Source organism: Phaseolus vulgaris, chromosome 2 (assembly GCF_051622355.1).
Source record: "Phaseolus vulgaris cultivar YP4 chromosome 2, ASM5162235v1, whole genome shotgun sequence".
Lineage (NCBI taxonomy): Eukaryota > Viridiplantae > Streptophyta > Magnoliopsida > Fabales > Fabaceae > Phaseolus > Phaseolus vulgaris.
In genome coordinates, this window is record NC_143499.1 from 40,269,227 (window position 1) to 40,555,342 (window position 286,116).

The window sequence follows — 286,116 nt, forward strand, 5'->3', positions numbered from 1 at the left end:
TTTATAGAGATGAAAAATATTATTTTTTATTTTTTATAACTGTTGCATTTTTTTTTAATAAAGTTTTAGTTTCTTTTAAAATATATTTTGATAAAATATAGTTTTTAATTTTTTAATATATCATTTTATAATTTTGTACTAGAAAAACTTCAGGAATATAAGAATCTAATTATAATGAAACATGATCCACTACTGGAACACATGTCACTAATAAATCTGATTATTATCATATTTATTTATAACATTTTACTAATTTACTTATACTTTTGTTTTCTAAATGTTGTATAGTAAACTCTTTTTAGTTGTAAAATTAAAAAAAACATTTTACATATATACATATAATATTATCATGTTTATAATAAATTAACCATGACACATCTAAGGAGCTTACGAAACGATAAGATGGTCTCTGCATCTAACTTATCACCCTTAGGTTTTCTTTTTCCAGTTATAGTTTTAATGTTGGTCAATCCATCCATTCGAATCTTCCACAGTCATCCACTGTAGATGGATTATTTTCGTCACCTCTCACTTCATTCTCTATACCATAATCTCAACTTTGATTATTAATTTATTTATTTTCTTTATCTATGTATTTACGTCTTCATTTATTTTATTAACCTACTATTCAAATTTAATTAATTTCAACTAAAATTAAATAATTAATATTATTTATTTAGAAACAAAATTATTAAAAAAAAAATTTGAAAAAATAATTAAATCATACTAATTTGACAGGACTTTTCAAGATAACAAAAATCATGTCAAGTCAATAACCCAGATCTCAAGATACACCGACTTGTCCAAATTTTAACTTTTTACACCATAGAATTCGGAACAAAAAGCGAAGTATCACCTAGATCTTCAAACTTGAGAGAAACACGAAATGGAGATAAAAAAAACAGAACTTAGACACCAAAAATCCAACTAATTCTTACCTAATCAAGTTGGAAAGGAAGGGTTAATCTCATTTATACACTATTTTTTATGTTCTTTCTATTGACTTCGATTTTTTCCAACACATCTAACTAAACCCTTTCTATAAATAATAAGGGTAATTATATTTTGACACCCTGCTCCAGTTTACACTTACAATAAAATATTAATATTTGTAATAAAAAAATTTAAAAAATAAAAAATATGTTTAATAAAATATTAGATAAAATGTAAAATGTTAAAATAATTTTTAGAATTAAAAAAATTAAAAATAATTAAAATATTTACATTTAATAGGATGTAAAGTGGAACAATGATTGTCAAAGAATCATTTTCCAAATAATAATGGGTGATTATATTTTCACACCCTCTTTACACCTAGTACGCAACTCTTTTAATTAATTTAGAATAAATTATGGTATCATAAAATAGAATATAAGTTTAAGCAACCTTCAACCACACAAATGCATCCACAATGCTGATTAAAAAAAAACAAATGCATCCACAATATGAAAGTGTCATGTGTTTTTACTTTATTCATCATAACTTCCTGGCATTATATACTAATTTCTCTCATATGCAGTTGCTACAGCAAGAAGAGGAATTTTTCTATGAACAGCAAGGCCATTAGTTTCAGACATGTCCAAGTCCTCCCCAGATGCTCCACCAGGCAATGACCAATCAAATTGGTGGACAAGGTTTGCTAGTACCATCTCAACAATTGTTGTGGCAAATGCTATTCCAGGGCAACCCCTTCTTCCTGCACCAAATGGAATGAGCTCAAAATCATGCCCTTTGAAATCTATGGAACTGCTGAGGAACCTTTCTGGTTTGAACACAAGAGGCTGGTCCCAACATGAAGAGTCTCTTGCAATGGCCCATGCATTCACCAATACCTGAGTGCCTGCTCCAATGTCATACTCTTTCACTTTGATATCTTTCATGCATCTCCTAGGGACTATTAAGGGAATTGGGGGATGAAGCCGAAGACTCTCTTTGATCACAGCCTTCAAGTACATCATTTCACCCAAATCATCCTCAGTTACATGAGTCCTGTTACCAACCACACTTCTCACCTCCTCTTGTAATTTATGCATCACAATTGGGTGCTTTAACAGTTCTGACATTGTCCACTCCAGGCTTGTGTGAGTAGTGTCAGTACCCGCAACAAACATGTCCTTAACGAAAGAAAACAAAATTACAAGACAACTTTGAATGGTAAACCAAATCTATCATACATCATGTCATAAACGTTGAACAATTTGAATAAGCTATTTGCTCATGAAAATTTTGCAAGAATGGTTGAATATGTTTTTATTGTAAAAAGCAGAATCATCACGATAAGTAAGGAGAAGCAATACCACATTTAAAACCTCACAGGTCCAAAACAGACTTCAGAAAGGGAAAAGAAAAAACCAAGTGCACCTTAATCCAGACATAATACCACTCTCAATGAAAATATCAGTGGTTAGAACTTGAAAGAGAATCCAATGGAAAAAGACTTATATAATAGTGAGAGAAGCTAACTGTATGTATACAATAATCCATGCAAAGAAAACGATGGTGTTCTTACTCACCAGTATCAAAGCCTTTATTGCAGTTCTATCAATCAGGGAATTGGTGGTGTTAGCGTTGTTCTTTTCCATCGAAAGCAAAACATCCACAAAATCATTCTGGTCCTCACTATCAACATCAACACCCCCATCTCTTCCATTCCTAACATGCTCCTCGATCACTTCATCTATAAACTGGTCCAAATGCTTGGCCAGTCTAGTGGCTCTCTGAAACAAACCACTAACCTGGCTCACCCAATGAAGCCAAGGTACATAGTCCCCTATACACACAGCACCCAACAACTCCCCAAACTCCAACAACAGCTTCTGAAACCCCTTCCCTTCTCTTCCACGGTATCTCCTTCCCAGAGCTACTCTACACACAACATCATTCGTAACTGCAGCACACATGTCTGTCAAATTCACAAGCAACGAATCACGACAACACTGCCTAATGTTTTCCGTCATTCTGGCAGTTTCCTCCTCCCTCACACGGTGAAAGGACTGAACCCTTTTGGTACTCAGAAGGTGCAACACGCCCACACTCCTTATTTGCCTCCAGTATTCTCCGTACGTAGAACTTGCCAGGTCTTTGGAACCGTACAAGAGAACATCGTTGATCTTACGTTGTGGCCTGTCTGAGAAGACCAGGTCATTAGTTTTCATCACCTCACGAGCTGCATCAGCAGATGAGACCACAAGCACTGGTACCTTCCCGAAATGGAGCAGCATCAGAGGGCCATAGTTTTGAGCCAAAGTTTGGAGTGTGCGGTGTGGGAAAAGACCAAGTTGGAGGATATTGCCCAGGAGAGGTAACCTTGGAGGTGAAGGGGGTGAGTTTTTGGTGGTTGCTTCATTCGAATACACTTTGAAGATGATGAAAACAAGAGAAAGGAAGAGAAGGAAGACAGTGAAGAAAAACATTTGGAAATTGGAATGAATACAAGTTTTGTGTGGATAGGCACTTTATTAGTAATGAAAATATCATCTGGTTTTGAAGGAAATTCAATGACTACCTTAAATAATACTTTTCAACGTCTCCAAAATTAGACCATAACAAAAAAAATCGCTTTTTGTTATTTTTAATCGAATTCATATTAAAAATTCGTACTATCAGATTTTAAAATATTTTATGTATAAAAATACATGTAATGCTTATCGTTAATTTTGTCTTTTCGTCTTTAATTCACCGATGAATTTCTTTGTTCTTTTATATGAGTTTCAATTTGTCACTCAAGTCATTCTAAGTGCGGTGAGATGAGAAGATGCAATTAATGGTGACATTATGTCATTAAAGAAAAAAAAAACAAAAGACGGACTATTTAAACAAAAAATAAAAAATATTTTGAATACTTATTGTACCCTCATAATAATTTCCATGAAACTTGAATAGGAACTAAAATAGTTCTTGCACGATCTTAATAAATATGTTTATCACTAACTCAATTTCACAGGATCAGTTGAAGATTATGCTCTTAGTATATTATAATATAACTTTACAATAAGTGTGCATGGTATCTTTAAGAAAGTGAAACCTAAAATAAGGGAGCCAACTTGGAACCATTTTTTGTGTCGGCAAAATGACGACATAAATGATATCCAACACGTTACTAGGTGTCATTAAAGGCACGTGGACGAGGGAACTCGTACTTTCCGGTGAGTGTTTTGGTATCCTTCTTCTGCCTTACCAGAAATGAAAAATAGCACCCATTTGTTTTAAGAGTTACTAAAAATAAATAAATTTAATTATTACAATTATTTATGTGATTAATAATAATACCATGGTTAATATTATGATAAAGTTATTAAAAAATATCCGTGGTTAAATATATGATGAAGTGACAATTGATTGTAATAACAAGAGTATATTAAGATATATTTTTTCATAAACGCTTTTACTTTTTACATATTAAATCATATTAGTTAATTTACTTGTTTGTATGCTTTTACTTTATTAAAAAAATCATAAAACTTTAAGAAGTTTATTCAAACGACTCTAAATAATTTTATCTTACAAAAATGGTCAATATCTTTATGAGTCACTAAGATATCTGATTATGATTAATTTAACCTCCCAGAGTTTATTATTATATTAAACTACATTATTAATAACTACATCAGTCATATTTAATTTTTTATTTAGCCGTGACTAAATTAATCATACTTATATGCATAACTAATCAACCTAGTTTATATAAATATAAAAAAGTTATAACAACTCACATTAGTCATCTAAGATCTAGAGCCCTTGGCAACCTAGTGCCGAGATTTTCCTACAGAGTATACAGCACTTTCTTCCAAAGCATGCCACTAAGCATTTTATCAGAGTCTTGTATCAGAAAGCATTCCTGATAAGATTGCAGAAAATCCTTATGCAGAAAACACTTCTGGTATAAACCTATTCCAATAATTTTCTTATTATAAATATTCAGAAATAAAATTTGAAATAAAAATAAACATTAAGTTCAGATTATATAATAAAGGATGGAAAAATATATTTGACTTTTTCTTTTTATTATCCTATCATATCTATACTGCATAGAAGCCCAATTTTGGCTTTTTGAAGCCTCAATTTGTGGTGGAGGAAAGATTCATCTCTATTAAATATCTCAGAAGAGCCGTGAGACTTTATAACTATCACACAATGTTGGGTATCGACAAAACTTGGTCTTGAACGAGACATGTCAGTGCACAAATCTCCACTAGCATTAAAAATTACACAATACTGACTCAGTAAGCTGCTGCTTGTATCAAGTTGAAGAAAAGATGAAGAAACATAGGAAGAGGGACGCTTGAAACAAAAGATATAAGGTTCCGATACAAGAAAATGAATGAATAAACAAGAATAATGAAAAAAATTACCACTATTGATTACACACAAACTATGCTAGGTACGGATCTCACTATTGACTTTTTGTATACAAGCAACTCAGCATCATCACCAGCACGGTGATATAAAAATAGGGTATAAGCGATGTGAAGCGAGAATAAAGTTGGTCAGACTCGGTGTGGCTGTACAGTGTTTTTTCCCTTTGAGCTTTCATCGAATTCTACACGATTCAATGACCTCGCTAACAGCTTTATGAGTCTCCGGCGAAATCATGTTCAAAGATAGATGGAATTCCTGCAAATGAAGGCACAAAGCTGTCAGTGTTTAACACTTCAAATTTAAAAGGTAAGAAAGGCCCCAGGAATCCCAAAATGATTAAGGTGAACCCCAGTTACCACTCATTCCCAAACAAAGTTAGTGTCTAACAAATAATGTCAAGCAAGTTTCACATTTTCATCCCCATGTGTAAAACAACTATTCCAACAGCTACATACCACAAATCTGTCCAACACAGGTACAAGACTTGATAAGTTCTGGTCTGGAAGTTTGTCAGCAATTGCTGCACGGATGCTCTTACTGTATAACAAAAAGATAAGTAAATTATAGACCTTCAAAAATGCATCAGACATTTGAGAAGTTATAAGAAATCAACCTTTCAGTGGAAAGAAATGCTAGAAGCAGCGCAGAATAAGCTTCCACAATCATTTTCTCGGCTTCTTTTTCACTTTGTAGAACAGCTGCCTCATCGTTCTGCATGGTGAAACATAAGATTATTCAAGATACATTGATAGCAAAAAATATTCATATATATCTCCACCCCTATACATTACAAAACTAAGACACGCTAACTCTTTCAAGTGCTTCTAATATAAATCAGAAGAACATTTCAGTATCTGGGAAGTTTGAAGCCAATTCCTGGTTGTTTTCCATAAGCATCAGATTGTATTATCCACAACAGAGCAATAAAGTGAAGCATGATTCCAACACCCATTTTTCTTTACCCGTTGCTTATTCATTTGAATTAACTTTTTTTTTTAACTATTTCAGCTTAATTAAACAAAAACAACTTTTTATCACCTGATAACGCTGAACCATCACACATGATACAGTAAACAAGTTGAGAAGATTAGCAATAGCTTCTCACAAGCACTCACCAATACATACAGAACGAAAATGTGAACAAACACAATAACTATCACAAGAATTCTTCAGAAAAAATTGAACATTCTACCCACCAGTTGCAACTGCTTATCTTCTCCATCTCCTTCACCTTCACCCAGGTTAGCCAAGAAAATGGAGCATAATAACTGAATAACATCCCCCCAAACCTCCTGACACAAGCCTACTGATGATGGTAGCAGAACGCTGGCTGCTGCAAGCCTTGATCTGCATAAAACAACAAGCATATTGTAAATTGTATATCATTCAAAGTTAAAGTTAGTGGGAAGACATTATGTTCTTTCGTTCATTCATAAACAAACATAAACCAAATCAAATGGATTAAATTGTTAATTTTTTATCATACTATTCAATAGTTGTGCACTGTGATGAAACACTTGTAGAAGAAACAAAGAAGGTACAAATCCTTTTTCTACATTATAATTATGAAAAATAGAATAAAAGTGTTAAAACACACCACCAAATACAGAGTAATCGAACAAAAGTCCTATGATCCTGACATCGTGCAATATTACAACTAATGGTACAAAAAATGACTCTAATTCTTACTCTCTTAATCATGGTATGACCAAAATTTGCTCCTCTCATTCTCTTAAGAATAGCATTTTCACTAGACACATTTCCATATATATATATGGACATCGAACTTAATTAGTCCAACCAATGAATTAGAAATACACATTAAGTAGATTAAGCTTACAAAAATCCACATAATTTAAAAAATTAGTTAACACTCCATTCTTATGGACAGCGTACTTTTATTACATATGCTTAATTTATTTAAATTTTGGTATTTATGATCAGTAATATATTGGGTTAGTTTGGTAAAATTTAAAATAAGTATTTTTGAAATAAGCAATTTATAAAAAAAAATCACTTATTCAATAAATATGATATGCTTCTTTAAAAAACCAGGAGGACGCTTATTTTCTAAATAATCAGATTAAACAAACACATAAAAAAGCACAAATCTGCTTATTTTATTAAGAAAAACACTTTTTAAACAATAAATAAGCATAATCAAACTCACCCATTATCACACTATAATTTAAATAAGCAATTTATAAAAAAAGTCACTTATTTAATAAGTAGATATGATATGCTTCTTAAAAAAAGCAGAAAGATACTTATTTTTTAAATCTGCTTATTTTATTAAAAAAACACTTTTTTAAAAATAAATAAGGATAAACAAATTCAACCATTATCACACGATTCAACAATTCCATTTATTTAATTCAAATCCTATAAAAGGTTATTATGTGGAACAAGTGCCCAAGACTTACTTTTGAAATGAGTGGATGCTTTCAATTGTTCGAAATAAAAATTACACTACGAGAAAAACACTCAAGGATGAAAACAAGTAAATCTGTTGTTCATAGTTCATTACCAACAGCTTCGGGTTTTCAAATTACCTGTTATGACCATCCTTCTCAACCAGGTTTACAAGCAGGCCGAGAATAGCAACAAGGAAATCTAACTCATGATCGGTCAGATGCCTATCAGATTGATGATCTTTCGTGGTTCCAGCAGCATTTTCTTTTATCTGAGCAAAGGACAAAGGCGAGCTGAAAGAAGGGAAATGGCAGGCAATTAACATAGACATAGTCTCCAGTCCTCCATAGGAAGCAATTTGGTGGCAGCCAACAGGGTTGTCATTGGTCAAATTCATGAGCACCTAGAATAAGACAACATTAGCAAGTGAAAAAATTGTAACTAACTTCCATGTGAGAAAAAACACAATACCATCTCCTATGGGAAAGAGAATAAAAAAAGAGGGCAGAGGGACAAGCCATATAGTTCTATAGATAGGTCCTATCATTATATATAAACAAAACAATAATTATATCCAGCAGATATTTCTCCAAAAGATCAGTGTATGACAGAAAACTCAGGATTGTAACTATACATTAAACAAAAATAACTTTCAAATGGTTTACTGGGAAGCTTGTCCTCTACTTTCACTCAATTACTGATACATTAATTTATGAGAAAGTGTATCTAAATGATACATAGGACAAAACAAAATTAGAAAAAAAGTACCTTTACAGCAGCAAGAAGGCAGTCAGTTAGAAGGCTGGAATCTTTTTCATCACCATCATCAGAGCTGGAACAGTTGATGTCTCCATTACTTAATTCTTGTTGGCTGACAGAAGTGTTAGATTGACATTCAATTTCGAACTCTCTGCTTGCTACCACATGCTTTTTAGAATGTGGTTTTTTTTGTTTTCCTGATAACAGATCCCACTTAGAGGGTGCAATATCATCCTCATCAAATGCAAAGGGATCTTGGCTATCATCCAATATTACAACTGGGGTAGATTCCATAAAGCGAACATTCTTCCTGGGATCATTTTGAATCATGGAAGTTTTACAGTATGAACTTTTTGATGCACCACTACAAGACCCAGACGTGGAAGAACTGACCCTCATCTTTAGTGAATAAGTATCAGTAGTTGAAGTGCTAGGAGTTTCAGAAATGGATAGGGAACTTTCCAACTGGTTACACGTCAATATTCGGCTGATCTGAGAAGCATTAGAACTCTTAACATAAGAGCCTCTCTCTGCTCCAGGATACTCTCTAGTGGAACTGGTTGATAAAGTCTCATTCTCTGCAAAATTCAAATGAAGGAGCATTCAGAAAATCACAAGACTAACTTATTTCCACATTAGTAAGTCACGGCCAATGTATCTTCCAGAAGTTAGAATGTGAACCGAATTATCTTTATGACAAAGGTACAGAACAATGAAAGACAAGGCACAACCATGAAAGGTCATTCTACAGATTGCTACATCCTAAACAAAACTACATTTTCTCATAAAGTTTGCCCTATGAAAACATTCAAATCAAACTATGAGAAAGGTGTGCGGGAGTATAAACAGAGCAAATTCTGCGTGAAAATCCACACATAATCATCGGAATAGATCAAGGGCTCAACTTAAATATTTTGCCAGATGAGTCCAAAATTTTAAATTCAACCAGTAGAGTGGACTATAAGCATAGTCATGAGTCCAAAATTTCAAATTCAACTAGTAGAATGGAATATAAGCATAGTAAGAAAGCTAAAAATTAGCAACCCCAACTCTAATGTTCAATTCTCTTTTTGAATTAAAGCAATAATTTCCTACCATATGATGACAAAAAAAATTAATCAACTGTCAGTGAGATGAGACCTTAAATGGTAAATCATTATAGTAACTCTGCAAAACTCAATAATAAAGCAAATGACATTTCTTACTGATAGAAACTAAAGTACAAAACAATGGAGAATAGCTTCTAAGATTCAAGAAAACAAACTGTTAAAAAATAAAAGATAAATCTAGAGTACCGCAAATGCACAGAACCTCCAGATATAACCCATTCCCCTTTCTCCTCTCAATACATGTCTACTACACAAGGACCTATTCTTCCCTTTTATATTTTTTATATTATTCCCTTTTAAATTCTCATTCTCCCCAACAGATTTCTCACCTCCCATTATTCCTTGCCATTTCAGCTTTCAGTTATGCTCCATATTTAACATAAATAATCCATTTATTTACTGTCATGTCCTCCTCATCCGTGTCTGTTTATGCTAACCTTTTATTTCCTGCCCCTTTCCAAATGTCTTATGCCTCAATAATGGAGGCCTATCAATCTCCGCAACTTAATAAAAAAACAGAGCAAGAGATAATAGTTATCTCCTAAAAGGGGGAAACAGTTCGAGAAATAGATCCTATCTCATATAAAAGGATAAGAATATAAAGGTTGTAAAATAGTTTGGCAAATTTCTGCATAAAACTCCAACCAAAGAATAATAATCTGGTACCTTTATAGTCTCTGAGCTGACCCAATTCAGAATCATGACTGGCCATAGAGAATGGTTCACAGGACTTGTTATCATTATTGGATGGAGCAGAGACACACCGACGTAAACATAGATCTACATGTAAGAATATTGTTGGCAGGGATGAGAGAGAGAAGAAAAACTAAGAACCACCAGAAATGTAAACTAATCAAAACAAACCAACATCATTGCTGAAAATAAAATAACTAATAAGGAACAGCTAGAAAAAGCAAGTTACCCCTTTGAGTGATCATTACCTGAGAGGACCTTTATGATAGCTATAATCACCTCCGTAAAAGAAATTGGGGGACCCTGAGAACTCAATTTTCTTTTCATTCCAAGCAAATGAGTCTACAGTGAAAGAGTAAATGTTAAGATTAAATTATTGGTAAATTAACATGTTCACCAAGCTAGGAATGCAACAAACCATGCATCATACATTACACAATACAGATATCTATAAAAAATAAGCAAACATGTTTTGAAGTAAACATGCAAATAACACATGTAAACCTGATTGCCATTGCTTAGGAAAGTAGCATTTTCCATTATCTTCAAGCACTTGAGAAGTAAGGTTAGGCTCTTCATTCGTTTGTCATTTCTTGAACCTTTGGTAGAAAGAGAACTATCCTTCATCCAGTTCTGAAAGACAAATTCAGAGTTTTCATGTAATTGCTACAATAGTTTCTAATTTGGGGAAGCAAATATAGGTGCATTTGATTACAATTCAGTTACAAGTAATGTTTAAAGAATTGATTTTTGAAAGAATTAAGGTTAAAAAAATTGTGTTAAGAATGATATTTTCAAAGTGAATTTAGATTAATTGATCATTTTATATGAAAATGTAAAATGGATCTTAATTGTAAATGTATATAATAAACATACTATAGGTCCCATAGCAAGAACCTATTTAACAGAAAAGTCAAAAAATTCTTTTTGTCAAAACCAATTTTATTCTGAGCAGAATAATAATTGGAATTCTAAAAAGTTACCAAATACTCATGTTTCTTTGCAATCTCTTTTATCAACAAAAAATGTGATTTATAGAGTTTTCCAAACAGGCTAATAAATGAATTGGTTATGCACAGAAAAAAAACACAATATCTCATGTAAGATCAAGTGTCTCTGTCAGTTTCTTTTTGTCAAAGTCATGTGTCAACTACAAATATGGTAAAGCATATATATGAACTAACATACAAGCTCACACCTCCAAATCTGAATGACAATCCATGGTGACTTCAAAGACTGCATCAAGTCCTCCATGCTCCCTTAATTTTTCCTTGAAATTTCCACCAGTCTTCCGTACAGATCCTGAGGTTTCTGAATATAAAAAGAATATAAAAATACTCAGAAGATGTTTCAGTATAAAAGTTCCACAAAAGAATATATACACACACACATTCAACGGGACCATAGGAGCATTACAAAGACGATTGAAGTTAGTTCTTGATCAACTAGAAGCAGCATAAACTACTTACATGAATTAAAACTTGTTGTAGAGAAAGAATACCGCAGAAATCATAATTTACAAGTGAAAACAGCAAAAGCTTAAAAAAATTGGGAAGGAAGTCCACATAAACAAATACCACTAAAATGCAAGAGATAATATATTACTATCCTAAAATGTGTATATAAAAAACCAGATTCCATCAAGTTACGCACCACTGTGCTGAAAACTCACTAATTTTATCTGTATTTCAGAATCAGGATTTTACTACAGAAATTGGGAAGAAGTAAAATTAACAAGACAGGTACATAAACTCGACATCAATGCATTCTAAACACTAAATACTACATGAACAAATTTGAATATCTATTATTATTTTTGTGCACAGAGAAATGGCATTGAAATTTAAAAGAACATGATATAACGATAGAAGAAAAAAAACATCTTCAGCCAATAACACAAACTGTGGACACAAGTGTTCTTTACAATACCATCAAGAGAAATGGCAGACAAACAAGCCTTCTCCATTGTCAGCAATGCTAACCACTTTGGGCATAACTCCGGTCTCTCCACCCTGCTGTCATTCTGACATGCTTTTAGGTCTTTGCAATTTACAAGAATTTCTTGTACTCTGGAAAAAACCTCTGCAGAACCAGAATCCAATCTTCCCGTTGTATTTTTTAGCATGTCACCATTCTGACGCAGTGATAAAAGTTTATAGCCAAATTTTGGTATTTTGTCTTTAATGGCTGTGGTGACAATTGGTCTTAAAAACTTGATTAGAAATTGAATACAACCAGGTGACTCAAGGAGGTGATCATCTTGGCCCTGAAACAAAAACGTATCTGGTAAAATACACAACAGTAATGCTCGTATTGCCCATAGCTTCTTTCATTATTCAAAATCCAAAATCTGCATTTCCATAGACCAAAGAAGACTTACATCACTGGTCAAAATGTAGAAAAGGGTTGCAGCTGCAAGATTGCTGGGAGAATCATCAAGACTGAGACCCAAAATGGCATTGGTTATTGTCTTTGCCAACCTATAAAGCATAAAAATCAGGGTTCATCAGCTAAACATCCATATAGGAGGTATATTTCTAATATAAAAGTGAGTTCAATCCATGCACTCAGTTTAAATTTCTGTCTAAATGAAGATTTATGGACATGGAAAAGAGCACTTGAGTTAGTCATCGAAAGCTAAATCCAAAAACACCCCATTAGTCTCCAAAGATTTTGGTCACTAAAGTAGTCCTCCAAAGGTTTTGGAACCAAATTACTCATTTAAAAATTAAATCTATCGCCAAATAGTTTTCAAAGATCTAAAATGTCAGCACGTGTTCATCCCTGTGGAAGACAAAAGTTGTGACACATGGAAACTATAAGGGATTAAATCTTCAAAGGAGTAGAGCAATGACAAATAAAACATCTTCGAGAAACTAATGTTTTGACAAAAAAAAAAGATCTTCGAGAAGCTAAAGTTTTGACCAAAAAAAAACATTTTGAGGAACAAATTTGGCAACTAAAATTTTAGGAGGACCTAATGGAGAGTTTTCTCAAGAAAATACTACCCTGTCTCACTCACTGACAATTACATAGCACTTGGGGCTATGATAAGAACAATATTATGGATCTTTATAATCTCGTAAATCTTGATACGGAAAATTCTACATTACTATGATTACTGTATCAAATAGCAAGAAAGGGCACCCATAATGGGTGGCTAGAGTGGGAAGCAAACTTAGGGTTCAGCACCTCCGGGTTGGGTTCGACCACATTAGAAAGCACTGGCAAAGGAGGCTACGGGCGATGATTAATATCACACCTAAAAGGGGCACGGGATTACCTCGTAAAAATTAAGGAATAAAAAAACCCGACAACATAGTCCATTAAGTGAAATAAACAAGCGCAATCCTTGAAAACGGTAAAATATCTAATTCAACTCGTATTTCCACTTAAAAAGTAGCCAAAGAGATCCCAAGATGAAATCTACCTTAACAGCAATGTTAATACCAAAATCAAAAACTGAAAAAACATCAACCCTTTCAATTCGTCATCTCAGGCAGAAGTAAATAAGTAATAATTACTCAAATCCACGAAGAATTTACAGCTCCCGATTCATCCCCAACAATTCGAAAGCGCCAACAAATTCAAAAACCCCACACATCCAACGAACCTAAAACCACCCCATCACTCCCCTCGTGCCAAATTTAAAATTTTGAAACAAACCCAACAAAATTTTCAAAAACAAAAAAAAGAAAAGTAAATAAATAAAATAAACACACGCACACGAAGAACAAGTTCAAGGCAAAAGACCCATTTCAGATTCGCGAGAAAGAAGAAAGTTGGAAAGAAATTGACACACCCTTGAGTCCTGAGAAGCCTCCTCTGGTGCGTAGTGGAGCAAATTGTCAAGAGCGATACCAAACTCGACCTTCTGATCCGCGGAGGCTGGCCCTTGCGGAGGCCATCGAGGGCGAAATTGACCTCGTCGACGTGCTCCATCATCTCACCGAACTCCTGCGCTTCCATGAGGGTGGACGTCGCCGGAATCCCCGCCGCCTCGCGCTTTCCTGCCGCGCGCCGCGCCCGCTTGGACTTCCTCTCGGCGCACAAATCGTCGTTCTCCGAATCGAAGAGGGGCCAATGCTGCGAGGAGGAGTCCTGCGAGGAGAAGGCAAAGGCGCAGAGAGGGTCGCCGGTCTCCTGCGAGAAGGGCTCCGAAACGTCGTCGTTGAGCGATGAGGATCCCGAGCACGTTCCGGATATGGGTCTGTTGCGGCGGCCGTAGGTGCGCACGATCATCTTTGGCGGAGATCGGGGGCGGGTGGTTGGTGTTGGTGGCGGCTAAACGGAGGAAGAGGGGTGGGGCATTTGGGAACAAGAAAAAGGGCTTTTTCGGAATTTGAAGAATTAGGTGAGAAGTTGAGCTGGGTGAGTTCAAGAACTGGAACAAGAAGAAGGAGAATTGGATTGAATTGAATCGAATCGATGAACAAGTGCTGCGTTGTGTTGAGATGTGGTGAATTTGAATTTTTCTTGTTATCAAATTCTGTGCGATTTTGAATCGATGGATCAGTGTGGTTTACTTTATCCAGTGAGAGAACAAACAAAACCCTTTCCTCAACATCTACGGAGGGTAATTTCGGTATTTTCAAATTTTCAGACATGGTTTTCTTACGTGGAGGTGTAGTAATGAAAAAAAAATTATTTCTTATTCATTTTCAAATCTCCTTCTTAATTAATTTAATTTAAGAATTAATCTAATCAAAAATTCTCAAATATCTTAAATTATGTTTTTTTATCTTTATTTCATTTTTTTTATTTTCAAGTATTTATTATTTTTAGTTTATTAAGCTCTTTTGTTCTTATTGATAATGAGTTATTTTTCTTTCTATATGTTGAATATCATAATTTTTTAAGTTATTTTAGTGTTTATATAAAATTTTCCAATGCTAAAATTAGTAAAAGTATAAATAATTTTATAAGTGGGTGAATAAAAAATATATAGATCTATTTTCTGAGATAATTTATTTTTACTTTTAAATATGTCTTGTATTTCTTTCATTTAACTCAATTTTTTCTTTCTAAAACTTAAATTTGTTGTGCCCTTGTTATTAACATTAGTAGATGGTTTAATGTTTTTAGATTCATCATTTGTAGTGATTCTTGAAAGCCATAATTTAGTTTTGCTACTTAAATTCTAAATACAATTATTGTATTTATGATATATTAACAACTAATATGTTCGTATTTTATATTTACTCTAGGTGTTGGAATAATACATTTTTCCATCATATGTATTTTTTGTTTACATTAAAGTAAATGTCAAATCTTAGATGAGGACACAATTTTTTTATATTTCTATTGGTGTTGGTGTATTTGAAAATCTCGTTTTTATGATAATTTATTGGTTCACATGCACATAATATATTAAAAAATAAGAGAAAAATGTAAAATCATATAAAAGTGTAAGATACATAATTACTAAGAATTGAAAATACTTTTTTAAACATGTAAAATCCTAGTTATCAAACCTTGCAAAGGTTTACATATGGTCATTTGTTTGTAATTATGATAGGAGAAGAAATTTGGTTATCTACACTTTGACAAAGGTTTTCATCTTAATTATTGAACTAGGTAAATTATAGTCACTTAATGCTACTACTCTAGATATTTTTATGTTGATTAAGTAAGTCTTTTTAAATTCATTATATAATTCACATAAATCCATATGATATGAAAAATTTAAACATTTAGATAAAAAAATATATTATATTAATTGTAAATAAATTATTGTACAGTGTGTAAAACTTGTGTAAAAATTGAAATTTTGAATGTTATTTTTCATTATAATTATTATCATAATCGACATAAAATGTGTAAAACCTGTGTGAAATTAATTTTTTAGACGTTGTTTTTTTAACTATTGTTGCTAAAATACTCATAAAAGTGGGATTTTTTTAAAATATTGATTGTTTTAGTGAATTTTCATCTTACATATCAATATCATTCACATGGAATTGAATGTATAATTCCAAATAGAGTTGTTCATTTATAATTTAAGAGTATTATTCAATATCTATACAATTGTTATTATTTTTAACTAAAAATTGAAAATTGTATAAATAAATATTTACAATATAAAGATGATAAACATGCATATAACGTAGTAAAAAAAATGTAACATTTGCATGTGCATTTAAATAAACCAAAGCAATCCATTACTTATTAAAAATACCTGCAAAAATGAATGCATCCTAATGATCCTACAAGAGGGATTAGTGGTTGAATGACTACAAATTAAAAATTGTCTTAATCAATACAAAGTGAAAATCATAGTTAAATAATTAAGATGTTTATGTTAATTTTGTATTATATATTTTCATGAGAATAATATTCATGGATATGATTGCATTTATGTGTTTCATCACATGATTTTCATACTCATGGTTCTTCCATGAACATTAACACTACAAATTAAATATAAATAATTAAAATGTATTTTTTCTAGAACTAAATAATAGCAACACAAATAACTTAAATCACTAAAAAAATCATGAAATAAAAATCAATTTTTAGAGACAAAAAATAATTAATTGCTATAGTGACTAAATTAGAGACCATTTTAGAGACTACAAAATTTTGATTTTTAAATTAGTTTTTATTATTGTTAAATTGTTTCTAAATTTGTATCTAATTATAAATTATTTAGATTCTAAATTTGGTAACAAAAATTTGGTTGCTAATTAGACATCAATTTATAAATCATTTAACAGTAATAGAAACTAAAGTGTTAGTTTTCTTCTATAATGAACAAGAAAATCACAAAGAACCGATTAAGAATAAAAAAATTTACACTTCCTTTATGTAAGTAAGGTGTTAAATGCATTTATTAAGTACGTTTGCACCCTACTCACTTTATTCCATGTTCTCCAATGCTTTGTTTGGATGAGGGAGTGAAAATGAGAAAGGGTATTTGAGATTATTTGAAGGAAAAGTATAAAGAAAGTTAGGGTATTTGGATTAAGGTAAATAGAGTGAAAAGTGTAAGGGAAGTTTATAAAAATTTGTAAGTGATATGATAGGTGTGATTGAAATTATATTTTTTTTAACTAATAAAAATGTAAGTTTACAAATTTACCCTTATTTCTAAAAATTATTAAAAAAATAATTTGATTTATTTATTTATAAATTATAATTATTTTAATTAAAATATTATTTAAATATTTATAATTATAAATATTTGATAAAAAATTATTTTTACATTAAATAACATTATTATTTTTATCTTTACTTTTTTTAATTAATATAATTATTGTATAAATTTATTTCTATATTATTAAAAAATATATTTATTGTTATTATTATTTATATTTATAATTTATTATATATGATATGATTAATTATGTTATTTTATAATAATTATTTTTTATAATTTTGATTATATTTTTATATTTAAATTATAATTTTATTTTAAATAAAAATAATAATAATTTAAGTGTAAAATGAAAAGGGTAAGAAATTAAATTGTAATTAATTATCTAAGTAAATATATATTTATTTAGTAAATTACAACTTTCTCCACAATCAAGCGAAGAAAGTTTTGATTGAATTATTTTTTTTTCAATTTCCGTGTGTTTTTTTTTTTAACTGTATCTACATTGGTATTCAGGTTTTCTCCACAAATAGAAAATGCTTCCTTTTCATCGCCTTGAAGCAATGATCCATAAAATGTAAGCATCTTTTTATTGGTGTATAGGTGATATACCTTGAATATTGAAAATATAATGTTAGAATATATCGATTACAAAAAAAAAATTTAAGATTATTTAAAATATACTTACTACATATTGGATATAAATAACGTTAATCATAACATTTTTATGACATATATAAAAGGGTGTGTTATTAGTCATGCCTACAACTTTAGGAAACATATATAATTGTACAAATTGTTTTTTAATTATCACTACCATTGCATCAAAGATAAGATATTTGTGATTTTGGAGAAAGGAAAACTTTTAACTTTTTAAAACCATCTTAAATTTAAATAAAATTAGTATACAAATACAACTCGTTTTAAGATGGTACAAAAGGATAGACACATAATTAAATCAAATAAGAAAAAATTACCCTTGTTGCAATTGTCTTTGTTAGTCTAACTGACCAAATATTGTATAGACCTCCTCAATAGACACAGGGACTAAAGTAGTAGCGTCTCAAATGTTTAGAATCACCACTCACATATATCATCCTTAATTATTCGACAGTGGCTAATTGACCTCAATGTATAAATTTTACCTAAGGCCACAAAAATATATGAAAATAAATCCAATAGGTACCAACAAATATAAATATAAATGTAAGGAAAATGACCTAAAGTCACCAAGTGATCATTAATGTACAACTCATAGTGAATAGGGACATCAACACTAACCTCCCTTGATCAATAAAAAGTAGCACAACTTATTGTAGTATTGACATAAATAGGGAAAGCTTATGGAGGGCCAATAGGAGGCTACTCTCATGGATTTCAATATGGAATACCAAAGAATTACTGAATGTCCACCCCTCGTACAGTAGCACAAACATGTCCTAGGATGCTCATGATGACCAATGACAACCACCAACATGTCTTCATGCCCCTGTGAAATTAATGATCCCTAAGACTTTGTTCCACCTGATAATCCTACAAAATAAAAATTTAAATACACATTTGACCAAAAATGTCCCAAAATAAAAATAATAAAATGATTCATAATATGTGTTACTTGTAATTTATTTAGTTAAGATCCAAGTTTCTTCCTATACGTAGTCTTTTAAAAAAAATGTAGAGAGTTGTATTCCATTTATTGTGGTGGGAAGGTGGAAATGTCTAACTTACTTTTGATTAATGGGAGTTGAGAAAGATGTCTCATAAAACATGGTATGTTCGGGCCAATTATATCCAACATGAGACAAAATATGGGGGTGGACATTGTTTTCGTGAATGTCACGTAAAAAACTACTAAAAAAGGACTTTACAAAACAATTAAAATATTACACTATAAATTAGAATTCAATTGATTTGAAAGGCATGGTTTACTCATTACTAGTCTAGATCATCGGTCTTAATGTCACTATTATTATGAACTCTCTAACATTCAAAATAAAGTACTATTAAAATTGTGTAATTAATCACCCAAATGTCTTCAATTACACCAAAGTAACGCATTGACACCATAAGAGAATATTTATCCTTTGAACTAGAGAAATGCATGGATTTAGCCATCATACATAGTATTTTTTCCATTTTCAAATTTTGTATAGAATGAATAATTGTTTATATCACATCCACTATAACATATGATATCAAAGTTTGGCTCACATGCTAGTCATTTCAATGCATCAAAAGTTGTATTATTGTTTTGAACTTATTGTTTGAACCACTTCAAGAATTATTCTTATTATGTTCATTAATCACTCATTTCTCAATAACTCATGGATTATTTCTCTTCATGATATGGAGGATTATGATAAGGTTCTCCAGTATATAAATATGTGATTGCAAAACTTCATATTTAGTTAAAGCCATCAAAGTACCTTTAATGACAACTTTTCCACAAAGACAAGACTTGGGTACTCCTACAACTTCAACTTTTGACAAACATTTTGTACATAATTTAATACCTTTTGCAATATATCTTTCAAGGATGATATTGGTTTTTTACATATCAATTTAATATCTTCATTTATCGCTCATTTAGGTACATCTATCATAAGAATATTGGACTAAAGAGTTTAACTTCTTTAACTAAATATGTTAATCAAGTAGACCGTGATATTGAAAAATGATGGAGGAAAATACATCTCTAATTGACAAAATATATTTGCAATCTCATTCTATAATTGATTTAACTTTTTAGGCTTCATAACACGACTACACATTACATTAAAAGAGAAACATAATCTAATTAACGCACATATGCCATTATTTGGCAATATCCCCTTAAAGGCCACAATTAAAAGCTATTGTATCATAACATACAATCATGAGACTTTAACCTAAGTAATTTATATCTTTCATGGATACAAGTATTTTGAATATGGAAAAATAACCTTACTAAACCTTAATGTTTGTAAAATCTCACAAAAACCATTTTTTTTTTTGTAAAAAATATGTGACATGTTGAAGAGAAATATGTACCATGATACTATGAAGTTAGTTATTCTCGCATACATCTTAACCATGTCCAAACAAGCCTTTTAAATTCAAATTCAAACTTGATTGTTTTCTCACTGGTGTATACTTTTCTAAATTTCATAACTTTGTTGTAGTTGTTACATTTCAATTTTGTTAAATTACAAGTCCCAGTCATTTTTCGTTATTGTCTAGTTCCCTCTACCTTACAAAAACCTTATTGAACATAATGTATATTACACTTTGGAATTTGTTTATCAAAATAACAATAAATATCGAAATTACCAAGAGTCCTCAAGTAAATAGGCTACTACAAAAATTGTTTTGCCTCAACAATTCCAAAATTTATCTATGACAAATTGGGATGTATTACTCAAACATTCATCTTAGATTGAAAATAGCACATATACCATTTATATAATTGTTTAACATCCAACAAAAAAATCAAATTTTGTTTTGTCATTTTATAAACTCTTTAAACATTGCCATTATCCTCAATAATGTGGTCCTCAATAACGTGTTTTGAGATTTCACTGTTTTGTTTTATTCATATTAAGGTTTTGTCTTGATTAATGTATTATTTTTATCATTAAAACGATCTCTAATGTAAATAGTCTTGTATTTAACGGAGTGGGATTCAAGATGTCAGAAGGACTATATTCAAATGATGAACATGAAAAAACAATAATAATAGAATGAATGACAAAGTTAAGTAAATGTGATTGTATGCTGATGACATATTTATTTTTTGTAGGGGGATATTAAGTCTCTTAGAAATTTGAGTTCTTTTCTTAAAACATATGGTGATTTTTCTGGTCAATATATTAATAACTCTAAAAGTAGTTTCTTCACCATGGATAATTCTCCAAGATTTGTCACCAAAATTCAAAATATTCTTTCTTGTAGTCATGGTTGTTTGCCTTTCCATTATTTAGGAGTGCCTATCTTTGTTGGTGCTCCAAAGTGTCGGTTTCTTCAACCTTTGGCTGATAAAGTTAAATTGAAGCTCGCATCTTGGAAAGGTAAATCTCTTAGCATGATGGGTCGAATTCAGCTGGTCAATACAGTGATTACTGGATCTCTAGCTTATAGTTTTAATATGTATAAGTGGCATGTTTCACTTATTAAGCAAGTTGAGCAGTGGTGTCGGAATTTTATTTGGACTGGTGATATTCTGAAAAAAGGTATTGCTACCGTTAATTGGGGGAAAATTTGTTCACCTCTTGAGGATGGAGGCTTGAATATCATTAATCTTCATCATGAAAATAATGCATATCTTCTTAAGCTTGCTTGGAACTTTGCTTATAGTGACAAACCTTGGTCTTTACTCTTGAAAGCCAGGGTTCTTAAATCAAAATATGAATTTCGAACGGTTTATAGATCTTCCTCTCTTTGGCCTGGAATTAAACAATTTTATTCTACCATACTTGACTATACTTATTGGACTGTTGGTACAGGTTCTTTTATTCATTTCTGGAATGATAAACGGTGCTCTACTACTTCTTTAGCAAATATTGCAGGGTTATCTGATGGTGTTAGCATTCCGGATACAGTCTCTCAATTTTGGACAGGTTGTGATTGGAATATTCCCTTCTCTTTACAGCAGATGCCTCTTTTTTTTAATCATATCATGATTAGAGAGGAACAGGATATTCCTAATTGGATTCTAAATGAGTCTGGTCGTTTCACTCTTAAATCGGCTAGGACTTTTTTCTTGGAACCAGGAGTTCCAGGTGGTTGGGATAAATTCATTTGGTCTGCATCTATTCCGCCTTCCAAAACTCTAGTACTCTGGAAAAAATTTCATGGGCGACTTCCTTCAGATCAACATATTCAGAATAAGGGTTTGCATATATGTTCTATGTGTTCACTTTGTGAAAAGCAATAGGAATCTATTCAACATCTATTTTTTGAATGTTCTAACGCATTGCATATTTGGAGTTGGGTACGACAAATTTTTCTTACTTCTCATTTCTCTAATAAGGATGATATACTTTCTTTTATTAAGAGTGATGGTAGTCCTTTGGTTAAATTGATTAAGCTTGCGGTGATAACCTTTTCTATATGGATGATATGGCGTATGAGGAATTATGCTAGATTTCAGGATAAGATTGGGGTTTCTAAGGCTATTTCGATAATTAAAGAGTTAACTTGTCTAGTGGGAAATTCGTCTAAAGCTTCAATGAAGAATGATATGTTGGACTTCAACGTGATTAAGTTTTTCGGTATTAAGACTCGTAGTGGTAAAGTTCTTCGTCCTCTTCCTATTAGATGGGAATTTCCTTCACCAGGCTGGGTCAAAATTAATACTGATGGGGCTGCTAGGGGTATCCTGGTCTTGCTACTTGTGGAGGTATTTTTCGTGGGAGTATGGGAGAATTTATTGGTGCTTTTTCAGCGTTTCTTGAAGTTCAAACTGCTTTGGCTGCTGAGCTTTATGGAGTTATACATGCTATGGAGGAAGCTCAAAAAATGGGACTTACTAATGTCTGGCTTGAATGTGATTCTGCCTTGGTTTGTGCTGCGTTTACTGCTAAGACTAATGTTCCGTGGATGCTTCAGAATCGATGGAATACTTGTCTTAATTTTTGTGGGACAATCAGGTTTAGGGTAACTCATATTTTTCGTGAAGGGAATGCGTGTGCTGATAAGTTGGCTAATTTAGGATTTATTCATAGAGAATCTTTTCATTGGTATAATAGACTCTCAGCTAGTCTGTTCTTAGAATTCTTTATGAATAGGTATAATCTACATATGTATCGTTTGTGTTAACATATGGGTTTTGGTCTAGTCCCCCCATATTTTTGTATTTTCTTTCTTCTTCTTTTTTAATAATATTTTTTCATGTGATGGCAGATGATTGTGGTTACTTGAGGTGTCAGCTTAGCTGAGATGTCAAGTTGCATAATGATGCCTAACACGAAAACTTAAAAAAAAAAAAAAAAGTTAAGTAAATGTGATACCTTTAAAAATTAATATTTTAATTTATTGATATAATTAATCTACATTATTATATCTAATTAATTACTAAAAATTAACTATAAATCTGAGAACAAATGCTAAAACATTAAATATATTATAACAAATCTATAATATTAATTATAGAAGTTGATGATTAAATTTATTATAAATATATATTATCCATATATAACAAGTCCAAGAGAAAAAAAATACATGTAATATATTTTTTAATTATTTATTAACCTTATTATAGATTCCAATTGGACAGAAGTTATATATATCTATATATATATATATAATGATTTTTTTGTTAAATTTTTGCTTTGTTGAAAGCCACACACATCTAATTTTTTTTTTCATTATTGTATGATTAGATTAGTGAACAAAGTTTGTTCACTTAAAAAAAAAGGAATTTTAGTTACAAATAAATTGACTATCCTTATATTATATTTTTCGGAGACTTTTATATTTTTAATTTCTCTCTCAATATGTTATTCCCTTATTTAAAGTATTTTTATATTATCAAATATACAATTGTTTAATTATTAAGACAATTCATAAAAAAAATCTTATCATTAATTTATAACTATCACAATGTTATATATATATATCCATTTATCTTAATTATATTTTGAAATTACAATATATTAAATATTAAATATTAAATTATCAATTTAATACATATACGACAATAAAAAATAAAAATAGTAAACATAAATATCCATACTCAAAATAGTGTTAGTTACATTTTTTTCCTGTAAATCTTTAATTTAGTATAAATGTAAGATATATATATATATATATATATTTAAATATTTTTTATAATTATTAAATATCATTAATGTAAAATTATGATTTTATGGTGGTGATAAATTATCTGTAATAATAAATGAAATAATGATAAAATTATAAATATTAATTATTTATTATATTAATTATTATGTTACTGTCATAATCAATAATATAATGATAAATTATAAATATAAAATTCTTTATTATATCAGTTATTTTTTATAACATAATAAACACTTATTAGGTTACATAACCAAATAATCATTATAAAAATAAGAGTTTTTGCTAAGATTTTTAGATGAATAGTGAAGATTTTTCAAAACCTTTCTTATTTAATGAAAGTTTTAAAATAAATCTTTGTACTAGATTAAAATAAAAAAATATCTAGTTAGTTAAATTTATTTATGAGGTTATACTAATTTTTGTGAAATATATATTATTAATTTTAACGGATAAGGAAGAGAAAAGAGAAAACAAAAACAAAGAAAAATAAAATAAATAAACTTATATTATTTATTAAAATTTGAATAAATATGGAGTATTTTGCTAAAATTTTAGATTAAACTTTTAAAACTTAACTAATGTTAAAACAACATTCGTTATTTTGTTAAGATTTTAGAATAAATCTTTGCAACTTAATTTAAGGTTAAAAAAATCTCCACTATTTTACATTTTAAAATAAACCTTTGAAAATTAATCAAAGTTAAAAAAAACCTTTTTTACGGAGGTTTTAAAATAAACAGTTGGAACTTTACTAAAGTTAAAAAAAAATCTTCATTATTTTGGTGAGATTTTAAAATAAATCTTTGAAAATTAACGAAAGTTAAAAAAGCTTCGATTATTTTGTGAAAATTTTAAATAAACCTTTATAAATTGACGAAGGTTAAAAAAACTTATGTTATTTGACGGATGTTTTAAAATAAACTTTTGAAGATTAACGGAAGTTAAAAAACATCTATTATTTTGTCAATATTTTATAATAAACCTTTGAAAATTATCGAAAGTTAAAAAATCTCCGTTATTTTGCTGAGATTTTAAAATAAACTTTTTGAATTTAACTAAAATTTAAAAACTTTCATTATTTTGTTGAGTTTTTTGAAAAAACCTTCATTAATTAAATAAATTTTCAGGATTATATTAACCTTCACTAAATAACTTTCATTAAAACATTTTTTTTCATGTAGTGTAAATAACATTTTCAACTTTAAGTTAAACTTATAAAAATGAATAATCAGAAAGTTAATGGATATTATAATAATTATAAAATAATATTTAATATTTACTTAGACTTCTAAATCTCTTTTCTCCATTTCTATTTTTGTTGTTTAGAAGAAATTAAATAGTTGAATTTGGATTTTTTAAATCAGTAAATATATTTAAAGTATATTCATTAGTTGAAGTGTTTTATTTTAATAAACTATTATAATTAAATTATAATTTATTGACATTATCATCTAATCACATCTATGGACATTATATTTTTATATTTAAAAAATAATTCAGGACTATTATTGAATACTGACATATATAATAATTTATTGATTTTTATAATTATATATATTTTATTAATTAAAGGTATAAAAAAGTACATTTATAAATATATCAATAAGAAATGTTTTACACAAATGTTGAAAGAAGATAATAGAAAAATATAAGAAAAAAATTGGATGGCCATAAAAATTTAAAGGGAGAATAAATTTTTTGAATAATTATTTTACCTCATTCTTTTCTAATTCCTTGTTCTTTTCTAATTTCTCATTTTTTTCTCACCTTTATCTCACTACACTCACATATATTAGTCACTCAGCACTACTATTCGTGCCTATTCGTGCCATGGTTCCCTTTCCTTCTCATTCTTAAAACCCTAAAACCATTTTTATTTTGTCTTACCTTATTCTCTCCACAAACCTTAACCACCACCATTTCCATTTTGCCTCATTGTTGGCTACTCTCCCTACCGAAGCTACATCAAAACAACTCACCATCATGTCTTGGAGCTTCACCACCTTAAGTAGTGGTTACATGTTTGTTCATATACTTTCTCTTTCATTTTTGTTATTATTTTTGTTATCGACATCGGGTGAAAATCTTAATCATTTTGTTTTTCAACGTACCATGGGATGAATTGAAAACTTGTATCGTCTTGTTATGAGACTGTAAATTTGCAAATCTGATTACAACAACTTTTGTTTGCTTTAGGTGATATTTTTGTTCACAGGAATGACTTTTGTTGTGTTTCATACTTCACGTTTCAGAATGTTGCGTTTGTTTTGCCATTTTTTGTTGACATATTGTCATAAAATGTTTGTGTTTATTGTGATGTTAGTGGGTCTCACAAATTTTTCTTTAATTAATGAGTGAGATTTACATGTAAATTAGGAAATGTGTATCAGACCACATAAAAGAAAGAGCCTAATTTATTTGTTTTTATTTGCTTTATGTGCGATTTGTATGTGAGAGAATAGATGTAATACAAAGGAACTGAAAATTTAATGCTCACTCAATATATAACTTTAGTACGATCTATATGTGTCACATCTATTTATTAATCATTCTTATTATAAGTAACACAAATTTTTACTCCTACTCGTGTACGTCATTTAATTCCTTTTAGTTTAAATATTTTTTTTTTCAGCTCATTTGCAAGTTTAAATTATCCTTAACATTTATTTCACTAAGTCATAATTAACTGTATTAATAACACCTTTAAAATAACATTATTAAAAATAAAAAAATAGAGATGTAATTTAATATATATATATATATATATAAATTTTAAATTATATTTATCATATGTATATATACATAATTTAAATATTTTATATATTGTTTATTTTTTCCAAAGTCTACATTATTATAAAAAATAGAAAATGATTGATCCGTTTATTACCTTTTCAAATAAAAAATATTATCCTAAAAAAGTTAAAGATGTAAATTATTTTGTATAATTCTTTATTGTATTCCAAATTCCAAATACAAGTTATTAAGATTAAATGTCTAATTTGATACGTGTAACGACAACTATGCAACCTATACAAGGTGTACTTGACACCTTACTTGCATCACTAAGTATACATTTATAAATTAATGCACATTTATGTAAAATTAAATTATTACTAATATTATGTTATTTCATCTTGTAGGGTCAATGACAATGGATAGTAATTATTTTTCGACAATCTCTTGTATTTTTGTGTTCATTGTATGAGAAAAATAATAGTCTGACAATTAGAAATATACTAGACGCGTAAGTTTTTTATTATTTTATTTCCTATGTTATATAATTTTATAATTAATAAAATTTTAATGTATGTAACTATTTATAGAGTTATGGAAACTCAGTTTGAAAAAACTTTCACATGTCTCAGAAAAAAGTTACAATGTACAGTCATTCGTCTTACTATTATTAAATTGTAATATATAAATTATTAAATTGTAATATATAAATTATAAATTATTATATTATAATATTTGTATTTATCTTGTAGTAAATGATCATAGTATTAGTTAACAATTTTGTACTAAAGTCAACATATTAAATTTTAAATATTTATTATAAATTATCATGTTATAACTAGCTAGTTAACATTTTAGTACAAACTTCAACATATTAATTTTTAGTTAAGATTATAATTATTTAATTCATTTAAAAATATTTGTTTGAGAAATGTGTTTATTATGCAGCGTAAAAGGTACATTTTCTATAACAATTATTCCTAAATTTGTCATAAAATATACTATTTTTTATGGTTGATTTGCTTTAACCATCATTAAAATAATGCATTATATGACAATTAATATATTATTTGGCATAAAAAATAACATATTCTATGATGTTTAAAAAGTTATATATAATAAAAAATAATATTTTTTTATGATGAGTGTAGTTTTAATTGTCATAAAATGTATTATTTTCTACGATGATTAAAGACAAATGAGACAATTTTTCTTTGACAATTTTTCTAAATCTGATATAAAAAATAAATTTTGTATAACGATTATAAAACTTCCATAAAAATTAATAATATAAAAAAATATTTTTGAACCATACAGAAAATGTTTTATCACACTACTGTGTCATAATTTAAAAATATCATTTTGTATGACTTGTATTTTCTATATAACTCAGTATAAGTTGATAATTTATTTAAAATTACACTAATTTGTTAAGAATAAAAAATAAATTACAATTAACATAAAATATATATATATATATATATATATTAAATAATAACTTTTTATTGTTAAGTTTTTGGTTTGTTGAAAGACACACATCTAATCTAATGTTTGTTATTATTGTATAAAAAAAGTTGTCAACCTTAAAAAAAGGAAATTTAGTTAGAGATGAATTGACTATATTTATTTTATATTTTTGGAAGATTTTTATATTTTTATTTTTTCGTGAAGATGTTATTTCCTTATTTAAATTATTTTTATTATGATCAAATATACAATTGTTTGATTACTTTAAACAATTAAAAAATAAATCTTATCCTATTATATATATATATATTATTTTATCTTAATTATATTTTAAAATTACAATATCTTAAATCTTAAATTATCAATTTAGTACATATACAACAATAAGAAAATACAAAAAAAAAACATAGAATATCCATGTTCAAAATTGGGCAAGTTTAATTTTTTTCTTCCTTTCTTCTAAATCTTAAATTTATATTGTTTCTTTAACATTATTAATTTTTATTTAAATTATACATTAGTATAAATATGGAATATATATATATATATATAATATTTAAATAAATATATAAAATAAAATTATTTTAAATATGAAATTTTAACTTAAGATGAGATGTATGTGGAATTGCTTGTGTTTATGCTATAAAAAAAAGGTTTTAATGAGTATTTATTTAACTTTAATTTAATGTAACTTTTTTTCTTATAATTCATATATTGAATATCATAATTCCAAAATACAATTTATTTTTGTATGATTTGTGTTTTTCTGTATAACTTATTATTATAAGTTGATAATTAACTTAAAATTACACTAATTTGTGAAGAATAAAAAATAAATTGCAATATTTTGATAAAAGATCTACCCACTACATGCATTATTAATTATCAATATATTAATATTATTAATTAAGTATATTATTATCATATAATGGAGGATGCACCTAGTCAAACAGAACAGAATGATAAAAGATAGAGTTTATCTGTGATTAATCATTTATGAAATTAGAAAAAGAAGGGTATATTATACTAATTTTTTTATTGTTGGTGTTATTTATTGGGAGTGGCTTATGCATTAGGAACCCAAGTACAGTTTTTGACCTTTCGTTTTCCGGATCTAGGGTTTCTCCTCTGTGATCATCATCATCATCTTCCACGCGCACACCCATCATCAAACCCTAGCTACCACCGAAACAATCGCATTTCTCACGCGTAAACAAACCTTTTGCCGGCCTCCGAGTCGGAGATTCACGATCTACACACCCCAGCCAGAGTCGCGATTCGATTTTTTGGAATATTATTTTTTATCCGCCATCACCTTCAATCACGGATCTAAAACTTTCTCCTGAAACAAAACGCCCTAATTTTCATTTTTGTGTTATTTTATATGTACATTCCCTTTCTGGTAATGCAAAAATCAGATGAATCTTTAAAGTGTTGTTGACACGGCCATGATGTTGATGATGATGATGATGATGAATACTTTTTCCCTTACTTACACGGAATCTTGACGGAATTTTCAAAGACTTTTGTGTGTTGTAGTGATTTGATTTGAAGGAACAAAAAAAGAGAATGTATAAATCGGTGGTGTACCAGGGGGAGGTGGTGTTGGGTGAGGTAGAGGTATACCCGGAAGAGAACAACTACAAGAACTTCCATGTGAAGGAAATCAGAATAAGCCACTTCTCGCAACCAAGTGAGAGGTGTCCCCCACTTGCTGTGCTTCACACTGTTACCTCATGTGGTGTTTGCTTCAAAATGGAGTCAAAGACTCAGCAGCAGGACGGCCTCTTTCACTTGCACTCCTTGTGTATCAGAGAGAACAAGGTATATAGTAACACTTTAAAAAATTAAAAGGGCACAAAATAAATTAACTATTAAAGCACTATCTTCCATGACAATTTGACTCTGGACTTAATTAATCTTTGGATAATCCAGGACTGCACTCAAATCTTTGGATAACCCACTTATGACTTGTGTGTTAATTTTGTAATAATTTGCCTGGACTTAACAATCTGCTGTTTTGAACCCAGATGAAGAAGGAACTGGCTAATTGGTCACTTAACAGAGACCCAGGATTGACATTACTTCTAAACTGAACTGAGTTTCATGATGTTCAATGAGGCTATTTTATGAAAGACTATTGTTTCTGGTTGATCTTATGACAATTACTGCTAGGGTTGGTTGTCATGAAAAGTATGTGATCATAGTGAAATGTAGTATCTATGCTGACTTGGGTTTTAGTTGAAGAAAGAATCTCAAAACCCTTGAAGATTACAATTGCGGTCTAGGGTGTATAATGATGACTTTTATATTTTGAACAGAATTGCAAATATGTTAATGTATCATTACTTTTTTTATGAGCATTGACCATTCATGTTTATCTCTTAAATATAAGAAGTTAACAATAGTATGTTTTATGTTTCCTACAAATTCCCTCTGGATTTTAACAGTAGTATGTTTTTGTTTCCTACAAATTCTCTCTGGATTTTAACTATGTTATGATGTTGGACCCTGCAGACTGCTGTAATTCCACTAGGTGGGGAAGAAATACATTTGGTTGCAATGCATTCACGAAATGATGATAGACCACGCTTTTGGGGATTTATTGTTGCTTTGGGACTTTATGATTCATGCCTCGTTATGCTAAATCTTAGATGTTTGGGTATAGTGTTTGATCTGGATGAAACACTTATCGTAGCAAACACAATGCGATCATTTGAGGATAGAATTGATGCACTCCAGAGAAAAATAAATTCTGAGGTAGATCCACAACGAATTTCTGGCATGCAGGCTGAGGTCAAGCGCTACCAAGAAGATAAGAATATATTGAAGCAATATGCTGAAAATGATCAGGTTGTTGATAATGGGAGAGTGGTAAAAGTTCAATCTGAGATTGTCCCCGCATTATCTGACAATCATCAGCCTATAGTTCGGCCACTTATACGGTTACAGGATAAGAACATTATTCTGACACGCATCAATCCACAGGTATTTATTTTTGTATCCGATAGTTTTGTTGTATCTACTGCCACATATTGGGGATTTGTATTTTCCTTTTAGCTTTATTAGTATACTTTATACCTGTTTTAAAATGCTTTTTTCTGGACATTAGCTAATTTCTCTATTGGTTCAAGTAAACACTTGATCGAGGCACTTTCTCATTGTCATTGATGTGACTGCTGCCTTGTTTGGATGAGTAATGTGATTTTCACATTATAGTGCATTCATTGTGCTATCCTATGCCCAGATGTTTAATTCTATGATATAGACATAGATAAGCTGTTTTTATCTATTTTGTCTGGCATATGCAAGCATATAGACTTGTCAGAATCATAAATCTAACAAAATTTTGTGTTTGGAAAGATTCGAGATACAAGTGTTCTTGTGAGGTTGAGACCTGCATGGGAAGATCTTCGGAGCTATCTGACTGCAAGAGGGCGCAAGCGTTTTGAGGTTTATGTGTGCACAATGGCTGAAAGAGACTATGCACTAGAGATGTGGAGACTTCTTGATCCAGATTCAAATTTGATAAATTCTAAAGAACTGTTAGGTCGCATTGTATGTGTTAAGTCTGGTAAGTTGCATTGCATGGTTGTTTTCTGTTCTATTAGTTTTGTTTTCAATGACAAGATGTATATTTGTAGTGAAGCACCTAAAAGAAGCAAGCTGTGAAAATGAGAACAGCTTTATGTTAAAATTCACCTATCTGAGACTGATATGCAGATTTAATCCTGCTGCTGTTTCATTTACTTTTAATAATTCTAATATGGTGTTTCAATAATCCATTATAGGTTTGAAGAAGTCATTGTTCAATGTCTTCCAAGATGGTTTATGCCATCCAAAGATGGCATTGGTAATTGATGATCGATTGAAAGTGTGGGATGAGAAGGATCAACCTAGAGTGCATGTTGTCCCTGCATTTGCTCCATATTATGCTCCTCAAGCTGAAGTAAATTTTCTTTCTTATAGAGTTGGAAGCTCAATATCTTCAATTGCATTAATGGAATTTCGCCCTTTCTTCACTATATGAACTTATTCAACCTGTTTGTCTTGTAGGCAAGCAATTCTATCCCCGTCCTGTGTGTTGCAAGAAATGTTGCTTGCAATGTTAGGGGTGGCTTCTTTAAGTAAGTTAGAGTGTTAAACCTTCAGAAAGTAATTTTGACTTGTTATCTCTACACCTTAAAGAAAGGGATATGCATAGATTCACCAATTTTCGTTGCCTATCTGGGGGACAACTCTGTTTAATAGTTATAGGTTGCTCTTAGAGCAGTTTACTTATCTTAAATCAGTATAAGAGTAAATACTTAACTGGATTCTTGAACCTAATTAAGTCCTATGATTTGGTGACAGAGAATTTGATGATGGTCTTTTACAAAAGATTCCTCAAGTTGCCTATGAAGATGATATCAAAGATATACCTATTCCTCCTGATGTGAGCAATTATCTAGTTTCAGAGGTTAGTGTATGTCGATGTACAAATATACATATTTTGTTGCCTCTTATCAGTTGGCTACTGTGTTAATGTCAAAGTAATATTTGTATCATTTCATTGTGTTTTACTGGAACTCAGGATGATGGTTCTAGTGCCATTTCCAATGGAAACAGAGATCCATTCTTGTTTGATAGCATGGGAGATGCTGAGGTAGAAAGAAAATCGAAGGTACCAACCCGAGCTCCGAATGAACATGTGAGAACTGTGATATCTATATATATATATGTATGATTAAACATAAAGCTTGTGTCTTTATTTATTAATTTTTTAACTGTTCTTGCTGCTAGGATGCACTGTCAGCAGCTTCAACTATCCCTGTGACAACTGCTAACCTAGACCCCAGACTCACTTCTCTTCAGTACGCAATGGTGTCTTCTGGCTCAGCTCCTCCTCCAACAGCACAGGCTTCTATGATGCCATTTACCCATGTACAGTTTCCTCAACCTGCTGCACTAGTAAAGCCAATGGGTCAAGCTGCTCCTTCCGAATCTAGCCTGCACAGCTCTCCTGCTAGAGAAGAAGGTGAAGTACCTGAATCAGAATTAGATCCAGATACAAGGCGGAGGCTTCTCATATTGCAACATGGACAAGATACCAGGGATCATACATCCAATGAGCCTACATATGCTATTAGACATCCCGTACCAGTTTCTGCCCCTCGAGTATCATCACGAGGGGGTTGGTTTCCTGCAGAAGAGGATATTGGTTCACAGCCACTAAACCGGGTAGTACCTAAGGAATTTTCCGTCGATTCTGGTTCATTGGTTATTGAAAAGCACCGGCCTCATCATCCATCCTTTTTCTCTAAGGTTGAAAGTTCCATTTCATCTGATAGAATTCTCCATGATAGCCACCAAAGATTACCAAAGGAGGTAATGCCTATGTTTGGCTCTATCATCTGAGGTTTTACAGTTGGATTAGACTTTTAGCTTATTTAGTCAATTAATCTTATAAAGATAATTTCTGTGCAGATGTATCATAGAGATGATCGCCCAAGATCAAACCACATGCTCTCAAGTTATCGATCTTTATCTGGTAAGCTGTTAGATTTATGATTGTTTCTTTCTAGTCTGTTCCTCCAAATTCTCTTGTAACGATTAGTGTTTGGCTGCAGTTAATTTGGTTCTGAGTGTGTGTATAAATATTTCTGCTTAAGTTTGTTTTTGGTATTAATGTTTCATAGATTTGTTTTTTTGTCTCACTATTACCCTTTTTCTTCATAATAAACATATCTCTTGAGATTATTTCCTTTGTCCCCATTCATTTACTTTTTAACTCCATGTTTTTTATTAATGCTTCACAGATCTGTCTTTTTTTTCGTTCATATGTATACCTTTTTTCTCTTCCTAAAGTATCTCGAGAGGATTTCCTTTGTCTTCATTCATTTACTATTTAACTGGACACAATAAGCATTAAAAATGCATTATATGAACTTGAAAATGTTTACTTGGGACTTGTTTGTTTTCAAGATATATGGTTATATTTTCCCAGGATCTCTATAGGCAATGTTATGACAGAATATTTTGGAGAAGAGTAATATAACCACACAGAAGACGCAAATAAAGCAGAATTTTCTGTCCAGAGTCATAGACTCCTGCACAGAAGAGTTTTCTGTCCAAATTTCTAAAAAACAAAACACATACTCCCATTCCCTATTACACACATTTTTAATGATACGCTATTGCTTGTAACTTTCTGCCATAGGCTGGCAACATGACATTACTATTTAACTAATTCAAATAATACTCAGTCTAATATTAATACAAGACACTTGTAACAGAATTACACAAACCAATAAAAATAAGTCAGATAGTTGCTTTTTTAAAGTTATTACCAATTTTTATCCTTATTAATTATCATTAAGTTACTTTGGTGGTGCGAAGACATCTGAAAGCACCACTATCAATAAAGGAAAATAGAGAAGAAATAATAAATGCTTCCTAGCAATCGTGAAATACGTTATAAAATTACCATCAATATCTTCCAAATGGTGCCTTGTATTGTATTAAGGAGCGAAGGGAGGATATAAATACTAATGACAGTTATTATTTATTACACCTATTTAATATCTAACCACTATTAGTTTCTGCCAATAACTACCTCTGATTCTCTGTTGCACTTATGTTATTATTGAGTAAATTAAAACTATGGGCTAGCATTTAATGCGAAATGTTTCCCAATTTCGATTAGTCAAAACAAAAAAAGATAACGTGGTAGATGGAAATAGGAGTTGAAGTTAATGTTGGTTGGGTTTGAGAGTAACTTCTGTTCCCCTTAGGAAGTAATATGTCTATCCTTTACAATGGGAGTAAAATGCTAGTAAAACATAGGCATAGTGGTCATGCATGCCCAGCACAGGAATGTTATATTCCCACTTTTATTGGAGTATTTCTACAAAACTTGAAACAAACATGCCTTTGTTGTTGTGCTTTTTGTTTTGGTATGAGGTTTACACAATTTTTCTTCCAGTTCTATTTGTTTTAGTGTTAACATTAGAATGACATAATTTCATTGTTGTTGTGAAGTTGATGAAATACCCTTTAGTAGATCATCTTCCAGCCACAGGGATCTTGACTCTGAATCTAGCCATTCGGTTTTTCATGCGGATACTCCAGTTGTAGTATTACAGGAAATTGCACTGAAGTGTGGAACTAAGGTGAGTACAAATATGTTTCTTTGCTAGTAAATAATTAGAGGGGCATCATTGGATACAGTAATTTCTCTGTGGGATGTTTCTAGTTTTAAAGGTTTAATTTGAACAGGTGGAATTTATGTCATCTTTGGTTGCAAGCACAGAACTGCAGTTCTCCATTGAGGTATTTTTCATTGTTGACTTTGTTGATTATGTTTGCATCCATTTTTTCATTTTATATTTTTCTCCAGGGATTCAGACTTATGAGTTAGTTTAATTTTTTATTCAGTGGGTATAAAATCTCTCTCTCTCTCTCTGGCGCTTGCACTCTTTTTAGAATTGGTTACTGTGTGATTTCTACTTTCCCCCATTCTTAAATAACAGGAAAAAATTTAATTTTGCATGCAAAGTGTATGCACACCAATCGTTTGAAGTTTATGTATTAAAACAGAAAGTTGGGTAACCTTGATGAATGGATATTATTTTTTCTGGAAAAAAGTTTACAAATTTAATATGATCTTTAGGTTGGAGACTCAAAACTGATTTCATCTTGCTTCGTGTAGAGTGAAGTCACTTGTTAAAATATTTTTTTGGTTGTATTTTATCAGAATTTATTGATTTGACTGTCTACTCATAATTGTCATCTTTATTTGTAGGCATGGTTCTCTGGAAAAAAAATTGGTCATGGATTTGGAAGAACCAGAAAGGAAGCTCAACATAAGGCTGCTGAGGATTCTATCAAACATTTGGCGGGTAAGATGTTCAAATTTTTTTATAGTGACTTGCTTTTGCAATTATTTTTCTTGCATTGTATTTTTGGCAATCCCCTCCATCAAAAGAGCCTGCTTGTTAACGGATGTATTGGCTTGATATTGACCTACTCAATGGTGTATTAAGCTCATCCATGGCCCTGCTATCGATAAAAGTTCAGTGTGAATCTTGTTAGAGACAAACCATTTTTGGGCCTCCTCCTTGCAGCTTGAGAGAGTTGATTTTTGGAAGCAAATGGTCAATGTTTTAAGCCATGTTGCCTGCTCTTTATTATTAAATTAAAATTCAGCATAAGGTGAGGTGGGCCTATGTAATATCCATGCTTCAAGCTTAAAAGGCTCTTGATTAGGATCTTTAGTGATCTAAAATGGTAAACCATTCTTGGGCGTGCCTCCAATAATTAAATCTTTTAGGACAGTTGGTATAATAGTTCTTGTCGTTTTATTTATGATGAAAGAAAGTTAATTGGTTAAGGGAAATGGTTACATGAATAAGAAATTATGATTATAAGTTGATTTACAAATTTTAATCAAGTTATAAACCGCCTAAAATCTCTTGCATGGTCCCAATGTTGGAAAAATAATAGCTGATAATGATTAAACAAGTTTTTTTTTTCCTTTTTTTCAAAATTTTGTTTTCATAATGTATATTTTGACCATTTTTGCTGTTTTTGTAGATATATATTTGTCTAGTGCTAAGGATGAGCCTGGTTCCACATATGGGGATGTGGGTGGGTTTCCTAATGCAAATGACAATGGTTACATGGTCATCGCCAGCTCTCTTAGTAATCAGCCATTGCCTAAAGAGGATTCAGCTTCCTTTTCAACTGCATCTGATCCATCAAGGGTTTTAGATCCTAGGTTGGAAGTCTCTAAGAGGCCAATGGGTTCAATCTCTGCCCTAAAAGAATTGGTAAATTTTTTTAAATTGACCAACCTATCCCTCCCCAACAAAAAATTATCTTTGTTAAATTCTGTTAAGTGTTTGTGTTATTAATATGCTATAACTTGTGCGCTCAATTTCTTCAGTGCATGATGGAGGGTCTTGGTGTCAATTTTCTCTCTGCACCTGCTCCAGTGTCAACAAATTCACTTCAGAAAGATGAAGTACATGCACAGGTTTGTAATCAAAAGCTTCAGTGGTCTGAACCAGTTGATTAAAAATATTAGCTTCATTGCATTCCAAAGGATTATACTTTGTTTCTGAACTGTCTTATTTATTTATGTGTTTTAGTTCTTTGTTTTTTTACTTCAAGAGATAGATTAAGAGAGACATTATGCTGGTACTTTGATTCTTTTTCTATATATTTGGTGTCTCCAGGATAAAATTCAAAAATAGTCACTTTCCTTCTGTGTATGTGGTTTATGCTTTTATTTTCAAGGGAAGTTGAAGGATGAGTGTTAAATAGTAATTCTGAACATTTCTGTCACGTTGTTTATCCCTGCATTTTGACCCTTCCTCTTTAATTCTGGCATTTTTTAAAATAGAAAAGCTCGGGCAGTATCTAAAATAATTTGTTTTCTATATATTAGGTTGAAATAGATGGCAAGGTCTTTGGTAAAGGTATCGGTTTAACATGGGATGAAGCTAAAATGCAGGTCTGTCATTTTCTTTAATTATGAAATATTATTTATGAATATATTTGTCTTCTTCCATTAACTTCTTCACATATGGTGTTGAAGCACTAAAGATGCATTTTTTTGTTTAGGCTGCCGAAAAGGCACTAGGAAGTCTAAGGTCAAAGCTTGGCCAAAGCATTCAGAAACGTCAGAGCTCTCCCAGGTCCGTTAGTTTGATCAGCAGATTGTGTATATTTAATATTCTTTACATAATGGATGGAGTTGAGTTTATACTTTCCCTTGTTCAACTTTCTTGATCTAGCGGGTTGTTTGCACCCATTTGATTTTTGGAATTGACTCCATCTTCACAAGCTACCAGTGATGATGAAAAACCTACAATAATACGAAGCCATACCTTATTGCAAGCCTATTGATTTCCTTAAAATTTATGTATATATGGTGCAGTGCGAGCGGGCTTATCTGCTTTTAGTCAATATTATAAATAAAATAAAAAATAGACAACTCAAATACTTATAGAATTGACTCCATGTTCTAACAATAAAAAATATGCTGGTTTTAAAATTCATTTGTTTCTTACCCCCTTTCTGTGCACCTTTTAATAACTTTTTCTTACATAGTATTTTTGTTTTGTGAATCAGGTCACATCAAGGATTTTCAAATAAACGTTTGAAGCAAGAATACCCTAGAGCAATGCAACGGATTCCCTCGTCAACTCGATATCCCAGGAATGCACCACCTATTCCTTGAAAAGAGTACCGGACTTTCCAATCTCAGATTCTGATATGACTGTTGTTGAGGCATGTGTATATGTTACTGATTCAACAATGCGGAGAATGGTTGTTGGGTTGGACCATTTGCATTTAAGTGGGTGCTTGGCCTCAGTCATTATGTTACTGAGCCCAAAGCCAAAATAGAACACCCGCTTTTTGTACCAATAGAAGTTCCTCACTGAAGTGGGGTGCTATACTGGTCAAAGATGTTGTAGGATACCCTCATCTTGGTTCCTTCCAACTCCCAAGCAATGCAGTATTGGTTGTGTATCCTGGAAATGCTATGAGACCGGTTTCACAAGACGAGATGATGAGGCAAGTCCGATGCTTACTTGCTTTTCTGTGGTTTATATACATGATGCAGCATACTCAGAGTAGTAACCTTATTGAAATTGAGAATTGATTCAGCTTTTTTCTAACTCAAGTAATCGTACAATGATTTAGTACAGGTCTTCATCTTTTTTCTTTTCTTAATGCATGGAAGTCGGTTTTCGCTAACCTATCCGGCTAATAGTTTTTCATTGCACTAATTCTGTCACCATTTGCTCCTCCGAGGATTCTGTTATTGCAGAGTCTGAGGTTGGCAAATTTGCATAGTATTGTAACTCACTGATGATGTAATACACTTATCAATTGTGATTATCTGTGAATTTTATTCCCAGTCATTTCAAAAGAGAAGTGTTATATGTACAACAATGAAATAGAAAGGGAGAAAGGTGTGTGATGTGATGAGTCCTAGGATAAAGAGAGAGAAATGTGCACAAATGACAATTCTTTGAAAATTTAGGGATGAGAGTTATCTAAATGGGATAACAAAATATGGGAATATAAGAACAAATAATTTAGATTTAGGTGATGGTAATGATGGAGCCTCCATGGATTTTGTTTGCCAAAGAGTTGATAAGGGTGTTAGGTGGTGATCAAAATCTTGAGATATTACTTTACTTTTTACACTTTATTTTCAACTTAGTGGATGCTCCCCAACTACAAATTTATCCCTGTTTTCTTTATTTTTCTTTTTAAACGGATCACGCTTCATGATGGTCTAGCGAGTTCAAAATGAAAATTTTTTGTTTAAAAAGTACGTCATGCAGATAAATTTTTTTTTTCAAAATAAAATGTAATAGTCATGTGAAAAATTCTTGACTTTGAAATGACAAAAATAAATTCATGCCAGAGAATAGCCTCAAATGTACTTCATTTCAATAATTAGGTTTTGAAATTGTCTCTCTTTGATCCTTCACTCAACAAATAACAGTCATTTGTTAACCAAATCAATAATTACTATGATGGTAAGAGAACAAGTACATGCATCACCAAAGTTTAAATCAGTTACAATTTTATTCATTCATTTTTTGTTAACGACTATAAGTATATTATTCTCGAAAATGAACTTGTCTGAAATAAAGGCAATCCTGATCGCATTTTTGGGTACATGTTTAAATCGATTACAGTTTTATTACTATCAGAAACATAAGTGTATTTATATTTTTTTATATATAATATTATTATCTTATAAGTTTATAATAATTATATGATAAATTTAAATTTTTTATTATAAATTATAACGAGAAAACACTAATTTACAATATTATGATTTTTTAATACAAAATAAACAACTTAATTATTTTTAAACTGTTAGACAAACACCCAATATTTTCAAAAAACTAAATCACTCAATATCTTTAACAATCCCTACTAACTTAATGTGTTTGACTCAATATACCCTAAAATTCAATGTGTAATATGTTATTGACCATTAAATACATAAACTACATTAAAAAAATACAATAAACATATAATATAGTAATCCATAAACTATATATAAGGCACACATGGGTCTAATCATGCAGTTTCTTCCTGCACCCTTACATTTTTCTTCCTGCACCCCCACAATGTTATGCAAAGATCAAATTGTCCTAATAATTTTTTAAAAACTCTAAAATGCACTTGATCTATATTTATTTTTTTGCATTATGGATTATGGAATCCAGAAAAATTTCGAATTGCCACTTCCGGTAAAATTTCGGATCCACCAATCTGTAATTCAAAATATGCATTTCTTCACATTCAAAAATCCATCATTCAAAAAAAGCATTCTGGATCCACAAATCCGTAACAGAATTAGGCTTCCAATTCAGCAATTCAGAAATCAATAATTTATGCAAAAATTGCTTCTGGAATACCTCCTCATCCAGAAAAAAAAAAAATTCAATTCTGGATTGATGAATCCGTAACACACTCCCAGATTCCTATTTCCGGTAACCATGGTGTCCTTTTTCAAATAAAAAGATTAAGGCCAGTTTTGGGATTTAAAAAATTGTGGGAGTGCAGGAAGAAGAAGCCGTCTAATCATTATAATCATACACTTTTATTCTATCACGCAACCTATATTAGGAATAGGCAATTGCTTCCTGCACCCGATCAATTGTGATTGGCACCCGACACATTTTTGAAAATCCTAAAATGCCCTTGTCTTCTTCATTTATGAAAACATTGAATGGTGAGGAAGAAGAAGTTCATGAATGTGTGAAGCTTTGGTTTGAGCTGCAAAAGAGAAGGTTGTGCTTCGTTCATTGTTGCTAAGTTGAGTGTAAGCTTCGTTTGCCAAGTTAATGAGGTAAGTAATCCATTTTCGTTCGTTTTTGGTTTTTTTCTCGAGCTCAGCTGGTCCCGGATATCGGAATTCGGAATTAAAATTTTCTGCCTACGGATATTAATATCCGGAAGTCAAAATTTTCAATACGGATAATAATATCCGGAACTAGGATTTGCCTACGGACGCTGATATCCGTAGTTCATATTTGCCTTACGGATGAAAAAATCCAGAACCAGTATTTGCCTTACGGATGCAAATATCCGTAGTTCATAATATTGCCTTACGGATATATATATCCGGAAGTTAACTGTTGATATTATTTTGGTTATGGATTAATTTATCCGGAAGTGAAGTGTTCATTTTTTTCAGCAACCGAATGGATACAACAGAGTCATACATGGGAGTTTTAGGGGAGATTGATGTGTGGGATGGATTAGATGATGTTGATCTGGAGCAGTCAACAAGTTATAACGCATTAGATAATGAACACAGGGCACATGAATGTAGTGAGGCATTTTCTACAAATGAGGTATGGTCAATGTTGGGTTGTGAATGTTTTTTATATGAATTATTTTTAAATTTGGCATGATGATCAAGATGTTCTTTTAAATTTTTAAGAATGTTATTGTAGGTATTTCGTGATCGAGATGAGCTGTTAGATTGGGAGAGAAGTGTTGGCTATAGTTATGGGTTTGTCATTGTTATATTAAGGTCAGATACATGGACGGGCCAACGAGGAAGGATGACCTATGTATTGTTAGGTTGTGAGAGAGGAGGTAAATACAAACGGTATAAAAAAGAAGTAGATGTCAGTCAAACTGGAAGTAGGAAGTGTGAGTGTCCTTTCAGATTGCGAGGCAAACCAGTCAAAGGTGGTCAATGGTGGAAGGTTGAATTAATTTGTGGTTCTCACAATCATGACTTGGCAGAGACAATGGTGGGTCATCCCTATGCTGGAAGGTTAAGTATAGAGGAAAAGGTTATGGTTGAGGATATGAGTAAAACTGCGGTGAAGCCAAGAAATATTTTACTAGCCATGAAAGAGAGAAATGAGAAGAATGTGACAACGATTAAGCAGGTTTATAATGCAATCACTGTTCACCGAAGATCACAACGAGGTCACAGAACAGAAATGCAACAACTGATGTTGTTACTAGAGCGAGACAGGTACGTGCATTGGTGTAGGTGTGATGAGGTCTCTAATATTGTGCAAGATATATTTTGGACACACCCAGGTTCAGTAAAATTGGTGAACTCATTTAACATTGTCATATTAATGGATAGTACGTACAAGACGAACAAGTATAGGATGCCGTTACTTGAGGTTGTTGGGATTACGTCTACAGGTTTGACTTTCTCCGTTGCATTTTGTTTACTAGCAGCAGAAAAGGAAAATAATTTTTTTTGGGCCCTTGACAGACTTAAAGGGTTGTTTTTAAGAGTTGATTCATGCCCTAGGGTGGTGGTATGTGATAGAGATGTTGCCTTAATGAATGCAATTAGAATGGTGTTTCCTGAAGCTTATAATTTGCTATGTCGGTTTCACATTGATAAAAATGTGAAAGCAAAATGTAAAATGTTGGTGCATCCAAGAGAGGCATGGGATCAAGTAATGGAAGTGTGGGGATCTGTTGTGAATTGTGATATTGTTGAGGCCTTTGAAGATCGTGTCAATGCTCTTCGAGTTGTCTGTTCTCCATGGCCTATATTTGTTGATTATGTGATGGATACATGGTTACGTCCACATAAAGAAAAATTTGTCAAGGCATGGATAGATAAGGTGATGCACTTAGGAAACACAACAAGTAACAGAGTTGAGGCGGCACACTGGAGCCTAAAGAGAGTTCTTCAGAATTCGATGGGGAATTTATGTTTCTGTTGGGATTCCATCAATAAGAAGATTATTTTACAACATAATGCAATCAAAGATTCATTCCAAAAGAGTTTGCATGTGGTTGGACATCAGTTCAAGGTTACAGCTTACAAAAAATTGTTAGGTTTTGTGTCTAAATATGCTTTGAACCTTATTTCAGAAGAACTTGATAGAGTTAAATCAGTGGGGTTTGATAAAAGTAGGTGTGGATGTAGTCTTACATGTACTCATGGTCTTCCTTGTGCGTGTCAATTGGCTTCATTTGGTGTTGGTAGCATACCACTTAAATCAGTACATGTGATGTGGACTCGTTTAAGTTTTGAAGACATTGCTACGGAACAATCTTCATTTGAGTTGTCAATTGATAAAGAGTTTGAGGTCATCGCGAAGCGGTTTAAAGAGTTGGATGTTGCAGGTAAGGTTAACATCAAAAGTAAATTGCAGGATATTGCCTTTCCAGAGAAAACATCTATTTACGCACCAGATCATAAGGTGAAAACAAAAGGTGCTGTAAAGATGTCTCGTCCTACCAAATTCATGAGATCAACTAAGCGAATCCCTTCTTATTTTGAACATGTGGATTTCTTACACTCACAACATGATAGTTGTGCAAGCAAAAAATCTAATGAAGAAAGCTTACCAGAAATTGTACCAGCAAAATGTATTCCTTTCCTTGATCAGTTCCCTGTAGGGTATCATCCATATATTGTTGATGTTGTTGACGTTAGGGCTGATGGCCATTGTGGCTACCGTGCTGTTGCTGCCCAATTGGGAATGGGAGAGGAGTCATGGGCTGTTGTTCGAATGAATTTGTTAAAAGAACTAAGTGAATGGAGACAAGAATATGTTCAACTCTTTGGTGGTGATGATAGATATGAATACTTGAAGAAGTCACTTCTAGTGGAACACATGTCTATGGTACCAACCACTAAAACCATTTCATTTTTACATTGCATTTCTTTATTTAACTTTGTTTCTCAATTGTACTTGCAGGCAGGAACAAATAAGTGGATGACAATTCCAGACATGGGATATGTTATTGCAAATCGGTATAATGTCATTCTTGTTTCTTTGTCCATGTTACAATCATTGAGTATTTTTCCTTTAAGAACCCAAGCACCAAGTAACTTCCGTCAACACCGAATCATTGCAATTGGACATGTCCACGAAAATCATTTTGTCCAGGTATAAACTAAACCAATCAAGATTGATAATCAAGATTGATGTGCTAAATCAAGATTTGTGTACCTTATATTTATTACCTTTATAGGTCAAGCTCAAAGATGGTTGTCCAATTCCACCTACGGATATATTGTGGGCATCACATCGTTATCCGGCGGCCCAAACTTGGTCAACATACTACACTAGCCGGATACAAGTTTATACCCAACTAATGTCCATTAGACGATATTTGTAATTATAACATTTGTAATAGCATAATTTAGATTTATGGATGTTTAGTATATTTGCAGTTGTCCTACACACAATGTTGAATTCACTGAAGTTTGTGAATACAGATAAAAATATTTGTCTACGGATAAAAATATCCGTAAGTCACACTTTTGCCTACGGATAAAAATATCCGTAAGTCACACTTTTGCCTACGGATAAAAATATCCAGAAGTCGCAGTTATGCCTACGGATAAAAATATCCGGAAGTCGCAGTTATGCCTACGGATAAAAATATCCGGAACCCACATTTGTGCATACGGATAAATAAATCCGAAAGTGTGTAAATTGTCTACGGATAAAAATATGCGTAAGCCAGTGATTTGTGTACTAAAATAAAAGTAACGTGAAGCAAGAACCGATAAGGATCATATTGAAACATATAAATAAGGTTCAGATACATTGTCATGGATAAAAATATTACATAAAAAGAAATCGTAATACATCTGACATATTGAGAAATCCTAATCAATCATTCCTACGTGCATGTCTCCTGACATAAACAGCTCTTTCATCAGTCGCTCCTCGTGCTAACATAATGGCTGCTTGTATGCCTTCCCAAATAGGGCTGCCCTCCACGACATCGCCATGATCAAGTAATGGCTGCAATGTCTCTGTAATTCTACGACAAATACCCTACAAGCATGAATGACATACTATTAGAAAAAAAACAATAGAAATTAATATGTTAACAAGGTTAGAAGCATACCAGAGCAGGATGTGACTCCTCATGATGACTTGGCACTGCTTCGTGATGACGTGCATCTGAGGGTACCGGTACAGGACGGTCATCCTCATCTGTATTAATCACATATGAATGTGATACAGATCTAAACCAACCCATGTACTCTTGGACGCAAGCGTCAGGATGACGTGCTATGGCATAGTCATGTATGACATAATCATTGAAATGTAACCATCGACGGTCCATTTCATTTGTATCCGGATGACCATGTCCAATTACAGATGGGTTGCGAGGGATGATCTGTGTATAGCCATATTGACGCAGAACACGTTCTGGCATGTGCAGCTGTGTCCAATTTCCAAGCCTCAAATAACCACAGAATAAGGAAATCCACTCGAATGGACGTTCTTCCTTGTGCTCGTTGTATGGACAAAACCGAATGGAAGCTGGTGTCAATGTATCCAACTGTGATCGAACAACAACAATTAAAGTACCTTTTCCAGCATCATACAGCCTGCACCGAGGTTGATCTTCAGAATACAATGCTTGCGTACGTCTCATCCCTATAGACGGGAAATGCTCATAAATCCACCCCTGCAACAATGTTGCATAACCAGCTAGTTGCTTTGTGTTTGCATAACTACAATCTCCTAGCTGCTCATACATGTGAGTTAGGGCAGCTGCTGCCCAAGAATATCCCCCGGTAAGCCTCAAATCAACAAAAAATCCAAGATAAAACACACTTACTGATGTAGCACTCTTGTCCGCAAAAATAGTGCAACCGACAAGGTGAAGTAAGTATGCTCTGGCAGCCACAATCCACTGCCTCCTTGAGCATGCATCTTGATACACTTCTCTTAACCAGCTCAGGCGCACATGAGCTCCCCGACAGTGTCTTGTTTCTTCAGATGCAAGTGCACGGTCAACACGGAGGGCTTCTACCAATAAATCAGTCGCCGAATCAGAATCTAAGGTTTCCTGCGTGTAAAACTGACTGACAATGGGTAAATGTAACAAATTTGACACATCATCAAGAGTGATGGTCATCTCCCCAACCGGTAAATGAAAACTGTTTGTCTCTGCATGCCACCTCTCTACAAAAGCACACAGCAGTCCTCGGTCTAGACTCTCATAACTAGCATGAAGCAGACCAGCTAAGCCAGACAATTCTACAGCAGCTTCTATGCGCTCATGAGGTGCTCCTAACTTATTTATCTTCCTCCCATGTGAAACGACCTTCAGCTCACCACGATCCTACAATAATCAACATATATCATCAATAATCAGGAATACATAACAAATACAAAAATTTATTTTTCATTACTTACCAAACCATCCCACAACTGTTTGGCTACGTGATGTTCATAATTAACAAGTAAGGACTTATCCAATGGCCCTCCTGGATAGCCTTCATCATCAACTTCAACTTCTTCTTGTTCAATATAATCTTCAAACTCTTCATTTGGAATTGAAGTACTAGGCCCACCCTGTTTTCTTCTAATCGATGCAGTTGGACGCACACGATCCAAATTAGAACTTCCTCCACCTCTAGTCCGCACCATCTTACATTTCATAAAAGTAACATTCAATCCAACATATATAACAAAATTATAACACATATAGTTTAAAACACTTGTGAAAAATTTCACACTAATACGGATATTAATATCCGCAGAACAATAACAACATTCCGGATAAAAATATCCGCAAGTCAAACGTAGCTTACGGATAAAAATATCCGGAACCCACTTTTGAATTACGAACAAAAAAATCTGGAACCTATTCTTGAACTACGGACAAAAATATCCGTAAGCCACTATTCAAGTGCGGATGAAAAAATCCGTATGCCAATATTCATGTGCGGATAAATTTATCCAGAAGCTAATGCTGATCTACGGATAAAATTATCCGGAAGCAAATGGTGATCTGCGGATAAAATTATCCGGAATGTACTACTCTACGAAGAAAAAACGATGAACGGTACCTTGACTTCTTTGACGATGAAGCTCACTCACGACGAAGCAAACCAACTCTGCGAAGGTGGCTCACGGTGGCTGACGGTGTCTCCCTGCAACTTCACGGTGGCTCAAGGTGGCTGCTGCTGCTTCACGGTGAAAGGCACAACTGAAGAAGAAGAACCGTATTTGTTGGGTGCTTGCATTGGGTGCAGATCATAATATATGTGTTTTTAATTTCATTAAGGATAATATGGTCTTTTCACAAATCTGATTGGGTCTTTTCACAAATCTGATTGGGTGCCAGTCACAAAGCATTGGGTGCAGGGAGAATGTGCCTTAGGAATACTCATAAAAACTTAGAAATATGTTTGTGGGAATTTTTTTTATAAAGATCACTATACTCATGTTTCACATTATCTTTGTTAATATTGCTTAAGAATAATATAAAATGAGTGAACTAATTTAAATGACACTACCAAACAAAATCAACAGTAAGTAATACCCACAATATATATTACAAAAGTTAGTGAGGTACAATACTTGTGTAGTTTGAAAGTATTTTATCCTATAAACATCATCGTGACAAATCCAATTTAAAACCATGGAAGAAAAAAAGACAAACAATTATTGAAAGTATTCATAAAAAAAAGAGAGACAAATGGATTGAAAGTAGTGAGAAATACCTAGATGTGAGTGCTAGATTAGTTTAAAGATCAGAAAAAGAAATGGGAGAAACCTTGACATTTGAGAGAGTTTGATACAAAATAGTCAATTTAATTTTTATTTAACTACACAATAGAATAAATGTTAATTTTAATAAAGAAATAAAATAAAAAATAATTGTGTATACAAAAGAGTTATATATTCTTTGTATATTGTTATAGATTTTAAATAAATTGTGGAAACAAAAATGTCCAAGCATAGTCTCCAACATGTTATTATACAGGTCCATTGTTGTTGGCTTCCTTGTAACAAGCCCTAGGAAATTGAGGATTAATGCAAAAATGAAGAAAACAAAATAACGCCGTAACAATCTACCCCTTCGTGTTCTCTCAGAGTCCACTCCATTGCAGTGGAAGAATTTGAATTGAGATTCTGAGACATAACCATGCTCTTGAGTTCTTGAAGTAACTTCTTTGTACGGAGATGATGCACCTCAAGAGCCTGCAAAGAAAGACCCTCGTGTTCGTTTTCTCATCCTATAGAACTCTCCACCTTCCTCACTACAGCTTCCACTACCCTTTGATCCCCGTCAGAAGATTCTCCTCCCTCCTCCCCAAAGATTCGATTTTGATCCCCCCCACCAAGACCCATCTCTACGCTTCCTTCTTCTGCACTCTCATTCGCCTCTACTTGGCTTCTGGCAGGTTCTGCATTGCTTCTCACGCTTTCTCTCGCATGCGTGCCCTTTCTCTCGTTCCCTCCTTGCCCTTGTGGAACGACCTTTTGTATGAATTCAATGCCTGTGGCTTGGTTTCTCAAGTAAGAGTGCTGTATTCTGAGATGGTCTTTTGTGGGGTTGGGCCTAATGTTTTCAGTGTTAACGTGTTGGTTCATTCGTTGTGTAAAGCGGGGGACTTGGGTTTGGCTATAGGGTATCTCAGGAACAACAGTGTTTTTGATCAAGTTACTTATAATACTGTTCTTTGGGGATTCTGTAAGCATGGATTGGCTGATCAGGGTTTTGGGTTGTTGTCCGAAATGGTTAAGAAGGGTGTGTGTTTTGATTCAGTTACTTGTAATATACTTGTTAAGGGGTATTGTCAAGTTGGATTGGTTCAATATGCTGAGTGGATTGTGGTCAACTTGGTTAGAGGGGGGGTTCCACTAGATGTTATAGGTTTGAACACCTTGGTTGATGGGTATTGTGAAGCGGAGTTGATGAGTCGTGCGTTAGCATTGGTGGAGGACGGTTGGAAGAATGGTGTCAGGCCTGATATTGTTACTTATAATACTTTGCTTAATGCTTTTTGTAAGAAGGGGGATCTTGCCAAGGCGAAGTCTCTTATCAATGAGATTTTGGGCTTTCAGAGGGGTGAGGAATCTGGTGTATTAAATGATTGTGGTGTTGAAAATCAGGATGGGATAAGAGATTTGCAGCCAACAGTTATTACGTGGACAACCTTAATTGCTGCTTACTGTAAGCACCATGAAACTGGAGAATTCCTGTCTCTGTATGAGCAGATGGTTATGAGTGGAATCATGCCTGATGTGGTTACTTGTAGTTCTATTCTTTATGGACTTTGCAGGCATGGTAAATTACCTGAAGCGGCAGTATTGCTGAGAGAGATGTATAAAATGGATTTAGATCCTAATCATGTCTCATACACTACAATTATTGATGCTTTATTAAAATCAGGGAGGGTGATGGAGGCTTTTAATTTTCAAAGTCAAATGATTGTTCGAGGCATTTCTTTTGATCTAGTTTTGTGTACAACTATAATGGATGGACTTTTCAAAGCTGGGAAACCTAAAGATGCTGAAGAAATGTTCCAAAGTATTTTAAAGCTCAATCTTATCCCAAATTGTGTCACATATTCAGCATTTGTAGATGGTCATTGTAAGTTAGGAGACATGGAATTTGCAGAATTGGTGTTGCAAAAAATGGAGAAGGAACATGTTCTTCCAAATGTTATTACCTTTTCTTCTATTATAAGTGGATATGCCAAAAAAGGAATGCTAAATAAAGCAGTTGATGTGTTAAGGAAGATGCTCCAAATGAACATTATGCCAAATACTTTTGTTTATGCTATTTTGATGGATGGATGTTTTAGGGCAGGTCAACAAGAGGCTGCTGCTGGTTTTTATAAGGAAATGGAATCATGGGGATTGCAGGACAACAATATCATATTAGATATTTTATTGAACAATTTGAAAAGATCTGGAAGCATGAAGGAAGCTCATTCATTGATTAAAGATATTTGCTCCAAGGGTATCTACCCAGACATTTTTAACTACACTTCTCTAATAGATGGTTACTTTAAAGAAGGAAATGAGTCTGCTGCTCTTTCCATAGTTCAAGAAATGACAGAGAAAAACATTCAGTTTGATGTTGTTGCTTACAATGCTTTGATTAAGGGGCTCTTAAGGCCAGGAAAATATGAACCAAAATCAGTGTTTTCAAGAATGATGGAGTTGGGTCTCACTCCAGATTGTGTTACATATAACACTATGATTAACACGTACTTCATACAAGGTAAAAATGAAAATGCTCTGGATCTACTGAATGAGATGAAGTGCTATGGGGTAATGCCAAATATGGTCACTTATAATATTCTTATTGGTGGTCTTTGTAAAACTGGTGCAATTGAAAAAGCAATGGATGTTTTGAATGAAATGTTGCTTATGGGGTATATTCCTACGCCAATTATTCACAAGTTTCTGCTTAAAGCATATTCAAGGAGTAGAAAGGCAGATGTAATTTTGCAAATTCACAAGAAGCTTTTAGCTATGGGCCTCAAGCTTGACCAGACTGTGTACAACACCCTAATCACTGTATTATGCAGTTTAGGGATGACTAAAAAAGCAAATGTGGTGCTTACGGAAATGGTCACCAAAGGAATTCAAGCTGACATTGTTACATATAATGCCCTTATTTGTGGTTATTGCACAGGCAGTCATGTGGAGAAGGCTATTGATACTTTTTCACAGATGTTGGTGGATGGAATCTCTCCCAATATTTCTACTTACAATACCCTTTTAGAAGGTTTTTCAACTGCTGGTTTGATGAGAGATGCAGACAAATTAATTAGTGAGATGAAGGAAAGAGGACTTGTCCCAAATGCCAGTACATATAACATATTGGTTTCTGGCCATGGTAGGATTGGAAATAAACGAGATTCTATAAAACTATATTGTGAAATGGTAACCAAAGGTTTTATTCCCACAACAGGAACCTATAATGTGCTTATTCAAGATTATGCAAAAGCAGGAAAGATGCACCAAGCTAGAGAACTTTTGAACGAGATGTTGACGAGAGGAAGAATTCCAAACTCTTCAACGTTTGACATTCTAATCTGTGGATGGTGCAAATTATCTTGTCAGCCAGAGATGGACAGGGCACTTAAACTGTCATATCAGAACGAGGCAAAAAACTTGCTGAGAGATATGTGTGAAAAAGGACATGTGCCATCTGAGAGCACTCTCTTATATCTCAGTTCAAATTTTTCTATGCCAGGAAAAAGGGCTGATGCCAAGAGGTTGTTGAAGGTATTTACCCAGAAGAAGAACTTGTGACAAATGGTCTAATGGATGATGAGATAATGCAAAACTCAAACTATGACCAATCCTATACAAAGTGACTCTTAATGCCTTACAAAGTCCAATTGGGATGAGGAAATTAGTGGACTGTATCATCTTTATTTGGCAATGAAGGTGATGGTGTTCTAAGCAACAAGACATAGGTTGTTCGATGACAATCCACATCTTTATATCATAACATAACGATTACTGTCTTGTGATGCTAAACCTGTGATTGGAATTGGAAATTATAGATGAAGTACATATAATTACAAATCCATTACGATCATTCAAGGATTGGAACTCATGAGAAAAATCAAGGGTGAGATGGATCAACAATGAATTTTTATGTGATGGCAGTGGTCAACTGCTACTCCTTTGCCAAGAATATATTGAAGTAGCATACTCAATATGATAAAGTTATTGACAAAGACGGAGTTATAAATTAATTCCGCGATAGTCCTGGCAATCTCAGGCAGTCATTGGGGCGATATACACACCAACTGAAGTTAGGGAGAAAAGAACACAATTCTGCCGTGCACAGATTTTTAGGTATATAACCTTTATCCAATTATTTGATTGTAATATTGTATGGACTGGGATATCTTGAGGATTCTGTACCTTTTGCTGGAGTTATTATCCTATATTAATGTTGGTTTCTCTTAAATGATATACATGTAGTTATTTCTTTCTTTGGTCTAGGAAATATGTTTTAGTCTTTAGTTTCTTTTAGTGCAAAGTATGGTTTCTTTGTTGTTCAGAGGAAGAGACTAGCCGAGTAGAGTGCTATTTCCATTATAGTTCTTTGCTGTTTTATAATGACCTATTAATGTTTCTGGAGAAGTCACTCCTTGATGTCTGGTTAGATGTTGTAAAATGATTTTATTTCTATCTGATCTCTTGACACTGACCTGTGTGCTTTGACTCATTATTTGTTCAGGTACTTTTGTGAGGCCAATTCTGGCATGGAAATGTCTTAGGAGTTAAGACTGAAGAAATCCTATAAGAAGATGGGGTTTATTTTATTCAAGTTACATAAAGCGAGCTTTGGCCAGAAACTTAGGCATCTTTAGGCTCAATTCTAATAGAAGTTACAAGGAAATGTCAGATAAAGTTGTAGTGTCTAGTCTGGTCAGTGGTGTTCCTATTTTACCATCTGTTTTGATGGAGCACCCAGTGGCTACAATGAATTATTAGTAAAAGAAACAAATTACAGGATGAAGACATCCTGAATTTTTGAATCCATATCTGGATATGCTTTGTGACGAGGGGATGTTACTTGTCTATCCTTTTTAGTATAAGCCCTTATTTCTGTTCTCCTTGTTTCACTTGTGATTCTTGTTTATTTGAAAGTCCAAAGAAGTCATTGTTTAAAACCTGAAACAGATAATTAGTGTTAACCCCCTCACAGTGATCAACACAATTACAAGCCTTCAGTGTGCATGTGTATCTTGTTAATGAAGTCATGATTATCGCATTAAACATATTTAAAATAATAGAAGGGTTCTAAACTAAGATCTAAAACATTTTTCTGATTTGAGAAATGTCAATACAATATCATTTTTAGTGGAACTCATTACTCGCTATTTTGTTGACAAACAGAACTCTAGCGATTCCCTAAACCACCTGCCTTGGATTTTATTAGAATTCCTCTAGCAGAATGGTGATATAATATCAACCATCATTCCATACATTACAGTCCTTATGAAGTTATGTTTGGCAAGCTTCCTCCTATTTACCTGGAGAATCAAAGGTAGAGATAATTGACCGAAGTTTGCAGAAAGAGAGGAGGCATTAACATTAGTAAAATTCCATATGAAGAGGGCCCAAGAAAGAATGAAACAATTGGCTGATAAAAAGTGAAGTGAGAGAGATCTTATGACATTGGTGATTTTGTGTATATCAAGCTACATCCATACAAACAGAGCAGTAGCTTTCAGATCTAATGCAAAGCAAAACTAGCACCTAAGTACTTTGGGCCATTCCTGATCGAAGATAAGATTGGAGTTGTAGCCTACAAGCTGAAGCTTCCACAGGGGTCTAAAATCCATGATGTTTTTCATGGTTCAAAGCTTAAAGGGCATGTTAGGGGTGGCACCACTTTCAAGCTTCCTTTCTACAGAAGCCAGAAATAATGGATGTTTAAAACTGTACAAATCAAATAAAATAAAATCACTAATAAATTTGTCCTAATAAATATAGAATGGGGTGTGCACTTAATTATAATATAATTCTCCTGATTATGAAACACTCCCCTCAAGTTGCTGAATGTATATCTATCATTCCCAACTTGCAAGTAAGATTTTCAAATTGTATTGTGGGAAGTCCCTTAGTAAACATATCTGCCAATTGGAGTCTTGAAGGGATGTACTCAGTGGCTATAAGACCATCATCCAACTTCTCCTTAATAAAGTGTCGGTCTATCTTTACTTGCTTTTTTCGATCATGTTGAACTGGATTGTCAAGCTCATAGGAGCTTCATATTTTATTTTTAGGTTATCAAGTATGATCTTCATGCATAATAGTTCACACACCCCTTGAGCCATGCCTATAAATTCTACCTCTGCACTTAATCTTGCAACTACATTTTGCTTCTTGCTCCTCCATATCACCAGATTTCCACCCAAGAACAAGTAGTAGCCTGTGGTGGATCTCCTATCAACAATCGATCCTGCATAGTCAACATCAGTATATACTTTCATGGATAAGTTTTCCCTCTTTTTGAATAGCAATCCTTTTCCTGGAGAGGCTTTTAAGTACTAAATTTTATCTACTGCCTGCAAGTGTCTTTCTTTTGGATCATGCATAAATTGGCTAACCACACTAACTGCATAGGCTATGTCTGGCCTAGTGTGTGATAGATAAATGAGTTTTCCCACAAGTCTTTGATATTGTGTCTTCTCCACTTTTGGGTTTTCCTCACCATTCTCAATCCTATGATTTTGCTCTATTGACACTCCAGTGGTCTTACAACCCAACTTACCAATCTTTTTGAGAAGATCAAAGATGTATTTCCTTTGAGAAATAAAGATGTCATGTCTCAAGTAAGCAACCTTTATCCCAAGGAAGTACTTCAACTTCCTAAGTTCCTTCATCTCAAATTGAGCAGCTAGTCTCTCCCTCAAATTTTGTTTTTCAATCTCATCATCACCTGTAATAATCATATCATCTACATAGACTAAGTAGAGTGAGTTTACCATTCTGAGAATGTTTATAAACAGAGTATGGTCACCTTGGCTTTGTCGGTACCCCAAAGATACCATAGCTTGAGTAAACTTTCCAAACCAAACATGAGGTGATTGTTTAAGACCATATAGGGCCTTCTTAAGCCTGCACACCTTATTTTCTTCATTAATAGCACCATAACCAGGTGGAATCTCCATGTATACTTCTTCCTCCAAGCTTCCATGTAAGAAGACATTTTTAGCATCAAATTGATGCATCGCCCAACCAAAGTGTGCTGCCAGGGAGAGAATAATCCTGATTGTATTCATTTTTGCCACTGGAGCAAAAATCTCCTCATAATCGATACCATAGGTTTGAGTATACCCTTTTGCAACCAACCTTGCTTTTATACCGATCCAGTGTGCCATCAGTCTTATACTTAACTTTGTATATCCACCTACAACCCACTGCTTTCTTATCTTTTGGTCTCTCTACAATCTCCCAAGTCTCATTCCTTTCTAATGCACTCATTTCTTCATTCATGGCTCGAATCCAGTTCTCATCTTTTAAGGCTTCTTGTACTAATGTGGGGATTTTGAAAGAATCAATAGCTGAAAAAAAACTATGGTGCTGCATAGAAAGTTTTTCTGTAGACACAAATTGGGATATAGGATATTTGACACAAGATCTTTTTTCTTTTCTCAAGGAAATAGGTAAATCATTTAGGTTAGGTTCAAAAGCAGTATTTAAGGTGTCCTCAAGAGTCTCACATATATGACTTCTTACCTCCAGTTCAGACAATTGAAGTTGTTGTTCAACCAGGACGAGTTCTTGTTGCCTTCGCTGATATTGTTTTCCAAAATATTTGTCCTCATTATTCTTCTCTGGTAATGATGTTGGTGCATGGTCTTTGTCATCCTCCCTAAGAAAGAAATCATGCAACAAAGGAAAATGTGGCAACTCAAGATTCTCAGCTTCTTGAATACTCACCCCCTGAAGCTGAGACCTAGGAAAGAAAGACTCTGTTTCATGAAAGGTGACATCCTTGGAAACATAGACTTTATGACTTTGAGGGTGATAACATTTGTACCCCTTTTTGTTTGGGGCATAACCGATGAAGACACATTTGATGGCGCGAGGATCTAACTTACCCTGATAAGGACTATGAACATGGACAAAAGCAAGACAATCAAGTACACGATTCTGAAGACTAGTCAACCTGGGAATAGAAGGATAAAATGTGGTCATAAACTGAATAGGAGTAACACCCTCTAAAACTCGATGGGGTAATTTATTAATCAAATAAGTGGCAGCCATAACTGCTTCCCCCAGTAAGATCTAGGAACAGACGTTTGGAAAAGTAAAGATCTAGTAACCTTAAAGAGATGACGATTTTTCCTTTCAGCAATCCCATTTTGTTGAGGAGTGTCCACACAGGTTAATTCATGAACAACTCCATTTTCCTAAAGAAACTTGGAAAGGTTTTGGTTCACATTCTCTTCCATTGTCAGAACACAATCTCTTAATTGGACTTTCAAATTGTGTTTGAATCATTATGTAAAACTTTACAAATAGGTGAAAAACTTCAAACTTATCTTCATAAGGAATATCCAGGTAACCCGAGTACAATCATCAATAAATGAAACAAATCATTTTGCACCTGAGATATTAGGAATAGGTGAAGGTCCCCATACATATGAATGAATAAGATCAAAAGGTTTAGAGCTTTTATTACCATTGAGAAGAAAAGTTGTTCAATGGTGTTTAGCAAACTAACAAACATCACAATGAAAAGACTCAACAGACACTTTTGTAAATAAAATAGAAAATAAGGACTTTAGGGTACTAAATGAAGGATTACCAAGACGTCTGTATTGAAGCCATATCTAAGAGGATGACCTAGATTCACGGTCTTGCTGAAGATTAGAAGTGTGTGCTTATAATCTAGCACACTTTTTATTTTCTTCATACAGTAAATAATATAACTCGCCCTGCTCTTTAGCAATTCCAATAGTCTTCCCTGTGGCAAGATCCTGAAAAACACAATGGAAAGGAAAAAATATCACTGCACAATTTAAATCTTGGGTAACATTTTGAATAAACAAGAGGTTATTGGATAGTTTGGGAACATGAAAAAACATTTTTTAAAGGAAATGAAGGTTGAAGGTAAATGTTACCACGACCAGTAACGGGGGTATTGGAACCATTAGCAACAATATATATTGGTTACCAAATAAAGCAGTGTAGGATGAAAAATAAGAGGAATGAGATATCCTATGATCAATAGCACTAGAGTCTATAATTTATATATTTTCAGTACTAGAAGCATTAAAAGATAAGAGACTAGAACTCTTATCACTCATAACGAAGGAACAATAACTAGATGTCTTACTAAGGGAGTCCATGAGAGCTCAAAACCAACTGAGTTTTGCAAATTGACAAAATTTGATCCTATTCACAAAACAAAGTTTGTCGAATTTTTTTCCCAGTGGCGGTTTCCAACGGGCAGTGACAATTTTCGGCGATCGGCGGCGGTGGTCGACGGTGGTGACAGTAACGGTCAATGGTGCAAGGTGGTGGTCAATGGAGTAAGAGTTGACAAAAATAAGACAAAACCGATTGGGCTTTGCAAGAAAAGCTGGTGGTGATTCTGTTTGAAAAAAAATGCTGAAATTTTTTTCCGGCAGCAACAGTCAACGACGATCGGCGGTCAATGATGGTGGTAGTGATCAACGGAGGAGAAGAAAAGTTACAACAATGAAGGTTATTCGGAAAAGTATTTGCAGCAATGAAGGTTGTTCGGAAAAGTATTTGCAACAATGAATGATGCCCAAAAAAGTAATTGAAGCAATGAAGACTCCCAAAAGATTGCAGAAATAGAGTGTTCCAAATCAGAAGCTCTGATACCAAGTTAAAAAAAAATAGATGCAATGTATTTCTAATGTATTTTACCAATGTGATTACACTCTCTATTTATAGACGATTTTACAACCCAATTAAGAAAAGAAATAATAAGTAATGAAAATTATAAATAATAAATATTTAAAAATGTACAAATCAAATAAATAAAAACATTAATAAATTCGTCTTAATAAATATATAATGGAATTTGAACTATGCAACAATGGATAAAAAAGAACCTAAGAATTCTGGATAGAACAACTGTCAAGAGAGACAACAAAGCTGTCACCAAGGTGTTGGTCAAGTGGAAGCACCGGTTAATAGAAGATTCTACTTGGGAATTCTTCTATGATTTGAAGAAGAAATATCCTGATTTTAATCCTTGAAGACCACGATTTTTTGAATTGATGTAGTCGGTTAATAAATCGTGGGAGCCAGCTAGTTTAATTATGTTATGATTTCTTGTTTTGCATTGTTATAAATAACAAACCTCAGTCATTCAAAAATTCAATCAAACGCCTCTTGAAATCTTTTCTCTCAAATCAATACAATTCTTCGGATTACATTTTATTTATCATGTAAAAAAATGAAGCATTGTTTGTAGTGGATAAAAAATAAAATATGTCCATGACAAACGCATAATTCAACTACTGATTTGAAAAGTCATTGTAATAATTTTTTTTGCAGCATATTAATTATCTGTAATAATATATAATTGAGATTTTTAAATTTAGTACACAATTTTTTCTCCAAAATAACAGTTAAGTATCACTATTTACTTTAACTCTAAAACATATAACGCTCTTAAATTTAACTATTTGTTTTACACGCAACGCATAATATTAACTTTCATATAATTATTCCATTCAACTTTATTTTTCAATATTTCTTACCATAAATTAAAATATATTTTAAATATTTATAACGTTTCAATTATATTATTTTTAAAATTTTAAAAAATGCAATTTTTTAAGTTATGAATATTGTTGGCGAGTCCATTCACGCTTTACTGAATAGGAGATTAGGAAATTCAATTTTATGTGAACTAATATAAATTTTAATGATTATAAAGATTAATAAGCTTATTAGTAAAAGGTAACTCATACTGTTATATATTAAAAATCTATTATATGTAATTGAACGAAAATATAATTGAGAAAGTACATTTCAATTAAATTCGAAATTATGTCAGATATTTTTGTTACTTTTCTTTTCTCCGTTAATTATTTGAAAAGTCAAGCAAAAGTAACGAAAGTGTGTGTTCCTCACTGATCTCTCTCTATTCCGTTCAAAGCGCTTCAAAGAACGGAGAAAAAGAAAATACCAATTTCTTGAGAGACAAAAATCCGAGAGACATGTCTTCCACCTTCGACGTTTTCACCGTCGAGGACGACCACTTCGCCGCCCCCGCCGCCGCTGACACCTTCTCCGGCTACGGCGACTTCTCCACCTTTCCCGCCGACGACGTCCCCATCGACCACGTGGCGGCGGCTTCACCGGATATATTCGGCTTCAGCGATCCCGATCCAGGCTACACCCAGTCTCCCTTCGAGCAACAGCACGTTGTCGAGAATGGGAATGAAAATGGCTCCGAAAACGGCTATAGCAACGGTGTTTTTGTCTCCGACGGACCGGTGCTGCCGCCGCTGGGAGAAATGGAGCCGGAGGAAGGCTACGTCCTTCGGGAGTGGCGCCGGTAACTCTCTCTCCCTGTCTATTTTTTTTTTTTTTAGTTTTAAGAGTTCGGTTTGTTTTGTGAATTTGTCAGATCTTGTTTGAGTTCGCTTAGATCTAATCGGTTAGGATTGGGAATAGGAAGAAGCGAGTTGATGAAGTTGTTCGATCCAATTTTACTTGGAATAGTTACTTGAGTGATTGATTTGTATGATTCCGCTTAGTATAATTTTGTGCTTTGGTGGGAGTAATTGATTTGCATTCACCGGTTTTTATCTGCCATGGTCTCTTACTGGTAATGTGGATGTTGGATCTGAGTGGTTAGTGTTTTAGAGAGTAAATTTTGTCACGTGAAAATAGTAGTTGTTGGATGCTATGCAGCTTGGACTCCAGTCAGAGCTGATTCTACAGGTTGGTTGATCTGAATGGTGTGCGCATTTTCTTGCATTAATAAAATGGTGGAAGGATCGATTATCTTTGTTGAGCGGTTGAAGTGAGATGATCGTATTCCAGTTCACTACATTCAGTCTTCCATTTTCCGTTATCGTCTCTTCCCCAGGGAAGCAATTTACAAATGTCCTTATCTGATGATGATTAAACTTGGGGAGAATTGTGACAAATCCTCCCAGCATATTTCCTATTAGAATTTATTTATTTTTCTCCTTTCCCGTTGCTTCTGCTTGTGTAGTCCAGGGAGTAACAGAACCTGGTGTAAGTACATAAGATTCATCTTGTGTGAACTTTGAACTTACGTAGGTTTACATTGACACTGATTCTATCTATTTATAACTGTGGCACATTATTTTGTATTTCTAATGTTTGATTTCTCTCTTTACGTCATGCATTGAGCATCTACTGTAGGCTCAATGAAGATAAACTAATGATGTTTTGATTCATAAACTGCATAATTCAAGTTTTCCTTTAATATTAAGTAGCCTATGGTGAAATTAGGATTCTAATTTAATATGAAATATTTAATATTTACGTTAATTTTTATGTGGTGCATAACTTTACATGCAACTAAGGGAGGGGGTTCTTTTTTAAAAAATTATTTCATAAACTGCTGTCATTTCAAGTTCATATTCCTAAATACCCTGAATTTGGAGTTGGTAATTATTCAATAAAATCAGAGAACCTGATAATTGTTGGCAGTGCCATTTCTCTTTTATAAATATTGGTATCGGATGTGTTTTATTTTGTATGGTTCATCCTGGAAGATGGCAATATAATGCATAAAAAGGAATGTTTAAAATATAATTATGTTATTAATATACTCTATAAAAATGTTAAATATGACCATTAATACAAATTCCGTTTGTTTGATTTTCTGAGGAAAAATTATTCTTGAACCTATGGTAAACACAGTGTCTTGCTTGCACTTTCATCTTTTCCAATTAAGATTAAAGATCTATTGCATGTTTGCTGTAATCGATTAACAAAAGTGAATTCATTTTGCAGTCAAAATGCCATTCAGCTTGAGGAGAAGGAGAAAAGGGAAAAGGAAATGAGAATGAAGATTATTGAGGAAGCCGAGGAGTATAAGGTGGCTTTCTATGAGAAAAGGAAGCTTAATGTTGAAACCAACAGGGTTCAAAACAGAGAAAGGGAAAAGGTAATTTCTACACGCAACACATATATAGTATATTCGCAATTATCTTTATATGTTATAACTTAAGAAATAAACTTATGGAGCAGTTATACCTGGCTAATCAAGAGAAATTCCACAAAGAGGCTGACAAAAATTACTGGAAAGCTATAGGGGAGATAATTCCTCGTGAGGTTCCCAACATTGAGAAGAGAAGAGGCAAAAAGGATCAGGATAAGAAGCCATCAATCACAGTTGTCCAAGGCCCAAAGCCTGGCAAACCCACAGATCTTTCTAGGTTGAGGCAGATATTGTTGAAGCTGAAGCATACACCACCACCTCACATGATTCCCCCTCCCCCTCCCCCTGCACCTGCTAAAGACTCCAAAGATGGGAAAGATGGAAAAGAAACAGCACCTAAAACTAATGGATCTGCACCAGAAGGTACACCTGGATCACAACCAAAGGATGCCACCACCAATAACGGTACTGACGATTTACCCCAGAAAGAAGCTCCAGTACCCCCTGAGGAGCATTCTTCTACATAAGTGTCTGATTTTGCATACTATAGCCCTCACAATCTTTCTTCTGCTATCCTTATTCTCCTGGCAATTCTTTACGGATCCTTTTGTCATACTATTAGCTTCTATGGCTTTTTTGGTTTGCAATTTGTTTTCAACATTGAGGTTTTGTATCAATTGTATCCTTGATTGACTATTATATGACCTTGGAAATTCATATGTTGGGTTTAATATATCATCTAAAATAAAGAGTATTTTTTGTCTTCTATGATTATTGCTTTTTATTTTTACATTTTATTGTTTGTGTATTTGGTGTCCTGTCTCCCTATTTATATTTTAATTCTTGAGCCTAGGTATTTTTTTTATTATCTTAGTTCTTTGTGAGCTCGTAAAATTGATTTTGACCAAGATATTATAGATTAGCATTTTTCTACAAGGAATATTATTTTGTTTGACTTCTTCTATTGTCACCTGAAATAAAATGGCAAAATTCATAATTTCGTTAGTCTAAGTCTAGTTTTAGAATCGATTGGACATTTTCAAAGGTGAGCTTGAAATTGTTTATAGCTTGAATATGACAGTTTTGGCCAAAAGAAGTAATAATTTCTTAAATTAATTAAACCAAACACTAAAAAAAGGCCGGCCTTAAGTTAAAAATATAGGAAATTCGTTTTTTGAGAATAATGTTTGAATTAATTAATTATTATATACTAAAGGGTTAAAGCAAATTATGAATATTTTAATAAAAAATGGGTTTAGACTAGCTTATTTGGAAAACAAATTAATTTTTTAAACATAAAAGGTAGCTTAACAACATAAAATCAATTATTTTTCAGTATCAAGAGATACCCAAACATTGATATTTTCTTATCGTAAGTTAAAGGGCAATTACTTTGAAAAATCTATCACAAAAAAAATCATAAAACCCTTTTTCAAAAAAGAAAACTTATCCAAGCCCATCTTATAAATTAAAATACATTCTTAAAAAATAATATACAAAAAAGAGAAAATTGTAAAAAAAGAAAAAAGAAAAAAAGAAGACAATCCCTCTTTGTTCTTTCTCTCTCTACTATTTTTTAACTCTGCAATTCACAGATCACTAGTTTATGCTTCACCGTGGGGCCAACTGAGTAATACTGGAAGGGTTAGAGCTAAATTGATAGCTTGTGGATTCAAAGGATGACTTCTTTTGAGAAGATGCTCCTGAATCCTGGAAAAACCCTGGTACTGTTAGTTGCTTTTCATTCAGCCTCGTGTTCTTGGACAGCATATCCACCACTTGGGACATCATTGGCCTTCTACTTGCTGCAGCTTGTGTGCAGAAAAAAGCAACCTTCGCGTACCTAATTACCTCTTCCTCAGGGAATTCACCCATGTCTGGATCCACAAGCTCCAACAGTTTCCCTTCTTCGTACAGTTGCCAGGCCTGTTGTTGCAAAAATAAAGATCATCAAGTCCAGACCAAGTCCACATTGACAAGAATGAACACATAGGTTGCATATATATGGGAAGATGAAATATACATACCCATTCCAAGAGATATTTGTTGGACCCTCCCCAGTTTGTCCTGGCACTGCTTTTACCACTGATTATTTCAAGAATAAGAACCCCAAAACTATATACGTCAGCCTTAAGGGTTAACTGGCCACCCATTGCATATTCTGGTGCTAAGTAACCACTGCATTTTCAAACCAAAGCAGAACATTAGTGAGATCCACTGTCCAAGTATACATTGAACAATTTTGAAAATGCAACTAACTATCTACTTGGTTCTTTGGGAAACTGTAGAACATTAAATATAAACATAAAAATTGATGTAGAGCATATGTTGAGGAACCAGTGAGCTGTAATGCTCGGGTCCAGTGCAACTGAATTCAACTGACTTACGAACATTCTATAACAAAACATGGTACCTAGTACGTTCAGAAAACATTAATTCAGATATCCTGATTGACCCTGAAGTTTTATCACTAACATTGCTAGTTCGGCTGTCATAACCAGATGGTGATTGGTGAAGGATCACCAAATATGAAGAGTTTTTTCACCTTCTAATATTTTACTAGATAGTAGCAACAAAAAAAACCATAAAAATTTTAACCATGAATCTGAGGTATAACTTACGTTGTTCCAGCAATCCTTGTGCTAATGTGAGTAATGTCATCTGGAAATAATTTAGCCAACCCGAAATCTCCTATTTTTGGATTGAAATGTCTGTCAAGTAGTATGTTGCTTGCCTTGATGTCTCTATGCACAATGTGTGGCACAAGTTCTTCGTGAAGAAATGCAAGACCTCTAGCAGTACCCATGCAAATACCAGATCTTTTTCTCCAGTCTAATATGATATTTGAACCTCTAGCACCTACAAAATGTTGAATAAAAGAAAAAAAAAAGTTATTGTTTCATCCTATCATCTGCATATGGATCTTGGTTAGTGATTCCATAATTCACAGCAAAACATTTGGAAATTTACCAAGTAATGCACGATCAAGGCTGTTATTTTGCACATATTCATAAACTAATATGCGATTGGTTTCTTGAACGCAGCAACCAACCAATTCAACAAGGTTTGGATGCTTAACATTTGATATAGTTTTAATTTCAGATATAAATTCACGAACTCCCTGCTTTGACCCAGCTGAAAGCGTTTTCACTGCTACCTGTCTTCCATCTTTTAAGGTTCCCTGGCAAATTTCAACACAGCTATTTAGTACGGACTTAGCAATCAAGAGGAGGATAAAATAACAAAAATGTGACGTTATTTCTTGGTACCTTAGCTTAACTAAGCTAAAGCAGTAAAGAACCCTCATAAATTCTAAATTTGTCTTTCTGTGAGAAAGGAGGTTTTAATAAGGCCTCCGGCGAGGGAAAAGGTAAGCTGAATAAGAGGCATCTCTTTTGTACCCATTTCTATACATCCTTCAGTTTTATGATTTTAGAAAATATAAAAGAGTGATTTTAGCACAAAATAGAAGCATTGTTTGTACCCACATAAGAAAGCCTCTCTCACTTTCTCAGAGAAAATTGACAGTGCTCAAATCTTATAACTAATAGTCCAAGCATGAAAGCAAGATTCTATGATGTCAATAAAGGGGTACAAGAAATAAATATTTCAACCAGAAATGATGGGCATGGCACCTTTTTATATTGTGGGTCATTGAATGCCAAAATCAAATTTATGCGAAGTTTATGTTTATGTATAAGAATAACCAACTGAGCAATATGAAGGAAATCAATATCTGTATGTATCATGTAAGCAAGCATATGGAGAGTGGAATGATTGTCAAAACCAATATTGCTATACAGAGAGAATAAAAGAACAAGAAATTGACAAGGTAACAGAATCAGAGAACTTCCAAGAGAGAAATTAGAATTCCATCGCCCTTCTGTTGATAATCAACCCTGCTAAATACTAGTGCCTCACCGCATACATAGTCTCTCAGGCATGGGTTGGTTATTTTGATCCTCTCACTCATTCTCCTTCCCAAATCACGTGCATCAGCTGCCACCTATTGAGTTACATCATGTGCTTCCTCCACTTGCAATCCCTCATTTTCCTTTATTATCCTTTAACTAGCAGTAACCATTCCATTTCCATTTGTTACAATTTATCCCTTATAATTTTATAAACAAACTAGCCTATCACTTCATAAGAATTGTAATGCAATGTGTACCCTAGTAAGTGGAGCATGTCAAGTGAGAGGAGCAAACAATTCCCATTGGCTCATGTGTGTAAGTTCAAGAATAGAACAACAAGTCACATGAATAGCAATGCATATCTAGATCATGTAAATGGGGTTTTGAACGTCATGATGGTTTTACTGCCACAAGAACAGTGTAGTAGTGTCTTCCTTTGGATAATACAGATACCTAGTTGGCCTAAGATTGGCACTGGTATAACAAAAGAAATCTTAATTCAACATTACAGAAAGATATAAGTTAAAAGAGAAAATTAAAAATAGCCCTCTTGTAGCACAGAAACCTCTGAAATAATCTTTTTTGGTATTGTTACAACTGATCAACAGGCATATTAATTCCATATTTTTACAACTTATAATAGAGTCTGTGACCTAAATACCTGGTAAACAGTTCCAAAACCTCCTCGTCCTAGCTTTTTGCTTGGATGATAGTTATCAGTGGCCAGTCTCAGGTCTTTATCAGAAAAATTCTTAACATTATCAAGTGGAAAGCCTGTGAAACAAAAGATTTGTATATCACAATCAAAAAAATAGAAAAAATATGAAAAATAGTGATAAATAGGAAAAACAAAAAAATTATACTTATAAAAGTATCCCTAAATATATATAGCAGAACGCTTTTAAACATCATTATTGTACCTCATAAAAAAACACCCAAAAACTAGTAAAAATCCCCAATTATGTGTGTTCCAACTTCTTAGATTATTTTTTACCTATGTATGAACTAAATGAACACATTTATCTTTTGAAGTCTACAACTTAATGAACTGTTGCTCTTGTCAGACCTGCCTATGATAGTGACCAAAATGCAACTATGCAAGATGGCTTGATTAATAATACTCAAGTCGAACCATTATTCAATGCATCACTGTTCTATACATTAGCGATCAGGGAAAATTGACAGTCAGAAAGTGCAGGCTCATTGGTAAAGCTAAAGCCAATAAAAGGAACAAGAAACATGCAATCAATAGTGTCTAGTCTACCATTGTTGAAAGGCTGCAGAATATCAGAACAAGTAATCAACAACCACCCTCACCATCAATCTCGTTATGAGTATGAGAAGGGCTCCTTTTCTTCTTGAGAGTTGAGGCTCCAAAGCAGCCACAACTCATAATGATCCTGGGATGCGACTGCTACACTCTGCACTATTTACCATATTTCAACATAAGTGAAAAGTGCAATTTATACACTTTAATTGCAAACACTATAGATATAGCAATGCAAAGGCACGGAACTCAAGCACACGCTTTAACAAGCTAGAATAAACAACACGCTCCACTGAAATGATTCACGACTTTGTCCAACAACTTGACACGGATTGCTGAACTTGGTAAATATAACGAAAAGAAATATTAAAATTCTCACAAACCGAACCCAATTACATGGACTCAATAACAGAAATTTCAATAAAAGTCAATTGTTTAAAATTTTCATATCAATTGTTCCATTCTTATATTTCTTTTCTGCTGAATCGGTGATCAAACTTAGATCCTTCAGAAGACTTTGTACAGACAAAAAACACCAAACTAAACTGAAGGACAATTACAAGTTTTCAAAATTTTCCAATTTCACCAACCCAAAAAACGAAAAACAGAAGAGAGAAGAATCAACTCCCAAAACAAAACCCCATTTCCAGATCAGCTCATAATCGCAATCCGATTTGAGCATTCAGCTTATCATCCAGAAAGACTACACCTTTAACGTGTGAAAGTGAGGAACCCCATTTGGGACAAGAACCCCTTCTGGGAAACAAGGGAGAAAAGTAAACGAAAAACTATGATCACCTTTAGGAGCCCAAAGAAAATGCTAAAGTCTAATGAGAGTTAGGTGGTTAAATAGGAATGAGTTGAAAATTGAAGAGAGAGGGGAAAGAATGGTATTAAAAAGAAGTGGTTTATGTTGTGTGCTTGGTCTTTGCGGCGATAACGAGTAATGCGTTGTTGTGTTGTATTCTCACTTGGTTTTGGTCCAACTCTTTGCCACAGGAATGACCGTTTCTTCTTTAGGCTCCACCTCCCTCAGGCTGCTAAAGACTATCTCCAACCAACACCAATCACTCTTTCCATCCAAATCCATGTCTAACTCAATGCATTCATTCTACTGTTTTTTAAGGATGTCTCAATTGTGAACCTTTATGTTGGTTAAAATTTGATAAATTCAATGATTTAATTAAGGTTTTGAAATCAATTTTATTTCTATACTTTTTTTTCATTACTCTTTTCCTAGTGTTCATTTCTTCATATTTCAGCACTTTTTTTGTTTTAAATTATAGAAGAAAAGTTATGTCTCGTTACAAAAAGTCAAGTTTTCCTATTGAATGGTGTTTATAGTTATACAAACTTTATCATTTAGTTTCTAGTTTAAAACTTATTCATTGCCTTGGTACTATTTTATTCTCTTTTAATCATTCTGGTTAAGATTATTACGATTAAAAATTAAAAATAATATATATAAAGACAAAAAGTTATTATTTTATTAAAGTGGGTTGTTAAATAAGTATACTTTATTTGGAGGGTGTGAAACTATATTTAAAAAACAGAAGAACTAAGAAGGTCAATCTTTTTCAACTATGACTAATTAAGTGAGAATGAAACAAGATTTTTATATAAATTAAAAATAAGGTTTGGGATAAGTTAATTTGGAAAGGTTTGTATAAATTAAATCATATATAAATTAATTTAATGATTGAGAAAAAAAAATTATTGTTAACCTATAAAGAAAATTATTAACGCGTCTTAACTTTAAAGATAATTATAAAGACTTAAAACTTGTTATATGTCAAACATACAAAACCTTATCTTAGTTACTTGACCAAACTCTGTCAACTCTTTGGAATTGTTTGAGTGGTTATAGGATTTCACATTTCTTACTATTTACTGTTTTTTTAACAAGGTAATGATTAATGAGATCTTCTAAGTTAGTTACGTAAATAAAGATTAAACTTTCTTAACAAACTAACTCTTAAACATTTTGTTATAAAACAATATTAACTTTTGCCGAAAAAAATAAAACATTATTAACTAAAAGTAAGAAGAATTAATACTTCATAAATAAATAAAAATATTCAACAACTTTATTGATATAGTATAAAAAATTAATTGTATTATATTATAAGATTCTAAGTATAATGAGTGTGTCTCAATAGAGTGTTTATTGCGTACTTATAGAATTTGTGTGTTTTTCTATGTAAGACTACAAAATATTTAAAAGAGCTACTACATAGTAAGTAAATGGTATAGTCTAACTGAATTGAACACTAATGCAAAAAAAATAAAAATTAGACACATTTTTAGTAGATGATTTTTTTTTTCATTAGACGAATGTGATTTAGAATCAATAAATCACAATTTTCCATTTTGACTTCAAATGATGAAAAAAATCATATAATCTTTATTTATCCTCAAATGGAAAATTAATCATTTTTAAGCAATGTTTGAATATCGTTCTTGTTAAAAATTTAGTAAATGATTTTTTTTTTTTTTCTGAAACTATCTTCAAAACTGTGATTTCACTAGACTTAACAATGTCTTTAACAAAGTGAAATCTAACATCAATGTGTTTGGTTCTCTCATCGAATATTTGATGATAAACTTAATGTATGACATCGCAAAAACTAGTCACAGTCTTGTACAATACCTAATTCTTTTATCATCTTCTTCGATTGCAGTTCACCCCTTATGTGAGCACGATATACTCAACTTGAGTAATAAATAAATTCACCATTGATTTCAAACTATTTTCCCAACAAACTATAGTTTCAAATGGTGTGAAAACATACCTAAAATTGACTTTCTAGTGTCAATATTCTTTGTATAATCTGCATCCACAAACCCTTATAGAGCTTCTTTGTTATAGGTAGACTCTTTATACACCTGTCCACATGACAATATTGTTTTGTTTAAATATCTTAATGTCCACTTCAAAATCTCCTAATGAGCACGTCGAGGGTTCCACATAAATCTGCTAACCATACTAACAACATGTGCTAGATTCGGTCCACTAGACACCATCTTGTACATGATGCTCTTTATTCCATTAGAATATGAAATAGGATTTATATCCTTCATTTCTTCCTCAAAACTAGAACTTTAGGTAGTCGATAACTTTGTGTGATGATCTAAATATGTACTCATTGGTTTAGATTCATATATCATAAACTTCTCAACAACCTTTTTCAAATATCCTTGTTAAGATAAACATAACACTACACCCCAACTATCTGGTTCCTTTGTATATTCATCTCAAGTATTCACCTCGTGAGACCAATATCTTTCATCTCAAACTTTTATATATATATATATATATATATATATATATATATATATATATATATTCTCAAACAAGTTGGGACTGAAAGAACTATTACCTTCATTTTCCGTGCCTCTTCTCTTCACTTTACTTCCTCCTTCTCTTCTTTCATTGTCCTCCTCCTTTTTCTCGTAAACTCAAAGTCTAGATGGTACCTGCAAAGGACACTCCGACACTCAAGTGAGACCGTGATGATGACGTACCTTTTTTCGAGATCTGTGATTACTTATATGATTATCATAGATCCTTTGTTATTGGGTCGGATCAAGATTTTTTATCATAATTAAAAGTGTATTACCTGATGCTTAATCATTGTTTGATTTCGATAACCTTCTATTAGTTAATGAAAATGGCTATTCTTATTACATGCTGAGACCTTCATTTATCATTCAAACTCGACTGGTATATATATATATATATATATATATATATATATATATATATATATATATATATATATATATATATATATATATATATATATATACTACGATAATTTATTCTATATTTTACATTCATTCAACCATTAATTTATTAAATTTCATAATTCAAATGAGCTCATAATAATGGATATACGATGTAGTTGAGATTTTATATTATTTTGAAGTGAACAAATTAAACTATTAAATTTGGATAAAATCAATAGTTGAGATTCCGTGTAAGTCTTAGATAGATTCTAACAAATATTAAATTTAATATTTTGAATGAAAGTGATGTCACCATAAATATGCATGAGTCAGAAAGTCATGGTTGCACAAATTCTAGAAGCTTCAATTCCTTCAAAGTTCTCCAACATTTAAGTTATCCCTATAAATAAGGAATCTTAAAATCTATAGAAATTCATTTCTCGACAAATTTGACTACCTATATTTTATTACTTCATACTATTCAACGTGAATTAATTAACATACACTTTTTAAGTTTAATCAAATATCTCGAATTTAAATGTCATTTTGCACCAAATACTTTCTAAAAATACCTTTATTTTCGATGGTACTTTTATCTAACTTCAATATTTTATATACAACAGATAACATAAATATGAGTTTTGACTAAATTCATCAAGTAAAAATAGATATTAATCATTCAATATTAATCATTCAATATATATACACATTTTATTTATATATCTTAACTTTTAATAATCTTTATACTTCTTTTAATATCAAATATTTTCTTCAACTATTTATAATTTATACCTCAATAATCTTTTTAAGAATCAAGAACTCGAAAATTTAATTTAAGGATACTTGTTTGTAATTAGTTAGAATTACCCAAGTTTGACTTTCTATCAAGTTTGGCACTCTATTAAGTTTGACCTTCCATTGACCTACTAAATGTAAGAAAACTTGTGTACATTGAACTACAATTCTTTAAGTCTTAAGTCATTTTACCTACAAGTTCGTCAATCTTAAACTTTACAAAGTTTGATACATATAAAATCAACATTGAGACTATTCAAATAATTTTGTTCATAATCACTTGAAGAAGAACAAATTATATAAACTAACTTTATGTACTATAAGTTTTCTTAATAACTTTTCCTAGTATAAATTATTTAAAATTTTAAATTGTATGTAAATTAATCTTAACTTACAAAATAAGTTTTTTTTTTCTTAGTTTTGTTTTCTAGAAGTATTTATCAAAAAAATTGTCTAGAGAAACTCATTTTTCAATCATATTCTAATCACGGGAATATCTTCACTAAAATTCAACTTACATATTTCATAATTTAAAACAATGTATAAAGATTAAAAATATTAAGAAATATATTTATTATTTGAAAATATTTTTAGCTTATGAGTAATATTAAAAAATATTTGACGTACAATTAATAATAATAAATTAAACAAATGTAATTTTTACTAAATAATATAGTTGACAACTTCTAAATTTAGCTTCTTTCCACCACATTTTTTCTATAAAAAAAAAAGTTTAACTAAATATCATACTTAAGAAATTTAAGTCTTAAATTCACTTGTGTTAAAATACCATATTGGCATTTAAGGGTTTGTCAAATATTAAAAGACAATTATTAAAATGTTAAATATTTTATTCAAAATAAAAATAATAATAAGGCTTAATTTTACATTTAATTACTAAATTATCATAACTTTTGAATTTTATCATCTAAATTTTATAAATGCCTTTTCATTATATTTTTTAAATTTTTTTGAATAAATTTCCTATTTATTAAATACTTAACAACGTGTTAAAGTGTTACGAAAAAAAAAATAAAAAAATAAAACTACTTTGTTTTATAATATTTTATTTTGCTAAGAAACGTTTTTTTGGTATCATTTCGTTTTTATTTTTATTTTCAACATTCATTAAATATTTAACAAATTAGTAGAATCTTAAAAAAATGGAAAATGTGTAATTAAATCTAGTAATAATAACACAAATTTTATAATTTAAATTAATTAAACTTTTTCTTAAATATGTCTCTTAAAATAAATTATTAAAAATAAAAATAAACGTATTATATATCACAACTTATTTGAAAATGTAAAAATCATGAATATTATTATTATTATATTCTAACTATTTTTATATATTTTGATAAGAAAATAGTTGTATATATTAATTGAGAATATATTCAATTATATTACATTGAATTAGTTTTATTTTAATTCGCAGACTTAATCTCGGTTTTTTATCATGATGGGTTTTTTTTTTTTTACTAAAATGGGGTCCGTTTAAAAAAAATTACAAATTTAGGCAAGTCGTGCCGTGGCACGACTTCATATGCAGAAGTCGTCCCAATTAGGCACGACTTTTGCCATGTCATACTAAAGTCGTGCCAACTTGGCACAACTTCTGCTCTGTCATATTGAAGTCGTGACAACTTGACATGACTTCTGCCACGTCATAATTTTTTTTTTTAATTTTATTGTTTATATATTGGGTAGTAAGTTATGTAATGTTAAAAATTAATTTGATACATAATTTTCTAAGAGTGTTAGTTTTAAGGAACAAAAAATTAGATAATTGTGTATGGATCATGTTTGAATTGAATGAATAAATACATAGATAAAGAAAATAAATGTTATAAGAGTGTTATGAATGAATAAATACATAGATAAAGAAAATGAGGAAATTAATAATCAAACTTGAATTGAATTTTATTATTAATCTTGTCACGTGGCAGAAGTCGTGCCAAGTTGACACGACTTCTGTATGATGGGGCAGAAGTCGTGCCAAGTTGGCACGACTTTAGTATGACGGGGCAGAAGTCGTGCTAAGTTGGCACAACTTTAGTATGACATGGCAGAAGTCGTGCCTAATTGGGACGACTTCTGCATATGAAGTCATACCGAATTGACACGACTTGCCTAAATTTGTAATTTTTTTTAAACGGACCCCATTTTGGTAAAAACAAAAAAAAAATAACTCATCATGGTAAAAAAAACCCTTAATCTCTTTCTCCTTCACTGCATATATGTTTGGTAAAAACTAATAAATATGCCAATTAAAATTTGAAATGCTTAAAAGTTAATTAAATTTGAAAATTTCTAAGTTAGTTGATTTAATAAAAAATATTTCATACAAATTTTTTCCAATTGATTATTTTAACATATAAAGAATCCTAAAATTGTCAATTTCACACCCATACAAAAATCAAGTTTCCAACAACCTATGAAATGTCTTCTGGTATAGACACAAGAAAATTCTCTTCAGCTGTGAGAAAAGTGAATGTGGTCCATAAATATATGTATGAATCATTAGATCTATAAAATATAAATACTTAAAGTAAATTAAGATTGAAATATTTGAATTTAGATGATAAATATATGAAATATGAAAATAAATTTCATTTGATATTGACAAAAAATAATAAATTTGGTAAATAGGTAGCGAAAAGAGAAGGCAAAAGATCACATTATCGTTGTCAGTGTTTTCTTTCTGGTTTTTTAGGGTTGTCATTGTCGTTATAATAATTGAATATTTTTCCACAATTTTGTTGTTTTGACATGGTCATGCCAAATTCCAAACGGAGTTTTCAAAAGCAAGAATGGTTTATTGACTAAACAGATTCATTACAGGGTTAATAATATATTTAAAAGAACACTTTAGACATTAATATTTTAAACCAAACTTTTTATTTTTTTTCTAGTATTGAGAACGTTGGATCAAAGACTCTTGTTTTCTCTCTCTCTCTATTTCCCTTCCTTCTTATTTCAATTTCTTTTCCTTTTTAGTATATGGTTCTACATTTGGTTACAAATGCCTACCATCTTTTTAAAGTTTTGTCTTCATTAATTATAATTTTCAAGAATATATATATAACAGAATATAAAGCATTTATGTCCAAGAATTGAATTTAGAATAAGTTTAATTTTGTTTTAAAAAAATCTATTTTAGTTTTATCTGCAAGTATTTTGAAGTTGTACTTGATCCTATCAGTTGATAATTAAAATTCTCTTAACCAGTTTAATAATCTATTTTAATTGTAGTTGTTTTAGTAATGTTTTTTTAAGTTTTTAATTTGGTGAATGTTACACTTGTACCTTTATAGACAAAGTGAGTATAGATAGTACATGTGATTGGCTGTAACAATGCAGTGTTGGTTCCTCGATCGCTTCGCTTTCTTGCTCTTCAATGCTTCACTTCAGACTTTAAAACACTCACTCTCCTTAATTCCTTAGCACTCAGTCAGGGTTGACCTGCAAAAGGTAATCGGACGATCAAGTAAGTACTATGTCTAAAAAGTATATAGTGATAATTAATTAAAAAAGTACCTTACTCACTATAGAGAATTATTTATCGCATTGAGTCATGAATCATCTGAGTGATGGGTTGAATCTAGCACACATCAGTGTTAGCTGATTTCTTGGGTGGTTATCCTGATTTCTCGGGACATTATCCGAAATTGATGGGATGTGACCCTAATTCTTAGAGAGTCTCTACATCTGCCTTAGCTGCTATTTATTATTTTTGACTGGTCGATCGATCACCGAAGTCGAGAGAAAATTTGTGTATATCTGAAACACATTGGTGGATGTACATTAGTACAATAAATTTCCCCTAACCTATAAAATTAAGATCCACTTATAGATCATTTTACTTAGAACAAGTCAAGTCTTTGATAGAAGATACTCAATCTAATAGGAGATACTCAATCTAAGTATTTTGTAAGATACATGTCTAATATTTATTACCATGTATCAAATTTAAACAACATCCACCTGTAAATATAATGTGTTTGAAAATGGACTATACAAAGTGTTTATGAATTACCTTAATTTGAGATTATGTTTTATTTTAAGTTTAATGAAACTTTGGTGTAATATGTTTATATAATAAAATATTTATTGTCAGTAACTTACTCTCTTTTTTATCATTGTTATGCAATTTTGTTTTATGATTATACTCCATAGACGAACATTCAATATTATTGATCCTAAAAATAGTTATGAAATAATATAGATACATTTTATATATATATATATTATATATATATATATATATATATTACTAGTGATATAATATATATTGATAGTCATATTAGTCGAGTGTTATTTTTTATGAAGTATTATGGAAAAGAATCACTACAAGACAATCATGAAATAGAAACCAATTTTTAGATAGTAAAATAATTAGTTGCAATAGTAACTAAATTAGAGACCATTTTAGAAACTAAAAAACAAATTGATTTCTAAATTAGTTTCTATTATTGTTAAATAGTTTCTAAATTGATATCTAATTTTGGTAGAAAAACATTGGTTGTTAATTAGATATCAATTTAGAAACTATTTAATAGAAACTAATTTAGAAACCATTTTTTTTTCTAAAATGGTCTCTAATTTAGTTACTATTGCAATTATTTTGATATCTAAAAATTGGTTTCTATTTCATGGTTTTCTTGTAGTGAATATTATAGTATCATACAATTAAAAAAAAAACTCTGCGCAATTTTAAAAAAAAATATTACAAAAGTATAATATTTTTAAATAGTATAATGATTTATAGTTATATATCAATAGATTCCATTATCAATGTATTATAATTAAAATTATGCAACTCTATCACCTAGTTAATTAATTAACATATAAAGTAAGGATGAGTATTCTGAGTACTGGTAAGTATCTTAAAGTAATTTATTTTAAGAATTTATAATTACAAGTTAGTTAAGCTAGCTTTTAACTTGTAAGTGATTTAATTTTCTTTCATCATTATCCTTTATATTTTAATGTTTTTTCTTATTTTTAATTTATTTTTATCTATGTACTTATTTCAATTTTATAAAGACGAATAATTATTGTACTATTTTTAATATTATTGGGTTACTTTATAATTTCTTATGCATTTCAAAATTAAAATATATCTAATATTATAAATTGAAGTAACTAATGTTTCATTAAATTACATGATGCTACACATAGAAAAAATGGTAAAAAAACAAATTCAACGTAACAGTAATTTAAATTGATAAATAAAAAGATTTAAATTTCTGAAAATAAAAAAGTTGATTAATACTCATTTAAATAAAATTACTATTAAAAAATCTATACAATTTTTTAAAAAATAAATAGAAGGAATAATTTTTTTAAAAATAATTTAATTATTTAAAAATATATAATTTAATTGCATAAATAATATATTTTTTTTCTAGAAAGTATACAAAAATATTTTATTTCTTTCTTTCTTAATGAGAGAATACTAGTGGGAGGTATCTTATTTTTTTTATTGATGAGATCATATTAGTAGGAGGTATCTAAGTGAAGATCAATTTTAATAAATCATTTTTTTTAAAGTAATATATTTTTGCTTTAGTTTTTTTATACCGTTCATAACATATGTGTTCTGAATTACTTTCATCTTATCTATATTTATTTTTGTATAAGTATACCAATATCTTTTAATTTTCCATTTTGTGAGTATTTGATTTTTTTTAAGTATAAAACATCATAACACTATCCTAACCAAAATAATACTATTAGAGTGACAACCGTTTTTTTATACACAATTTTTTTCTGATTTTACTCTTATTTAATATATTTCATTTTATTAATACAATATAGTATTTTTTCATTTCATATGAATTACTTAAAAAATAAAATTATTTTTTATTTTTTTAAATTAATATTAATGTACAGTTTTTATATGACTTCTTCACTCTTTTTTTAGTTCCTTATTTTAAGGCAACAAAAAGAGCATACGCTCACATTTCCACACCAAATCTCACATATAAAAGAAAATAACATTCACTCTTAATCACTCTCTGCACTCCATTTTTTTATTTTCAATTTCGAATCATTCAAAATTATTTCTATCATCGTAAAAATTGAGTAAAAGAGAAAAATGTAGACATAGGCGCAATCACTTGCGCGTCTGTGTTTCCACTAGTATTAATAATAGTCTTTGTCTAAGACTATTACAATATAACTAGTAAGATATGAGTTATACATCGAATATATAGAATAGAATTAAATACACAACAAGTTGTTAAGTTGTTTAGAATGTTGTTAAGAAGTAAACAATTAGTTTGATTTGACAATCTTATGAAAATAAGCGAGTTTCATCAAAGAAATACAAGATTTCAAAATCAATTGGATAAGGATAGTGAGTTGCAAAACCTCATTAATAGTCTTTCATAATTTTTCTGAAGAGCTCCTTTGGTGCTGCAAATTCAAAATACAATCAAAGAAATACTAGTTTTCAAAATCAATTGGATGAATTAACACATGAAATGAAACTCTCTTGAATTAAATTTTTACATTCAGCTTACCAGGCAATCCAGTGAAATTCTCAAATTGCCCATATGCTTGCCCTATAAACATCTCAAATCCTGTTACAATAGTGGCTCCTGCTTCTTCTGCTTCTTTCAAGAGCCTAGTCATCTTGGGTGTGTACACAGCATAAAAAACTAGGGAGTAATGTTTCAAAGCATGCTGCAAAAACCCAAAAATGAAATAACCATTTTCATACAATACACCAATAATCATATCTCATCTGAAAAGAAATCCAACTTCATCAGCAAATGGAAGAAGATATGATTGGCAATTACATATCAAATTGGAAACTTACACCACCAACTTTTCAAGGTCCTAATTGTATGGCACATCCATATTAAAGGAGCAAACCTTAGAAATAGGCGTCTGGTCAACTTTTGGTACCATTCCAATTGATGTTGTGTTTGCAAGAATCATACCATCTTCTGAATGGTAATTATCTAAATCAGCAAGAGCTAAAGCCTCTCCTCCAACTGCATCAGCAAGTTTTCTGGCCCTGTCTATATATAAACAGTGCAATACATATATAATGTGCCATAAATATGTTCAAAATAGACAGGAAAACAATACTTGTGATTGTTTCTGTTAGAAAAGTTGAAAACCATATGACTTTTTACTAAAATTATCTTTCTCTTCTGAACCTGAAGACATTTCTCAACCTTAACACCAATATTAAGAATTGATCACATATCAGTCATCTCCTACATAGGATGTTTTGTCAGAAACATCCAAAAAAATCATATGAAGCTTACCATAGGTACGGTTCGCAATCACAACCCTTGCTCCTTTTTTTTTTGCACCGTAAGCAACTGCTTTCCCGGCACCACCGGCCCCAACGACAACAAACAGCTTACCAGCTAATGGCGAAACAGTTGTGCTACTACCATTATGTTTACCTAGCCAGGAGTAATTGAAGTACATACACAACATCTTCAGAATAACAGTTACCAACAACAATCACAGTAACATTTGTAAGCCACTGAAGATGACAGACAACTACCTAGTAATGCATCCTCAATTGCAGAAATAGCACCAACATAGTCTGTGTTATAGCCGATTAATTTCCCGTCAGTTGGTCTTCTTATAATGCAATTCACAGCTCCTATAGACTGTGTTCATAACCAGTTGGAAGAATTTAGATAAACGGAATAAAATCATTTCCAATTATCGATCTAAAATTGTGAAACGTATACTGTAATGCAAAGTAAATCATTTTACCTTAGCCACTGGATCAACCTCGTCACAACACTTAACTGCTGTCTCCTTGTGAGGAAGGGTAACACTGAAATACAAATACTAAATATCAAATTCAAGTAGCTCTCTTAGAAGCTTAACTATCCAACACACAAAAAATGGCTGAAATAGAGTAATGTATTAGAGACCTGAAAAATAAGAAAGAGATAAGAGGCAACAGAAAAAGAAGAAAGAAGAGTTTAACAATAGAGGTGGAAAATTCTTGCTTGATATATATATCAAGCAAGAATTTTAGCATGCTAACAAGAACCTAGAACCAGAAGTTACCATAATCTGACCACAGCACACTTTGGAAAAGCATCTAACATTAGATTATATAAATTGAAATTTTCTTATAAGAAGCTGGAACCTGAATCCCACAAAATCTGTAGAAGAGTAAGCCCTGAGAAAGTTGGCAATGTCATCCACCAATAAAATTATATAAACACCATTAAAACCAACTGACTTGAAGGCTTCATTCAATAACATGGGTGATTTACTCGGACTCACAGGCTTTCCAATAAGCCCACATACTTTTGTATCAGGTGCCAGTAGTCTCAAATTGTATAGAGACAATAGATCTTTAAGTGAAGGTTCACCAGGAGCTGAAACTACTCCTGACTCTAGGATGCCAAAAGTGAGATATCCACCAAATTTTGCACACAGAATACGAGAAATCAACCCCCTTTCACCCATAACAATTCCAATGAACGGAACCTGTAAATTAGAGAAATACTATGCTAAGTTTTTTATGCAGATGTATTTGTTAATTGTATGCAAAAACAAAGTGCTTCACAAATTCTTTCTAAAACCATCAATACATAGTTTTAAATGGTTAAGGCAAATGTTTCATTAAATTTACATTGGTTGCAACTGCATTTCTCCTTGTTTCTTCAGATAAGAATCTGCATAACATATCTGTGACCTCTCTTCCTGAATTTAACTTCCCATCAGTTTCATCTTTGCAATTCACAAATTAAAGTCACTAATGTATAAGATGAAACCTCTATAAAATCATTAAATTGATATATATAATTGATAATTAAAACGTGACTTACTTGAGAATGCGTCATTATTTGAAACATGCGTGTGACATCAGCAATGTCCAAGGCAGTTGTTGCAATCTTCACAATGTCTGCTCCCGTTGCTTGTATTCTTGCTACAAGGTTACATAGATCCTCAGTTGAAGGAGTAAGTTTAAAGTTGTGAGATGAAACAATCACCCTCGTTCGATTGTATGTCTTCCCACGTACAGAGTCAAAGAACTCATGCGCTACCTTTAGAGATATGACATAGATAAACTTTCATTTCACTTTCATAGTTTAAACAAAATAAATATATTGCCAAAACTAAGGTGCTAAGGTACTAGAATCACACCATTATCATATGAAGAGAACCTACCCAAGAATTTATTAAAGAGTGTTATGTTCATAATTTACCAGATTATAATTGAAAATAAAAATAACTTTTTTTTTAAAATGTGAATTTACATTAAAAAAAATAAATTAAATTTCACAGTATAAATTAGTGTAATTTAATATTTTTAAGTGTAGAGTTGTCAAAAGTAATTTTTTTTTCTACCCAATATGTTAAAATTGAAATTGAGTAGGCTTAAAAATAACCTTTTTGTTGGTTGTGTTGATTTTGGTTCTTATTTTTTTTTCCTGAAAATTATTTGTACTACCTGATGGCCGAAAGGCCGACCAGACGACCAAGCCGACTAGACGACAAGATGCAAAGCTAAACACATAATTAGGTATAAACAAGCCAACTTAGGTGATAAGCACGGTTAAGGCATAATTGGGCCTTCGTTTGGACCCTAAAGCAGGCCCATAACAGCCATAGCCCATTTAGAGCAGTATAAATAGCAGAAGAGGCACAACACTCAAGGTAACTATTCACTCCCCACTCTTTTGGTACTTTGCTCTCGGTCTGACTTGATCGTCGGAGTGTCTTCGCAGGTACCCCCCATCGTGTCCAGACCAAAGGAGATCCAGCCGAAAGAAGACTAACCGAAAGACCGGAAAGACGAGAAGATTGCAGTAAGAGGAAGTGTTCTGCAGGGTTTAGGTCTTGTAGGAACATTTTGGCGTCCACCGTGGGACCGAGAAGAAAAAACCCCACGAATTGTCCACATGGTGACTACGAGGAACATGACGGGTAACGATAGGAATGCGCAAGAAGAAACCAGCCATCCAGACCCTATGACGTTAATCTTGAAGATGCAGAAGGAAATGGAAGCTTTGAGGAAGGAGAATGCTCGGATGAAAGAAAAGCTTGCTGAGAAGCCGGAAATATCGGAAGCCGTGGATAACATCCCCTCAGGGGACCACGCGAATGCGGACACACATGAGGTCGGAAGCTCGTATCAGGAAAACGTAAGGCCGACCTCGCATAACGTGTTAGGCACGACACCCCGAAGAAGCCCCTTTGCCGAAACCGTCCTTGAAGTTCCCTTGCCAGGAACCTGGAGCAATCCCACGTTGGATAAATATGATGGAACCACAAACCCAGACGAACATGTGAACGCGTACCTAACCCAGGTTGGCTTGCACACGGCAGAAGACGCGCTATGGTGCCGAATATTTCCCACCTCTCTTAAGGGAGCAGCCTTAACCTGGTTCACCCGACTACCGGCTCAGTCCATAGATTGTTTTGACACACTTGCAACTAAGTTCGGAGCTCAGTTCACTACCAGCCGACCACACCACCTCACTTCGATCGCCTTGGTGAATATCCGACAAGAGAAGTCGAAGTCCTTGAGAGCCTTTATGGACAGATTTAACGAGATGGCTTTGGACATACGGAACCTAAGTCCCGAAGTGGCGATGCACCACATGGTAACTGCGCTAAAGCCGGGACCGTTTTTTGATAGTTTATGCATGCAGCCGACCACGACAATGGATGAGTTGCGCCAAAAAGCCACCAAATACATGCAGCTGGAGGAATTGAAAGAATTCCTAAACAAGGCTCGAGCACCTGATGAACCTGAGAGGACGGGGAGTTCCCAAGACATGGAACGCCAATTGTTTGAAAATGTATTTTAGCTGATATGTATTAAGGGTGTACTCTTTCCTACCTTCAATCTTTTTTCCCAAGGGTTTTTGATTGAAGAGGTTTTAACGAGGCACCACATTTAATGAAATTAGACTTACCAGCTACGTATGAATTCCTTCGAAAGAAAAACCTCTCGGCCAAGAGAGTTGAAAGAAAACCTCTTGGTCAAGGAAGAATTCACCCAAGTGAATCCCTGTCGAGAGTACGGATGAAAACCTCTCGGCCTTTCGGCCAAGAGAGTTGAAAGAAAACCTCTCGGCCAAGGAAGAATTCACCAAAGTGAATCCCTGTCGAGAGTACGGATGAAAACCTCTCGGCCTTTCGGCCAAGAGAGTTCGAAAGAAAACCTCTTGGCCAAGGAAGAATTCACCAAAGTGAATCCCTGTCGAGAGTACGGATGAAAACCTCTCGGCCTTTCGGCCAAGAGAGTTCGAAAGAAACCCTCTTGGCCAAGGAAGAATTCACCCAAGTGATCCCTGCCGAGAGTACGGAAGAAAACCTCTCGGCCAAGGAAGAATTCACCCAAGTGAATCCCTGCCGAGAGTACAAAAGAAAAACCTCTCGGCCAAGGAAGAATTCACCCAAGTGAATCCCTGCCGAGAGTACGAAAGAAAAGCCTCTCGGCCAAGAGAGTTGAAAGAAAACCTCTCGGCTAAGGAAGAATTCACCCAAGTGATCCCTGCCGAGAGTACGAAAGAAAAGCCTCTCGGCCTCTCGGCCAAGAGAGTTGAAAGAAAACCTCTCGGCCAAGGAAGAATTCACCCAAGTGAATCCCTGCCGAGAGTACGAAAGAAAAGCCTCTCGGCCAAGAGAGTTGAAAGAAAACCTCTCGGCCAAGGAAGAATTCACCCAAGTGATCCCTGCCGAGAGAACGAAAGAAAAGCCTCTCGGCCAAGAGAGTTGAAAGAAAACCTCTTGGCCAAGGAAGAATTCACCAAAGTGAATCCCTGTCGAGAGTACGGATGAAAACCTCTCGGCCGTTCGAAAGAAAACCTCTTGGCCAAGGAAGAATTCACCAAAGTGAATCCCTGTCGAGAGTACGGATGAAAACCTCTCGGCCTTTCGGCCAAGAGAGTTCGAAAGAAAACCTCTTGGCCAAGGAAGAATTCACCCAAGTGATCCCTGCCGAGAGTACGGAAGAAAACATCTCGGCCAAGGAAGAATTCACCCAAGTGAATCCCTGCCGAGAGTACAAAAGAAAAACCTCTCGGCCAAGGAAGAATTCACCCAAGTGAATCCCTGCCGAGAGTACGAAAGAAAAGCCTCTCGGCCAAGAGAGTTGAAAGAAAACCTCTCGGCTAAGGAAGAATTCACCCAAGTGATCCCTGCCGAGAGTACGAAAGAAAAGCCTCTCGGCTTCTCGGCCAAGAGAGTTGAAAGAAAACCTCTCGGCCAAGGAAGAATTCACCCAAGTGATCCCTGCTGAGAGTACGAAAGAAAAGCCTCTCGGCCAAGAGAGTTGAAAAAAAACCTCTCGGCCAAGGAAGAATTCACCAAAGTGAATCCCTGTCGAGAGTACGGATGAAAACTTCTCAACCTTTCGGCCAAGAGAGTTCGAAAGAAAACCTCTTGGCCAAGGAAGAATTCACCAAAGTGAATCCCTGTCAAGAGTACGGATGAAAACCTCTCGGCCTTTCGGCCAAGAGAGTTCGAAAGAAAACCTCTTGGCCAAGGAAGAATTCACCCAAGTGATCCCTGCCGAGAGTACGGAAGAAAACCTCTCGGCCAAGGAAGAATTCACCCAAGTGAATCCCTGCCGAGAGTACGAAAGGAAAACATCTCGGCCAAGGAAGAATTCACCCAAGTGAATCCCTGCCGAGAGTACGAAAGAAAAACCTCTCGGCCAAGGAAGAATTCACCCAAGTGAATCCCTATCGAGACTACGGATGAAACTCAGCCTTTCGGTCAAGAGAGTTCGAAAGAAAACCTCTCGGTCAAGAAAGAATTCACCCAAGTGATCCCTGTCGAGAGTACGAAAGAAAAGCCTCTCGGCCAAGAGAGTTCGAAAGAAAACCTCTTGGCCAAGGAAGAATTCACCCAAGTGAATCCCTGCCGAGAGTACGGAAGAAAACCTCTCGGCCAAGGAAGAATTCACCCAAGTGAATCCCTGCCGAGAGTACGAAAGGAAAACATCTCGGCCAAGGAAAAATTCACCCAAGTGAATCCCTGCCGAGAGTACGAAAGAAAAACCTCTCGGCCTCTCAGCCAAGAGAGTTCGCAAGAAAACCTCTCGGCCAAGGAAGAATTCACCCAAGTGAATCCCTGTCGAGAATATGAAAGAAAAACCTCTCGGCCTCTCGGCCAAGAAAGTTCGAAAGAAAACCTCTCCGCCAAACATTACATCTAGCATACGTCTTTCACCACTACATCTACACGCGCCTCGAGTAGAAGTAACCACACTCGACATCCAACAACAAAACAATCACGAACACAATCGGCATGCGAATACTCACGGCAATTCGACTCTACGTTACGTTTAAACCAACTCACTCGAGCCTGGGGGGCATATGTACTACCTGATGGCCGAAAGGCCGACCAGACGACCAAGCCGACTAGACGACAAGATGCAAAGCTAAACACATAATTAGGTATAAACAAGCCAACTTAGGTGATAAGCACGGTTAAGGCATAATTGGGCCTTCGTTTGGACCCAAAGAAGGCCCATAACAGCCATAGCCCATTTAGAGCAGTATAAATAGCAGAAGAGGCACAACACTCAAGGTAACTATTCACTCCCCACTCTTCTGGTACTTTGCTCTCGGTCTGACTTGATCGTCGGAGTGTCTTCGTAGGTACCCCCATCGTGTCCAGACCAAAGGAGATCCAGCCGAAAGAAGACTAACCGAAAGACCAGAAAGACGAGAAGATTGCAATAAGAGAAAGTGTTCTGCAGGGTTTAGGTCTTGTAGGAACATTATTTATTTTCTTGTGCTTGTCGTTAATTTGCTCAATTAAGTGTAACAATTTTATCACGTGCTACATTATGAAAAAATGTGAAGCCCCCCGTCAAGAAAAGGGTCCTTGTTATTAAAGATTAAAATAAAAGATATTGGTAAATTTGATATTTGCAAGGAATAAAAAAAACATATTTACAAACAACACTGAAATAAAAGTGACATTTGTATACGAAATAAAATAAAAAGTAACTTATTTATATTTTATTAAAAAAGTAGCATATTTAGAGAACTAAAAAAAGAGACATACAAAAAAATATTTAACCATTATTATCCTACAATTAAAATCTTAGAATTAATTTTCAACAAAGAATTACCATATTGATATGGCTATTTGTAAATTTTTAACAATGGCAAGTGTGTGTCATCTCAATTAAACGTGACAAGAAGTTTAAGGTGGGACCTATCAATTCTGCAACCTCGTAAATTTAAATTGTAACATTGACAAGACGAAACTACGTCTGCACCCCTGTCCTAAGCTCTGCACCCCTGTCCTTTCGACTTCTTTCGTTATCGAGTGCAAGAACCTTATCAAAACTGCATCGTATATCGTAAGTATTTATGTTATCTTTTCTTCATTGTTGGTTTTGTGGTTTCTGTATTTAAATCTGAAAATACATTCACAAATGCGAAATTTTAAATGTATTTATATATTTTAGATTCTGTATTTCGAAATGTGTTTCTGAATTTAAAAATATTTTTTGAATTGTGTATTATATATATATAATTTAGGTATAATTATTTTATTTTTTTTATATTTAAGGTTAATATTTAATTTAGTCATTTGATTTTTAAAATATATTTAAATTGGTTATTTTTGTTAAATTTCACTTTATGACGTGAAATGGTGTTTATGTGATAAAGAGAAGTGTTCATGTGGACTGTCAATTTAAAGACACATAAGATTGAGTGTTGAGTGAGGTGACATGACATTGAGTTTGACCGATATTAATAAAGTGTGAAGGTTAGGGTTTCTTCTTGTCGTTAAAATTTTTGGATGGTGGGCAAAACAATGACGTTTGTTGGTAGTATATGATAAGACCGTCCAAATAACAAATAATCTCCACTTAAAAGCAAATTTGATTTCAGCAATGATGGAAAAATGTTTATTTTAGATATATGAGGAATGATGGAAAAATGTTGATTTTAGATATTTGTGTAAGAGAATGGAATCCCCGCGCCCCTTCTCATTCATCTTGAATATCATATATACAATTATTGTGAATTATTGTCCAGCCTAATTACAAGGGACTAATTATAAGCAATAATGACAGCCTAATTACAAGGGACTAATTATAAGCAATAATGACAAAATATTCTATTCTTAATATTCTATTCTATCACACCCCCGCAGTCGAAGCGGGAGGTTCACGGACGCTGAGACTGGTCCGGAAATCATCGAAGAGAATACGAGGAAGTCCTTTGGTGAAGATATCTGCAATCTGATGTCGAGATGGAACATGAAGTACGCGTGCCTGACCACGAGCTACTTTTTCCCGTACAAAGTGAATGTCCATTTCAATGTTCTTGGTACGCTGATGTTGAACAGGATTACCAGAGAGATACATTGCACTGACATTGTCACAATACACCAAAGTGGCCTGAGGAATAGGAAATGGAGCTCTAGTAAGAGATTGCGAAGCCAACATGACTCAGATACAACATTAGCAACACCTCTGTATTCTGCTTCTGCACTGGAACGGGAGAGAGTGGGCTGTCTTTTGGAAGACCAAGATATAAGGTTGTCACCCAGAAAAACACAGTACCCAGATGTGGAGCGTCTGGTGTCAGGACATCCACCCCAATCAGCGTCAGTGTAGGAGATGAGTTTTGTAATGGGGGATGGTGATAAATGTAGACCAAAGTGTATGGTGCCCTGGACATACCGAAGGATGCGTTTGAGAGCAAGCATGTGTTCTGTCGTGGGTGCATGCATGTGGAGACAGATTTGCTGAACCGCATATGAGATGTCAGGTCTAGTGAATGTGAGGTACTGTAAGGCTCCTGCAAGACTGCGATAGAGAGAGGGATCCTCATAAGGAGTGTCAGATGACGTGCTGAGTTTCTGTTTGGTATCGACAGGTGTGGCAGTCGGTTTGCAGGATGTCATTCCAGCACGTTCAAGGATTTTAGAAGCATAGGTGCTTTGACTGAGAAAAATGCCGCCAGGGTGGCGAGAGACAGCGATGCCCAGAAAGTAACTCAACGGACCAAGATCTTTCATTGCAAATTCAGTAGCCAATAATGACATAATTGATTTGCGAAGGACATGAGTAGAGGTAATAAGAATGATGTCGTCCACATAAAGAAGAATGTAGGCCATGTCAGAGTGTTGTCGATAGATGAAGAGAGAGTGGTCTGATGTGCTATGTCGAAACCCAATGGTAGTTACATAGTCTGCAAAGCGTTGGTACCATGCTCTAGGTGCTTGCTTGAGACCATAGAGTGATTTCTTCAGACGACAAACATAATCTGGATGATGAGAATCATGGAAACCTAATGGTTGATGCATATAAACAGTCTCATGAAGATCACCATGTAGAAAAGCGTTCTGGACATCCAGTTGATGAATGGGCCAGGATTTAGAGAGAGCAATGGTGAGTACTGTTCTAATAGTAGCCGGTTTGACCACCGGGCTGAAAGTCTCATCACAATCCACACCTGCAACCTGTGACCTGCCATCACAAACAAGGCGAGCCTTATAGCGCTCAAAGGAGCCATCAGAATTTTTCTTATGTTTGAAAATCCACATGCATCGAATGAGATTGGCATCACAAGGACGAGGAACTAAATCCCACGTCTTATTTCTAATAAGAGCATCAAATTCAGATTTCATTGCGGATTTCCAATTGGGGTCTGATAGGGCTATTTTGTGATTTTTGGGTAATGGAGAGATGGAGTGGTTTGAGTGAGAAATTGATAAGTTAAATAGTTTACGGGGTTTGGTAATGCCTTGCATACTACGGGTGGTGATAGTACGTGTAGGTGGTGGTTGAATTGGTGGGGGTGAGCTATTGGAGATTGTAGTGGGTGGGTTGATTGGAGGGGTAAGGGTCGATGATTGTAGGTTAGTTGATGGGGGTGGCTGGTCAGTGATGGTTGGTAATTGGTTATGTGTGGCTGGTGGTGGTATTTGATTTTGCCACTGATGGATGAGGTAGGGGTGTGGGGCATCGTTTAGAAAGTGATAAGAGTGGGGTGAGGGTGAGTGTATCTTGGTGAAGGGAAATTGAGTTTCATCAAAGATGACATGCCTCGAAATTATTAATTTTCTGTTTGACAAATCAAAGCATTTGTAACCTCTATGATTGGAAGGATAACCCAAAAAGACACACGGGGTAGAGCGAGGTTGTAGCTTGTGAATGGTAGATGACGGGAGTAACGGATAACATAGGCAACCAAAGACTCGTAAGTGTGTGTAGGTGGGATCACGATGGTATAGGAGTTGTGTAGGTGACGTATTTTGAAGTGTTTTGCAGGGAAGAATATTTAACAGGTAAGTTGCCATGTGAAGGGCATGATGCCAAAATGATTGGGGAACAGAAGAATAGGCTAGCATGGTGCGCATCATATTATTAATGGTTCTTATTTTTCGTTCGACTTTCCCATTTTGTGAGGATGTGTGAGGACAAGAGAAGCGAAAAACAAGACCATGGTTGGCGCAATATTGTTGGAATAGCTCATTATTATATTCACCGCCATTGTCACACTGAAAAGATTTTACACTTAGCGAAAATTGTGTTTGAATAAGATTAGTAAGTGACTGAAACATTTCAAAAACTTGAGATTTTCGACTAATAGGGAAGGTCCACAATTTGTAAAATCATCTAAGAAGAGAACATAATATTTATGACCAGCAGAACTTAAAATTGGAGAAGTCCACAAATCACTATGTAAAATATCAAAGGGCATCAAAGTTATTGTTTGAGAGGTAAGAAATGGCAATTTAACCTGCTTGCCTAAAACACAAGAGTCACAAATAACAGAAGAATTAAAAGGTTCACAACATATGAACTTATTATTGCGAAGGGAATTTAAAGCGTGGGCGCCAGGATGACCAAGGCGACCGTGCCAGAGACTAGACGTAAGACCAACAAAACTTGGGGAGGTGGTGACTGGATATAGATCGCCAAGGCTGTCACATCTCATGAGAGGCATCCCTGTCTGAAAATCAGAGACAGTAAAACCGAAAGGGTCAAAGGAAACAGAGACATTGTTGTCAGTGGTGAGTCGCCTAACAGAAATTAAATTTTTAATAATATTCGGGGCATGTAGGACATTGTTTAAGTGTAGAGGTTTGTAAGGGGTGGCTATTTGTGTGTGTCCGGTGCCGTGAATTGGAATACTATGGCCATTACCAACAATGACTTTCTGATTTGAATTACGTAAAGGAAGATAAGACGAGAGATTACCTTGTGATGCTTATGTGTGAGTTGATGCGCCAGTATCCATGTTCCACGGAGCGTCAGGAGTCTGGAGAGACATGGTGTGCATAGCTGCCTCGATGTCTGTCGGTGTCGGAGATGTAGTAGCAATATATGCCTGAGGACGCTGTCCTAGGATGCCTGGCTTCGGAGGACCGGTAGGGCGTGTCCACTGAGATGTGGGATATGGGCACGGAGGCATGGTCCATGGTGGTGGAGACCAACCCCATTGGTGCCAGGCTGGATACTGTTGCTGTTGCTGCCAAGGAGGAGAGGACCATGATGGAGGAGTATTGGAAGCGCCAGACCGAGATGCACTGCGGTTACCACGCCTACCTCCGCGGCCTTGGTTGCCACGAGGGTGAGAGCGGTTGCCAGAGTGACGGGTGTTCTGCTGAGAGGTGTCGGTAGAGGGTTGCTGCTGAGTGGTGTGCAAGACTGTATGAGAGCCCGTGCTTGTCATTTTAGCCATATCTGCTTCTTCCAAAGTAAGCATAGAGCGAGCCTGATAGAAGGCTGGTAGAGGATTACTCTGTCGAATCATGGTTGCAACGCTGCGGTAAGCTTCTGGAAGTCCAGATATCAGTTGAAGGACCAGACGGTGGTTGTTGACAGGAGAGCCGACATTCCTCAACTGGTCCGAGAGCATCTTGAGGCGCTGACAGTAGGCAGATACATTGGCGAAATCCTCCATACGAGTGTTAGAGAATTCTTGCTCAAGAGTGACAGCACGAGCGTTCTGATTGTCCTGGAAAATGTCTGCCAAACGGTTCCAGGCTGCTGCTGCAGTGGAATCAGGTTAAGAATAGAATATTTTGTCATTATTGCTTATAATTAGTCCCTTGTAATTAGGCTGGACAATAATTCACAATAATTGTATATATGATATTCAAGATGAATGAGAAGGGGCGCGGGGATTCCATTCTCTTACATCTTGAATATCATATATACAATTATTGTGAATTATTGTCCAGCCTAATTACAAGGGACTAATTATAAGCAATAATGACAGCCTAATTACAAGGGACTAATTATAAGCAATAATGACAAAATATTCTATTCTATCAATTTGAGGAGGGATTATTGTTGAGAAAGTTATGATTTTGGAAGGGTAAGAACAATGTAACTGTGATAGATTATGATTATTTTTATTAAAATGGTGTAAGGGTTATTAACTCCTGAAATTTATAAATTCATAAGTATTCTATTCAAATGGAAAATGAGAGGTGTATTTTAGATTTTTTTATATGAAAAAGAACGTTGTTTGGAATGGTTGTTTGGTGTTATGATGGTGAATGAACGGTCAGAGTCAATAATCATCTAAAACACAAAGAGAGAAAGAAGACAGAGAGAGGGATGAATGGCGGAAGAGGAGAAGAGGGAGATAATCTAGACTTCACTCCCACCTGGGTACTGACCACTGTTTGCAAAACGACATTACCAAAATCTACGTTCCATCGGGCTTCATGCGCCACATGCTTTCGTGTAGCCTCGACCTCACCCCCAACCATGAATCTTATTTCCAGACTTTTTATTTCCCCGAAACATCCAAATGTCTTCTTGTGCCACTACAGAGGAACACGCGCCGCCTCACTCCAATGTCGAGACTAAGATTGGTTTATGCGCTCGCAAGGTCGTTCCTCACACAATCACTACAATTCAAAAAACCCTAAACCCTCAATTGATTTTTCCCTAATTTGTCAATCCACGCCACTTGATACCTCAGACCTCACACAACACCCAATCCCAACTCTCTCTGCCACATAAACAATACTTCACGTCATAAGGTGGGATTTAACACAAATGACCAATTTGGATACATTTTTAAAAACATAGGGACAAAATTGATTTTTTTTAAAAACCACCATATTAAATTGAATATTGACCCTAAATGTAGGGACGAATAAGATAATTATACCTATAACTTATTTAAAAAGAGTTTAATGATTGTATCATGTAGTTGTTATTGTTGGCATATATGATCAGGACCACAGGTAGATCATTGCAAATGGAAGCTAAACAAAGATCGACGATATTGATTTGTAGAAGGCATGTGGAACAAGCTGTCGTTGTGTAAAACATGATGAGCAATTAAGATTTGTTAGGGGACCTATTGATACGTTCTTGCTACTGAATTACGCTAACCACGTGACTTGTAGATTGTGGAGGGTGAGGATCAAGGGGAATTGAAGTTGGTCTCCCATGGACATAAGTTAAGTAAGTTTTGAAACCCTTATCTCCAAATTGAGGTTGTGGTACTCAATATTGGATTGTTGCTAATGTGAAACGTTAGTTATGAGACCGCTAATAAATTTCTCGTTTTAGCCTTCGCGGAAAGGTGGTACCATGCAACAACAATTTCCACATGTTGGTGAGATAACAATTACTTTGAATGATATGTTAGCAGTATTGTATCTCCCATCGTTGAATATTTTGTTCGTATATGAAGTTAGATTTCACATCATCATTAAGTTGGTTGCACGAGTTGTACAAATAGTGTATTGTTCACCACATATGAAAACATACAACCTTGCCTATTTAGTTGAATACACAATATTTTTATTGATAAAAGTGTGATATTTATCTGCGTATCATAAATATCACCAAAATGTACAATTTAAAATGAAAAAAAAATCAAATTATATAAAGTTTAAAACTATGGAGTTGCATAACATAATTCTCTCAAGTGGTCCACCAAAATCTGTCTTTAAAAAAAATTTAAGAAAGTAACAAAGCCTAAACATGAGATGTAGCTGTAAGCAACTTTTCTAGTAAAATTGTCATAATATTATGATAATCGATAGTTACTCTACGAAAATTAATTGATGTCGATCAATTATTTTGAAGATATTTATCAATTAATTTTAGTTTAATGCTTAATAATTTTTGTAATTTTTCATTTTTTAAATTTAGTCCTTATCAAGGGTTTCTTTACCGTTTTTTTTTTTATTTTCTGTCACTTTTTTATTTATTTGAGTAGTTGTAAATATGTTATTTTTTATTTATTTTTGTTTTGGTATCTATGAATAAGTTATTTTTTAATAACTATTATTTTTAGTTTTAGCTTCTATCAACATCATTTATCGATATAATGTTTTTGTGACGTAATCATTTATTCACGTACATTTTTTTTATTACATAACATGATGGTCCTGTAACATTTATTGGAACAAAGCCTGTATCTGTACCCAAAATACTGACAAGAAAGAAAACGACCCCAATGACTAATAATTATAATATATATTCATAATCTCAACTTTTATATAATGAAGTTATAATTCCTAATATTATTATTTTAATATTTTTTATATTATTTAATTATAAATTTATTTTTTATTATATATATTTATTTTTAAATCTATCATGTTATTTTATTTTTTTTCAATTTTTTTATTATAATAATATATTTTATTACGAATTTGTATGTATATAAAAAGAGAAAAAGTTTCTTTAACATGATATACACGTGAAAAACATATATTTAATATAATAATATTTTAAATTAAAAAAAATATTAATTTATTGAGATGTAAGATGAACTCATGTAAAGAAGGTAATGTGAGAGTAGATGAACCTGAAGTTCAACGTCAACGTAATCAGCTCCCAACTCCATGGCTACCCTTAGTGCATCCAACCGTTTGTTTTCATCACCATCGTACATACCACCCTCCCATTTCGGCCTTAGAAAACCATTCAACTTCATCATTCAAAATGCTCAAATCTCCCAATTCCAAATCAAATCATAGCTAATGCTCAACGCATTTTTTTCCTTTAACTAGAACATGATGATAACAAAACACAGGGAAAGAGAGAGAGAGAGAGAGGCTTTGTCAACCTGTATGTGAACAACAATGGCAGTGGACGGTGCTGAATGAGAGCGTTGATGTCTTGAAAAGGATCGAAGGTGTTCAAAGAGTCCAACCGAATTTCGACGAGGTCAGCACCTTCAGCTTTTGCTTTGTGCATATCGATCTTCATTTTTTCAACTGATTCCGCTATTACAGGGGCGCAGATTAAGGTTGCATTATTCCGACGTACTGATGGAGCCGTGAACTGAAGAAATGCAAAAGCAAACAAACATTAGGGACGAAATGAAGCAGTGGAAGAGAAGTAGGGAAGAAAAGAGGGTGAGTTACGAGAACGTTGGGAGAATCCATTTGAAAAATTGAGGTGAGAATGGGATTTTGGAAGAGATGAAGAGAACTATACATATATGTGAGTTGGTTGCAATAAGAGTGTTGTTATATATATAGTAAGATAAACTTGAGGACCAAAGTGATTTAAATATAGTTTGAGAACTTATCCTTATCACCATGTCCGTTGAAGAAAGGAGTATAAAGAAGTAAACACATAGGTGATAGAGAAATATTTTATTTAAGCATAAAATAAAATGAAGGTGTTAAACAAACATTGAACTTAAGCCGGAGATAAACATGGAAGTGATAGAAGAAACTTATAATTTGTTGTTCCAAATATTATGTACACATTAGTTGGATCCAGTTGGAGATAGAAACATTTTTTTTTTCCGAGCAACTAGGAAGGGTCGTTCCGCATTATAGACACAATGGTCGATGGAGCTTATTACTTAGAATATTTATCAGGGAAACATGTACTGAGAACGTGGAATGTCACGCATATCAAATTTTATTGTAGTTGATGAAATTTAATAAAATAGTGTACTATTTCCTTGTTCGGTTGTTTTATCCCTAAAGAGGGATTTCAACCAAGAAGATTTTAACGAGGCACTTTAAAATTATCTTGTTTTCCAAATAATTAGTCTGACCAAACGGTTAGAAATGATAAAGAGTACCAACTCCAACCGAATTCATTGAGAATAACCCCTCAACCAGCTTAATTAAATACCACAAATAGTGGTTCAAATAGAATTAAGGAGTCGCAACTTCAATTGCATTTATCGAGAAGTTCGGTCTCGACCCGTGCATTTTGATACAATTATCGCTAGATGCAATCCGAACCACAAAATATCGCATCGGGCAGTTGGAATAAAATAAAATATCGCATTGAGCGATATGAATAAATTAAATATCACATCGAGCAACCGGAACAAAAATATTTCTTACCATTTAATGAAGGTTAGAATTGAATATAATTGGAAATTCCTACTTCTTATTCGTTCAAACCATGTGTCCTTCAAAATAAGTGTTAAAGTTTTATTATACTTCGTCGTTCATTCCATCATATTTTATTCACAAATGATCGAGTTATGTTTATTAATTTACGAAGTGTATATTTTTTTTTCTATCTACTCGACGGTCAGATATAGCTTTGTATACTTATTTTATCCTTAGATATCGATTCATAATGTAGTATCATGACAATTAATTATTGAAAGAAATCTAGGCTCGGTCAACCAGCTATTCTACGAAAACGAGTAAGGCTAAAAACACAAAGAATGTACACATGTTGATCGATCCATACACGAAAGCTAAAGTAGTCAAGCGTATGAAAATGTTCAAGTTAAAATAAATTGTTTTCTGCCCACACCCCGAATCCAGGATATCCCACTTAAAGTGGTTATAGTATTTCCTCAAAAGATGCATCTGACTCATTGAGTGGTGTAGCACTTTCTCCAATATTTCCTTCATTCATCTCTTCGTCGACACCTCTACCAAGCGACACCAACTTCCCTTCCACAACATCCTTTTTCAATGTCATATCGTGCATCTTCGGCAGGTATGCCGTGAAAGAAGACCACCTGCCGAAGATCTTGGCAGAAGTACTCTTCACTTAGGCGAAGCTTGGAAGAATGACACTTTTCTACCTCAGCAGAGAGTGCCATTTCCTTCTCTTCAGTCTCCGACCTTACCTTCGCAACTCGGCCTTTCCCGCCTCAATCTCGACTATCAAGGCCTCTTGGGCCTTTTCAGCTGTCACGCTATCTTGGCGCATTTTTTCCTACACGCCTCGACCGCCTCCAATGTTGCCTTCAAAGAATTGCCCGACTCCGCCAGTTCCATTTTTAACTTGGGCACTGCCATAGTTTTTGTCATTTCCAACTCCTCACCCAGGGTCTTGCCAACCACCATATTTCGATTTTGCAATTCAATCAACTCGACAATCAAGTTGATAGTGGAGACAACCGCCAACACACTTTCATTTTCGGACAACAAGCCGATTTGTACACCCTGCGCTACTTAAAAATGTGGATTTAGCATGGAGGGCTGCTGAGAGGATGATCCCGCCTTTTCACCTAAAGGAACTGTCATGGTCGGTCGCTAGGTGGAACCACATCAACCAAACACAATCGGGTTGCCCTTCCCAATCATCTCAAAGCTGCTTACTTTCCTGTTAGTCTGACGTCTTTGGTTGGTCATAAAACCTCCCAAAGATGGATTCATCTGATTAATGATAGCTGAAGGACACAAACGAAATTAAACGACATCAACATAACGAATATAACCGTAAACATAAGAAATCTACATACCATTAAAGTCCTTCCACTTCTTGGACGACCCGTATAATGCTATTAGCTCCCGGGTAGGTAACTTAAATGGAAGTTGATAAAAAACTACCAGAATCAACTGGTCCAGCGGCGACATAGATGACCTTGGCCAAGTACCAAGTTGGGTTGGATTTTGGGTCCAATGAAAGGGGAACTTTGTTCGCCCTTCTGTATTATAAAAGTAGTATCGGTCGTTCGGCTCTACGAATATTTTGAAGTATTTTTCTTTGAAGTTCTTGTATGAGGTAGTGAAGGTTGCAAAACGAACATTCCCCGATCAGCTTGATAAGGACAACCAACTCACAAGAGTGCTCGGACGAGTACTATAATAAAACAAAAATGACTGTGGTGTGGGAATAAGCTTAAAAATGTCACAAAGAACTCGGAATGCCTGAAGGGTCGCTCACGAGTTGGGGTATAGTTGGGTAGGAGCAACATTGAGGATTCGAAGGACCCTCCATAGTAAAATCATCAAAAGGTAGGGTAATATGCAGGTCTAAAAAAAAGGTATTATAAACAAAAAAAGAAATCTTGGGGTGCATTTCCCCGACCGTGACAGTCTTGTTCGGTATGACCATAGATATCAGCCGCCACCACGTCCAAAGGACAATCAGGTTTTATGAAAGCAATCTTGGATAAATTTTTTATCTAAGCTATTGGAATCCTAAAGCTAGTAGGGATACTTAAGACAGAGGAGTCGACCCACTCATAGCTCAGACCCTTAGATGACTGATCGACTGAGTGGTCTGAACCACTCACTTCCCTCGCACTGTCAGATGCAGTGTGAGTGACCTCATAAGACTCGACATTAATGACACTATTAGGGGAATCGGAAGAAGAAGAAGACATTACTAACACGGGTGACGTAAGAATGAAAGAAAGTTGGAAGAATCGACACTCAGAGCTCTTAATAAACTCTTGAAAAGTAGGGAAAGCGTAAACCTTACTTCCTTCAAATGTCACCCTATTTATAGAAAACTAAGGAGGAGAAAGATTATCACGTCTTCGTTTGGAACCATTAGATTTTCCCCTATCCAATGGTTAGCGTTGCTCGATATATGAAACGACACCACATCTCAACTGTTAAGGACATCTGATTGAATAGTGCCCATCCAAGCGACGTTTTTTTCTTAAAAAACAAAAGTCACATATCTGTCAAACATTTAATGCACCTTATCACCAAACCTCACCTCGAGATTTGCAAACGATCATATCCGACTCTTCAGAAATTAATTTATTCGAGCCTAGGGATAAGTGTAGCGGTCGGTACCAGATGGACCAATCTCGATCCCTATAACCGACTGCCCAGGTTTAAAGGACATAAACATGATAAGAAACAACAGTTGCGATGACGTTGAATGAGTCAATCCACACTCCGAAATATACGAAAAATATCTCTGACGTAACAGATAAAACTAATTAAATTGAAAGATACTACTCATATATTAAGGAACCGCTATGCACATCAGTTAAGCAACTGATATTCGGCCCATGAGGGTCAAGACCCATAAACCAAGTACTATAAATAAAGCCTTGTGAGAAGAAGTAAGGTACATTTTACATTCTGCTAGAATACACTTAAATCAGAACACTGACTTGAGTGTCGAAGTGCAATCGCAAGTACCCTGATCGACCGACCATCAATATTGAAAGGAAGAGCTTTAAAGAAACATGAAGATCACTGACAAGTCAACAAGTTTACATTTAATCACAAATACTATCTGGATCCCTCAACTAATATAGATACATATTAAATCAAACATAACAAATTGCTTAGTATTTTACATATAAGTTTGGAACTCATCCATTTTAGGCTTATATTTTTCTTGAAGAATGTTTATATTACCACATTGATGGAACCGATAAGCTTTTTTTACTTATCGTCCATGAAAAACCTTGAAGTAATTTTTCTGTCATTGCAATGCAATTACCATGTGGGGTTGGGAGGTGAATAAATCAAGAGTGTTTGATTTTATTGTGGAAATGAAATGAGGAGAAAATTCAACAACTTATGATTCTTTAATTGATGGTGTGCCAAGTGTTCTTAGAGTAATAAAGAATGGGATACCACATGTGAAACATGTCACTTTGCTCATTTAATTTCGGTCCCACATTGGTTATAATAGTGAACAGTACAAATTTATAACAGTTTAGGTTAAAAAAAAACATGTATTGATAATTTTATACATCTTGTATTCACATTGTGTGCAGAAATTCATCTATAATAAAAAAAAAATCAAATTCTAAAACACTTCCAAATAAATTAAATTTTCAATTTCAATTTCACTGTAAACGCTACCAGTGCAAATATAAGTAAACTCACTGATATAAAAAGGAAAAGAAAATTCAGATCTATGATCCTCGAGTAACAAGAAAGCTTCAGTTCCTAACGAAATCGTTCTGATTTCTGGAATTTTTATGCCGCCAGACACACCCCATCATAAACCATCTCATTCAATCGTTGTTTATCTGAGACAGCACCAACCAAGATCCGATAAGGTAAAAAAGCAAAAAGTTGCAACCATCTTTCTTAACTGTGAAGAAAAAAAGAAAAGAAAATCAATTTATTTGTTTCTTTCTTACTTGCTTTCTTTGTTACTCTGGAGAATCACCGGGTTTGGTTTGTCCACCACATGCCCAGCACAAAAACCCTAACCCCAGATCACTCATCCTATCACAATCCCTCCTTTATTAAACAAATCAAAACCCCAAACCCTCTCCCTCTGTTTCTCCCCCTTTTCCCACTAACCCCACTCTCCACATTTCTCTCTCTACATTTCCAACAGTGCTATCTGTCGCCTTCAATTGCGACTTTCCACCACTAACCCAACCCTCATTTCTCTCTCTCTCATATAAAAATTAGGGCTTTTCCAAATGAATCAAATTGGTGGGACAAAGGACCCAGAGGCCGAGCCCGTTGCTCAGTCTCTGCCCCAACCCCAAGATACGCCCAAGCCTCCTGACAAAACCGATTCCGCCACCGTCGTCGCTGCCACCTCCACTGAAGAGCAAGAGGTCGGACCAGAGGAAAAGCCGGTCCCCATGGAGGAAGATTTGGTCAACCCCGCCACTGTTTTCTCAATCAGGCTTAAGCAATCCAGGTCCAATTTGCTGCATAAGATGAGCGTTCCTGAACTGTGTCGCAATTTTAGGTCAGTAATTCGAAATTCAACTGGTTCTAGTTCAAATTAATGTTTCTGTTGACTTTTTTTTTGCGATAGTGATCTTTAAGCACTTGTGAGAAACGAACATAAGGAGGAAATGTTAACTGAACTTATCCCACAATCAACTTAAAGAGAATTAAGTTAAGTGCGTAAGTTGATTTTAGTTTCGGGGAAATTTAATTTGTTCTACTTTCATTTTACTCCTAAAAGTGATCGTGGAGAAGTTTTTTCAAACGTAGTACATTGATAGGGAGTTGGGAGAAAAAAAATGCACCAGTTGCTGACGTAGCTTGTAGTCACCTCTTCTAAAGGTTTTTTCATCCTTGTGCTGATGGATGGGCCATGGGCGTATTATATCACAAAATCCTTGTGCTCATTTTTTCTTTCTCTTGCTTGTTTTTGTGCAGTGCTGTTTCCTGGTGTGGAAAACTTAATGCTATAGCTTGTGCAGCAGAAACATGTGCCAGAATTCCAAGGTTTCTTGATTTTTTTTCCTCATTGGGACATGTTTCCAAATCATTGAGTGTGTTCTATATGTTTAATTAAGGACAGGACTTTCTGTTCATATAGATGACAGGAACACGAGCAGAACTGCAGAAGAATCAATAGAATGATATGGTTGTGAAACTTGTTTTGTAGATTCAGTGCATGATACTTCATTGTTAAAGTCAACCAGACTTAGCTGTTTGGGTAAATAGCTTAGTTTAAGTACTTATTGAATAAGTAGTTATCATAAAAACACTTAGGTATAAGTTGTCTTAATAATCAAAGAGGAAATATGGTTAAACTGTTTCATTAAAGGTGTAAACTTTTTCTTATAAGTTATGATGGAGCTTATTGAAATAAGCTGAAAACAATGTATAATCATATCAAAAGTTCTCCAAAACACTTAACACAAGTATTTCTATCTTAAAATAAGTCTGAATAAGTTGTAAAAAACACATTAGTTTAGCTGATAGACTGTGTCAAACTTATCTACTTGTTTCTGTGTTGATTGAGGATATACCTAAATGATGTACTGAGCAGATATTGTGAATTTATCTTTTAACATATTTAACAGTGTCTTTGAACATGTTTCTTTAGTTGGCTTATATGATATCTTTCTCCGCTTAGCTGGTTTCCTTATTTGTTGGCTGACAAATTTGGCAATGAATGACTGGAAAGTTCCCAACTAACCTTTAATGAAGACTCCAAATGCAATAAAAATACTACATTTCTAAAATTGCTTTAGTGAAGAAAAATGAAAAAAATAGTTTTCATAGCTTTTAATGAAAGCTTAAAACAGTAGTAGAAGAAAAAAGTTCTGAACAGACCATTTTGTTTAAATGACCTGAATTTTGAATGTACCTGAAATGCAATAGGCTCATTCAAGTTCTAGTTTAGCTTAGCTTAATTTTGTTTGAAGCCCATATAATTTATTAAAGGTTCCTCTGTATTTTTCCTAAGCTCAACATAGCTTTATTTTTACAAACTAGAAGAGACGTTCTCTTGCCGGCTCATTGATGTATCTATTGCTCATTTCATTGGTTTGGTGGCACTTGTGTGTTTGGTTTTATGGCAAATTTGTAATGCTTATTAGTGTTTTTTTTTTTCCATAGTTCAACCGCTAATCCACCGTTTTGGATCCCTATACATATTGTGATCCCAGAGAGGCCGACTGAATGTGCAGTGTTCAATGTCATAGCAGGTATTTTGATGTCATTGCTTCATTTGGTAACCTTGAATCCTTCAGGTTTGCCATATGATGTATTTAATGCCAAAACGGCCTGAGCAACTGTGAAGTTTTAGACTGGTGATTTTTTTTTTTGAAGTTCTTCTGCATTCCTAGCATATAGCTTATGCTATACAAGGCTATCCAACACTTTCATTTGACACTATTTTGATTTTGGGTTATACAGTTTGAGTTAAGATCTTCACATTTATCTCTCTTAAATTTTAGTCACTGTAGCACTTTAATAAGTGAAATAGGCCAGTGAGAAAACAATGTTATGGCGTCTATTCCCATTTGTACTTCCATTTTCCTCTTGTTTCTTGCTAAGATGGCAATGCATGTACTTTTTTATCCTCTTATCCTCCTACTCAAGCTAAACCCCTTTGATTTCAAAGTGCATCTCCAAGGCTAATGTTTAGAGTGAACTTCATCACTTGATTCCTCAATTAAAACTATGTAAAAAGAATACAGTTAGGGATAATGTTAGAGATTTGATTGTGTTAGAAATATGATTTAGTTATATTAAATAGGGAGATATGATAATTTGACAGGGAAATAACTTATGAATTATTTCCCATGATTAGATATTGATTTTGTTCCTTATTATTGTAACTTTTCATTATAAATAAGAATACACATGTGCACCCACCACATGAAATTTGTTATATTCCTTCTCGGTTTCTCTCTTGCCAGCATGGTACCAAATTGGTATCATCCTTTGTGATTTGTTTTGTTACTAATTCTTTCAACATTGTATTAAGAGCCTAATGAGAAAGGAACCCAAATTTGTGCTTTCCTTTCCTTACTTTGATTGAGCCACCTCTATACTAAGAAAGTATTTTAGGCAAACAAGATCTTTGGTTTGGAAGTGGTTGAATAATTGCCTTTTCAATCGTGAAATTTTATTAGCATCATTCCTTGTAATCATCTTGTCATCAACATAAACAACTAGGTAGACACATGGCCTAGGAGAAGGATGACAATAGAACACAAAATGATTTGCTTCACTTTGTTTTGACCAATGTTGTGAAAGTCGTACATAAAACATAACTCGTAACTCGTAGGATTGAAAAGGGGATGAAAAATCGTAACTCAACTCGTTAGAGTTATTAGTATATGAAAAATTATATTCATAAACATGATCATCCATTATAATATTATAGATGATAAAAATAACTCGTGCATAATAATAAGTCTTTAAGTAGTAAGATTCAATACATAACACAACTAAAAATAGGTTCATAATTCATAAAATATTCATGCATAAAACAACTAATAGATTCATAATGTTTAATACAAACGAACTATCCAAGGAAATCCTTCATATTAATAGTAGGATGATCATCGTCCTCCTCCACATGATCTTCATTTTCATTAGTGTCATCTCTGCCATGACCTTCATTATTAGCAATTGGAGGAACCTCCAAATCATCCATAGGTGCAACACCACCACCTCTACTAGCATATTCATCTTCTCCAACTTCAACTAAGATGTCTTTATCTGAAGCATCTAAACTTGAGTTTGTTTCATTCTCCTCCATAGTCCATTCATCATAAAAAACAAGATAATTAAAGGTTATAGTCTTTTGTTTTCCTAACATCCTTCTTCTTCATCAATCTTGAATTAGAAATCACAAACACTACATCATTCATGGTCTTGTGCTATAAACTAGTTATTTTCTTGGCATGGACCTAAATAGTTATAAAAATAATTAACACATCATATTAGCCTCTAAAAAATAATTACAAAATTAATTTCATAAATTTAAATTCTTACTCTCTCAAAACACTCCAATTACGCTTACAACTGGATGAACTACAAGTCAAACTCAATACTCGAATTGCAAATCTTTGTAATTTTGGATGCTCATCACCATATGATTCTCACCATTGTGATGGAGTTTTGCTTTTGAGTGCATATTGAGCTATTGGACTACCAAAAAATTCAGACGTGCTCTTGAAGCCCTCAGTTTGAGCATCAACCTTACTGATCTCATCAATGTCTCCCACCAACCTATCCAAACAATCATACATTCCACGTTTTAACTCATAATCAGTTTTGAACTCAGTGTCATAATGCAACATGGGATTAAGGTAATAGCCTGCAACATGCAATGGCCCATGCAATTATTTCCCAAAAGGGGAGTGTAGCTAAGATAAAAATAAATAATTTATTCTCCAAACAAAGTCTATATTTCTAAAAAAGAAAATTAGAAAATCAAATATAAGTGAAAGGTAATTAGTTATTATTATTATCTTTTAATAACTCTATTGAAACGACTTTGTATCTTCATAAATAAATCCCATGTCCACCATGCACAACACCTTAATTAGGGGAAGAGAACCCCTCATGCAATTCAAGATATTTTTCGAAAATCCGTTATCCAATATCAAATTTTCCACAAACCCTCCATCTATAGTCTTTACAAATTGACTAGATTGCCACTCCTTGGATGCGAACATCCTAATAAGTGATCATTTATTTTCATTCAAGCATCCCAAAGTCAAATAAGAAGTATCAAAACGAGTATTGGCTGGTTTTATCAAATCTATCCCTTTAGTATATTTGTGCAACAAGGAAATAAGACCAATTCTTAAATAGATGTAGGTTGTGATTTTTTTATCATTGGTCATTGATTAGTTCTTTAGTATATTTCTTCCATATGTTAGAAGCGTCAACAAACTTCAAATAGACAGTCTCCTTTGAACTATTTACCTGAAAATTTAGTATGGTCCTTCTCCTATCAGTCCATTCATCTGTCATTATTGTGCACCCATTTTTTTTTTTCCAAAAATTTTGTTCTTCCAAGATTAAATTGGTCTTTTCAACTTGTTCCTTCAAATATTTCACCCTAATTTCATGGTATGATGGTGGCTTAAATCTGGCACCATGTTTGGAAACCAACTCAAGCATCCTCGTGAACTCTTCACTCTTTGCTACCTTAAATGGAAAAACATTGTTGTAGAAAAATAAAGCAATTTCTTGACATGCATCCTTCCTCTCACTTTTCTTGATAATGGCATTGATAGTAGTTTGAGTGTTCCTTTTCTTGAAAATACTTGATGACTCCCTAGTAGTCTCTTCTTGACTAAGTCTTTTTTCTAGTATTTTCTGAATCACCCATACTACTATCCCAACCTTCTCTAGATATTGATATTTTAATCAAATTTTGCTACAACACATTAATTTTTGAACATCTCTAGGAACTGGTACACATGCTCCAACATTCTTTGAAGTCCTTGCTAGATGATTCTTCAATCCATAAATTCCTAATGTTGATACTTTCTCATAGTATTTTCATTTCACATTTCTTGCTTTCCCATCAATAGACTCCATGCAAGATCAATCCTTGCTCCACTTCCTTTTCTAGTAGCGGCACCACTTGATGTTTGCCACTAATCTTCGGTACCTGTTTTGTCACTAATCTTCCGTACCTGTTTTGTCACTAATCCTTTCAATGGATAATCTTTTTTGCATCCCTAGCAAGTTTATGCAAGATTGGATTAGATATGTGTATATGCTTAGCCACTATTTTTGTATATTATGTGACATTTCCATTAATTTCTCCATTAAATATAAACCCTAAACCCTAAATTTGTAGTATGGCATCTCCTATTTTCTATTTCCTTGTCTTTGTTAAAATTGCAACACATACATCCTGTCTTGGTTAAAACCCATTTTTTTTTCATAGTCTCTCTCCAAATCTAGTTTCAAGTTGAAGGCTTCCTTGATTCCTCAATAGGGATGATCTTTTTGTGTCCTTTATAAGCACATCCTAGACTAGATTAAACAAGGACTTAACACTATGCCTTAATGTGATCCTTTCTGTTTTTATTCTTTTGGAATTTTAATTATTTGTGTTTATAACTTCTGCAGATTCTCCTCGTGATTCTGTCCAGTTCATTGAATGGTCCCCAACCTCTTGTCCCCGTGCATTGCTGATTGCAAATTTCCACGGGAGGGTAACTATTTGGACTCAATCTTCTCAAGTAAGTGAGGTTTATCAATATCAGTCCTAGGGCTTCTCAATGCATGTGCCTATTACACATTCTTGAGTATTTGACTCCTCTTAAGTAAGAAAGTTTGGGTGCATCCACCCTTGATTTGGAGTGGGGTAATTTTACAAGGTACTTCAGTTATAATCAATTGTGGATACCCTTTTACTTTCTTACTTTGGAGACGTTGAATCTTATTTTAGCATATCTTTTAATTTATTACATTTCATCGATCATTTGCCCATCTCTGCCCATTCATGGTTTCTATAATTTTTCACATATTTGCTTGTGTTGGATATTTGTTCCTCACATTGTTTGTTCATTCAGGGACCAGCTAATCTTGTCCATGATACTAGCTGTTGGCAACGTGAGCATGAGTGGCGGCAAGATATTGCAGTTGTAACAAAGTGGTTATCAGGGGTGTCTCCGGTATAATGTTAGCTAGTCTTCAACTGCTATGTTCAAATTCCGTGCACATTTCTTTTGATAAAGTCTAGTTAACATTTTATTTGTCTAATTTTGTGCTTAAAATTTCTGTAGTTATTTAAGGGATAGGGATTTTCTCTCTGTCTCTTTCTGGTTTGGTTGTTTTCAAACATGGCTTTTCAATTATTGAACCTCTCAATTAGTTCAGTATTTATATCTCTTGTCATTTGTCAGTATGATAGACCATAGTTTCAAATTATAACATGGATCCATTTTTTTGCAAAAAAGAACTCAATTGTCACACTGTTAGAATTAAGTCTGTTTAATGTATTATTGGTTACTTTATTTTTAATCTGAATCAATTACCTTTTGAATTAATAGTATAGATGGCTATCATCCAAATCAAGTGCTCCAGCCAATTCAAAGTCGACATTTGAGGAAAAGTTTCTTTCGCAGCAATCTCAAACTTCAGGTCACTTATTTTATTTACATTGTATTGCATTTACCTTTCTTCTCTCTGATACATTGGAAGTCTAAGCCCATGAGTGGGGTATATTTTCTCTGTTGGATGGTTGAACTGTTGACATCATGCCCAAGCCACTAAATTCAGGCTGCTTCCAATTGAGATACAAGCTCATTGGCTCTGATTGATTTTGTGTTTTGTTCCATAACAATTTGTTAGTTAGTTGCTAGTGGTAATAATATATATCTAGAAGTAGCACTTTCATATTGTTTGACTTTTTGCCAATAAGTTTTCCTTGCTTAGTGGTAGAATTGAAATGTGACATTGAGAAATGGAGAGAGTGAGAGAGAAGAGAATCTGTCGTCATGAGAAGTTGTTACAAACTGTTACAATAAGAGCTCACAGAAACAGTTATCTTAGTGACAGCTGTACTGGCCTAACTAACTGATCATGACTAAAGTAATTCACTCTAGTAGTCGAGTGAAGCTTGGTGAAAATATCAGCCCATTGAACTTATGCAGAGACATTCTTGTCAAAGAGATGTCTAGATAGAACTTTCTCACGAACAAAGAAGAGATCAATTTCCATATGCTGTGTTTTGGCATGGAAAAAATGATTGTGAGCAAGTTCTCCATATTTGTTGTGCATTCATTTTATATTGTTTTAAATTATCGTAAGATATATTTATTAAATAGTCCCATGCTTGTGCAACTGATGTGTCCTATTGTTTTTTCCCCCAGCTAGATGGCCCAATTTTCTGTGTGTTTGTTCAGTGTTCTCATCGGGCTCAGTTCAACTTCACTGGTCCCAGTGGCCTCCAAGTAAGAATGGCATGATACCAAAGTGGTTTTGCACTAGTAAAGGACTTTTGGGCTGTGGGCCCAGTGGCATTATGGCTGGTGATGCTATCATTACAGACAGTGGTGCCATGCATGTGGCAGGTGTACCAATTGTTAATCCGTCCACCATTGTAGTTTGGGAGGTCACACCTGGGCCTGGAAATGGTTTCCAGATAGCTCCAAAGACAAGTACCACTTGTGCCGTCCCACCTCTTAGCCCATCCAACTGGGCTGGTTTTGCACCTTTAGCTGCATATTTATTTAGCTGGCAAGATTATCTTTTATCTGAAGCTAAGCAGGGGAAAAAACAGACAGACCAAAACCTTCTTGACGCTGTACCTCTCTATTGTTCACCAGTTTCAAATTTTTCAGCATATGTGAGTCCTGAAGCTGCTGCTCAATCTGCAGCAACTACTACATGGGGTTCTGGTGTTACAGCAGTAGCCTTTGATCCAACTCGTGCTGGTTCAGTGATAGCTGTTGTGATAGTTGAGGGTATGAAGCTGATTCTGATATGAATATATACAGTGATAATGTTTCAATCCCTTATATTGCTGTTGTATACTTTTGGTATAAGGTTTCCAATAATATTGTGGTGTTTGTTTCAACTCTCAAGTGCAAATCTGCTTTTAGAATGTGGGATTTGTAAGTAAAACGCATTTAAGTATTCTTTTATTGTGGCTAAAGTCATATTTTCTCATTTAAAATGTACTTAATCTGGTGTGAAACAAAATAAGCATCCCCAATTTAATAGAAAAAATGTTATATAAAGTGATAATGGACTGCATAAAGCATTATCAAGTTCCATTCTTCTTCTAACAGTGCTTCCAATGTTTCACTGTTCATCCTTGGGCAACCTTAGCTTAGATCTGCTAAAATAGAAGCACCCTGTACATGTCTTACCGTTCTTGGTCGTCTATTGTGTGACAATACTGGCTGTGTTTTAAAAGTTTGTCAGGATTTTACACTATAGCTTTTATGTGCTGATCAGATAATTGAACTAAAAAATTGATGTATAGCTGATTTTACCTGTACAGGGCAATACATGTCCCCTTATGATCCAGATGAGGGCCCATCAATTACAGGGTGGAGAGTGCAACGTTGGGAATCATCTTTACAGCATGTTGTTCTCCATCCTATATTTGGAAATCCTACTTCTAGTTTGGGTGGTCAATCACCTATGCAAACTGTTTGGCAGTCCAAAGTGGACCTGAGCATAACTCCAACAAATGATTTCAAGAACCATCAATCACCTGCAATTGGAATGACTTCTGATGTGCAAAAGGTGTCTGAGTCTGTTTCTGACAAATCGAAAAGGGTCAATTTTGATCCATTTGATCTTCCAAGTGATGTCAGGACACTTGCCCGGGTTGTTTACTCTGCCCATGGTGGTGAAATTGCTATTGCTTTTCTTCGAGGTGGTGTCCATGTCTTTTCTGGTCCAAGTTTTACTCCTGTAGACAACTATCAGATTAATGTTGGCTCTGCAATTGCTGCTCCTGCTTTTTCTTCAACAAGCTGTTGTTCAGCTTCTGTTTGGCATGACTCTAGCAAGAATTGTACAATATTGAGAATAATTCGAGTTCTCCCTCCTTCTATTCCCATTAGTCAAGTAAAAGCCAATTCATCAACTTGGGAACGTGCAATTGCTGAAAGGTGATTTCCTTAATCCCTTCTAGATATGATATATTAACTGTTTCTTAATATACCTATAAATTTGCAGCTGCTTCAATTATTTGTCTACTGTCTGGTTGTGGAAGTTCTGATTTTTTTCTCTCATGTTTTACATGATTGCTTGGTGCTAACATGTTACGAAAACAGGTTTTGGTGGAGCCTTTTAGTTGGAGTTGATTGGTGGGATGCTGTGGGCTGCACTCAGAGTGCTGCTGAGGATGGTATTGGTAAGGCAGCTCTTCTTGTCAAGGCCTTTTGCTATTTCTTTTTGTTTAAGTTTGTGCCAGAGAAAAGATATAGTTTACTGTTTCATATTTGTACTCTGTTAGCAAGTGACCCCTTTTTTTTTACCTGGTTTCAGTTTCACTTAACAGCGTTATTGCAGTTTTGGATGCGGATTTCCATTCTCTCCCTTCTATTCAGCACAGGCAACAGTATGGTCCTGTATGTTACCGTTGAGCCATCACCTTTTTAACATTTTTGACACTGTTTTTTATATTTTACTTTAAATTCCTCTTTGAATTTTTCATTTTTAGCTTCAGAGGGGTTTCATTCTTTTCCTGTTTAATGTAGTGAGAGAAATTGTTACTTATTAACCGTGGGTGGAATCTTTCTAGGATACATTATAAAATTGAATTTTGGACCCAGCAGCAAATGTTTGGTAGTGGCAATTTTGTATTTTGTGTTCAAACTTAGACTTTTATCATCAAGCTTAACCTTTATATGTGAAGATTGTACTTGATGACTTGTGAATGAGAAAGTGCTGCTGTTGAAAGAGGTTGCTTTGCTGCCATAAATTTGAAATTTTGATTGTTCATGTGGTTTTTAGTCTGAATTATTTTTAAGCTTCCCAAAATTCTGTTGTGGATCCTTTTCAACCTAATTTTGCATCACCACCCCTTTTACTGTTGAATCGATCCAACTAGGCAAAGCTATAGCTAACAATTAGGGCACAACTCTTTTTGCTTAAGAGTGTAATAGCGCAAGTGCCACAATTCAATTGTGACATGGTTCACTTGGACTCTGCCACATGACAATTGATGCCACATGCAACAATCTCCCCCTCAGCAATTGTCCCACTAGGAATCAAACTTTTGATTGTGACTCGACCCACCTAACCTATGCCACAAGACAATTGTGCTACCTGCAAAATCTCCCCCTAAATAATTGCCCCACTTAGGATTTAACTCGTAACCTGACTCTGATATCAATTGTTGGATCAAGTGTTTATCACTAGGCCAAAAGTTATAGCCAACAGTCAAGGCACAACTCTTTCCACTTAAGAGCATGACAACCCAAGTGCCACAATTCAATTGACTTGACCTACTTGGCCTCCACAACAAGACAGTTGATGCCACCTGTAACATTTACTGTGCATTTAAGATGAGAAAATTGTTATTATTATTATTATTATAATTTCAACAATATTGACTTCTTTTTACTTCTCTTTATTCTTGTACTTTTTGACTGCCATGTGTATATCTGTGTTACTGATTTTTTTTTTGTTTAAATGAACTTGGTCCTAAATGATTGCAGAGTCTAGACAGGATAAAGTGTAGGCTACTGGAAGGGTCAAACGCCCAAGAGGTCAGGGCAATGGTTCTGGATATGCAAGCTAGGTTGTTATTGGATATGCTTGGGAAAGGAATTGAGTCCGCATTGATAAATTCTTCAGCTTTAGTTCCTGAGCCGTGGCAAGCATCAGGTGAAACATTATCCAGCATTGACCCTGAAACAATGGCTGTTGAACCTGCACTAATTCCTAGTATTCAGGTATGCTTTAGTTACAACTTGGAACTTGCTTACGTAATTTGCTTCATCAGAATATATAATTTCGTTGTGATTCTCTTGTGTTTTTGCACACATCATTTTGCGATGCCTGGTCTTTGCTAGACTTTTCAATTCTTGATAGTGGTCCTGAATGCCCAACCTTGAAGATGCTAGCAGGATATACATTTTGCTTAACATAAATATGAATGCTTATAAATAAAAAATGATACCAAAAATTACTAGGCCTATCATCATTGGTAACAAAAAACATCATAGTCTTGACATACAATCACCATCAAGATGTGACACAATTAACTAGTCAATAATCATGAGAACTGACTGATATTGAGGCAGTGATCGAGGAGGTGCTCTGTTGTGACTGAGATGATGCCATGGTTGTACCAAAGAGGGGTTGAAATTGATTATCAGAAGCAAAAAGAGCCAGAACACCAGAAAAATGGATGTATCTCAGCAAACAAAAAGGATGGTGATAGGAACTGAAATGTACTGTAGAATTGAGAGGGAAATTCTAAGAACTAGCCTTGTTTGCAGTACAGAAATGTAGTAAATATACATAAATGAGAAGGGAAAATTCAAAGAAAACTTGGTAACAACCGTCCAACAATTCCCTAGACATTGCGTACCCTCCCTCATTCACCCTCCCCTCCCATATTCTTGCACATCTCTTCTGATTCTTATATCTCCATTTTCCCTCTCCTGCTGCCATGTGTCATTTGTTATGACCCTGCATATCAAGATCCTCCTCATCAGTGACATACTCCTCTTCTCTGTTCTCCTCTACACAATATACTTTTATGATTGGACCATCAAAAGAAATCATTGAAGGAGAAGCAGCAAAAAGGGGCGACCTACCTGGGAGTATGAACTATTATCGTAGAGTCTAGAAGGAGCAGACTCAACATAGGTTATGTGATGCTAGGAAAATGTGTTTGGCTGTTGGAATACTGGAAAATGCATTTCATGTTGGAGATGGATGGTTCAAAGGAAGAAAGCACTAACCGTATGCATCACTCTTTGAAGAATTAAGGGGGCTTGAATTTCATCTTCATTTCGATGTGATATCTATAACAATTAATGATGGAGATTAGTTTTTGTAACTGTTTTTTCATTTACATATTTTTTTTACCTCTTTTACCCTTCTTATCCTTGTATTCGTTAACCTACTTTTTAGTTTCCATGATCTACAAGAAATTACCCATAATGAGGAGTCATTATTTTTTTGTGTACATATTTTATTACAATTTTACTTTTTGTATGTGAGTAATTATTTTTCATTGTAATAATAGTTATATCAAATTTTCTAACTTTATTCACTATGTTTTATTTTTCATAAAAAAAATGTGGACATCCAGGCATGATAGTGCCTGTATTTCCACTTGTTTTTATAAATTTGATTGTGTTTATTTCAATAAAACCCTTTTTCTTATTTGTTTCAATTCTTTGCAGGCTTATGTGGATTCAGTTCTAGATTTGGCTTCACATTTTATTACCCGGTTGAGACGTTATGCAAGTTTCTGTCGCACATTGGCAAGTCATGCTGTGACTGCAGGCACTGGGAGCAACCGAAATATGGTTGCTAGTCCTACCCAAAGTTCAGCAACGCCTGCAACAAGTCAGGGTCAGTGTGCACTTATCAAATAAGAATTTTTGGTGTTTAAATTGATCTGCAGATCCATTTGTATTTATGAATATTAAAATTGGTCCTCATAATTTAAAAACTATGAATGCACCCCCGTAGGTTCATTATTCTTAATGTTCAGCCCATCCTCTGATTGATAAAGTTTTTAAAATATAGGGACTAATAGTTTTCTAAAACTTTGAAGATAAAAACAAATATTTTATTTTCTGATTTTTTTTGAGCGAGCATACCACCTGGCTGGTTATCTATATAATAATGATTTCAAGGATACTAAATAACTACCATGTAGAACAATTAATATATCACTATTTCGTATACCTTATCCAAACACAGTAGCTAAGCTACTTCTTAATCATTGAATACTCCTATTTCCGACAAAACTATGAGGACTGTTTAAAAATTCACAAAACATACAAGGATCAATATATTAATTTAAACTTTCTTATGATAATTTTTTTTTATTTAGTTTGTTTTATTAATTAACGTGCCTCTATATAGATATCTTGTTACACTAATGTGTGTTGAGTAACCTCTTTCAATGGAGAGGGGGAAAAGAACTTTTAGGCCAACCCTTTTGGTTGTTTTTGCTCAACCTCTGGGATTTTGGCATGCCAAGAATGGTATGATGCATTTGGAGTAACCTATTCTAACTGTTTTTCAATTAACTGAAACAAATGTATAGATCTGTACTTTATATTTTAAGTTAGTTCAATTTGGCGTAATTATGGATCTAGTTTAGAAGTGTTGAAATTATGGGGCTTTTGGCATTGAGGGAGGAAAATGAGAGCTTATAAACTATTTGCCAGTGTATTAATTTGATCTAAGGAAGACAAACGCTAATTCATTTTTATACTCATTGTAGATTCTATATTCGAAAATGAAATCCACTAAAGAAATAAATTAATGAATATTTAGAAATATGGAAACTATTATTAATTAATCCTAGGTACTCTAAATTATTCTGCAGAAACAGTCTGGATATAATTGGATATTTTTCATATATTCTAACAGGAACCATAGGTTCTGTGCTTCTCTTCAAATGGTTATAGAATATGATAAACTATACTACCCTGACATGCTTTAAAAAGTTTCCACTAGTTTGATCATTGTAGTTTGTTTTGCAATTTATGTATGAACCTGAAATAAATAAAATATTTTCAGGAGGTCAAAATGGGACCAGCAGCTCTATGGGAAGTGCCCAGTTGCAAACCTGGGTGCAAGGGGCTATTGCGAAGATTAGCAACACAACTGATGGAGGGTCCAATCCAACTCCAAATCCCATCAGTGGCCCTTCAACATTTATGCCTATTAGCATCAATACAGGAACATTTCCTGGAACACCAGCAGTTAGACTTATCGGGGATTGTCATTTCCTTCACAGACTATGCCAACTTTTGCTCTTCTGCTTTTTCTTTCGACGAACACAACTTCCTCGCTATATGGGGCTTGCAAATAGAACTTCTGATGCAAATACTCAAAAGCCTCAATCTAATACTCCTGCCCCTGGCAAGGTGGAGGAGATTGCAAAACCAGTTTCAGCTGTGGTGAAGTCTGATGATGGTCAAACTGGTCGAGCTGGGGCAAAAGGAGCTGAAGAAGTACCTTCTGGTCGTTCAAGATTGGGTAGTGGGAATGCTGGTCAGGGATATACCTTTGAAGAGGTATAAATTAATAGACATTGCAACTTATATGAAGACTCCTTTTTGTGTGTAATTTGTGTCTTACCCAATATATGTTCATAGTTTTGAAAATTCCATTTTTACTTTTTTGATGCATGTACTATGCAGGTCAAGGTACTTTTTATGATGCTTATGGATCTTTGCCGCAGAACAGCTGGGCTTCAACACCCATTGCCAGTCTCTCAAGTGGGGAGCAATAACATTCAGGTTCGGCTGCATTATATTGATGGAAACTATACTGTACTGCCAGAGGTTGTGGAAGCATCCCTTGGTCCTCATATGCAGGTAACATATTGGTTTTCTGTTTCTTTTAAATTTTTTATTTCTCTGAGACAACATAAACTAGTTATACTTGATATTTCATGAAATAACCTCATTCTTTTTATGCTGCTAAATGAATTTCTTTGACGCATAAAAGTTAATAATTAAGTTGGGCTTTAATGTGGCATGGCTACTTTTTTTTACATGAGGAATCCTGTAAGCAGTGAAATTTTATAACTGATTTGGTGATAAAACTCAGTTTGTTATAGTATGTAGGTAATGTTGACTATCTGGAGTTAATCTTTGATATCTTGATCTTTTTTTATTTCTTTTGCATGTGTGTAACCTTTCTGTGGATGCTCCTTGCAAAAAAAAAATGTAATTTGCAGAATATGCCCCGTCCTAGAGGTGCAGATGCTGCTGGTCTTCTTCTACGTGAACTAGAACTCCACCCTCCAGCAGAAGAGTGGCACAGACGGAATATGTTTGGTGGACCTTGGTCTGATCAGGAGGATGTAGATTGTGCAAATGATGCACCTAAACTTGTTAACTCTGACCCACTTGATTTCAGCTCATTGGAGCATTGTGATGTCTACTATGGAACTCATCGTTTATGGCCTAGGAAGCGCAGGATGTCTGAAAGAGATGCAGCTTTTGGCTTGAATATTTCTGTGGGCTTGGGAGGTTATCTTGGTATAATGGGATCACGAAGAGATGTTGTTACTGCAACATGGAAGACTGGCCTTGAAGGGGTCTGGTACAAGGTTGGAAAAGAAATCTTGTTCATTTGTTTATATGGTTTCTCTCTCTATATGCGCGTAAATGTTACATAACATAGAAGTACTTTAAAGATACTTTTTGGATATGACTTTCTTTGTTAAAGTGACAATCAATCTTCAATAGATTTTTTGAGGTCTTAGGTTTGAGTTTCATGAATGAAAACATGCGATGAAAAGAGGAAATCTCATTAAAGGTGGTCAGTCAGAATCTCTAACACATTACTTACTCATCAGCAAACCTGTTGGGTGTTTTGCATTTATAACATAGTAATTAAAACCTATGAAGTCTCTTAACTTTTTGACGTGTCTTTAATGTGGTTCCTCTGTATAGAATAGGTTGGAAAATATGTGAGTGTGCCAACTGATGTATGGGGATAATGTTGTAAATGAATTAATGAAATTATTTTCTAATGTTTTTAATTGGTAAAAGACACTTGTGTGTATTCTTCTACCTGATCTATCATTTTTTCTTCATCTTATATTTGTGATTTTGTTTACTTATTTGGTGCAGTGTGTGAGATGTCAGCGGCAGACCTCTGCTTTTGCTTCACCAGATGCATCTCCTTCTCTTACTCCAAATGATCGGGAAGTGTGGTGGATCAGCCGCTGGGTACATGGCTGTCCAATGTGTGGTGGAACATGGGCTCGGGTTGTATGAATGACTTTATGTTATTATGTGAGTTTGTCGTTGTGGAAAGGGATATATTTGTGGCTAACTATGAAGTGGATCAGATAGTATGCTGACTGGAATTGTACCGGAAGAAAGGCGTAGATTTGCTTAGCTTGACAAGGTGGTTGTCAGTATTTGTTAGCGTTGGTGACCATACTATCTTGGACTTGAGTTCTTTCCTTCTGATCACTTGGCTGGTTTTCCATTTTTCTAAGAATCAGTTTCAGATCTCTTTTTTGCGGGATGATTTATCGTCCAGTCACTCTACAAACAGTAGGTGTTAATTTGTCCATGGAGTGTTAATAGTTAACTCCTTGCAGGTATGTAATATCTCATTTAGACTTTTGTACTTCTTTAAATCACTGAAATGCATCCCATCACGAACGCATTTGGAATTTTACATTTTTGTTTTATGAAAAAAATTTCACTTAATGGAAATTATTCAACAACAGCAATAATAAGTTGACTACATGGATCATGCGATACCTTGTGATTCACTTAACCAAATTTTTATGTATATTATTTGCTAAAAGATCACTTTTAATAATTTCCTCTCATGTTTTTAGTTTCCTTGTACCTTTTGCCATAGGGCTAAAAGTCATGTGATCTATTCTCCTCACTGATTTCTCCAATTATTTTCTTTGCACTTCTATTTTTTTTTCCTTCCAAGTTCTATTATTCTTTTTTGCAGATTAGGAGTGTCTAAATTTTCTTGCAACCTGCCCCTTGCCAAATAAAAAAGGCTTTAATAAACTTCTCATTTGATCATGCAGATTGTCAATCCTCTTTAAAAACACTAGTGTGTCCTGGTTGGTGTTTCATGCATGCCGATGTGGATGCCTTGGCTGTAAGAATGAGTGAGAAGTTGCTGCTATATTAGTTGTCACTCATTAAGTCTGCATAAATTTCTAGGACTCTCTTCAGTTGTATGTTGTAAATGTTGCTCCCGATAACATCCTGGACTCTAGTGAGCAGGTAGAGTCGTTTGTCCATCTGCCAAACACCAGCCATGTAATAGTTAGATTAGCTTAGTTATCTTCTAATCATCCCTGTAAATTGATGAACGTTGTTATATTATTTTATTGTTGTGCATCAAAAGAATATATAATTCAATGTACTGGACTCATCTATTTGTGGTCTGAAATTTTTGTAGTCTTAACGTTACATTTCTCTTGACTTGTATAGAAACTAAGGATGTCTGAGATTCACCTGTCCCTACAGAAACCTCACATGATGTTACTCGATGAACATGTTTTGTGGTTTCAAAATTGAGTACCAACCTTTTGTAGGGAAAATTTCCATACTATTTTTTGTTTGGCCTGTGGCTTAATGTTTTATTTTCTGAGAAAAGTTATTCTTATTGCAAGAAATGAAAATTACAAATATAGATTACTGTATTGGATGGTCAATATTAAAAGAATGCAATTTTTTAATAGCAACTAATTCTTTATTTCTGTTAGTTTTTTAGGATTCTACTTACATGAAATCTAGTGAGGGTTAATTAAGGTGATCTTTTTTTATATAATTGCTCGTAACATATATATTAATGTTTTATTCAATTTTAATTGACCATCTATTTTTAATATATACTTGTGGTGTTCTTATATTTTAATCTTTCACTTGATGTGAATCTTTTATTGATGTTTATATACAAGCAAAATGTAATAACTATTACCATTTTCACAATTTATTAAGGCATTCTTTTAACAATTGGTGCCTTAATACTTATTAGCAATTAATTGCTCCAGTGTACTATCCTTTACATATTTGTTCCTTCACTTTTCACAAATAATCACCTGAAATGGGTTTTGCTCATTTGTTTTAATTTCAAATCTAGAAACTACTGGGTTTTTTAAATTTTCCGTTATAAAATGTCATTGCATTGTGCACCCCCATATTTTCATGGTGCACCTCCATGGGGTGATGAAAAGTCAAAAGTTTCCATGTTTTACATTTAAAAATACATTTCAGATTATACATTTTAAAATTTATTTTCATATCTAAAATATATTTTAAATTTACAATTTAACGTTAACGTTAATACATTTTAAAATTGTATGTTTTGAAATACATTTCTGATTCTAGAAATACATTCTTGATGGTATAATTGAGAATGCATTTTTTTATTTTAAAATGTACATTATCAATTACAACTTTTGTATTTTAAAATGTATAATTTAAAATACAAATTTGTATTACATAATATATATTTTGAAATACAAAAAGTGTATTCTATAATATATATTTTGAAATATATTTTTTATTTTCTGTTCTGAATTTCAAATATAAATTATGTTTTTCAGATTCTACCTTCTGAAATACAAAAGTATGGATGTTATTAAAGTATAATTGTTTTTCTTTCCTGAGATCAACGCCTTTCTTTTTCACCTTTACAAATTTCAAAATTTCAAAATTATTTATGGAGAAATTCATTGTGTTGGTGCTTGGTGGTGTAGTTGGTTGTGGTAGTTATTGTCTACAAACAACCTTTTTACATTAGTTCATATCTTCGATATTGGAAAACACATTTGTTCTCCCAAATGTCTCCTCTTGATAATGTCTCTCACTTCCTACTAGACATTACTCTTTCACACTTCTGAAAATCTAATCGTCTTTCTTTTCTCTTTCTGAAGTTGTTCTTCATGGTCGTCGTCAACGATTAGGAAGGTCGTCTAGTTCATACCTAAGGTGAGTTTTTCCTTGCTACCCGTTTTAGAACTCAAGGATGCAAATGGTTAAGTTCTCCAGATAAGTTCCAAAATTGTAACTTTAGGATTATGCAAGTTGCAAACAGTGACATCGTAGGTTCGTCGACCTCTGATTGTCGGTTCAAAGTAACTCTATTTTCTTTTCTAATTGATAACACATAAGAACCCGTATTATCAAATTACAATTAACTCCTTATGTATAATAATTATTAGTTAAAAATAAATAATAAATAAAATAATGTATAAAGTAACACAATATGTCAATAGAAATACATAAAAACATACTAAAACATGTATTAAGGGAGAGATAGTGAAGCAATTTCCTCATAATGAATGAAAGCAAACTAGCCCAACAAATAACAATATCCTACAAAACTCTAAACCCTTTTTGAATCTGCAATTGCCCTATTCCCTATTGTTGGGAAGAAAAGGAAGAAACCATTCCACCAAGAACAACACATTGCATTATGCAAATTGCTTGTAGATCCACTCTATTACTTTGTTCACACCTAATCTCATATGCTTCTATAATCCTTCTTACACATCAATCAAACTTTAATGTGCAATGCACAAGCCTGAACCAAACTACCATCAGAACAAAGACTAACATTTACTAGCTTCTATCCAACAAATTAATTCAACCTCTTCTACCACACCTTCAATATCACAAAGAGTAAAATGTAAATAATAAAAAAATACTTTTAATATTCATAATATCACTCAATAATGGTTTTAATATTTCAGTCTCCATTAGATAAATAATCAAATAATCAAGCATTAATTACTTATTAAGATGACTTGTATACTTAACTTAGGTCAATTCAAATAAAAGTTCATTAAAATGTTATAAATAAGATAAGATTTAAGGTATCTTTTAATGTCCATTATGTATTTATTATTATAATATCTAACAACTTCATCGTTGTCACCAAACAAAAGAAAGATTAAAATGATACACATAAGACAAAAGGAACATCAAATTCAAAAGTAAGGAAAAAAAATACATCAATTTTGTAAAGTCATCTTTAATCTTGTGTAAAAATATTTAACATCCACCATGGATTGAGTTGAAGTTTTAACCAGAGATACTAAGTTGTTCCCACCCTTAGAATAGAAATAGATAGAAACTATAATTACTATTTTATAAGATTATTTTGGTTCTTGTAAGAATAATTCTATGTTTTTCTTTCTTTTATTTTTTCTTTAAACCAAACATATACTTCTTAAATTTCACTTTATTTTCTGTTTCTTTTAATTCTATTTTACTTCAACTAAACAATACTTTCTTCATTTTGTTTCATTTTTACTATTTTGTTTTTCTTTCTTTTATTTTCACTTATGCCTCTTCAATTCTCTACCCTAAACTTAAATTGTGAGTATTTTCATGGTCTCTCTATCTTGTGTGGGAGTGAGGGTTCTATAAATTTATCTCTTACTTATAATTTGGTGGAGAAGAATCATTAATTTCCAATGTTTTCTTAGTGCACCTTGCTTCAATTTCTTTCCCTAACCAAATTTAATTGACCTTGGAAAGCTTTTAATTAAAACTAAATTAATATAGCATCAAAATGATCATAAACATAGTATATTTATATATTTACTTTTGTCTAGTAAATCTTATCTAAATTAGGCCTCGTTGTCCAAATTATTATCTAAAGCAATTAAAAAATTAAAAAATTGAAAAAAAATATTTTTTATATGAGGAATACAAATTAAAATTGGATAATTTAATATGGTAAAAAAATATTTAAACTTGATTTTATTTAATAGAAAAGTATATATTTTCATTAAAAAAAATGATTAAAATTGTGGAGTTAGAGTGTAGGGAAAGAAAGAGAGAGGGAAGGGAAGGAAAAGGGGTAGCCATGCCCAACCCACATAGCATGGAGTGGAGTCAATGTTTGTGATCTCATTGGAAGCTTTGAATTGGAATTGAAATTGAAATTGAATGAATGGTGGAATTGAAGTGAAGAATCTTTCTGCATTTGGTTTTGCATTTGGGAGTGAAGAAGAAGAAGAAGAAGAAGAAGAAGAATAAGAGATGAGTCAGGGTCAGGGTCAGGGCCAGGGAGGAGGATCTCATTCCCTCGCGTTTCGTGTGATGCGTCTCTGCCGCCCTTCCTTCAACGTCGACCCTCCCCTCCGCCTCGACCCCACCGACCTCTTCGTCGGCGAGGACCTTTTCGATGACCCCTCCGCCGCCCCCGCCCCCTCTCTTTCCGCCGAAGCCAACGACAACTCCGATCCCAACTACCGCAACCGCTTCCTCCTCCACCACTTCTCCGACGCCATGGGCCTCTCTGGCCTCCTCGTTCTCCCTCAGTCCTTCGGGTACACCTCTCTCTCTCTCTCTCTCTCTCTCTCTGTTTCTCTTCAATTCAATTTGATCCATTCATTATGGCTCACTCATACTCCCAATTTGCAGAGCCATTTATTTGGGGGAGACTTTCTGCAGCTACATCAGTATTAACAACAGCTCCAATTTTGAAGTCAGAGAAGTCATTATCAAGGTCCTCTTTCTATATCTCCAATTCTTCCACTTCACTGATATTCATGAATCAATTTGTCACTCCCTGAGCTTACTGGAACTCCCTTGGCACAAGTTTTATGTTAATTATATTGTAATGCGTTACATACTCTAGGAGATTAGTTAAAGAGTTCAAGGGAACGTCAAAAGGTGATGGAATGTTGGTATAATACTTGCTGATAGTGATGCTTGAGAATCACTCCATGTGTTGTTTAGTTCTTTTTCTAGTTCCAAGCCTCAGTTAATTTGTTTGGTTAGCTGATATTATATAAACGAACTCTCTAAATATAAGGGCACAAAAATCGCTTGGTCCGTTATAGATATCACTATGGGAAGACGTTATGATACAAGTGTTCTTTAGCTTTTTGAGTCTGGAATGGTCTTTCACTTGTACATTCTCTACTGATGATACCCTCCCATGGAATGCTTTTAGACGTCCTTGCCTTCTGGTAGGTCATGGGAGAAGTCCTTCTTTGGTTATTTTTTGGAGCAACAGGCATGTGTATGTGTATGAGTGATCGATGTTTTAAGTCATTTGTGTTAACTAGAGGATTATTTTACTCGTTTTGTGTTTCATTCAGGCCTTAATTCGAACCTAAACTCGTCTTTCTACTTTGTTAGTTAGCTTGAGATTATTTAAATGAACTCACTAAAGATAACTGCAGGAAAAGTTCTTATTTCTAGATCACCATGGAAGATTTTTTGTCTTCTGTTAAAAGCTGTTCAAAAATTCTTATTCTTAATTATATTGGATCCATCTGACCAACATTTGAGACTCATTTTCTTTTAACCTTTTGTGTCCGGAATTATTATCTTCCCCTTAAAGCATTTCCTACTAAAAGACAGCACCCTCCTTTGGAATGTTCTACACTTCAGAGAACCTTCAATGAGGTCCCATTGGAAATGTCCTTTGGTTATTGTTTGGAGCTGATAACATTTATATGCATGAGAGATTGATATGCAGCAGAGGTTTTGTGTTAATTTCTGGATTGCATATCCACATCTTTTGATGTTGCATTGATAGATACGTAGAAGATTCTCTTACAGGTGTTGTAGTTGAATTTATGCACAAAAATGTAAATGTATTCATGATAGTTAGAGTGCTGAATTTTTTTTTTAATCCTTTGAGAAATTAATTTAATCAATTATTCAAAATTTTGTAACTGACAGGCTGAAATTCAAACAGAGAGACAGAGAATACTTCTTCTAGACACATCGAAATCACCAGTTGAATCTATTCGCGCTGGTGGGCGTTATGACTTTATTGTAGAACATGATGTGAAAGAGCTTGGCCCTCACACGTAAGTTGTGACCCTCCATGTCCTTGTGTCAATATGGTCATGCTTGCGTGCAGTTTTATTTGGATTTACTAAGTTTCTTCTTTCTCTCATTTTTAATCTCTTACAATTTTGATTGCGCAAATGCCCTTAGGCTTGTCTGCACTGCATTGTATAATGATGGTGATGGTGAGCGTAAATATCTTCCCCAATTTTTCAAGTTCATCGTTGCTAATCCCCTTTCCGTCAGAACAAAGGTATTATTCTCTGTGTTAATGATATTTATTGAATTTGAAGGAAATTATGTTCTCCATTAAAACAATTATCGTTTACCTGGGTTACTAATGCTCACTATTTGATCTTTCAATATTCATATAACTTACATGTATGTTGAAAACTCTTTTGCAGGTCCGTGTTATCAAGGTATGTCAATGATTTGAATATACTACTCAAGTGTAAGTGGATATTGTTTTCCTGGATAAACATGCTGGTCTTAATGCAGTAAAATGGTCTAATCATGTTCAATGTGTAGTATCTTTTTGTTAATGTTCACAATTTTCTGATTACACCATTTAAAATATTGGGATTAATATTATTTGCTTGTCTATCTAAGGAAAGCATAATGAAACTTCTGGTTTTAAAACCCATTAATATTAAAACAACCAATAAAATCCTTAATAGCATTACAGATGCTGTTTCCTATTTAATTTTGGTTGTGTTTCAAGCACATTGTCATCCAATTCTCTTAATATCAGTTAGAAATTAAGAATCAATCAAAAGAAATGGAAGGTTTTCTTGATAGACAAGGAATGTGTATAAATCTGTATGTGTCTTGTCATTTCATTTTTATCCTCTTTTAAACAATCAATTTTTGTAGTTTATTGCTTGTCCTGTTTACATTTATTATTAGATGCTATCAGCAATGAATCCAGTATAGCCAATCATAAAACAACGTGAGTGTACTATCTACAGTTTCATATCCATTTAAAATATATGGTTTACATTTTGGAACAACCGTTGCTGAATCATTGCTACATACTTGTTATACTATAGGAAAAGGAGAAGCATTGAGTTGAAACCATGTTTTTGAGACAGCATGAATATTTTATTTATATTGAGAAAAAAGAATCAATAAAATAAGTAGAAATTTGATATCCTCTAATAATAAAGATATGATGCGAGAATAAATAAAAATATTTATAATAATACATATATAATCTAGATATTCTTGATTATATAGGATCTACTCCTTATTTCTATAATTATAAGTTATAACAATACTCTTGGTTATTGCAAATAGTTATTGTCTCTCTTTGTAAAGTGAGGAAGGAGTCTAGCAATCCTATTGCGCTCTTTCATGAAGAACAATGATGCAGAAAAGCTTACTAACCTTAAAATCTAATTATTTTCGCTTTTTGTGATTTATTATTTATTGATACATTATGGATCTGGTGTTAGGAATTCTTTTATTATTTTATATAAAAAAATCCACGCATAATTTGATTATTAGATATAATTAAGTGAAGTTGTTGAAGTACTTTTAACTACTGAAATTGCTTGAACATAATTTATATGTTTATTTGTTGAAAGCCTTCAGGCTGTCACAGTTATAGTCCTCAATATTGGATTGATGTCTAATCATCACTTGTATTTTTAAACAAATCTCTCGTAATAAAAAATACCATCCATCAGTTAAAAAAAAAAAAAATCCACCTTTATTTTGTTTTCCAGTGTAAAAAATTTGTGAAGGAAATAATAAAATCTACATTCTTTTGTTTTCATTTTATTTCCCTTCACAGATTGCTGAAAAATAGGAAATGAAATGAAAAAAAGTGACATTTTTATAATTATCAATGAACACATAGTAGTAATAAAAAATGAGAATGGAAACTAACCAAACACCTTCTAAGTTCTTCAACCTTTAAGCTTGAAAACATGGCTTACGCTCTTATTCAGTTTTAGGCTTTCTGGAAAGAATATTAGCTCTTTAAACTGAAGTACCCAGCTGTACCTAATGTTGTGCGTCAAGTTGTCTACTTGATCTGTTTCAGGAAACTACCTTTTTGGAAGCTTGTATTGAAAACCATACAAAATCGAACCTTTTCATGGACCAAGTTGATTTTGAACCTGCTCAGCATTATAGTGCAACAATTCTTAAAGGTGATGGGCACCATTCCAAGAAGGATAGTCCTACAAGGTCAGTGCCATAGCATTTCTTTTGGAGTGAACCAAACTAGAATCAACAAATACCAAATTTTGGCCTTATTTTCAGTTAATACTTTGGTTCATCTAGTATATTTTATTATTGCTATTGATTATATAGCAAATTAAATTTTCAGGGAGACATTTAAGCCACCAATACTAATTAGATCTGGTGGAGGAATTTACAACTATCTCTATCAATTGACATCACCATCAGATGGTTTGGCTCAAACAAAAGTTGAAGGAAGTAATGTTCTTGGTAAACTCCAGATAACATGGCGAACAAATTTAGGTGAACCCGGTCGCCTGCAAACCCAGCAAATATTGGGGACCGTAAGTGTTGTTTCTTCAATAATGATAGTTAATAAATGAATTAGTTACCTGGTTTGTTGTATGTTAAACTTCACTAAACATGACAAAGTTGATGGCTGAACTTCTTTGTTTCTGCATAACATACATGCATATGAATCTAGCATGACATGTTTACTTTCTCCCTCTCACTTTTCAAAAATAATAATTGATGATAATTATAGTGTTCAAATAAGGCTGGATAGTGTTCAAATACTGCTGGATTCATGTCAAATTGTTGTTAACTTGCTAAATTAATGCTTTAAAATATGATTATTTAGTTTTCTGAATAAATTATGCTTCTGCTTCATTTTTCTGAATTATGCTTTCAAATTTAATATTCACGTTTAATGCTTTTCCTTCGGTTTTCTAAATTATGGTAATTTAATTTTCTCATACACTAATATTTTTGTCTGGAAAATTTTTCTTTGCAGCCACCAACGAAGAAGGAGATTGAGTTGCAAGTTGTAGAGGTTCCATCTATAATTAACCTTCAAAAACCCTTTAGGGTAATTCTTATTATCTTATGCAGGTCTCGTGCTCATTATAAACTAGAGGCTGCATTTTTAATAGTCTAGGTTTCTTAGGGGCCATGGGTCTTTTTACACCCTATTTAGCAGGCTAGCAGTTGTTGGTAGTCTACATACTATCTAAGGGAATAGGAATAGCTATTTCTAATTTCGTTCTACTTTTAATCCCTGAGTCTATTGTTCTAGCAGGGACCAACAAAAATTTAGAAGCTAAAGTTGTTTGTGTGTTGTTTTCAGATAAAACTGAATCTTACAAATCAGACTGATAAAGAGCTGGGTCCATTTGAAGTAAGCTTATCTCAAAATGGTTCATATGGGGAGAGAGTAGTTATGATTAATGGCCTTCAATCAATGGTAATACCTTTTATCTGGATGTTGTCTTAGATTGTTAATATTACCCTTATTTTTCCCGGGTACAGGGTGCCCTTTTATAAAAAATTATGATTTGGAGTATGGTATGCCATTGTGCACAATTCTAGTGCTTGAATTTTGCGTTCCGTTAACTGACGTACAATGTTGGAAACTATGTACAGGTTTTATCTCAGGTTCAGGCTCTAGGATCAACAGATTTCCACCTGGTATGACCTTAAGAATTCTTGTGTAGTATTTTATCAGATATCTTTGGTAGTGGAGTCGAAATTTTGGAATCATATTACTTGACGATATTTAGCAGCTCCTATCCTACTTAATAAAGTCAGTCATTCATTTTTAATCATCAGTTTTCTTCTCATGGGATAAAATAATGTTTTATATGTAATAAAATATATATAATAATGAAACATATATTTATATTTTTTTAATATATATATATATATATAATTAGGGACCTCTATTTATTATTTTGTTTTGGGTCTATAAAAAGCTGGGACCAGGCCTGTATTTGAGTGTTTTGTTTATCTATATTAAGTTTGATAGTTCTTTGGATACTGATTTCTCTCCGAGATTAGTTGGTAGATAATTTAATAAAACAATCCCTATTCAATGTTTGTTTGTATCATAATCAACTTTGGCTATTGCTTAATAACTGATTTATCTATTTAGGCCTCATTTTCCAGGATGTAACAAGATACCTAGAAGTTGAAAGTAATATAAAAAAAAAAAAAAAACGTTACAAGTTACAATTCACTGCATTGCATGGGTTAATTTACTATCTTCAAATAAAGAGTAGTAATAAAAAGGTTGTGGTGAACGATATTATAAAGAAGAAGAAAATTAAAGTTTTAAATTACAATTCAGAGCATGGCATGGAATAATCTCACTACCTTTTACAAATATGCAGAATCTCATCGCTACTAAACCTGGAATTCAGAGAATTTCGGGAATTACAGTTTTTGATACCAGGGAGATGAAGTCTTATGAACCACTTCCTGATTTAGAGGTTAGTGCAAGCTGTATGAATTGACTGTGTTTCATGGGCAACTACATGTTAGTTATATGAAATCTCTATATCACACTTGACGTGGTCTTTGCCGTTCAAACCCCAAAAGTTAGGCAACATTCTGACTTCTTCAGTTAATGCAGATTTTTGTGGACGTGGATTAAATTGTGGCTATTCCAGTTTGGTCAGAAGTGGTTAACCGTAACTTTGGTCTGAGTTAAATGTTCCGTGTTATCAGACCTGCCAAAGTTTCCAATTGGCTACTCTTTGATGCCAGGAGAAGATTCTCTTTCAGTTAGGGCCAATGAATCCTTCATGATCATCAAAACCTTATTTGGACTAATTGCGAGGTTCTGTAACTAGATTGGAGTAGTGAGGGGTTGATTACTTGATGAGAGAATCACTAAGTCCGTATTTTTTATTGGTTCAAGAGGTTTTTTATTGGTTCAAGAGGCTCGGTTAGTTTGATTGTCATTGAAAACCAATCCATTGTTACGATGTATTCATAGAACTGCTTAATCATCATCTCTTGTAGATGGTCTACTTTGCAGTTTCATACTAATGTATCTTAAGCATGATAGTTGAATACAAGTAATGCCGGAGAGCTGAACCATGAATCGTTTGGTATAGTGAATAGTAGGATTCATAATCATTAAAAAATTTAACATATCCTTAAATATACAAGATATGTATACATATAAGATACAATAATTTATATATATACTACACAATTTCAGAAAAACAACTTCTAAAAAAAATGTGTGCATGTTACTAAATAAATTTTTTCTATCTTTTTTATTTACTCATTTAATAGCAGAACAAAATCACTCCCACTGTTTTCTCCTCCTCTTCTCCTTCTACTTTCGTGTTTCCGTAGTTCCCGCAACCATTGCGCCTTTGATCGCTGTCATGCACCTCTTTGCTGTCGTGAGCTCTACCATCTCCAGTGACTATTGCGCCTCTTCTGTCCCGTTGTCGTTGTTTCGCGTCTCTCGCTGTCGTGTGCTATTTCTCTGTTGTGAGCTTAGCTGTCGCTAGCTTTGTCATCCTCTGCATCTCTCGGCGTATGTCATCTACTTTGGACGTCGCTGTTGGAGGAGAGGAGAAGAGGTCTCTGTGGTAAAAAAATTAGGATTTTAAAAACCACACTGATTCACGTGAACCGTTTCATTTCACAATTCAACGAATATTTTGTACGAATCATAAGATTCGTATTGAGCTAGATTCAGGAACTAGATTCAGGAACGAAAACGATTCTTTAAACAATTTGTATCATGGGAGGTGAATTATGATCTTTTAAGTAGTGTGAATTATTTTAATAATAAAAAAGACTAATAAATTTATTATGGTTTACTAACTATAAGAGGAACTGCATTACGCTTTGCAAAGCTGAAGGGTGGGTAACTCTTTGGCTAGATTAAAAAAACGCACACAGAAAGCAATTTATGGTCAAGTTCTATGATGAAATAGTTTTAATTAGCTAAGACACTATACTGTAAACTTATTATTCATTATTATTGCGTTTACTTTTTGAGGATATTATTGAAAAAAGTAATACATATTTTTGTTATATTCTTAAATGATAATTTGAGTCAAATTAGAAATTATAGGAATAAATAATATAATATAATATAATATAAAATGTCTGTGGTGACTTTTTGAAGAAAAAAAAACATTTGATATATAATGAATAATTTCAAGTTGAACAACAAGTGACCCGTTGAGGTTTACATAGCAGCGTAGAATTTTGAGTGATTTGTATAGGATTTTAATTTCAAATTTCATTACAACCATTCTATGCTGATCAAAAAATAAAATAAAATAAAATTACAACCATTCTATATAAACCAATTTATTTATTTTTGCAGAGTTATATAGACCAATATATATATAAGCAAGATGTTTATGAATTTTAATACATACAAATAATAAAAGCTAAAGCTACATGAGCAAAGAGAGTCACCAAGAACAAAAATATCATCAAAATAGATACAAATATCTATTTGAGAATCAAAATTTATATTTAGATTATTAAAAATAAAATATAAATAATATAAGTTTTTAAGTCCCATAACTTTTATGGTTTATATTGATTTTTTTCATATCTCAAGCACTTGTAGGAATACCATATATTGACAAGGTATGTATATTTTTACTAGTAATTTAGTAGAAGAAATACTATGAGTCTAATTTAAAATATTTTTAAAAGTGAGATAAAACTAATAATAATAATGACATTAATTGGTATATTATTAAGTAAAATTTTAAAAAAAGTCCTTATATTTTTTTGTTGAATGTTTGAGTCATCATGGTTCAGTGAATGAGGCTTGTGTTGGCTTGAGTTCCACCACGTGTCAGCAATGATTTTCTGGATCACCTAAAAGTTGGGCTCCACACAACCCCCTGGCTATCAACTCCTGACAATTGCTTCATTTTGTTGGTTGGATAATGAGAGCTCATTAAACATTGCTCTGTCTCAAACATCAACCCTGCAATTTTATTTTACACCATTCATGAACCAAACATAACCCAAATACTTCCAGTGTAACACTTATGCTACAATTGAATTAACTTTATTTGATGGAAAATTTATCAATTTTAATCTTCAAAATAAAGAGTAAAAAGTTTATGCAACACTGATTCAATTCTAAATACTTAACCATAATATTTTTTTAATAATATTTTTTAAAAAAGCATACTAATGATCCTTTTTAGTTATTTAGCAATATATAGTTTTGAGTAAATTGTACTGATATTTCATTTTTGTTTTCAAACCACACATTGATAAAGATTTTTGTTGTAGAGTTCTTATCTTTTATTCTGTCATTCTTAATAAATGAAACAATTTTGTTGGTTTGTTGAAAGTGTGAGATAAAAAAGATAGATTTATGTTTAGAAGTTGAAAACAATAAAAAAGATAGTTCATACATTTTATTTAAGTCTAATTGAATTCTTATAAATAAATATACAAAAAAAGTTATTATATAACTTTTGATAGACAAAATAGATTTAAAACTTTCACATCAATGATTGATTGGAATAGATTTCTAAACATTTGTTATAATTAGAATTTCTCACATTATAAATTACTCTTTAATAAAGATATAAATGTCTCATTTTATTTATAAAATTTATCGACCCTCAACAATCATTTGTCACCATATGAAAAAAGTATTATTAAAAAAAAAAGATACAAGAAAATATGGGAACTAGACCAAAACCTATATATTAACAAAAACGGTACATATGTAATTTATATCTATTAATAAAGAACTCTAAGAGAAGACTAGATGGAAAAGCCTATTATACCAATGAAAATACTCTCTATAAATAAAGTTTATGTTAGCAAGTTTATCAGCACATGCATTCCCTTCACGAAAAATGTGGGAAACCCTAATCCTGATATTCTCATAGTAGTTAAGACAAGTGTTCCACTAAAGCATCCAAGGAGCATTAGTCATAACAAAAAATGCAGCACAAACCAAGACAGAATCACATTCAAGTCATAAACTAATAAGACCCATCTTTTGAACTTGTTCAATAACATGTATAACTCCATAAAACTCGGCAACCAAAGCAATCTGAACATTAAGGAAAATAGAGAAACCACAAATAAATTCCTTCATACTTCCACGGAAAATAACACAACAAGTAGCAAGACTAGAAAACCTCTAGCAACACCATTAGTGTTTATTTTAACCCAACCTGAAAAAGGAAACTCCCATCGAGAAGGGAGAGAGGAGATAAAACTTTACCAATGAATATTAATACAAAAAAACTTAAGCATATTGAAATCAAAATATCATTTTGCATAGAACTTTTAGACAAATTACCCACTAAACAAGTGAGATCTTTAATGACCGAAATGGCCCTAGAAACATCAATTTTAACCTGAAATCTAACATAATTCCCCATACGCCATATCATCCAAAAAGAAAAAGTTTTCACAACAAGTTTAATTAAATTAACCAAAGGACTACCATCATTTTTAATAAAAGAAAGGAGATCATCCACATTAGAGAAATGAAAACTAAGGAAAATTTTTCGAACCCAATTCCAAATATGCATAGCATTACGACATTCAAAAAATAAATGGTAAATAGATTCCTCCTATTTTTCACAAAGCGTACACATAGAACATATATGCAAACCTCTATGTTGAATGTGCTGATTTGTAGGTAGTCGCCCATGAAAAACTTTCCATAGAACTAGAGTTTTGGAAGGAAGTATATATGAAGACCAAATGAGTTTACCCCTGCCACAGGGAATTCCTGGATCCAAGAAAAAAGTGTTAGCCGACTTAAGAGTGAAACGTCCAAAATCTTCCAGAATTCAATTGGGAATATCTCGTTCATGTCTAATCATTATACGTTCAAAAAAATGAGGCATCTACCATAATGGCAAGGGAATACTCCAATCACTACCAATCCAAAATTGGGAAACTGTATCCGAGATTCTAGAACCATCAGGTACCCCTGCAATGATTGATAAAGAAGGAGTGGAACACTATTTATCATTCAAAAATTAAAAAAAGTACTTGTACCAACCATCCAAGAAGTATGTTCAAGAATAATGTCATAAAACTATTTAATCCCAGACCAAATAGAGAAGGATCCGTAAACCATTATAAAATGGTACTTTGATTTAAGAACTTTGGCTTTCAAGAGAAGAGATCAAGGCTTGTTACTATAAGCAAAATTTCAAATAAATTTAAGAAGATACACATTATTTTCATAATGCAGATTAATAATCTTCAATCCTCCATTCTCAATAGTATAACAAATCTTAATCCAATTAACCACTTTCCTTTTCTTTCCTTCTATTGTAAGTATATACACTTTCTCAAATAAATAAATGAGCATCAAATCTCTGAGCTATTCAACAACGAGCAATCATGAGCATTAATCAACACAAACTACAATGTGGGATGAAAAAATTACCAAAATCAATAATCCAAATAGCTTCAGATTGGAAATGAGATTCAGTTATAGCCCTTAAAAATGGACAAAGGTAGAATGAGTCATTCAAAGTAGATGGCTAGTGGAAGATAGAGAGAAATTGAGTGATGGTGACATTTTTATCCAAATGAATAAGTAGGAAGGAGGCAGAAGAATATCAAAATAGTAATAGATGGATATATCCAACAAGTATTTTGCTTGAAATAGAAAATAGTAACATGCTTGATGCCAACTTTCAATACTGCTTTTGTTGAGACTCCACATGTAAAATGTGATTCAACAAAAACATATTCTTAATCCATTTCAAAGTATATATCTATAATTGTTGGAGACCTCATATCGACTAGAGATTAAAACATTTTATAGTATATAAGTGAGTGTAAACTTCATCTTATAAGTCAACTTTATGGGTTGAGTTAGACTTAAAGTTCACTTCTTAATATAGTATCAAAGTCATTTTTGAGCCTATCCTAACGAATGTTTGTTGGGCTTATCATGTCACCCGTTATCGGACCACTATAATATGTTATCCCAAGTATAAGCTATCACTCACGACGTGAGAGGGTGTGTTGAAGATTTCACATCGACTAGAGATTAGAGCATTTCATAGTATACAAATGGATGCAATGTAAATCTTATTTTATAAGCCGATTTTATGAGGTTGACTTAAGCTTAAAGTTCACTTCTTAATAATAATAATAAATTAATGTATACTAAAAAATAAGTAAATATAGAAATAAATAACGATGAGTTGTTTAAATTTAGAATGAGAAAGAGAATTTCTTTCAGAAATTCATTAAAAGATCAATATGAATGGTTTTTTGTGTTGTGTGAGTTGAAGTGTCCCTCTTATCCACTAAGGCAACAACATAGAAAAGTCAGTGATATGAGTGGGCATGTAAGTTGTAATGTTTTCATTCCTCAAAACGTCGAAAACCGAAAACCGCATTCACTTTAGCCATTGTACTTGTGGTTGTGCCCCTCTTCTGTCACCCACTTTTTGTTGATTGGTCTAAGCTGAATTTTGTATCTTCTAAAAGTGAGAGCGTAGAATTTTGTTATATGAATTAGATATGAAATCCTTATTATTAAGTAAACTGGTTGGAGTTATGGGTGCAGCACCCAAGAACACGAACAACAACCGTAAAATTTTTGTATTTTGTATTTTTTCTTTTTTAATAATATTTTTTTATGCGATAACAAATTATTGTTGTTATTTGAGATCAACATAACTAATATGTGAAGTTGTATAACCATGTCTAACATGAAAATTTTTATTTTAAAAAAAATAAAATTATAAGGTAAAGACATATGTTTCTCAACTTTGACACACCACTTAATGTGTTCATTCGAATTTAATATAAATAACCAAATTTCAAACTTTTTTATTTTAACAAATGAATAAAAAGGTAATTATACAGTTAATAAACTAACAATAATTTTACTTTGTCATCTTAACTCTTAATATACATTTATTGTTGGAATTCTCCCAAATGGATCTCTTACCTCAATAGCCGATTGTAGTTTATTTTGAATGAATTATTTTAGTCATATTGTTTTTCAGTATACAAAGTTATATAGGAGAACCTCTAAGTTTATTTAGAAGGTTGGTATTTCTTTGGAGTCTATTTGATATACATGCTCACAAGTCTTCAACCAAGATTTATGTGTGAAGAAGGAAGTTAACTTTTAATGTTCAAAGACTCCATTAAAATATGTTTCCAACATGTATTTAATTTTCTCCCCTTTTTTAAATTAACCACAATACTTAAATAACTTTTATTTTTATAAGAAGTCAAGGTTAGGCTTGAATAATTTTATATTGGATGACGTGGTTATATGTTATATATGTTATAAACTATAGTGGCATAGAAAACAATCAAATTATTAATAAGAATGTGAGTGATACAATTTATATATATTTATATAGTTGCATAGAGTATAGTCATATTATATTTTATAAAAAATAATAACTTAGATATATATTTTCCAAAAAAAATAAAATAATAATAATTTCATTGATAAAAGGGATTTAAAAATATAAAATTTAAATTTAGAGAGCAATTTTATTTTTAATTTGAGGAATAATTTTTAAAAAAATATTCCAAACTTTTAGCAAATTTAGTGACAAAAAAATCACTTGTGTAATTCTATCCCAATACCTTTTTGTTTTTATTAATTATTCTAGATAAGTGCTATATATAATTTGGATTGGTAGAAACTGAACTTGGTAAATATTGATAGGTACTGTGATTGTCACAAAATTGGTTTTTGCCTAATTTTTATCAAGCAAAATTTAGAGTAAAAATAATATCTTTCCTCGACAACATTTTTTTAAGTGAAAATGTAAAAAATATAAGTAATTTTCTCATAATTTGATATTTCGCTCAAATGACAATTTAGTTGTTCACAAAAATCTAAATGAATTGAGTATTTTTCTTTTGGAAAGACTCTTAATCAAGTGAAAAATGATCACCCAGGTGAAAATAAAAAAGAAAGACACTTTTAATTTTATTTTCACAAAAGCAATAATTTTGTGACAATAAATTTGTATATAATTGAAGTTTAAATGTATGTAAGCTTATAATATTCATAAATTTGATAATGTTAAATTATATGTGTTGCTTATATGGTGATTTTATGTTGTTTTTGTTCTTTAATAGGTATTCTGGTGATGATACTTTAAGAGTTGTCATGACCCATGAAGATTGGATATTAAACACAAAATTCATTAAGGAATTAAGGAATTGAAATATTATAGAAAAAGGTATACTAATGTTACTGGTTGAGATGATAACATTAGAAAACATACAAAGTCAAAATTGACGTTTTATATCTCCCTAAAAAAATAAGGTAGATAATGTATTCCAATATACTCTAATGGATTAAATATTAATATTTAATGGATCATACTTAATACTAATCTTTCGAAATTATTAAATGTAAGTAAAAAAGTATTTTTTATTGTATTGTAAATATCATTATAAATAATCACGTTCAATATAATAAGTATCAATATATTTCATTTATAATCCAATAAAAAAAAAGTTACAATCTTAATATAACCACTTTAATTTTATTATTGATTAATAATTATGAACAATATATTTATTCTTTAATATTATCACATATATTTATTAGAAAAAAAATATTATTAACCTTGAACCATCAAGAACTTTTACAAAATAAAAGTAAAAGATATTTTTTAAGATTAATTACTTAAACCCTAAACATAAATTTTACCTTTAATAAACACATATAATAACTATTAAACAAAATTAATTAAACCAAAATTTGCATTAAAACTGTAATATAATTATTATGCACTAAATGAATAAAAAAATGGTAGGTTGAATATGCATTAAATGTCATCCAACAGCAATGTCTGCGGTAGCAGACAGCAAAGTTTTGGTTTAATTTGGCTTCTCATTGTGGAAAGAAAAATTGACATGAAAGTTTGACTATCTGACCTCACTGCATTTTCAGAGTTTGAAAAATAAAATGAAAAGGTAATAAAGGGTTGTACTTATTTTAAATATATTCTTAATCTACATGTACTAATCTCACACATCAATAATTTTGGAAGGGAAGGAGTGAGTATTTAGTCAATTACTCCAATCATTAATTAATCATTGATCTCTAATTATTAACCCTCTCTATCTTATAATCAATTATAATTAACAAAAAAAGTTATTTATTGTAAATGTAATGGAACTAGGTAAGTGGTTGATTGTTGGGTGTTGCAGCAACAAAATCATGGGACAATTGTTTTTATTATTCATAGTATTTTACAAAAGCAACAGAGAGAAAATGAAGAGGTGGCTCTGTTCTATCATGAATGATAAATCTTAATTACTGGGAGTGAAAGAAAGGGTGGTAGATCTGAATGTAGTTGCAACTGCAGCTACTCATTTATGAACAATTAAGCTATTGCATTATAAAACCCTTTTTGTGGTCCCTTCCAAACTTACACCATTACTCTTTCAAAACTATATCAATTCTAACTTCTTTTTTAGTGCAACCCCAGAATTGTAAATAAAAAGGTTTCTTTCATTTTCCATTACAATTTTTTATATATTCGTTACTTTTTTAGACTTTTATTTAATTTCTGATTCAAATTCTGTTGCACTTCATCTATGTTTAGTCTTTTTCCTCTTTCCTTTTCAGTTGTGAAATTTTGAATGTTTACTTAAATTGGTAGATCTTTAGCTTCGATGCATCCCCAAAAAAACTCAATAGTATAAATAAACTTTACTAAAGTCTGAGAAAGTAACAATTAAGAGTATTTCAAAAGATTTTAATGATATATGATTTATTACAAAGTTAGCAAATTTACCAATATATAAATTATTTTTCTCATTTAAAAAACCATCAAATTTTTTCAAAACGTCAACACTTCATAACTGCTATGAGTACGTTGAGTAAACTTTTCTCACAAGCGCTTTTTGAAATAGTAAAATACGAACAAAAATATTAAATAACTTTTTATAAATTAAAACTAATTTGTATATAAGTAAAAAAACTAAAAATAAAGCTAAATGAGAAAGATTATATAAAATAATTTATACATAAATTAAATTTAATTGATAGAGAATTTATTTTTTCTCCTATGATCGATATTTGAAGTATGATACAAAATGCTTTACAGAAATTTCCTTTGACTCAGGCTTAACAATGACCAATATTATTATATTCATTCATTTGTTAGTTTATTTAAAGGGGGGAGTGAGATGGAAAAACAACATTGTCTCATTTGGTGAAAGGGAAATTATAAAATAATAGTATATATAAATATAGATGATAAAATAAACAGTAAAAAGATTTTGGCATTCTCAACTTTTTTTTTTATTTTCCTCTAAAATTTAAAACTAAATAAGGTTATTTAAAAAAATATCTTTTCCTTTTTCATTCCACTTGAACCAAATGGGCATCTTTATTATGACGTTATGATTAGAAACAAACTAGGGCATTTAAATAAAATATTGACATTATGATTATGTATAAGCTTGTGTTGTGCATTATATATCGTTGACATTATTAAATAAAGGATGAAAGAAAATGGTTTAAAAATGGGTAAAAAAGATGGTATAAAGTAGTAGGGTATTAATCTATATATTGTGAATAATGTTTTTTTTTTCTGAATGGTTATTAAATTAAGTCGGTTACCTTTCCCCGTTGGATTGTTTTCATGAAGTCATACATACCTACTACACTAGTGAAAGAGGAGCATCCATTCAATTTCATATATTTTCACTATTCAAAGTATTAGGTAATAACCTAACTTCTTTGGCTTTTGCTTTTAGACTCAAAACTCTACTTCAAATACAATTTTTAAGAGATATTAAGGTATAAAGAAAAAATAAAATTTGTAAATTTATCGTGATACTTTTTATCCATATTTTTTAATTTTAACATATAATTGATTTTATCCCTAACTCAAAGTTTATACCTCCTAGATGTTTAGTGAGAAAATTATTGAAATTGATATTTATCGTATCTTCTTGTTTGAACAAATGAATTTTGAGCATGAACTGTATTATAATGTTACAACATTATTTTAACATCTTATTCACATTGAAAATTTATTTACCACGTAATATTTTTTAGTTATGTTTCATTTTAATAATTTTCTTACTACAAATATCTAGAATATCTAAAATTAGAACTAAAAAAATCTCATGTGAGAGTATAAAGACAAAAAATATATTTAAATTTTTTTAATAATGTGATGTTGAGTTATTTTTAAGATAATATTAAAATTTATTCTAACAAAAATTTATAAAACAATACAGTATGTATTTGGTATCACTTTCATCTATTCTCATATTCTAAATGTTTAACTTTTATTATGAGAGGGTGTGTAAGTATGTTAGAGATTTCACCTTTGAGTAAATATATAACTAAATTAATATATATATATATATATATATAATATGTATATTTTATTTTATAAATTATTTTGTGAGAATAAATTAAATATAAATTTTCATTTTCTAAAAAAAAATCTATTAATAAAACAAAAGCAATAAGTATGAATTTATATTTAATTTTTCTTGGACTAAGTTTTTTTTCTGATACTGGACACTTCTATTTTCCATTTCGAAATAACATTCGAGATTTTTTTCATATTTAACTTTTAAATGATAGTTTTTATTTAAAGTAATTCAAATGCATGATAATCAGTCCAAAACGGAGAAAGAAAATGTAAATAAAATTTTCAAATAAAATTCTTATCTGTTTCTAATATTAATAATCTCAGTTGACTTTTTTTTGTTATTGTGGAGATTAAGTTGTTTATTTCTTAATTAACCTATTAACATAAAAAAATAAAAAGTAAAGTATATACGGCAATAAGAAAGGAGTAGTATATAATTAAAGGTATCACGTAAACTTTAATAGTTGTTATATGATTAAGATAGTAGAAATTGAGTTAACATATCACAATCGAGTTAATAAAGTAGAAATAAAAGTTATATACTATAACCAAGCAACAATTAATACTATTACGTTAGAGTAAAGGAAATTAGTGTATTCTATTTAAGTATCTTTAGAGACATAATCATAATCTTAAAAACCAAAATAATTTTATCCCATACTTTCTTAATTAACATCTCTTGCTTACAAGATATCATTTTCTAATTCCATGTTCTACGATAATCATTATAACATCATTATCTAATTACTTTCTCATTTTTTTTTAAATCTCACTTATCTTTGTTTTTACGTGAAAAATATAAAATAGGATTAAAAAAATAAGTAAGAGAAAACAAATAATTAACATTATTTTTACTAAAAATACTTTTCCTCTCTTAGATTTTTTCTATCTTCGTATGTTAGGGAAAATATGCAAATAAGCCTAAGCAAATGACAAAATAAAAACTCTCAATTTTTCTATAAAGTAAGTAAGTGAATTTTTATTTTTTTATTATACAATTTTACATCTTAATTATTAAAATATATAATTTCTTTTAAAAAATATCAAAATTAGTAAATTGTGTAAAATTGATAAGTAGTATAATATAATACGATTTAAGTTGAAATCTGATTATACTGAAGTTGTATCATTCTAACATGAATTCAGTTCAAATGTACTGAAGTCGTATTATTTTGACATTATTTTTCGTAATAAAATTGTGTTAAATTCACACAACTTATCTGTTTTAGTAATTTTTTAAAATTTTACTAGTTTTAATAATTAATATATATATATATATATTTATATTTATATTTAGTAGGTTCTATTTGGTTGCTCAAAGTAGGGATTTTTTTTCTTTTCACGAAACGTAGGTAAAGAATTTGTATAAAAAGCCTTATGAGTGAAAATCGGACATAAAAATTATGTGCAAATAAAATTATGAGATAAAAAAATAAACATAGATTAATTTTAAGTTTGACGAAGCCAGATTAAAAAGAAATTTTAGAAATTAAAACATATTTTTTTACCACAAAACTATATTGTGTAAAGAATATTTCTTTTAACTAGTATTTTAATTACATAAGATAAATATTTATTTGAACATAATTAAAATTAAAATTGATGATAAATGTGGAAGTGCAACCACTCACACGAGAAGCGCGTGTGTGGAGCCAAAGCTAGCTACCAAAACATGAAAGGTAAAGTGGCAAACAAAACGATGAAAGAGAGTGAAAGAGCGTGCAAATTTGGATAAGGCATTAGCGTACCCATTATTATTCATCTCTCCCATCATTTCTTTCATCAAATAAATTAACTATTTTTCCCACAATAACGCTCTACCATAATTTTAAACTATTATTTTTACTTTAATATATTTTTTCCAAATTTACACACCCAACTCAAAATATAAAAAATAATTCTACAAATTATAGAAGTTTATAATATTATATTTATTGTTGATATATTTCTATAATGAAAATTAAAGTTCATCCCGATAATATGCATAACAAATTGTTTTATTAAATATATTATGATAAACTTTAAAAAGTTATTAGAAAACAACATAAAGTTGAATGACGTATTTTTTTCATAAGTTAGTATTTAGTAAAAACACAAATTTACTATAAAAATATTAAATATAATTTTTGTTGGGGAAATTAAAGATAAAGTTATACACATAAAATAAGTTATGAGTTTTAATAATTTGGACTTAAGATTAAAGAATAGAGGAGTATAAACCAAAGTGTGGTAGAAAGTCTCGATATATGTTATGCTACTTGTGTGTTGAACTTAAAAGATATTTTAATAGTATAATTAATTAATAAGATAAATAGTAGTTATTATAAATATATATATTTTTGTATTAATAATGGAGGGGCGAGGGTGTTGATGCGTACACGTGTCCTGACAATCCCACCTTCTTGGCTTTCAAGAACAGCATAGAAGCAACACGAAGCACTCTCTTTCTCTCTCTTCTCTCTCTTCTCTCTTCTCTTCACTCTGTGACTCTCACAGAAACTAGAGACAGAAATATAGCCCAGAAGGGTTTCATTCATCAAACCAATTTCACTCTTCGTTTCTTCTTCCATTTCACAAACTTTGCTTTCTTCCTTGTTTTTTCTGGTGTGATCGCTGCGATGTACGTAGCTTCCATGCGTAAGTCTTTCAAGGACTCCTTGAAAGTCCTTGAAGCTGATATCCAACACGCCAACACCCTGTGGGTTTTCTCCTCTCACTTTTTTCTGGGTTTTTCCTTTTAACTCTATGTTCCTTCCTTTGTCAAATTTTTATTTTTTTTATTTGAATTTAAGGTGATCACTGCTGCAAAAGGTTGGTGGCCTGTCAATGGTTGTTACCTTTCCTCCTTTTTTTAATATGAAAAAATCTTTTTTTTTTCTCTTGGGGGTAAGTGGTTGGTGATTGCTAAGTGAGGTTTTTCTGGGTACGATGATGATTTTCCTCTGGGTTTAGCCTCCTTTTTTTTCATTTGTTTGCTTTTTTCTTCTGGACTCTGGTTACTGTTAAGCCTTGAATTTTTCCTTTGTAAATAGGGTGCATTTAATTTACTGTTAAAGCGTGGATAATTTGATTTTCTGTGTTGGTTATTCTTATCTTTGTCTTTGTGTGCGTCCCTGGTGTGGGGAAATTGTCATAACATTTAGGGAGTGAATTCCCTGAGGAGTTGTTTCATTGTATGATGATTTTGATGTTAAATTATGGCTGCTTAATCTCTTAACGTTATTGCGTCATTATATCTATTATTACCTGCTACACTATATGGTGACAGGCTACATAACATTTATTGGTTCGGTAACATGTTGTGTTTGTGATGTGCTTGCCGCGAAATATCTTTGGAGAAGCAAGATAAAGGCAATGGTGTCCTTTGTAAATATTGCAATGATATTTCTGTCTCAAATTGTCGTCAAATATCAATATACTAGTTAGTTATTGGTTGATCATGTTAAAAATTGGGATGTGCAGGGCGTCAGATTTTCCAAGGGAGTATGATGGTGCGTGCCTTCAGATGAGAATGTCATACAGTCCAGCTGCGCACTTGTTCCTTTTTCTGGTGCAATGGACAGATTGTAATCTTGCTGGAGCCCTTGGACTGTTAAGAATCCTAATTTACAAGGTAAGGTGTTTTGATTTTTAGGTGTGAATATTGAAATGAGGGACTTGGACCAGATGAAGAATTTGCCTCATGTTGTAGGTCTATGTGGATGGGACAACCACCATGTCTACACATGAAAGAAAAGCAAGTATTAGAGAATTCTATGGTATATCTGCCCTTGTTTTTCGATCTAAGTTAGTTTGCATTTAGTTTTTGTTCGTTGCTGACACGTTGAATTTCTTCTCTGAGCAGCCGTCATTTATCCCTCTTTATTGCAACTTCAAAAGGGTATCACTGATACCGAGGATAAGAAGCAAAAGGCTGTATGCATGGAGAGGTATCGCAGAAGAGATGATGAGGATTATAGACAGTGTTCTGACATAGACATTGAAAGAGAAGATGAATGTGGAATATGCATGGATATGAATACTAAGATTGTGTTACCCAACTGCAACCATGCCATGTGCCTGAAATGTTACCGAGAATGGTACTTCATCCAACAAATTATCTTTCTCTCTGTTATTATATGGCACTTCCCATTCTTTTACAAGCAAGTAGATGTATAGTTGTTTGACTTGTTTCTACCACAGTTTGATTCTCTGTGTTCTCTAACAATTAACTCTATGTTTATGGTTTTTTAATTAGATTTTGCTGATTTTCATGGATTATAAATACAGTCACTACAAAATCACTACAGTATTTCAGCCGTAGTAAAATGCAAATCCATTAGCCTGCTTAGATTGTCGAAGGTTTTTGGGTTTGTTCAGTTTGTTTTGGTTGTAATTGTTTATAACCTTGTAAAGTGTCTTACCAATGGTGGGTTTAAGTGGTGGAAGTTACTAGTCTCACTGTGAATGTTCTGTGCTTGATTGCAGGTGCAATTTCACAATAGGCACTGTGCATTGAAGGTTTGGTTGTCACTTTTGAATAATATTTAATGTAGTAAAACAAAATTAGTATGTGTAAAATAATTTATTAGAAGAAAACTATTTGAATTGATATAGTTAGCTTTAAGTAGGTGGCGGAAGAATGTGTCTTGCATGCATGTCTCCTGAAAGCACTTGGGAGTAATTTTATATTATGATGATATTAGCTCTTCAGTCTGGTGTAGTTTGTAAGGCTTAAAAAGTTATTTATATGTGTCTGGATTTTGTGTGTTTTTAATTCTTGAATATCCAGGTTGTGAATGAAAAAGTCCAGTAACCAATGTTGCCTTCTGCAATCATCTCTTTAATGACTGCTGTTCTTATAAGTGAATGTGTAAGCATAAAAGGTCTTCCTAAATTAGAGAAATTAAATTGTTCTTAATTATTGTACCTCTATTTAGTACTGTAACGACAAAGGCAATTTGTATTGCCGTTTTCCTGTGGAACTATTATGGGTTATTTGTAGTTTGACGTGTTAGTGGAAATTGAGTGAGAGTAGAAGTTAGTTGAAGGGTCTGGCTATGAAACCAGACTCTGGACTTTTTTACTGAATATTGGTTGAAGGGTCGATCATGTCATTTTACTTGGTCATACATTTGTGACCGGGTTGAAGACTTGTTTCCAGGTTCTTGATGAACCGAAAGTCTGTGCTAATGGTTCTATGAGCTAATCTGCCTATCAGCTACAGCTAGTTTGCTGACAGCTAACAATGGTACTTGCCAATGACCTAACAATGGACACCTGGAGGATTTGAAACCAAGACCTTTTGGTGGATGCTATTCAATCCTATCAGTTATTGATTTAAAGTCATCCGTATCTGTTTCTAATTTGAAAAAGGACACCCTTTGGTGTACATTTAGCTACCCTTTACTTTAAATTTTTATCTTATACCTCCCACCCAGCATGTTGTCCAAGTATTTTCTAGGTTTAGTTGAAGGTTGAAGTGATTTGAAATTTTTTGCAGGCGAACTATATCACAATCTTGCCCATTTTGCCGTGACAGTCTGAAGAGAGTGAACTCAGGTGATCTGTGGGTATTCACTGATAGAAGGGATGTGGTAGATATGGCAACAGTGACAAGGGAGAATCTGAGAAGGGTTTTCATGTACATAGATAAGTTGCCTTTGATTGTTCCAGACTCCCTTTTTGATGCCTATGACTCTCACGTACGGTAAGCGATTGCAACAGACAGATTTTAATGTATGCTGTTGTCTTGGATACCTTCCACTTCAAGCTAGTCACATAAAAGCCAGAACCCCAGTCGGCTAATTGAGTTCCTATTATAGAGTTGCAGTACTTGCTTCCCACTTCTTCTGCAGAAGTATCCAGCCCTTGTCATATTGTGGGCTGGTGGTGAAGTTGAGATGGTAAATTGTATCTATCTAGCTAGCTCATTTGTATATCCTTGTACAGATCAAATTAATTACTTATTAACAAGAGATTTGCACATTGGGTTCTTGTCATTTAGGTGTGAATCTCTTGAGAAACTCTTTTATTTGTTATCATCAATGAATGTATTTAAAGGAATGTCTGTAGTGTGTTCTGTAGTTTATGTATGCATTAAGGCCACCTTATAACAACTGGCTATGTTTACTTAAGGCCCTCTTAATAGAAACTACTTTTAAGCACTATAGTCTATAGCACTATTTTTAATAATTCTTCTCTTTTCCTTCATTTATCTCTCTTTTTTACAATAATGTTCACAATTGATGGTTGAGCTTTATGATGTTATAATTTTAGTTGTATTTGGATGAAGCCCCAACATCATTCTCATTGATGGTTGAGCTTTATGATGTTATAATTTTAGTTGTATTTGGATGAAGCCCCAACATCATTCTCAACGTCTTAGAATCTACTATGGTCTGTGTTGAGCCTTTTGGCTGCAGGAAGTGGTAGCAGCTTACTAGTATCAAATATCAGTAAGTTGACTTTTACTTCAATATATATTCTTGAAAGAGATGGTGGCAAGGCAACTACTCCTAGTTCAAGAGCTTTAATTATGAATTTCAGTTCATTGTCTTTTGTTATGCTTCGATATCATTTGACATTTTTAGTATTAAAAGAAAATCAAGTTGAAGTGTTGAATAGGAGAAAACAAGAAATATAACTAATATATAGATATTAAACTCACTCACAGTTGGCAATCCAAATGAGTATTATTGAACACTACCTGTGATGTTTTGAAAAACTTTGTTGTAAGCAACAACTTCAGGAATGTAATTATTTTGTATATTATAGGTTATCCATATAAAATGGATTGTTGTCATAAACAAATTACATAAATAGAAGCTCAGGTCAAGTTTGGCCTTCTCAGAAAATAAATCATACTTTAAGCAATAGATTCATTTTAAAAACTATTACATATAAATTATTCATATAAATATTATTATTACTACTGCTTTTAATTTTAAAAAATATTATGTATCAGTTGTCATATAAATATTATTATTATTATCACTACTGTTATTACAAGCATAAAATTTATGTGTATGCATTTATTTTTGCATAGTTTTAAATATTAATTAAATAATTTTAAAAAAATGAGAAGAGTTTAAAGAATAGAATATACTCTTTTTTTATCTCTAATTACAACTTTAAACATTAAAATAAATAAATAAACTTTAACTTTAAGAAATATTAATGTTAAGACATCAACTAATCAATGGACAGATTCTTTATTAATAACTGAGAAGAGTTTGAAGGATCGAGTATATTTTTATCTCTAATCACAACTTCTGAAATTTTTTAAAAATAAATTATACTTTAATTTTAATAAATATTAATGTTAAGATATTAATATACATAAATTGTTTTAATTTATAAAAAAGTTAACTTCTTTTTTTAATTTTCTTCTAACAGGCTATATAGGTGCATGCATGATTCTGCGACACAGGACCAGTCTTCTTTGTTGTGTTTGGAGGAAAAGTTTTAAAATTTCAATAATCTAAATTAAATTGTGTTAATTTAAATTTATTATATTTTTCATTGTTTTGTTTAGATAAATTCACTTTCAATTTAAAAAAATTATATTCTTAGATTGGATAGGGTAACTTAATTTTTAATTAATTTTAAATATTTAATATATGTATATATGTGTGTGTAATGAAATTTTAAATATAAAAAAGAGAGTCTGGAAATTTTAAAATATCTAAATTTTTTTATTTTAGATGAAATTTATTTTTTACAGTTTTAATAATAAAATTAATTCTATAAATTTCTGAAATTTTATTTTTTAGTTCGATATTAAAAAAATTTAACTTTAGTTTATTAGCTATGCATGCATTATAAATTTTGAAAATTACTCATTGGTAAATATGGTAACAGAAAACAATATTAAAGCCACTAAAGTGCTGAAAATGTTAAACATTACTTACCTGTTGTGATAATTTAAAAATTGATTTTACATAAAAAGGTTAAAGATAAATTAAAACAATCAGTAATTTAATTAATTCAAAACATCGAATAATTTATATTGTTAAAATGTACATTGGAGCAGTTTTTTCTCTCTTTCAGTATCAACCCAGTGAATATAAATGTGACTTTTGCATGTGAGATTTACTTTAGTAAAAAAATTATAAAAATGACAGAAAAAAGGAAAAAAAATGAAATAATTTTTTCACTATTTTTTCTATAAATTTAAAATAAGTTTTTAAAAATTAGTTTATATACTAGTTTTAACTTCTGGAAAGATATTTTTATTTATATTTTTTATTTTCATCTCTTTGAGTATTTAGAAAAAGAGCTTTATGTTCAAATTTTAGTATTTATTTTAATATATATAGTAATATAGATATCTGTATATAATACAACAACAAGAGTTGCTGTGGTGTAGTGGTTATCACGTTAGTCTTACACACTAAAGGTCCCCAGTTCGATCCTGGGCAGCAACATAGTTTTTTCTTTCGAAGCTATTTTATTTCTTTTTTAATTTTGCTGTTGTAACATTGGTTATTCTGATTTTATACTGGTATTTGAAATTATTATTATTATTATTGCTGCTGCATTAGGGTAATGGTTTCAATTTTGATCAAAAACCTGCATTTGGTTGTTACATTGCATGGTGGTCATGGTGATTTTCCTTAGATAATAAGTTCTAATATTTTTTGTTTTACTTTACTATTAAGCCTTCAGTAATTTATATATTATTTTTGGTTAACCCACAAAGTTATGTAGTTTGCCACAATCCAGCCAATGAAGTTTAGTAAATTTGAATTGTGTTCCTCCAATTGTGTAAGTTTTGTATGACAAATTCTTTGTCTTTCTCTATTTTAGCTTCAATTTTTTTATTTCACTGGTCTCAAAGCTTGGAACCTAGTTAGTGGTAATGAGGGTAAAAAACATTTGAGTGTGTGAGGATCCACTCTATAAAATAAAATTATATTTTTGATATAATTTTGAGAGAGATTACTATTCCAAAAAATATTAACTGACTCTATCAGATATTGAAAAGGTATGGACTATTCAGTATATTGCAAAATTGCAAATGTCAAAACAACAAAATAAAAATCTGATACTTTTTTATGTTATCTTATAAAAAAGGTGAAAAAGTTTATAAACGAAAATAGATTATGAAAGTAGATAAGTTGAATTCGTTTTCTCCATTATTGTGGGTGAGTTTTGTGGACAGAAATTCTTCTCTCTAATTTACTTTCATGGTGTGTATGGGTTTTAATTTTTATCCTACTAATATTAATTGGTATCAAAGGTTGAGAGTCTGGTGGCAGTGTGGTTAAATCAAACATTTGAATGTGTTAGGAATAATACTGTTCAAGGATGGAAGAAAATAAATAACAAATTGATATTCTTTTTGAGAGAGGTGAATGCTAGTTACAATATTATATGATTTAGTTGCAAATTTGTTTTGGTTAAAAGTTTTTCTAGGTTATAGTGATATTTAAAGAGTTGATCTCTCATAATATATGGGTATTAGAAAATAGTTTTCAAAAATTGTAAATTAGTTGATTTTGTCTTGAGATTTTCGTCGAGTATTTCGATTAAACCTCTAAAAATGGGTTAAGGAACTTAAGAGGTTAATCTTTTTTAAAATCGATTACTAAATATTAACCTTCGAGTGATAAAGCCATGTCATACTACTCTTCTGTAGACCAATCTCCTAGAGGTTGATCTAACTACAAGTCTCTCAATGATCAATCTCTCAAAGACCAATCCACAATATCAGATTTCTTAAAAGTGGAACTATCAAATTTCCTATAAACCAATTTATTTAATTCATTCATCGTCCATATAAAATAGAGACATAACATCTCTAAACATATAATTCGTCGAGGATCCAATCATGTCATCCTCCATGTAAACAACATTTATTAGAGCAGGTAAAACTAGTGACATGTCTCCGTCCTAATTCCCTTTGTTAATAGTCTTTCTTTTATGCAAATAGGACCAAATATTTGAGTTAGAATCTAATAGGTTGCATTTTTATAATCAAAACATAAATGACCTTCTTTATATGCTCAAAAGGTGGTACTTCAATCTCACTTTGTGTCCCATGTTAGGTGCTATTGTGGTTGACAAATTAACCTCATGTTGTAGGGATTGTTACATATGTCTTCTATTTAAGCCACAACCCTTCTTTCTTTCTTATCCACCTCAATATTATCCAACCTATAATAATCTTTTTCTCCTTCTCTTTTCTTCTCCCTATCTTCAAACAAAACAACTAAATCTTCATAAAAAACATCTTCACCTTCTTTCAACTTACAATCCCTCCACACTTATTTACACCATCAAGAAACACTTATACTTTTCACTTATTTGTACAATTTTTATTCTCAATCATTAATCTTTGTCATGGTCTGAATCTCTGCAGCATGGTGTTGTGCATGAGAATCTTTACTGTTATGACACGTGAATTATGATAATTGGCCAAAATGGTAACATTGTAAATGACTTAATTTTCTCTACAAATCTTGTCGAAGCACTCAAGAAATCAATTATCACTTTCCTTACCTTTCCACACCACCCAATATAAGGAAACCCATTAATCCAAACAGAAATAACATTTGCTTTTTAATCTGGATGAACATTAATAACCTAGAATCAAAGAATGTGTTATAATACTTTCATCTTTTAAACCACCTTACCCTAAATTCACTTCATATATTCTTTTACTATACTAATTAATTAATTTATAGTATGATTATTTATCAAGGCCTAAATTTGTCAGAACAAAAGTTATTTCTTTCCTAACATAATTTAAGAGATTGTCTAAACTCACTTCTATAAAATCTGAAAAAAAGGCATACCAGTATAGATGCTAATTTATTCAATGAAAAATAATAAAAAAATCCATTTAATAAGCATAAATATTCACTGTATAATATATATTTCAAACCAATAAATAACAATCCATGATAAAAAGAAAACAAAGAATAATAAGTAGTAGTTTACGTCTTATTTTATGATATTCTTTTACTATAAAAAAAAATACTAAATGGTTCAACAATGTGTTTTGGAAACTACTCAAATAGAGTATTTATCATTTTAACATAAGAGGAGAATTTCTAAGAGTAGGACCCAAAACAAAAGGTTTATTTTTACTTAGCAATCAAAGTAACACGAATTTTTGTTGGGTACTCAGTTCAAAAAATCAGAATTTACTGAGATTCAAAACTTATATAACTCAGAACTTTGAATAAAAAATACCATTTCAAAATATTATTATAAAAAATACAAAAATTGTTCTTCACACCTTAGTGTTGTTGCTCCTCTAACCTCTAACCTTACAGAATCAGAGCTTCCATAGCCGTTTCTCTAAGTTTGCTTAATCAATTTTCCTACCAAAAGCGTCACCTCTCTTCTCTTCTCTTCACCATCCTCACTCCCCAACTTCACGTGATCGTTTCAAGTCATAAAAACGGTGCGTATCACTGCCTCAAGAGACCCTTTTGGGGATCCTTCAATTTCAGTCTGCAAAGGGCCTCTTTATGCTCCACCACTATGAAACTAAGCGAGGTTTTTGACGGGTTTTCGTAAAGTGGCTCACTTTTCTTTCAATTTGGTTGCTTGAGTTCTGGATAAAGACCCCTTTAATCAGAATCCGATTAAAGAGAAAGAAAGGTGGTGGTGTTCGAATCACAATGCCAGAGGTTAGGATCATTGCCAAAAATTTCATGGACATGGTGGCATCCATGCCCGCCATGAAGCTAGATAAACTCTATGAGAATGGATTCATCTGTGAGGCTATTCTCAGGTAATTTTTTTCTAGCTTTTTTTTTTATCAGTGGCACTATTTATTTTGGGTTAAAAGTTTCCTTTTGTTCTCTATTCATTTGGTAAACAATTGAAGAATCATGCAAACTTATGGAAAAAGATTATGCATCTTTGTTTGCCTCAGTAACAGATTCTTACCCGTTCACCCTCCCTTCATATGGTGTTTAGTTTTAACTACTTTTGTCCTTGATAACATGATGGTTCCTTAAGCCATTATTGTGGAATTAGTTTGGATTCTCATTTTACCTATAAGTTCAGAAATAAGTGAGCTAGAGAAGTGGTATTTAGTTTCTTGAATATGGCTTTGTGACTGTAACTAATATATATCTTCAAATATCAGGTCTCTTCCGCCTCTTGCGAAGAAATACGTGATACAGATGCTACAAATTGATGTGCCAGTGGCAGCTAAGTTGTTGGAGGAGTGGGTGCTTCCGGATGGAGTTTCAAAGCACAGAGTAGCCGTTGATAGACTGGTTCAGTTGCGAGTTTTCCTTGAAGCTGTTGACAGGTACACATTTATTCACTGATGAATGTTTTGTTTTTTCCTTTTTGTGGAAATAAGAGTAGACATTTGAGCTTCTGATGGTTTGAACTGATTCAGTTAACTTCAAATAAGAATTGGACGAATGCCAGCCCTTAGTGTGGAGGATGCACACCTTTTTTGCATCTTGCAATGTGTTTAAAGGTCTTCGTGATGAAATCTTATTTTATTTGTGGCATGACGTAGTTAATGGAAAATTTTGCTTATCTGATTTGCATGCTCCATGACATGCGTGATATTTGTTTGTTTTCTCCTTTGTTTCTTTCAGAAGAACACGTGTAAAGTCACAATCGCATCATAGCAAAAGGAAGTTAATACTTAGTTCTGATCACTTAACTCCATTGATTTTTTTTTCTTTTTCTGACAAGCAAGAGGAATAAATATCAATTACGTGGGTCATTTCTGTGGATTGTATATATTCTTCTCCATCTCTATGTGTCTTAGCGTCTAGCTAGGTTTCCATAGTCAGGATTGTCACTTTTAAAACTTTGGAGCCTTGCCTTATCCAATTTACTTCAGGAGGTTTTTCTCCTTCTGGCAGGAAGAATGAAAAGACATACAAAGTTAATCCAACATATCAGAGAAGTCTCCAAAAGCTTTTAGTACAAGGGTGAGTGATACATATTTTCCCTTCCTTTTCTGTTCTTGAACCATGGTACAAGTTAGCTTGTCTCATTGCTATGATGAGGATGTGATATACAAATGACATTAAATGACCAGAGTCACTCCTCCATTCTTAATTTTCAAGAAGAGCAATGCAATTGTCAGTAGACTGTACTACAAATTCTTTAGCTGGTAATATTTCCTTGTGATTAAATATGGCAGTGGAACTTTGCCAAGGGAATCAATGCCTTCCAATATTACTGTGAGGCTTCCAACCTTAGAAAATCTTGAGGCTTATGCTCTAGAGCAATGGGAGGTACAATATTCGATCTTATCATTCCACTTTTTTATTTTGATAAATCCTCTTTATATTCATCTATTTTATGCTTAGCATTATATGCTACATAAGTTACTTTAGTTATTATTTGATATGCATCACCTTACTTAAATTTTGACTAAAAAGAAGCCTAAACTCATCTGTGACTTGTTTTTGTGATGAACTAGTGGTTCTTATTGCAACTTATAAGCCCAGCTCAGGCTGATAAGCCCTTAAATATTAGCTCTTCTTTGATGAAAGTTTTCCAGCGACGTCTCCTGAGTCAAAGGTTTTGTTTCCTTGGCAGTAATACCTCTCATTTGTAGCATTTGCTTGAATGTGTATGTGGGTGTTGCAAACTGTATCTCGTGTTTAATGTCATTTTCTCATGTGCAATACAGAGACAAAGAAGCTCCAAAATTAACTGAAAGTGGTTTCCAGTTTTTGGTATGCATCAAGTGATTTATAAGGAATTGAACTTCTGTAATGTGTTTTCCTATATATAAAAATTGTTTCGTTTTGTATTACAGCTTATGGATACAAATGCCCAGCTTTGGTATATCATCAGAGAATATATCTCTAATTCTGAGGTGCCTCTAACTTTTTTTTGAATAATACTTCTGTAATTTGTGTTGTATGTGCTCTTCTTCATCCACATTTTGTGCAGGAGAGAGGTGTTGATGCGGCTGACTTGATCTCATTCATGCTGGAACTTAGCTTTCATGTCATCGGGGAGGTAAGACATTATTGTTCCTTGATGAGAGTTTTTTTACATAAAAAAAACTTATATTATGGTATTCCACATTATTTAAACAAGGTGTTGGACTCATCAAACTTTTGCTTTTTTGTTCCTTTTTCTCTAGTGATGTTTACTGAAACTTCAATTTTACTTCCTTTACATATAATTAGAATGCAATGTGACTTTCACACTCTTGATATTTTCATTGCATCAGGCATATAGTATAAGCACATTAACTGATTTTCAGAGGAGCATAATTAATGACCTAGCAGACCTTGGACTGGTTAAACTTCAGCAGGTTATAATATTTCTGTGCTTATTTTTAGATGTGATGAGGTTCATGATGATTGTAATTGTATATTTATTCATCAGAATTTGTCTCCCTTTTCTTCCTTTTGTGACAACTTTATAGGGAAGGAAAGGAAGTTGGTTTATACCTACAAAATTGGCAACCAATCTTTCAATGAGCTTGGCTGATTCATCGTCTAGAAAACAGGTTTGTTATTGGTTTCAGAATGATTTATTTGATAGAAAATTTAGATTTTTTAGGAAAACTCCTTCACAGATGTGCTGAATAGTGGAGGAGGCTCTATAGTATCAATGTGTTTGTTTGTTTTAGCTGCATTTTTTCCTTTGTGCCTTGTTCACATAGGGAGGTTTACTCTTTTTCAGCATACTCTATTTTGCAATTTCTTTTCCTTGTTCATCATACGTGTGGATATACTGTTTCTGTTGCTGTTGTTTAGTTGTTTTGGTTGCTTCATCTCAATCATTCCAAACATGCACACACTCTTGTGCTTCAGAGTTTTCAAGTTTTACTGGATTTCACATGGGAGATATCTTGACTCTTGTTCAATAATCTTTTCTTGACTGTATTTTTGCTTACTACCTAAGACTGGCGACTGCCTAACATTTCAATTAACCTTTGGTTGGCTTTAATGAATGGATCCTTTTCTTGTATACGGACAATATATAATGCCCTTTTAAAAAATGTTCCCCGTACCAATTTATGAATAAGAATGAAAAATGTTATTCTATTTAATTTTTTCAGGGATTTGTGGTTGTGGAAACAAATTTTAGAGTTTATGCTTACTCGACTTCTAAGTTACATTGTGAGATATTGCGGCTATTCTCAAGGTATGCCACCAAATACTTTGTCAAATGTTTTATTTTGCGACTTGTGTCAAATTAACCTCTAATCTTTCCTTACTTGTCCCTGCCATTGTGTTTTACAACCACTTATAGATATCAGTTGTTCTTACTGCACGCCATTTTTGGAATATCCTTAATGTTTCTGATACTTTTTTTTATATGAAACCATTATAAGCTATTAATTTTTGGGCTGCCTATTTCAACAAAATATTATTGCTTAGTATCCTTACGTGTGATGTATCCAGGGTAGAGTATCAACTTCCAAATCTTATTGTTGGAGCTATTACAAAAGAAAGCTTGTATAATGCTTTTGAAAATGGCATTACAGCAGATCAGGTAAGCATTATAAAATATAAATTTTATGATGTAATATCTGTTTTTAAAATATGATCATTGGTTTCTGCAGGTAAATGGTAATGCTATGCTTTTTGTTGGGAATAAGGGGTCTAATATTGAAGTATATCCTTGAAGGAATAGGAAGATAGCAAACCCAACTGATCTAAGAGTCATTTAATTAGCAGTTACATGAGCCAGTTGAGTAGTTGAGAGTTAATTGCTATAAATAGAAGGGTAGTAGATACTGCACATGTAGTTTTTGGGGAAACTCATTGCGGAGGAGAATGCTGAGACTACTTCTCACTAATCAATACTTAATAACAAAGTAGTTCTTCTGCAAGAATTTATTAAGGTCGTCAATTTAAACATGATATGTGGGGACCAGCCTCAACCTCAACTCTTTCTGCCACTGACCCTTCATTTGAATGGCCTACATTGATGAAAAGATGCATTTCTTTACTTTTATGCACTTCCTCACCCTAACATGCTTGTAGTTGTTGTACACTATCACTAAAGATTTTGATATTCTTTTACTATTTTTCTAGGTTAGTCTTTAAACATTAAAAGTTTACAATGAACAATCTCTTACACAGACAACCATTTGCATTGATGTCACAGATAGTCACTTTCATTCAGCAAAATGCTCATCCTCGTGTTGCGGAGAGAATACCATGTGTTCCTGAAAATGTCACAGATCAGGTTTTGTATCTTAATATTGTGTTTTTGCACGTAAGCACATGTAGTGCTTGCTTTCATTTTCTGACACGTAGCATTGTGATGGCAACAGATTAGGCTGTGGGAAGCAGATCTAAACAGAGTTGAGATGACAGATGCATATTATTACGATGAGTTCCCTTCCAGAGTAAGCAACTTGGCATCATTGCTTTAAGTTCATGTCTTAAAAACATGGCTTGTGTATGATAGTTTGAATGATTTGTGAGCAGGATGTATTTGAAGGTGCATGTGACTGTGCTAGAGAATGGAATGGTTTGTTGTGGGAAGATTCAAAGAAAATGCATATGGTGGTTAAGACTGAGGTACATCCATATGTACGAGATTTTTTACGCCGTCAAAAGTAGGAGCAAAGCCAACACCATCAACATGCAATGGAAAAACCTTTGCAAAACTGCATTATTTTGTTTCATAATTTTCTCCCTTTTAGAATTATAAAGGAAATGGAATATCTTTGCCTTCAAGGTAAACTAATTTTGACCTTCTTCCACTTCTGTTCAAATCTTTATTTTTTGGGAGGGTATTATTTTAATGCCGTGAAACTTTTATTTGTATTATAAAATTAAAGTAGTTATAACTATTAACTAGTGTAGTCAAAATATTATAAACCGTATTTGTTCTCTCAAATGGTTTAATTAAATAAATTATACATAGATATAAAGGAAACATATGGAAGGAATTATAATTTATTTTTCTTTTAATACAACATAATGTATTGTGTGTATTGTTTTGGGCAGTTTCTTCCTGCACTTCTATATTTTTCTTCCTGCACCCCCTTTGCAAAGACAAAACCGTCCCTATATGAAAACTGTATATTTATTTTTTTTGTATTTTGGATTATGAAATTCGGTAAATTTTCGGATTGGCACTTCCAGTAAAATTCAGATTGGCATGTCCGGTAACCTCTCGGATTGGTGCTTCCAGTAGTACATGAATGGATCCATAATTAAAAAAAACCAAGATCCACCAATCTGTAATTCAAAATATGCATTATGGATTCAGAAATCCATAATTGAAAAAAATTATTCTGAATCCACCAATTTGTAATAGAAATTAGGTTTCTAGATTCAGTAATCCGAACATCAACAATTTATGCAAATTTTGTTTTTAGAACACCCTCTCATCCAGAAAGTAACATGATTCACTTTCGGATTGATGAATCTTAACACACTCCCAGATTCCCATTTCAAATAAAAGGTGAAGGTGAATTTTGGAATTTAAAAACTGCCATTGTTTTGTTGTTTATGCGACCAGTACAAAAACATTGCTCCAAATTTTATTGAGATGACGAGGAAAAACCCAAACAAACTCAACCAATCATATAAATAACAAAATTAGATGAAAAAAAAAATGAAGTATCGAACATATCTTGTTCCTTTTCCCAACTTCCTCGGTTTAATATATCAGACAGAATGATCCAAATTGCAGTTGTAGAGAATGCATCACAAAGAAATTGTGAAGAATGTCAGCAAACTGGACTTGGGAATTAGGAGTGATGTCAAAAGCCTTCCGTGAAGAGCAATTATTTACTGTCTGTTTGTTTACTAAACACGTTTCTAGACTTCTTTTCACGTCCAATGCAAAGTTTATACAGAGGCTATAAGGAGAAGCTCCAATTAGATGTGAGAATCTTAGAAAATCCGAACCAAACATGAACTTAATTTAAATGGAAGTTTCGGTGATTTGTACACACGTTAATGTGATATTTTGTCCATAATATAGGATCACATAAAAATAAATTTAAATGAAAAATGTAATACATCTTTCTGATTTTTTAATAAAATTATCACCTAATTTTTTTTATCTAATAGATGTTTGCATTTTAAAATGTTTATAAATAAAAAATTCTTTATAATTTCGTTTCAGGGCTCATAAATAAATGTCAAAGACTGATTACGAGAAATTCCCATTACAATATAACCATCAAAGAATGAAGTATATACCTTTTGGATTTTTATAAGAAAAATACTAACAACACTCTTTTAATTATTGACTAAATTTTTTGAAAATTATAATTTGTATGAGTTTAATATATTATTTAACGAGTCTCTCCTCTGTCTTAGAAATAAGACAAATTAAGATGTGAACCCAATTCTAACAAACAGTAAATAATGTGTTGGAAATAAAGTACTAAAGAGTGTTGGTGGACCCTCTCTTCTTGGTAACTTATGTTGTGTCTTTCACTATGCAGAAGTCCCAGGTATATCATCAGGCGGGTCAATGGGGTGTACTAGTTGTGGTTTTGGCTTTGGCTTCTGAACAGGCTCAGTTGAAGGCTTTGTTTGCCTGTTAGGACAGACTTTATCTGCTTCCTCTGGTTTAACATCAAACTGCAACATTTGAAGGTATATAATTGAATTATTACAACTGATCTTTTTGAATATATTGGTCAGAGTAAAGGAAAGTTGTAAGTCGGCATCATTCACTATAATAAACTGGCTATTCAATACTGACAAAATATTTCCTGATGCAAAGTAATTGATATAGCAAAGAGATTTAGTTTTCTATTTTATGAAACCACATTTGGTTTTAAATTACAGTAAGATGTGGAATGTATAAAACTAAGTCATTTCGTTGAAACATGAAAAATGAAGAATCTAATTTGGTTCTTCACAGAAATGTTCATCATGCCCTGCGACAGTCACTACAGACAAAACTATGCACCTCCATCATGTGATGCAATTCACTATTTAGAAGCTTGGATGAGATTACAAATCAATTTAGGTGTATACATTTTCCGATTTAATTTTTCAAATTATAAATCAAGTCAGGGAAGGTTTTCAAATTTGCTTTGAGACTAAATTCCTGATAAGAATCATGAGCAAGAGAACCAAGCTATAGGCAATACAGAATATGTTCATGCGGATGTAACGAATTTTCTATGAACAGAAGTTAAAAGGTCAATTATTATGTGGTTCCTTTTATTTCCTTTTTCAGAAAAAATATGCTTGGATTATAACTGCTTATATGAAGCAAATATAGAAAAAAGTATAATTTCCTCCTGCTCTTGTTTATTAATAGTTCTTGCTGGTAGCAGTTAGAATTTCAGTTTCTGTTTTGAATTTAATCAAATAAGTCGAGTATGTTTTCTATTTCCAATAAGGTGGTCACTTGTTGACCTATCTTTTAGGGATGTGGAGCTAAAATTTAGCGCATTTTTTAGGAAACCACCCACTATTCTATGAATAAAATTAGTGGGTCTAGATGATGTTTTCTTTTTTTGTTTTACGTTTGTACAACTAAGCCTAAATTGCATTTGAAGGTACAGGAAAATCTTGCTATGTTCAACAATTGGTATCAAAGCTCCTTCATAAGGGGTCTGATCCAGAATCTGAGTGTGAGAGAAACAGTTGAGTGTGATAATAACGTATGAGAGAAACATTTGTGAGTGTGTGCCATCAGCGGTAGTATTCCGAGGAAAAAAATGACAGATTCAGGAGTATTGACATTTGGTGGAACATGAGATTTCAATCGTAGCGGATAAAGCCACTGCATCAAAAGTCGAACTCAAATTAATGGAAGAACAACAACCAAAGGACCTGAAGATAAAGAATTATCTCTATCAAGCCATAGTTTGAAAATTTTTAGATATTATCCTCAACAATGATATGTCCAAACACATTTGGGATTCTATGAAGCAAAACTTCCGAGGTTCTACTCGAGTGAGGAGAGCACAATTATAAGTCTTGCGTAGAGATTTTGAAATGCTGAAGACGAAGGACGAAGAGACAGTTAATTCAAACTTTGTTCACACTTTGAAAATTGCTAAAAGCATGAAGGCATGTGATGAGAGCAAGTGTGAGAATGTCATTACTACAAAAATCTTTAGTCGATGGTTCCTAAATTTAATTATGTTGTGTGCTCAATTGAAGAATCCAACAACTTGAACACCATGACCATCGACAAATTGCAGAGCAATATTTTGGTTCATCAGCAAAGAATGACTTGTTAAGGAGATGAAGAACAAGTGTTGCAGATTACAAATGAAGACAAGGGAGGACGAGGAAGAAAGAGATAGTCATTCAACAACAAAGTTGAGATTGAATGTTTCAATACAAATTTTCTACCTGGGAGAAGAAAATAAATTATGTTGAGGTGAAAGATACGGTGCAATAAGAGAAACAAGAAGATGAACTCTTGCTAATGGCTCACGTTGATGTTAAGCAACGAAAGGAAAATGAATAGTTTCTTGACTCCGAGTGCAGTAACCATATGAGTGGTAACAAGGAGTGGTTCTTAGAGTTAGATGAAAACTTTCAACATCCAGTAAAGCTCAGCAATGAAACTCGAATGGTTATGATGAGGAAAGGAAGTGTTCGCTTAAATGTTAATGGAGTTACACATGAAATTTCACATGTCTATCATGTTCCTAAGTTTAAGAACAATCTCTTAAGCATAAGACAACTTCAAGAGAAAGGCTTGACCATCTTGATTCAGAATGAGAAGTGTAAAGTCCATAATCCTGAAAGATGACAAATTATGGAGATAAACATGAAGGGAAATCGAATGTTTGTGCTGAGAGCTACCAAGGTATCAATAAATTCTGCATGTTTTCAGACGGCGCTAGAGCATGATTTTCAGCTTTGGCACAATCGACTTGGTCATTTAAGCTACAATTTGAGGACGTTTTCCTCTAAGCAATTGTTAAATGGGTTGCCCTCTCTCTACTCCAAGAGACCTTTGTACGTGTTGTTTGGTTAAGAAGGAACACTGAAATTCTATGTCGAGAAAAAGTCTATGGAGAGCATCCAACAAACTTCAACTTGTTCATGCAGTGCAGACATACATGGACTATCAAACCAATTTTAAGCAGCAACAAGAGATATATTTTGAGTTTCATTGATGATTTTTCTCACAAGACTTGGGTCTACTTGAATGAAAAATCAGAAACTTTCTTCCTGGTTCAATGTGTTGGTTGAAAAGGAAGTTGGGGTAAACATCGCTTAAGAATAAATAGAGGTGGTGAATTCACTTCAAAAGAATTCGAAGCATTTTGCCAGGGTCAAGGTATAAGTAAATAGTTAACAGCAAGTACTGATAAGCAATGATGTAATATTTGAAGGATAGACACGATGGAATTGGGGAGAAGAATGAAGAATACCAACAAGATATTCTTGATTGGGGAGAAGATGAAGAATATGTGAGCAACATCGAAGAACAGTATGAGGAAAATGATGTGAATAGTAATGATGATTGCAAAACCGAGGAACAAAATGAAGAGAATGTTGTGGACAATTCCATAGGCATTGGTGATCCTCCAAATAATTATGATACTCCTCCAGTTGAAGGGAGGGTTAGAAGGAACAGGAGAGAGCTGATTTGGAATTTTTGTATGTTAGAGGAAATATGCTCATGAAGTGCTATCACGGTTTGGTATCGAGAACTGTAATGCAGTTAAAACTCCCATTGTTCCAAGCACAAGACTGTCAAAGGATGATGCAGGTACCAAAGTTGATGCAACTATGTTCAAGCAAGTAGTTGGCAGCCTTATGTAATATAAAAATATCATGCTTTTGGAATCAAAATTGGTAGTTGTCAATCTTTTATATAGAACTTTATTTACATTAATTTTTTTATACATCATTTTATTCATTGGAGTATTGTTGATATGTACTTTGTTTTGTTAGGTATTAAACCTTCTTTGATTGGAATATTAAAGTTTGATTCAATTTTATTGTTCTCCCTTGCATTTTTATTGTCAAAAAAGTGATATCAATGACTAAAACTAAATAAATAGGTATAAAACAAAACAAAAATGAAAATTTTTTAAAAATTAAAAAGTGGTGGGTCAGCCCACTAGTCCATCATATGATGGAGCGGGTTACCAATTTCAGTGCATACGGACCAAATTGATCCATTTTGCCCCCTAGTCATTTGTTGACCTATTTTTTAGGAATGTGGAGTTAAAATTTTGGCACATATTTTTAGGAAACCACTCACTATTCTGTGGATGAAATTAGTGGGTGTAGATGGTGTTTTATTTTGTTTTCTGTTTATACGGCTATAAAGCTATTGTGTTAGTTCAACACTTTCATACAACCTCATTCAATTCTAGAGCCCTTTTGGCATGCATACTGGGAGGGGCAAGTTGGAATGAATATGATAAGTTAACAAAAATTTATGTTCTTGAAATCAAACTAACCTTGTAACTACAGCCAGATACACAAGCACGGAAACATTCCTGTTAAGAAAGGATTAATTGTCATTAATTTGTAAAGATAGTAGTCCTACCATAATTAATATAAAGCTATTAAAAAGGCTACAACAAGCATGTTCCAATTGCTCAGAAGGAGTTCTTCCTTCTCAACACTGCCTATATTTCAGGGCTGAAAACTGGATCACTGATGCTGGCTAGACAATTAGTTGAATAATTCTATTTAAACAATTGAAGAAACATGCATAATCAAATGTATTCACTCATTGCCAATAACAATTCAATAGTTGTGTTTTAACAAGTCATTACTCTAGTAGCTTTTCACCACAAAATAATTTTTTTATCAACAGTCTACATGTAGAAACCTTTCATTTAAAGGTCTCAGAGCCAAACATTTAAAGTTAAGTTAAAACTAAAAGAGGGAAACCAGTCAAGAATAACTTAGAATAGAATCAGAAGTTACAAATTGCAATTAATATGGTAAGTAAAGGAAACATATACTCTGACACAAAATACCTCTGAGTAACTGACAGCTCCAGGGGAACGATCAATATAGGCACTCCACTGCTGATCCTTTAGTACAGGATCCTTGTAGCATATTTGATTGCAGTCCTCCAAACCTGGTTAACCAAAACTCTTATCACATGTTAGTCAAAGTCAAGTTCTGCACTAATCAAACCAAACTTTTACAATCACACATATTCCATTATTTTCCTCATAGTATATGCTTGGAATGAAACTGATATAAGCCATGTTGCCTGCAATCCCCTTCCTAAAATATGAGATAAACCAACTATTGATTCCATCTACAAAAGCCAAAGTCAATATTTGACCACATATCTGTTTAGATAAATTTCTCTATAGACACTACTAGAATAAAAACAAAATAAGAACAAAAAAAATTAAATAAATTTATGCATATTTTTCATTCTTGCTGAAGTGACTTCCCGTTGTTAAAAAAGTGAAGCCGAACTCCAATATTTTCCCCAATTGTTAAAGGTAAATCCTTTCCTCAATAAAGTATTGTTTGAAATTAGAATTATTAAATAAAAACAATTTTTGTGGATTTTTGAAACAATAAATGTCAAAAAAAATGACTAGTATGCTAGTATTGTTGCAGCTATACAAGAAAGTGGATTTCATTTAAGTCTAGATTTAGAGTGAATAATTTTTTGTCTGCATTCCATTCATGTGAAAAAAAATCATCAAGAAAGATGCAAAATGACTCACATTCTTCCCATGATTCTCCATCCGAGTTGCAACCCTTTTTGCAGAATACTCGCCCTACAGTACAGTAGAATGTGTGAGTGCAAGAAAGAAGAGCGAATTTGGAGTACACCCAAAATCAATTAAAACCAGAATAACCTCAAATTGACATCATCACTCACAATTGCTCTAAAAGAGCCATCAATGCTGACAGAAAATTGCTTCCTTTTTTAATTACCTTAATTCATTATAGTATTATCAAAATAATTTGAATAATTCAAACATATAATAATATAACCAAACATGGAAAATCAGCAAAAGAATGGACAATGTAAAATATTACACAATTTCTGAACATAATGGTTCTATCATCCTATGCATTGCATGATAAATTGAACATTCCTGAAATTTACAAAAAAATGAAAAGAAAGAAAGACGAAACGGTGAAGAGGGTTAGATCATTACATGGGATTTTGGTAAGAGCAGAGTATTTATTGGTGCATTTGTTTCCACATGGAGACACCCATTGCTGCGGTATCATCCTAATTTGAGTTGTCCCCAAAAAGGTGAATTGAACACGAAGAGGGTAGTTCGGTCACTTCCTGTCCTGATACACTTCCTAGTTTTGTAGGACCATTTCAATATTTCTCCGATTTAGACCTAAGCTCGGTACTATAGCAACAAATATTTAAAATATATATTTTTTCAAATATTTTTTTTGAAACTTATAAAACATAAGATAAATATTTAAAATTAAAATCTAATTAATTCAACAATATTTTTAGAATGATATAATTAATTAAACAGTATGAAGATAATTAAAATTATTTATTTTTAGAAAAAAATGTTATTTATTACTTATTTTAGAGGAAGTACTAGTTCATTTTCCATAGGTTACACATATTATACAAAGATCTTTTACACTAACAAAGAGAATAAATAAAGGATTGACTTGTTTGATATACAAGAAAGAAAGAACTAAAAATTAAATAAATAAATAAAAGTAAAAATTAAATCCATTTCTTCAGTTTTCTTTCACCTTTTCAACCAAACAGAAAAATTATATTTCTGACTGTCTCAGGTTGAAAATTATACAAGTACTCCATCACATATTAAAAATTATATTAAATACTCTTTAAGTACTAAAAAATATTTTAAATTGATTTTTAAATATTAGTAACATATATTAATATAAAAACTAAATTGAGAGATATTTAATACTTTAGAAATAACTTACATAGTTTTGTTATTTTAAAGATTATGTTAGAGAAAAAGTAACATTTGAGATATTATATATGAAAAGAAAGAGTTATAGTACAAATATAATAATAAAATATTATATTCCAATAATAAAATAATTTTTTAGAAATAAAATAATAATATATATATAATTGATAAATAAATATAAAAAATATGAAAGTGTCAGTACATCAGTCTAAAGATTTTATCACTACTAATCTCAATGAGAAAGAAGAGTATAATTGTCTCTAATACATACATATTTGTATGTATTATTCTGATATTTCTTTAGGAATTGAAATTAATATAATTTATAAACAATCATCCTTAACTTTATCCAGGAAGTAACCGTGATGGGACTGTGAAAATGAAAAAGAAGAACTTCTTTATTGTGATGATTTCAAACTCTCATACAGTTTCAAGAGTCTATACTTAAATGTGTTTTTAAATTAAAATTATAGCAAAACTATTAAAATTCAAAACAAATAATAGCTTTTGTGCAATAATATTAACAATGGGATTGAAGGTACTCATTCATGGCTAAGCATCCTCGCTATCCTCTCCGGTGGAATCAATGCCGAAACCCTACAACGCTCTTTCGCTGCCGTCACAACTTTTTCATTGTACTTCTCCTTCCAACACGCTACCTTCGGCGCTGGGGGGAACAGCCGCTGCCATGCTGTCTCCGCGCACTGCTCCACCTTGGCCTCGAACCTCGCGTACGCCTCCTTCGCCAACGGCTTGCACTTGGAGTAGGCGGCTCTGGCAATGTCGGCGGCGGTGGTCCGGGCGGGCGCGGGAGACTGCTGCACGGGGGAGATGGAGCGGTCGGCGATGCGGAGGAGCTCGTCGGGAACGAGGTGGAACTTGTCGTATATGGGACCGATGACGCTCTTGACGGATTCCTCAACGGCGCGGATGCTGGTGCGTTCCTTGGAGACGGCGACGAAGACGGCGGGGCAGCGCATTGTGGGAACTTTGACGGCAAGTTAAGTCGTGTGTTTTTGTTGCCTTGTTCCCTGTGTCATCCACCAGAAATGAATTTTGAGAAGAAAAAACGGAATGAATGAAAAATAAAGTGGAATTAAGTTAAGAAGAAGATGAATAAAAATAGAAATGAATAAAATAGGTGAGTTTGATTGGGAGGGCATAAAGATCTGAATGAATACTATATATCCACACAGCCATGCATAGAGAAGTCACAAATGGACAAAAGAGCGAAAAGAAGACAAGTTCTGAATATATCACTTGGAAGTACTAATCTTCTCTTTTATTTTTCTTTCAATTTTTAATAATTCTTCTAAATAAATTTCTTACTTGCTAGATTAAAAAAATACTTAAAATCAAATCATTCTCCTAATAATTTATTATAAACTAGGTGAGATTAGGTATTTGTTATTTTTAATGAGTTAAAATTTGATATTTATGTTAATTTTAATTTGATATTTTAAAAAAATTAAATATACGTATTGTGTGTAATTTTTGTAATATAATATATAAATTTTAAATCAAAATATATTTTTAAAAATATTGTTTTTATTTTTTTCTGATAATTCTCTTACTATTATCATTATATTAAGAGAATAAAAAAATATTATATAGTTGTTCGTGAAGGTGAAATTATAAACCGTTATGCAAGCTAAATGAGATATAAACTCAAAATTTCAGAATAAGTATTATATAATTCTTTAATTTAACAATAAAAAAATATTTTTCTCTTTTTCACTCCATGATAAATAAATTTTTCTCTCAATAATTTTCATTCTATGAATTGAAATGGTTAACAATGCACTCTTATTTTTGTAACCCCAACTGTTATTTACAGAACACGGGAAATTTTCTCACAAAAACTATGTCATATTAGCAAAATAATTTATTTATTATATATATTCCACTTAACTAATAATTTTAACAACTGCTGTTCATGTCTGAATCTTTATTTTCAGATGTAAGGACATAAATATAGGTATTAAATCTTATGATATTGTTTATTAATAATTTTATAAATACTACATTGATCCTTAAATTAACATCACAAAATCTTTACTAATCATTCTTCTCTTCTTTCACATGTTTATGTTTATGTTTATGAAGAAATTTGTCAATACATGTCTATTATTTTCCGCTCAACCTTTTCAGTGCGCACAAAAACTATTAATGAAGAAGCTAGCTAACTACTTTGTCATCGTATAAATGATGAACACGCCTCCTGAACAGAGGAAAAGTTGTGAAAAAAATGCTATGTCCAGAATTTTAGTGTAAAAATCAATAAATTAGAAGTGCAGAATTTTACAAACTCTACTATACACCAAATATGTTTATGTACATACGAAATTAGTGATTTGTTTAATCAGGTAAGGAGGTATGATAACTCCAAAAATGAGGGTTCAACCTGACATAGTTTATTGCAGCAGGGTAAGCAGGCATCACTTGACATAAGCAATGGTACAACCATAATTCATTGGACTTTCTGGTTCATGATTAGTGATACGTGGGTGATTTTGCAGAATCTCAAGTGCACACTCCTTAACAGCACCAGTTCCAGTCCCATGTATGACAAAGAGAACAGAATATGGTCGACTGGAATTAATTGTCATCTCAAGGTGTATAGAAGCTTCTTCTACTCGCATACCTCTTAGATCCACTGTATTCTTAGATGTTTGCACCACTGGACCATAGGAAATATCATCGTCGCTTTTGTTGTCTACATTAACCCTGTATTCTCCATTCCGCCGACTCTACAATATTAAATCAAAATGTTATAACTTGGTATTTTGGTTCCTGACCAATGTTATAACTTCCCCAATTTTTATCAAAATATTACTGTATATACAATGGCAATATAAATAGAAAAATGCCAATAACAAACTCTATTGCATTGTTTTAATGAGTAATCCTCTTGTATAAACAATGTCTGGGTGAGAAATTACTTAATTCGGCAGAATGTGCAAAAAATCCTAGTGATGGAAAGATGTGAACTTAAAAAAATCAAACCAAAGAAACCTATTTAACAAGAATATATATAATCTACAGTTTTATTTTTTCATACACCATGGCAGTAAAGACATACGTACCTGTCTCCCCTGGTGTATGGAAGAACTAGTTACAACATTCTTTGCATTAGAAGGAATAGCTACGATGTTACTTCTCTTTACACGGACTTTCACTTTACCATACTGTACCAGGATTGTTTCATCATCCCCAAGTGATTCTACCACTGTGGCCAATTTACCCCCCAATCCCTTGACACGGACTTGCTCTCCAATTTGTGGAGTATATGATGTTTGATCAGCTTCATTGAAATGATCCGCAAGAGTGTGAGCTTTTACAATGGAGGCAATGGCAGATTCAGTTTCTTTAATAAGTGAATTGAGTTTATCACGACCAGAATTTCTGAGTTGCTTCTCAAATTTCTGTATCAAAGATTCCATCTGAGATTTTGCATCCACAAGCTCTTGTTGGACCTGTTGGGTTTCCTTTAAGATAAGTTCCTTTTCTCGTCTATCGAGGTCTTCTGCCTCCCCATGGATCTTTGCAACATTTAATTAAAAAATGAGTCAATAAAGAGGATAAAAAGGAAAAAAAAAACAATTCCAAATACAATGGTGTTCAATTAAAACACGCTGCAAATGCTAAGGCATTCATTTGCTGAACAAAAAAATTTCCAGCACTAAATGCAATATGAACATTTTTGAAGGATGAACTTACGTACTTATTTTATATTAAAATTGGTGCACATAGTGAAACAGAAAGCCATATTCTATAAGTAACTCCCTCAAAAAATATTGAAATTAACGATTGTTAGATCATCCCCCAAGGGTTGGTCATATCTACTAAAGGTTACAAATCACAAGACACGACATATTTTGTGCAACATCTCCATCACTCTTCCATTTTCAGGTCAATTTACTGCATCCTAACTTATCAAGGATGCAAATTTCAGATAAATTTGAAAAGGAACACTATTGATTTTAATACTATCTCAACCATGGAAAACATATTATAATCAAGACACAGCGAATCTCTTCCTAGTAAAACATCTAGACAGTACCTCATTGTACACGCTCATAATTTCTGCATGAATGGACGCAGCCTTTCCAGCCTGGACCTTTAATCGATTTCTTTCCTCCAGTAAGGACTGATAAAGCATTCCTCTCCGCTCTTGCTGCTGTTCTGGTTTAAACTTCTCTACCCATTCTTGTGCCCTATCAATTATATTTCTATCAAAGCCAATAGATTGTGCTATGCTTAATGCATTTGAATCACCAGTACACCCCCAGAGAATTCTATAAGTTGGTTGTAATGTTTCAAGAGAAAATTCCATTGCTGCATTGTCAAAACAGGTATCCTTTTCCTTCAGACTACTTAGATCAGCATAATGAGTGGTAACAACAGCCAAGTTCACACGATCCTTCAAATATTGTAAGATAGTGGCAGAAAGTGCAACCCCTTCTGAAGGATCAGTCCCACCACCGATTTCATCAATGAGAACAAGTGATTGTGTTGTGGCCACTTCCAAAATCTTACAAATACGTGATATGTGCCCACTAAAAGTTGAGAGATTTTGTTCAAGGGACTTCAATTTGGAGGAAAAGATATAGATCAGACAACATATGGAGCAAATGCATGATCAACAAAAAGTTTTTCATTTTTATTGTCCATAAAAAAGTTAAGATATTACCTGGTGATCTCCAATATCTGCAAGAATAAGATCAAACCAAGGAAGTTTTGGATTGTTCTTGGCAGGCAAATACATTCCAGCCTTTGACATAAGTGATGCCAGGCCCAATGTTTTCATGGAAGCAGTTTTCCCTCCAGTGTTAGGCCCTGAGATCACCACCACCCTGGTCCCACGTCCAATTTTAAAGTCAACTGGCACGGGGAAGTCAGATATGCTATGTGACGTATATTTAGTAGCCATTTCTCCATTTCCATCACCAAACTTAACAGCATTTCCAGATCTTAGTGCAAGATTATCTGAAATGATCTCAAGAGAGGACTCTAGGAGCAATGGATGTTGTATACCAACAATGTTTACGTTTAAACTGTCATCCTCTTGTGGGTCCAAAATATCACTGTCTACATTGGAATCACAACCTTCAAAACAATCAAGTCTGAAAATGGGACATACCCCATTCATCCATTGAGCATATGCAGCTCTTGCAAAAGCAAGATCAATCTCCATAATTTTATCCAATAAATTGCTTATATCTGATTCTGAATTTGCTATTTCAGATGCAAGCATGCTCAAAATTGCACTTTCCTCAGCCTTCTCGGAGCTTGAAAGTCTAACTTCCAAGTTGTTCAGATCTATTGCATCTTTGGGTTCCATAAAGTAAGTTGCTCCAGAGCTGCTGACATTCAGAACTACACCACCTGGAAGCAGATATCTATGGGATGCCCTAATGCCCACACACATTCTAGATCGACGCTTAGTTATTAATGGTCTGTCAATTCCTCCAGCCTGAAAAATTTGGGAGGCTACTTCCTTCAACATAGAATCCAAAATTTCTGTGTTCCTCTTTCTTTCTGATCTGATAATCTCCAGATCTTCACTTGCTCTATCAAGAATTATTGAAAGAGTGCAATCTATGCAAAATTCTATTTTACTCTCCAAGCCCGCAAGGAAATTACAATTTTGCAGTATTTCGAGTAGGGGCAAGTACCTGATGGGAAACAATGGCATCGATAAAGTTAAAAGTTCTGATGATTATCTTGGGATTTCTGGAAGGCAGCAATTATGCCCAAAAGAACGAGTGCAATTAGAGTATACACTTTGAATGTCTTTCATTACCTTTTGAGATAAACTTTCTTTTAAGGCCTTATTGAGACATGTGAATCCATTACCATATGATCTATGCTCCAAACTTTGTCAAGAAAAATACAACACCTAGCCAAAATGCATAAAAGAAGTTGCTTGTAAACTGAATCAAACTAATTAAAATACCCTTGAATGCTGGGAAATGCTAGTTTTTACAACTTCCTACCATCCCTTTGACTGGCTCAAAAAATAGATACCACATGATGAGAGTCAGATAAACCCTATAGAATTCCAATTCAAGTTATGATTGACATATTATAATTTTGCTTTACTTTTTTTTTATATATAAAAGCTTTCATGTTAGACAATAATTTTGCTTTACTTTTTATACAAAACTTCTCCACATTGTCATCTAATCACAAATCGCTATATTATCACAGAAGTCTAACTATTACAACAGTTGATCAGAAACTCTTTAACCCATTTTCTAATTATGTGCTAACTCGTTATACTGTTAAACTACAAAAAATTGGCTCCAATTCAGTGTATGTTTCTTGCAGTTCAAACCAAACAATTCCAGTAAAAATAACAGAAAAGCAAAGAAATAAAAAAAAAATGTCTTCGTTGCATTTTTAGTTCCCTAGGTATCGCGACTGTGCAATTTTGGTTATTCAAATTCTGATTGCATTAGTTGGATTCCCCACAACTTTCCTCTGATATACAATCATGTCCGTCCACGCTCATTCCATCCAATAATTAACGTAATTAGCTTACATGACTGGACTTGACATGGGAGAGTAAATAGAGTACTAACTATAAAATATGGAATATTTGAAATAAATGACATAAAAAGTATTTGACTCAAGCCCAACTTCTCTATGCGCATAGAATAGGAAAATGAGAAGAAGGTAGAATGAAGTGAGTTTCTCTCATAAGCTGAAATCAATTTCTGTCGTTAACTTCTGAAGTTTTCTCGTCTAACTTCCCCAGCAGTTAAGGTGCAGAAATTGATTACTTATATGAGAAAGTCAATACGTTTTACATTCTTATTTTCATTTCACAAAATAGGGCCTACATTAACTTAATTGTAAAGTTAACATTGCTTGAAGTAAATTTATGATTTTATGACAACAATAAACAACAAAGAAAATTTCATTATCATTTTTAATTAACAACTTAAACATCAGATGAACTAGGACCAATGAAAAAAAAAAATATAAGAAAACTTGAAAAACCAATTGGCGCAACTCTTCCAACATGATGAGAGACGGGAAAATGCACAATCGTCATACCCGAGGCACTTAGAAATGCAACTAAGCCAAAAAAGCAAAGATTCGCGAATACCTTTGAGGATGATTAGAAGCGGAAGCGAAGCGTTTCAAACTATCAAATAATTCCCTGGCGGCGGCCAGCGTGCGGCGAACGGTGCAAAGCTCTCGGGTGGTTAGCAATTGACCGGAAGTGGCGACGCGGAGAATGTCCGTCAAGTCGTGGATGGCGGAGAAGTCGAGCGGCTGGGCGAGGAGTCTGGCGGCGGAAGTCTGATCGAGAAGTTTCTGGCTGTGGGCGGGGGTGCGGCCGACGGGCAAGCGGGCGTTGAGGGCGGCGGCGGAGGCCATGGAGGTGGAGGTGAACGGCGAGAGCTGCTTGCAAACGGAGCTCCATTCGAGCGTCTTGAGGGTGTCGGCCTGGAATGAGTTGGAGTCGGGATTGAAACAGGAACGGAGTTTGAAATTGAAATGGGATTTTGGGGTTTTAATCAACGGAACCAACACGTTGCTGCTGAGTTGCATCGGTCACTCACTCACTGCTCTGTTTCTCAGAGTTTATGGATTGCCTTCCACCTATCTATGCTATTCCTAGATAACGTCCACACTCGACGCCGTCGTTTTACTACTTATAATTCCATGATATCTATTTTTTGCCTATATTAATAAAATGCTTCAGAAATTATAAATTGACCATTAGCTGAAAACAAAGACTTTATATAAAATAAAACTCTAATTAATCATTTTCCTTTGGAAGTTGTTTTAGAAGAATAATCCAGGGACCATATTAATCCAGACATGTCGTTGTCCTCGTAAGCGCCAAACATAATACGAAGGTAGCAGAATAAGGCGGCAACAAAAACAAACTTCCAATTACATGTCATGACAACACTGGTAAGGGTGTTTGGAGCCAAACGTAATCGATTAAGGCTCAAAACGTAATCGGTTAAGGGTGTTTGGAGCCACATGCACATCTTGGTTTCTTGGACAGAGAATAGCTGGAAAATGCATGCATATTGCCAAGGTGACCTAGGTATATATGACACACATCTTAGACACTGAAAAAAGGTGTTGAGTTCGTCGTGAATATTGGATGGTTGGAGACTTGTTTTTCACGAGTGTTTCATCCACCATATACCTTGCAAATTAATTTGATAATTCGAATTGAAACTCAAATCTCTTATTAGAAAAAGTGTATATAAATATTAAAAATATAATGAATTAAAATATTCTCATAATAAAAATATCTAATTTTTAAGTTTTAGATATATCCTTTTTATTTAGTTTATTCCAACTTGTTCTCTTAAAAAATGGAACTTGGTATGTGGGTTTACTCCTCCCATGTGAGAATGGATTATTTGCAAGGTTGATGGTTGATTGGTTGTTCACGCAAAGTTGCACAAACTCAAGCCAAACACATTAATAAGCAGCCTCTGCTATATACTCCGCCTCACAAGATGAGACAGCAACTATAGTTTGCTTCTTAAAACACCAAGAAATTGGTGCTTTTAGATATTTGAAAAAAATATCCATAAGTGTTATTCCTTCCCCTTTATTATCACACCATTCTGAATCACTGCAAGCCTCCAAACAGTTTTCTAATTCATCCGAGCTTACTGGAAACAGTAAGTCGGACTCTGTTGTCTCCTTAAGATACCTCAAAATGTGCTTTGCTGCTGGCATATGAGAGATTCTTGGATTACACATAAATCTGTTTATTAATCCAAATACATAGCTTATGTCAGGCCTGCTATTGTAGATGAATCTCAAGCTTCCAACTACTTGTTTGAATAGTGTAATCCTGAAAGTTTATTTTTTTAAATAAATTTCAAATTATGTAATACAGTATTGTTAGAGGTTAAATAGATTCTGGATTTAGTAATACATAGTATAAAATGTAGCTTTTATTTTTATTTTTTTATTGAAGTTCTAATTTTAGAAATTTCAAAATCTATGGAGGTGGCTGAAGAAATGATGGAAGTGCAGAAAGAAACAGTCACGGGATAAATATGAGAACATAGCGGGCCAAATTGATAAAAGTTTCTGGGCCTGAGAGACTGGGCTCTGTGGGGATGCGGAATTCAATTACTTTTCAGACGCGTCACTATCACACAGCCACGTGTCCAAGAATCAATAAACCCCAAAAGCGTAGGCTAGTTTATCTTATTTAGTAATTTTTCAATTTTGACACGCAGAACATTGCATTGTGTTGATCTGCAAACAGGGCTTCGATTAGGGTTTGTAGGGTTTGTGAGATCGAATCAGAATGGGTGGATCGGTGAAAGACGTGAAGTCTAAGGGGGAGGTTGATGCGGTGGTGGCTGGTGGCTCTCCGGTTATCCTCCACTTTTGGGCGTCGTGGTGCGAAGCTTCTAAGCACATGGACCAACTCTTCACTCACTTGTCCACTGATTTCCCCAAAGCCCATTTCTTAAGGGTAACTTTTCATTCTCAACTTCTCTTCTTTTCCTCTTCGGCTTCCCTTTTTTTTCACATCTATACCATGTTTTGCAGGTTGAAGCCGAAGAGCAACCTGAGATATCCGAGGCTTACTCCGTCTCTGCCGTTCCTTTCTTTGTCTTTTTCAAGGTATTGTTATCAGTTATAATGTCTTCTTTCACAAGGGAAACTGTGTTTATGGTTTAGAACTACTTTTTTGATGGGTTTATTTTGTTCTAGTTGCTATGTGTGATGTTATTGGTGTTGCTATCTAAGTGTCTGCCTTCCCAGTAAATTTTTGGGGCTTAGTTGGTATTTATTCTGAACTAAATGGAAGAGTGGCTTTGTGGAAATTATGTATCTTTGATTTGATAGCTTATGATGCTGTTCTTTTTAGGTGCATTTTCTATGGAAAGGGTGTGATTAGTTTGATGTGATAGGGAAAAATGAAATAAGTTTTTCCTTAAGCTAAAAATATTTTTGTATGATTTAAATAATCAGATTATGGATACTCTGACAAGAGGGTTTTTTTTTACATATTAGTCTACGGTTAAACTAGTTTATCTTAAGAGACTCTGTGTATAGTTAACAATTGCATTTAAGTACTTAACTGAAGCTCAAATTATAATTTATTGGAGTTATGTGTTGTATATAGTTCTTTTAAGGTTTGTTATTAAGATCCAGTTTGAATATGTCATCATGTAGACAAATGAAATGAGTACCTTTGTTTCTTTCAATTATAATACTATGGTATCCAGTCCGCTATTTGAGATTTAAAATCATTCTTACCTTCTTTGTGTGATTTTAATAGTTGCTTAGAAGTTCTTTTTCTTCAGGATGGCAAGACCTTTGATACATTGGAGGGAGCTGATCCCTCAAGCTTAGCCAATAAGGTTGCTAAAATTGCAGGGTCAATTAACCCTGGAGAAGCTGCTTCTCCTGCGAGTCTTGGGATGGCTGCAGGATCTGCCGTTCTTGAAGCAGTGAAAGAATTAGCTAAGGAAAATGATTCTTCAAAGGAGAAAAATGTAGTTCAACCAGGGCTTAGTGGTCCCCTTAGGAAGCGATTGCAGCAGCTTGTTGATTCTCATCCTGTTTTCCTTTTCATGAAAGGAACCCCTGAAGAGCCAAAATGTAAATTTAGCAGGAAAGTTGTTGATGTGTTGAAGGAAGAAAAAGTCAAGTTTGGAAGTTTTGATGTCATGTCAGATTCAGAGCTTCGTGAAGGCTTGAAGAAGTTTTCAAATTGGCCAACATTTCCTCAGCTTTACTGTAAAGGTGAGCTTCTTGGTGGGTGTGACATAGCAGTTGCTATGCATGAGAACGGGGAGTTGCGAGAAGTTTTTAAAGATCAAGGAATTGATACCACTGATGAAGCAAAAGAAAAAGAATCAGGAGATGCCAAAGGTGGCATTTCTAAATCTACTAATTTGAGTTCAGCCTTATCCTCTCGAGTGGAAAGCCTGATAAATTCTAATGCAGTTATGCTGTTTATGAAGGGAAAACCAGATGAACCAAAGTGTGGTTTCAGCAGGAAGGTAGTTGAAATTCTCCAGCAAGAGAGTGTGCCCTTTGACAGCTTTGACATTCTTACCGATGAAGAAGTCCGTCAAGGGCTTAAGGTTTATTCAAACTGGTCCAGTTATCCTCAGCTGTATATCAAGGGAGACCTTATTGGGGGATCAGACATTGTGTTGGAGATGCAAAAAAGCGGAGAACTTCAGAAAACTTTACGTGAGAAAGGGATTATTCCTGCAGAGACCATTCAAGATCGACTGAAGAGATTGATTGCCTCATCCCCTGTGATGCTCTTCATGAAGGGTACCCCGGATGTACCAAGATGTGGGTTTAGTTCCAGAGTTGTTGATGCCCTTCGACAGGAGGGCTTGAGTTTTGGGTTTTTTGATATATTGAGTGATGACGATGTGAGACAGGGATTGAAGGTATACTCAAATTGGCCAACCTTTCCTCAGCTCTACTACAAAAGTGAGCTGATAGGTGGTCACGACATTGTGATGGAGCTGAAAAATAATGGGGAGCTGAAGTCGACTTTATCTGAGTAGGGATTATTATGATTCCATTCTGGTTGTGTGTACTTAGAACAAGTGTGATTGACAATCATACATGGCGATTTTGTCAGGAGTTTGTGTTTGATAACATTGTAACAATCTAGATTATTACTTCTATATACTGTCGTCATTGATTTCATAGTTATCTGGCCCGTCGAAAATTTTAAATCTTTTATATACTTTCGTCAGTGATTCTTAATGTTAGTTTTTCTGTCCGGTGGAAAATTTTGAAAACCTTTGGAATTCAAACGGATAATGAGATTATGTATTGCATACTACCTGTTGATAGCCTCAGTTTGGTGCTGGTGAAGATGCTAATTCAGCAAGTTTCTTACCTGTTCCATTAAAATTGTAGGTAGGAGGACACTTTTTTGGAAACTCATAGGCTAGGAAGGAAATAATTTTTTTTTGGAGTTTTGACATTTATGGGAGACAGTAACACTCACAACAAAATTTGATTAGAAGAGAATATTTATCTAACACATAAAATATTGTTTAGATTTAAAACGAAAATATATAAAGTTAAGTATACGTTTTCTTAATTATTGACATTTTATTTAAAAGTTAAAATTTAATTGAGAGATTTAAGTTGAAGAAAAAAAGTTAGATTGTGAGATGATAATTTAAAATGATTGAATTTTTTCCCTTTTTGAGGATATCTTAATCATTGCTATAAGTCTTAGTATAAGCTTGATCACTGCTAAAAATATTAGGGTAATCTTGATATTGCGAGTCAAGATTGCTAAGAGTAATCAAAATTATAGAAGTATTAAAAAATAATTCACTTAAAAAGGAGGAATATCTTCAATTTAATACAGAGTAAGAGTACCAAAATTAAAAATTTAAATAAAATTGGAAATAAACTTTGTTTTTCTTTTTTATTTCTTCCCTTTTCCGTACTTGTACTTGTAGTTTTAGTTTTCTTGCAAGATATTATTGTTTACAACTATTTTTTTCAGTGATTACTTCTCACATATATGATTAATTTTAGAATTGTTGGTTTCTAATATATTTTTATAAAAAAAATATATTTGACTATTAGTTGTATATAATTTTTAATGTGATGAATTTAGAAATAAATATATATATATATATATATATATATATATATATATATTTATATTTGTATGCTTATGAATTCTCACGCCAGGTTTTCATATATATTGTTATGGATTAGGTTTTTTTCTTCCATTTTTTTCTCTCAAAAGAAGAATGGGAAGTGATTAATGTGTTGGTTAATTAGATTAAGACTTAAACTGTATTTGAATGAAGTGATGGTGTTGTTGAGATAGTGAAGAAGAGTGGAAGAGAAAGGTAAAGTAAAAGAAATATTATTAAGGAGAACTTAAACACCTATAATAAGCATGAATTAACAGAGTTTCCTAAGTTTAGTTTGGTGGGTATCCATAAACTGAGAGAGGCATGCCAACAACTTCATTTCAAGTGCTTTGCATTCATCAATCTGCATTTGAAGCTCTAATCTCTCCTTCTTAAGGTTCTTGTTCTCCTCCATAAGTAGTTGCTGATTGTTTTCTTCTGTAGAACTCGATGCATTTTCCTCAGAAGAAGACTTGAGGTATGCAGGAAAAACACTTGGCTCGCACTTTTTCCTTGTGATTTCACCTAGCATCTGCCTGCAACCCCTCTGAAATTTCTCGTGCTTGAATTCCCATCTTTTCGATGACATTTTCTTAAATCCCTGTTTTGTATAGTTTTCAAAATTCAGAAAAACACCACACACCAAACCAAACCACCTAATATATCAACAATTTCTTCTATTATAATAAAAATATACTATTATAATAAAAATTTATATAAACGGATGCAAATTTTATAAGATAAAGTTATACTTAAAATTCTCTTCTTAACATGATATCAAAGTCATTTAGATTTATCTTAATCTTAACATGATATCAAAGTCATTTAGATTTATCTTAAAGAGAGTTTGTTCGAATTATCAGGTTATTGAATTACTTTTGGATCACCTATAAATCTATAGTCTCATAGATAAGTTGATAACATCGACATGAGAAGTATGTATTGAAAATTTTATGTCAAACTAGTGATGAAAACTTTCATAATATATAAGCCACTGAGCGAATGTAAACTTTATTTTATAAATTAAATTTACCTTAAAATTCACTTATTAATAATACAAACGCACCCATTTCTTTTTTATTTCGAGGCGAAGACTACAGTTTTGAAGTATTTTGTTTTAGATACCTAAATTATATTATTATGATTGAAAGTAAATTGGTACTAGACTACGTAGAAGCAGCAGACGTTGAAACATAAAAATATTATTTCCTCGTCATGAGTTATTGTTTAATGTAATGTACAGCACTTAGTCGTTGACCATAAGCAATATTTTGTTGATTTTCAAATTAAGTGTGCTCTAATCCAAGTGAAGCACCAAAAGTATGGTATGACTATTTTGACTTTTAGTTAAAAATATCAGATTTGACCACCATTCTACACATTGACTTCACCTTCATTTTAATGCAGATGCTTTCATTCTTTTGTTTAACTACGATACTTCCTCCTAATAAAAAATAAACCAACCATCATTCTCCTCTACCATCCCCATTTTTAACCAAGAAAAAGGAAACAAAACAGTAACCAAATTTTGAAAAAAAAATCTGCTAAAACTGATTGAAACTAGTTGATGCATGAGTTAGATGCAGAAAGGATGAGATATATAACTTTGTAAGTAAAGATATGACAATATATAGTTGAAAGAAATAATGATGTTTTCCTCATGAGAATTGCTGTGACAAGATGAATGAAGGTACTTACATATGTGTTCAATTGGCGAATGAAGCTAGAGAAGTTGTTGTGCTTGAAGTATCTAGGCAAGGTGAGCTCAGAGAATTCAGCAGGAGACCACACAACAAAGGAAGTTCCTTCTGCATTCCAAGACACAATTTTGGTGATATCTTCACCTTCACCTTCCTCCAACAAATCATAGGTCTTCAACAGAAATGGTGGTGGGCACCTCTGCCTTGGTGACTGCCCTACATGTGCATCACCACCAAAGTTGTTGTGACCTAAACCAAGGTTCAGCTCTAACACATTCTTATCAACCATGCTTAAACCAAAGTTGTTCTTGTCTACAAGTCCAACTCTATGATTACCTATTCATTTGTATTGCCAAAACAGGTTCATATTCAACACACTCCTCCTTTTATACCATCTACCTACCACTTGGTAGCTACCAAAAAACCTAGCGTGGAAGATGGACTTTTTCCTTTTCCTCCTCTCACTCATTTCTTTTTCTCCTGCTTTCTTTTACTTTCTCTCGCACGTGACCAAAATAATATTCAAACCAACACATTTTTTTCTAGTCATCATTTTCTCTATCTGTCATTTGGAAGGTTGATGTCATTTTTTTTGTTAGTCAGAGGTACTTTTATGACTTTACCATGTGATGCTGATGCGCGCCGAATACTTCTTTTACCATTTTTATTATTCGCAATACACCAAGTATTATTCAAAGCTTTCATTTGTTTCTTGTGGATTTTCTATTATTTTATGATTCAGTGCTAATATAAGATATGTGTTGGTGCAATGGAGAGCTTGTTTTGTCTGCTCAATATATAGAATTTCTTTCATAAAAAAACTTTCAACAACTTCTCTATGTTCAGAACAAAGATGGATAAAAATTGGAAGTGCAACCCACAACAAGAGATTCAAAAACAAAATGCTGCAAATCTACTTTGAATGCATGAAACTACCAGCTATCAAACTAAAAGTCAAAACAAAAAACTCTCTGCACAGTGCCTCTGGAAAACGGACTATAACATTCTATAGAAATGCAGAAAAGTTTGAAGAAGTTTCTCAGTAACTTACTTCACTACGAGCGAGACACGCTATATCGAAGATAAAGCTAAGAAGCTGAGAAACAAAGTCAATGCAACCATATCTTAGAAAATTATATAAATTGATTTTATAATATGATTTATATAAAATAGATTTTAAACCTGAATATAATTTAATAAAATAAAAAATCTATTTGCTAACGTGAGAAGTTTTATATATATTATGATATTAATGAAAATTTATTCTAATCGAGAAATCACGGTTAACCATAAAAGTAGAATGTGAAAAGAAAGAAAGAATAGAATTACAAAAGATTAAGAAAATGAAATTAAAGAAAATATTCAAATAAGATAAGCATTCTCACGTATGTTTATTATTATAATAAAATATAATGTGAGAATCATAATTATTATTATGATATACATAATTGTATGAATTATATATTATGTATGTTTTTTTTTACATCATAAGTGAGAATCAGTGTTAGAAATTTCATCTTATCCTCAAATTAATACTTTTAGAAGAGAAAAATTAAAACAAAACATGAAATATTTTTTTATAAATTAAAATTAATTTATAGAAAATATCTCCTATAGCTTCTTTAATATTTTTAAAATTTTAATTTATGTAAACACTAATCTTATCTTGAACTAATATTGTTTTCTTTAGAAGTGTTTTTTTGTAGTACCAAAAGTTGATAGATGCCAAATTGGAAGTGCCGCAAAGCCTGACTCTCACTTGGAAGAACATAGCAAACTCGTCTCCCACTTGCACATCAACTTCTGCTCTTCTTATTCCAATTTCCATTTCATCATTAATCATTTTGTTATGCTTCTATCATCCACTTTTCAATTTGGTGGCACCCACCAAAAGTTTTTTTTTTCATGGTTCTCTTGTATTTGTTTTGTTCCACTCACAGATTGTTCTTAGATTTAGTGTTAAACTAATCCAACTCAACTAAGATGGAAGTATAGTCTAATTAGAAAATGATTTTGTTAAAACTACTCATTAGTAAATAATTTGGGCTTCAACACATTAATTTTTTTTTTCAGTTGAAACAACTTGATTATAGTTTAAACTTGCATTTAATTAAATGACGAAGGGTGTGATAACGAATACAAAACTCCCAAGTTGTTCAATTTTGGATGGCTGTTAAATTTAGTTTATTCAGTATTTTTTTATTTATTGTAGTGATGAATTGAAAATTAACTTATCTCATTCCGTCTACGTTTCTGTTGTGACCATTTTTCTTGTTTTCAATATATATAACAAATAAATCGCCTCTTAAGTCACCTCATCTCAAACAAAATGACAACTGATATTTTTATGTTTTGTTTTTTTCGTGAAAAAGTTATATTTTTAGTAATGCACAAGGTTGATTGACTATCAAAATATAATTTCATAACTTTTGAATGTCTCACATTCAAGTCTTCTAAAAATTGTTTAAGCTATCTTAACTAACACATTGTTGGCACCTATACTCAACCTCCACAAATAATCTAAATATTTTTTTGTTGTTTCTTGATCTATCACGATGTACCATAACTCTCAATTCTATCAAGATATGTTGTGTAAGTGGGCAACTATAGTCCAATTTGAATCCTACCATTCCTTTAAAACTTATGTTACTTATCTCAACACTCTAAAATACGTCTCCCCGATATGCAGTAAATATAAGTGATAAACAAGTAAATCAATCTTTCTACAAATTGTTTGTAAGATGTTAAATTTGTAATGATTTTTTTTAACAAGAACGTAGATATGACAAAACAAAACGGATCAATGACCTTTTATTGACTCGTTAAAAATAGATTGGGTTAGGTTGGTTAAATAAATATCTAAGGTTGAGTTAAATAATATATAAAAAAATTAATGTAAATAAAGTTTTATATAAAATATTGATTATGACTAATTTTAATTTAAAAACATAAATTTTTTCTTGAAAAGTATAAAAAGTAAAGAAAGAGATGCTAATTCGTTCTGTTATAACCCGTCAGATTGACCTGTCCCACCTTAATGATAATGGATTGACTTTCATTAGAAAATACACAACTCTTCTTCACATATTTCAGAAATTATAAAATGTGAAAACATCTTTCTAAATCCTTCATACTATAAAGGTTATTTTTAAAAGTTGTAAATCCAACCTTATCATTCCCTACAAGATTGAGATACAATATAGATTACTCAATAGAGATAATTCTCTAATTCATTAATAAAACTCCAGAGTTACAGAAATTATAGATGTAGAATAACATATTGCACTTAGATTAACTTGCAAGTTTTGCGTCTCTCTCGCTTACTACGCTCCATTACTTCTTCTGCTTTCCTTTGATGGACATAGGCAAGAGAAGATAATATGTAAGTAAACACGAAGGTTATGTATGTTATATAATACATATAACATACTGCACAAATACAGATAAGATAAAAAAGATTCAAAGTATAACACATCGTTTTGTTTCTTGTGGTTCTGTGCAAGACCCACAATTGCTGCAGTACCTACAGCAGCTTGTGATGCTGCTAATAGTCCTGCAAAAATTAACGGCAGAACCATGGTTGATGAGATTTTGCGGAAGCTTTTTAACTAGTTAAGGTTATTGTTTTTTTTTCTGCAACACGATATGTTTGCTTTGTATAATGCTTACCAACGTGTGTTATTTATAAGCTTTAGGCTGCATCTCTGAACTTCAAATGAATAAGGACAATGATTTTTATTTTTTATTTTTTTTTAAACTGTATTGTTACTTTAATAAGAATGCTTTGATAGAAGATATTAATATTAAAATAATTTAATATTTTCATATTGTTGTAATTTTCATTTTTATTCTTCCTATTCGGAATTTTCTTTGTACTACTGAGTGAAGCTCTTGCAGTGGCTTAGCTCAAACATGAAGCTTAAAAGAATAACTAAGTTCAACTTTTTCTACTTGTTATATTATGTGTGAACATCTTTAATATGGATTCTCGATTGGTTTAACATTCCCTGGGAAATTGTCGGAAAAATAGATTGGATTAGTTATTTAACTTTTATTAGAATTTTTCGGTTATGTTAATACTACCTCTGGTAAAGATAGCATTTTACTATCTTTCTTTAAAACTATAAAAACTTCTTTAGCAATCTTGAAATAAACTACCACGTTGGCAGAACTTTTTATATTTAAAATTGATTTTATCTTTTAAGAGAAAAATAGTTAAAAAGTAATTTTAAGATAATTAATTTCGAGCGGATGAAAAAAAGTAGCTTCTAAATAAGGAAGAGTATATATGGCTGAAAAGCAAAGAAAAATTATTGAAACATAACCTAAGTTATTAAAAAACATTAGTTTCAATAATCAAACTTATTCTTTTAGAGAGAAAAAAATTATAAATTTAATCAATTGCCTCAAACATATAGTTTATTTTCAATGGACGTAATCAACCAAATTTTTCGATCGAGACTAGTCATTGGCAAAATGAGTGTACTCCACACCAATAATATGTTTATTCAAAAAAACATATACTATATTTTTAACCTAATCATACATACCAATAAAAATAATTTATTCAGTTATTTTTTGTTGAATTTTTAGAATAACATTACGAATATACCAAATTTATCACCAGGAATTTTTAAATTATTTTCTTAATATTTATTAATAAAAACACATTTTTAATACTTAAGAGAAAATAATAATAATAATTCATAAAAACTATAGAGTACCTTATAGGAAAGACCATCAATCTCTTATAAAGACAGGCAGTAGTTTAATTTACAAATTTTTTTTTTTGAAAAATAACTAAAAGCCTAAATTTTAGTTATCACAAATATGCTTTTAATCACTATTTCACTTCATTACTCTTGAAAATTATTTGTACCTTTATCGTTTTTACATGTACTTTTATTTTAATTCTTTTATCAAACTAATTTTAGTTAGAAAAATAATTACATTAGATTTCGATTCAAAGTGTCTTTATTAATAATTACATAATAACCAAAGTTATAATAAAAAAAAAACTACTAGTATTTATAATTTGAAAACACTAAACATTACTTGGTCGAATAGAAGGAATAACAGAATTGTTCGATTCAAAATTCCACTAATATAATCTTACCTTTCTGTTTTATTAAAATGGTTATGAAAAGTTTTTTCTCCAGAGTGGATTTATTTTTTCTAATAGCACTCATCCAAGTTAAATCATATCTTGTTTTAGATATGCTTATAAAAAAGAAAGTAAAATGCATCAAGAGAGTAGGTATTTTTATAAGAATAAAAATATCAACGGTAAAATCATATCACGAGACACGCAATGCCTTTAGAGAAAATATGGTTTAACTTCACAAATTACAATTAATTATTCATATAAGACTATCAAAGATTTACTCATGTTCCTCTTTTATTTTTGTAGCTGAAAACGTTCTTCCTCTGATAGTTGATTTCTAAAAATATGCCAAAGAAAGGACCAGGAGATACCTCAATATAAGACTTAGATAATGGTGAATCCTGAATAATGATCATGACAGTTTGAGTACCTCGACTCCAAACAAGTTATAACCCTCAATATCAAAAGACTCTGAAATCCCTACGCCTCAAAAATTACCATCAGCGCAACCAAGCAACACTAATTGGAAAACCTCTGAGCAAATAAATGATAACAAGCCATGTAGGAATGAATTATGAGAAAAAAAATGAGATTTCAGCTCAAGGAGGATGATATGCACTCTAGCTGAGAAAGTGATTAAGACAACTTATAATCTAACAACATCCTGGAGGCAATCATAGAAATGAGAGATATTAATCTTCTCTTTGCCAGAATAGATGGCCTCTGCAGATCCACCTTGCTCCCCTTGCGCTGCCATTTCAATCAACATGTATAGCTTCCTGATAGGCATCTGATAATGGAAATTGACCATAAAATAACAGTCAGAATAAATACCAGTATCATCATGCAATCCATGTTCTTTGCCAACCACTGGTTTCCAGTAGAAAGATCGTACAAATTAAATTAATAATAACCAAACAATTTAATTGTCTTACCAAATCAGGCAAAACTGATACATGACAATTAAACAAATGAAGTACATAAAAGAGTGATTATACGTACATCATTCAATGCCTCTGCAGCAGAATCAATATCTTCATCAGAGAACACATTCAACTGTTCAAGGACCTGTGATTTTAAAAATGAAAAGGAGAAGCTTAACATTTAAGTTGAATGGCAAAGTTTACAAGAGGCACAAATTAAACTGCAGCAAGTGATACAATCACTTAAATTTCATCAGATGAAACAACTTATTTCTTATTAAGATTCAAGAGTACAAAAAGGCATGAAAAATAAAAGTAAACGTTAATGAGACACAAGTCAATAGCATGCAATTAGCCCATGAACCAGATAACACCATTATGTAAAGAACAAATATGCTTACATTCTTTGCATCCTTTGTGTTCAATGTAGGAACGTGGTAAGTAACAGAGAAGGTATCACAAAATCCAATTGAGTCTAAGAAATCCAGTTCACTTGTTGTGCCAACAACCATGAGTTTTTTCCCCTGTCAACATGAGTAGGAAAGCACATTAGCTACAGTAAGATTTATGCAGCATCAAAATTATTTATTACTAACATTTCAAACTTTCCATTGGCGATATTGACCATGTGGAGATGAAGATTGAAAACCAAGTTCTCAGCTATCACAAACAACTTGAATTAATTACTAGCTTCCAGCGGCAAGAGAGAAATTTGACAACAAGGTGATTGTCAATCTTTATATTGCATTAAGGTGTAAAATATTATTATCAAACTTGTTATATGACATTTTGGATATCAAAATTTTGGTTAGCCCACTGGCAAGTAAAGTAGCATGACAGTATATATTCACCCACCCACTGAATCCAGATCTAGTCCTGTCAGTTTTTCTTTTGAACTTCCTAATAGATATGTTTCAGAAAAGAAACTGAAAGAAAAGGATGAACAGAAACCTTTGGAGGAAGCCGTTTGAGCAGAACCAGTAGTGTCTGAGAAATCAAGTTTGAAAAACGAGGACCAATGGCCACATACTCTAATAATCTGGATCAATGAACAAGGAAACAATTAATATTATTCATTCAGGAGGAATTCCTGGAAAGGATGATCAAATAAAATCACAAATCTTACCTCTCAATGTCATCAAGAACTATGACACTCAACGGTGACCTGTATGCATCCTCAAAAACCTATAGGAAAGATTATAAAACAAAAAAACCTTAGACCGTAGAATTTTCATGATACGGTCAACTAGCTAGGGAGATACAGAAAAGACTATTATATCAATGTAGTTGTTTATGAAGGGAAGATAGTAGCAAGTCAAAAGCATTACTTCATAAAGCCTCTCTTGTAAGATCCGTAACAGTCTTCAGAAACTATATAAAACTCAGTAGATTCAAAAGGCTAAACAAATATTAGTTGACAAACCTTAATAATCTGTGCACATTTGGTGCTCTCATGTAGACCAATCATTGTTTCTGCTGAAACCTACTCAATCACAGAAGATGAATTACACGTGGGCAGAATTATAGTAAAATATAATGCAGATTTCTGGAGAGATATTTAAAGGTGAGTGTACATACTATCTTGACATATGGGAAATCGCTGTCAATACCAACAGTAGCTGCTAGTGCAGTTTTACCACTGAGAGAACAAAGTAAGTTAGAAACATTGTATAATAAAGATCAGATTAAGATGAAAAATCATGTATCACTAACCTGCCACGGGATCCTTCCAGGAGACAAGTGACAAGTGGGCTTCCTTTACTCACTTTAACTTGCTCCACAAGTAACATTGATCTTTGATAAATGTGCTTATGTCGATCACCACAGTCCACCATGCCATGGAGTCTATAAATCAAATATCATAAAAAATGTTATCAATAACACAGCAAATTTGTTGGTTTCCACAATACTTCCTGATACACTTAGATTTCAATTATGCCACATTCTTCATAAAATTAAGTACTTGTGGATTTACAAAAATATTTACGAATAACTATCCAAAATGGACCTCACAAAATCTGCATTATTTTACCTAGGGTCTGCTTGAGTAAATAACTAAATTAAGTGCTTAAATTAGTTATTATGGCGTAAGCACTCACATACAAGTTGTTTTCATGGTCGAAGAGCAAATAGGGTTAAAGTGATTTCATTTAAGTTATAAATTGATTTCATTAGCTATCTTGGAGAGCTTATTGAAATAAGTTGAAGTGCATGTTTGATTCCTAGAATTCAATCCGCATTTGTGTAAGACCCATTGAGAGTAGCTTCCACGTGTTTAGTAGATTTGATTCAGAAAAATGAAGGAATGTACATTTATGATATCAATCCAAAGACACTTTAAAACAACTTTTGCACATATCTATAGTTATTTTCGTATGCTCTCCCAAATACTTACATTTTTCAAGGGACGTAGCCTTTTCAATGCTTCACTTTATTTTAGGTGGGCAAGAGGATACATGGCCTTTTTGCTATGATAGTGGAGGAAAAAAAAGGAATCTTATATATAATCATGTAACTGAGTGTTAGTCCTCAGATCAGTTATAAAATATGTTAGCTTCTGCTGTAATTGTTGTTTACGGTTAGATATTGTATCTTTGGCTTTTCTATCAGCCTATTCTAGGATATACACAATAATGGTTATCAAGCAATTAGAATATCTATAATTATTCCTGTATTTTAGTATATAACAATAGACTTCGTCACGTAATCCACGGGTATTTTTCAAGCGAATACTTGGCAGGTAACAAACAGATTTTTTTTAAACGAGACAGATAGCAAATAGCTACTACCCATGCCCGCCCCACCCGTTGTCATCCCTAACCCCAACAAAGATGTTTGATCCACCTCTTCCAAATCCTTTGCAAGTGTGGCACCATTGATTGCATCCTCCTCCTGCTTTGGCAACACCACTTAATGTTCGTAACACTTTTAACTCACCTTTACCTCCAATTCTTAACCTCTTTGGCCCTTCCATCAGAGATTGATTTTCCAAATGCTCTTCGAAATGGTGTCTACTCAACTTGTAATCCTTAAACCCATTATGACACTTTTAGTTATAAATGTGGGTCTCCTTCTCATCATATTATTCTTTTTGCTTTGTCTTTTGCACCCATTCCTAAAAATATAGCTGAAGTTTTAAATCACCTTAGTTGGAAGCAAGCAATGTCTCATGACATTTGTGCACTCTAGAGCGGTGGTACTTGGACCATGTTCCCTTCCCCTATACAAACCCTTGGTTGGTTGTAGACTAGTTTTCACTATTAAAGTTGCCCTCGTGACAACAATTGACCACCTAAAGCCATTTGGTAGCCAAAGGTTATATACGGGTTTTTGGAGTTGCGAGATGTATCTACTTGGTGGTGGTATATGTATGTTGACAGCAATGCTATACCTTGTTACAGGTAGATCACCATGGCATAACAAATTAGAGGAGTGCTTGTGTCATTACTTTCAAATAAAATATCTTGGTAAATCCTGTATTTCTTGGGGATTTAAGTTACACAATCAAAGAGGGATATTATCATCACCTAAAGGAAGATGCAATTTTGGAGGAAAAAAGACAGGTTAATGCTATCAATTGAGTATTGTCACAGTCACATCAAATAGAAGATTTTATCAGAAGACATCATTAATTTTATCAATTCCAACAATCAATTCAAAGATATCTTCACCAAGTCGGGATCCTCAAATTGATATATATGTAACCAGCTTGATGCATGTGATTGATATGCTCTAGCATGAGGGAGTGTTAGATATTTAGAGATACTGTATCCTGCACTTTTAGTCATAGGTCTATTCTAGGATCTACTTAATTCCAGTAATCATGCAATTTGGATATATAAAATTATTCCTAGAGAGTTAGTTAGAATAGGTTTTTCTTTGCAATTCTAGGAAGTAGTCTATTGTAACATGCCACTTGCTCTTCATGTGATGCAGTAGGAAGTATTCAACCTAGACTGCATAAGTTTTATGTAAATTTATAAAATGATGATGACATAAGAGTAAATAAAATGAAAATGCTTAACCTATTTCTAACCAACTTTTCATCCTTGTGACTAAAATTAGTACCTGCATCTTTCAAGATCATCAGTTGAAGCACCAAATGCCGGAATAACTTCATGGAGTGCATTCAGAAAGTCATCCATTGTAACCTTAATGTTCTCTTCATCCACTTGCTTAGTGAGATCATCCAGACTCAATTGTCTATTTAAAGCATATGACACGGCACTTTTCACAACACCTTCAAGTTCTGCACCACTGTAGTTTTTTGTTCGAGCAGCTGCAAAAGACAAGAAAAATAAAACCCAGAATAAACATCCCACGAATTTCATAGTTCAATTCAATCCATATGGATTTGGATAATTTTATTTTTCCAATTTTTGTCAATAAAAGTAATATTGACATTGATATTTGCAAATTTTACATGGCATGACCAATAATGGACTACGAATAATAGCCTTCTCGGTATCTTATGCCAACCTTCAACCATTAATCATATCATGTTACAAACTAAACCCATTAACCAAAAATGTGTTGGTAATTATCATAGAATGGTATTATCACAAAGGACAAGAATGTATTTATGTTTTGTAAATTTCTTATAGAAACTAGATAAAAAAAACTCTGAAGGGAAGGAACTCTCAGATGGAAAAAAAATGAGAAGAGTTTACAGATTCAACAACTGGCACTTTGAGGGTCTACAAACCTCCCACTACAATACTTTTTTTGTCTACCCCTCAAGACCCGAAAACGCACACAGCTTCCCAACACAACAACTATATAACCACTAACAAATTTCTCAGCTACTTGAATTAAATCAATTAGTTGTATTTATTCTTTCATATACCTTCGTAATTGGAGGTCATTTCCAAACAATTTTTTTGCCTCTTGAGAAGATGTTTGTTATACTCCTAAAACCAAAACGCTAATTAGATATAGGAGATTTGGTTCTAAAGTCTTTTTAAGATTAATAATGATTCAATATTATAAAATCAATTCTTGTCTCTAATTCTTTAACTAAAAAACTTATTTTAACAAAGCAAACTATTTAGTCGGTTCGCACTTTGAAAAACATTTCAACAAACTAAGTTTGATATTTAGTAAAAATTAGTAAAAAATCAAATTTTAGACAAACTAGTTTTGATGTTTATGAACAAACACTTTGAGGCATTGATTGTCTCCATGTTTTACTAATCTCACACACAGCTAAATATGTAAAAAGTAAATGGACACCTCGTATTGTTGTCACAATTCACAAATGTGTTGGTTGGTGTTAGTGTTGCGTTCAGCTTGTCCATGTTTAGGTGATTTCAAGACCAATTCAAACAAAATTACATAACTTTACATACTACTCGGAACTAGAGCAAACCTAAACTAGTTTTTAATTTGCCTGACTCCCCTTCAGGTTTCATATGATTAAACTATCAAATAAAAGGGTTTATGGTAAATCATCAATAATATCCTAATAAATAAAAAATTGCTAATGCAAACAAGAAAAGTAAGCAACCTTTTATTACTTTCATTTCATCCAAAAAAGTAAATTTATACATGTGTAAGACAAGACTAGGCATCGCATAACACTTACCAAGCTCTTGAAGGTTCACATCAGGAGCTAGAAAAGAATTCTCTTTCATTTTGTTAGTGTGAATTTGAAGAATTTGCAATCGACCATTCTCATCAGGAAGGCTTATCTCAACCTGCACTTCTAATCTCCCGGGTCTACATTACACAAGTAAATGATAAATGACTAAAAGATAAGAACCACTTCTGCAGATAGCTACTATACAAATCATTACAGGAGTCAAGATTAAGTATTAGAATTTAGCACATGAATAGGCAGGTAGTAGTATTTGTTATTAATGACATAGTAGCTAGAAATAGAACAGAGCTGCTAGGTCAATACAAATGCAAAGTATCATGCCAAGGAAGTAGCAGCCAATGAACATGGGGTTAAAGCAATAGCTTTAACAGCTCAAGTTGTGAGACATTATGGAAATGAAACTGATGCGTGACAATCAACTGCATTATTATTGCTTCTAACCCCATTTTCATGAAAGGGCAGAACCCAAAGGGATTCACTATATTTTGTCAAAGTTTTTTTTTTAAAAAAAGGCAAGTTCATTACTAAATTTGTCAACTCCAACATTTAGTTAGCTGATATACTTATTGAATGTCGTACAAGGCATTAGTTTGACTTTAGTACATATGATATGACACACATCCTTCAACTTGAGGGGGAATGTTAGCTTAGCCTTGAGTGTTTGAATTAATCAGAAGAATAGATAGCGATATTAGCTAATCCTGACCCAAAGTTTATTAGTGCTGATTACACTTAATTTAGGACATTATTCCTCTTCTAATTAATATCATAAATAAATATATACATGTGTAAACTCTCCAAATTCTATAACAAGCAATCAAAGTGAGAGTAGATTGGATCACAGCTATATTTTCCCGGGGAAGTAAATTCAAAGATCATAACATGGGAAGAAGATATAAAGACCTTAAGAGAGCTTCATCAAGCATATCCTTTCTGTTAGTCATTCCAATAAGCAAAACATTATTGAGTGACTCCACACCATCTATCTGTAAACCAAGCAAATAGTCTTAGATTTTCTGATATGACTACTATAGAAACATTATCTCTTCTATCAATAAAAGCATTCAAAACCTTTTACTGACCTTAGTAAGAAGCTGATTTACAATGCTGTCATGAACTCCAGTACCATCCCGAGTTGAACCCCTTGACTGCACAAGACATAAAGAGAAACATAGAGTGATTATAGTACCACGCAATTCAATAACATATAATGCTCATGAAATATGATTACTCAAGAAACTACATGCAGCCCCCAGATTTAAACATTATCATGTTCCCCTTTAATCATACTTGTGCACTTTGTCGTATAAACCAAGATAAACACAAATTTTCTACTAGTTAAGTATATCAAGACAAAATGAATATAAAAACTAATATTGATCCGTGACCACAATCAAGTTAAGTTAAGCTAGAGTATAAAGAGATACCGGTTAAGGCAAACTCAGTTGTTGCCGATTAACTGTAATTGATAAAGTCACAATAGCAATGCAATAGATGATTGATGTTGATCTAGAGTTGAAAAAACTTATACCTTACAAATAGCATCAATTTCATCAAAGATTATAACATGCAAATCACTTTCATCCCCTGGAAAACAGTGAACAATAAAACTGAATTATATGAAAATTTAACTTAAGAAATATACAATGGGTATATATATCCATCACCTCGGGTCCTCTGATCCTGTTCAGCATCAGCAAAAAGGTCTCTCACATTCTTTTCAGTCTCACCAACAAATTTGCTCAAAACTTCAGGGCCATTTACAATCTAGTACAAGTCATAGAAAAGAAAATTTAAGACCACAAAATATAATTACCAACCTACAGAAATCACATTCAGATTATGAAGCTATTCAATTAAATCAATTAGTTAAATATTCTAACACAGGACAAAGTAAAAATGTCAAAAAAATCTAGTAAGTAGAGAAGTAAAAAATGCAGCATGAGAACATTTAATATGTCAGGAGAAAGTTACACCCACCCCAATAAAACTCACAAATTACATCCATAAAAATAGAGAATATTGGAGAACAGGAAGTGAGATTCAAATTCATTACTGTCACTCAAGCCCAGATTCACCATCAATGATAACACATGAAAACAATCATGTTGTATAATTTTAAGAAAAAAGAAGAAAGTAGATGCATAAAGTAACAAACCATGAAAACAAAAGCATGCTCCTAGGCAATTTCTAGCCCACTATCAACAATAATTAGGAGACTGTATAATATTAAATCAAAGAAATTGCAATTATAAGATCTCTATACTGTTGCTGATTGCATACATAATAATTTTGTATGTACTTGTTCAAATTTATCACAAGAATAAGAGTAATTTCCAAACCTTTGGTTCCTTCCCATTCAAAATTTTTCCAATTTGACGTGCCATAAGTGTCTTTCCAGTTCCAGGAGGCCCATAAAGAAGCATGCCCTTTACATGCTTGATTCCTAATCTGAAAGTTCAAAGGCTTTCAACTAAGAACATGATATACTACAAAAACAACACATTAATGAACCGCAGTATATTTAAGTATTACTTAGATGTCACATGAGGAGGGAAAACACGAGAGGCAAAAGCTCTTCGAAATATATCAGCAAATTCTGCACTCAAACCACCAATACCCAGTGACTGAAGGTTAAATTCTTTCTGCTTGAAAATGTTGCTAGTTGCACCCTCCCGTTGATTGACAATCTGCAAAGCACAACATAAACCAGTAAATATAAGGATAATCACAACCAGTAGAGTACAGTTAAGAGTCTTCATACAATATCATTAATTTGCTTAGCAATGTATTGACTATTATCTTACCAGGAGCATATAAAATAATAACCAATATTAAGTAAGGGATTAGTTTTCTAAATGACATACAAAAGATATTACCAAAAATCAGGTCAATACTCAGTATTAACATCAAGATTAGCTGAACATTCAATAAACCCGAATCAGTGAAATCTATGTAACTATACAATGAAAAAATGTTTGCATCTGCGTCGCTTTTTACAAATAAAATTTGTAGATAAGCTGATTCAATAACTTTGTGATGTCAAAACTGCCTGGCTTCTAAATTCATTGCTGTTCTCAGCTTTTTAGGGTGAGGTGTCTATAAAAATGATGCAGACAGACAAGAGTGAGCCTTGATAGGCTTGAGATGTGACCTCATTATGGCAGTTTTCCAACATAATCTCTTTGTACGGCACCACTACAATGCTGATTCTGCATTTTGATTTTGGGAAGCATAGATCTTGATATTTACTCGAGGTTAGAATTTAAGGTACATAATTAGCTTTGTGTGAGTAATTTACATGAAGCGTATTTGAAATATGAGATTTTTGTTCCATCATTGTGATTTACATTTGAAGTTAAAGGTTTGTTAACTTCTTTACTGACCTGTGAACTAGTCAAGCATCAAAGGATATCCAAGTGTATATGATTAGTGAGTATTCAATATCAGCTGTAGTCTTAGTAGTAGGTGATTTCCTACACTGTAACTGCATATCAATTTCTTACGATTTTAGTTACAAGTCACATCAGTAAAGAGTTAGCACTGTAGATAGCTTCCTCAAGACCTTTCTCAAAGTCTTGACACCAGAAATATATACTCTTCACTTATTCTTAGTAATAATAAATATTTCACTTTTGTTTATTTTCTCTAAATATACCAAATCTATTTTGACCAAAACAAGGTATATAAATGTCAAAAGCCAAATGGGAAACTCGCCTTAATTCCACTATCACGTGATGTCTCAAAAACAATGTATGTGTCATCAGAAATCAACCCTCTTTCAAGAGAATTGGACTTTTGTTGGCCTTCAACTGCAGCTTGACTGACAGTAAAGCTATAGTTATTTCCATGGTACTCAAATAACACTTTTTGCCCCGCAGTCATAACCTGCACGAAATAATACAGATTAACAAATTGAACTGGAGTGTAGTACATCAAACAAAGGAATGTTCATGAAAGAGAGAATATATATAGAGGCCCAAGATAAAGAATGTTCCCAAGCTCCCTAAGAATTAGAAAACAATTTGATAAGTTGTGGAAACAGTGTGAGATACGAGAAAGCTTACAACCAGAATAACATGCACGAGATCTCAAACAAAAAGATATAGGCAAGCTGATGGACTTTAGAAAATGTGTCAATTTTCAGCCAACTATACAGATACATAAAGAGTAAATCACAATGAGATAACCCCCTCCTTTTCCTACTACCTCCCCCCCCATCTTCCATCCATAGAAAACTATTCTCCTACAATATAAACGAAACAAGACCCACGCATTACTAATAAAGGAAAGGCTTCGTTATAGTGAACAAATTGAATTTCAAAGTCATTACAAAAATTAAATAAAAATGGGATATTAGTAGCTATGCAAAATAATACAACTATGAATTATATACAGTAACTTTCTGGGAAATGATAAACACGTATTTATGTAAATAATAACAAAAGAAGTCATTCAACAACCAGAAAACATTTTCTTTTCCTTTTTGTTGTCCAATAGTAATCAATCGAGACAATAAGTTTTTGAAATAAAATTCTGCAATTAGTATCATTAACATCTAGCATGCTAATATCAAAAGGTACAAATCAATGATAACTAAAACACCGCCATTATTAACCAAGTTAATGGCGCAAATAACCATGCAAATACCCTACCTGGTTTAAAAATCTCTTCCGAAGTTGCTTAGCCAGTAGAACAGCATCAATCTACAAGACAAAGAAACAGCAACCATTATAATGCCACACCACCCTAATTAAAACAAATTGAAGACAACACAATGAGCACTTTTTCAAATCAACATACCTGCTCACTCTTATTCCCCTTTTTAACAAATTCCAAATCAATGGTCAACAGTGCGAGGTTGAAGTCATCGGGAGGCACAAATCTTAAGCAACAGCGAAAAAAATCAAATCAGAAGAAACAAATAAAAAAGGAAAGTCAATAATCGTCAATACTTAATTACCAATCTGAAAACACACAAATTAAAGCAAACTAACAGGGTCAATTGTACGGAATCACCAGCAGAAACTTTGGCACACCGCCGTTGAATGGAGTTCAACCCAATCTGGCCGTTGCCTATGCTGTCATGAGCAGTATCTCTTAGTTAAGGCCACAAAAGAAATATCAATCCGGTTAATCCACGAAATAACATCCACTATACCGCATTTGCATAATTAATGACAGAAAATTAACAAGTAACCAATTCAACTCTACGCAATCGTGAAACATAATTAAATTTTAAACAAAAATGAATAAAGTGCAATAGATTGCAGAAAAAGGATATGAGAGAGATAGGACGAAGGAATCGGCGATGGTGGCGAGGTAGAGGTTTTTGTGACCGGGAACGGCGAAGTTGCGAAGATCGGAGGGGGAACAGAAGGCGAGGTTGGTGAGAACGAGGTCGGTGGAGGGCGTGTTGGTGACTCTCATCTTGAACGGAGCGGAAGACGATGAGCCAAACAGACTCGCCATTTTTATCTTCACGCGGATCTTGCTCCACTCTTGTTGCACCTGCAGATCACACCGCAATGGGAATGGCGCGGGAGAGCGATGCCACAAACTGCTATATGCTATGAAATGTTATACGAAACGTCCCTCTATTTCTCTTCTTCTTTCTTTGACCTCGCCATAAAAAATAAACTTGCAAGTTAAGCAATGGATTTTCTTACAATTTACTTTCAATACAATTTCTTCTTTTGCCAAATAATCTATGCTTCTGTTCTAAAAATACTACATAAATACCAATAATTGTTTTTTGTTGTGGACACTTTTATATAATTTTATTACTATTTCACAAATGTTGACACGTTGAGCGTATATTTATACTTGCACTAACATTTTTTACTGTACATACTCCTTTTTTACAGTTTTACTTTTATTGACAATTTTTCTCACTTATAGCTACTACAGCAAAGGCTATTTTAATTATAATAACCATTTTTTATAAAAAATGTGAATATATTTACATATTTATTTATCTATTCATTAATTTATATCTTTGGATGAAAAAGATAATTTTAACTGTGTTTAGTGTCTTTTTTTAGTTATATTGTTTTATTTTTTAATTTAATAAATATAATTTCATTATTTTAAACGTATTGTTTTAGTGTCTAAATTATTTTAAATTAATTTAGACACATTAATATCTTTGCAGGCTAATGTAGATAAATGGATGATTATGTCCGATATGGGATACATGATTGCTAATAGATACAATATTTTTTTAATGTGTTTATCATTGAAGTAAAATATCACAACATTCCTATTATGAAGTAAGTCTCTCACGAATGTCAATCTGCATTGAGTCATATGTATAGGATATGTGCACAATTCACATTTTATTTAAGTATTTTCTTATGTGTGCGGTCATGTTTCATATTCGTATTCAGAGCTACTTATCAATTACATCATACATTGAAAACTGATGGAAGTGAAATTGTACAATGATTCTCTCATACCAACTATAAACATATTGTGGTTTACATACTTTTATACAAATACTAGATTATAATCTCTATGTTATGTTAGTACAATGCAAATGTTTGCCCAAATATAAAAAATTACACAAACACGTGTGTTAGCTTTGCGGATACATATTATTTATTTTATTTTTTAATATGACTTTATTTATGAAGATGATTAATTTTAGTAGATACATACCTATTTAATTTCATTATTCACAAGTTTTTTTTAAAAAAATATATGTATAATTCAAAATGCATTATTCATATTCTAAATTCTAGAACCATATTTCTGAATTATTTTTTTTAAATATCGAATCAATACATATTGGTTTTACATTCCAAAAGATATTTTCCGAATCCGAAAATACATATGTGCAATCTATAATCTATTTTTTCAGTGACAAATTTATCATTTCACTCCTTCATGTAGGTGTTGGTTTAAAAACATAAGGGTGCAGAATGCAATGTCCAAAAACTTAGATGGTAACCAAGAGCCAACTTGGAGGAAGCCCAAAAGAAACGAATATCAAAAAGGCAGGGGTGCAGGAAGAAACTACCGTCTTCATAGCGCATCATCCACTGACCCAACTTAGACTAAAAGTTGATTAGGATCAATTTAGGTTTTGAAATTAGACTTGACGCATTTTTTAAAATTGGTTTATGTTAGGCTTTGAAGTGTCCCACCTTGTTTAACGTCTGGGATTCTTTTAAAATAACAGTTTTAAACAATCGTGTATTAACAAAAAACTTTTATTTTTGGTTTATATAGCAAATACTATAAATATAATAATATATCAGTATGTACAGGAAATATACTTTAATTTAAGTTATACATATATTTTATTCTATAATTCAACTGTAAATATAACGTTAATATTCACATATTATGTTAAAACCTTTCACTGATTCAATCTACTTCCTTAAATTGAAATAAAACGACGCAATAAAAAACTTATGAAAGTTCTGCATTATCAATTAGATTTATACAACTTTTACAAAGTATTGGGCACTTCAAGTACAATATACGCAAACATACACTAAAATTTGATAATATAAAGATAGTTTGAATTAATTTGACAAATACCTAGTTATATATATACACGTAAATGGGCCACGAAGTTATAAACATTTTGTCTTTAAGATAAACACTATCCTAAAATAATAATATTTGTCTTAAATTAATATTATATCTTATCCTAACCTAAATATAGTCCCAAATCAAACTAAGCAATTGTTCTATACATTGACCTAGTAGAAGGTGAAGAAAAACAATTAGGAAAAGGAGAGTTGATTTAATAGTATCAAAATACCTCAAAAGTCAAATTTGCTCAATAACTCCAATTAGTGTGAAGGCTAACCAATTAAGACCAAAGAGTCACTTAGAAGGTAAATGGAATGGTGACTAAGTGTGTTCAAATAGTAGTTATTCTTTAGCTATCACGCGTTTAGTGTGGGAGGGGATAATTTCTCATGTTAGTTAAGATATTTTTTTTAAACCAATAAGATTTTTTTAAAAAAAATTATTTTCTTATATAGGTTGGAACTATTTTTTAAAAATATCAGCTAATTTTTTAAGGAAAAACTTGTAGTGGTTATTTTTATATTTAATATTTTCATATATTAGTGATTATCAAAATAATTTATTCAAATAAAAATTTAAAATTTAATATATTAAAAAAAATCTAATATATTGAGATCTCTTCATTTATTTGTTTTTAAAAAGTCCAAAGTATCACCATCAAACATCATTTTACATGAGAAAACTATGTGTTTGACCTACTGTACTCATTCAAGGGTTTGCATTTATTTCCACTTTAATTTTTCAAATATTAAAGCCAACTACATGCATCTAAACAGTAAAAATATGGCTGGTGAGTAAAGAACATGTCTAGTAAACATTCCATGCAAATTGTAAATGAAATTTTCCATAAAATCATTTTATGTGTTTAATAAGTTAAATTTTTTCTAATTAATTTTATCCTATTTTAATAAGTTATTTATATACGTCTTAAAATAATTTATCTAAATGCATTTTATATTTTACTATTTGATCTCTTAAAATAATAATAGAAAACCATAATATTTGAATATTTTATAACTATGACTTTTTGGAATTTTATGTTTATTTGTACACTGTTTTATTATTGCTTAGTGTTATACTTGTTAATTATTATTTTAATTATTCAATTATTTTATTTTAATGTTGAATCCAATTTTGTTTAAGTGACTGAATTTGGTCATTCTGTTAAATTGGTCTTGACGTCGTTAAGAGAGTGATGAGTTCATACATACACATGTACACGTGAAAGAAGATTTCAAACAATTATATAGTGTAACATGAATTTGTGACATGTTTGTCCCTTTTCCGTAGGTCATCTTCTTCCTCTTTTTTCATTGTATTCTTATTTATCTTCTCTCAAATTTAGGTGTGGCACAATGCAAATCATATATTTGACAAACACTTATATTAATATAATAATATTTTAAATTAAAAAAAAAATCAATTTATTGAAATATGAAAGGTAGGTTTTCACTATTTATAGTGTCATCACCCCATTAATCCTACCATATAACTCTAAATCAAACATAACAACAAGAATAAATAATCAAGAAGTAACATTCACCTTACAGACTCAATTAAAAAAAAAAAATCACACTGCACAGACCAACAATAAAACCATAAGCGCAATCACAACTATGTTAATACCAATAAATTGTATAAATTCAATATCAAAATTTTGCAAACGTTCAACTAAGAAAAAATCCACTATGCTCATGTCTTCAATTTTCAGAAGAATAATATATTTTTCCAACCGAGCAAGTAACTAAAAACGTCACATATTATCCACCTCAACTTAAATAAAATATTGTATATGTGTTACATCTCATTTTATTATTAGTCAGAGTAACAACGTTAATAAAAGAGAGCGAATTCAGTTACTTAAACAAAATTAGAGATTAGATTTAGTAAAAAAAAAACCTGATATATTGAATATTTATGAAAAAATTGAAATAAAAAATGGTATTAAACAAAAAAAAAATATATATAAATTTAGAATTACTAAAAATATATAATTATCTAGTATTACAATTTGATTCAACAATTAATTATGTTCTTATTTATTATGCTGCCACTTTCAATTTAATCTAAATTTTCAGCTTTTAGCTCAGTTTAGCACTGCTGCTGACCAAATTTAGTAATTCTATTTATTTGGGATTAATTAGAAAAAGTGCTACCAACTGACCAAAGTTAAGATATTGAAAATTAAATATGTAGAGCCCAAAAGGGCCACCAACATCATCAGAGAAAAGAAAGCTGGAATAGAATCTAGATTCGTCGTTATGTACCTTCTTTTCCCAGAAAACACAACTCAGTTAGACATGAATTTTGGAGGTTTATTGGTTGATAATGCTGGACCATGGACAACTCATTGCTTCACCACACAAATCTTATCCATTACAATTATCAATGTTTCATGTCCTCGGTTGATTGGGTGATAATATTATGACTTGTCTATTTTTTAAAAGAAAATTTATTATTTAATTAAAACAAGTACATTTTTGTTTTTTTATATATTTTTTCCTAGTGTCTTTATTTTAAAAATAAGTAATTTTATGTTTATTTAAATAAATACATTTTAACTGTTTCAATTATTTTAAAATTTATTCTTTTAAAGACACGTATTTTAAATGTAAAGAAACTCGTCCATTGAAATATATATAGGTAAATTATTCAAACAGATTCACCACTAAGTGTAAGCCTTGTTAAAACTCTTCCATTCTTGATTTGGTGAGAGTTGAAAAATTGTTCCTCCTCTTCTAAGCACCTAATATTTTCAGAGAGAAAATAACTATCACTCCATCTGAGATCAAGGTTTGAAAAAACTGTTTTAACTGCGACTACTACAGTAATATAACCATAATTGCTACCGCATTTATCCGCATATCAAATTTCACAACAAAACAACGACAATAATGTAACTAGCATGAGACATCTTGGTCGGATTGAAATGTTCTCTTTAATCAATAAGTGCTCAGAACTTTGAACTAGACACGTGAAAACTGTATATAGGCACCAATTTTTTTAAAACTGCAGTATGAAATAGAATTGAGTACAATACAATACTTCTCAACAGTCATGTACCATGGCTTTCCTTAAAATGGAGCTCTAATATACTGTAGTAAATGTTGAACAACACCGGTTCTTTTAAGCTAAATTACAAGTACTCAATCTATCTCGTTCTTGAGTTTGAACCCGTTCTTCTTTACAAATTATACAACGGGGAATTACAGAACAGTCCAATTACTTGCTTAGAAGACGATGAGACATAGAAGGAAGCAACAGAAGAGAAAAATTGAAATTCTATTCAGTGATTTGTTTACCTGCATCTCTTGCCTTCTCAACCTGAGGCTGTTACTTCCTGCCAGGTGATAAGAATTTGGGTAAGTGTATACATTTTCTGAGTTGCCAAAGACTCGGGTATAAAACATCTCTCCAAACATCCCAACCACGAGGTGGGGGAACCCCGGTGCCATTGCACCAGGACTGAGAAGCATTTGTGATGATGATTCATCCTCTTCTTGGTATAAAGGAGGGTTGGAATGCTGACTCTGATGAGGATTACGATATGGAAGTTGCTGACCACTTTGAGATGATGTTGGCACGAGAGATTGAGTACCCAAAGCAGGTGGTCTTGGTGGAATGAAAACACCTCTATAGGAAGCCTTCACATCACGGTCACTATGAGCTATGGCCTGGCCACGGCCATAGAGAGGAACCATTGTGGTGTGGCATATATCTTCCTTGCAAACAGGGCATTGTGGGTGCTCATCAGGTGCAAGAGAAGCACTTTGGACATGGAGCCACTTGTAGATGCAAGGCCAGCAGTATAGGTGACCACAGAGGGTAACAATTGGTTCATGTGCAAAATCTAAGCAGATATTGCAATCAAAACACCCATCAAAATTTTCTGTCACAGTCACGGGGCTTGGGATGGTTTTCCATTGCTGCGAAACGCAGTGCTCAAAGGCCATTAATGAACCCTTCTCGGAACTCTGGTTGCCAGTCCTTATCTAGCCCTGACCTGAGTGCACAAGAGATCAATCCATCACCAAACCGATTTAGTACACAGATTTAAAGAAATGGTGAAGGATCACTTACTGATATAGATCGTGTTGAAAACATCGTGATAACTTAGAAGTTACTCTTTACCATGGTGAAAATGATAGGATATTGCGATCTTTAGATTTTAAAAATCTAAATACATTAACTTTTTATTTAATTTTTTTTGTTGTTCGAGTATTTTTCAAATTTATGAACTTTTACTGTTACATAAAACAAAATTCATGAATCGAAAAATAAAAAAACCACAATCACAGTTTCACCAAAGTAAATAGATAAAAACATATCTTCTCTCTTTTTTGTAACTCACACTAGCCACCCTAATTTTCTTTCCATTTCTCTCTCTTTTTTTGGTATTACTTATTACCTATCGATTTTGTTTCCTCTGTAATCACCCCAATCCATCTCAGAGTAGGTGGACGTTAATCAGCACTTAAGAGCAAACAAGAGGGAATTAAATTAAAGTACAAAATAGAGATTGCGTATGCCTGTTGCCTAATAAAGCATGAGAGAGAGAAAAAAACATGAAAAGAGCATATACAGAGAGGATCATATCACATCAACTATTGAGTATCAGTCAGAAATCAAACGTAATTGATTATCCATGAAGGGCACAAATAAAACCAGATCCCAAATTACCCTATACAGAACTGAAAAACAAAGCAGAGTCGTCCAGAGAGAGGAAGAGAGTAAAAGGGGTATAAAAAAAGATCATATTTGTACATAACCCTTTATGGCACGGGAAAGTCAGTGTCAGAATTCCACACAAAAAACAGAATAAGGTGAAAATCTAATTTGAAGACTAATTCACATGGCATCAGCATTCGTAAATCAAGTATCAAATAACAAGATGCTGTTTGGGAGAGATGGCGTTCAAGAGTAATGAAGTGAAGGTGCCCAGCGAGGGAATTGTTCTTGCGATCGATCCATCCATCATGTAAACAATAAAAACAGAAAACAGATCGAAGAAATTGCAAAAGCGCACACATATCGAGAGCAATTGGAACATGATCCATAAAGCATGAATGAACGAGTTTTGAAAAAATAATTAGACACAAAAGAAAAATGTAAGATCTAAAGACATACCCAGAGAGAACGAGAGAGAGAGAGAGAGAGAGAAGAAATGGTAAGTTGAGGAAGCAGAGGAAGTTGAATGGTTGGAGGTGAGAACAGAGCGTAGGTTCTTAAAAGCGTAGAAAGGAGAGGGAAGCGGCGAAGTGCGTTTATGAAGGAGAATTGATGGCGTGAGTTTTCCTTGCTGCCTTATTTCTATCTTTCTTTTTTTCACTCCCATTGTCACACTACAGAGGATAACACTATCAATCATTCATACGTGTATAATTTTATTATTTAATTGGATTTTTCAATCTTTTTATAATTATCGTACAAAAATTATATTAAAAGAACATGTAAATTATCCAAGTTAAACTTTAGTTTGATTGTGTTGAAATAAATCCGATATTTATATCGGGTTTCTAAAATACGGTAACTTGTTTTAGATGTTATTATTTTGATGAGTTGAAAAAATAAGGAGAATATAAATAGTGTATTATCATCTACTGAATCTGATCTATAATGGTAGAAAAATGTTTTATTAACACTTTCTGTCGCTAATACAAATTTGACACTGTTTGTGTAATATTAATTAATATTGTAGATGTGATATTTGGTGAGGATGTGACACGGATTCTATATTATAATATATGACCCCGTAACACACGTAAAACCGTGTGTCTGTAAGTGGTTATTTATGTGACGCACGCAAAACTGGTTACCTATGTGATGTCTATGACCCACCCACTCTTTATGAAAAAAAATTCAATTTTTTTTAATATGAATCATATATTACATCGGTTAGATGACTTAACCGATGTAATATGAGTCATTTTGAGTAAAAAAAAATATTACACCCAGTTGTTTATGAGAATCGATGTAATATATTCTTTTTTACCCTATTTTGAAGATCGCGTTTCTCATTCGCGCGCAATCTCACTCTGTCACGTCATTGTCACGTCTGCAGCGTCAAATGTGTGTCATGTGCAGAAGGTGTCAACATATCGAGACTCATAATGGTATTGTCCTTAAAAAAATGTTTTGGTAAATTGACTAAAAGAGTAAAAATTATATAAGTTGTTCTTGACATCGACTCATAATTAATGTGAGACTATATTAGCGATACCGAGACAATATATTAGATATCCATAAATGTCTAATTAGAAAAATTTCATCTATGATTTTTCTTTAATAGAGGTTAAGTAAACTTTTTTTAAGATAAGAAAAAAGGTATGATTAAGTTAATGTAATTAACTTAAGAATGGAAACCTTTCTAATCCCATACAAATAAATAATAAAATATTTATTATTGTCATCAATATTTCTAGTTTTGAGATAAAAGAATAATGTTAACATCTTTATAAATTTAATATAGACTATTCAGTTATAAATTAATACATTATGAATATTTGGAATGTTTTTTAAAGATACATATTCCAACAAGTCATTTCACTACTTAGGTTTAGAGTAATTTGTTTCACATTGAACCTAATAGTATCACAAAACCTAAATATGAACAGAAGTTATTATTATAGATTAAATGTTATTTATAAAGCTCACATGTTGAACAAGACTTTATGAATATTAATTTTACATAAATAGACATTGGAGATATGGATAACAATGGGTAATTGTAATTCTTATCTGTTACCCATCCCGTTTAAAACAATCTATCTCAACACCCATTCTGTTACTTAGGACGAAAAACACTTACAATTTTTTTACATTCGTGGGTATCCATAGATATCAACGAATATTTTTTAAAATTTTAAATAAAATTATTTAAAAACAATTCTTTAAACTATGAACTCTCATATAAAAATATAATTTTAATGTATAATTTAAATGAAATTACACAATAAAATATAGTGCAAAAAAATATTCTTTTTTAAAAAAATAATTTAAATAAGTTGCACAATAGAGTATTAATTTTTAAAAATTATTCTTTTTAAAAAAACTTTAGTTTTATATGTATAAATGAAAAAAATATAAGTATATAAAATCAAATTCTAAACAATTCTTAAATAATTAATATTTTTTTTCTTAATAGATTTTATTTTGATTACTTAATTTTTTTAAAATATCTAAATAAGATTTTCCAACAATAATTAACGAATAGTGGGTAATTGAAATACATGTACCATTACTCACGTATTCCCATTTAAGATATCTATTTAGTATTTATTATGATTTTTATATGTAAATAGAGGTCTAACTATTATTTGTAGTTACTTTTTATCATGTTTAAGAAATAACAATGGAATTTCAAGATGTTTCGTTAAATATAATTCCACATATAATAAGATATATTATAATGGTTTTGTGTGAAAATCATGTTATTTTGTCATTTCCAAATCCATTAAAAAGATTGTGAATATTAGAAATTGGTTTATATAAAAAAGAATGTTAGTTAACAAAGAATAGGTGAGTAATGGTACATGTATTTCAATTACATTTGTAAGTTGAATTGTTATGTTAATACCTTATACTATTCCCTTTTAAACTATAAGAATAAGCTAAAGGGTTATCAAGATGTTAATGTTAATATATCTTTTAATTTGAATATGTTTATTAGTAATTGTGTATGAGTCTACCAAGGTTTCAAACTTTGATTCCACATAAATCTTATATATTTAAGTGAAACTCTACAATATACATATACTTCGTAATAGAGTTCGTCTGTACCAAGTCAATCTGTATATGAATTTTGACTTGCACCCAATTTAGGATAAATCGTCTTTGAATTGGTCTATGTCCTAACAATGTTTTTCTAAATATACTAATCACCATTATTCGCTTTTGCATTTAAAATATTTTTGTCAAATAAATAATTTTTTTCATTAGGACTTGAACTTGAAGTAATAGGCAAGTTTTAAAAAAAGCATTAGATAGTCAAATTCTTAGAGTCATGAGACTTTATAGCAAAACGTTAGATCATCGAACAAATAAAAATTTCACAAAACAACACAATAGTTCTACAACTTTTTTGCTACTTCGTTCTCCTTCAAGAAACTCCTAAAGGATTCCATTAATCAAAACTTTAGTTACAAAGTGAGTACACCAATAACTCATGGTTATTTTTTTCAATTTTCCCATGAGATTAAGAATTTTAGTACTCTTAATTGTATACAATAAATGAATGTTAACTCTAACAAAAATTATATAAAACAAAAGTTTTCTCCACAAAGTGGAAAACATAAGGCTTACCATTCTCTCACTAAATAAAATATTATAAAGAAGGCTTTTAGTAATATAACTAGAAATAATGTTGTAGTCTCATATTTTGATCTTTAAGCTCCTTGATTTTTATATTGATATTCATGAATATGTTTGTTGCTCGTGTAATCTTCAAAGGTAAAATCTCCATCTGTTTAATAACATTTCCATTTGACTATTTGCATAGAGATTGTGTTGCTCGTGATAAACGTCCAAGAATGGATGATTTCACTTCTTTATAGAACTTTAAGTTGAAAAAAAAAAAACTATAAAAAAATATATTTGATAAATATATTCCTTGAACTGTGATTATGTTAATTTATAGTAATTGAATCTTAGCAAATATTCACATAATAAACTTATGGTTATAACTAAATTATATGTTTTGATTGTCTTTAATCAAATCAAATGACAATTTGTCTTGCTCATTATATGAATCCCTAAGAAATTCTATTGCATATAACCTATAACTTGTTTTATAGAACATACATTATAATGACTCAAAAATAAATTCAAAACTTTTCAATTGAGAGATAGTAGTACTATATCATCCCAATCTTAACAAAACTCATAATTTTTAAATAATATTTTTTGCTCAAACATATTTAACACCTAACCTACTAACATGAATTTTATTACTTCTTTCCAACTTACAAAAATTCAGCTTCTAGTACTAATATTTAAGCCACAACATACACTTATTGTACTTATATTTTGACAAAAGAGCAATTGAAAACCAAAATGGTTGTGTGGTGGTATGTATATAGGGCTAAAATTGAGTTTTTAAGGTAAAGATGACACCATTTATTTAAAACCTTTATTTTAATTTACTATATATGTACTTCTCAATAATGTGGTTGAATGTTGCTTTAACAACTCTCTCAATATTTAGATACTTACCAATATTATTCATATCATAAATTCTAAAAAATTTATTCCAAAACATCTATTTTTTTTAGGAGATATTCTATTTGAACATATAAGCCTACAATTTTAAAATTAAAACTTTAAATCCGATTCAATAAAAAAGTTATCGAGAGTAGTTGAAACTAAATACATATGTTTCAAGAGGTTCTACAAAATAAGAAAAACATCATATAAAAAAATAAGAAGATTAGTTATAGAAAGTCTCCCTCTATATATGGTAATAAATGTCAATCACCCTAAAAATTTCATGTGAATTACCAAATTAAAAAAAAAAAACAGTACTACCCGATTATGTTGGGATAAATCTATTATAAATTTAGGTTTGTGAAAGATACACCAACTCTTTTATATACTTATATAAAGTACGTTATACATGTATACAATTAAATTAACGTGATTAAGTTAAAAAGGGAACAGTCTAATCTTATGTAAGGAAACAATAAAATCTCATGTTAGGAAATAATAAAATACCTGAGTACTATATCTAGCTTTTGGACAAGTAAATAATAATAAAAAATATTAATATCTTTGTAAATAAGTTTAATATAGACTATCCAATGACAATATAGTATATTATAAATATTGTAAACAAGATGAAGTTTAGTTCATTTAGAACTTAAATAATCTCAAAAGAAAAAAATGTATACATGTTTAATTAAACTTTCAAATTAACCTATGTAATTTTTGTAATGATAACTTGAATTGAGTATTTGAATTTTGAAATCAGTATAAATATTGTTAGAAGAAAATAAATTCGTGTGCTGGAATAACTTGCTCTCTAAATATTTATTTCTTTATATGACGAAAGTATTTCGACAATATTTTTTATATGTGAAATATTGTACTGATTTTTTTTTTCAAATACTAGTAATACAAATATATATTTTCCAAACTTTTGGAGTCATTTCGAATTTGCAAGAAAATGAGATTAAAAAAAAATAAGAATGTATAAATAGAAGGAAAATTGTAACCTGAATTTTCAGATGCCACACAAAGCAGAATAAAATGTTAATTTTTTTCCCCAAAATTAATTTACAAGAGTCTACTCTCTTATAAATTATAATGTAAGGTGTTATAGTTTTCTTGTGTTTTGTTAGGAAATGATCCATTTTCTTTTCTTAAAAAGAATTCTGAGGGAGAGGTAATTTCATTTATAACCTAAAATAAATAAAACTTAGAATTAAAAATACACACTATAAACACTAATTAAATCTATGTTTTTTATTTGACCAAGTCTAACCAATAAAATAAAATGAAATAGCAATAAAAAATCTAATTACAAAGCAAATGCTGTGTTTCTAATTCTCCAATTTACCAACAAAAAGCACTTTACCACTTGATCTTCAAACCCCGTTATCCCTTTACTGACAAAAAATAATTTGTAAAATATCATGAATTTTTATCAACACTTTTGAGTTTTATCATCAATTCATTGAATTATATATATAATAAGATAATTTAAAAAAAAAATTAAAAATACATCCTGTAATATTTCCGTTCATTTGAAATTTAAAATATTAGTTTTTTTCAGAGTTTTTTTATGTGGCCGTTTTTAATGTTAAAAATGAAATTAAATAAATACAATTTTGAAAGAAGTCTATGCTGTCCAAGAACTGGAATTTAATTTAAAGTATTTAGGGACAATTATTTTTCACATAAAAATAACCAGCGTAATTTTATTTTGTGAAGTTATCCTTATTTAGCTGTTTATATTTTAAAATAATGATAAATATAATGCTAGTAAGTTATAAAAAAAACTGTATATATTATTTTACTGTTATTTTTATCGTGTTTTGAATCTCATTTAAAAAATATTAAAAATATAAATTAAATAGTTTGGTGGATAGCAACGTAAAAGTGATGTATGTCTGTCTCTATCAAGCAATTTTTGTAGCGAGATCATTCCAACTTCTAACCAAATCCTTGAAAGACAACGAAATTTTTCTGTAATTTTTTTTAGCAAAAATAAAACTATTTCTTTAAATCTGTTGAAAAAATTATAGAACTTTTTTAATTGTTTTCGGACTTCATTTTTTAATATTATATAGTATAATTAATTAAAATTGGTAATTAAGCTCTTGAAATAATCTGTAATGAATATTATTACACTAATTTGGGCATTATAGCTCTAATTACTTTGATTCCTATAAAAAAAAATCAAAGTCCTCCATTACTGAGTGATGACACTCACCTAATTTAGTTGATTGTCTTTACTGAAGCGATGACTAATAGTGCAACTCAATAAATTTTCATATTTCTCTTTAGCAACCACCACACTAATTTTCTTATTTAATACATTACCAGCTTCAGATGTAACTTTGTGTGGCTCTCTCTATCAACCTCAACTTCTAAACAAATCAAAATTAAAGGAATGGTAATTGTACTGGTAGCCTAAAACCGAGAGGTATAGGCCGAGAACTACATGTCCAATAATCAAAGTGATAAATTAGAACCGAAAGGTCTGGACCGAAACCTGAAAGGATAATAAAAATCATAATAAAGCCCAATTTAAATAAGGAACTTGCACAAGGGGGTGTAAAAGTAATAAAAAGGTGTGATAAGAAAGTCCAAAAGTACTGTAGAAGGCCCATCAACGAAACTCTATAAATAGGAGGTTAGCACAAGAAAAAGGTAAGAGTGATTTTATCTGAAAAACCATTACATTGTTTCTGACTTTGGCATCGGAGTGACTTGCAGGTACATCCCCCCACCTGTGATGAATACCAACCGAGAGGAGTAGCCGAGTGGTGCAGCCGAGAAGAACAGCCGAGAAGAACAACCGAGATGAATAGCCGAGAGAAGCAGCCGAGAGGAACAACCGCGAGTCCAGCCCAAGAAGTAATCCAGCCCAAGAAGTAATCCAGCCCAATAGAAACCCGAGAGTATAGCCCGAAATCAGAAGATTTGTGTAAAAGGCCATCTTGTTTTAGTTCGAGTGTTCTTGGTCCCTTTTTGTAAGAACATTTTGGCGCCCACCGTGGGACCGAGAACTAGTTAGAAGGAAAGGTAGGAGACAAGATGGATCAGAGAGAAGGACAAGACAGAGAGCAAGTAGATAACGTCAGTATGCCAATGACAATGTTGGTGCAGCTGCAAAAAGAGTTCGAGACGTTAAAAAAGAGTAATGAAGAAGAGCTGAGTATGTTAAGAGCCGAAAATGCACGCATGAGGAGAAAACTACAAGAGGAGACAGTTTTGAATGCATCATTTGAAACTGTTCAGCCAAGAGCACAAGTCAATGAGAGGATTTATCATAATGAAAGTTCCCAAACGAAAAGAAGATTCCTTGGAGATTCTGAAGTTTTTGCAGGAGCATCTTTAAGAAAACATCCCTTCTGTGATGTTATAGTTGATACTCCATTGCCTGACAATTGGAGAAGTTTAACTATTGACAAGTATGACGGAAGCACAGACCCTGATGAACATGTTGCGGTATACACCACGCAGATCAGTCTATATACGTGGAACGATGCTATTATGTGCAGAGTGTTCCCTACAACCTTAAAAGGGACAGCGTTAAGTTGGTTCACACGCCTTCCGCCTTTGAGCATAGATTGTTTTGATACATTGGTGGAAAAGTTTGGAGCTCAGTTCGCAACTAGTCGTCCCCATCGTTTAACTTCGATTGCTTTGGTGAATATAAGGCAAGAAAAGGGAGAGTCGTTAAGAATGTTCATGGAACGCTTTGGGAAGGTTGCCCTGGGAATTCGAAACCTCAGCCCAGAGGTTACCATGCATCATATGATAACAGCATTAAAGCCGGGACCGTTTGCTGATAGTCTCTGCAAGAAACCTGCGACTAGTTTAGATGAGCTAAGACAACGAGCGTCAAAGTTCATGCAAATGGAAGAACTGAGAGAGTTCCAGAACCAGGCAAGGATGGATGGAGGTGAAAAAAAGGTGATAGAAAAAGAAAGTGGACCTATGGCTAGAAGAGCCAGGGAAGAATTCAGAAGCCGAAAGTTCCAGCAATACACCCCCTTAAATACAAACAGAACAAGAGTCTTACAAGAAGCCATGGCGGCAGAGATAATACCACCAACTAGAAAAGTGCGAACACCGGAAAGGGCCGACCACACCAAACATTGTGAATATCATAAAAATCATGGCCACCATACAGAGGAGTGTGTCGGGTTGAAAGATAGAATAGAAGAATTGATTCAGGCTGGGCAGTTGAAGCGTTTTGTTCAAGGAGGAAATGTTAGACTGAGGACCAGTCCGGAGAGAAGATTGAAAGGAATTGAAACAGGGGGAAGAAGGGCAGACAGATTTGAAAGAGAAAAAAGAATAGAAAAAAGAGATGATAGAAGAGGTGGAAGATCAGAAGGAAGAAATGACAGGGTTTATCAAAACACACAATCAGTAAGGAGAAGTAGGGAACGAAGCTTGGGGAGACCTGTCAGGGGGTTTATAAACACTATTTCAGGTGGTTTCTCTGGAAAAGAATCATCATCAGCAAGGAAACAACATTGAAGAAGTATAAGGACCATTAACCACATTTTTAAAAGAAGAACTTTGCCACCAATCCTTTTTACAGATGAAGATTTCCAAGAAATTGATCCCGATCACGACGATCCTATGGTGATAACAGTTGAAATAGCCGAATATGCCGTCATGAAAACCTTGGTTGATCAAGGCAGCTCAGTTGATATTCTGTTTTGGGATACTTTCAAAAGACTGCATCTGAAAGAAGAAGACATTGTACCTTTCCGAGAACAAATCATTGGTTTTTCAGGGGAGAGAGTCAGCACGAAAGGGTATGTGGATTTGATGACTACGTTCGGAAGAGGAAGTAAGACTAAAAAGATTAAAATCAGATATTTGGTGGTGGATGCTTCTACGTCGTATAATGTGTTGTTAGGACGTTCTTCTTTGAATAAGTTGGGAGCAATAGTTTCAACGCCACATCTAGCAATGAAATTTCCAACAGAAAAGGGGGAGATAGCAACAGTTTATGTTAATCAAAGAGATGCTCGAGAATGTTATGCAGCCGGTCTAAAGATGAATTTAAAAACACACAAAGATACCGAAAGAATGGTGGCAATGGCGGATTTGGACCCGAGATTAAATGATGAAAGGTTGGAACCGAAAGAAGAGACTACAACCATGGTATTAGGCCGGGATGAGAAGCAATGCACTTATATAAGTGGAAGTTTGCCCGAAGAATTGTTAAACAAACTTGTCACATTGTTACGCGACAACAAAGACTTGTTCGCTTGGGCACCGTCTGATATACCTGGAATTGATCCAAAGGTAATTTGTCATAAGTTGTCGGTATGCCAAGAAGCAAGACCGATATCTCAGAAACGAAGAAAGTTGGGTGAAGAGAGAAGAAAGGCAGCAATGGAAGAAACTGAGAAGTTAATGCAAGCCGGTTTCATTAAGGAAGCTCAATATACGACATGGTTGTCCAATGTGGTGCTCGTCAAAAAACCGAATGGAAAGTGGAGAATGTGTACAGATTATACAGACTTAAATAAGGCTTGTCCGAAAGATACATATCCATTGCCCAACATTGACCGATTGGTAGATGGGGCGTCTGGACAAGAAATGATGAGTTTTCTTGATGCTTATTCAGGGTATAACCAAATACAGATGTATGAGCCAGATGTGCCCAAAACAACTTTTACCACAGATACGGCAAATTATTGTTACAAAGTCATGCCTTTCGGCTTAAAGAATGCCGGAGCAACGTATCAGAGATTGATGGATAAGGTGTTCAAAGATCAAATTGGAAGAAACATGGAAGTATATGTGGACGATATGGTTGTGAAGTCAGAGAAAGTGGAGAAACATTTGGGAGATCTTGAGGAGGTGTTTTCACGCATAAGAGAGTACAATATACGTCTCAACCCAGAAAAATGTGTATTCGGCGTCAAAGGTGGAAAATTTCTAGGTTTTATGTTGACCAACAGAGGGATTGAGGCTAATCCTGATAAATGTGAAGCAATTATGAAGATGGGGAACCCGAAAAACCTGAAAGAGGTGCAGAGGTTAGTGGGAAAGCTAAATTCATTGTCAAGGTTTTTACCGATCTTAGCCGAAAAAACTAAACCGATAATAAGCCTGTTAAAAAAATCTGAAACCTTTGAGTGGAATGAAAAATGTGAGCAAGCCTTCTCTCAAATCAAAAGCATGGTAGCTGAACCACCAATCCTAATCAAACCTGAGTTGACCCAACCCATCATAGTTTACTTAGCAACTTCCAATGAAGCCATAGGAGCAGCGTTAATCCAAGAGAATCCAGACCAGAAACCAATATACTTTGTAAGTAGATCCCTCCAAAATGCTGAAACCAGATATCCCAAAGTAGAAAAAGTCGCCTTAACCTTGGTGTACGCCGCAAGACGTCTTCGGCCATACTTTCAGAATCATCAGATAATTGTGAGGACAGATTATCCAATATCAAAAATCTTGAGAAAACCAGAACTTGCAGGTAGGATGGTGACATGGTCAATGGAGCTTTCCGAATATGGAATCAAGTATGAACCGAGAGGACCAATCAAAGCTCAAGCCCTTGCAGATTTCATCATCCAGATGCCGACAACAGCACAACAGGAGCAGTGGATATTGTATGTAGATGGCGCATCAAGCAAAAAAGGAAGCGGAGCAGGGATAGTACTTGAAGGACCAGACAACTTCCAAATAGAGATGGCATTGAGATTCGAGTTCAGAACATCCAACAACCAGGCCGAATACGAAGCTCTTATTGCAGGACTACTACTGGCGAGAGACATGGGAGTTGAAAACGTCATTTGCAAAAGTGATTCTCAGCTCTCAGTGGGACAGGTACGAGGAGATTATCAGGTAAAAGATCCATTATTGATGCAATATTATCATAAGGTATTAAATGTCATGCAATGTTTCAAACAAGCTGAAATAAAATATATTCTGAGAGAGCTAAACATGAAAGCAGATTCATTATCCAAATTGGCAAGTCAACAGCGGCAACTCCAACACAATTCGGTTATACAACAAACCCTCAGTCACCCGACAGTCGGTTTCGAGGAATGTTGCAACGTCACCACAACAACAGATGAATGGATAGAAACATATTTGGAAGCCATAAAGAATCAAGAGCAAGGTGTTCAATTGGATACAAAAATGACCAAAAAAATAGCTAGTTTTGTGTTAATTGGAGATGAACTCTACAAACGCGGATATTCGATACCTTTGTTGAAATGTCTCTCAAAAGAGCAAGCTCAGTATGTAGTGAAAGAACTTCATGAAGGAATATGTGGCTTACATTGTGGAGCCCGAACAATGGCAACAAAAGTTTGCAGAGCTGGATATTATTGGCCAACACTCCGAGAAGATTGTGAAATTTATGTTAAAACATGCAAGAAGTGTCAAGAATTTGGAAGTTTGAACCATATACCAGCACAGGCGTTACAAGGAATTACTTCTCCATGGCCCTTTGCAAAATGGGGAATTGATATACTCGGTCCATTTCCACTTGGCCGAGGACAAACTAAATTCATGATAGTCGCTGTAGATTACTTTACGAAATGGATAGAAGCAGAAGCACTGACTAAGATAACATCTCAGCAAGTTCAAACATTTATATGGAAAAATATAATATGTCGATTTGGAATCCCACACACCATAATAACTGATAATGACCGACAATTCATTGACAAAAAACTTATGGAATTTTATGCAGATTTGGGAATCAAGTCAACAAGCACTTCAGTTGAACATCCGCAGACGAATGGACAAGCGGAGGCTGCAAACAAAGTTATTTTGGGACAATTGAAGAAGAGGTTAGGAAATGCCAAAGGTTTGTGGGCAGAGAAGTTACCAGAGATCTTATGGGCATATAGATGTACGCCACAAACTTCAACTGGTGAAACACCATTCAACCTCACATATGGGACGGATGCAATGTTACCTGTAGAAGTGAATGAACCAACGTTACGAAGGCAGATAGAAGACTGGAATATTAACAATGAATGCTTGAGAACCGACCTTGATCTCATTGAAGAACTTAGAGAACGAGCAAAGATAAAAGAGGCAGCAGTAAAAAGAAGAGCAATGAAAAGGTTCAATGCGAAAGTAAAATTCAGAGATTTTAAGGAGGGGGACTTAGTATGGAGAATGCGAACTGATGCACGAAAAGATCCGCGACATGGAAAATTGGCCTCTAATTGGGAAGGTCCATTCAGGATACTCGAAAATTTGCAAAATGGAGCATACAGATTAGAAACTCTAGAAGAAAAAATAGTACCGAGAACATGGAATACAAGTCATTTAAAGTTTTATTTTAGTTGAAATTCGAAGATGTACAAAGAAGGCTGTATATATATCTATCCATCAATGAAGAAGCATTATCCATTAACAATGTGTCGTTCATTTACATAACTTTCGGTCTTGGATGATTTCACTCTAAGTGAAAACCCACCCGAAAAACCGAAAAGAAACGTATTCATAAATCTTTCGGTCTTGGATGATTTCACTCTAAGTGAAAACCCACCCGAAAAGAAACGTATTCATAAAACTTTCGGTCTTGGATGATTTCACTCTAAGTGAAAACCCACCCGAAAAGAAACGTATTCATAAAACTTTCGGTCTTGGATGATTTCACTAAGTGAAAACCCACCCGAAAAGAAACGTATTCATAAATCTTTCGGTCTTTGATGATTTCACTCTAAGTGAAAACCCACCCGAAAAGAAACGTATTCATAAAACTTTCGGCTTTAGATGATTTCACTCTAAGTGAAAACCCACTCGAAAAGAAACGTATTCATAAAACTTTCGGCTTTAGATGATTTCACTCTAAGAGAAAATCCACCCGAAAATTCGTATATTCATAAAAACTTGTGATCTCGAACGCTTCCATTTCCGATAAAAAATTCACTCGCATACCATACTTTTGTTGATAATAAATTGGATAAAACCACTAATAAATTATGAATCAATACCCATTATGATATTTTACATAAATTTGATTTCATGCGTTCATAGATTACAAAATCCGCAAAGAATCCGTTATTTCGAAACCACTTTCGCATAAAAACCGACAGGTACTCGGCGTATGAACAAAACATCATCGCATTAAAAATAGTACAATTAACTCGGTAGGTGACAATTATGTAGAATACGACCAATAATGCAAAACAATATAACAGTTGACAATCTAACAAACTTTATATGTATTAAGGCTTTCAAAAAGACAGTACATTTAACAAAACGAATCCCCCCACATGGATTAGCATATCAAAAAGCATCCATACATGGATTTGTAGTTCAAAATAAATCTACTTTCGGCAAGCACACCTACGCCTTTCTAGCTCTCAATATTGACATCTTCAGCATCTGTGTCTGGGATTTCGTTAGCCGGCACCAATTCACCCTTGTAAAAATCCTTTTTAACATCAAAGTTGCCTTCATCAAGTGGAATCTTATAAAAATATTTGGCTTGTTGAAGCGCTTTCTCAAAACCAAGTTGATGTTGTTCAAATATAAAGCTTTCGGCTTCAAAAACGTTGGTCCTCAGCTGACTTATCTCTTCATCCATGAGTTTGATGGCATTTTTGTCGGCTTCGTTCGTAGACAATAACGCTAACACCTTCTCATTCAGCAGTTGATTCTCTTTACGGAGTTGAGCGTTTTCTTCACTTGACCTCGAGCTTTCATTCTTCAATTCAACAATTTCTTTTTTAAACTCTTCCTTTGCAACTTCTTGTTCACCTTTTTGTTTCTTCATTTCTTCTAGTTGCTCGAACAAAGAGCTCGTTTTCTCCTTGTATTCAGCAAGGTCAGTCCTCAATTTCTCAAATTCAGATAAAGACACACAATTTCCATTTTTCTCCTTCATCATTTTTCCAATCAACAAACTTCTACTCGACAATTCAATAATCGAATCAGCCAATGAAGCAGCATCCATATTTTTCAACATATTGTAAGACGATTCGTTAAAAGAAGTTTGGACAAACTTCGCATACTTAGTTGATGCACAAAAAATGGTTTCAGAAAGTGGTTCCGATGACACATTCTCAACACGACGATGACGCCGAGAAGAAGAGTGTGATCTCTTGCTGCTTCTATCTCGTTTCTTTGATTTTTTCGAAGGCCCAGCAACATCAACATGATGCGTAACTTCAACCATTTCAACAGGTGCAACACACTCCGCTTCTTCCGTTTCAACAACAGGATTCACCACATTTTCGCGCCGAGGAGTTACATCACCTACTTTGTTTAGCAACTTCGAAAAATAAGACCGAGCTTTCGGATTTGTGCTTGCCATCAAAGCTGAAAATCAATAAAAAACTTAGCAAAGTTAAAAAACACATCCTATCAAACAAGTACATGAAGAACAACCACCTACCAATAAGATCTTCTCGTGGATGGGACGAAGTGTACAATTGTAGCAAGGCGCGAGTGGGAACTTGGTACGAGAGGTGACTGAAAACTTCAATAACATGACGATCGGCCGCCCCCATTGAGTGAAAAGATATTGAATTAAACTTCACCGGATCTCTTGTCCAGTAAAAAGGAAATTTTGGAGACTCTCCATTGAAAAAAATACTCTTTCCCTATCGGCTCTATTAGAATTTTGAAAAAACCTCCCTTGAAATCCTTATAAGATGATGTAAAAGGTTTAAGGAAGCAAACGTTGGATTTACTAATAAGAGAAAGCCATCCTGGTCGTTTACCAGGCCGAGAACTATAATAATACAGGAACGAAGCTGGACTAGGAGAAAGCGACAGTAATTTACACAAAATACTAAAAGCTTGCATGGCAGCCCAACCATTAGGGTGAAGCTGAGTAGGGGCAACATTAAGAAAATTAAGAACGCCTATTTGAAAGTTGTTCAAAGGCAATCGAATATGAAGGTCTCTAAAAAAGCAAGCATAAAAATAGAAAAATTCATAACTATCATCTTCTCGGCCATGGCAAACATTATCAACATCCCCAACACGCCGAAAGGAAATAATATCGTTTTCAATATCAGAATAATAAATCTGAGAATGAGAAAGAAAACTACGAAGTTCGGTAGCAGAACGATACTTCGAAAAATATTCCCGAACCCTAGGGTTAACCCACTGATAACCTGGACGAAGGTTTTTCCGAGGCAACATAAAATCGACTTCTTGAGGAACATCAACAGTAGGAGCTCCATTAGAATCATTCATGCAAGAAGGGGTAGCAGATGAAGACTTTAAGTCTGGATGATCCTCTTCCCGAACCACTCGCCCAGTTGATTCACCACCCGCGCTCGAACAATCATCACTAGCAGAAAAGCTTGAAAGAGACATTACCTTTCCAGAATCAACTGAAGATGAAAAATGAGCTTCTGTTAATAGCGATAAGTTTCACAATCACAAAAAGACTCAGAAAGGAACCTATTTATAACCCACGCGAACCCTAGAATTTGAAACGTTATGATCGCACAAAATTATTCAAAAATATATATGATCTAACGGTTAAAATGGACATCTCATGTCAAATCATGTATTTTCAGAAAAGTAAATTACGAAAACCAAGGCATTAAATACCAAATCAAATCAACACTCAAAACTATTATATTATATTAAGACACAAATCATTTCAATCTAAATCAATTATTTTTGTCTCGGGGGCCAGTGTACTGGTAGCCTAAAACCGAGAGGTATAGGCCGAGAACTACATGTCCAATAATCAAAGTGATAAATTAGAACCGAAAGGTCTGGACCGAAACCTGAAAGGATAATAAAAATCATAATAAAGCCCAATTTAAATAAGGAACTTGCACAAGGGGGTGTAAAAGTAATAAAAAGGTGTGATAAGAAAGTCCAAAAGTACTGTAGAAGGCCCATCAACGAAACTCTATAAATAGGAGGTTAGCACAAGAAAAAGGTAAGAGTGATTTTATCTGAAAAACCATTACATTGTTTCTGACTTTGGCATCGGAGCGACTTGCAGGTACATCCCCCACCTGTGATGAATACCAACCGAGAGGAGTAGCCGAGTGGTGCAGCCGAGAAGAACAGCCGAGATGAATAACCGAGAGAAGCAGCCGAGAGGAACAACCGCGAGTCCAGCCCAAGAAGTAATCCAGCCCAATAGAAACCCGAGAGTATAGCCCGAAATCAGAAGATTTGTGTAAAAGGCCATCTTGTTTTAGTTCGAGTGTTCTTGGTCCCTTTTGTAAGAACAGTAATAAAATAATCATGCAATCAAATATACTTTAAAAATATATTTGTTTTCTAATTAAAAGTTTATATTTATTACATAGAATTCATATTTTGCCTCTCTCCAGTAATGAATATATGTCCTTACTTTAATATTGCCAATGTTTTAATATTTACCGAAAACATATTTTATTTTCCTTAATGTCAAATAATAATGAAAAAAATTCTAATTAGATATATTTTAAAACAGAGTAACAAATTGATAATAAGATACCGATTATATTCATTTTAAACTTGATAACTAAGTTTAAAAATTGAGTATACTTATAATTATATTGGTCGATGAAAATATTTCCTCTCAAGTACAAATTCAAACAAAATACAATTTTTTTCTACCTACAAATTTATGTTAACTAAGTAAACCATTTCTAAAAAAAATCTTTAAAATTTAGTGCATGAGTTGGTGTAAACTCTCTCAAAATTATAGGGTTGAGATGTTATAAACCCATTTATAATATATGTTAATTTTTATATGTGTGTTCTAGAATAGGGAACCAACACGCTTGTTTGTGTTCATTTTGTACTGTTAGTTGAACTTGAACTATTTTTTAGTTAGAGATTAATCTTTTAAATTACTAATATCTCTATAATACGTGTGACGTGTGTTTTTACATAAAATGTTTATTTTTCACATATAATATTATTATTGAACTTTAATAATATGCTTAAATAACATAATTATGAACTAAACCATACTTTTTCTTAGTGAAAATGTATTTAAAGAGTGTAATTAGAAGAGGATATAATGTTAGTAAGTGAAAGAGTTTTTAATTAATTTCTTATGAAAAAAAAGGTCCACCTAAAAAACCCTTCCGAGAGATCCGAAAGTGTTTTTAATCCTATAAAAGAAGAATTATGAATATGAGATAAAATAGATTATATTACTAAAATATGTATTTATAAATATCTTAAACGATAACTTTGAATTAACTGTATAATCATTATTATTTTATAAATAGTAATTTATCATTAAAAATTCATTAAACAATGTTATTTTATTGTTATTAATCACAATAAAAGATCAGTCAGTTAAAAGATGTATACACTTATCCGAATTTGTATCGATGTATACACTTATCCGAATTTTTTGATATTTCTAACTTTATAATGGATAAGTAAATAGCATATAATATAATATAATATGCTCTCTAATTTGACAGAGCTCCATGCCTGGAAAGTGACAAAGGGAAGTATTATAAAAAGAAGTGCAAAGGAAATAATGCATCGAATGCTTTCCTTGAAAACAAGCACATGCCCACAACCTACATATTTAATCATTTGAGACACGTGTCTCAACTAATCTCATTTAAATATTTAAGTATTGAAGTCACAATATATATTTTAATTGAAAAAATGTAGAAGTAGTTGTTTAACATAAAAACAATCAAGGTCGTTTGGATCTTTATTTTGTCCTTATTGTTTTTGTATTGTTAGAGGGCATGTGGATAGATGAAAGAAAACTATGTTGGGGTGTGTTTTCGTACAAGAGCATGTGCTGGAGAACATTTGTTTTTGTAATTATGCTGGTTTTGCCTTCCATTGATATTTATTTTACTCATATATATATATATATATATATATATATATATAAAGGACTTTGTCTTTCTGTCCTTTTGGCAACTCCAAAAACAAAGCATCTAAGATCCTAATTTTTTGGCACTAAAATATTTACACTCCTATTTTACAACACGTTTTATTACTTTCATATTCATTAATTTTATTTATATTTTAATTAAATAACTTAATTTCATATATTGTTATAAGAATGTCAAATAGTAACAGTGGTTTGAAAACATCTTTATCCCAACAGGAAAGGAAACCAAGACTAACAACAAACTGAAGGGTGCGAGTCATATATATATATGACTATTTCACTGGATAATGCGTGGTTATAATTATTGGTTAAAAAAAATCAATGTTTTTAAATGAGGATAAAGTAAAAAGCATACATTCAATAACATAAAAATTAATAATAATTACAATAGTTTAATTTTTAATCATAATTATTAATTTACTTTATTTTTAAAATGCATTTCATTCGCTTTAAAGAAGTAATTAAATGTTTTATATATCCTTGTGCATTTTAAAATATAATTTTTAGCTTAAATAAATTTGTCATCCTCGTCATTCGGTAGAATTTGTTTATAGTCCAATACACGGTCTTTTACAATGTAAAAAGTATTTCAAAATATAAATGATACATATATATATACACGATGTTAAAAAAGGATAGTCTAATAAAGTTTATTGTTTCTAGATACTCTGCATTGGTATTTGCTCATATACATAAGTCACACTTCACAAAATAACCAAAACATGTAAGAGGTAAGTTTATGGAAGTAAATTTTCATCAAGAAATAATATATATTAAAAAAAAACATCTCAATAAGCAAATCTTAATTATTTAATATTCTTCAAATTATAAAAAAAAAATATAAATCACACATGAATTTACTCATTTAGGATATTCAAAAAAAAAATATCAACTAAAGTCTTTCGAAAGATTCGTATTAAATAAGTCCTATCAAAGACTAACATTTTATCAAATTCAATACTTGGATTTACAAAAGAACCCAAGAATCATGGTATCATGGTAAGTTCAATGTATATCAAGTTGTGCATCTACATATGTCACGGTGTGCATGAACTTCCCCATAAACTTCTCACTACCTGATATCTTAGTTTATGTGACTTAAAACATCAGTGAAGTTAGGGAGTATTTGTTACCACATGAACATCAATACTTAATACACAACACAAACAATAATTCATACATTATCTTAAATGTATGACTTTAATTCCATACAATTGTCCTCATACAATATCATTTAATGACTTATACATCATTTAATATTTTTCAAATATATCACATATATCATTTAGGAATTTCACAATTGAATTGCTTATACAAGAAAAAGAGACAATAAGAAAAGAGAAGAAAGAAAAAAAGATTTTTTTTGAAGGAAAAATTAGGCTAGCTTGAGCGAAAATGAGGCCAAGATCAGGCCTAGTTGCACTGAAATTTTTGCCTAAGCGAAATTTGCCTTGCTTGAGCGAGAATGGGTTGCACTTGAGCGAGAATTCCCTCATCTGAGTAGAAATTGACTCGAGACTAAGCTTAGTTGTAGTATAATCTTTGTTTGAACGAAAATATTTTCACTTGGACAATAATGAACCTGAGAGTATGGTAAATATTCTACCCCATTTCGCTTGAGTGATAATACCATAACTTAAGTAACTTAACAAACTTAATTTCGAATCTTCAACCAAAATCAACACTTCAAATTATTCATAACACAATTCACTAACATTCAAAAACACATTTAACAGAAAAAAAAACACTTAAATACTAAATTATCAAAATCAACATCCGTACAAGAGAAATTGTAACTTGGGACCACGTCCCCTTCACTTCCAGATCTTTTAGCCTAGCCTACTATTAAAAAGCTAAAGTTAGTTCCCTTTACTTGAATATTTTTCTTTCCAAGCAACCTCTATGATCTTACTTTTTTTTAGTCTGGATAAGCTTGAAGTTATGACGATTTAATACAAGTTATTTAAATAGAACAAAAAATCAGTATATAGTAGAATAAGGAATCTCTATAGCAAAAATAGACTTACTTTGTTTGAGAATCTGTTCAAATAGAAATGTTCATTGACTCCTCAGCTACTCTGAGGTGCAATCATATTCTAATATTTTAAAATAGACGAGATTTGGAGTGAGAAAGTGAAGAGAAAATGAAGAGAATGAGAAAGGAAGAAAGTGAGGTTGACGCTTTTTTTTTTTTTTTTTTTCTATGGAGCTTTACACTTTATACTTTTATTCTTAATAAAAAAATTAGGTATAATTAAGTTTCAAATTTTTTCATAAATTTATATATTTTCAATTAAGTCCCTTTTTTTATTTAATACTAAAAAAATTTATGTTTTTTCAATTAATTTTTTACCGTTTAGTTTTTGTATAAACTAGGTGAAGTGAATGTTATATTGTTCGTCCTCTTGATTACAACAATTCTCTCATCCCTTTCATAATAATTACATATTTAAAAATTATTTTTTTAATAATTAGTAATATAACTTTTTTACATTAATGGTTTATTAATTAGACTCTTTGTTACCATATATATATATTATTGTAAATTAATAATAATAAAAAAAAAATTTAAAAAAATGCAATAAGGACGAAAACATTTTAATCCATTTTTTTTAAAAATAAAATGTGTTTCAAATTCAAGTTCATTTTGATAATATTTCTATGATTAATCATCGTATTTGAGATATTGTTCACTTTAGAGTTTGAAACTCAAATTATCTTTACAAAACATATCAATATCAGATGGTTAAAGGTGAATGTGTATTTAAATTATCCTTGATCTCGACTCCTAAGTGATGTGTGATCATTGGACATACCAGAAAAAAATGTTCACAATCGAGGGCTAAGAAGAATAAGGGTTCGTCTTTAGAACCACTTTTTCATTCCCACAACAACGTCAATGCTCTGACCTCAAGTATATTGAGATAACATTATCGGGATCAATAACCGCATTCAAGGTATTGTCCGCGTTGGACTTGAAACTTTATCACTATATTGTTCTTAAAAGGCGTCTCAGATGTTAAAGAGAAAAAAGATAGATTTAAATTATCTTTTGTCTCGACCCCAATCAAATCAAACGCAACCGAATTGGATATAGTAATTATTGATTGAATGATAAATATTTAATAATTAATTATATCTCTTATTTATTTTAAATGTTTTTTGAATAGTGCAACCTGCCTGTAAAGACTTATAAATACAAGTCAATCTCATAGGACTACTCACTTCTCATACTTATTATACTTATAATTCTCTTTCTGCTATTAGTAATTTGAGCATGAAATTTTTTTTTTTTGCATGCATATCTCCCTTTACCATCTTTGATCAACTTGGTAATCATATCTCAAAATCATAACTCAACAACTTGGTAAGTCACCTTTTTCCATCTTGGAAGATCAACACTTTTTTTCCAGTAAGAACAAATTGTATTTTTAAATATACCCATTTTTTTTGACATATTGCTTAATCTATTAATAAAACAAATCAAATTCAATAAGTAGCTTAACTTCTCAATTTAATTTTTTCCTGAATATATATATTTAGAAGATGAGCATTATTTGTTTTTATTTTGTAAATAGTTTAAAACATTCAAATTAGATTTAATTTTATATCCTACTAATCCATAGATTTTGATATTAATCAATTTTAGATGATCTTATGTGTAATTTCTAAATAATTATTATAAAAATCAACCAAATAAATATTTTAGCTTTATAATTACTAAGAACGCTGAGGTGTAAGTTTTGAAATTAATGAACATAACGATTTGAGCGCGCGCAAACGCGAGAAAGCTTTCATCGCTTGAGTTTCTCTCATTACTCACAGGGCGTCTCTCTCACTGAGATACGAAGCTTTTGCAATGTCTGCAACCAAATCCGGGTCAAGGAAGCGGGCATCCGAATCCGAACTCACGAAGACCGATAAGAACAACCGATCAACAAAAGATAATTTCGATCTCGATTTGGATTTCGATCTCTCAGAGTTCGTCTTCGCTGCTTTTTGTCCTTTCATTTATTTGTTTGGAATTGTGCTAAAATCGTGCAAATCTTCAGTGACATAAAAGGAATCGTGTCCGCGCTGCACTTGATCAGAGACAAGGCTCAGAAGGATGGTCAGAAGAAGAACGAAGAGACAATATCCAGGTACTTACGTTTCGATCCTACCTGAAACGTTTCTGTTACTGTAGTTTAAACTTCGAAGATTGTGCCTGGAAATATTGGAATAATGCATAGAAGGTTTTAGCAGTGTTTTATTCTGATTTTGAATCGATGTGCGTGCTTCTTTTATGTGATCTAGAACATGCATGCTTGACGTGGAATTGTAAATTTGCCACAAACATCGATCATAATTGACTTCGAATGAAAAGAGCTACAAATTTGATGCAACCGCCATTTTATTTTCTTATTTGTGGTTTCCATAATCAGTGTTTTAGTGATTGCTGTTTTTTATTTGTGATAGTGTGGGTTTTGAAGTTAAGTCTATGATGGAGGGATTGAGGTCAAAAATTGAGAAGGACAGGTAAACGTGAAGTCTGAATTTCATGTTGTTTTGGTTTCCCGGTATTTCACTGTATTAAACAGTATATTTTCGTTGCAATGTCAGGCAAAGCATTACTAAAGCGCTTTCAAAGAGTTCCAAAGAGGTTTGTAGACGATTATGGTTTGTGTGGATATGTGTTACCCAAAACTGGTTTAATCATTGTTTTTATTACTAGCATGCAGTACGAGAGTTCCTTGAAGAGCGAAACTACTAAGTTTCAAGCACTTCACGAGAACTTTTGCAAAGAGAAAGCCACTTCTCTGCAGGCACTGAAAGGTACTCCCTGTAGGATAGTCATTGTGGACTAATTAGCTTCATCTGTTATGAACGTGTAATAGCCTTTTTTTGAATAAGTGAAACTGCTTGTGTTATCTTATTATGATTCTTTGACAGTTTCTAGAATATATAGTAGTGGTAATTCCTATGAAATTAAGTGTTACTTTTGAAATATATAAATTATAATAGTGTTAATTCATCTGGTATAATAGATGCTAACCACTGTTCTGTCCATTGATAGATATTATCTCCAAATTTGAAGAGGAAAAGGAAAAACTATTTGTGCGATATGAACAACTGAGTAAGCTATATCATTTAATCTGCCTTTATGAATTTATAAAATAGCAACCTGAGTTCAATAATTTTATTTTCTCTACAACTTCACGAATGCTACACAGGGAAGAAGGAAAGAATTATGATATCTGAACAAGAAAAGGCCTGCAATGATAAAATTGCCCAACTGGAAGAATCATTGAAAAAGAAGAAACAGGTAAATTAAGCAGTGGGATATAGTTTTATATGTTGCATTCTATTCGTCTCTCTTTGATTCATATATTCAGTGGGGCATGAACATATACGATTGATTGTCTTTTGTCACACAGGACGATAAAACTTTCAGCATTCTCAGGAAAACACTAGGTTCGTTCTTGGAAAGTACCTCGGACGAGGATTTCCCACCTGAGGACTGAGACTGCAATGAGCAGATCGTCTGATGTGTCACAATCACTGATTCAATTAATTTCACTGGAAAATGTTATCAAAGATAAACTCGAGGTCAACTCTCTTTACAGAGTTTCACTTTAATCTCTTATTACAACCAGGTTTTAAAAATATAATTCTTGCAACACAAATTCTGGACAATATCTGCTTATATTAAGATATATATTTTCCTTGTTCTTGCAGATGTTTCTCCTTCTTTTCTTGCTATCATTGTTGCTGATTCTGATTAAATTCTTCTCCAAATCTGAGCGCAAAGCTATCATAGAAACCATATATTTTTCAATGGTTCTTACCTTTCAGTAGACTAATTAAGTGTGAGTGATTGAAATAAACTAGTCTAGATTAAGATTGGTTTAACAGTCTTAATCTTTACAAATCCTCTCGTCAATAAAAATTTTAATTGACCTGTTTGGACAAGTGTATGAGAAAAAATAAAAAATATTAACATCGATAATTTTTTTTAATTTTTACACAAATACATGAAAGATATCGTTTCATTTTTTTTTTCTTTTTATTTTTTCAATATTTAAGTGAGAAATTATTTAGATCTAATTCAATATATTGAATAAATAGAGCGTAAGAAAGATACCAGCAAATCGCTTTTTCTCCATCCCTAGCACTCTTCATAGATAATTAAAATAAGTGTTGTAGTTAACTCTCTTTTAGAGACAAAAATTACCATTTTAGTGTATTTTTTTTACCAAAATTATTAGAAAACACATATTTTGAAATTAATTATGTCTTATATTTCATTTTCACGAACTCAAAAAAAGAGACGTGTTAAAAGTTCGTGCTAAAAAGAAATGTGACTTTTTTTTCAGTACTACTATTTCAATACTACTATGACAAAACATGATTTACCCATTCGTATAATTCATTTCAAGTATGTCGTAATTTGTTCAAAAAATTATAGCTTGTAAATCTTGCTTGTTAGAGTTATAGGGTGATTATGTTTTTGTAAATTGTGTTTCTGTACAAGATGATGAGTGTATAGGTGTGTGAATTAGTGAGTGTACATAATCAATACAAAACACTTCTTTATATAATATTCTTTTCTTGTGATTTTTTTTAACATATTGAAGTGGGAAACACAACCTGACAAATAATACCTATAAGAACATTTGGAATGAGGCGAAAATTAATTCTTATTGTTAGAAGAATTGAGGTAGAACATAATCGACTGAGAAAATCATTTCAAAATATTAACATTATATTTCTACATCAAATTGTAACAGCTAAATGTTTTTCCTGGATTAACGAATGAACAAATTGTAAGAAATTCAATCCACTAATAATATGAGTTGAGTTTATTAGCAGCACATATAATCAATAGTGACATTACCATTAATGAGAAGATACATAATAAACAAAAACGGACTTTCTCAGGAAAAAAATGAATGAGTTGGCAACACATTTAAAAAGTGCATTATCCTTATGGTGTCCACTTCTTATTTTCCCAAAAAAAAAAAAGAGATTTGGATTTTAGTGCAACTAAAAAAGAAAAACTACCATGCTTGAGTAGGCAGTGCCCATATCTTGCAGCTACTTCTATTTATAAGAACAGTCTTAAATTACTTGTATATTACAAATTAGGACAAATTTTACAAATATCCAATTAAAGAAACTCACATACACATGTATATAGTGAGATTAAATTCATCTGGAAGAAATAAAGAACAAGGATAGAAAATAACTCTTGATTATTTTTTTTTATGTCAAACTACAATAATATAACTTTTATCAAATGTTTCATCAATGTATCATTATAACTGTTAATGCCAAATCCTGTTAAGATTGAAAAGATATAATGAAAAATAATTTATATAAATTAGCCGTCAAACAATATTAGATTAAGATTATATATATATATATAAAAAATGTAATTTATGCGTTTAAACCTTCCATCTCAGTAGTCAGATTTTAAAAAATTCAATCATAAGTTATGGAGATTAATAAACAGTCAATCAAAAGATGGAGTTTCAATTGAAAAATAGGAAATGGTGTAACATTTAATAAAAATTACAACTTTTTCATCGAACATTAGTGTCAATAACTTTATATAAAATAAAAATTTTGTGGATCAAATTATTAAATTATAATTATGTATAATCACAATTATTTATGTTAAATTTTATTAGAATTGAACAACAATAACAAATTAATCATATTTTATTATATTTTAAAAAACATATATTTCGTTAATTTTAATATACATATACACACACCTAACCAAGACATTAAATACTTTTATATTAATACAAAATTATATATATATGATCAACAGTCTAAAAGTCAATTATGAAGAAAAAAAAACAACTATAAGATATTAATATTCATCCCATAATAGTCAAGTGCACATGACAATGATATTCAAGGGGAACAAATGAAATAGAGGGGCCAAGAAGGGGAATAGAAGAATCTCCAGTAAAACTTCATGAAAAAATTATAGTAAAATTACTTCCAAAATTTTATATAAAATAATAATTTCATATGGGTGTGTCTCTTTGTAAGAAAGCAATTTTGAGATTGATTCATAAATTATCATAACTAATTTGTTTGTTATACAAGGAAGATAGATCAATAGGTAAATAGACAGGTCACTAACATCCAGATTTTGCAGGAATTGGTTTCCTTTGTTGTACAGACCATGGAGGCCGCTTGTTGTGTGCCTGCACAAAATCCATGAGAAATTATTGTTTAAATGAAACTCAGTTGTATTAGGCTACAAGTTCAATAGCATTTAGGTAGACTTATAATTGAAAATCAAAATGGGCAGGTCTAACGAAGAAAGATAATAAATTCCCCTTACAAAAGCAAAACTTTATAGTTCTCATTAACTTTGATACGAGAAAGAGGATAAGATAAACTATTTATCCTGTTTTAATCCACAGTTTTGTGAGCTAATGAGATAGGCTTATTCTATCACTTAACACTTTCCTAATCTTTAATAAAAAATCGATCTGGTTGAGGGGAATGGGATACAAACTAACATAAAAATTTAACAGTTTTTTCTTCTTCTTCATCCTTATGCTACCTCTTTGTGTTTCACTTGCAACCATCTCTGAACCCCCTCGTGACATTTGATCTGTCAAGCCCTTATTACTATGTATTTTTTTCCAGCAAAAATAGAAAGTGAAAATTGGAGCGGAAACAATGTCTATAAAATTTCACTCAGAAGTTTGCTTTAATCGTTGCATCTTGCTGGATTTAAAGCAAAGGAAAGAAAAATTCATTTTTTCTCTTGCTATTTGAAGGGGCTATATCTAATTATCTCTTATGCATGTTATTGTTAATGGGATTTGGCAATTTCTTTTAGAGCAAATGCGGTAGTTCATGCCAAAAAGCTATGGTGCTGTTTTTGTTATAACTATCTTTGGCCATCAGATGTGCAAGTGCAGGTCCCCGTCTGCCTAAGTCTTAGTTGCCTAAGACAAACTTAATGTTAGTTCAAATTTCACTTCTTTAACTTATACCTAATTAAGTATGGTTAGTTAATGGTTATGTCATTAATCAGAGTACATGTAGTTTGTTTATCGCTACGGACAAATTTGTTTTGGTGCCTAATTGAGTATGAATATCTATTTCGGTTTGAAAGCATAATCTCCTACACGATCTCTACCATCATAACAAACTCACTCACCCAAGAAGCCATCTAAACCATGGACAAAGGTGTGAATTGCCCAATAAGAACATCTTTTCCCGCCTAGGAATAAACATATAGTAGGGTGTACATGGGTTGGATTGGGTTTGGTCAGATTTGGGTAAATCAATAGCCCAACCCAATTTTTTTGCATTGGGTTTAACATTTTATATGTGGCTGCTTCTTCCTGCACCTCTATACCTTCTTCTCTCACCTCCATAAATTTTCGTATTTCCAAAAATGTCCTTCTGTAATATTCCGGATTACATAATCCAGAAGTCATTTTTCAAATTTGTAATTAGCTTCCGGATTATATAATCCAGAATTTTTTGTTCAAATGCATGATTACTTTTCGGATTACATAATCCGGAAGTCTTTTTTAACTTCCGGATTATGTAATCCGGAAGTCTTTTTTCAAATGCGTTTCCGGATTACATAATCCGGAAGTTATTCTATGGAGGTGGCACAAGAAGGATAAAAATGTATTTTCATGTTGTGTATGGAGGTGTCAGAAGAAGATATGGAGGTGCAGGAAGAAACAGTCTTTATATGTTAGACCCAATCCAACCCACCCTTCACCGAATTAGATTGAATTGAATCAATTAGTCAAATTTTTGAAATAATAAATAACAAAATTGTCATTCACCACAGAAACAAGAGCAACCCCAAGTAGTTCTGATGCACACACTATCTATTGCGTATTTTTCATTGAACTCTCACGACTCCCTAATAGGAAGAATATGCTGCAATACTTTATAAATTCTACATATTCAAATCAAAAATCAACTTATATTAAAAAGGTCAGATTTGCAAGTTAAACTAAGGTCAATGTTGTTGTGTATAATGACTTGACTGGTGCCTTTTGTAAAGCAAAGATGTACATGGGTAGGGTCTTGTAGGAGAGGGATATCAATGGCGTTTCTCCTAATGAATGGACCTGCAATGTTAAGACAATTACTATTAAAGGAAGGGGGAGAGATCGTGTTAAAATTTCTTCACTAGAAAATGAGGAGCCTTTATATGATTAAAAAACATGAAATGCATTTGGCAACTGGAAACATATAAAACCTCTGAATTACTGATTTTGTTGTCAAAATTTTGTATACTTGGGACTTGCCTATGATGTAATATAAAAATAGCACATGTGCAAAAAGAGGTACCTTCACTCAAAGTTTCAATGAGAAAATCACCCGAGATTGAGTGAGGGAGATAATGAGGGGCACAATTGCACTGCCAAAGTAGAGGTCATGACACACCATTGCGAGTTTCAGTGTGAGAGAACAGAGACAAAATAGCGTTGACAGTGAAGGTTAGGGTAGGCAAGAAGAGAAAATGGTTAGGCTATCTATGTTAGGCACGAGAGTTGGATTGACCCAACACAAACAAAATCCAACCTAATCTATTTGAATTGGATTGAGTTATCGGGTTATCCGACCCAATGAAAACCTTTAAGATATAGAGCATAGACAAATATAGGTGGCCCTTATAATGTATTTAGGGTATACTCTAAAACTAGCTTAAAACTTGGATTTATAGTCTAACTCAATCCCATAAAACTAGTTTGAAAGATGAAGATTATCTATGTCATAAAGATCACATTGGCCATATCTTTTGTTAGTCAAGAATCCGTTATAATTATTGTTTCCTTTTACATGGTAATATAATCAGCCTAATAATTGTATATAGTTAGATTCCTATTTTAGTTCGTACAAATTAGGCATTAGTTTAAATTGACAAGAGCTGTAATTGAAAATATATTATTACAAAAGAGTATACAATGAAAAAAAGTCAATTTTTAATATTGTATCAGAGATTCCTTCTTCATGTAGCCCATACTCTTATACATCAAGCAATAGGCCATTCTTCACTCGGGTGTGCACCAATAGTACACAATTTCGGTGTTCTCGATTTGGCAGCATGTCAACATTCAGCTGCACTACCATCATTTGATCGCCAATAGCACCATGCAGATCCTACCACACATCTCATCCATCGAAAAGGTATGAGTTTGAAACTACTTCCCTTGCCACACTATTTGACATCTATTCTTAGACGTTACTGAGAGACAACTAAAGACTCATGATGGATACAAGCAATGCAAAAGGGGTTGCAAGCACTTCAAGTTTTCCTACTATTAAATCCATTGGTTGCAAATGGGTGTACTCTGTGAAGTTGCATTCAAATGGCTTTCTTAGTCGTTTCAAGGCTCACCAAGTTGCTCTTGGTAAGAATTTGGAATGTTGACTAGATTAATTATTTGCCCCAATTGCTAAAATGATTACTATTAGAACAATCCTTTGTATTGCAGCTTCTAGAGGATGGTCTCTTCATCAAATAGATGTGAAGAATGTCTTCTTTCATGACGACCCAAGAGAAGAAATTCATGTGACTCCTTCAGGTTTGTTATCCTCTTTTGCCATAGCGCATAAATTAAATCGCTCCTTATATGGTTTGAGAAAAGCTCCTATGACAGAGTTTGAGAAATTGTTTTAGTTGAATTCTCTTTTACCCAGTATGACACCTCTTTATTTCTTCATCACAAAATTGTTGACATTTTTTCCTTCTTAGCTATGTGAATGACATTGTCATTACGAATTTACGAGTAAAGACTTAAATAATTGCTTCGAGCTTCCTTTCAAAATGAAGAAAATTGGTTGTCTTCATTACTTCTAAGGTCTTGAGGTCCACTCTCACTCCAAGGGTATCTTCTAATCATCATCAATATAGATTTAATTTCTATGGTTGCCCTTCAATCTATTGTCTCACTGGATACTCCTCGAGGTTAATGTCAAATATCATAGTGAGGGTGATCTTTTACTTGATCCTTTGAAGTATCACCAATTGGAGTGGTGTAGTCTTAACTATTTGTGTGCACTCCATATCATTTTCACTTGGTTGTGTTGGATTGGGCATTTACTACCAAGCCAAAATTTATAACCAATAGTCAAGGCACAACTCTTTTTATTTAAGAAGAGAGCACCCCAAGCATCATGGTTCAATTGTGACTTGATCCACTTGCCTTCCATCACATAATGATTGATGTCACTTATAATAATCTCTTCCTCAGCAATTACCCCGCTGAGGATTGAACTCGTGATCTTCCCTCTAATACCAATTATTGGATTGAGCACTTACGATTGGGCCAAAAGTTATAACACTAGTCACAACACAACTCTTTCTAGTTAAAAACGTAGCAGTCCTAGCGTCATGGTTTGATAGTGACTTGGTCCACCTAACCTCCATCACAGGACAATTGATATCACAAGCAATAATCTCCTCTTTAGCAATTGGACCGCTAGGAATTGAACTCTTGATCCTAATAACAATTGTTAATCAAACTCTTGATCCTAATACCAATTGTTGGGAGCATTGACCACAAGGTTAAAAGTTATAACTAATAGTCAAGATGCAATTCCTTTTACTTAAGAGTGTAGTAGCCCAAGCGCTACAATTCAATTGTGACTTTGTCAACCTTGCCTCTCCTTGGGGCAATTAATGTCACTTGCAACAGGTTACTATTGGTCACACTATTTGTTACTTTTGAAAGGAACTTCTCAATGGGATTTATTTTTTCTTGCTAGTTTGTCTCTTACTCTGATTACCTATAGTGTTGTGGATTCGACAATCCATCTAGATACTATGAGGTTTGCATGTAGTTGGTGCATGTTTCTTTCCTAGTTTGATTTCTTGTAAGAGTGAAAAGCAAGTCCAGGCATCCAAGTCATCCACTTGAGTTTAAATATTGAGCTACGTCAACAACTTGTTTTGGGATTATTTGGATTTAGGTTTGTTGGCTGAACTTGGAATTCCTCAAAGCAATGTCACACCTCTCCATGCTGAAAACATTAGTTCAACAACTTGCCACTAATTTGATTTTTCATGGGTACAATGAGCATATATTGAGGAGGATTGTCACTCTATTCATGAAGCTCTTTATAATCATGTTATCTCTCTTCCTCGTGTCAACTTGTGGCTTCAACTTGCAAATATTTTTACCAATTTTCCACATCCTGCCACCAGTTCTTCGAAGCAAAGTGGTGCATTCTTGAGCAGCCTAATAATTATTGTTGTTGTTTTCTTTATATGGATTAAAAGAATCAGCCTAATAATTGTATATATTTAGAATTCTTATTTCCCCCAAACAAAGTAAGAGTTGAATTAAACTGTCATTAAGAGGAGCAATCAACAATGTATTGTTTACAGAAGAGTAGTATACAATGAAAGTAGAGCAAGAAGCAAGAAATTCCCGCCACTCTCTATTCCACTTCAATATATGATAAGATACCACAATACAATCCTATGAGTTATATGGTATGCATATAAGTGTGTATTAGGATGGTATTGTATCTAAATTTTCCCAACTCTCACAAGCTATCATATGTTATCATATCTTATCCACTAATTAGCCCCTGAAGGTTTCAAATGAGTAGTTCTATTTAGAGTAAATCCCACTACATTGACATAGAAAAGGCTAGGTTTTTCAGTCACTAGCATGCCCTCTAGGTTTCAGTCACTAGCATCCCTCTAGTTTTTCAGTCACTAGCATGCCCTCTACGTTAACATTTTCTCATTTCTAAATGTATCAATCACCAACAACAATTCAAATAGAAGTTGTACTCATCCATTATGTCAACCACAATACGAAGATACTATAGTCTTTGTATATTCTAAATTTCATTAAAATGTTTAAAAAAGTTAAAGGGAAATTTCTTTTTACAGAACTTTCAATTACTCTATTAATTCATGAGATGTCTGTCTGGTAAACCAAACATTGTCTCAAAAAGAAGACTATATTTTTCAGATAAAATACTAAATACATAACAGTTAACGTACCCCAATTTCTGTCACAAACTGGCATGAGGAACATCTAACTTGTGAAGCACCATATGGGTACATTAGCAATACTGCACAACTGCCACACTCAACTTGCCCAACCTGATCAGCTGTGAGGAATAGGATATTGATTTAAATATATTAACCACACAAAAAAGTAAGACAATGCCATATGCCATAATTTACAAGGAAGTAAGTCAACTTCAAGAAAAATAATACAGTTTGATTTGATAAGTGAAAACTGAAAAGTGAAAACATCAACTTATGAAGGATTTCTTTTAAATAAAAGCTTGATATGTTTATTAGCATCATTGTGAGGCACCTCTAGTCCCACCTATAATTTGCAGCGGATAAAAGAAATTTATGTAAAAGAGAGAATACAAAAGGATCAAGAAGGAACTAGAACAAAACTCAAGAAAAGAATTTGAGAAATGAAAACATCAACATATGGAAGATTTGATGTCAGTACATACTGTCATTCATGAAGATTTACCGTAGTACAATACAACCATACCAAAAGCTCTAGTTAAAAGCTTGGATCATGATACCGTCATCAAATCCAAATGTGATCAGTCACTGGCATTGGGCGACAACCCTTCTATAAAAGACCACAATTTTTTTTGAAGAAAAATATATTAAATTTTAACAAATAGAAAATATTATTTAACAAGCTTAGAGCACAACATTACATATAATGGGTGTTGGATCAAGCATAAAATTGCTAATGGAAGTGTTTGTTAAACAGAGCTTTTCCCAAACTTAGTTGGGTTTATCTTATCATATAAGCACGTAATTAGAAAGTTGAAGGTATTTGGTTAAGATTGTGAAATTATTTATTACTCTCCGATAAGCTCTTTAACTGATTTTAATAAACATCACACTGAAGCTTACTAATAAATAAGGTTGCTGAATCAAGTACTTGTGAAACAAGCTTTCATCTCATTCTCATGTGATAAGATTTTGTGGAACAAACAATTAATTAAACTGTTAACCCAAAAGTAACCATAATCAATCAAAAGCATAATCGAACATGAAATACAAAATTGAGATTTCGAGCAGAGGTATGCTTCTGTGAATGGTAGCAATGCCAATGAGAAAGATGAACAACCTTCTAATACAATGTTGACAGTCTCACAGCATGAACATTTAACATGTTTGGCACCTCGTGGATATGAAAGCAGGCGATGACAAGAACCGCAAACCATCTGAACCCAACCTGTTCACACAGCTTGCCAGTCAGAGTGATCAAGTTAATAACCAATTTCATGCAATGGTTATCAAAAAAAGAAAAACAAGGACTCTTTCAGGGGTATCACAAATACAATTCACCAACAAATAACCACTTCCTTTAACCCTTTCACAGACTTCAAACAACAAGTTTTGCAATATTGCATTGAAACCCCTTTCTACATCTATTCTTCCTCATTCAAAAACCATCTACTAAGAATCAAACTAACCTGAAACTCGAAGCTATTAAAGAGTAAACCCTAACTCAACAACACTCGAGGCTCACTATCTTGATAAAAAATGAAACACATTCCCAAAAACAGAATGAATTGCGCGTTTTAAAGTTCAGTAGTTCAGAATACAAAGACATGTAATCAACTTAATTGTGCAGTTGCTGATTCAAAACGCGTGAACAATTTTACAAGCTGAGAAATTTGCAGAAAAAAAAACAAATGAAAGCAAAGCAAATAGTAGAGGGTTTTGAAAAGAAAAGTAGGAACTGACCACATGGACGTTGCGGCGGCGGCGGTTGCGGTTGCAGTTGCGGCGGTGGCGGCGGATGAGTGGAAATTGGTTGCCACCCGGGTGGTGGGCCTTCATCCTCTTCTTCTTTCTCTGTTTGTTGACTTTGCATCTTCCTCGCTGCGCTGCGTAGTTCAACAAGTATCCGCTTTTATTGACGAGTATCTTTCACTTCCTTATTTGCTATATTCATCTTTGTATTTCCTTTTCTTCTACCACTCATATCATATTTTTAATAATTTAGTGTAGAATTTATAAAGATTCTTTTTCTCATTATTACGGAAAATATTAAATTAATAAAGTGGATGAAGGAAAGATATTTTAGAGAGTATTTTCTATGAATGAGGTAGGAGAAACATAATGAATATGGATACTTTTAGGATATCTAATTCAAAATAAAAAAATATATTAATTTTTTAAAGACTTAAATTTATTGTATAAATTTTTATTATAGTTATAAAAATAATGAATAAATTTTTGAATTAGTCATGATAAAAAAAATCAAAATCTAAAACATACTTGTGCACATACATCTTTATTATCAATTTATATAATTCATAATTATATAATATATAGATTCATATCTCGTGTCTTACATTTTAGAAATTATACGTGTCCGTGTTATATCACTATTTGTGTTTGTGCTATATAGATTATTTTTGAAAACAAAAATATTTTAGACAAATTTGAAATGTCTTATAAAAATAATTTATTTAGTATGAAAATTTTAAAATAATTAAAAATTTATGAACTTTATGTTACTATTTAAATTAGAGAATTAAATTTTGAAAATATTTATATAATTTTTTTCAATATGTGTATTTTTTTTAATACCTCAAGTTCGAATTTAGTAAGAATATTATTAGGTTGAGTTCGAGAGTGCCAATGGCTTAACATTATTTTTTTTCTTCTGATGTTAAAATTATTAGAAATTAAAATCAATCGCCATTTTTTTTATTATCATCATTAAGGTTTTTTTAATATAAGTGAGTGTTGTTTTTAAGCATATATTAGTAAAAAAATAAAAATATCAAGCATAAAATAATTTTCTACTGATATCAAATACGATTTTGATGTTATCTTGAACGAGATTATCAATAAATATCATTTAGGATGATTTTTCAATCAAAGTTAATTAAAATGTATCTTCAACTTATTTATTAGTTAATGTTAATCAAAATTTTCTCATTCAATATTGGTATATTTTAATTCAGTTTAAGGAGGAGGAAAGTTGATGAACATGTAACCTGTTCTAAACTTACCAAAAAAATGTGAGGATGAAGTGCAATACATGTAAGTAGTTAGATTTTATTAGTCCTCAATTTCTACATTGTCAAGACATTTTTCTTTTATTTTTCAAGGTGCTTGCTTCTAGAAGCAACAATCTTTTCTTACAATTTTGGTCTTGAATGTGAACTTGAAGATGATGTTGTTTATGGAGATTTTGATTCACAACTCTTCCGTATAGATAAAAATGGATAACACTGAGATTTCATTACACAAGCTTAACCTAATAACTTTTGGAACATTCATGTGAACCTTTCATTTAGAAAACTGAGAAGAAAAAGAAAAACAAGAAGAAGAAGAAAAAGAAATCAAGGTGAAGTTACAGTGTGAAGAAGAAGGACAAACTTATGGAGATATTAGCTGAAGAAGCACAAACCAAACAATATGGAAATACAACTCAAGAAGGTGAAACCTCTAAAGGTGGAGATGCCAACTAAAGAAGAGTGTTATATCAATTTACAAAATGCAAAGATTCAATAACACTACACTTTTAGGAAGAGACGAATTACAATTTTTCATAATAAAAACATATTTAACCCTACTATTAATATATTTTAGATTACATTTATTAATAGTTTTATTCAATAAAGATGTATATATATATATATGCGTTTTGAAATAATATAAATACATTACAAAGAGGTTAATTAGAAAAAAAACTGTATATAAAATATTTTAGTGAAATGCATAAAAATTATTATATTGATAACAATATCTTATTTTATTCATTAAAGTGTAAAAAAAAATGTAACTTTATAAAACAAAGCATACAAGGAGTGATTAAATTATAATTAAGATATACAATGTTAAAATCAACTTTTTATTTCACAATATAAAGCCATTTATTTAATAATATTACCCTTTTTCATATTTTTAGATACTTAAAGACATATTTAGAATTAGTTTACAGTAACGACAACATGATTAAAATCTATGATTTGGTACATACTATTTAAACATCCCATCTTAGAGGTTTTCAAATGTTAACTATTAATAAATATAACTTAAGAAATATTCAATGAAAATAAAATATAGTTATATTTAGACTAAAATTCACCTAATAAAATTATTGTGTTTAAATTTCACCCTTTAAACATTTTTTTTTCAATTTTTTGCGATATAATTTGTGGTTGGTTTCAGTTGAAACATCCAAAATTTTCCAATTTTCGTTGAATATTGTAAGTTATGGTAACATGTTTGACGCTGTTTCTCTTTTTAAAATTCAACTACAAATAAAATTTATCATAAAAAAATCATCTAACTTGAAAACTACTCTAAATTATTTTATTAACTCTAATTGAGTGAAAATCAACTTAATTTCCTAAGTAAAATTGAAATCCAAGAAGTCAAAATTTGATATCTCAAAGTAATTTAATTTAGATAATTAAACAGTTGCATGTAGTAAATATATAATTTTGATAATGAAACTACAATTCTGATTTTAGTATTTATTAATGTTGGGAAATAAAAACAATACTAAAACATGGATTGAAAAAGAAGTAATAAAAATGGGTGTACGGTCATAGGAAACAACGTCGAAATTCAATAGGTAGGTAAGTGTTCCAACTTCCCGTTTTCGAGTCCCCGTCAAATATTTTATGTTAAAAATGCACAAAATTCTTAATCCATTGTATGAGATGTATATTTGTTTTTTCATAAGACTCATATTGTTTAATTTTGGCAAGTTTCAATTCTCAATATATTTTAAACTAAATGCTAAATTAGTAAATATGCATGTTTTAATAAATTATTTACAAAAATAATAATGTATACTCAAAACATTCTGGTTAAATATATTTTCTCATCCTTAATACAAACTTTAAATTTCTTGTAGTAAATAAACTATTAAAATAAATATTTTTTACATAAAAACGAATTTATAGAATTAAGATTTTAAAATATTTCATATTAAATATTAAATCATTGTTGATGTATAGAATCAGGAAAAAAATCAATTTTACGTTATAATAGAAAGAACGGAAAATATATTTAATTTATTATTTTAATACTTATCTACATCCTTTTCACTAATCACTAAATAATAAATAAAATTGTATGGGCAAATGTTGTTATAGTGTTTAATAAAAATAAATGTTCTCTATATTATTACTCGTTTGTTTATTATCTTGCTGTTACTTAAAAAATTGATTCTTTATCCAATCCGTTTGGTAGTTAGAATAGCAATGCAACACAATGGAATTGGTTTTGGACTTAAAGGTTCGAAGTGAGCTAGTTATTTGTCAGGCTCACAAATGTGGAAGCTGTCATAATCAACTTGGTTTGAATGCATGTCTTAGGTGAACAATTGGTTTTAAATTTTGCTGCAAATTTACAAACACTAAATCATCCTACCATATATTGGCTACCTAATACTTTCTTCTCCAGCCAGTAAACACACACACATTTATTATATATTGGCTACCTAATACTTTCCTCTCCAGCCAGTAAACACACACATTTATTATATATAATGTGTTATGAACTGCATATTATGTTCACCTTTTGAAAGCATAATTTTTCTTGTGATCAACTCTTCATTAATCAATTTCAAGGGAGTGTCTCCATGGCTAAGACCAAGACAATCCTCACACTTTTCCTAAGGTTCCTTGCCATTGGAGCAACAATAGCAGCAGTGATCGTAATGGTGACAAGCCATGAGTCTACTCAGGTCCTCAACCTAACCTTCAGTGTCAAATATAGCAACGACCAAACATTCAAGTGAGCCCCCCTTCCTTTTTCTGTAGAGAACATGTCAAAATCTCAATTTTTTATGCAAAAACAAGAACAAAGTTTGAATCTACAAACTTGTGCAAACATGAGTATCCAAATTTTCTACTATTAACCTGACCATAGTGGGTTATCTGTAGTCATGACAAGCACTTTAAATTTACTTCCATTGACTCAGTTCCTTTGTGTTTTCTGAATATTTGCTATGTGTAGGTTCTTTGTGATAGCAGAAGCCATAGCATGTGGATACAGCATAATTCTCCTTTTCACATGTTCCCAAACTTCACTTAGGCGTTTGGTTCTGATCCTGGATGTGGTAATATTTACATATCAGCAACCACCAGTGTAACATGTCATTGAAGCTCTTTGAGTCCTAATCTTTAACTCACACATCATTTTGGGTATTCATGTTTTGAACAGGTGATAGCAATGCTACTCTCTTCAAGTGTGTCAGCAGCAGTGGCAATAGCTCATGTGGGCAAGAAAGGCAACACTCATGCTGGTTGGTTACCCATCTGTGGACAAGTTCCCAAGTTTTGTGACCATGTGACTGGAGCTCTTGTTGCTGGTTTCGCAGCAGCTATAATATACTTCCTGCTAATTTTTTCCTCTATTTACTCGGTGCAAAACACCCTCTTCCTGTAAAACTAGAAACGAATCCATCACCACTCAATTGTTTTCTTGTTTCTTTCTACTATCTAGCATCTTTCTTGCTCTAGTCCCTTTACCCTCCTTGTACTGATTTATTAGTTCACAGATAGATAAATCAATATCAATGCACTGATTCATGTTACTTGCCTTCTTAATTTTACTAATCATAGATTATGTTAATCACCAACCAGATTATTTGCTTTTATCATATTTTAATTAAAATTCAAGTCCACACTTTCATTTATCACACAAACAATGGGTTTTGTTTCCTCTTAGAGAAACCAATTTAGTTCAGTCATTGATTCCAACTTTATAAAGAGAAAATACATGTTAAGAGGAGAGATCCTTAGGATCAAACCAAGATTAAGCATTCACAAAGTAAAACATTTTTTAATATTCAATTAAATTGAACTTGAAATTCTAACTGTAAGACTTTTCTTCTGGAATTTGAAATCATTGGTTAACCTAAATTAAGGTAGTTGATGGAGGGAAAAGAAGGGGGAAGAAAAACTGCAGAATACGAAGCAGTGGTACGTGCAGGCCGGGATCTGAAACGCCTCCAACAAGCGCACGCTCACCTTGTGGTGACGGGCTGTCACCGGAGCCGCGCTCTGCTGACCAAGCTCCTCACGCTATCGTGCGCCGCGGGTTCCATCGCCTACACTCGCCGCCTCTTCCGCTCGGTTTCCGACCCAGATGCTTTCCTCTTCAATTCCCTCGTGAAAGCCTCTTCAAAATTCGGTTTTTCTCACGACACCATACACTTCTACCGTCGCATGCTCCACTCTCGCATTGCCCCTTCCACCTACACCTTCACCTCCGTCATCAAGGCCTGCGCCGATATCTCCGATCTCCGACTCGGTATGCTTGTTCAGTCCCACGTTTTCGTTTCTGGGTATGTCTCAGATTCCTTTGTCCAAGCAGCATTGGTTACGTTCTACGCGAAATCACGCAACCCTCGTGTTGCGCGAAAGGTGTTCGACGAAATGCCTCAGAGAAGTATCGTTGCTTGGAACTCCATGATTTCGGGGTACGAGCAGAACGGGCTTGCCCGTGAGGCTGTTGAGGTTTTTAACAAGATGCGTGAGTCCGGGGTCGAGCCTGATTCCGCGACATTCGTTACGGTGTTATCCGCTTGCTCTCAACTGGGGTCGCTTCATTTGGGGTGTTGGCTGCATGAGTGCATCGTTGGGAGTGGAATTACAATGAACGTGTTTCTTGCTACCTCGTTGGTGAACATGTTTTCGCGGTGCGGTGATGTGGGAAAAGCACGTGCGGTTTTTGATTCGATGAACGAGGGGAATGTTGTTTTGTGGACAGCTATGATATCCGGGTACGGGATGCATGGTTACGGTGTTGAGGCAATGGAGGTTTTTCGTCGAATGAAGGCACGTGGTGTGGTACCTAATAGTGTTACTTTTGTTGTTGTGTTATCTGCATGTGCGCATGCAGGGTTAATAGATGAAGGGCGAGTAGTGTTTGCAAACATGAAGCAAGAGTATGGTGTGGTGCCCAGCGTGGAGCACCATGTCTGTATGGTTGATATGTTTGGAAGAGGTGGGTTGCTCAATGAAGCATACAAGTATGTTAAAGGACTTCGACCTGAGGAGCTTGTTCCCGCAGTGTGGACGGCGATGCTTGGAGCGTGCAAGATGCATAAGAATTTTGATATTGGGGTGGAGGCTGCTGAGCATCTCATAAATGCAGAGCCAGAGAATCCTGGCCATTATGTGTTGCTGTCTAACATGTATGCGTTGGCTGGGAGGATGGATAGAGTGGAATCGGTTAGGAAAGTGATGATACGAAGAGGCCTTAAGAAGCAAGTGGGTTATAGCACCATAGACGTAGATAACAGGAGTTATCTTTTTAGCATGGGTGATAAGTCCCACCCTGAGACCGATAAAATTTATTGTTATTTGGATGAGTTGATGTGGAAGTGCAAGGATGCAGGCTATGCACCTGTACTTGAGTTGGCGATGCACGAGTTGGAGGAAGAAGAAATGGAGTATGCCCTCAGATACCACAGTGAGAAGCTTGCAGTGGCCTTTGGGCTGATGAAAACTGGTCATGGAGTGACACTAAGGGTTATGAAGAACCTTCGGATTTGTGAAGATTGTCATTCAGCAATTAAGTTCATCTCTGTGGTAACCAGTAGAGAGATAATTGTTCGGGATAAGATTCGTTTCCATCATTTTAGAGAAGGCTCGTGTTCTTGTTTAGATTATTGGTGATAGAATTTAAACCTGCCTGAATCGGATTATTGTTTTGATTTATATATACGACTACAGATAGTAACAAAGAAGAATACTACTTTCTGACAGAATTACACATTGCACATACCAATGAAAATAGTTAAGTCAGTGGAATATATTAGGTTTCTAAAAAAACTGTTCTTATAAATTCATGGTGCAGATGTGAAGACATTTAAGTCTGGAGGCATTGTGCATCATTATGAATAAAGAGAAAGAGAGAAAAAAGTATTAAATACTTTCTAGAAATCATAAAATTCCCTATAAATGATGTTTTATCTTAAAGATCAAATGAAATATTTAATAGGAATAGTTTTCAAACACAATACGAAGAATTCAAAATGAACAAAGCGTCTCAATACTGGAGAGATAAACACAATTTTCATGTAGGTGGTGATTATTCCATTTAAATTCACCATGTCAATTTTTTTCTGATTTTTCTTTCTTTCATAATTTTGTATATTTATGTCTCAAAGTAACAACAACAACCACCAAAGGATGCTTCACTTAATTCTTCACCTCTTCAATATATCATAAAACATTAGTAAGTCATTATTAAATAGAGAGAAAGACAAAGCAAATCACTCCAATAGTTGTATTTCTTATTCCATACTTTACTTATAGAAGCTCTGTTGTAATACATACACATCATAAGCACACTTATGATACTCTTGACCTTTTTATCAACAATACCCTAGCATCAAACCACAAGGTTGGATTTGATACTATACAGATATGTAACACATAAATATTACACACAAGATTGGAATATCTCGGTCGGGATTTTTGGTAGTTACTTACAACTTTGTAAGTAAAGTTACTTTTGTAAATTAACAAACTGACTGCAATCAATTCCTTTATCACAAAATGCCTCTAGAAGCTTGGGGAAGAGCTTAGCAAGCATTATTTTAAATCCTGCTGAAGTCCCCTTCTGGTTTTCATGTTCAGTTTTTCCACTACCAAAAGCACATCCAATGGAAGCTCCTTCAAGACATGCCTTACGAGCAAGAAGTATATTTTGGGAGCGATTTCTGAAGTGCTCTTCCACCAGTGCTTCAAAATTCTGCATTAGGCATCAGTTCAGTTGCAAATCCAACAATATAGTTACATTCAAAGATTCAGATGGACCCCTTTTTTGCACCATAATCTAGGAACTGGTCTATATACAGGATCCAAACCCTGGAATCCTCATTGCAATTTAGTAGAATAAATTTAATAGTGGAAATGAAAACCTACAGAAACGCGGAAGTATGAATATTGTGAAATCATGGACACAACAGCTAGTTCTGATCCCCTTGAATGTAGTGGAACATATCTTCGACCAATTCATCAATTTTATCATTTAAATATGCACCACTAGTTTGTGATACAGCAGAGTGGTATGCCTTTGTGTGTGTGTTCCAAGACACACCTTACTGGAATGATGTACACTACTAGTTACTTAAACGAATGGTCAACATATAACTAATTGGAGATATCACTCTAAATTGTAGTCTAGTTTTCCCATATGATTACTTAATGCAGAGAAAAAATTGATGAAAACAAAAGTATTTAAGTAATAGTTTTACCTTTGGTGGCTTTCTTAATACATACATCATCGATTTGGTTGTGACAAGGAAAGCATTTTCATTGTAACTGATTGAGTTTTTCTCTCCCTCAGCCCTGCCAATTTGTTGGTCATATCCAGCCTCGTTGAAATAAGGCTTCTCATTAAGGACAAGTGCCTGTAGAGAGAGAAGGACTTGGAGAATTGTGGAGGCTCCAGGGTTCCACACTTCTGTGCCAGTGCCAGTCCAAGTGTTAAGGAGACTCAGACAGATTCTTCCTGACTCATACAAATTAGGATTTAATCGGAGCCCTCCAGAATTGTAGTGCACCATCTGCATGAGATTTCAAGAGACCATGTTGGAAATGAGTTAGTTCGGATATACATATTGAGTGTGAGATCTTTGAACCTGTTAAAATAAAATATGCTTCTACAAGGGAGGGTAAGGATGCATGGATCACAAACAAAAATAAAAACTAGATTTAAAAGCTTACGGGTGGTTCATTGGGATACTCCGAAGGGAAGCATATATCAAAAAAGAACAACCCCTCCTGATAAGGGGTTCCAGATGCACCGACAATAGCTGCTCGCATGAGATCCATTCTTTCTTCAAAAACACGAACATAAATAGTTTCTGTTTTGATCAACAAAGATTGTAAGTGCATTTGCAGAAATTGCTATTGACTGTTTACAATTTACTTTTACAAACATTCATTTTCACAAGTAAATGAAGTATTCAATACATGGCCTACATGAAATTACTTAATGAAGCATTATACAACAATATAGACACCACTGTATATAAAAGAATGTGGTTCAATCAAAATAATTAAGATAGAGATATAGTATGCACCAGGAAGATTATTCTCGAGGATGCTCCATTCTTGCTGAACCTTTTTCCCCCAACCTCTTTTTACCTACAAAGGAAAGAAAACAATTAGCCTACAAGTGACATGAGTACTGTAAGTAATAATGTGAAATATTTTCTAAAACATTTTCCCTATTTCATGTAATTATTTAATCTTATCATATTTTCCTATCTAATATAATCAAATCATATTTTTAATATTATGTAATGCAAGTGATCAGCAATTTCTAACCTGTGATATAGACAACCCTTTTCCCTCATCAAAAAAATGATGATCAGGGCAATTTTCTATCACATCAAACTGCTTGAACTGGTTTGGACTATTGGTGTCTAAGGAAAATGGAAAATCATTCTTCTCACGAGTCTTGATAATTTCAGGATATGAACTTTTGTCTTCAGTAGATTGCAGCTCAGTCATTGGATCTTGTTCAGCAAAGAGGTCACAAGTTTCCAAATCTTTCTTATCTAGAAAATCATATCCATTCTCATTTTCAAATGTAGGTAACGTGGAAACTGCTCCTGAGAGTAGAGCTCCGCTGAGTGTTTGGAATATGCTGGCTTTAATGCTCGAGAAAAGTTCTAAGGCAGTTCGAGGAAGGGAAAAAGAACTACATTCCCCGAGGTTCTCTTCACAATTTTCTCTACTAACATCACCATTCAATAGGTCCTGATCATACAAATGTGATACATCAGTTTAAAATTAGGCAGTTGCATTGACTCCTAGTCAATAATTAACTGTTGAAAAATGTAATTTAGGATGATAACTGACATCTATAATTTCCAATTTAAACTTTTTTGAAAAAACTAAAAAAGAGTATAGAAGTTTCCTTATTGTTTTCTGTTCCTATTTTGTAACTACCTGTCTTTTCACTAATTTCCAGGTTGAGACTTCTTTGTCTTAAATGTTCCAAATTCCAATTATATAATTCGTTCCAGAAATGCTAGTATGCACAAGAATAAACACAAAACACTTGGATGCACGAAGAGCTGGAAACATGTAAGAAAGAAAATTAGAAAAAGTGCTCCTCACCTTTTCCTTCTGGTCAGAAGACAAACTCTCATGTTCAATCATCTCTTGAGTTAACTCTTCAACGTTTGTCTCATAAGGAGTGGAGGTTATAGTTAAATCTTCATGTTTCTCAATCCGAAGAACTTCATATGGAGCAACCTGTTGGGAAAACAAAAATAATTCTTACATTACTTCCATGAGATGAAAAACGACAAAATGTGTGAATTATAATAGAAAATACAGAAATAATTTAGGGAAAACTATAAAAGTAAGAATTACAGGTAAGAAATATTTCTGTTTTAGGACTAATTAACCACTCGAATGGTTACTTTAGTCAATATGTGATAACCTGCATTGTATATTTCTGGTAAAAGAATCATTCTTTCAACATAATTTACCAGTTCCAGATGATTAGTTGATAATTCTCAAAAGTCAAACAGAAAATATACTGCCAATTATTCCATTTTTATCATTCTTGAGTGGCCAATATTGGTGCAGTCCAAGTTCCGTAAGATCATTAAATGTGGTCCAAGTTTAGTTGTGGTCCAAGTTTAGTTGCTATACGTTATTTAGCATTACCATCAAATCCACATTTTGATTATGAATGGGAGAATTATCACTTTAATCCCAAAAGTTATAGAAAAAATCATTATAAACTAACATCAACTACATAACTAACATCTGGTAGTATACCAATGTTTCAGCTGCGGAACACAGAGCCACATACATAGTATATATCTGGATAGGATAGGACCACTAATTATCTGTCAAAGAATTCTTCTAGATAATTAGATATGGCAAGCATACATTTCATGAGTTTTTTGGTACCACATTCATCTAGCAGCTGCATAAACTACATGAATAAAGTAAATTGTATATCATACCTTAGTTGTGAAACCAGTTGCCCATGTCACCTCCACATTGCCATCTTTGAAACCAGTAACATTGCCAATACAGGACATGAAATAATTATCAGGGAACTCATCCTGATAACCCATTTGGTTCCCATTTTTGGGAACAGCCTCTGCATTTAAGTCTGTCACTGATTTTGCTGTTTCTTTATCAGCTTGGTGGCCAAGCTGTTTTTGAGCCGCTTTGAACATAATATCACCAAAAAAGCAGGAGTAATCTGGGTGCTCTACAATTTCATAAGCACTCACAGTTTCCTCCAACTTTTCTCCAGTCGAAATATCTGGGTTGGATGCGGAAATAGTTTTCCAATGTACCTTTACAGTACGCTCCTTCGCATCCATACATTGGACAACACCCCATCTTTGACTTCTAGTTTTAAGAGAATAATCAGAAGCACCTTTTTCCAGCACGAACTGGTGTGGCCAAAATTCATGATTGTTTATAACATTCACCGGGAGTAAATTCTCTGGATCCAATCCCAAAGTATGTTCACCATTTTGCCACACAACATCAACTTTGGTCTTTATCTTCCCAATTATAAACAACTCACCAATGTGAGAGTTAAAGTTACTTCTCTTATACTCTCTGGACACACATTGCTCCATTGTAAGATCACATATAGGTGCATGCTGAATAACCTGTTCCTCTTGGTCTACAACTGAAAGCATACACCAATCTCCAAGGTGCCAGTTTGCATGTGAAAAACAAGATAGCACAGTCAATTTTTCAGAAGCTTGCCAGCATTGGGGAGTGCTCACACTCAAATTGAAACCCGCAAGAACAGAGGAAATCCAATTAACATACACCATTCCTGCTTCCACTGCACAAACAGTTCCTTCATCACGGTTGTGCTTCCAAGTATCACATAGCCATCTAGTTGATTTAGAAGCATTGGAGGACTTAACCTCTACTCTCTGCCCCGGATAGTATGGATACTGTGAATCTTCAGGAAAATTACCAGTCAGTGGTAAAATTTTATCTCTTTCCAAGGCAGTGATATCACATTTATCTCCATCATCAAACAATACACTCACTTTGTCTACCACCCTTTGAACCCGACCAATCCATGGCCCCTTAATTACATAATCCCCTTCTGAAATGGAGCGAATCCTCAAAAGCTTCCTCGAGTTTACATTTTTTACTACTTTTCCTTTAACATTTTCCAAATCCACAAACACATCAATACTTGTGACCCTACCCATTTGTCCAGACGGGTCTGACAAGGAGCAAACCACATCTCCATGAACAAATGCTCTCTCAAATGAAAGAAAATCATCAATCCTTCCAATGGTTTCCTCTAAACTTGATAATATACTCTGAGCTTTTCCACCATATAGAAAATCTATTTCCTCTTGATCCTCACTGCTGTTGCTGTCACTGGAAATCTCCCAGTCTGAATCACTAATGACAGGATCCATCGATTATATGTCTGTCATAATATTTGATAGTAAGATCAACTAAGTTATTCAAAGTACAATAAATTAACATGATAATATGGCAACAGGGAAGAAAAACTGTTAGTCCATGTGTGAGAATTCTTACTAGATTATGAATTAGATAGAATCAGAATTATTCTGCGCTAAATGGTATCTTGAGAAGAAAGGACACAAACTGTTAATTCAGATGTAGACTTCAATCCTATAATTTTGTGATCTTGAATGAGACCTATGCATGAAAATAAACAAATTAGTAATCCATTTTCACTATTTAGAATTGTTGAAATTTTAACATATCCGCCAATGAGTAAATGAATATTAACAAGTAAAAAGGGAGTCAAGAAGATCCTTACCTTCTCAAGAAAATTGAAGCATCAAACCCCAGTGTGTGTAGTGATCACAAAACTTATGCCAATATTGATTTCAATGGATAACTGTTGTAGTACAATATTTCTAATTGACACTGTTATTTTAGTCACAAATAGTTTCTCCAAATGATTATCCTGAACACTGAAACTGAAGATCTGATGCCAAAGGAGATTTTCCAAGGATAATCTTGATCAGGAATCGAGGACTCCAAAATGCCAAAGGAGATATGCCCGGTTTGAATGGAAATTTCACAGAAGAAACCCTTGGAAGAGACTTACAACAACAAAAATGTCTACTAACAAAACTATCAGATGATTTATTTTGGGTGGTTTACAGGAAGAGAAAAGTCTAGCTATTGGAGGAAACAAACAAGATAATTCAAAAAGATGCCAAAGGAGATTTGCCCCCAAGAAAGGGTGGAGTTCCTAGTGAAATTACCTCTGAATGATAATACTTGTTTTTTGAAAGCTGAATGGAAATACTTTTAAGAAGGCAAAAACTGTTTTTCATATATTTTTACTACTTGAAATTCAACCAAAGGAAATTAAGAAACTTTTGCCAAAGGAGATTTGCCTAGTACAGCTGAATCTTCAATTGTAAATAACTGCTTAAAGAGAGTTTCCTGTTCCAAGAGTGAGGGTTACACTAACAATAATGCCTTACACTCTATCAGGTCTGTCTGGTATCAAAAGAAATTGGTTAATACCCAGGACCAATAATATTTCAGAGTTGCAATGAGGATTTAGCCATTCAACACAAACATTTTGTGCTCCTTGATTCACAGGAAAAGGGAAAATTCAGGACACAAATGTCATTGGCAAGAGTGCTTCTATTACTAGATCATTTCTTTTGAACCTGCAACAAAATGGCTAGTGATTACTTATTCTAACCTTTTACAATATGAAAAGAAAGTGAGAATAACAAAAAACTGAGATTGCAGATAGCTCAGCTGACTATTTTAAACTGTAGCATCATAGTTCAGGAGCCAAGAGAAAAAACCAGGATTGAGATAAACTAGAGAACTGCTTTCTTTAAATAAATATGTTTGGTTGCGCATCAAATAAATAAAATCTAAAGGCAGGTTTACAAAAAAGAGAATTACCAAACTTTGTAAAGAAAAACAGTTGCACACAACTCATGGCCATTTTTCTCCTCAAATAATAATAAAAAAACCAATGCCCACAGTCTCTAGTTGGCTGTGAAAAAGACAGAAAAAGGAAAAGTGGCATAACCTATCCGTAGAAAACAATGATATTGTATAATCCATTAAAACCAAATAGAATTTGTCATAGTCAAATTAACCTTAACTTCAGATTTTATTGAACCAAGGAATTCATTCGAAATAGCATCTAACGTAGATATGCTTCGTAGAAATCAACCTTACTTAATTCTGCATACATTAGAATGACTTTACAGAAGAAAGTTATAATCTATTAACCTCAACAAACAAGGAAATCAAAAGAAAGTGAGTAAATTAGAAGAAGAAGGGAAAGTACCTTTGCACATTTGAGATAGTTGGATCCATAAAAAGTATGAACCCAAAAATGGCCCATGCTACAAACACGAAGTGAAGGAACTCCACCCAGAAGAACCAAACAAATTGAAAGTATTTGGTACTTCAAAAAAATTTGCTTTCATCTTAAAAAATCTGTCTTACACTCCCTTCTTCTTAGCTAAGAATTTGAACATTATTAGAAGAAGGAAGAGATGAGTATTGTTTAGAATTTCAGATAGGCCTGGTTCCAGGCCCAGTTTCAGCATCCTCCATGTCATCAGCAAGCTTAGGAACCATTGCAGAGTGACCCTCTTTCTCTCTGGGGAATGAATGGCAAGGCTTATGATGAAGATGGGAACTTGTGTGTGTTAGTGTAACAAATGGAGACTTTTGGTTACATATAAATATTGTGACTATTGAAGCTACCAACTGAAAAGAATATACCAGATAGAATCCAACACAAAATACTTCAAAGAGACAACTACCCTGTAATTACATGTTTGCCCTCACTACATGTAAGTCAAGACTTTGAAGCTGATCAGAATCCACAAGGAAAGTGTCTGCAATTTTGGAAATCTTCTTTTCCATTGTTTGTTTGTGATGTTGTTTCATAGATGAATTATTGAAATTTGAAACCTATTTGACTAAACCCAAGATTTGATGTCACTAAGTTACAATTCACTTTGAATCACATCAAACCAATGTGTCCGTGGACTTTTATTTTGATATTTTTTAGTATTTTATTATTATATCTTTTAATCTTCACGCTTTTATCAGTATGTTAAATTTCTAATAGAGTAAGGATGCTTCATAAGAAATGTAGAAAATTAAAATAAATAAAAAAACGGTGTTGTTTTGAAATTTTAATGCAATAATATAATTAATGTTAAACGAATTAAAAATAATATTGCGTTGATAATTTTATGATGTTAAAAATTAAACTTTACTCATAACTGTTACAACTCGTGACTAATATATATACTATTTAAAATTAAATATGGGAATATTATGCGTGGATGTGTATCTCGTAAAAGAAGCTCCATTCTAATTTTTAGATGTATAGCCAGAACAGAAGCTTCATAATCAATTATGCAGTTTTTTCTTTAGTTTATTTTTCACTAATTTCGTTTTAATAAGGAGCATTTTTTTAATTATTTTAAGAATTATTTGAGGAATGAGTAATTTAGTTAACAAGAAGCAATGGCATAATGTTTATTTGGATTAGCATTACAAAAGTGTTTAAAAGTAATAATGTGTTAAATTTGTTGCCGAGAAAATTAATTTTAAACAAAATAATTTTTTTAAAATGTTATATTCCATTTTTTAAGTGGGACAAATCTTTCAAACTAGATGTTTTTTTAAAAATTGTATTTTAGAATACACGAATCTCATTCAAATTCAAGATCACACAATGGCAAATATTAGAAGAACAAAAAAAGCTCAAATTGTTCACCTTGTTAACTACCAAAATTAGATCCAAATGACATGAAAAAAAATTAAATACCTCATGGAAACAATTTCTGTTTATTGAAGCATTAAATAACTTGCTATATTATAATCATTGGAGTATAGTACTTAATTTCTTTTTGTTCAAACGATATTAACAACACCTGTCAATTTTAAAACCAATATAGAGCCATTATTCAGTCTTTTATATGCTTTTGTGATAGAAGCACTAATAAATAATTTGCCAATTACACATAGCAATTTCTTGTCATTAAGCAAGGATATCTCAAGTTTATTCTATTGCATATTCTTATCATGTTACTTTTGTAGCCAAAACCAAAGAATATCCTTGATGCTTCAAAACTGAGTGGAATGATTTTACATAAAAATGTAGCATTTGCATGATCTAAAAGACAGAGGGACAATCTGTTAAGAATGTTTGAAAGGCAAGTTAGTGAATCAATCTTTTTTTCCTATTAATAGACAGAATATACTGCATAATGTCTCTGACAGAAACAAAAAGGATATTGTGTAGTAACATGAACTGAACCACAAGACTAGAAGACTTTCTTTTTCTAGTTGCCAATATTTAAAGAATGTGACTTATGCACTAAGGCACTGTCTAGTTGGAAAAGTAGAACATGCCACTAACTGAAAATGACCAACTCCTAACAACTTAATATGGAATTTTAAACCTTCTCTTTTTTCTTTTCATTCAGTGGACTCCAGATTGATAGTGCTTTTTGTACTTTGTTATGTTATGCATATGCATATGCATGCACAAGATTTGATTCCAAATGACCTTTGATGATTGCTAGGCGACCATGTCATGAAAAGATATGAAGGTTCTTCTTTTATATTGGTCAAGCATTTTAAAACTAACAATTGTATTACAGTTTTGGAGTTCTGATTTTACTACCATAGCCCATTTGTTTGTGCTCACCTTTTCTGGTTCAATTCCTACACTTTTCATGTTGAAAGCCAAAAATCACTAACTTCTTCGTTAAACCAGTGGCCAATAAGAAATGCACCACAACAACTTCTTGTTTCTATTTACAAGTTTCTTGAGCATCAGAACAAAACAATGATGCTCATAAATTGATTTTAGTTTAGGGATAAACATGATTCATTTACTTCTGATTTTCTTCTTTATACATGTTTAGAAGCTATCTGCATGCATACTATCTTACTCTCAATGATAAATAGTCAAAGGTGAAAAATTAGAAAAGCCTTGATGATATAATTATGGTGGGGTATCTGTAGATTTTTTGGGCAACACTGAACTACCCAAATATGACACAGCCACGTTAGGCAGAACAGTGGATGGTTAATTGCAACTTTCATCTGAGCCACTTCGATTCATATGTCATTAGTCATAAAGCAAATTTATAATATGTTCATGGATCTTTAGTATTTGCTGATGATGCTAAGGCTTTCTTTATTTTCTCCATTTTGGCTCTGCCACATTAAATTATTTGCATAGTGGATGGCTTCCATTAACAAATATTCAGGCCAATGTACGAAGGAAGATGTTACTTTTTACAATATCAAATTAAAAGAAGAAAATGTTACTTAATAATAACAAATTAAAAGACACTAATTTGCAAGTGTGATTTGATCAAAATGTAATTTTAAAATTTTTCATTTCATAAAAAAAAATATTTCTCTGTAGGATTACCAACGTATCATCACTCATATGAGAATTAAAGGTAAAAACAACATATATAATGTGTCATGTATTGTTTTGGGTGTATGCAATATAATTTGCATGATGTAAATCTTCACAGAATAAGGTGACAGATCCTAATTGGTAGGGTTTGAGCCACCTGTACAGCATATAATTATGAACTTTTGAAATGGGTGTTCATGTGTCCATTTTGTTAGATCATGACACTCATGGAAAATCATACTAAGTCCACTATAAAATAATTCAAGTTTTAGCAGCATATAAAAGTTTCAAATTACTTTTTCTTTTTTATTCAATTAATATATTTATAGTAAATAAAATTATTGAAAAGTAATAAATTCATAATATTGACAGATGTAGGTGACATGGAATTATTCTTCTTCCCAATAGTGTACACCTGAAATGCATAATCAAAGGTCACAAAGTGCTTCCACACGCTTTAAATTGACAATACTGATGCTTCTGCAGGAAAACATCACCTAAAAGTGCTTCCCAAATCATGCTTATCCTCAACCTCTTCACCAGTCCTCTGATTTTTCAGTTAAGCAGAGTAAAATATTGGAGTTATTTAATAGTTTAATTTTTGTGTATTAATCCTGTAAAAGCTATATACTTTTAATTTATGATTTGTTGAAAATTCTACGTGTATTAAATTTTATAATATATATGTGTAATTCTTATTTTATAAGTTAGTTTTATTATATTTAGTTAAACTTAAAGTTCACTTTTTAATACGGTATAAAGTTATTTACAATTTATTTTAATGACTGTTTGTTGGATTTATCAGGTTATCCGTTATCGGATCGTTATAAATCATTCATAATATATAGTTTCACGCATGAATTGATAATCTCGATGTGAAAAGTGTTGAAAATTTCATATTAATTAAAAATTAAAATATTTTATAGTATACAAATAAATGTAAATCTAACCTTATAAATCTAACCTTATAAACAGATTTTATGAAATTAAATTAGAAATAAAAATCCACTTCTAAATCAACTCAAACTATTTACTCAATTAACATTTGACTCATCCTTCCATAATACCAACTTTAAGTTAATTACCATAGTGGTGAAAATGAATCTGTGATTTGGTGCTGAATTGTAAACAACAAAGAAATTAAGGGTGGTCACTGGAATGGGCAACAAAACCATGTGTAGCACTGAAAATGCAAGGTTGAGAAGAGAGGAAAGGTCTGTGTCAACCACTGCAAAAACTAGTACCTTGGCTGTTTATTGTCCATATGTAATAATTACATTAGACTCGTTAATTAAGAAGATACTTGATGATTGAGCATCGAAGAAGATCTTTAGTCAAAGTGTAATTACTCACAGGAACTACGATGTCTTTGATAAGACAAGAATAGCATACCTATAGTTACCAAGTCCAATGCTTTTCAACTAGGAATTTGACACCATTTTTTTATACTTCCATTTCACAACTACAAATATAACTATTTTATTTCAAAATTTTGTTTATATTTATTTTTATTAGTTAAATATAATATTTTAAAATTGAAAGGAGTTCCAAGGTAGAAGTTAAAAATGTGAGGGTGAAATGATATTTCAAGTATTCATGAACAATAATAATATATAGGCTAGTAATGTACATATCTATAGTTACATGTTTGATTGGAAGCTAAAGCATGCATGTCAATTTAGGGGTGATAAATATATCCTCATTATATCGCATATTCTACAGAGATAATCAAACCAATCTCATATTGGTTTCAAATAATGAGAATACATTATATAATACATGATGATTTGTGTTTCTCTTCTTATTTCAAATTCACTTTTAAAACATTAAAATTACCAACCTAAGTGTGTGTGTATATATATATATATATATATATATATATATATATATATATATATATATATATAAATATATAAATAATGTATGCATATGCATATATGAATATTCAATCTGTCATCTGAAGCCCTACTTTGTGATGGTGACCGATGGTTGCTTTATATAGATTTTGGACAGGGTTGAGTGATGCAAGTCTAATCCAAACCCATGAAATTAAAAAAAAAGGAAAGATATCTGCAGATGGTGCACAGTGAAAACAAAAGAATGATCACATGAAGCAGCAAGTTCTTTGCAACCACAACCAATTGTACTAGTAAATCAGATAACAGCCCACTTTTAGATCTTTTGCAATTTTTAACAATTTTATATAACACAGTGGCGAGAAGTGGAGTAGCTGTTGCAGCAAATAATTCATTAAAATAATCATAATCAAAACCAAAGTGGAAGCGGCTGAAGTGCTTTGTAACTTTGCTCATAAAAAAACGATTTACCAACTTTTAAGGATGGTATGAATTTAGTTAGCACATCTTTTCACAGAACATTATAGAGCTGTTTTACGCTTTTATAAGATTTAGAAGTAAAATTCGTTGAAAACTCTAGTTAACTTTAAAGCTACAATAATTTTTTTTAAACTTCAGTTGAGTTCAATTTAATTTAATATTTTTAACTAAAATTCAAAATGCACACAAAATTGAAATTCATTTAGGAAATTGAACTCAAAAAAGAAAAAGTATTATAACCTCTTCACTCAGCATAGTTTTCTGAACGTTGTTGTAGGTGTAATTTCTCGTACTAATCAAGCCCAATGACAACATGGGGTGGGTAGACGCCAATGTTCATTGTTTTTCATTTGCAATCATAATCAAGTAGTTGAGTAGAGGGAACTGGCTGTCTGCAGTGGATATGTTCAATCCTCATGTTGAAACAGTTGAAAACGTAAAACTCAAATAGATTGTGTTGTTGTCTTTCTTTCTTTAACACCTCACAGTCAGAGATTGGTAAAATGCATTCTACAATATCATGTTTTTATCTAACAATAAAATACAGGAGTCGTTATTAAATTTGAGACCTTGAAACCAGTTTAAGAATCAATGTATCTATGTTCAAACATCCATCGCTAGTTATAGCATTACAAAAGGGAAAAGAAAATTTGTGTAAAATCCTACAAAACCTGACTACCAAGTGGATGGTTGACTATTTCCGCCTAAAAGGAATTTGCAGATGCAAATGGAGCTTATCAGCAATACTCATGCTCACTAAATGCCATCCAACTATCAAAACTCACTGACACAAAGATAGCAGCAATAAGTGTCAACAGCTAAGCGGGGTAGTAGTCCTTTTTAAGCAGAAACTGCTACCTTTTCCTGTTTTTTCTTAGCAGGTTTTGAAGGCTTTTCAGTCAATACAACTTCAGGTTTCTCAATTCCCTGAATATCAGTTATCCTTAACTTTGTCAACTCCTGAAGATGATAACCATTCATCAAGTAGAATCAGTATAAGTAATATTACATTAAAAGAGCACGTGATTAAGTAATTGCTGTCCAACACACCTGTCGATGTCCTTTGGTTCTTCGGTAATTCTTTCTTCTCTTTTTCTTGAAAATAATCACCTTTGCATCTAGTGCCTGTTACAAAGGAAAAATGAGCAAAAATACAAGTGTATATATAGAAAGAAAAACAAGAATACATTGGTTAGAGAAAACATAAAATTTTCACTAGTGCATCACATCGAAATCAAAAAGCTACTAAAAACAGCACAATAAAAAACATCGAACAAACATGGTTCGACCATTTTAAAAACCAAATTAATACGAGATATTTGACCGTCATTAATAAATTCCACACTTCCATTTCAATTCAATCCTCAAGCCAACCAAAGTGGAACTCAACTTTTATTCTTTCAGTTTTGGATAAAAAAAATCATGAAGACAGAGAAACTGATAAAAATACCCATTTGCTTGTAGAAAATTATTTCCATTTTCATAATCCATTTTTATTTTCTGGAAAATAGTTTTCATTATCATTTTTCTAAAATTCAGAAAACTTGTTTGGGTACTTTATCTCCTATTTTCAGACTGATGTATGCATTTCCAATAAATTGTTTGGCAAGAATTCCGTTTGCTAGCTATTTCATCTCCAGGGTCAAATTCTTCAGTCCAAGATTCAATTCTCTTTTATAAGTTTGTCTGTAGCCCCAAAGTTCACAAATTTAAAAAAATTAAAATAGAACACTATGAATTCAGGCAACCTTTCTGCCCTTTCACCCAGAGTTTGACCTGAATCCTTTTCAAACTGCCAGAATGAACTTTTGAACGACATCTTTTCCATCATACAATAAGTTTTATTACCAAAAGTCACGGTGCTTAATATGTGAAAGAGTTTTGATCATGCACTGAGGCATATACTCTCCTGCCATCTACTATTCACTCACCTTCTCCCATTTCTCCATTGGTCCCTAGCCAAAGTAACATCCTCTTCTTCCATTGGCACCCAGAACCAAGATTTTCCCTTTGCACCACTGTGATCCATGGAGAGGATGGGTGTGAAGGATCAAAATGGCATTATGATAGATGGTTTTGAAGTTGGGAGACTTGAACCTTGTTTGGTTGAGAATTTGTCAAGTTTGGGCAAATAGTGAGTGGAGAAACAGAATGGTGCAACAACAAAGGTGGAGAGGTACCAGCAGGATTCAGACTCAAGCCATTGAGATGCCAAACACGATGACCACTATTTCTTTTTTCTTTTTAGATTTGGGCCTACTTCAAGCATCATTTTCTAAAAATATTTTTTACACTTCAACAAAACATATTAACTTTACGTTTGTAAGGGCAATATATAATTCTTATTTAATTTTATCAAACATGGGAAATTATGTTATTTAGCCACACACAATTCCCAATTCTAATTATCATTATGAATGCATATGTTTTAATAGAAAGACAGTGAATGCAATGTTGGTGCAACTAATGACATCCAACCCTATTATATTCCTACTCATCATAAAAAACCTGATTCGCATAATTGAAATGGAAGGTCTATACTCACATGCTCCTCTACAACAGCATGAACAGCTGCATTTGGTACTATTGGTCTGCCAATAATTGTCTGACTAGCAGAGCCAAGCAATAGAACTTTGTTCAAAATCAACTGCAATGGACAAAAAATGCAATGGAATATTCATATAACTGGCATGACAAATTCCACAGAAAAACAGAAAATAAATAGTACAGAAAAAATAAGCTGTTGATGATTACTTGATAAGCCTGCTGACACACTTATACAAACATATTGCAATACACAAACAACGAGGCAATCAAATCAGTTTGTAAACGATCAAAATGGTAAGCAGTTGCACATAACAATAATAACACAAGCCATTTCATACGGCGTAAGAAACAATTTCAACAATAATGTTTTCAATAGCGGGCTCACAAGCACCCAAAAAACGAATACCATTTTGCAAAAAACCGTCTACCTAAAGCTCAATCATACTAACACACATACTAGAGTTAGGAACTTCTAGCAAAATAGAACTCACCTTGTCATTCACTTCACAAAACTTCAACCTTTCAGTGAAAATGCTGTCTCGATTACTTACTTTAAACTGGTGCGATCCAACCTGAACCAATAAAAGTACACAAACAATCACTTAAGAGGAAATCTCTATCCATTTTGCAGTTTTATAAGTGTTTCCCACTACAATTTCATGCTACTCACCAATTAATTTGTCACTCAAAATCTATCAAGTTTTGAAAATTGTTTTCTTGGCAGGTTCTCTAGAAAAGCAAAAAACAGAAACAACTCAAAGATGTTTTCTCATTTTCTTACATTTAACATTCGGATGAATCGAAACTACTTCCTTTCCTTGATTTTCAAACATGGTTGCGTACGAGGACAAAAGAAAGTCGAAAATAATGTTGGGATTCTACAACATAGTACCATGTTTGTATCAGTGTTACTGTTCAAGTAACGAGTGGGACAATTGAAGCTGGTGAACTATTAATATTGTTTAATTATTTTTTTTTAAATGCCTAAAATTTAATGACAAGGCTAGGCCTAACGAAAGAGTCTAAATAAAACTTCAAATTTGAGCAATTTCAAATGGTGTGTATTGAAGAGAATCAAACGAGTTTTTTTATAAAACTAAAAACTAGTTTTAAAAAGAGTAATCGAATTGAACAAGCTCCAAAACAGTACAATGGCAGAATGTTTGAAAAGTTGAACCTGAACAACAGCGAAAACAGGTTCGTAGGGCTTAAAAGCATCATTGTCCTTTGGAAGAGGACCAACCACTCTGTAACCAATAGCCTCCGCTTCCGCCTCCTTCTCCTCCGCCGTGTACACCTTTTTTCGACTTGACACTGGGACATCGTTGTCGTCGTCATCGTCTTCATAATCTTCTTCTTCACTATAATCATCTTCGTCACTGTGATCGTCTTGTTTGTCGGAAGAGAAATAGCGCAGGTGAGGCCATTGTGCAAAAACATGGGCGGACTTGGTGAAAACGGATGAAGAAGCTTTGGCGAGGTGAAATGGGGGCAGAGTGAGAGAGCGGAGAGAAGATGGGTTTCTGAAGAGAAACGGTGTCGTTTTTGTTAACGTTCGCAGACACCTCCTACTCGCCATGGTTGCTCGTGTTGTAGTGTCTGAAACTAGGTTTTGTTTCGATCTCACAATGGAATCACCTCCTCCTACACGTAAATGGGCTATTTAGGCCCATTAAACAAACATGATCCTACAACGCCTTTTACTTCCTGCACCCTATAATTACTACCTACATCCTTAACATTTTTTATTATTCTATTTCATCAATTCAGAAATAACATTGTTCTGAAATACCTATTCGGCAAACCTTCCAGGCGGACATTATATTTATATTATATATACTAGCGAAACTCAGGTGTAACCACGTTTTTTATCTGTATTTTTTATTTTTTTTAATTTAATTTTTACGATGATAAAAATTAAATATATATATATATAAATAAATTTAGATAAGTTGAAATTGAAAAACAAAAGATGAAATGGAGACCTACTTTTTTGTATTTTTTTATATACAATACAATAAAGTTCGGATATTGATAAAATTCGTCTAATTCTTCTTTGTACTATAAAACTTTAGTAAATTTCGCTTCATTTCATTTATATATAATATTTTTCATTTCGTTTAAGTGAGATTTGGTCTAGAAATGTGTGATTTCTTTCTTTCTGTTGTTACCTTAAAATAGAAATTAAAAAAAGAATGAGTGAGTCATATAAAAACTGTACATTAATATTAATTTAAAGCAATTCATATGAAATGATAGAATAATTCATTGTATTAATAAAATGAAATATATTAAATAAGTATAAAATTAGAAAAAAATTATATAAAAAAAATTATAATAAAAAATATTATATATATATATGCATATTTCAAGACCGACTTTCTTGTAAAAAGGATGAAAATGCTCTTAGTCTTTACTATTTTCTTATAGCGTTTCCTTTATCCTTTCGCACACTTTCCTCTAGTTCTACACTTTTTACTTCTCATGTTTTCTTTACTTAAAAAAGACAATATATCATGTTAGAAACTTTTTTTATTCTTAATAATAATTTTCAAATTCTATAATTCAAAATCCTTTTTATGTAAAAATAATAATAATTTTTTTGACTGTACAACTCAAAAACACTTCCAAATTATATAATTTAATTTTTTTTTATAAAAAAATAATTTTTGAATTGCCTATTCTGAAAACTTTTTTCATGTAAAAAAATAACTCCTAAATTGTGGAATCTAGAAGAAAAATTACTTGAATTTTGAATTGTACATTTTAAAATTAAAATTGACTTTCAAATTATACAATTCATAATTCAACTTTTCTAATCTGAAAGTGAAAAGTATTATAAAAAAATCTTTTATAAAAAAATAACTTCTAAATGATATAATTTTTAAAAAAATTACTTCTAAGTAACACAATCTAAAATTTAAACTTTAAACTAGAAAAAACAAAGAATATTCATATTCATAAGGTGAAAAAGGAAAGTATGGGGTGAAACCCGAATTCTGTTGTATTTGGACATGTGATTTGTCCCAAGTAATTTAAGCCCATAAAATAGAAACTTAGTTTTGAGGAGCATAAAGTTGAAGGCTGTAAAAATTTATTTTATTTTATTATAATTTATACTTTTATAAAAAATTGATACACTTCAATATAAATATAATTAACTAACTTGTATTTAATATTTTATCATGATTCTTTAATTAAATTTGATAAATTTTAGCTTATAAGAATATGTCTGCAAACGAAACACTAGTGCAGATATGTAAAACAAATGCGGCTATTTTAAATTTGCAAATGCGGTCATAGAACCGCATTTGATCAGCACGCATTCGTAAATCTGGCATTTACAAATGCGGTCCTATGACCGCATTCATAAATCACATTTACAAATGCGGTTACCTAAAATAACCGCATTTGTATATTATTCTGAATTAGGGAGTGGGTTTGGGGTTTAGGATTTATGAATGCGGTCTTGGTAAAAATCGCATTCATAAATCACTATTTACAAATGCGGTCTTGGTAAATGACCGCATTTGTAAATAGTGCTTTTTTTTTAAAGTTCACTTTGTTTTGTGCAGAAACCATATATTTTAATAACCTGCATAATGATCAAACCCAGCCAGACAAATACAGAAATATAGTAATCAATTGAAATCATCAAAATGTACATTTACAAGTGATCAAATTACATATAATAAAACCACTATTGTTTACCTATGCTAGAGTTATAAAAATTAATGAAATATGTGGACCAAGAATCTCTAACATATGAAATGCCTTCCTCATTCATTGGTGTTTCTTTTGTGAATAACTGCATTGCAAAGTTGACATAAATTAGTTTTTAGATATATATATGTTCAAGAATTAAAAAAATGATTTAACATATATAGTACCTCTTTCCAACCAGTTTTAACACCTAGTCTTATAATGGTAATCATCCATTGCATAATGTAATAGCCACACTCATAGCTTCCTGGTTGTTTATTACACTATAATTCAATAAAAAGTAATATGTTAGTATATTGATAAACAATGATAATAGAGAAAGAAAAAAATTACAAACCTTTACTCTTATGTAGTTCAAATTATTTGAACTGGATCGACCTTTTAGGATGTTATATCCACGCCATGAACTGGTTAATACAAAAAACCTCGTTAGTAGATGGTTAATTAGTAACATACAAAGTTAAGTTTATACTATACTTACGTATCAATGATATCCTTAAATTTTGTGGGCATCTTCTTGTGTAGGGAACAGAACCACACAGCAGTCTTATCAACCATTGATAAGACAAATAACTGCCAATGATGCCTATATGATCAATGAAAAGAGTTAGTAAATATTTAAAACATGAAATAATAATAATTGATGACATATAATTAAACTTACTCATTAATATAAGGGCATAAATAAATTTGTTTTCCCTCTTTTTCCAGGATGTTAGTGATGTACGCTTGAGTCTCAGTTGAGTTTGGTCCAACGGGATTAGTATATGCAGGATCTAAGAATCCATACATATTTTCCTTCCCCTCAGTGATACAGACTCTATGCAAAAACCTACAAGTTTTTAGTTAAAGCATAATCAATAATAATTTAACATAAAGTAAATTGAATAATAGGTAAAGATACTTACATCATAAAAAATTGAATTATACTTATATTGAGCTCCTGTTTCCCAGATATAAATTCTGATAAATCTGTGTTGTAAATCATCAGTGGCAGTTCAGTGTTTATTTGAAAAAATGTATTATCCCACGGAATTGGAAAAGGATCATTGTCAATCTGACTAGCAATGAGACGTAGGGAAGCCATAGGATTGTCAACTGGAACCTCACGCTTCTTTTTCGGACTTGGTGGCTGAAAAGGTTTCTACAAGATAAACAACATTTGTATTAAATTATATGTAATATATAAATATAAATAAAAAATAATATAATGAAACGAAATTATTACATGAGGTTCGGGCATAGATCGAATGAGCTCTCTGGGCCAGGCAACGAATGTCTGAAATGCATCGGCCACAGTGGTTACCTCATCTGAAGGTAGTGGAACACGAGCATCAGGAAATCGTACTTTTTCAACTGTTACCTTCGCCACATCAGGGGAGAGAGGAACGTTATGTAAGGTGGTGACGTTTTTATAGACTTTTCCAAGTGCCACCACTCGAGGAAGTTTGCCGCCCACTACCAGTAGCTCACAATCCTCTGTCTGCCCATTGATATCATCCCCTGATGTTGGAGGAGCCGCACAACTCCCCTTTGTGCTCTTGGGAGTGGGACTAACAAGGGGTTCAATCGGCTCAGCACAAACTTGTTGCGATAGAAACTCTTGTCGCATTCGATCATTCTCCTTTTTCATCTCCAGCCACATCAAATCAGTCTCCTTTCTCATCTCCTCCATTATTTCTTCACGTAACTTACTCTTCATTTGAGTTTCCTTCTTGGAGGAGGAGGATGGTTGTCGTTCTGAAACTCCAAAATAAAGTTTAATTCCGACCCCTTGTCCAGCGGCACGAACACGACCAGAGTGTTCAGGTCGTCCAATTGCTTCAACCAGGATATCGTGACGACCTTCAGCAACAAATTTACCGTCGGATTCCAAGGAATCCTGCAAGAGTACACAAAAATCATATTTTCAATCATTAATATAATTAATGCTTTAAAAAAAATTGAAAATAACAAAAATAACTTACAATTTTTTCGATTATAACCCCGGATTGCTCAGAACATGGTGCACCCGACTTTTTAATTCAGACCCTCTTCCATTTTACATGGCGAAAAGGTGGTGATGGAGGAGAAGTGACCCCTGTTTCCACATTCTCAGACAACGTCCCCTGTTGAGATTTCTCCTTTTCCACCATCAGTGTTTGCTCAAGTTTTCTATACCCCGAACGAGACATAACGTGCGGGGTAAGATTCTTCAAAGCTATCTCTTGAGCTTTCTTCCGACGATCCTGTCATAATTGAAATAAACAAACTGAAGTAAATATGATAAACTTATTAATGTTATATAAACAAAAAAGTTACTTCACTTACCATCCAAGCCTCATTTTCACGGCTTTCTCTAAAAAGACGCCATGTCTCTTCATCAATATGTTGGTACTTTAAACATGGATTTTCGTCTTTAAGGTCGCCAAAAATGTATCTCGAAGTCAGTCTTGACTTAAAGGTACGAAATTTAAGTGCGATATTGGATAATATCTTTGATCGAAGCGGTTCCACATCAGGAATGTCAAAGTTTGTCTGGAAAATAACATCATCAAATTAAAATTAATTAATCAATATTAAAAAGCATTATATGATAACAATAATAATGTAAAGCTTACCAGAACATCCTCCCATAGCATGTTCCGATCAACCTCTGAAACCTCATCCCATGAATTAATCAAAATGGAAAGCCTCTCACGAGAAACAACTCCAAGATAGCTCATAAACTCATTTGCCTTAGGACCAAAAGCCACTCCAATGTTGACGTCAATGTCAACATGTGTCTTCTCACCAGCAGCACGTCTCAATGCAAGACGCTTCAATCTAGTAGGTCCTCTACTGCCTCGTCCAGATCGAGGTCTGTCTGGAGTTTGGTCGTCATCCATGTCTCTGTTAAAAAAATTAGGTAACAAACATTAGTTAATGTGCATCGAATTAAAATCATATAAAAATAATACAAAAAATTCTAAATGTTTATTTACATGTTGCATGTGGGTTGAATGTTTATATGTAAATTCCTTCACTGTGGTCTTTACGGGTTGCATGTACATCATCAAGTACATCGTCATCTTTATTAGTTATCATTGGTGTGAATGAACGAGTTTCGCCATTTTCAATATCATCTATGGCTTCCCTTTGTTTTTTCCCGTGTAAAACGACATACCAATGTTCTGACGTAGGATCTTTCACATAGAAAACCTGAGATGCTTGTTGAACCATTATAAATGGCTCATCTCGATACCCTATCTTTCGAAAGTCCACTAGTGTGAATCCTGATTCATCAATTTTAACCCCACTTTTATTGTCAACCCATTTACACTTGAAAACTGGAACGGAAAACTTAGTGTAGTCAATCTCCCATATCTCTTCTATAAACCCATAGTATGCCATTGATCCAAGTACTGGATTTGTATCTTTCGAAGTCGAAAACTGCATTGACTCGGCTTCAAGAGTAACACCAGAATTTTGAACTGTACTCTTTTCATCCATGGACTTCGTGTAAAATATACAATTATTCACTTCGTACGCTGTACATGAGATGACATCAAACTTCAATCCAGCAGCCAACCAAGTCAAGGTCTCTGATGCCGTTGAATCCTTGAACACCTCATCTTTAAACAAAGGCATGAAAGTTCTATTATGTTCCATCAAGACCCATTTCTCTGCTTGTCTTGGGTTATTTGCCTTCACAATGGCTTTATGAGCTTCTATGTAAGGTACAACTTCATCTGTGTTATTCAATATGTACAAATGTGCTTGCAAGACTTCTGATCGAGATTTGCTTACAATATTCACACCACGTAAACATTTAGTTGTAGAACGCCTGTGGTGCCATGAATTAGCTGGAACACCTATTGGATTTGCTTTTGTCATGTACTCTGAACAAAATTCAATACTTTCTTCAGCTATGTACCTTTCAATCATTGAAGCCTCTGGACGATAATGATTTTTCACATAACCTTTCAAAATTTTCATATACCGCTCACCAGGATACATCCATCTTAAGTACACTGGTCCACACAATCTAACCTCTCTTACCAGATGCACCACTAGATGAACCATGATGTCAAAAAAAGACGGAGGAAAAAACATCTCCAATTCACACAAGATAACAACAATTTCATTTTGAAGTTCATCTAGTTTTGAGGGATCAATGACTTTACAACAGATGGAAGAGAAGAATGAGCACAAACGGGTTATGGTATGTCTAACATTTTTTGGTAAGATCCCACGGATAGCTACCGGCAACAACTGTTGCATCAAGATGTGACAATCATGAGACTTCAACCCAATTAACTTCAAATCTTGCATTGACACTAGGCTCTTCACATTTGAGGAATGTCCTTGTGGCACTTTCACACCCTTTAGACATTGACAAAAACTAATTTTTTCATCTTTTGACATTGTGTAACAGGCTGGGGGCAAATATGTACGCTTACCCATTTCTATGGGTGCCAACTCGCCGCGTATGTTCATCTCAATCAAATCTAAACGAGCATTTAGACCATCCTTCGTCTTCCCGTTAATGTTAAAAAGTGTACCAATTAAGCTATCACACACATTCTTCTCAACATGCATTACATCTATACAATGTCTGACTTCTAACCTCGACCAGTACAGAAGATCAAAGAAGATTGATTTCTTCTTCCAAATATTTGTCACAGGTGACTTTTTTTTGGACTTACCGAAGGTGTGGTCTATGTTATTTACCTTTTCGTAAACCTCAACACCGGTTAATGGAATTGGTGGACCACTACCCTCTTGGTGTCCATTAAAGGCTTTTTTCAACCTCCGGTAAGGATGATGACTTCTAAGAAACCTCCGATGCCGAAGATATACTGTTTTCCTTCCATGTTTCAATTGTTGAGAAGCAGTGTCTTCTTCGCATATTGGACACGCTTTGTAACCCTTAACACTATAACCTGATAAGTTACCATATGCCGGAAAGTCATTGATGGTGCAAAATAACATGGCATGAAGCTTGAAAGTTTCATTAGCAAATCCGTCAAATACTTCGACACCCTGGTCCCACATTAACTTCAAATCTTCAATTAGGGGACTTAGATAAACATCAATATCATTCCCTGGTTGTTTCGGACCGGATATCATCATAGACAACATCATGTATTTTCGCTTCATGCACAATCCAGGAGGTAAGTTGTAAATAACTAGTAATACAGGCCATGAACTGTGATTTGTACTCATATTACCAAACGGATTCATTCCGTCTGTAGCTAAACCAAGTCGGATATTTCTTGATTCTTTACCAAATTCTGGAAAGTCATCATCAAATTTCTTCCATTGAATAGAATCAGCTGGATGTCGGTACATGCCATCGCATTTCCTCTCATCTGCATGCCATCTAAGATTCTTAGCATCGTCTGGGTTTGCAAACAAATGCTTCATCCTTGGAATGATGGGAAGATACCACATAACCTTCATTGGGGGTCCATGCTTTTCCATGTCATCAATAGAATCATCATCTTTTTGTTTCAACTTATAACGTGATAACCCACACCTCGGACAACTTTTCAACAATTCAAAATCTTTCCGGTATAATATACAATCATTAGGACATGCATGTATCTTTTTGTACTCCATACCCATTGGACAAAGAATCTTTTTGGCCTCGTAATTACGATTAGGTAGACTATTTCCCTCTGGAAGCATATCCTTCAACAGCTGGAGCAATTCCGTGAAGCTTTTATCAGTCCATCCGTTTATTGCCTTCAAATTCATCAATCTTAACACCGCCGACAACCGTGTGAAGTTAGTTGATCCAGGATACAAAGGAGTCTCTGCATCTTTTGACATACTTTCATATCCATGCGCTTTTGCAAAACACTCAGCTCCCACATCACGAATCATGTCCTCCAATCGATCATCATCTCCATCATCGTGTACTGCTTCATCCATGGTAGAACCCACATATTCTTCAGTTACGAAAACACATGGTAAATTTAATAATTCACCATGCCATGTCCAAGTTGTATAAGATCGAAGAAACCCATCACATAGCAGGTGTTCCCTCATGATATTCACATCCAGTATCCTTCCATTCAAACAGTTAACGCACGGACACCTGATCTTTGCTCCATCATGACCACTAATAATCGCGTTACACTGCGCAAATTGTATAAATTCCTCTACTCCCCTTTCGTACTCATCACTTATACGAACAACATTAATCCAACTTCGATCCATTATATATTCTGGAATATAGTTAGGATTTTCTAATAATTAGTATTCTATTCAATTTCACACATTTGCCGAGGGTCGAACACCCCCGGACTCAATCCAAACACGATATTTCTATTCTAAAAGTAACAATTGTTGGGTTTAATAGTGCCAAAGTTCAAGAGGGGGGGTGATTGACCTTTTAAAACTTTCTCGCAGAAACAGTGTTTAACACAGTTTTACAGAAAATAAATCGATTTATGTGAAAATGAACAGATTTATTTCAGCACTGTTTTTGTTTGAAAAGCTTTTAATACAGCAAGGTTAATCACAAGACTATGCTGATAGATTTTCCAGATGCACACACACAGATATCAGATTGAAAAACAGTGAAACACAAAACAGCAAGCTTCAATTTCAAGCAAGTGATTAAGGTTCAATTGATAGCATGCTAATTAATTGAGTGACCTTTGCAAACAACCTGTTCCAGTGGCTTTTAACAGACTATGAGTGTTCTTCTTGATGTCAAGCAATTTTCCAGAAATTAAGAACAATGAATCACAGAACAACAAGCTTCAACTTTAAGCAATTGTTTAAGGTTCAATTAATAGCTTTGACAGTTTCTTGAGCAACCTATCACAGTCAATTTGTTCCAATGGCTTTTAGCAGATTATATATGTTCTTATCAGATTCAAACAACTTTTTCAGAAATCAAGAACAGTATGCACAGTGCCCAGAAAGAACAGATTTATTTTCAATTGAACAGATTTATTTCTTTGCTGTTTTATCAATTATGCAGAAACGAAATTGCAGAGAGTGAGAGAGAATGAACACAGGCAGTTATACTGGTTCACTCAACTGAGCTACATCCAGTCTTCACCAACAACAGGTGGAAATCACTAAAACACAGTACAACCAAGTACAATTCCCACTGTTCTTGAAACCTACAAGAACTTAGGTACTCTTGCTGAAAAAACCTATTTCAGCTCACACACACACACTCTCCAAGAAAACCTATCAAGAAGAGTGTTCAACCAAACTATTACAAGAAATGAGAAGTGAAACGACTACACCTGATTGAGGATACAAAGATCTGCCTTAAACCAGTAGGCAAGATTGCTAGAACAGTAGCTGCACCTCACACCAAGCTTTTGGAACCAAACCAAGAACAAGCACTTTTTGATTTTTGAAATCTTTGAAGAACAAATGCTAATCCTTTGTAAACACTTAACTCTCTGCTGTCAAAAACTTGTTTTTGCAAATGTATGAATTGGTATTAAACTCAGAAACAAGTTTGCATTTTATAGAAAGCCAGCTTATAACAGATTTTTGAAAAACAGTTAAAGCTGTTATAAAATGAACAGATTGAAAATAAAATGAACTGATTTATTTTTCAAAAGCAGTTAGAGAATTTGTTAAGTGAGGAGACTTAGTCAACCATTCTGGTGTTGAGATAAAACTGAAAAACGTTTAAGCTTGACATGGCACCAGAGAAAAAAAGAATCTGTTCATTTACAGATGAACAAATTTATTTTTCAAAACGAAAACAGAGAAAGTTTAACTATTTAAAACTCAGTCGTTTTGAAAAGAAGAAGACTTAGTCAAAATACCTGATGCACAAAATCTAATTTTTACAAGACTTAGCCAAGGCATCAGTGAAAAAAATGAATCTGTTTATTTAGAAAAGAACAGATTTATTTTTATGCAGTAAACGTGTTTTTGTGTAAAACATGTGGAAAACAATTTAAGAAAGCTTATGCTTGTTCTTATCACATGGCCAGTGGTTATGAGGTGAGTTACTCAGCAAAAAGCCCACTCTTAGACAACCTCTAAGCACTACCTAAGACATACTTAAAGCAAAGCAAAAAACAAATGAAATGTACATATAAGTCTTCATCAAACACTACACATAAGTCAACATCAAACACAATTTTGAAGGGGCAGCAACCATCTTCAACAACAATAACTAACATAACATAAAACTTTTATTAAAATGTAATTAACAACTAACTAAATATATAATATAAATTTAAGAAAATAGAAATTATATAATACAAAAATTCAAAATACACACAAATATATAAATTATTAGTTATTAGTTATAAATTCCAAGTTGTATTAGTTATTAATTAAATATATATTATAATAAAGAAAAATAAAAATTCAAAATATTAAATATAAATTCAAAATATTAAATATAAATTCAAAATATTAAATATAAATTCAAAATATTAAATAAATATTAAATACAACACCAACCTTTAGGTTGATGGTGATCGGAGTGGCAGAGGCACAAGACGAAGGCGAAGGTGGTGGCGGAAGTTGTGGCGGTGGCGGAAGCTGTGGCGGTGGCGGAGCAGAAAAAACCAGCGAACACCAATAGAACAGTAACCTATATGCCACAAACGAGTTAGGAAACGAAAATGACAATGCCAAGGAAGTGAATAATGAATGATGCAAAAACGAAAACGAAAACAAATGAGTGAAACGAAGAGCGGAGAGAACTGAAACTTACAATGCAGAGAGAACTGAAACTGAGAACGTTGAAACGAAGAGCGGAGAAGACGAAAGTGAAAGTGAAAACTAGTGGCGCGCTTCAATTTTTAGGGTAAAATTGATTTACAAATGCGGTTCTAGGGTAAGACCGCATTTGTAAATCAATTAAAATGATTTACAAATGCGGTCTTACCCTAGAACCGCATTTGTAAATCAATTTAATTACTAAAATGCCACCGCGTTTTTTACAAATGCGTTTAAGCGCAAAGCCGCACTAAATAAATGGTCGTTGTTTTCATATTTTGTACTAGTGAAAGAAACGTTTAGTATATGTAAAAAACTAGTTTCACAAAAATCCAAAAATTGGAATATATAATTAACGGTTTTTCTTCTAACCTAGTGTAATTTTTTTACGAATTTTTTGAAATGGAGAAACTTTTTAAAATTCAACACCAAACAATTTTGTTTCAAGAGTAACAGTAAACACATGTTTTCTAGACAAAGCACATACAATTCATCCAATAAATGATCTAACTTGGGAATAAAGTGTCTATACTTGATGGTATTGTTATTTAGTACTCTACAATTTGTGCACATCCTCCAAGAACCATCATTTTTAGGCACCAAAATGACTGAAACAACACATTGGCTCATGCTCTCTTGTACCTATCCTTTGTTCATCAATTCTTCAACTTGAGTTTGGATCTCCTTTGTCTCTTGAGGGTTGCTTCTATAAGCCGGCCTATTAGGCAAAGATGCTCTTGGAAGAAGGTCAATGTGGTGTTCAATTCCCCTTAGAGGTGGGAGTCCTATAGGAATTTCATTTGAAAACACATTCTTGAACTCTTGCAAAAGAGAATCAACATTAGGAAGAAAATTAATATGGTTAGAATGGTCAGCAACCAAAGTCTTGTGCAACAAATCCTCCATGTCAACATACTCTTCCAGCTCCACAACATCCCTAATATCATGGTTCAATCCATTCAAAAACCTAGTCATGGTTGCTTCATTTTCTTCATTCATTCTAGCAATAATCATGGTCATCTCATGTCTTTAAAGTACTCTTCAACACTTTTATTTCCTTAAGTCATTCTTTGAAGTTTGAGTTACAAATCTCTATCATAGCTTGCTGGAATATATCCCTTTCTCATAATCCTTTTCATTTTAGTCCAATAGTCCACCATGGGTTCCTCATAGTTAATTTTATCCCTTTGGTATTTATTCCACTAAGTTGAGGCATAATTTGAAAATTCAGTTGCTGCCAACTTCATATTTTACCCATCATTCTACTTTTTGCAAGCAAACACATGTTCTACTTTAATCTATCACTCCAAGTAAGCTTCAAAATCACTCTTCCCTTTGAATGTGGGAATATTTAATCTTATCCCATCAAATCTTAGTTGTCTTTGTTCTCCCCCATTCTCTCTTCTCCTCCTCCTATCTCCCTTTCTATTTTTTTGATTTTCTTGTTGTGCCTGCTCCATTTGATCCAACCTCGCATAGAGTCCATCACTTTTTTGTTTCATTAGTCTCTCCAAATGTTGTGTTAAAGCTTGCATTTGTACTTGTGAAAGTCCACTATGTGGCGTTTCCCCTGCCATGCTCAAGTAAACAAATTAAAAATAACAATAAGTTTAGGCCTCACACCACTTTCTCACGTTCTTACACTCCACACTCGTGTTTCACACAACAAGGCCTTTTTTTAAATGATCACACCGCCTTTTACCAATAGTTCTCTAACTTAAGGTTCTTACAAGAATCGCTTTCAATGGTAGTAATCACAAGCTTAAAATACAATTTTGATATTTTAACATCGATGAAAGAAAAGTACTGAAGAACAATTTCTCTAGGGATGGCAATGCGAGCTAACCCACCCTGCACATGCCCGCCCACACTACAAGAAATTTGCTATTTACATACGGATTCAGATCCGTATGTAAAGTGAGCATTAAATACGAATTTTACATAAGAATTTCGATTCGTATGTAAAGTGAGCGTTACATACAGATTTTTACATATGATCCAGATCCGTATGTAAGGTGAGCATTGCATATTAATTTTTACATACGGATCCAAATATGTATGTAAAGTGAGCATTACATACGAATTTTTACATACGAATCTAGATTCGTATGTAAAGTGAGCATCACATACGGTTTTTTACACATGGATCCAGATCCGTATGTAAACTGAGCATTAGATCCGTATGTAAAGTAAGTGTTACATACCGATTTTTACATACAGATCTAGATCCGTATGTAAAGTGAGCATTACATATGGATTTTAACATACGGATCTAGATTCCTATTAAAGTAAGTGTTACATACGGATTCAGATGCATATGTAAAGTGAGTATTACATACGGATTTTTACATACAAATTTGGATTCATATAATTCTTAATGGGAATTAAAATTAGAAAAGTAATTTGAGTTTAATTATTTTTTAATTTAATTAAAGAAAATTATAATATTTAAATTATAAAAAAAATAAAAAAATGAAATAAAAATAAAAATATTAGTATCAATAATAATATTTCAGATTATTGTCTCTATCTAAATCATATTAGAATTATAACACTTTTTTTTTCTAATTTGGTCATATGTGTTGAACCCATTAAAAAACTAAAAATAAAATTAAGTGTTACATGAATTGTATGAAGGAGGAATAATTACATACAAATTGTACCCGTATATAAAGTATTATATATAGAATATTTTTAAAAATTGTAATAATAATAATATTGATATTAATTATAATATTAATATTAATACTATTAATAATAATATTATTATTAATATCTATAATATTAATAATATTTATCGTATTTAATAATATTAACAATAATTAATAATATTAATAATATTAAAAATATTAACAATATTTTTAATAATAATAATAATAAGTTTAGTAATAATAATAATTTTAATAATATAAATGATTTTTAATAATAATAATAATATTAATGATACAAATAATATAAATGATATTAATAATATTAGTAATATAAATAATATTAATAATAATTATATTATAAATAATATTAATAATAATAATAAATATAATAAAAATGTAATATGAAAAAATAACTTTGTTTAATATAATAATAAAGCTTCTTTGATTAATCAATGAACTTGACTCCCAGTCTCATATGCTACAATTTGTTTCTAATATTTAATTATAAGTATGATAATGTATAATAATAAAAATAATATACTTCCACATTGATATAAAGAATAAACTAGGTAGGTAGGGAATCCCTGACCTCGTATCCAGTACCATCATCACCTCATCACTGCCCAAAACAAAATGCAACAGTTCTGCCTTTGGACACGATCAATTTTAGGTGATTTTTTTTTTTCTATTTTTTTATTTATATATAAAAAGTAATACATTTTAAAAAAATTGTTTATAACACTTCTTTTCTGTTTGTATTTTTTTTTCATAAGTTTTATTTAAATTGTAGTTAATATGATATTTTATTAAACTACAAGAAAAATATTTTTTATTTCGAAGCTAAGGGCTATGTCAATATTTTTTAATTAAAAGTGTAAGGGGGGGTGTCAATATTTATTTTCAAATTTAATGGAGTGTGAATGCCATTTCGTATAATATTAGAAAAGGCAAAAACAATTTCTTAAAAAAATTGTGGAAGCTATATAGATTAGAAAATATTTTTTTTTCTAAAAGTCATGTATTTTAAATAATAACTTTGAAAACAAATTGTATTCAAATATACTTTATTTTTCTAAGACACATAATGGAATGGTATTAGTTTTTGATAATTTAATTAAGATAATAAACATATAGATTATATTTGGTAAAATTATTTGAAAATGGAGTTTCAAATAAGATTTTATTGGTGTTTTCTCTGTATTTTTTTAAATTTAGACTGTTATGGTGGTTGAGTTTTATGAAGTTATACATGTTATGGATGAAACTCAAAAGATAGAGCTTACTAATGTCTGACTTGAATGTGATTTTGCCTTGTTTGTGTTGTGTTTAATGTTAGGACTAATGTTTCATGGATGTTTCGTAATCGATGGAATACTTGTTTTAATTACTGTGAAAAAAAATCAAATTTAGGGTTTCTTATATTTATCGCACAAGGAATACGTGTGTGGATAAGTTGACTAATTTAAGATTTACTCATAAAGAATCATTTTATTGGTATAATAGGTTTCCATCTAGTTTGTTCTTATAATTATTTATGAATAGGTATAGTCTATCTATGTACCGTTTTTGTTAACATATGGATTTTGTTATAGTCTCCCCATATTTTTGTATTTTTTTAATAATATTTTTTCAAGTGATGACAGATGATTGTTGTTACTTAAGGTGTCAGCTTAACTGATATGTCAAGTTGCATAGTGATGCCTAACATGAAAGTTTTTATAAAAAATAACAAGACTTAAAGTGTTTAATGAAACTAAATAAGATGAAAGTTGTAAAATGACATATAGTAACATAATTATTTAATCAAATCTTAATACAAGGTAATTATATATTTTCAATAAATTTAAATTTCTATAATATATTTTTTTTATATAAATTAAACTTAAAATAACATTTGTGTAAAAGTTTATTCTTCATTATAATTTGAATTATTCATCATCTTCCAACAAAAGAAAAAATAATTTAAACAATAATAAACAAGGGTAACATGAAATCAGTACAAAAAAAAAAAAAAACTATACAATAATCCATACAGGATAACTATAAACAAAATTGGACATTAATGTTTTATATTATTATTTTAAAAAGTAAAATAATAAAATGTAAACGCCATCAAACACTAGTACGAGTAACTTATTCAAATATACTAAAAAAAAAACTATTTCACCAAATACATATAAAATAATTGATCAAAATTTCATTTATAATCTAGATAAAATATTTTACAAACTCATCCTAAGTATTTTGTTTCACAGTAATCTTTTTATCATTTTGGTTATTTTTTTATCAACAAATAAAAACTGAATAAATATGAACTACTTCAGGAATGATTCAATCATTATACAAAATATAACACAACTAGACCCACTGAATCCTTCCAGATTACCAAAATCCTACATTACTACGAAAAAACAAACAACCCAACCAAAGAAGAAACCTTACAGAAACCATCAAACACCTCAAACCCTTCTACAAGAATGAGAGGCCAAGAGAATCTAAGTCACTTAATTGAAAACATACAGGTCAGAGGATCAATGCATTACTTAAAATAAGAAAAGCGAGCAGAAAACATATTTAAATGTTACCCAAAAACAAATTTAGTTGAACCAAAGTGAACATTTTCGAATGATCAATCACTCTACTATTAAAAATATGTTTATTCATGTGCTTTTAGATCGCTTTTGGTTATTGGTAACATGAATTCAAATTTTCTCATAGATTTTGTGTGTTATTTTTTTAATTTGTCTTCAAATTAAACTGATTTTGATATATTAATTTATTTTATAATATATCTTAAAATATTAAATTTAATATATTTTAAAAGTACAGTAGATAAACAACAACAAAAACTTAGTTGAAAATTCAAGTTTTATTTTATTTTTCCTTTTAATTAAGAGAGTTAGTGGGAGGCTTTTTAATATAATCAATTTAGTGTATGTTTTTTTTATTTGACTGAGTAACTTTATTTTAATAAAATAAATTTATAAAATAAAAAACAAAATAAAACTTACAGATTATATTATTTCATTAAGAACAGTATTTCTTACAGAATACTTCCAAAATTAAATTTTCTATAATCATGTATTCATTATATGATACTAAAATATTTTTGAGTGAATTTTTTGAAATAAAAAAATTACACAACGTTTGTTTAAAGAAACAATAAAATATTATTATATTCTTATTAAATAAAAATATATTTTGTTACCTTTTTATTTAAATTATACTTCCAAATGATACACACAAAATGTGATGCAAGAAATTTAATCTTTATCATTAATATCTACATAAGGTCAAGATTACTTATCACATTAATTAATGTTTTGTGCATGTGTTTTCTGACACATTCAATTTGTCTAATAGTGTTTTGTGACACATTTAATTTGTCTAATATTTTCACGTGTCATATTCATATTTACAATGTTAAAAATAAAAAAAGTGATCAAATATATTTTCATGTTGATAATGTTTTTGATTCTACCATTACCTATAAAAAGCTTTTTAAATTTATTTTATTTTCCTTTTTTCTTCTCCACACACCCTATAAAAAAAACAAGACGAAGTCTCTTTCCAATCATTTGAATAATGTCGGTAAAGTTTCAGATGCTAAAATTCAAAAAACAAAACACGGAATTTTCTCCTTCCACTCCTCTCCACCACTGCACAAAATATATAAAACAAAGTTTCTCCATAATTCAACCAAATTCTGAAAGAGTTTTCACTGTGAGAAGTTGTCATGTTTGAAACGAAATAAGAAAAAAAGTGTACAAAAAAAACCGAAGGGTAGTGATATATTAATACTGTGAGACATATCAATAAATTAATATTTTATTTGTTTTTTAATTAAAAATATTATTATATTATTATAAACAGTTGTTAGATGTATTTTTTAACGGTTAAATGTGTAAAAAAAAAAACTTTTCCAAAAGAAACGAAGGATACCAAACTTAGCACTACGTACTGGTTGTTTGGATGAAATCTGTCACATGTATCATGGACATGAACCAAACTTACTTTACATAAAAAATGTAAGCAATAAATATATTATATACACTCTTTGACTCTCAATTGTGATGTAAGAGTTTTAACAAAAGTAATATAATAAAGAGTAAGAAAATTGTAAATGGATATAGATAAAAAATATAATAAGAAATAATTTTATAATTAAATAATATTATATTGATTCACAATTATAAAAAATATGATATTTTGATACTGGCCCAATTTACACCCATAATAAAATATTATTATTTATAATAAAATAAATTAAAAAATAAAAAGATGTTTTTAATGAAAATATAGATAAAATGTAAAATATTAAAATAATTTTTAAAATTAAAAATATAAAAAATAATTAAAATATTAATATTTTGTAGAATGTAGGATATTCAATCAATCATTTTTCTTGTAGAAACAACATTTTCAAACACATACAGAGAACGTGTTTGGTTATATTATATTATTATAGTTGTGATAGTGGTGAATTGAGTGGAACAGGGTGATCTTGTTTTGTTATATAAGGAGATGGTTGTTGTAGGGTGAGGAAGGAGAGGGGAAAATGGCTTGCATGAAGACGGTGATGGTGACCAATATTGGTGGCAATGCCATCATAATGCAGAAGAAACTTAATTTGAATCGCCAAGTTGGTAGTTTCAGGCATTCCGTTGAGGAACAAAGATTTGGATCAGTAGTGAAACTTGGAATGAGGAAGAAGGGGAAGCAAAGTTCTGCAAAAATGGTAGCTACCACCGACGCTCAGAACTCCACCACCGTCAAGCTCTCTGCTCTGGTGTCTGTCAGAAGTAATAAGGTATTGGGAGGAAATGAAATGGTGAATAACCTTCTCACCATTTTCTACCCTCAAAACGACACCAAAACTCTTGTTCTTCAACTTGTTAGCACAAAGCTTCTTCCTGGTACATGCCCACCTTCAACTCTTCATCATTTTTATCTTCCACTTTTTTTCTAACTTCTTCGATCACTTCATCTTTTTCATTTTTTTGTTTGTCTCACTTATTAATTCTTTTACCACTCTTAGTCATAATATTTTTTTCTTATTTAAATAGGCTTTTTCTCTTTAAATATATTTTTTCTCGAATGAAATATTTATCGATTCTGTGTATTTGGTTCTTAAAAAATTATTTATACTTTGTTTCTACTTTTATGTTTGACTTTGCTTATGAAATACTTTTAAGAAATTAAAATGGTTAACCTATAACAAAATATAAGCCTCTCTATCAATGGTGTTATTACAATACCAATGTCATTACTGTATCATAAATAAAGATTAAAAATATTTTTAAAAAAATCTAAAATGAGTTAAAAAGTTTATTTAAAGACTAATACATATATATTAATTGTTAATTATTGTGGTGTAAATTGAATGAAAGGGAGAATGGAGGCAAAGTTGAGCAAGGAAACGGTTTTAAAATTGAGTAAAGAGCAAAAATTTGGAGATGAGAGGTACGAAGTGGAGTTCATTGTGGATTCTGATTTTGGAACTCCTGGAGCTGTTACAGTTGTTAATGGTTATGACAATGAGTTGTTCTTGGAAAACATAACCATTGCACAAAATCTTCATTTTGCTTCCAAATCTTGGCTTCAACCAAATCACAAGAGAATTTTCTTTCTCGACAAGGTAATAACCATTTTCTTTCTCTAACAATTAGTTTAAATTACAAATATTATTTTTTTAGTATTTAATACACATAAGATTGGACGCTAAATAATAATATTATATGATATGAATTATGTTCAAAAATTATTTTTATAATGATAAATTCATAACCTCAATCTTTTATATAATTACATATTACAAAACTCTTCATATTATTATTTTAATATTTTTTATATAATTTAATTACAAATTTACCTTTTATTATATATATATATATATATATATATTTAAACTAATTATATATAATTACAAGAGTGGTTAAATTATCATTTTCTATTATTATTTTTTTGTTAAAATCATATATAATTTTCTAAAATTTAGATTTTAATTCATATTTTTTACAAACTATGGAATTGAAAAAAAATAAAATTACTTAAATCATATAAAATTATTTATTTTGCATAATTACTTTTTTATTGTAAAAATACTACATAAGATTTTAAAATTATAGTTATTTATATATTTATAGCCACAAATGGAAGGATATATTTAGTTGTGAACTGATTCAATTCAAGTAAGTTTGAAATTGCATTAATGTAAGAGTCACCTTCTACTCAACGGGCCCACCATGTTTATGATTATGATTTAATGCAACTTGATTAAGTTAATTAAAGTAGTTTTAAACTATTAATATAGTCAACTTATCAAACAAAGTATATTATTTGCATCATGTTGTCATATGGATAAGAACCACTTTCTTGATTAAAATAAAATAATCCTGATTTGAAAGAAAGACTATAGAATACTTTGTAAGAAAACGAGATTCATGTGCACTCAATAATGAATTAAGATATTGCAACATTTTTTATGAATATTTCAAAATTATATCATTAACATGTTGCATGGTTTGGATAAAAAAATGTAAAAGTTATAAACGACTAAAAATGCTCTCAATGAAAGTTTGACATGTGATCTGAATTGTCAAAATAAAGCAAAGGTTCATTTTTTTAAAACAATGAAATAAAAGAGTTATTCTATTGATAAAATATTTTTTATTATATGACTTATTTTATCATACACTTTCTTTCTCCGTGTCTCTTCTTTTGATGTGTTTAATGGATATATATTTTCAGTATAAAAAAAATATTTATTTGCAAGCCATTTAAATAATATTTATAAGACTTTTAAAATTATTATTATAAAATAAATAATTTGACCATACATAACTATCTACTATTGAATAACAACTATCTGGATTATTTTTTATATTGATATTGCTTGTGTTATTTATTTTAAAATAAATTATAATATTATTTCTCTAAAAACTTTAAAAATCGATTATAATCCTCCCAAAATTGAGTCTTATTCCCCTAAATTAAAACATTTCACCTTCAATCATCATTTTTTTTTGTGGGTTTAAAATCGTGTTAAATGTAAAATATAATTAATTAAAGGATAAAAAAAATTAAATTAGAAGAGCAAAAATATATTTTTTAGAGAAGTATGAAATCATTGTAGAGAGATGAATTGTGTGAGTGCCACTTTAGTTAAATTTTTGGAATTAAGCAATTAAAAAATAATCACTTTATTAAGAAGTAAATAATATTTTCTGATTAAAAATATTAGAAAAATTTTTATTTTTAAATTATGTAGATTAGGCTAATACATCAAAAAATAATTTATTTATTTTATGAAAAATACATTTTTGTCTGAAAAAATAAAAACAAACAAACTCATCTTTATTTTACCCTCCTTTTTTAGTATAAAACGTTTTAGCAACTAAAATGTCTGAATTGATTGAGATGCTCACATATATAACTGCCCCTAAATCCAAAACACTTTGACTTAGATATTTTTAGTGTTGAGTTAAACTCAACCCAAATTAATCAAACTTATTTCAAGTGGGTTGAGTATCAGATTTTGGTGTTTACCAAATAAAGTGTCACTCCAACTTAACTATCATATAATATATTTATAAACGTTTCAATAAAAATAAAGATTAAGAAAAATGACGTACATTAATGTTTTTCCCTTTATAATTGTAGCCTGTATTTGTTATTATTAATGAAAATGCACATAAGGTGTATGTAAAAATGAACAGGCGTATCTACCAAGTGAAACACCAATTGGGGTGAAAGAGATGAGAGAAAAGGAGTTGATGGAGCTAAGGGGTGATGGGAAGGGACGTAGGATGCCATGTGACAGAATCTATGACTATGATTTGTACAATGATTTGGGAGATTCCAACTCTCACAGACCAACACTCAACCCATATCCCACACGCTGCCGCACTGGACGCCCACTCACCACCACCAATGGTCACTTTCACTCATTACATATTTACTTTAAATACACACCATTTTATGCATGCATCTTTTTTCTTTGAGTGTGATATGTTGATAATCATGTATAAGATTACAACTGAATTGTCAAAGTAACTTTTTTTTTCTTTGCGATTGTTTTGCTTTTTACATGCAAACATGGACAGATGCCAAAGTGGAATCACGACCGAGTGAATCAGAGCTAATATACGTTCCTAGAGATGAAGAATTGAACGACATAAAGCAAGAAGCTATGGATAAAGGAAAGTTTATGGCAGTGCTTCAGAATATTGTGCCTGCGTTAACAGATAAAATCATGGACAGTCAAGCACTTTTCAACATTGATTACTTTATTAAAGAGTCAGGCCAATCTATTCTCTTCAATTTGGGAGGTGCTGCACAAGATTTTTTTAAATTCGACCCTCCAAAAGTATTTTCAAGTGAGTCAACTTAAACACTCTCACTGGCCAAGTTTGTATTTGTGAGTCTACATGGTTTCATTTTAGCACATAAGTTATTCAAATGAAGTGGAATGGTTTTCAGGGAAAAGATCACATTTCTTGCAAGATGATGAATTTGGACGCCAAGTGCTTGCTGAGTTCCCTCTAAGTATCGAAAGGCTAAAGGTAATCACGAAAAGAGGAATGTTAATGCATACTCTTTATTATTGACCAGAATTCATTGGAAATCATTTTTTTTTGTAACTCTTATTACATGTCCTTTATCATGGTTTTAGGTCTTGAATAAAATTCAAACAATAATACACCTTCAGAAGAGAGGGAAATAGGAACACTGAACAATGGTTCTAAACCAGCTTTATGATATTTCATTTTATCAATTTTCCTATAGGTTTTCCCACCCGTGAGCAAATTGGATCCCTCTAAATATGGTTCAGTGGAGTCAGCATTGAAAGAAGAACACATTATAGGGCAGATTGAAGGGATGTCTATTCAACAGGTACAAAAAATTGGTCCTCTTTCCAGAGGCTAAGCTGTGTGGAAATGACAGATCATAAAATGTTTAATGTTCTACTCTGCTTTTAAAATTTAGGCATTGGAAGAGAATAAGTTGTTCACATTGGACTATCACGATTTTTACCTTCCATTCCTGGATCGGATTAATGGTCTTGAAGATAGAAAGGCTTATGCAACTACCACAATTTTGTTCCTCACCAAAATGGGAACTCTGAAGCCTATTGTCATCCAGCTTGCTCTTCCAACGGGGAATCCAAATACTTCATCCAAGAAAGTTCTTACCCCTCCAACAGATGCCACCACTAACTGGCTATGGCAACTTGGCAAAGCACATGTTTGCTCCAATGATGCCGGCGTTCATACACTCGTGCACCACTGGTATGGAATTTTATTGGACAGTTTCTTGAGTGTTTTGAGTGCCTTTTTTTCTAATTAAAATTGCAGTTTCACAATAAATGTCCACATTTTAACTTGACTTTGAATACACAAGTGAAATTTCAACTTTGATAGTAGAATAATATCGAAGACACCTAAAGAACTATACCTAAATTTTAACCATTTTATTTCCTTCTAAAGAACTTCTGAAAAATACTTACATGTAATCTGTTTTAGAAAAATGTGATGCCATTACAATCTTATTCCTCCCACCCCAGTGCAATTTGGTGGGGATTATTTGGCTCATACTAGACCGAACCAAAAAGTATTAACACAGTCACAAAAGAAAACAGACTTGCGTATCATGATGTATCAGATATCTTTCGTGTTGATTACATTGATGAACATTGTAATGAACATTGAACATTGATGACATTGACCTCTAATAATTGAACAGGCTACGTATACATGCTTGCATGGAACCACTAATAATTGCTGCTCATCGGCAATTGAGTGTGATGCATCCTATATTCAAGCTTTTGCATCCACATATGCGGTACACACTCAAAACAAATGCGATAGCACGTCAGACACTCATCAATGCTGAAGGTACCATTGAAACAGACCACACTCCGGGGAGATACTGTATGCAAATGTCCTCTGCTGCATATGAAGATTGGTGGCGGTTTGACATGGAAGGTTTTCCTGACGATCTCATAAGAAGGTAATAACATTATTCTTCAATTCGGATGATACGCAGCTCTTTATTTAACATTATCCTCTGCTGGGTACCTAGACATTGATGATGATGATGATGAAGATATCTAATAGATTCTTTTTCCTTGAATAGAGGTTTAGCAGTTCCAGATGCAACCCAACCTCACGGCATTAGACTACTAATTGAAGACTACCCATATGCAGCTGATGGACTTCTGATATGGTCCAGCATAAAGAAGTTGGTCCAGACTTACGTGAACTATTACTATAAAAATTCCAATGCCGTTTCTTCTGACATTGAACTCCAATCTTGGTACGCAGAATTCATCAATCTTGGACACCCTGATCATAAAAATGCTAGTTGGTGGCCAAATCTTGCCAACCCTGAGGATCTCACCTCCGTACTCACGACTGTTATTTGGCTTGTAACAGCACAACATGCTGTCTTGAACTTCGGTCAATATCCATATGGTGGATATGTTCCAATCCGTCCACCAATAATGCGAAAACTAATTCCCAAGGAGGAGGATCCCGAGTACTCAGATTTTGTCAGGGATCCTGAGAGATACTTCATATCATCAGTGCCAAGTTTATTTCAGGCATCAAAGTTCATGGCTGTGATCAACATTGGTTCTGCACACTCACCAGACGAAGAATATATAGGAGAGAGAAACGATTTGTCCTCTTGGTTAGGAGAACCTGAGATCATTGATGCATTCAATGAGTTTTCAATTGAGATGAAAAGTATTGAGATTGAGATCAAGAGAAGAAACGCTGATCCAGAACTTAGAAACAGATGTGCATATGAACTGCTTGTACCAAGCTCAGAATGTGGGGCAACAGGACGAGGGGTGCCAAATAGTGTTACAGCCTAATGGTTATGCGGACAATGCTGCAACTGTATCAACTGAATAAACTGAATTAATGTCAACTCTTTTTAACAGAGTCAGGGTTCTCTGTTTCAATAATAATTGTTTGACAGTCACCTTTTTCTCTTATTTCTCTTTACAACCCCTTTTAATAATAAAATGTTATATTCAACTGATAAAAATAAAGTAATATGCATCATCTCCAACATTGCTAGTCCTCAACCGGGTTCTTTCTCCAACATTGCTCTAATAGATCCATGAAACATTACATAAAGAGAGTGAATTTCCTTGAGAACCTTTTCTTAACGCATCATCTCTCCATATAGGCTCCGAATCATTGCTTTTCTCCAGATAATCTTTCTCTCAATTTTCTTACTTCTTTGATACTGCAATGCAATGCTTCTCTTTTTTATAAATGTAAAACAAAAAGGTGCGGACTTAAATAACAGATTCATTAACTCCACAGACTCTGCAGGAATTGTGTTTTGTCCGTCAAACAGATTTCATATATAGATTTTATAAATGATTGAGAAGTGAAAAGTTGAAGGTGAGGGAAAGTGAAAGTACGAAGATTTGTGAAAAAAGTATGAAGAAAGTTGAAGAAGTTTGGATAGGATATGTTAGACTGAATGTGTGAAAAAAATTTATTGAAATATGTGAGTGATGATGGTTGTAAGAATATTTTGAATTATTTTGAATTGTGAAAATAGTATGATTACACATTTACCATTACATATATAAAAAAAGTAAATAAATAATAATTAATTTTGTGCACACTTTAGTTAATTAAAATAATTTAAAATTTTAATTATAAATAAAAAAAATAAAATAATAGAATTCAAATAAATAAATAAAATATAAAATTTAAATATAATTATATTATTTTTCAATTTATAAATTTATTTTAATTATGTTAGTTAAATTAATGTATTTAGATAATTTTAATATTATTTATAATTTTTTAAATTATATATATATATATATATATATATATATATATAAAAGTAATGCTCTCGATTCTCTAATAAAGGTAATGGAGTCTAAATTTGATTTATGCATAATATAAATTAAATGTTAAAAAAATTGCATTCAAAACAATATCATTATCTAAATAAGTACCATGAAAACCTTAATATTAAATAACATCTCAATGTTCAACGTGAAAAATAACAATACAAAATTGTCACAGTTGTTGTAGATGTTCTATCAAATTCCTATTGTAAATGAGGATATTATCGAAGAAAACCAATAAAAATTTCCTCAAAAACTGTTGAAATTTTGTGTTCATGAGGCCCTGAAAAGTAGTAGGTGCATTAGTGAGGCTGAAGGGCATCACCAAGTATTCATGATGCCTTGAATGTGTTCTAAATGTCATTTTTCATATATCTGTAGGGTCCATTCTGACTTGATTGTACTCTGCTCTCAAGTCAAATTTCGAAAAGATTGTGGAGCCATTAAGCTCATCTAACATGTCATCAACTAAGGGAATATGAAACTTGTTTTTCACTGTGCCCTTGTTTAACTCCCTGTAGTCCACGCATAACTGCCATGGTCCATCTTTCTTTCCCACAAGAACTACCAGAGAGGTTATTGTTGTTCTGAATGATTTTAGACTTCAGATATTCTTGTATATGTTTGTCAATAATGTCTTTTTAATTTTTGGCATACATATATGGTCTCATATTTATCGGGTCTACACCTTGACTCAAGGGTATTTGGTGATCATGTCCTGACCTGAATGGAGGTAATTGAGTGGGTTCTTGAAACACATCCTGAAACTCTTCCAGTAACCCTTCTACTTTAAGAGGTAATCTTGATTGGTCCACATGGGCGTGGGCACGGGTGGTTAAAGACTGTAATAAAGTTCTTGTTTCATCCCCTACTTGCATCAACGATAGGTGCACTCCATCCGTTAATATTTTACAAAACTGTTGCTTCTTAACAATTTTTACCTTATTTGTTGTCGCTCCTCTTAACACATGTCTCCTTTCTTGGACTTTAAACTTCATAGTAAGTTTATCAAAGTTTCAGATGATATCTCCTAGCTGTATCAGTCATTCTATGCCCAAGACCAAATCGCAACACCCCGAGGGAAGTAACAACATATCTGCTGTAAAAGTTGTATGATGAATAATCCACTTAAAATTCTTGACCATAGAAGAAATTGATATTTTAGATCCATCCGCAACAACAACATTGAAAGGTTGCATTTGTTCAATTGTACTCCCATAGGTTTTAGCAACTTAAACATCTAAGAAATTGTGGGTAGTGCCACTGTCAATCAAAATGTGAATTGATTTTTTTTGGTAATATCCCGTAATCCACATGGTTCGAAATCCTACTACCCTTGTTAATGCATTAAAAGAGATTTGTGGTTCAACCGATTGTGTCTGCTCCCCCTCCTCACTGGTAGTGTCCTCGATGGTAACATCATCGTCGTCTGTTGATATTTCTCGACAAGTGTACCGAATCAACTGTAATATAGTACTCTTTAAAGTACGAATGTCGAACCCACAGGGAACAATCCTAATTAAGATGTTTTGTTATAAAACTCATTAAGTATAGAAAATAATGTTGAGAACTTGTTCATAACCAAATTAAATATTTCACAAGAAGTAACTCAAAGGTTTAGGGTTTGATTCAACCAAAAACAAAACCAACTTATCAAATATAGAGAAAGATACTTGAGATTGAATTGCGTCTATCTCAATCATCTGTATTTTGGAATAATATAATACATAATACTCAAAACTACTTATTCTTGATGCTTAATTTAAAGTCATTCACCTTGATTCCTTACAGATGAAATTCATAAGATAATTTCTCAAACACTGATTCCTTAGATATTTAACAAATCATCCAGCTTTAGGAACAAAATTATAATGCAATCAATAACCTGGAATCTATTCCTAGCATTACAAGTTATCAAGTATTTTCGTCTATTTCAGATCCTTAAAGGTACTTTCCAGTTAAATTTAAGGATCAAAATCAAAACTCTATTGATCAAACAGAATCAAGCAATAAGCATAAAACAAAAATACCAAGAACAAGTAGAAAAGAGAATTTTATATATATATGTATATATATATATATATATATATATATATATATCACCAAGAATACATTTGATCAAGGTAAATTACATTCAATCCCAAGTTAGAAAGAACTTAGCCACTCATGATAGCTCCTCTAATCTTCATTCTTGATTTGTATTGCATAAGAAGGGCTGATCTGAGCAGGTTCTTCTCCTAAGAACAAAGGCTTCTCCTTCTTCTCTCACTAATCTCTCTATATAAAAATTCAATCTTTCTCTCACCGCTTCCTTTTGAGTTGTGTTTCAAAATTTATATAATCAACTTTAACTCAAGCTAGCCAATTTAGCTTAAGCTAGATCTTTCGGTGCATTTTTAGCTTGAGCTAGCGATTCTAGCCTGGGCTAGATCAGTACTGCACCTTTAATAAACTTTGGAGAGTTTTAGCTTGAGCTAGCAATTCTAGCCAGGGTTAGATCAGTACTGCACCTTTAATCAACTCTGGACAAATTTAGCTTGAGCTAAATCCTCTTGTGATCCAATGAAGTTTTTGTTTTCTTTCTTTCAATGCTTCATGTTCATCTACAATTTACACAAAAATTAAGATTAAATTTTTTCATTTGTTTCTTGGTTCAAAATGTATAATCAGATTCAATAATTCTCAGATTAGGGTAATTTTCTTACATTAAGCAACAATTAAGTTTCAGAGTGTTCAATTTTCTCAATCATAAAAATTACACATTGGCACTTATCATCGTCCATCTCTATCACATGAATCTGCAATTTCTTATGAACCAAACTATGTTCCATGGAATAAGGCTCATCACAAAAATAAATAGTCCTTTCGCTCTCCTCTCTAACATGTATGCAGGTGTAAGGTTTCTTTGGAATTTGGGCTTGGTATGTGAATTTGGTTGAGACCCCATTGGAGACGTCGATGCAGGACCCAATACTCCTTTTTGATTCTTATTAGAATTAAAGTCATGATTAACAGCCTCATACAAAAGCCCGACTCACAGTTGGATGCTGAAACATTCTAACTATCATCTGAACACCTTTCTTGAGGCCACCAAGAAAAAAACTTCAAAGATAAGTATGAGAAAGATTCAATCTTGTAATAATTGAATCAAATTCTTCACGATACTCATTAAGGGAATGCCTTTGCCTCAGTCTCTGTTAACCATATTGTCATATCTTCTCTTTAACTTTGTATATAAAGGCTGCCTCACACATCTAATATTATACTTTTCTCATTCTATACTTTTCTCTCTTTTATCTCTCTTTGACTCTCTCTTATGTCTAATATGGTATCTAGAGCCATCAACCTTTTTTCACTTATTTTCTCTCGTTTGAGTGCCCATGGCTTCTGCAACCCCTGCGTCCACCTCTTCCTCCTTTGTTTCTTTACATCATTTTCGTACACCGATTCTTCTCAAGCTTGATGAAGA

At 32.5% G+C, this 286,116-nt stretch overlaps 28 protein-coding genes, 1 non-coding gene and 1 pseudogene across 50 annotated transcripts; 14 read left to right on the top strand and 16 right to left on the bottom strand.

Moving 5' to 3' along the window:
• Nucleotides 1-1,376: 1,376 nt before the first annotated feature.
• LOC137812016 (cytochrome P450 736A117) lies at nt 1,377-3,494 on the bottom strand. Its single transcript, XM_068613885.2, has 2 exons — nt 2,514-3,494; nt 1,377-2,114 (listed from the first exon to the last, which is right to left on the bottom strand). The coding sequence occupies exons 1-2, from the start codon at nt 3,411-3,413 to the stop codon at nt 1,500-1,502; spliced, it is 1,515 nt and encodes a 504-aa protein (XP_068469986.1). The 5' UTR covers nt 3,414-3,494; the 3' UTR covers nt 1,377-1,499.
• Nucleotides 3,495-5,173: 1,679 nt separating this feature from the next.
• On the bottom strand, nt 5,174-14,932 carry LOC137812017 (wings apart-like protein 1). 2 transcript variants are annotated; one of them, XM_068613886.2, is made up of 13 exons: nt 14,134-14,932; nt 12,712-12,811; nt 12,261-12,597; nt 11,530-11,642; nt 10,836-10,964; nt 10,580-10,673; nt 10,305-10,418; nt 8,539-9,107; nt 7,911-8,173; nt 6,555-6,705; nt 5,972-6,069; nt 5,814-5,895; nt 5,174-5,613 (listed from the first exon to the last, which is right to left on the bottom strand). In XM_068613886.2, exons 1-13 carry the CDS (start codon nt 14,571-14,573, stop codon nt 5,530-5,532), a joined length of 2,574 nt encoding a protein of 857 aa, XP_068469987.2. In that variant the 5' UTR covers nt 14,574-14,932; the 3' UTR covers nt 5,174-5,529. The 2 variants fall into 2 exon arrangements, with proteins under 2 accessions (XP_068469987.2, XP_090154937.1); XM_090298811.1 differs by having other exon boundaries at nt 11,520-11,642; nt 14,134-14,855.
• A 14,468-nt stretch (nt 14,933-29,400) lies between these two features.
• Nucleotides 29,401-39,328, top strand: CPL1 (C-terminal domain phosphatase-like 1). Of its 2 annotated transcripts, none has more exons than XM_068613887.2 (17): nt 29,401-30,231; nt 30,925-31,395; nt 31,771-31,981; nt 32,199-32,356; nt 32,464-32,534; nt 32,761-32,866; nt 32,981-33,097; nt 33,190-33,774; nt 33,874-33,937; nt 35,428-35,558; nt 35,665-35,718; nt 36,191-36,287; nt 36,982-37,217; nt 37,334-37,423; nt 37,838-37,903; nt 38,014-38,087; nt 38,524-39,328. In XM_068613887.2, the coding sequence occupies exons 1-17, from the start codon at nt 29,977-29,979 to the stop codon at nt 38,630-38,632; spliced, it is 2,895 nt and encodes a 964-aa protein (XP_068469988.1). In that variant the 5' UTR covers nt 29,401-29,976; the 3' UTR covers nt 38,633-39,328. The 2 variants fall into 2 exon arrangements, with proteins under 2 accessions (XP_068469988.1, XP_068469989.1); XM_068613888.2 differs by having other exon boundaries at nt 29,407-30,231; nt 32,981-33,070.
• Nucleotides 39,329-41,651: 2,323 nt separating this feature from the next.
• On the top strand, nt 41,652-44,544 carry LOC137809487 (protein FAR1-RELATED SEQUENCE 6-like). Its single transcript, XM_068610595.2, has 4 exons — nt 41,652-41,783; nt 41,886-44,045; nt 44,121-44,312; nt 44,398-44,544. Exons 1-4 carry the CDS (start codon nt 41,652-41,654, stop codon nt 44,542-44,544), a joined length of 2,631 nt encoding a protein of 876 aa, XP_068466696.2.
• A 3,615-nt stretch (nt 44,545-48,159) lies between these two features.
• Nucleotides 48,160-52,775, top strand: LOC137812020 (PPR repeat protein). The gene is made up of 2 exons (XM_068613889.2): nt 48,160-52,010; nt 52,399-52,775. Exon 1 carries the CDS (start codon nt 48,366-48,368, stop codon nt 51,453-51,455), a length of 3,090 nt encoding a protein of 1,029 aa, XP_068469990.2. The 5' UTR covers nt 48,160-48,365; the 3' UTR covers nt 51,456-52,010; nt 52,399-52,775.
• Nucleotides 52,776-58,709: 5,934 nt separating this feature from the next.
• On the top strand, nt 58,710-61,572 carry LOC137812021 (clathrin light chain 1). Its single transcript, XM_068613890.2, has 3 exons — nt 58,710-59,220; nt 60,657-60,810; nt 60,894-61,572. The coding sequence occupies exons 1-3, from the start codon at nt 58,880-58,882 to the stop codon at nt 61,329-61,331; spliced, it is 933 nt and encodes a 310-aa protein (XP_068469991.1). The 5' UTR covers nt 58,710-58,879; the 3' UTR covers nt 61,332-61,572.
• A 660-nt stretch (nt 61,573-62,232) lies between these two features.
• Nucleotides 62,233-67,125, bottom strand: LOC137812023 (cold-responsive protein kinase 1). 7 transcript variants are annotated; one of them, XR_016518746.1, is made up of 7 exons: nt 66,784-67,079; nt 66,036-66,139; nt 65,380-65,492; nt 63,775-63,985; nt 63,539-63,663; nt 62,832-62,982; nt 62,233-62,730 (listed from the first exon to the last, which is right to left on the bottom strand). XR_016518746.1 is itself a non-coding variant. In XM_068613894.1 (7 exons), the coding sequence occupies exons 2-7, from the start codon at nt 66,109-66,111 to the stop codon at nt 62,416-62,418; spliced, it is 1,104 nt and encodes a 367-aa protein (XP_068469995.1). In that variant the 5' UTR covers nt 66,112-66,144; nt 66,784-67,125; the 3' UTR covers nt 62,233-62,415. The 7 variants fall into 7 exon arrangements, 5 of the variants coding, with proteins under 5 accessions (XP_068469995.1, XP_068469996.1, XP_068469994.1 ...); XR_016518747.1 differs by having other exon boundaries at nt 66,036-66,144; nt 66,784-66,996; XM_068613894.1 differs by having other exon boundaries at nt 63,426-63,663; nt 66,036-66,144; nt 66,784-67,125.
• A 9,602-nt stretch (nt 67,126-76,727) lies between these two features.
• Nucleotides 76,728-93,021, bottom strand: LOC137812022 (bifunctional 3-dehydroquinate dehydratase/shikimate dehydrogenase, chloroplastic). 3 transcript variants are annotated; one of them, XM_090298812.1, is made up of 12 exons: nt 92,848-92,965; nt 92,547-92,764; nt 92,286-92,391; nt 79,335-79,553; nt 79,139-79,209; nt 78,647-78,993; nt 78,262-78,325; nt 78,044-78,152; nt 77,796-77,939; nt 77,395-77,543; nt 77,040-77,202; nt 76,728-76,932 (listed from the first exon to the last, which is right to left on the bottom strand). In XM_090298812.1, exons 5-12 carry the CDS (start codon nt 79,190-79,192, stop codon nt 76,892-76,894), a joined length of 1,071 nt encoding a protein of 356 aa, XP_090154938.1. In that variant the 5' UTR covers nt 79,193-79,209; nt 79,335-79,553; nt 92,286-92,391; nt 92,547-92,764; nt 92,848-92,965; the 3' UTR covers nt 76,728-76,891. The 3 variants fall into 3 exon arrangements, with proteins under 3 accessions (XP_090154938.1, XP_068469993.1, XP_068469992.1); XM_068613892.2 differs by lacking the exon at nt 79,139-79,209 and having other exon boundaries at nt 92,921-93,021; XM_068613891.2 differs by lacking the exon at nt 79,139-79,209 and having other exon boundaries at nt 92,848-92,984.
• Nucleotides 88,313-89,553, bottom strand: LOC150029166 (uncharacterized). The gene is made up of 2 exons (XM_090298813.1): nt 88,700-89,553; nt 88,313-88,451 (listed from the first exon to the last, which is right to left on the bottom strand). The coding sequence occupies exon 1, from the start codon at nt 89,403-89,405 to the stop codon at nt 88,710-88,712; it is 696 nt and encodes a 231-aa protein (XP_090154939.1). The 5' UTR covers nt 89,406-89,553; the 3' UTR covers nt 88,313-88,451; nt 88,700-88,709.
• Nucleotides 93,022-97,424: 4,403 nt separating the features above from the next.
• On the top strand, nt 97,425-115,379 carry LOC137812025 (mediator of RNA polymerase II transcription subunit 16). Of its 2 annotated transcripts, none has more exons than XM_068613898.2 (17): nt 97,425-98,326; nt 98,746-98,814; nt 99,937-100,025; nt 103,927-104,039; nt 104,373-104,474; nt 104,853-104,943; nt 105,675-106,268; nt 106,811-107,429; nt 107,595-107,674; nt 107,809-107,891; nt 108,984-109,220; nt 110,685-110,856; nt 112,039-112,538; nt 112,665-112,841; nt 113,207-113,581; nt 114,108-114,586; nt 115,040-115,379. In XM_068613898.2, exons 1-16 carry the CDS (start codon nt 98,049-98,051, stop codon nt 114,252-114,254), a joined length of 3,726 nt encoding a protein of 1,241 aa, XP_068469999.1. In that variant the 5' UTR covers nt 97,425-98,048; the 3' UTR covers nt 114,255-114,586; nt 115,040-115,379. The 2 variants fall into 2 exon arrangements, with proteins under 2 accessions (XP_068469999.1, XP_090154940.1); XM_090298814.1 differs by having other exon boundaries at nt 98,056-98,326; nt 104,373-104,481.
• Nucleotides 115,380-118,772: 3,393 nt separating this feature from the next.
• Nucleotides 118,773-125,849, top strand: LOC137812026 (trafficking protein particle complex subunit-like protein). Its single transcript, XM_068613900.2, has 12 exons — nt 118,773-119,305; nt 119,400-119,484; nt 120,672-120,802; nt 120,933-121,035; nt 121,187-121,201; nt 122,830-122,975; nt 123,118-123,313; nt 123,763-123,837; nt 124,096-124,212; nt 124,392-124,436; nt 125,138-125,236; nt 125,380-125,849. The coding sequence occupies exons 1-12, from the start codon at nt 119,016-119,018 to the stop codon at nt 125,398-125,400; spliced, it is 1,323 nt and encodes a 440-aa protein (XP_068470001.1). The 5' UTR covers nt 118,773-119,015; the 3' UTR covers nt 125,401-125,849.
• Nucleotides 125,850-138,460: 12,611 nt separating this feature from the next.
• Nucleotides 138,461-142,275, top strand: LOC137812027 (E3 ubiquitin-protein ligase AIRP2). Of its 3 annotated transcripts, none has more exons than XM_068613902.2 (6): nt 138,671-138,827; nt 139,398-139,480; nt 139,592-139,742; nt 139,821-139,887; nt 139,974-140,208; nt 141,612-142,275. In XM_068613902.2, exons 3-6 carry the CDS (start codon nt 139,635-139,637, stop codon nt 141,820-141,822), a joined length of 621 nt encoding a protein of 206 aa, XP_068470003.1. In that variant the 5' UTR covers nt 138,671-138,827; nt 139,398-139,480; nt 139,592-139,634; the 3' UTR covers nt 141,823-142,275. The 3 variants fall into 3 exon arrangements, with proteins under 3 accessions (XP_068470002.1, XP_068470003.1, XP_068470004.1); XM_068613903.2 differs by lacking the exon at nt 139,398-139,480 and adding an exon at nt 138,922-138,940 and having other exon boundaries at nt 138,699-138,827; XM_068613901.1 differs by lacking the exon at nt 139,398-139,480 and having other exon boundaries at nt 138,461-138,827.
• Nucleotides 142,276-144,464: 2,189 nt separating this feature from the next.
• On the top strand, nt 144,465-144,537 carry TRNAV-UAC (transfer RNA valine (anticodon UAC)). Its single transcript has one exon. It is a non-coding gene; the product is annotated as a tRNA-Val (tRNA).
• A 2,647-nt stretch (nt 144,538-147,184) lies between these two features.
• LOC137812029 (transcription factor-like protein) lies at nt 147,185-152,786 on the top strand. Of its 3 annotated transcripts, none has more exons than XM_068613904.2 (15): nt 147,185-147,857; nt 148,218-148,385; nt 148,960-149,028; nt 149,244-149,337; nt 149,526-149,626; nt 149,739-149,784; nt 149,868-149,927; nt 150,005-150,073; nt 150,291-150,374; nt 150,489-150,572; nt 151,128-151,213; nt 151,474-151,564; nt 152,183-152,263; nt 152,352-152,426; nt 152,509-152,786. In XM_068613904.2, exons 1-15 carry the CDS (start codon nt 147,745-147,747, stop codon nt 152,641-152,643), a joined length of 1,356 nt encoding a protein of 451 aa, XP_068470005.1. In that variant the 5' UTR covers nt 147,185-147,744; the 3' UTR covers nt 152,644-152,786. The 3 variants fall into 3 exon arrangements, with proteins under 3 accessions (XP_068470005.1, XP_090154941.1, XP_090154942.1); XM_090298815.1 differs by having other exon boundaries at nt 147,309-147,857; nt 148,938-149,028; XM_090298816.1 differs by having other exon boundaries at nt 147,360-147,857; nt 148,479-149,028.
• A 1,476-nt stretch (nt 152,787-154,262) lies between these two features.
• On the bottom strand, nt 154,263-160,327 carry LOC137812030 (uncharacterized). 2 transcript variants are annotated; one of them, XM_068613905.2, is made up of 5 exons: nt 160,122-160,327; nt 159,681-159,734; nt 158,967-159,070; nt 158,439-158,477; nt 154,263-154,626 (listed from the first exon to the last, which is right to left on the bottom strand). In XM_068613905.2, the coding sequence occupies exons 1-5, from the start codon at nt 160,195-160,197 to the stop codon at nt 154,480-154,482; spliced, it is 420 nt and encodes a 139-aa protein (XP_068470006.1). In that variant the 5' UTR covers nt 160,198-160,327; the 3' UTR covers nt 154,263-154,479. The 2 variants fall into 2 exon arrangements, with proteins under 2 accessions (XP_068470006.1, XP_068470007.1); XM_068613906.2 differs by lacking the exon at nt 158,439-158,477 and having other exon boundaries at nt 160,122-160,309.
• Nucleotides 160,328-161,425: 1,098 nt separating this feature from the next.
• Nucleotides 161,426-161,863, bottom strand: LOC137812031 (stress-related protein). Its single transcript, XM_068613907.2, has one exon. It carries the CDS (start codon nt 161,861-161,863, stop codon nt 161,426-161,428), a length of 438 nt encoding a protein of 145 aa, XP_068470008.1.
• Nucleotides 161,864-163,146: 1,283 nt separating this feature from the next.
• LOC137812032 (DNA mismatch repair protein MutS, type 2) lies at nt 163,147-168,538 on the bottom strand. 3 transcript variants are annotated; one of them, XM_090298818.1, is made up of 6 exons: nt 168,001-168,528; nt 166,690-166,785; nt 165,577-166,561; nt 164,947-165,471; nt 163,970-164,425; nt 163,147-163,633 (listed from the first exon to the last, which is right to left on the bottom strand). In XM_090298818.1, exons 3-6 carry the CDS (start codon nt 166,390-166,392, stop codon nt 163,322-163,324), a joined length of 2,109 nt encoding a protein of 702 aa, XP_090154944.1. In that variant the 5' UTR covers nt 166,393-166,561; nt 166,690-166,785; nt 168,001-168,528; the 3' UTR covers nt 163,147-163,321. The 3 variants fall into 3 exon arrangements, 2 of the variants coding, with proteins under 2 accessions (XP_090154944.1, XP_068470009.1); XR_016518748.1 differs by lacking the exon at nt 166,690-166,785 and having other exon boundaries at nt 164,947-165,100; nt 168,001-168,538; XM_068613908.2 differs by lacking the exon at nt 166,690-166,785 and having other exon boundaries at nt 168,001-168,532.
• Nucleotides 168,539-169,956: 1,418 nt separating this feature from the next.
• Nucleotides 169,957-172,573, top strand: GRXS17 (thioredoxin family protein). The gene is made up of 3 exons (XM_068613911.2): nt 169,957-170,361; nt 170,439-170,513; nt 171,200-172,573. Exons 1-3 carry the CDS (start codon nt 170,191-170,193, stop codon nt 172,424-172,426), a joined length of 1,473 nt encoding a protein of 490 aa, XP_068470012.1. The 5' UTR covers nt 169,957-170,190; the 3' UTR covers nt 172,427-172,573.
• A 1,174-nt stretch (nt 172,574-173,747) lies between these two features.
• LOC137812033 (heat stress transcription factor B-2a) lies at nt 173,748-175,586 on the bottom strand. The gene is made up of 2 exons (XM_068613909.2): nt 175,229-175,586; nt 173,748-174,131 (listed from the first exon to the last, which is right to left on the bottom strand). The coding sequence occupies exons 1-2, from the start codon at nt 175,517-175,519 to the stop codon at nt 173,802-173,804; spliced, it is 621 nt and encodes a 206-aa protein (XP_068470010.1). The 5' UTR covers nt 175,520-175,586; the 3' UTR covers nt 173,748-173,801.
• Nucleotides 175,587-180,702: 5,116 nt separating this feature from the next.
• NSF (AAA-type ATPase family protein) lies at nt 180,703-192,572 on the bottom strand. The gene is made up of 21 exons (XM_068613910.2): nt 192,141-192,572; nt 191,854-191,949; nt 191,660-191,741; nt 191,512-191,562; nt 190,574-190,744; nt 189,392-189,546; nt 189,199-189,307; nt 188,524-188,623; nt 188,388-188,443; nt 187,939-188,004; nt 187,760-187,842; nt 186,842-186,975; nt 185,326-185,536; nt 182,971-183,102; nt 182,836-182,896; nt 182,681-182,740; nt 182,384-182,442; nt 182,209-182,296; nt 181,659-181,781; nt 181,337-181,402; nt 180,703-181,124 (listed from the first exon to the last, which is right to left on the bottom strand). Exons 1-21 carry the CDS (start codon nt 192,326-192,328, stop codon nt 180,981-180,983), a joined length of 2,235 nt encoding a protein of 744 aa, XP_068470011.1. The 5' UTR covers nt 192,329-192,572; the 3' UTR covers nt 180,703-180,980.
• A 4,811-nt stretch (nt 192,573-197,383) lies between these two features.
• On the bottom strand, nt 197,384-199,668 carry LOC137812037 (E3 ubiquitin-protein ligase RMA1H1). The gene is made up of 2 exons (XM_068613912.2): nt 199,529-199,668; nt 197,384-198,404 (listed from the first exon to the last, which is right to left on the bottom strand). Exon 2 carries the CDS (start codon nt 198,352-198,354, stop codon nt 197,632-197,634), a length of 723 nt encoding a protein of 240 aa, XP_068470013.2. The 5' UTR covers nt 198,355-198,404; nt 199,529-199,668; the 3' UTR covers nt 197,384-197,631.
• A 21,482-nt stretch (nt 199,669-221,150) lies between these two features.
• On the top strand, nt 221,151-223,123 carry LOC137809767 (DNA ligase-like protein). The gene is made up of 8 exons (XM_068610850.2): nt 221,151-221,387; nt 221,459-221,548; nt 221,865-221,924; nt 222,009-222,048; nt 222,128-222,221; nt 222,463-222,522; nt 222,620-222,711; nt 222,824-223,123. Exons 1-8 carry the CDS (start codon nt 221,266-221,268, stop codon nt 222,908-222,910), a joined length of 645 nt encoding a protein of 214 aa, XP_068466951.1. The 5' UTR covers nt 221,151-221,265; the 3' UTR covers nt 222,911-223,123.
• A 2,249-nt stretch (nt 223,124-225,372) lies between these two features.
• On the bottom strand, nt 225,373-233,386 carry LOL2 (lsd one like 2). Of its 2 annotated transcripts, none has more exons than XM_068613915.2 (4): nt 233,146-233,386; nt 232,523-232,630; nt 231,415-231,524; nt 225,373-225,610 (listed from the first exon to the last, which is right to left on the bottom strand). In XM_068613915.2, the coding sequence occupies exons 1-4, from the start codon at nt 233,273-233,275 to the stop codon at nt 225,542-225,544; spliced, it is 417 nt and encodes a 138-aa protein (XP_068470016.1). In that variant the 5' UTR covers nt 233,276-233,386; the 3' UTR covers nt 225,373-225,541. The 2 variants fall into 2 exon arrangements, with proteins under 2 accessions (XP_068470016.1, XP_068470015.1); XM_068613914.2 differs by lacking the exon at nt 225,373-225,610 and adding an exon at nt 227,238-227,518 and having other exon boundaries at nt 233,146-233,384.
• Nucleotides 233,387-236,895: 3,509 nt separating this feature from the next.
• Nucleotides 236,896-237,970, top strand: LOC137812040 (CASP-like protein 1C3). The gene is made up of 3 exons (XM_068613917.2): nt 236,896-237,168; nt 237,391-237,493; nt 237,598-237,970. The coding sequence occupies exons 1-3, from the start codon at nt 237,014-237,016 to the stop codon at nt 237,820-237,822; spliced, it is 483 nt and encodes a 160-aa protein (XP_068470018.2). The 5' UTR covers nt 236,896-237,013; the 3' UTR covers nt 237,823-237,970.
• A 26-nt stretch (nt 237,971-237,996) lies between these two features.
• On the top strand, nt 237,997-240,151 carry LOC137812039 (Pentatricopeptide repeat (PPR) superfamily protein). Its single transcript, XM_068613916.2, has one exon. It carries the CDS (start codon nt 238,311-238,313, stop codon nt 240,057-240,059), a length of 1,749 nt encoding a protein of 582 aa, XP_068470017.1. The 5' UTR covers nt 237,997-238,310; the 3' UTR covers nt 240,060-240,151.
• A 507-nt stretch (nt 240,152-240,658) lies between these two features.
• PHO2 (phosphate 2) lies at nt 240,659-248,404 on the bottom strand. Of its 2 annotated transcripts, none has more exons than XM_068613918.1 (10): nt 247,714-248,404; nt 246,202-247,072; nt 245,955-246,077; nt 244,385-245,841; nt 243,522-243,659; nt 242,724-243,158; nt 242,477-242,540; nt 242,118-242,257; nt 241,646-241,957; nt 240,659-241,140 (listed from the first exon to the last, which is right to left on the bottom strand). In XM_068613918.1, the coding sequence occupies exons 4-10, from the start codon at nt 245,828-245,830 to the stop codon at nt 240,895-240,897; spliced, it is 2,781 nt and encodes a 926-aa protein (XP_068470019.1). In that variant the 5' UTR covers nt 245,831-245,841; nt 245,955-246,077; nt 246,202-247,072; nt 247,714-248,404; the 3' UTR covers nt 240,659-240,894. The 2 variants fall into 2 exon arrangements, with proteins under 2 accessions (XP_068470019.1, XP_090154946.1); XM_090298820.1 differs by having other exon boundaries at nt 244,385-245,813; nt 247,714-248,364.
• A 5,254-nt stretch (nt 248,405-253,658) lies between these two features.
• Nucleotides 253,659-257,344, bottom strand: NFD1 (Ribosomal protein L21). 2 transcript variants are annotated; one of them, XM_068613921.2, is made up of 6 exons: nt 256,888-257,344; nt 256,202-256,282; nt 255,709-255,810; nt 254,214-254,288; nt 254,022-254,123; nt 253,659-253,947 (listed from the first exon to the last, which is right to left on the bottom strand). In XM_068613921.2, exons 1-6 carry the CDS (start codon nt 257,287-257,289, stop codon nt 253,945-253,947), a joined length of 765 nt encoding a protein of 254 aa, XP_068470022.2. In that variant the 5' UTR covers nt 257,290-257,344; the 3' UTR covers nt 253,659-253,944. The 2 variants fall into 2 exon arrangements, with proteins under 2 accessions (XP_068470022.2, XP_068470021.2); XM_068613920.2 differs by having other exon boundaries at nt 253,858-254,123.
• A 3,141-nt stretch (nt 257,345-260,485) lies between these two features.
• Nucleotides 260,486-261,339, bottom strand: LOC150029167 (uncharacterized). Its single transcript, XM_090297956.1, has 3 exons — nt 260,662-261,339; nt 260,533-260,577; nt 260,486-260,494 (listed from the first exon to the last, which is right to left on the bottom strand). Exons 1-3 carry the CDS (start codon nt 261,133-261,135, stop codon nt 260,486-260,488), a joined length of 528 nt encoding a protein of 175 aa, XP_090154082.1. The 5' UTR covers nt 261,136-261,339.
• Nucleotides 261,340-275,157: 13,818 nt separating this feature from the next.
• Nucleotides 275,158-281,748, top strand: LOC137812044 (lipoxygenase 3, chloroplastic). Its single transcript, XM_068613922.2, has 9 exons — nt 275,158-275,679; nt 276,154-276,401; nt 278,482-278,698; nt 278,869-279,141; nt 279,245-279,327; nt 279,551-279,658; nt 279,752-280,053; nt 280,508-280,774; nt 280,901-281,748. Exons 1-9 carry the CDS (start codon nt 275,322-275,324, stop codon nt 281,640-281,642), a joined length of 2,598 nt encoding a protein of 865 aa, XP_068470023.1. The 5' UTR covers nt 275,158-275,321; the 3' UTR covers nt 281,643-281,748.
• Nucleotides 281,749-283,111: 1,363 nt separating this feature from the next.
• LOC150029168 (uncharacterized) lies at nt 283,112-285,594 on the bottom strand (annotated as a pseudogene).
• Between the last annotated feature and the right edge of the window lie 522 nt (nt 285,595-286,116).

Bases quoted from the DNA above. Each gene is read 5' to 3' on its own strand.
- LOC137812039 (XM_068613916.2), top strand. From the start codon at position 238,311: ATGGAGGGAAAAGAAGGGGGAAGAAAAACTGCAGAATACGAAGCAGTG.
- LOC137809767 (XM_068610850.2), top strand. From the start codon at position 221,266: ATGTCTGCAACCAAATCCGGGTCAAGGAAGCGGGCATCCGAATCCGAA. The intron at 222,222-222,462 runs GTACTCCCTGTA...GTCCATTGATAG, and splicing joins TTCTCTGCAGGCACTGAAAG to ATATTATCTCCAAATTTGAA. The intron at 222,712-222,823 runs GTAAATTAAGCA...TTTGTCACACAG, and splicing joins CATTGAAAAAGAAGAAACAG to GACGATAAAACTTTCAGCAT.
- LOC137812044 (XM_068613922.2), top strand. From the start codon at position 275,322: ATGGCTTGCATGAAGACGGTGATGGTGACCAATATTGGTGGCAATGCC. The intron at 279,659-279,751 runs GTACAAAAAATT...TTTAAAATTTAG, and splicing joins AAGGGATGTCTATTCAACAG to GCATTGGAAGAGAATAAGTT. The intron at 280,775-280,900 runs GTAATAACATTA...TTCCTTGAATAG, and splicing joins CCTGACGATCTCATAAGAAG to AGGTTTAGCAGTTCCAGATG.
- LOC137812016 (XM_068613885.2), bottom strand. From the start codon at position 3,413: ATGTTTTTCTTCACTGTCTTCCTTCTCTTCCTTTCTCTTGTTTTCATC. The intron at 2,115-2,513 runs GTGAGTAAGAAC...TCTTTCGTTAAG, and splicing joins CAATAAAGGCTTTGATACTG to GACATGTTTGTTGCGGGTAC.
- GRXS17 (XM_068613911.2), top strand. From the start codon at position 170,191: ATGGGTGGATCGGTGAAAGACGTGAAGTCTAAGGGGGAGGTTGATGCG. The intron at 170,362-170,438 runs GTAACTTTTCAT...CATGTTTTGCAG, and splicing joins CCAAAGCCCATTTCTTAAGG to GTTGAAGCCGAAGAGCAACC. The intron at 170,514-171,199 runs GTATTGTTATCA...CTTTTTCTTCAG, and splicing joins CTTTCTTTGTCTTTTTCAAG to GATGGCAAGACCTTTGATAC.
- LOC137812025 (XM_068613898.2), top strand. From the start codon at position 98,049: ATGAATCAAATTGGTGGGACAAAGGACCCAGAGGCCGAGCCCGTTGCT. The intron at 107,675-107,808 runs GTAAGGCAGCTC...ACCTGGTTTCAG, and splicing joins TGCTGCTGAGGATGGTATTG to TTTCACTTAACAGCGTTATT. The intron at 109,221-110,684 runs GTATGCTTTAGT...AATTCTTTGCAG, and splicing joins CACTAATTCCTAGTATTCAG to GCTTATGTGGATTCAGTTCT.
- LOC137812021 (XM_068613890.2), top strand. From the start codon at position 58,880: ATGTCTTCCACCTTCGACGTTTTCACCGTCGAGGACGACCACTTCGCC. The intron at 59,221-60,656 runs GTAACTCTCTCT...TTCATTTTGCAG, and splicing joins GTCCTTCGGGAGTGGCGCCG to TCAAAATGCCATTCAGCTTG. The intron at 60,811-60,893 runs GTAATTTCTACA...CTTATGGAGCAG, and splicing joins AAAACAGAGAAAGGGAAAAG to TTATACCTGGCTAATCAAGA.
- LOC137812029 (XM_068613904.2), top strand. From the start codon at position 147,745: ATGCCAGAGGTTAGGATCATTGCCAAAAATTTCATGGACATGGTGGCA. The intron at 149,785-149,867 runs GTATGCATCAAG...TTTGTATTACAG, and splicing joins AAAGTGGTTTCCAGTTTTTG to CTTATGGATACAAATGCCCA. The intron at 152,427-152,508 runs GTAAGCAACTTG...ATTTGTGAGCAG, and splicing joins ACGATGAGTTCCCTTCCAGA to GATGTATTTGAAGGTGCATG.
- LOC137809487 (XM_068610595.2), top strand. From the start codon at position 41,652: ATGGGAGTTTTAGGGGAGATTGATGTGTGGGATGGATTAGATGATGTT. The intron at 44,046-44,120 runs GTACCAACCACT...TTGTACTTGCAG, and splicing joins TAGTGGAACACATGTCTATG to GCAGGAACAAATAAGTGGAT. The intron at 44,313-44,397 runs GTATAAACTAAA...TTACCTTTATAG, and splicing joins ACGAAAATCATTTTGTCCAG to GTCAAGCTCAAAGATGGTTG.
- LOL2 (XM_068613914.2), bottom strand. From the start codon at position 233,275: ATGCAAAGTCAACAAACAGAGAAAGAAGAAGAGGATGAAGGCCCACCA. The intron at 231,525-232,522 runs GTTGTTCATCTT...TATTCCTCACAG, and splicing joins TGTCAACATTGTATTAGAAG to CTGATCAGGTTGGGCAAGTT. The intron at 227,519-231,414 runs GTACGTTAACTG...TTAACATTGCAG, and splicing joins AGTTTGTGACAGAAATTGGG to GTCCATTCATTAGGAGAAAC.
- LOC150029167 (XM_090297956.1), bottom strand. From the start codon at position 261,135: ATGAAGAGTAAGTTACGTGAAGAAATAATGGAGGAGATGAGAAAGGAG. The intron at 260,578-260,661 runs GTAATAATTTCG...TTTATCTTGTAG, and splicing joins GATCTATGCCCGAACCTCAT to AAACCTTTTCAGCCACCAAG.
- LOC137812030 (XM_068613905.2), bottom strand. From the start codon at position 160,197: ATGATACCGCAGCAATGGGTGTCTCCATGTGGAAACAAATGCACCAAT. The intron at 158,478-158,966 runs GTATTTTGTGTC...CTTTCTTAACAG, and splicing joins GAGCTGTCAGTTACTCAGAG to GAATGTTTCCGTGCTTGTGT. The intron at 154,627-158,438 runs GTTAGTTTGATT...CAAATGTTGCAG, and splicing joins TATCTGGCTGTAGTTACAAG to TTTGATGTTAAACCAGAGGA.
- LOC137812017 (XM_068613886.2), bottom strand. From the start codon at position 14,573: ATGATCGTGCGCACCTACGGCCGCCGCAACAGACCCATATCCGGAACG. The intron at 10,965-11,529 runs GTGTGAGCTTGT...TTTGTCTTTCAG, and splicing joins ATTGTCATTCAGATTTGGAG to AACTGGATGAAGGATAGTTC. The intron at 10,419-10,579 runs GTAATGATCACT...TCTTACATGTAG, and splicing joins TATCATAAAGGTCCTCTCAG to ATCTATGTTTACGTCGGTGT.
- NFD1 (XM_068613920.2), bottom strand. From the start codon at position 257,289: ATGGCGAGTAGGAGGTGTCTGCGAACGTTAACAAAAACGACACCGTTT. The intron at 256,283-256,887 runs GTTCAACTTTTC...TTATTGGTTCAG, and splicing joins CTGTTTTCGCTGTTGTTCAG to GTTGGATCGCACCAGTTTAA. The intron at 255,811-256,201 runs GTGAGTTCTATT...TGTCCATTGCAG, and splicing joins TTTGTGAAGTGAATGACAAG to TTGATTTTGAACAAAGTTCT.
- LOC137812040 (XM_068613917.2), top strand. From the start codon at position 237,014: ATGGCTAAGACCAAGACAATCCTCACACTTTTCCTAAGGTTCCTTGCC. The intron at 237,169-237,390 runs GTGAGCCCCCCT...TGCTATGTGTAG, and splicing joins AGCAACGACCAAACATTCAA to GTTCTTTGTGATAGCAGAAG. The intron at 237,494-237,597 runs GTAATATTTACA...TGTTTTGAACAG, and splicing joins TGGTTCTGATCCTGGATGTG to GTGATAGCAATGCTACTCTC.
- LOC137812022 (XM_068613891.2), bottom strand. From the start codon at position 92,922: ATGTATAGTTCTCTTCATCTCTTCCAAAATCCCATTCTCACCTCAATT. The intron at 92,392-92,546 runs GTTGACAAAGCC...TGGTTTTCTAAG, and splicing joins CCATTGTTGTTCACATACAG to GCCGAAATGGGAGGGTGGTA. The intron at 77,203-77,394 runs GTTTGCTCCTTT...GGGTTTTTGCAG, and splicing joins ACCAGACGCCTATTTCTAAG to CATGCTTTGAAACATTACTC.
- LOC137812026 (XM_068613900.2), top strand. From the start codon at position 119,016: ATGAGTCAGGGTCAGGGTCAGGGCCAGGGAGGAGGATCTCATTCCCTC. The intron at 123,838-124,095 runs GTAATTCTTATT...TGTTGTTTTCAG, and splicing joins ACCTTCAAAAACCCTTTAGG to ATAAAACTGAATCTTACAAA. The intron at 124,213-124,391 runs GTAATACCTTTT...AACTATGTACAG, and splicing joins TTAATGGCCTTCAATCAATG to GTTTTATCTCAGGTTCAGGC.
- PHO2 (XM_068613918.1), bottom strand. From the start codon at position 245,830: ATGGATCCTGTCATTAGTGATTCAGACTGGGAGATTTCCAGTGACAGC. The intron at 242,541-242,723 runs GTTAGAAATTGC...TTTCCTTTGTAG, and splicing joins AAGGGTTGTCTATATCACAG to GTAAAAAGAGGTTGGGGGAA. The intron at 242,258-242,476 runs GTGCATACTATA...TGATCAAAACAG, and splicing joins CCTCGAGAATAATCTTCCTG to AAACTATTTATGTTCGTGTT.
- LOC137812033 (XM_068613909.2), bottom strand. From the start codon at position 175,519: ATGGTTGATAAGAATGTGTTAGAGCTGAACCTTGGTTTAGGTCACAAC. The intron at 174,132-175,228 runs GTAAGTACCTTC...TATACAAAACAG, and splicing joins TTCGCCAATTGAACACATAT to GGATTTAAGAAAATGTCATC.
- LOC150029166 (XM_090298813.1), bottom strand. From the start codon at position 89,405: ATGGAGGATTTCGCCAATGTATCTGCCTACTGTCAGCGCCTCAAGATG.
- LOC137812020 (XM_068613889.2), top strand. From the start codon at position 48,366: ATGATGCACCTCAAGAGCCTGCAAAGAAAGACCCTCGTGTTCGTTTTC.
- LOC137812031 (XM_068613907.2), bottom strand. From the start codon at position 161,863: ATGCGCTGCCCCGCCGTCTTCGTCGCCGTCTCCAAGGAACGCACCAGC.
- LOC137812023 (XM_068613894.1), bottom strand. From the start codon at position 66,111: ATGAGTTGTGGCTGCTTTGGAGCCTCAACTCTCAAGAAGAAAAGGAGC. The intron at 62,983-63,425 runs GTAAGTTATACC...TTGAAAATGCAG, and splicing joins ACAAGGATTGCTGGAACAAC to TGGTTACTTAGCACCAGAAT. The intron at 62,731-62,831 runs GTATGTATATTT...TTGCAACAACAG, and splicing joins ACAAATATCTCTTGGAATGG to GCCTGGCAACTGTACGAAGA.
- LOC137812032 (XM_068613908.2), bottom strand. From the start codon at position 168,449: ATGCAACTCAGCAGCAACGTGTTGGTTCCGTTGATTAAAACCCCAAAA. The intron at 165,472-165,576 runs GTAATATCTTAA...TCCAAATTGAAG, and splicing joins CAGATATTGGAGATCACCAG to TCCCTTGAACAAAATCTCTC. The intron at 164,426-164,946 runs GTACTGTCTAGA...AATGTTGCAAAG, and splicing joins TTATGAGCGTGTACAATGAG to ATCCATGGGGAGGCAGAAGA.
- NSF (XM_068613910.2), bottom strand. From the start codon at position 192,328: ATGGCGAGTCTGTTTGGCTCATCGTCTTCCGCTCCGTTCAAGATGAGA. The intron at 189,547-190,573 runs GCGAGTTTCCCA...TGTGCTTTGCAG, and splicing joins CACGTGATAGTGGAATTAAG to ATTGTCAATCAACGGGAGGG. The intron at 189,308-189,391 runs GTAATACTTAAA...TTGAACTTTCAG, and splicing joins CCTCCTCATGTGACATCTAA to ATTAGGAATCAAGCATGTAA.
- LOC137812037 (XM_068613912.2), bottom strand. From the start codon at position 198,354: ATGGCCTTTGAGCACTGCGTTTCGCAGCAATGGAAAACCATCCCAAGC.
- CPL1 (XM_068613887.2), top strand. From the start codon at position 29,977: ATGTATAAATCGGTGGTGTACCAGGGGGAGGTGGTGTTGGGTGAGGTA. The intron at 33,938-35,427 runs GTAAGCTGTTAG...GTTGTTGTGAAG, and splicing joins AAGTTATCGATCTTTATCTG to TTGATGAAATACCCTTTAGT. The intron at 37,904-38,013 runs GTCTGTCATTTT...TTTTTTGTTTAG, and splicing joins GGGATGAAGCTAAAATGCAG to GCTGCCGAAAAGGCACTAGG.
- LOC137812027 (XM_068613901.1), top strand. From the start codon at position 138,748: ATGTACGTAGCTTCCATGCGTAAGTCTTTCAAGGACTCCTTGAAAGTC. The intron at 138,828-139,591 runs GTGGGTTTTCTC...TGGGATGTGCAG, and splicing joins ATCCAACACGCCAACACCCT to GGCGTCAGATTTTCCAAGGG. The intron at 139,743-139,820 runs GTAAGGTGTTTT...CTCATGTTGTAG, and splicing joins TAAGAATCCTAATTTACAAG to GTCTATGTGGATGGGACAAC.